The sequence below is a fragment of the Mustela nivalis genome (genome assembly GCF_964662115.1).
Source record: "Mustela nivalis genome assembly, chromosome: 6".
Lineage (NCBI taxonomy): Eukaryota > Metazoa > Chordata > Mammalia > Carnivora > Mustelidae > Mustela > Mustela nivalis.
In genome coordinates, this window is record NC_139025.1 from 30,141,626 (window position 1) to 30,420,162 (window position 278,537).

At 39.5% G+C, this 278,537-nt stretch overlaps 2 protein-coding genes and 1 long non-coding RNA gene across 7 annotated transcripts; 1 reads left to right on the forward strand and 2 right to left on the reverse strand.

Moving 5' to 3' along the window:
• Window positions 1-45,286: 45,286 nt before the first annotated feature.
• Window positions 45,287-169,265, reverse strand: CATSPERB (cation channel sperm associated auxiliary subunit beta). Of its 4 annotated transcripts, XM_082733948.1 has the most exons (27): window positions 169,103-169,265; window positions 166,030-166,108; window positions 164,154-164,242; window positions 162,287-162,427; window positions 158,161-158,221; window positions 147,247-147,342; window positions 143,116-143,265; window positions 136,805-136,900; window positions 136,549-136,667; window positions 135,464-135,496; window positions 128,856-128,922; window positions 128,551-128,597; window positions 127,599-127,751; window positions 125,936-126,088; window positions 116,477-116,621; window positions 105,504-105,658; window positions 102,598-102,752; window positions 83,972-84,162; window positions 68,075-68,410; window positions 62,381-62,520; window positions 60,287-60,484; window positions 59,418-59,528; window positions 55,175-55,285; window positions 53,650-53,785; window positions 51,469-51,569; window positions 50,702-50,776; window positions 45,287-45,747 (listed from the first exon to the last, which is right to left on the reverse strand). In XM_082733948.1, exons 2-27 carry the CDS (start codon window positions 166,106-166,108, stop codon window positions 45,544-45,546), a joined length of 3,342 nt encoding a protein of 1,113 aa, XP_082590074.1. In that variant the 5' UTR covers window positions 169,103-169,265; the 3' UTR covers window positions 45,287-45,543. The 4 variants fall into 4 exon arrangements, 3 of the variants coding, with proteins under 3 accessions (XP_082590074.1, XP_082590075.1, XP_082590076.1); XR_014312572.1 differs by lacking the exon at window positions 51,469-51,569; XM_082733949.1 differs by lacking the exon at window positions 135,464-135,496.
• LOC309866325 lies at window positions 130,013-137,257 on the forward strand. Its single transcript, XR_014312580.1, has 3 exons — window positions 130,013-130,101; window positions 136,523-136,606; window positions 137,158-137,257. It is a non-coding gene; the product is annotated as an uncharacterized lncRNA (long non-coding RNA).
• A 37,487-nt stretch (window positions 169,266-206,752) lies between the features above and the next one.
• On the reverse strand, window positions 206,753-248,287 carry TC2N (tandem C2 domains, nuclear). 2 transcript variants are annotated; one of them, XM_082733966.1, is made up of 12 exons: window positions 248,183-248,287; window positions 234,768-234,888; window positions 233,209-233,442; window positions 227,039-227,206; window positions 225,562-225,653; window positions 224,268-224,343; window positions 223,629-223,729; window positions 223,116-223,232; window positions 219,389-219,580; window positions 215,184-215,298; window positions 212,015-212,214; window positions 206,753-209,639 (listed from the first exon to the last, which is right to left on the reverse strand). In XM_082733966.1, the coding sequence occupies exons 2-12, from the start codon at window positions 234,832-234,834 to the stop codon at window positions 209,529-209,531; spliced, it is 1,473 nt and encodes a 490-aa protein (XP_082590092.1). In that variant the 5' UTR covers window positions 234,835-234,888; window positions 248,183-248,287; the 3' UTR covers window positions 206,753-209,528. The 2 variants fall into 2 exon arrangements, with proteins under 2 accessions (XP_082590092.1, XP_082590091.1); XM_082733965.1 differs by lacking the exon at window positions 248,183-248,287 and adding an exon at window positions 239,245-239,396.
• Window positions 248,288-278,537: the final 30,250 nt, after the last annotated feature.

Consider the following 278,537-nt stretch of genomic DNA (forward strand, 5'->3'; position numbering starts at 1 on the left):
GACTAGTTCAGGATATGATATTGTATAATCAGGATGAGTAATTCTCAACGTGAGATGTTAAGCGCTGCTAATCTTCACAAAGGAACCCGTCTCATTCCAGATTCTCATCCTCACGCAAGTAAGAGCCGCCGTTAAAGGGGGTTTTTACTGTTGGCCAGGCCGTCGAGGTCATTGCTGTCCACTAGAAATAAATTGAGCCACATGTAATCTAAAATTTTGCAGGAGCCAATATTTGAAAAAGTACAAAGAAACTGCTGAAGTTTGTGTTTTAATGTCGTATTTTCTTGAATGCAGTATCTTAGAAACAATCATCAATATAAAATCAATATTTCTTACATTCCCTTTTTTGGTTCTAAATTCAAGATGCAATGGGTGTTTTACTCCTGGTGTAAATTTCTACTTGGAAGCTAAGTGTTCATTGGAAATGCCTAATCTGTATTTAGAGTTTATTAAATTTACAATTGCAAAAGTAAATTTACATATTCAAGTTATTTCAAAGTTTTTTTAATATTAATTTTTAAATATAAATTTTAAAGTTTAATATTCAGTTTCTTATTTGCACTAGGCACATTGCAAGTGTTCGGTAGCTCCATGTGTCTAGTGGCCACCATTATGGCAAGTTTAGGTGCTTATCATCACCAGGACTCTCATCTCAAACCTGGAAATGCAGTTTGAGTTACACCCATCTATTAGGAAAAGCACCTGAGCAGTACTGAGGGGTTTCCCAGGATGTGGGATTTTTCTTTCTTAAAATCAGAAGTTGGGAACTTCCTTCCTCACTGCCAAATACAAAGAGGTGCTTACAAAGAATAGGCGGAAAATTTTATCTTTTGCAAACAAAAGGAACATTATAAAAATAAAACCATTTTCTCTGAAAAGCAAAACGCAATAATTTCAAGTCTCCAGGCATGACAGCAATTTTGTCCACTTTTGAGGTGGTAAGACATCATTAAATTTATTTACAGTATTACTTACTTGATCTGCAAACCAAACATGAAATAATTTATGGAAAAAAAATCAACTGGATTCATTGCCATCACTCTTACCTCCCTTCTAAAACTCTCTACGTAATAGCTGGTGGTGCTGTTGTCAAAGTAAGGAACTCTCCGAAATGTTTTTATTTCTACTTTTTCATTTTTTCCCTTCTCTAAGTAAGAAAAAGAGCTTGAGCCACTGAGAGAAAACCCCTCTCCTGAAAATCAGCCCTTGCAATGAAGGCAGGTGTTGGTAGGAGGGGACTGTGGAGTCGAACACTATAAAACTGGTGTCGAGGGGCACCTGGGTGGCCCAGTCAGTTCAGCATCTGCCTTGGGCTCAGGTCATGATCCCAAGGTCCTAGGATGGGGCTCCACGTTGGGCTTCCTGCTTAGCAGGGAGTTTGCTTCTCCCTCTCCCTCTTCCCCTCCCTCTCCACACGTTCACTCATGTTCTCTCTCTTGCTCTGCTCTATCAAATAAATAATCATAAAATAAAACTGGTGTCTATTCAGGAGGCAGTTGCTGCTATGATGTTCAATAGGCTCCTTGAGTGGGTTCTTTCATAGCCAAGCCAACTTCCCAGGTAAGAACAAACCAAGCACTTAAAAAAAAAGAGGCCTAGAATGTACTAAATCATGGCCTAAAAAGGAGTATTAATGTCCTAACACTCACCATGCAAATCTGTCTTGAAAAAGAAGACCACAGCTCCTGAGACTGCTTTCAATCTGAGGGAGGGAAATCAGGTTGTGGAGAGAGGAGAGGTGACCGATACCAATACAGCCTTTCCTTGTTCTCTACCACAGCTGCCAAGTCTCCTCTCTCACACTTTTTCGAGATTGGTGTCAAAGAATGCTTCTTTTGGTTGAGATGCACAATTGGTTAATGAAGATTTGAAATGAGGTATCTGCAAAACAAGTCAGTCCAGAGCCATTTTGTAATACTTGAGATGAAAAGTTGGGTCATTTTGACTTTTCTCCCTCTACCTTTGTACTTAGTCCCTCGAGAGGCCTGCTAACTCTTCTCTTTCATATCCCCTGGATTTGACTCTACTGTTTAATTTCTTTGGTTATCACCATAGGATTTGTCATACCTGAAATTCTCTAACTCAGTTAACAAAAGGTGACTCCAGAAACTGTTGAGACTCCGAAATGGAATGGCTCAGAGCCCTGTGAAGAACGCTTCCAGGCACTAGCAGAATATGGCAGCATTAGCATCAGCATTCCTATTAGTTTGCAGGACAATGAAGAACCCAGAGACTTTTTTTTAAAGATTTTATTTGACATACAAAGATCACAAGTAGGCAGAGAGAGAGAGAGAGAGGAGGAAGCAAGCCTGATATGGGGCTCGATCCCAGGGCCCTGAGATCATGACCTGAGCTAAAGGCAGAGGCTTTACCCACTGAGCCACCCAGGCACCCCCCAGAGACTTCTTTCAGTGAGCCTGCTACCAAGAGAGTCTCCCGCCTATCTCATGCAGGACATTCCATGCACCCAGAAGTAAAAGCAAGTATACCCGAAGACAGGTCAACGGAAGTATTTATAGCAATAAAGAGAAAGAGGAAATTGGGTATTGGAATTACCCATGGGAAGTTTCAATGTACACATGCTTTCTCGGTTTTGTACATTTCCCTCAGCTAGGCGTTCCTCTTCCATTTCCTCTTGCTAGGTGTTCGGATAGCTCTACGTCTGCACATTATTCAGTTGTGAGAATATGCCTCACACACCTCTTTTTTTTTTTTTTTTTTAAGATTTTATTTATGTGACACAGCATGAGCAGAGGGAGTGGCAGAGGGACAAGCAAACTGATGTGGGGTTAAATCCCAAGACCCTGTGATCATGACCTGAGCCGAAGTCAGACGCTTAACTGAGCCACCTGGGTGCACCCCTTACAGACCTCTTTTTATAAGGAACATAATTCACCCAGGGCCCCAGCTGCTGCACTCTGAAATGTATCACTGTACACATGAACGCATACCTCTCATAGGCTGCTCCCCACCAATGAGTAGATACAGCAGGATACTAAGGCAGATATTCCTAGGAAACACCTCTTTTTTTTTTTTTTTTTTTTGACAGATCACAAATAGGCAGAGAGGCAGGCAGAGAGAGAGGTGAAAGCAGGCTCCCTGCGGAGCAGAGAGCCCGATGTGGGGCTCCATCCCACAACCCTGGGATTATGACCTGAGCCGAAGGAGGAGGCTTCACCCCACTGAGCCCCCCAGGCGCCCCGGAAACAGGTCTTCTGCAGGATGACTTGGGCTCAAGACTCCTTCAGCAGCTTTGTCAAACCTTCCTTAGGGTGCACTACATTCTAGAATGCCTCCATCCAACATTCTCTCCCCCTTACTTCACTCAGAATTGGACTCAAGCTTCTCCCAGCCATGCTGGCTTTCTATTTCCTGTTACATAAGTGTTTCCTCTAATAAAATCCTTACATGCTTAATCCCATCTTAGTGTGTGGTTTTTGGAAGCCCCAGACTAGTGCTAAATTCAGCTCTTAGGCACAGTAAATCTTAAAGCGTAAAAAGAGATAAATCTTGATTTATCCACAATTAAGATTTTAACTGGAAATGAGAAAACTAAAATTAATACACATAACTACACTGTTGAGGCCTGCTGGATTATATACTGAGAGTTAACATGTAGGTTCTTAATGTATTTGATTTTTATAATGTCTGGTAAAGTTCCACACAATGAGGAGAATGTTCTGATACAACTATCACTTTGTTCTTTCTCAGATTTTTCCTAAGAATTCTGATTTTTCTCTAATACAGAAGGTTTGCAATACAAAAAGAGATTCTCTTTTTTCAAATTTACATCTGTTTGAGTTTTGAGAAGGACTTCAGGATGAAAAGATGATGTATATCCTCCCTATTCTCATCTGAGTAGACCAGATTCTTCTTAGATCATGTCAAATCTGGATTTTTTTTTTTTTAATGTCTGACACTTTAGTCATCCCCAAAGGGACGGAGTTGTGTTAGTTTCATATTTTTGGTGACCAGATCACAAGGGCTTCTTATTTGTAGGATGTGTTTCATGACAGATAATTTTTTTCAGGACTATTTGGCAGAGGAAAAATGATATATTTTGAGTGTAAAAATGCTTCCATACATTCCTTATTCCCAATTTGTTTTCCCACCTTTTGATAACCAGAAAGGTAGTGTAGGTGGCCAAGGATGATGGTATCAACAAGAAAGCATGAAGGTTACTTATTTAGCTATATTTAAATCAGAAATCAAATGTTTGTGTCTTAGTTTTTGTCACTCCAAATATTTTAACTTTGTATTTGAGAATTATATGGTTATACTTAGTGATGCAAAAATTCTGTACCGTATCTCTTGGCCATAGTGGTTAAGTTAGTTCTTGACAAAAGCCAGGACAATCAAAATGTCACCTGGATTTTTCAGACTATCACTGGGTGAGAAATGTTCTTATCTCCTGAACATGACAGCTAGAAGGGTGCAGTATAGGGCTGCCTATCCCCAGGGGTTCCCTGCCTCCCTACCCCACCCCCAATTGTGGGCCAATATGTCCGCATCAGAAAGAATAAAGCAGAGCATTCTTTTCGGGAGTACAGTTATCTCCCAAGCCGGACCTGGTCTCCTGACGTTCTGATGTCTGTTAAGAAGTGAGATGAACACAGCTTGCCTGACTGGCTCTAACTCAGTTAGAGCCTGAGTTATGCCTCTAACTCTTGATTTCAGCACAGGTTGTGATCTCAGGCTTGTGAGTCAGGCTCCATGCTTGAGTCTGCTGCAGATTCTCTCTCTCTCTCTCTCTCTCCCTCTCTCGCTCTCGCTCTCTCCCTCTGACCCACTCCTCTGCTCTCTTGCTCTCTCTCTTAAAATAATGTATTTTATATATATTTATATGTGTGTGTAAATATGTATGTGTATATATATGTGTGTATGTATATATATATGTGTGTATGTATATATATATACATACACACATATATATTTTTTTTTGTAAAAGTGAGATGAACTTGTCCTTTCATCTATACCCTGCCTTGGTCTTTGAAACTTATCTTTTATTATTGGTCATAAATGCAATCTCTTTCCTTAGCGCTCCATGAGTAAACATCATCTAACGTCCTTAAAAAACTTGCTCTCAAGTTCTTTGACATTTTCCCCCCACTGAAAATGGAGTCTGTGTCTCTTCCTTTTAAATCTGGGCTGGGCTTCATGACATGTCTGTTATAAAGAAAATGAAGCAGAAGTGATACTGCGACGTTGGAAGCTAGACAACATCTGCCTGTTTTGTGTATGTGTGTGTGTGTGTTTAAGATTTATTTATTTGAGGGAGAGAGAGACTGAGCATGAGCAGGAAGGCAGTGGGAGAGGGAGAGAGGGTCTCAGCAGACTCTTTGCTCATGGGGCTCGATCTCACAACCCTGAGATCCTGACCTGAAGAAACAAGAGTCAGACGTTTAACTGACCATTCTGCCCAGGCACCCCTCACTGGTTTTCTTGGAATGCTTTCTGTGCTGCCAGGTAAGAAGTTCAACTCCCCAGTGAGGCCACACATAGCTGCTCTGGTAGACAGTCTTGGCTGAGCTCCCAGGTGACCGGCAGTATCAACTGACTATCAGCTGCTCATGGCTTGGTGAATGCTTCATTTCAGACAACCACGGGCCCACCGAACTCTTGGAGGACAGCGACACAACTCTCTGACTTGCAACAGCATGACAATGGTCAAGAAAACTGCCCAGCCAAACCCTTCCCCAATTCCTGACCTATAAAAGCGAGAGCAGGAAAAAATGGCTACTTTAAAACCACGAACTGTTGAGGTCATTGGGTAATTTGTTCTGACCTCAAAGAGATGCCATAGTACAGTTTTCAAGGGTGGGATCTAAATAGTTTTGTATTTTTAAAAAAATATTTTATTTATTTATCTGTCAGAGAGAGAGTACATACAAGTAGGCAGAGAGGCAGGCAGAGGCAGCCAGAGAAGCAGGCTCCCTGCCGAGCAAGGAGCCCAATGCAGTACTTGATCCCAGGACCCTGGGATCATGACCTGCGCCCAACGTGGCGGTTTAACCAACTGAGCCATCCAGGCATCCCAATAATTTTGTATTTAAAAAAAAAACTTTCTTCTGATATGTTCCTGACCTCTCAGAGAAACTGAATTAGATACAATGACTGGGTGAATGGATTTTTGAGCACAGTCTGGATCTCTAACTGTTGACTCTGGTTCCAAAATATAATTTGGGACATAGATCAGATCTTGTTAAGTTAACCTTATGGGAACTGTATGGGTATTTTGTAATACTGAAATTCCGTAGTTTCACTTTTTGTTGTTGTTGTTGTTGATTTTAACATAGATGCCCTTTACGTATTTGTTTCATTAAACTGAACTTTTACTTATATTGTGATTTCCAGCTGAAGTTGGATCAGAGGAGAAAACAGATGAAGGGGGGAGATGATGATAAAAAGTGGGGGGGCAGGACCTTCTTTCCATCAGTGATGATGGGAACACTGTGTCTTCTCTGAGAGGCAGTTAAAGGTCCGTATTCCTTTCTCAGGACTGATTAAAACTGAGAACGTGGGCTTGTAAGATTAGCATGGGAAAGGAGAGAATTGAAGGGTAGCCAAAGCTGAGGCGTATCCCAGAAAGCAGAGCCTGAGACAAAGACCTAAAAAAAAGTATTTTGCTGGGCAGTGTGAACCCTGGAAAAAAGCAAGGAAGCGAGGAAGAGGGATACGAGGCAGAGGAGGAGGAACAATACAGAGAGCCACCACCAGAGCTGAATGAGTCTTTGGTTCCACAGAACCATTAATCTGCAGGGAGAAGTGGGAAAAATTTATCCTTAGCTCCCATGTCCCTCAGTCAGAAGTTGGCGTCAGGAACACCTGGGTGGCTCAGTTGGTTAAATGTCTGCCTTGGGCTCAGGTCATGATCCCAGGATTCTGGGATGGAGTCCCACATTGGGGTCCTTGCTCAGTGGGGATCCTGCTTTTCCCTCTGCCTGCAGCTTCCTGCTTGTGCTCTCTTTCCCTCTCTTTGACAAATAAGTAAATCTTTAAATAAATAAAAAAATAAAAAAAAGTTTGCCCCAGGCAGACTTACTTCCCCGCATTTCTGGATTCTGTACAATTGGACATGGAACTGTTTCTCACGGCACCCCACACTCCAGCTCAGGAAAAGCCCTGGAGAGGGAAGGGAGAAGCATGTGGTGGTACATGGCTATGGGGAGGCCATTAGGTCACACCTGTATGAATCTAGTCTCTATCACAAAGATCTAACATTCATGTTATTAGAGACTCAAAATGAGGGTACAAAGGAGACAGGGCTAAAAAAGTACTCAAGGGAACAGTGACTGAAAACTACCCCCGTATGGCAAAATACCGGAAAACCTACAGATTCGGGAAGCTGAGTCTACTCCAAACAGGGTAAACCACACCATTTACATGAGAGTCAGGCTTCTGAAAACCACAAAGTCTTGAAAGCAGTGAGAGAGAAACACTGCCTTAAAGAGAGGAGGAAAACAATTTGAATGACAGCAAACACACAGAGAGCAGCCACTAAAAAGCTATACAAACAGACACACTTAAAACACCACAGATACATCAAAATAGAATTCTAAAAAATACTCAAGAAACCCCACAGAATAGCAGGAAAAACAAAGAAAACAGAGAACTGAAAACAAACAAACAAACAAACAAATAACAGACTTAAGCCCCAGCACATCAATAATTATAGAATATAAATGGTCTAAATATGCCAATTGAAAGACAGAGATTGGCAGAGTGGGTTAAAAATAGTCCCACCACAGCCCCACCAATGTATTTACAACAATCTCCCTTTATTATTTTTTTAAAGGATTTTATTTATTTATTTTTGCAAGAGCAAGAGAGAGAGCGTGCAAGCACAAGTGTGGGTAGGGGTGGGAAAAGGAAGAAGCCGACTCCCCATGGAGCAGGGAGTCCTGATCTGAGACTTGATCCCTGGACCCCAGGCTCATGGCCTGAGCTGAAGGCAGATGCTTAACTGACTGAGCCACCCAGGCACACAAGAATCTCCCTTTAATTATAACAACATAGGCACCTCAAGGGTAGGAGGGGAGAAGAACAACATTTATTGTGCAAACAATCAAAAGAAAGCTGCAGTGGTTACAGATCAGAGAGATGACTCAGAACAAAGAAAATTTCCAGAGACAGAGAGTGACTTGATATCATGATACAAGGGTCAGTCTATCAAGAAGACACAGGAATCTTAAATGTGTATGATCCAAACAACAGAGCTCTGAATGAATGGCTAGAACTGAAAGGAGAAATAAACAACCCCCTGAAAACCTCTGGAAACCCCAACACCCCTCTCAGAATTGACAAAACAACTGGACAGGAAATCAGCAAGGCTGTAGAAGGACTGAACAATACCATCAACCCACAGGATCCATTTGATGCTTAGAGAATTTCACCCAACAAAGCACAAGTTTGCGTCAGGAACACAAGATATACCTACGTAGACCAGTGCCCACAAGATATACCTACGTAGACCATATCCTAGGTCCTAAAATAAAACTCGATAAATTTAAAAGAATATAAATCACGGAATGTGTCCTGCAATCACAACGGACGCAAGCTAGAAATTGATAGCAAAAAAGAGAACAGGTATGTCTCCAGCAAATGGAAACTAGCATTTATAAATAACCATGTATTAAGGAGAAAGTCTCAAGGGAAATTTAAGAAATTGAATTGAAGGACAATAAAAATACATTATTTAATGTAACGATAAAAATGAGCTGAGTGAAAATTAAAACACAAATTTCCATAGTGTGTTATGGTTTGTAGGACACAGCTGAGGCAGAGTGGAGGGGAAATTTATAGTTATGCATAGGTTAGAAAAGTGGGAAAATTCTCAGATCGATCATCTAACGTCCCACCTCAAGACCTTAGTAAAAGAAGAACAAAATAAATCCACAGCATGCAGGAAAGAGGAAGGAATAGAGATTAAAGCAGAAGTCAGTGAAATTGAAAACAAAAATAATAGAGAAAAATCGATGAAAAAAAAAGCTGATTCTTTGAAAAGATTAAAAAAGTTGACAAACCTCTGAAAAGACTGACAAAGGTGGGAAAAGGACACAAAGGATCAATATCAGGAATGAAATGGGATATCATTACAGACCCAGTGGGCACCGGAAGGGTAATAAGGGAATTCTATGAACAACTCTATATACCTACACCTGACAACTTAGATGCAATGGACCAATTTTTTGAAAAGCACAAACTACCACAACTTACCCAGTATGAAATAGATCATTTGAATAGCTCTGGGATTGCTAACCTTATGCATATGTAATTAAAAATCAAGGGTGCCTGTGTGGCTCAGTGGGTTAAAGCCTCTGCCTTCGGCTCAGCTCATGGTCCCAGGGTCCTGGGATTGAGCCCCACATCGGGCTCTCTGCTCAGCAGGGAGCCTGCTTCCTCCTCTTTCTCTCTGCCTGCCTCTCTGCCTACCTGTGATCTCTATCTGTCAAGTAAATAAATAAAATCTTTAAAAAAAAAAAAAAAAGATCCCCGAAAGAAATCTTCAGGCCCAGATGGTTTCACTGGAAACTTTCTGTCAAGATCCTTAACTTAATCACAGTTTTTGTCCTTTAATGGTAATATTACTCTTTTGCCACCTAAGGGATATTTTTAGGTTCTAGGGATTAGGTTGTGATCATATCTTTTGGGGGACCACCATTCAACCTACTACATATAGCCACAGTAATCAAGATTGTGTGGTGAAGAGTTAGACAAAGAGGTGAATCAAAATATACATGTAGATAATGGACACACATAAACATGTTCAATTGATGGATTTTTTTTTTAATTGATGGATTTTTTTTAAGTGCAAAAATAATTCAGTGGAGGCAAGATAGCCTTTTCAACAAATCGTGCTGGAGCATTAGGACATCCATGAACAAAACACCAAAAAAACCCCACCAAACTTTAATTTCACACCTTACAAAAAATTAGCTAAAAATGGATCTTGTCTTTAAATGTAAAATGTAAAGCTGTTAAACTTTTAGCAAAAAACATATGAGAAATTCCTTGGGAACTAGGAGAAGGAAAAAAAATTCTTGGACTCAACACCAAAAACAGCAATCTGTAAGAAGAAAAAAAAAAATCAATAAATAGGATTTCATCAAAATTAGAAACTTCCTCTGTGGCAGATCCTAGATAAAGAGATAAGGTACAGACTGGAGAATTCATTTGCAAACCACAATATCAGATTTTTTCTAAAGATTTCTAAATTTTTTTTCTAAAATATATCAAGAACACTCAAAACAGTAAAAATCTGAAACAAAACAAAACAAAAACATCCCTAAACTGCACAATCCAACTAGAAAGTAACCAAAAACACAAGCAGGTATTTCAACAAAGAAGATGTACAGATGGGAAATACATAGGAGATGTTCACTATCATTAACCATTAAGGAAATGCACATTAAACCTACAATGAGATATTTCTATATATGCAATGGCTAAGATGAAAAAGCAGTGACAACACCAAATGTTGGTACATGCAGAGAAATCAGAGCACTCATATATTACTTTTGGAAAGCAGCTCATTATTTTCTTAAAAACAAAACTAATTATGAACCAGCAATTGCACACCTGGACATCCGTAGAGAACCGAAAACTTACAATTTTTAAAAAAGATTTTATTTATTTGTTTGACAGAGAGAGATTATGAGTAGGAAGAGAGGCAGGCAGAGAGAGAGAAGCAGGCTCCCTGCTGAGCAGAGGGCCCAATGTGGGGCTCGATGCAGGGTTCGATCCCAGGATCCCTAGGTTCGATCCCAGGATCCCTAGGATCATGACCTGAGCAGAAGACAGAGGCTTAACCCACTGAGCCACCCAGGCGCCCTGAAAACTTACATTTACATAAAAACCTGTACATAGTATTTATAGCAATTTCTTTGTAATAGGCCCAAACTGGAAACAACCCTGATATGTTTTTATGGGTGAATATTTAACCCAACTATGGTCTATCCATACCATGGAATAGCTTTCACCAATAAAAAGCAATGCAACAACCTGTATGAATAGCCAGAGAACTGATGCTGGGTGAAAAAAGCCAATCCCCAAAGGTTGCCTACTCTAGGATCTCATTTATAGAACATTCTAAAAATGGTAAAATGATTGAAATGGAGAACAGTTTAGTGGTTGCCAGGGGTTAAGAAGTTGGGTGGGTGGAGCTGGAAGAAAGTGGGTGTGGTTTTAAAAGACCAACAGCAGGGATCCCTGTGGGGATGGAAATGTTGTATATCTTGACTGTATTTATGTTAGTTTCCTGAAGGTGAATATTGTACTGTATATAGCTTGCAAGTTATTTCCTTGGAGGAAAGTGGGTTCAAAGTTACATGGATCTCTCTGTATTATTTCTTACAACTGCATATAAATCTATAATTACCCCAAAATAAAAATTTTAATAAAAATGTGAGTATAAAGCCTACAGCCTGTGTACTACCCTATATAGTTGGCTAATATGCTGTTTTCGATCATCTGTATGACATTCTCAGCCATCATTCTTCAAGCATTGCCCTCACCCTCTTAGCAAGTCCCCTTGGGGGACTCGATCTGAATGTCTCCTACTGTTTCTTCTAAATCTACCTTATCTTCTGTATTTTCCATCATTTTGTCTCTCTAATCGAATCTGACATTCTTTGCTTTTTCACTGGGTTGCTTAGTTATGACAACCTTTGACTTAGTGAATGAACTCTCTCCTTTCCTGGAGCCATCTCCAAACTTGTTTCTTAAACTTAGTTTGCACAACTGTTTCGTAGCCTGTGCCTGATAACGTCAAGGCCTGAAGGCTTTGTGGGTCTGTTTCTGTTTGTTTTTCTGCTTTCTCTTGCTCAGAGAGTCTGTTTTTTGTGGGGGAGGGGGTCCTGTATTCTTTGGCTATAGTTTAGGCACTGTATTTGAAATTTCTTTGTAGGGAAGCCTGTGTGGCTCAGTTGGTTGTGTGTCTGACTCTTGGTTTCAACTCAGGTCATGATGTCAAGGTCATAAGATCGAGCCCCACATCCGGCTTAGTGCTTAGCATGGAGTCTGCTTCAGGATTCTCCCTCCCTCTTCCTCCTACTCTCTCTCTCTCTCTCTTTCTCTCTTTCTCCTTCTCAATAAATAAATAAAATCTTTCAAAAAATTATTTGGAGATAGCACTTGAGGCCAAGAATGGAGGTACTTTACTTCAAAGAAGAGTGCATTTACCTCTGCCAGTTTCCTCAGTTAATATCAATTCAGAATCAGCTTAAAGCAAGTTGAAGGCTTGAGATACCCTTGTCAAGGCAGGTGACTTGAAAACTGGCTATAAATCTGTGAGGGATTGTTCTACTCCCGGGCCCTCCTGTCCAGTGAGACCTCTTCCTGATGTCCCGGGCTTTGATTCTGTACTTCTCTCTTGAGAATTGGTTTATCTTCATTTTTGGCCATATAATTTCTTACTGTATTATCATTAGTTACATTATTAAGATTTTAAAAATGTTTATTCACCAATTTTAGTTGTTTTTGCCATACAAATTAGCTTTCTGTGATAGGATAACAGAGGGTATATTTTTTTTAAATGAATAGATACAAAGTTCTTAGTAGCTACCAAGTTCTAAACAATGTGATCTGGAGAAACAATGCATCGTTGAAACCTCATTCGATAAGATCTGGAAATATTACAATTTGTTGTCACAGATTTAGTTGTCTTTGATCCAGAACATAATAGTCCTTTCTTAAGTATCTTTTAAGCTTCTGTTATTAAAACAAATAAATATAAGCAACTGTGAAAGAGCAGAAAATGTCAAAGCAGTTGATGTCCTAGAAACACATCTGGAAAGAGTGTAACAAGAGTAATGTATTAGTTTCCTAGAGCTGCCATAACAAATCAAGACAAACTGCCTTAGAACAGAAATTGATCTCTTACTGTTCTGGAGGTCAGCGTCCAAAAATCAATGTGCCAGCAGAGTGGAAGGTCTGGGAGAGGGAATCTGTTTCTTGCCTTTTCTGGCCTCTACTGGCTGCAGCGCCCCGATCTTTGAGGCCATGGGCATGTTGCTCCCTACTCCTCTGTGTGTATCAAATCTCTCTCTGCTTGCTCTTATAAAGACACTTGTGATGGCCTTTAACTCTCATTCAGAGAATCCAGGATCATCTCCCCACCTCGAAATCCTTAATTTAATTATAACTGCAAGGTAACATTCACAGCTTCCACGGATTAGGACATGGGTATATCTTTTTAAGGAACACCTTAGAGCCCTCTACAGGTGATATCATGCAAAATACAATTAGGTATAACTTCTTGGTATAACGTCTTGTTAAGGTGGAGAATAGACATTATAAAATTCATTTAAATATTGTTTGATCATTATTTCTGTCTGCTAAACTGAAAGTCTTCAAAAGTCTCTTTCTGGGTGCCTGGGTGGCTGAGTCAGTTAAATGACTGCCTTCAGCTCAGGTTGTGATCCCAGGGTCCTGGGATTGAGCCCCATGTCAGGCTCCCTGCTCAGTGGGCAGCCTGCTTCTTCCTCTCCCACTGCTTGTGCTCTCTTTCTCTGCCAAATGAACAAATAAAATCTTTTTTTTTTAAGTCTATTTCTCTCTCTCTCTCTCTCTATATATATATATATACACAAACACATACATAGTCTCTCCCTCTAATAATAATATATATAATATATAAAATAGTCTTAAAGCTTTTCAAGCATCTCAGAGAAAAGGAACTAGATTAGAATGGCCTGGTATTTACATCACTAATACACATGGTTTACTTGAATCTAATTTACTTAAATTCTTACCAGCAGTGTTTTCATCATACTGAAACCACGAGAGTCTTGGTGTACTCCACTACCCCAAACATTTAAAAGAGAGGACTATCTGAAAATGAAATGCAAAGTTTTCATGTAACTACAGGTACTTTTCAATTTCCACACAATCGTTGACACTAAGCGCTCAGGTGATATCATCACATAGCCAAGGCAAATGATTTCGAACCCTGGCAAAAAGTCGTAACTGAACTACACTCAATGCTTACTAAAGAGGAGAAAGTTCAGTATACAGATTTTTACTGTAAGGATATTGTTTGGGCAAAAAAAAAAGGTGATTTTTCTTTTTTAGGGAAAAGGACATGAAACACTAAATATTAGCAGACTGTAAGATCAAATAGAATACGATTAACAGGAATTTGAATACTAACTTTAATTGCTAAGATTACATAGAATCATGTCTCTCTAAACACCATTTACAAATATGATTTCTTAAAATATCGATATGTCTTTCAGCAGCCTAAATTCTATAGGCACATTATGCAAACACTAATTCGCTGACCAACCTAAATGAGGAACACAAAAGAAATGAACAAATGTGTTCAGAAGTTGTCATCCTTTTGTCAGTGTCTTTGAATGATAGAAATTTATGTTCAGCGACTGTCTGGGCATTTGAAACTTTTCATATTTAGTTTAATCTAAAATTTTAAAAATATTATTAAAATTTTTAGAAGATGTCATTTATTTTGGGTGAGAGAGAGAAGGAGAGAGCGAGAGTAGGGAGAGGGGCTGTAGGAGAGGGAGAGAATCTCAGACTCTCCACTGCCAAGGAGCCCAATGCAGGGGTTTGGTCTCACGACCCTGAGACCATGGCCTGAGTTGAAACCAAGAGCGGGGCACTTAACTGACTGTGCCACCCAGGCGCCTCTATTCCTTTTTTTTTTTTTAAAGAAAAAACCATGGTTTACTATCTCTTGTTAACAGGATGTACAGAGGGGATGTCAAATCTTTAAAGATTAAAAAAAGTTTATATAACCCTACCGTAAGGTTTGGCAACAGATTTACTTTTAAAATTTATTTTTATTTACGTATTTTTGTGTGTGTGTGTGTGGGGGGGGGAGTAGGGACAAAGAGAGAGCAAGAGAGAAAATCTTTTTTTTTTTTTTTTAAGATTTTCTTTATTTATTTGACAGAAACACACAGAGAGAGGGAACACAAGCAGGGGGAGTGGGAGAGAGAGAAGCAGGCTCCTTGCTGAGCAGGGAGCCTGACTCGGGGCTTGATCCCAGGACCTTGGGGTCATGACCCAAGCCGAAGGCAGACACTCAGAAGCTCAGTCGGTTGACTGAACCACCCACGTGTCCCCCTTCTATCTTTTTACCAGAGACTGGCAACTAACGAAACACATGCTTAAAATATTCCCAAGATAATTTGCACGACATGATTAGGGCTGCTCCAGGTGAAACTGCAAAGTGTCTTATTCTTTTTTTTTTTTTTTTTAAGATTTTATTTATTTTAACAGACAGAAATCACAGGCAGGCAGAGAGGCAGGCAGAGAGAGAGGAAAGGAAGCAGGCTCCCGATGAGCAGAGAGCCTGATGCGGGGCTCAATCCCAGGATCCCGGGATCACGACCCGAGCCGAAGGCAGAGGCTTTAACCCACTGAGCCACCCAGGCGCCCCAAAGTGTCTTATTCTTTATCCTTTTCTCATTATCCCACTTACCCTGAATGTCTCCTTCTAAAACCCTGACTGATACAGCCTCCTATCAGTCCAGCAATGATTGCTCCAGAAACTGATAACCCACTCACAACAGGTTGAGGACCCTTCTGTATAATATGGATTGTCAGAGCAACTCGAATGTCCGTGGCCATCCTCAGAACTTTCTATGTAAGCAGTTAGTCAAAATGTATATATTCTGAAACTCCAATTTTATACTCATTTCAAAAGGGTTTCCATCTGTAAGGGCTTTGGCACTACGGGGCTCTGTATACTGTTTCCTGTTGCATTCCGCCCTGAGCCAGGTGAAGATTTTCCCATTAGACTGGTCATCCCACCAGCTCTTGACCCACAAGTTCAACACTGTCTTTTTGCATTTGGGAGTGGGCTTTTGGATAATTTTAGTATATGTGCTGCTGAAGTGAGCGCGAGAGTGGGCTTTTTGAAAATCCATAACGGAATTGACTTCTCGAGTTTGAAAACATTAAATAATAGAACCAACATTAAAAGAGTGTTGACTCTTTTTGATAAACTATTTATCAGAATGCATGGTAAAGAGCTGCATTCTTAGAAGAAATGTGAAATTCAGAATATCTTTGCATTTCTAAATGAAGGAGAAGCGGATAAAGAAGAGAGAATGGTCCACTGCACCATTGGGCCACTAATGGCAGGTGAAATTCTAATAATCAACATGCTTCTGATTTCTGTATGCTTAACCTCTTAAATCCTTCACCAGGAGAACATTTTAATCCCTTGATTAGGGGTTGCAAATTACTAATCTTGAGGGTCAAATTCAGTTCACTGACCTATTACATTTGCCCTCATACTTTAAAATTTGGGAAATTTTACATAAAAAGTCTGGACTTCTGACTTGTCTTGGGGGATTGGGAAATCTGGCCACATTGCTCACATTACCATGGGACACAGGTAGGTGACACAGACTAAAAACTAGCTTAATTAGAAAGGGTGCACACACCTGTAAGGTTTCAAGTGTCCTGCTTCCTTACCGATGCCTGTCCCCATAAGCCCTTAAGTTTCGGACTATTCTTAGAAGAATCAGTAAGTACTTCAAAAGGATGAAAATGCCTTTAGGTGTGTGTCTTCTTCCTTTTAAAAAAAAAACCACTTTTGAAGTCCCTTAATTCTTTTGTTTATCTATATAATTTGTTTTTCTTTTGCTGAGAACATTAGAAAATTTAACTGAAATTGAATCAAAGTAATCCAAATCTTTACAAAGGCCTTGTTTTTTCTTTCTAAAATGCTTAACATTTTTTCCTTTTGAGTACTGAGTTGTGAACCTGGTAGACATGTTTCTAATGGTAGAGTTCACCAGAAACTATTATTTCCACTGTGTAGCTGGCAGTATCATCCATATAATTTCTCATTTTTATTTTAAGCACATTTAAATTTCCAACGAACACTTGAATGAGTGGTGAATACAATACACGGGCAGTTGCTGTGCAAATCAGAACAACTATTAACGCTCACCTGGTAAGATGATGAAAAAAAAAACTAAGTTAAAAAAAAGTCAACGTTTTACTCAGTGGCAAGATTCTAAAGTAGAGGTCATAAACTGGCAGCGCTTCCACTATATCTGGCTCACTCTGTGTTCAATAATTCCTAAATAATTCCTTAATATTGCCAACACGGAAAATAGCAATGCTTGTCATGAACTTCCACAAGGGGGCGCTTCCAGGACGCTTGATCGGCCAAAATGATGTGCCCGGCTCCAAAGGCGTTTGAGTTTGTGACCGGGGCTCTGAAGTTATTCTTCAACTCAGAAAAATTACAAGGAAGCTCATTTTCACCACTTTTTCCTGTTGTTTTAAAAGTGTTGATAATATATAAAGGCATAAAAAATACAAGAAGTAGCTGTTGGAAATGATGAGACTAAAATGTGACATCATTATATTGAGCATACAATCCAAAGAATTCGGCCAATTTCCAGATCTAACCAGAAGATTTAATAAGATGACTGTGAACAAGATAAATACAGCTGTAAAGAACACTCAAGTAAGGGGGGCCTGGGTGGCTCAGTGGGTTAAAGCCTCTACCTTTGGCTCAGGTCATGATCCCAGAGTCCTGGGATCAAGCCCCACATCGGACCCTCTGCTCTATTATAGGGAGCCTGCTTCCCTTCCTCTCTCTCTGCCTGCCTCTCTGCCTACTGGTGATCTGTGTCCGATAAATAAATAAAATAAAATAAGAATGCTCAAATATTTCAGCACAGAAAACACAAGCTCTTTTCTCCCTTATCTCATCTTTTAAAACACAGATAACAGACACAAGTCAGATCCCATTATGTGTGCTAGACACATTCTTAAAGAGAGGGAGCGGGGGTGGGGCAGAGAAACAGGAAAGAGTCCTAAGCGGCTTCATGCCCTGCACAGAGCCTGATGCGGGGCTGGATCCCTGAGATCAAGACCTGAGCTGAAATCAAGAGTCACGAGCTTAACTAAGCCACCCAAGCGTCCCATGAATCATTGTTTCCTGTGAGCCTCTGGTCACATTTTCATCAATTGATCATAACCTTGCTTTAATGTATGTTTCTATTGATTGATTTGGAGTTATGAGTAAATTTTAGTGAGTAGGCAAACTGGGAAACACAGAATCTGCAAATAAGAGTAGACTCCATGTAAAATTGCAAAACACCCACTTATAATTTTACAAAAATATATACCTTTTTTAAAATGCGGCCTTTTTTCTTTAGCTTTTCGGTTGTTTCTCTTCTCATTATTCTTCTTCTCCCATACTACATCCTTCCTCTCTTTCACACCATGGCCCAGGGTAACTGATGTGGACAACCTAATTGTTGTCATCCTGTCTTTTCCTTATGTTTCATCACATACAAAATAAACATATCGCTTACAAAACTTGAAGTAAACACTCTTGTCTTTGCTTAATATCTCGTAGAAATTCATCCAGGTCAACTGGTGTATCTCTAAATCAGCCTTTATAAAGGCTATATGACAGTCCATGGTTTGGGGATGTACCTATTTTCCTACCGATAAACGTTCACTTTGTATTTGTTTTATTTTTGCTAATATAAATAATACTACAGTAAAGTTCATAGAACATACAGGCTTTCATTTCTATGGGCTAGGTCCCCAGGAAAAGGACTATTGGCTATTGCCAGATTGTTTTCCAGAAAGGTTATTGTCAGATTATTTTCCAGAAATTTCTACTAGCAGTATCTTGAGAGTTCTCTGATCTCGTATCCCTAAAAGGAATAAATGCAATACATCTTCTTTATTTTTTGCCAGACTACTGGTAAAAGGATCATTTCATTGTTATCTTAATATGCATTTCCCCGAGTATCATCAAATTTGAGCAGTTTTTTGTTTGTTGTCATTCGGACTTACCTGTCTGGGGACAATCTGCTTTTTCATGGGGCTGACTAATCCCTTTTTGTTGAGGTGTTAGTGTTCTTTGTATATTCCAGATCATAAATAATGTGTTCTGTGTTTTTAAAAATATTTTCTGAATTTCTTATTTTTTAAAGTTTTTATTTAAATTCCAGTTAGTAGGCATACAGTGTAATATTAGTTGCAGGTGTACAATACAGTGATTCAACAGTTCCATACAACACCCAGTGCTCGTCGCAGTGAGTGTCCTCCTTAATCCACATCATCTGTTCCACCCATCCCCCCACTCGGCTCCCCCCTGCTGACCATGATGTTTATTGATTTGCCTCTCTCTCTTTCTTTCTTTTATTTCCTCTTTGCTCATTTTTTCCCCCTTAAAATCCACATGCGAGTGAAATGATATGGTATTTGTCTTTCTTTTTTTTTTTTTTTTTTAAGATTTTATTTATTTATTTGACAGAGAGAAATCACAAGTAGATGGAGAGGCAGGCAGAGAGAGAGAGAGGGAAGCAGGCTCTCTGCTGAGCAGAGAGCCCGACGCGGGACTCGATCCCAGGACTCTGAGATCATGACCTGAGCTGAAGGCAGCGGCTTAACCCACTGAGCCACCCAGGCGCCCGGTATTTGTCTTTCTCTGTCTTATTTCACTTGGCATAATACTTTCTAGCTCCATCCAAAGAATGAAAGGCAAGGTTCCATTCTTTTTGATGACTCAGCAATATTCCGTTGTATCACTTCTTTATCCATTCATCAGTGGGTGAACACTGGGCTTGTTTTCATTACATAGATAATGCTGCTATAAACATAGAGGTGTGTAGATCCCTTTGAATTAGTATTTTTGTATTTTGGGGGTAAATACCTAGTACTGCAAATTGCTGGATTGCAGGGTAGTTCTACTTTTAATCTTTTTTTTTTTTTTAAAGATTTTATTTATTTATTTGACAGAGAGCGATCACAAGTAGGCAAAGACGCAGGCAGAGAGAGAGAGAGGAGGAAGCAGGCTCCCTGCTGAGCAGACAGCCTGATGTGGGACTTGATCTCAGGACCTGGGCCGAAGGCAGCAGCTTAACCCACTGAGCCACCCAGGCGCCCCATACTTTTAATCTTTTTGAGGAAATTCAACACTGTTTTCCAGAGTAGCTGCACCAGTTGGCATTCCTGCCAACAGTGCACAAGAGTTGCTTTTTCTCCACATCCATGACAACACCCATTGTTTCTTGTGTGTGTGTGTTTTTTTTTTTTTTTGTTTTTTTTTTTTTTTAAAAAAAAGCTCCATGGCAGAAGTGGAGCCCAATGCAGGGCTTGTATTCATGACCCTGAGATCAAGACCTGAGCTGAGATCAAGAGTCTGTTGCTTGACCAACTGAGTCACCCAGGTGCCCCATCTTGTGTTGTTATTTTAGTCATTCTGACAGGTGTGAGGTGATACCTCATTGTGGTTTTGATTTATATTTCCCTGATGATTCTAAAGATTTACTTATCTATTTAATTGAGAGAGAGAGAGTATTGAGGGAGAGAGGGAAAAGCAGACTCCCCACTGAGCAAGGAGCCCTGATATGGGGCTTTTAAAATTTTACCAAATACCTTTTAAGGATTAAATTATATGATTATTTGATTTTTTCTTTTAACTTGAAGAAGTTAATTTCAAGTTTCTCTTTTAACTGAAGAACTTGTAATGAAATATGTTGATTAGCTTCCTGATACTGAATTCTCCTTGCATTCCCGGACTATAGGAGTTGATCACATTGTGTTGTTCACTTGTTGCATGGCTGGATTCGATTTACTAATAATACTTCATCTGGAATTTTTGCTGATTTTTATTACTAAAGGCACATAAACTTTATAAAAAGAATTGGGGTGAGTTTCCACTCTTTTCTGTAGTGAGTAAACATTCAAATAATATTGGAATCATCTGTTCCTTATAGGTGACATAAATCTCAGCTCTTAATCTCTGATTCTGTTTTTATTTCAGTGGCAGTTGCTTGATACCCTTTCCAATCTCTTTCATGATACTTGGTTTATGCAAACTTTCCGTCTCTTCTTAGGTCTATCTTGGTAATTCAGAATTTGTTAGGGAGGCATGCATTCCTCCAGCTTTTTTTTTTTTTTTTAAAAGATTTTATTTATTTATTTGACAGACAAGAGATCACAGGTAGGTAGAGAGGCAGGCAGAGAGAGGAAGGGAAGCAGGCTCCCAGGCTGAGCAGAGAGCCCAATTCGGTGCTCAATCCTAGGATCCTGAGATCATGACCTGAGCCGAAGGCAGAGGCTTTAATCCACTGAGCCACCCAGGTGCCCCCCTGCAGCTTTTTATTTTTATTTTTATTTATTTATTTTTTTTAAGATTATTTATTTATTTATTTGACAGAGAGAGATTACAAGTAGGCAGAGAGGCAGGCAGAGAGAGAGAGGAGGAAGCAGGCTCCCTGCTGAGCAGAGAGCCCAATGCGGGACTCGATCCCAGGACGGTGAGATCATGACCTGAGCCGAAGGCAGCGGCTCAACCCACTGAGCCACCCAGGCGCCCCCCCCCTGCAGCTTTTTAAATTTGTTTTTTCCATCTAGTTGCCCTGGGAAGTCTCCTAAGTCTTTTCATCTTGCCAGTATTTGTGGTTATATTGTCTTACATATTTCTGTTATTTTTTTATTAGCTTTATTGAGATGTAATTAGAATAAAAGACACATATATGAAGCATGTAATTTGGTAATTTTTGACAATGAGAATGCCAGTAAAAAAACCTGACCACAATCAGGAACTATCCATCACCTCTTAAAGTGTCCCCAGGGGTCTTCCTACTTCTCCACCTCACCCCCAGGCCACCGCCGATCTACCTTCTGTTGCAAAAATTGGTTTGTGTTCAGTGTGTACTCTCTTCAGTTTCTTTTGCTCAGCCTCATGATTTGGGGTTCATCCTGGTTGTTGATTATACCCATAGTTAGTTCCTTCTTTTTGCTGTGCATTGTTCCATTATGTGGGTACAGCCCGATTTGCTTATCCATTGACTTGTTGGTGATATTTGTGTTGTTTCCAGCTTGGGGTTATTATAAGCAAAGTTGCTATGAACATTTGTGTACAAGTCTTTGTATGAACATGTGTTTTCATTTCTCTTGGGAAAATATTAAGGAGTATGGTGCGCAGATGTTTCACTTTTTAAAAAATTATAAAACTGCTTTCCAAAGTGGCTGTACCATTTTACATCCAACATTTGTTATGGTCAGTCTTTAAGTTGAGCTATTCTATAGTTGGGTAGTGGATCAACACAAATGTTGACAAGGGTGTGGAGAAGAGGAACCCCTGAGTACTATGGGTGGGGGAATGCAAAATGGTGCAGCCACTGTGGAAGAGAGGATGAAGTTCCTCAAACATTTGAAAATAGAACTGCCCTATGATCCAGTAATCTCACTACTGGGTACTTACCCCCGAAATACAAAAACACTAATTTGAAAAGATATATGTACCCCTATGCTTACCACAGCACTATTTACAATAGCCAAATTATGGAAACAGCTCGTGTCCATCAATAGATGAATGAATAAAGAAAATATGGTGTCTATATTCAATGGGATATTATTTATCTGTAAAAAATGAAATCTTGGGGGGTGTGGGTGGCTCAGTGGGTGCCACCTCTGCCTTCAGCTCAGGTCATGATCTCAGGGTCCTGGGATCGAGCCCAGGATGGAGATCGGGCTCTCTGCTCAGCGGGGAGCCTGCTTCCCTTCCTCTCTCTCTGACTGCCTCTCTGCCTACTTGTGATCTCTCTCTGTCAAATAAATAAATAAAAATATTAAAAAAAGAAAAAAAATGAAATCTTGCTGTTTGCAACAACATGGATGGAACTAGACAGTATTATGCTAAGCGAAATAAGTCAAAGAAAGACAAATGCCACGTTTTCACTCATGTGTGGAACTTAAGAAACTGAACAAACAAAGGGGAAAAAAGATACAAGCCAAGAAATAGACTTTAAAAAAAAAAAGATTTTATTTATTTATTTGAGAGTGAATGAGCAGGGAGAGGGGAGGGGCAGAGGAAGAGGTAGAAGCAGACTCCCTGGTGAGCAAGGAACCTGATGCAGGGCTCAATCCCGGGACTCTGGGATCATGATCTGAGCTGAAGGTAGACTCAACTGACTGAACCACCCAGGCGTCCCAAGAAATAGACTCTTAAGTCTAGAGAACAAATTCATGGTTACCAGAGGGGAAGGGAGTGGGGGGATGGGTGAAATAGATAATAAAGATTAAAGCGTGCACTTGTGATAAGCACTGAGTTATGTACAGAATTTTTGTTGAGTCACTATATTATACATCTGAAACCAGTGTAGCACTGTCTGTTAACTATACTGGAATTAAAATAAAAATCTTACTTTAAAAAGTTGTGTAGTAGTGTATTACTGTAGTTTTAATTTTGATATGGGCTTGATTTTGACTAGGGTTTGATTTTGAGTCCTGGTTCGAATTCTCTTTCAGTTTGTTTTTGTTGCTTCACAACTCAACCATTAGAAACAAACCAAGACAATCTACTCCTTCCACAACAACCATAGACAGAGATATTTGTAAATCTTGTAAAAATAAAAGGGGGGGATATCAGACGATTAAGAAAATCGTAAGAGAAAACACACTTGCAATACTGTACTGTATGTATTGAATAAAATCCATGTACAAGAGAATTTGCACAGTTCAAACTCATGTTGTTCAAGATCAACTGTACTGTTTTCCTAACCAATAACTTCTATAAACTATAAGGTGTAGAACTTTGGGTTCATTTTTCACAATTTAAAAAACATTAGTCTTGGGACACCTGGTGGGTCAGTCACTTAAGCATTTGCCTTCAGCTCAGGTCATGATCACAGGATCCTGGGATCAAGCCCCGGGTCGGGCTCCCTGCTCAGCAGGGAGCCTGCTTCCCCCCCTTCCCTCTGCCCTTCTCCCTTTTCACGCTCTCTCGCTCACTATCTCAAATAAGCTAAACATCTTAAGGAAAAAAAAAAAGCATAACATGAGTCTTATTTTGAAGTTGGGGGAAATTCACCCCTACAAGAGACCTTAAACTGAGGCTCTCTCTTTTTTTTTTAAGGTTTTATTTATTTATTTGACAGAGAGAGAGAGAGAGAGAGACAGAGATCACAAGCAGACAGAGAGGCAGGCAGAGGCAGAGAGAGAAGCAGGCTCCCCGCTGAGCAAGGAGCCCGATTCGGGGCTCGATCCCAGGACCCTGATCATGACCTGAGCCGAAGGCAGCGGCTTAACCCACTGAGCCACCCAGGCGCCCCAAACTGAGGCTCTTTTGATAAGGACGTGAGACAGACTGCTTTCTCATTGAGTTTGGAAAAAATAGGTGACATCACAGTGGGGTCAGCTTCCAACCAAAGCTAAAACACAAGTCCCTCGGATTCTCCCATCTAGTCGTCTTCATAGTCCGCCTTCACACCCTTCTCATCATTCTTTCATTGTCTATCACCCATTAGTTCCAGGACTTCCTTGAATCATGCCTTCCCTTTCCTTTTCATTTCTGCCCTCCTTATCATTTCTCTATTCTTCATCTACCTACAAACATTCAAGGCTTCTGGTTGTTGCACATTTGTTCCCCTATACCTCCCTGACCTCCACACTGTAAACAAGAACATTTGAGATATTAACCAATACAGTCATTGCAAGGCAACCATGGACCTGACCCATTGTCAAAAGACCTCTCCATCCCAATTTCTTGAATCCACTAGATGGTCTCCAACTGGCCTCAAGTCTTGATTTTGCTTCTTAATACAGCCCCTAACTATCACTTTTCTCCTCTGTCTTGTAATTATCTTCCCAACTAAATGCCTTGCTCCAGAGCCCTTTCTCAGCTCCAGACCACCATCAGAGCTCAACAAATGGTTTATCCAGTGCTCCAAGAAGAATGCCAACAAGGGATTGTTGACTCCACACAGTTTCACTGAGTCTTGACCAAGACCCCACAGAGATTACTCTAACGCCTAAGAATGTTCTAAGACAAATGATGTCTTTCTTGCATAAGAGGGGGCACTGACAAGGACAAACACAGACCTTTTCCCTTTTGCCTGAACCCACTGACAAGGCCAGCCACTGCTCCTCCAACTCCCCATTCTTTGTCTCATGATTGATTTGCTAAGATTAAAATTGTCCCCTGAAACTTACTAACCACAGAGGAAAACATTTCCTGTTCACATAACTGAGACTTCTCCTGCTTGAAAACAACCCCAACTATAAATCACCCCCATCTGCAACTTGTTTACTCTTTCCTATAAAAGTCTAAGGCAAAAACATCCTGCTGAGATGCCCTAATCTTTGGATTTTGGATGCTCCACCCATCGACTGAAAAACACCAATCTTCCTACCTGTCTGACTTTTGTTTTTGGTATAAATCTCATGAAAAAAGTGATCAAACCATAGAGCACTAGCACAAAACCCAACAAATGGACCAAGAAACAAAAATAAATTCATGTTATGGGGAAATCTGATCTATGATAAAGAAGGCATCACTCTAGGGGAAAAAAAGGAAGGAAATAAAGTTAAATCATCACCTTGTATTAAAATAAAAGGGGAGGGAATCTCAGACTGAAGTCCTAGATTCAAAAGTTAAACTTACAAGTCAAATTGAAGAAAATGTAGGAAAATATCTGTGAACTAGAAGTGGAGGGAAACTTCCTAACCCAGACTCAAATAATGTGTGAACTTGAGTACATCAAAATGAAAGGTTTCTGATAATGCAAGCATTGGCAAAATTAACAGAGACGTGACAGACTGACTAGGGATTACATCAAGGAGAATTGATTTTAGACTCTCATTTGTAGCCATTATTGGGTGATAAATTCAGTGTAGTGATTGCAATGATCATTAAAAAAAATGAAGTAGAAGGGCGCCTGGGTGGCTCAGTGGGTTAAAGCCTCTGCCTTCGGCTCAGGTCATGATCCCAGAGTCCTAGGATCGAGCCCCACGTCGAGCCTGCTTCCTCCCCTCTCTCTCTCTCTGCCTGCCTCTCACCTATTGTGATTTCTCTCTCTCTGTCAAATAAATAAAATCTTAAAAAAAAAAAACAAATTAAAAAAAATAAAGTAGAATAGAATGGAAAGGATCAGAAATAATAGTAAGTGTTAGAGGAATATACTCATTAACTTTTTAAGTTATGTAAATAAAATGCAAATTAAAATATACATTATACACAATGTGTATTGGTGGGGAATATAATATTTACATATATGTAATATATCAATACATAGTAGCATATAATTAATCACATTTAATTACATCGACTTAATAATATACAATCATATATTAATATAGTCAATGTATACTATAATTAATATATTTACATATGATCTTTATATGTACTAAAATGATATATATTATAGAGTATGTATATATGTCGATTATGTTAAATATATTTTTACTGTCAATTATAATTAAAACAGTGAAAACCATTTGATAGTTACTTGAGCAAATCATAGAGAAAATAATGATATTCCACAGAAATAGTACCCCAACAAGCAATGAGCAGAGAGAGAAGCCTCTATTACTTCTTAACAAGTATATGAAGAGCTGCTCAAATTTATTAGTAATCTGGCAGATAGAGATACATTTTAAAAATATGTTACTTCAGAATGACAAAAATAAAAAAGACATATGCTACTAAGTGTTAGGGTACATGGGAACTCTCATAGTTTTGATGAAACTATAAACTGGTTAGGACATCCTAGAAATAATCATTTGGAGGTGCTTAGTGGAATTAAGAACGTGCATTCTCTTTGACTCAGCAAAGAGAAATCCATGTCTAGGTGTGTCTCTCTGGGAGTGGGCTATATACACCACCTCTGCCCTTAAGGTGGCATACCGTGGGAGACTTGCCATTGTGGTGTTGAAGGATTGCAAGGTTGCAGGCAAATCTAGGTTTTATCATTAGGGGAATGGATACCTAGAATGTGGTAAATGCACATTTATGATATGCATTCCTATGCGCTAGTTAGAAGCAACAGACTGTGTACACCAAACAAAATCTTGAGTGATAAAGGAAAACAGAGTAAGATCTGCAGCATAATACCATATATGCACATACCAATCTGCATATTTTAACAGTTGAAACGAGTTATATTTAAGTAGTAGCAATACAGATTTTTTTCTTTTCTTGGCCCTTTTCAGTGTTTTTAAAGTTTTCTACAAGTTTTATATATTGTTTTTATTTTATTTATTTATTTTTAGATTTTGTTTATTTATTTGAGAGAGAGTAAGTGAGAGAGAGAACACGAGCAGGAAGAGGGGCAGAGGGCGAAGGAGAAGCAAACTTCCCACTGAGCAGGGAGCCTGATGCGGGGCCCAATCCCAGGACTCCAGGATCATGACCTGAGCCAAAGGCAGAGGCTTAACCAACCAAGCTGCCCAGACACCCCTTATATATATTATTTTTCATAATGAGAATATAAATAATAAATTTTGCTATTAAAAAGTCACCTATGTGAAAGAATGTATTTTCAACAAGTAGATATTTTTTCAAAGAAGATATATAAATGGCCAACAAGCATCGCCATCAGGCAAATGCAAATCAAAGCCACACTGAGGTACTGCTCCCCACACGTTCGGATGTCAGTGAAAAAGAGACGATATAAAGGATTGGCAAGGATGTGGAGAAATTGCAACCCTCTGCACGGATTAATGGTTGCCTACGGCTGGGAGTACAGAAGGAGAAATGACTGCTAATGGGTAGGAGGTTTCTTTCCGAGGTGATGATACAGTCTAAAATCAGACCATGGTGATGCTTGCCTAATTCTTGATGCTTTTTAGGCATTGTGATGAGTGCCAGAGTATTCTGCATACCTCTGTTTTCAGTAATAAGGAAACACTGCAACTAGGAATCACCATAATTTTCCCATCATCAATGTCTCCAAATAAAGTCTGATTACTTAGAGGAAAAAAACTATGAAAAATATTTAATATAATATTGTTAAATATACTTGTCTTTTATAAAATTAATAAAAGCTCCTTGTAAAATTTACAAAACAAAAAAAAATTAGAAATAGCTCTTATCCTCATGCTCACCATATAATCCCTGTTAATTTTGTGGTCTATTTTTTCAGTTTTTATGTTTTAAATGAAAGTTGTATTGTATATTTGGATTCCATAGAATGTAGTATTTTATAATTATTTTATCCTTTTAACTCTGATCTAAAACCTAGATCTGGGCACTAGATGCATTTGTCCATACTGGATTATCAGTGCTTGTCTGACCTCTCCGAGGGCTGAGATGGGGGACACACACTAACCCACCCATTTCTATGTCTATCTATTAAATAAATCCAAATTTACATTTCAGATATAGGAGACACCTACATAATGAAAGTGAGGGGATAGAGAAATATTTGTCATGCAAATGGATGTCAATGAGAAAGCCAGAGTAGCAATACTTATGTCAGGCAGGAAAAAAAAAAAAAAAAAAAACTTGTATCAGACAAAATAGACTTTACAACCAAGTCCATACATATCTCCAAAGAAGACATCCAGATGGCCAACCAACACATGAATAGTTCCTCAACATCCTTTATCACCAGGGAAATGCAAATCAAAACCATAATGAGATATCTCCTTACTCCTGTCAGTATGGTTAAAATCAAAACCCCAAGAAACAAGAAGTATTAGCAAGGATGTGAAGAAAAAGGAACCTTTGTGCACTGTTGGTGGGAATGTAAACTCGTGCAGTTTGGAGGATCCTCAAAAAGTTAAAAATGAAACTACTCTATGGTCCAGTAATCACATTAGTGGGTATTGACTTCCAAAATACAAAAACACTAATTCAAAGGCACACTTGCACCCCCATGTTTATTGCAGCACTATTTACAATAGCCAGATTATGGAAACAGCCCAAGTGTCCATCAGTAGATGAATGGATAGAGAAGATATGGCGTATATCTAATGGAATACCACTCAGACATAAAAAGAAGGAAATCTTGTCATTTGCAATGACATGGATGGAGCCAGAGACTATAATGCTAAGTGAAATAAGTCAGAGGAAGACACCCTATGATTTCAGTCATATGTGGAATTTAAGAAACAAATGAGCAAAAAGAGAGAGAGAGATAGACAAACCAAGAATCAAACTCTTAGGTTAAGAACAGATGGTTACCAGAAGGGAAATGGGGGGAGGGGGCAGAATGGGTGAAATAGGTAATGGGGATAAGAGCAAGCTTACCCTGATGAGCACCGAGTAATGTATAGAATTATTGCATCACTATGTTGTACACCTGAAACTAATATTATTTATTTATTTATTTTGTGGGAGAGAGTGTGAGTACTGGGGGGAGGGGGCAGAGGGAGAGGGAGAGTATCTTAAGCGAGCTCATGCTGAGCATAGAGCCTGATTCGGGGCTCAATCTCATGATCCTAAAATCATGATCAGAGTCGAAATCCAGGGTTTAGCACTTGAGGGTGCCTGGGTGGTTCAGGAGATTAAGTATCTGCCTTTGGCTCAGGTCATGATCGAGCGCCACATCAGGCTCTCAGCTCAGCAGGGAGTCTCCTTCTCCTTCTCCTTCTGCCCTTACCCACCCCCCCACCCCCGGGCTCTCTCTCTATCTTTCTCTCTTTCTCTTGAATAATTAAATAAAACCTTAAAAAAAAAAGTCTGACACTTAATCGAGTGAGCCACCCAGGTATCACACACCTGAAACTGACATGACACTGTATATTGTCGATACTGAAATTAAAATCAAATTAAAATTTAAAAGCCCCCGAGTTTGTACTAATATCTCCCACTTTAATCTAGCATCACAGAGTTCATTCTGCCTTCTCTTCCTCTGCTTCTTTCTAACTTGATTCTCTTACAGTGAGAAGCCTGGCTCCTATAATCTATACTTTATTTACTTATGTGCTCAACCCTAGAATACACATTAAGTAGTTTCAGAATTTCTAAACTGTATCCCTTTAAGAAACAAACTTAACATTTAGAGTACAGTATTTATGTCCAGTTCATTTTGTCTTCAGCCTTCCAGTATCCAGTCAAGACATTTCTTTTCCCAAAATTACTCGGTCACCTCCTTTTCCTTCATGCTTTTCACTGAAGTCATATCAGACATTTGCAATACATTTGTTACAATGTGCAGTCCATCCTGAGATCCCGCAACATCCTGGATGATGTTTTTAAAATGATAAACAGTTAACTTCACTCTTCATGGTGTATGTTTCTAATGATCTTGATAAATGCAGGGTCATGTATCCATCACAACAGGACCATAGGCAGTTTCATTACCGTAAACACATCTAAGCATGACCCCTTTGTGGTCGGCCTCTCCAATTTCCCCCAATATCAGGCAACCACCAATCTGTTTTCTGCCTCTCTAGTTTTGCCTTTTCCAGAATGTTGTGTAAGTGGAATCGTATGGAAGTATGAATATGGGTTTTTGGGTTTAGATTCTTTTCCTTAGCCAAATACATGTAAGATTCTTCTATGTTGTTGCATCAATTGACAGTCCATTCCTTTTTATCACCAAATAGTATTCTCTGGTATAAAAAGGTTGTTTATTTGTACACAAGTTGAAGACCAGCTTGGTTGTGTCTAGTTTGTGGGGATTATGAATAAGGCTGCTATAAACATTTACGTTCAGGTTTTGTGTGAATATAAACTTTCAGTTTACTTGGATTAATATCTAGGAGTGGGATTACTAAGTCAAAGGGAATGTGTATGTTTATCTTTCATAAAACTAACAAACTGTTTTCCAAAGTGGCTGTACTGTTCTACATTCCCACCAGCACTGAGAAAGAGTTATGATGACTTTGGGACCATACTGGTATTTGAAATAACCACGTTGCTTCCGCCCCTGCCTTCCAACCCCCACCCTGTATTATTTGTTTGCCATATGTATATCTTCTTCTGTCAAGTGTCTGCTCAGATCTCTTGCTGATTTTAGAGGTTGTTCATTTTCTTCTTGTATAAGTAGTTCTTTATATATTCTTTATCAAAGTTTTTACTGGTTATGTGACTTGCAAATATTTTCTCCCAGTCTGGATGGTTTATCATTTTCTTAATAAAGTCTTTTGCAGTGCAAAGTTATTAATTTTAATAAGGCAGAAGTCATTATTTATTCTTTTATGGATTGTGCTTTCATGTCGTATCTAAAAACTCATTAGTAGGGGCACCTGAGTGGCTCAGAATCTGACTCTTGATTTCAGCTCAGATCTTGATTTCAGGGTCATGAGATGGAGCCCCATATAGGGGTCTACGTTCAACATGAGTCTGCTTGAGATTCTCTTTCTCCTTTTGCTCCTGCCCCTGGTTCCTATGCTCTAAGTAAATAAAAAAATAAATAAATAAAATCTTAACAATAATCAACACGCTCAAGGTCATGCAAATTTTCTTCTATTTTTTTTTGCCCTGGAAGTTTTTTTCCATGATACTTTGGAGTTAATTTTTGTATAAGATTGGTGGGTATGTGTTGAGGCTGATTTTTTTTGCATACGCACATCTAGTTGTTTGAGTACCATTTACTGCAAACTCTTTCCATTCTGTTCCATTAACTGATGTAGCTGTCTTTTCCTCAATACCACACTCCTTTGATGACCACTGAATTATACGAAGTCTTGAAATTGGACAGCATGAACAACCAAATTTGTACTTCTTTTTGAATTGTTTTGGCTAATCTAGTTCCTTCGGCTTTCCATATAAACTTTAGAGTCAGCTTGTATGTATCTATTAAAAATTTGTGCGATTGTGATTGGAACTGTATTTAACCTGTTGGAGAGAGTTGAAACCTTAAAAATATTGTTTTTTTTTTTAAAGATTTTATTCACTTGACAGAGAGAGAGAGAGAGAGAGAGAGAGATCTCAAGTAGGCAGAGAGAGAGGAGGGAGCAGGCTCCCCGCTGAGCAGAGAGCCCGATGTGGGGCTTGATCCCAGGATTCTGGGATCATGACCTGAGCCGAAGGCAGAGGCTTTAACCAACTGAGCCACCCAGGCACCCCCTAAAAATATTGTTTTTCATCAACACAGTATATCTCTTTTATTTACTTAGATCATCTTTGACTTACTTCATCAGTATTTGTGGTTGTCAGCAGGTAGATCATACATGTACATTGTTAGATTTCTTTTTTTCGTTGAGGGTAGAAATTGAAATTAAAACAACAGTACTTTTTACAACGGCCCCCAAACCATAGTATACTTAACAATAAATCTTTTAAGTTGTGGGCAAGTCCTATATGCTGAAAAGTAAAAAAGGCAGACTAGAGAAATTAAGGAAGATCTAAGAAAAGGGAGAGAGGAGGCATGCTCAGGAGTTCAAAGACTTGGTACAATTAAGCCTTTAACTCTCCCCTAATCTAGCTATTGATTCAACACAATCCTAGCCAAAATACCAGATTTTTTTTTGTTGAAATCACAACAAAACATGTACAGAAATGGTCATTGCACATTTATTCCTACTGGCCAAGAACTAGGAACAACCAAAATATAGTGAATATATAACAAACTGTGGCTCATCCGTAGAATAGAATACTACTCAGCAAAAAAAACCTCAAACAAAACAAAACAAAACAAAACAAAAAACCACTGAGACATGCAATATAGATGAATTCTAAGTGCATTCTGTGTGGAGAAATATGCCCAACCTATAAAATTATATATCATATAATTCTACTTATATGACATTCTGGAAAAAAAAAAGGCTGTAGAGTCAAAAACTTATCCACGGTTCCCAAGGAGTGAAAGTGGGGGAGATATAACTACAAAGGGTCAGGAAAAAGCTTTATGGAGTGATGGGATCTTGATTGTGATTGTGGTTATGTGAAAGCTAACATAGGTTTGTCAAAAAACTTAGAACTGCAAACAAAAAGGGTGAATTTTACTTACATGTAAATTATGTCTCTCTAAACTTCAAAAAAACAACAGAAATGTACCTAAAGCAATCTACGCATTTAATGCAATTCCTATCAAAGTACCATCCATCTTTTTCAAAGAAATGGAACAAATAATTCTAAAATTTATATGGAACCAGAAAAGACCTCGAATAGTCAAAGGGATATTGAAAAAGAAAGCCAACATTGGTGGCATCACAATTCCGGACTTCAAGCTCTATTACAAAGCTGTCATCATCAAGACAGCATGGTACTGGCACAAAAACAGACACATAGATCAATGGAATAGAATAGAGAGCCCAGAAATAGACCCTCAACTCTACAGTCAACTAATCTTCGACAAAGCAGGAAAGAATGTCCAATGGAAAAAAGACAACCTCTTCAATAGATGGTGCTGGGAAAATTGGACAGCCACATGCAGAAAAATGAAATTGGACCATTTCCTTACACCACACACAAAAATAGACTCAAAATGGATGAAGGACCTCAATGTGCGAAAGGAATCCATCAAAATCCTTGAGGAGAACACAGGCAGCAACCTCTTCGACCTCAGCTGCAGCAACATCTTCCTAGGAACAACGCCAAAGGCAAGGGAAGCAAGGGCAAAAATGAACTATTGGGATTTCATCAAGATCAAAAGCTTTTGCACAGCAAAGGAAACAGTTAACAAAATAAAAAGACAACTGACAGAATGGGAGAAGATATTTGCAAACGACATATCAGATAAAGGTCTAGTGTCCAGAATCTATAAAGAACTTAGCAAACTCAACACCCAAAGAACAAATAATCCAATCAAGAAATGGGCAGAGGACATGAACAGACATTTCTGCAAAGAAGACATCCAGATGGCCAACAGACACATGAAAAAGTCCTCCATATCACTCGGCATCAGGGAAATACAAATCAAAACCACAATGAGATATCACCTCACACCAGTCAGAATGGCTAAAATCAACAAGTCAGGAAATGACAGTTGCTGGTGAGGATGCGGAGAAAGGGGAACCCTCCTACACTGTTGGTGGGAATGCAAGCTGGTGCAGCCACTCTGGAAAACAGCATGGAGGTTCCTCAAAACGTTGAAAATAGAACTGCCCTATGACCCAGCAATTGCACTATTGGGTATTTACCCTAAAGATACAAACATAGTGATCCAAAGGGGCACGTGCACCCAAATGTTTATAGCAGCAATGTCCACAATAGCCAAACTATGGAAAGAACCTAGATGTCCATCAACAGATGAATGGATCAAGAAGATGTGGTATATATACACAATGGAATACTATGCAGCCATCAAAAGAAATGAAATCTTGCCATTTGCGACAACATGGATGGAACTAGAGCGTATCATGCTTAGCGAAATAAGTCAAGCGGAGAAAGACAACTATCATATGATCTCCCTGATATGAGGAAGTGGTGATGCAACATGGGGTCTTAAGTGGGTAGGAAAAGAATCAATGAAACAAGATGGGATTGGGAGGGAGACAAACCATAAGTGACTCTTAATCTCACAAAACAAACTGAGGGTTGCTGGGGGGAGGGGGTTTGGGAGAAGGGGGTGGGGTTATGGATATTGGGGAGGGTATGTGCTTTGGTGAGTGCTGTGAAGTGTGCAAACCTGGTGATTCACAGACCTGTACCCCTGGGGATAAAAATATATGTTTATAAAAAATAAAAAATTAAAAAAAACCAGCAGAAATGAAATTAACAAAATTAGACAAGTTTGAGTTCCAGACGAAATATATCAAATGAGACAAAGTGATATAATAATAGCAGAGTTATAACAGAGTTATAATACAAAATAAAGCACCAGGTATTATGAAACATTTACAAACCAAATAAAAATTTATGAAGCAAAAACTGTAGGAAATACAAAGGAAATTAAAAAGACAGTGTTATCAGGCGATTAACTTACCAGTCTCCACACAAAGTGGGGAAAGTAAAATTAGGAATTGGGAAGACCTGAAAAACATGTTTTTCTTTCTTTTTTTTTTTTTAAGATTTATAAAAAATTGTAAGTAATGTTTTTCTGTGGGGCTCCAGCTCACAACCCTGAGATCAATGGCCCCATGTTCCACCTACCGACCCAGCCAGGTGCCCCTGGAAAACATAGTTTTTTCTAAATAAAAGAGAATACAAGACATACATATCAAATGCTATTATTCTCTGGAGATGGAGACAATGTCTTCCTTTCAAATGTTATTTGCAATCAATCTCTTTATTGGTCCACACAGAGATGCTGAATTAAAGACATTTGAGCAGAGCAAATTGAAATAGTATTAGGAAGTTAGGTCAGGTGACACTTTCTCCATAAAAGTACTTACTCTGAATTTTTTTTTTTGTCTGAAATTTTTTTAAGTTTAATATTACAAAGTGATTAAAGCCAATTATTAATGTTTTTTCTATTATTAATGTTTTTATGAACTTCAAAATTTGATTCAAAATGGTTCAATTCAAAAATAAGTCTCCATACTGGTATTATTAACATTTAAACTGTAACCTACTTATAAGAGAAATAATACAAATCATTTTAACCCTGTATTATCACTGATGCTTTCTCATGGAATATCCATCAACCAGGCACCCCTCATCAGTTTTCTTTTCTTTTCTTCTTCTTTTTTAATTCTGCACTCAACATGGGGCTCAAACTCATGGCCCTGAGATCAAGAGTCACATGCTCTTCTGACTGAGCCAGCCAGGAGCCCCTTATCAGTTTTCTTTAATAAAGAACACATCATAAAAAACATTTATAATCTTAATCATACTTGTTTAAAGAAAATCTTAAAAAATAAGTAGGTCAGATATCAAGTACCACTCCTGTGTTCCATGCAGAGTGAGCGGACAAGTGACATCTTTTGATAAAGAATGGACAAGAGGGCCATGATGATGGTCAGCATACTGTAAATAGGAAGGCTTATACACCAGAGTCCCTTTATTTCCAGGACAGTTACTCATCACTCAAAATGTAACCATAGTCTGGAAAAGTGACCATAGGAAAGAAACAAAAACAACAGTCATTATAACTTACTCTTTCCATGTGTCAATACCCTCCCTTCTTCATGGTCAAGACCCATCCCCTATGTACACCATTCCCCCTACCCAAAATCTTCACTAATTTTATTGATTTTAAATCCATTTTTCTTTTAAATTTATTCATGCTGGTAATCACTTCTCTGTGGTGGTACCATACATGAATATTTTTAGTTAAACTCATATATTTTTTTCTTCCAGTAGATCACAGATTCTATAAGGCAAGAGGATATGTTCTCTGCATCATTATAGCCCCAACACCCAGTCCAGGGCCTGGTACACAGAACATGTAAATGAATGAATGAGTGAGTGAATGAATGAATAAACAACTTATTGAATGAATGAATGAATATTTGTGAATTAATAGATATTAATGCTTTCCAATTAGGAAAGAAAACAGGAAGGAAATTATTTCTATTAAATTAAAACAAACTAAGAATCCAAAACCATGCTATATACAAACTCTAAAATGAAAGAAGATGAGCACCTCAAAGTTGAAATATTAATGTATTAGGGGAAAAAAGAGGTATCATTAGTATCAAATAAAAATAAAATTAAAGGCAGAAGAGCTACAGATAAACATATCTGTTCTATTATAAATAGGTACTTGACTAAGGAACAAAACGTCCCTTTCATCACTAAAAAAGACCTAATGGTGGAAGGGAAAAGATCAGCTCCTTATCCTTTATAATGTCTATACAGATTAGTGTGTATATACTGAGATCAGTGGGTGTCCAGAACAGTGTCTGACATTAAATAATTTGTAAAATAAGTGAATCATATCAAACCAAGAAACTCAATATATGGGAATAATTGGTCAAACTGATAGCTGAGGAAGCAGGTAATAATTTGGAAGATCAAGAAAAGAAACACCCCTGGAAGGCATTAGTATAGAAAATAGGCATGAAAAAAAAATAATACTCAGTAAAATTAAAAATAAATAAATCCAGGAGGTTGTATAACATAGAAAGAGGAGCAAAGTCTAGCTAAGCCTATGATTGATACAGCTTTACTAGTGAGTTTATAAAATCTTTATGGAACAGATAATCCATACTTTAAAGGAACACTTCCATAAAAGAGGGAAAGCTGCTCAGTTAATTTTATAACGGAACTAGAATAAAATATTAGCTAGTCAGACTCAACAGGGTATTAGAAAAAGAAAACATCATGGTCAAGTACAGTTTACTCTAGGAATGCAAGAATGGTTCAAGTAAGGTCAAATTACAAGTCTAGAAGGCAGAATGACTTGTGGTTTTAACTTTTCCTCTTCCAGAGAAGAACTTTTCTGCCAGACAAAGAAATCTTTCCTTCCACATGCCCAAGGGCCTACAGTCAGCATAATTAACCAGTGACCCCTCCAAGGTAAAAGAAGAGGCCTCCCTTATGGATACCGGAGCATGATGCAGCACAGAGAGTCCCCTGAGGACCACTAGCTGCTATTCTGATTCTCCTGAAAACACTAGAGCATTCACTAGGTCTTGAACTGAGAAGGGAAGAATGTTTTGCATTCCAGAAAGAGAGTGCTGGTTGCCAAAAACAGAATAAGTTTAGCCATCATCAAAATGAATTTTGTCATTATTGATTATTACCCTGAAGTGCTACCAGTACAGTAAAAACTTAAATGTATCTAAATACTAGATATCTGTCTACTTTCCCCATGGTTTTAAGGGTGTTCCTATGATGTGGGTATCTTTTATCTAGAGTGTCAATAATCAACAAATCATACATGAGAATAGTTTTGTATAGGGAATGAACCAGAATTTATTCATAAAGTATAACTAAAAAAGCCCTTGCAGGTGATGACTCTGTCTGTTCAACAGTTTCCCCTGCAGATACAATACAGTGCTGGATGCCCAAGGGCCTGATAAGTACTTGTTAAAACTGATTTGAGTTTGAGGGTAAAAATTGAATTGGTCGCTATGAATAGGACAGCCAGGTGCCTTTACTAGGAGGTTTAAATGTACGCATCCTCCTAAAAATGTTAAAGTTGAAGTCCTTGACCCAAGCAAACATTTGAAGATACAGAGGTGGTCTAACAGATGTTGTAGTATATTTTTCCATTCTCATGGGGAAAGGACCAGATCACTGAGAACAGAGGCTGTAGCCATTCACTCCCTTGTCTCAACAATTACCTTTTTTTTTTTTTTTTTTTTTTTTTGAGAGAGAGAGGGAGAGAGAGAGTGTGTGCGCCTAGGGCAGGGGCAGAGGGAGAGGGACAGAGACACTTAAGCTCAGCGTGGAATTGACACCAGGCTCAATTTCACGACCCTGAGATCATGTCCTGAGCTGAAATCAATAGTTGGTCGCTTAACCCACTGAGCCACCCAGGTGTCCCTGACAATTATTCTTTTCATGACCATTCAGCTAATTTATTTGGAGGAGGGGAAACTATATACGAACAGAAAGACAAGTAGAGAAGGACCTTCACAAGACTGTTAACATTTATACTAGAAGTAGGGAACAGCAGGCAGAAAAAAAACCTGAGTCTTCGAAAATAAATCACATTATTTTCACTGTTGGAAAACCTTAGATCCTTTTATCACTTTCTTCTTTCAGACATGCAAACTGAAAGTAAATAATGTCTTTAACAGATCCAAATCCGCACACGGCCTGAAATATTTCACACACATCCTACCATACTTTCCTATACTAAACAAGGCTACTCAGTGTTCCTTTATTTCTCTGATTTTTTTTCCTACTACTTCTTTGTTACTGATGTTTCTTCTGCCTGGATTCTGTATTCTTTTTATCTTCTCAAAGCCTTTATCATCATTCAAGATTCAATTAGGCCATTCCTGTTTCACAGGAGACTTCTCAAATGGCAACCCTTTTTCCTGGGCTCACCGCCGACCACCACAAAAGCAAGCTAACAACCAACCAACCAACCAACCAACCAACCAAAAATAGCCACTGTGCTTACTGACAGAACAGGAAACATTAAGTTGTAGGACCCCTGTGCAAAGATTATTCCAGCCAAGTAAAAACAGCAACATAATGGCCATTATTGCCAATGAACACATTTCATAATTTTAAGCATCTTTAACAAAAGTCACATTGAGTGAATCTAGACATGGAAGGTGTTGGTTTTTTTTTTTTTTTTTTTTTTTTTTTTAACTAGGAGAAGCCTATATATGGTAAACTATAAATGTCAATTGGCAGTAAATTCTTCATGTTACCTTCCAATGTTCCATGTTAATTATGCATAATACACACACACACACACACACACACACACATCCCAAACCTAAAAGACTAAAAAAAAAAAAAAAGCCAAATTTTAAGTGGTATGATTTAAATTTTTCTTTCCTATACTTTTATTTTCTAAATTTTCCAGCTATTACTCTTAAAATCAGAGACCAAAAAACCCTACTCTTTACTTTTGTTAAACTTATATCCCATCATAAATCAAAACACATCAAAATCATAAGGATTCCCAAAGCTTCTTTTTTTTTTTAAGATTTTATTTATCTATTTGACAGACAGAGATTACAAGTAGACAGAGAGGCAGACAGAGAGAGAAAGGGAAGCAGGCTCCCTGCTGAGCAGAGAGCCCGATGTGGGGCTCGATCCCAGGACCCTGGAACCACGACCCAAGCCAAAGGCAGAGGCTTTAACCCACTGAGCCACCCAGGCGGCCCCCAAAGCTTCTTCTTTTGGGCCCTTTCTTTGTATTCATTTTCAAGGAAGCTCAACTCTCTTTTTCAACAAACATTTATTATCTACTTCATGCCTGTGGGATGCTGGGTATTTTGCTACTTTCTCTGAACTTCTGTTATAATAAGATGTTCTTGTGTTGTATTTATGGTCTCCTTTGCTCCCCTGAATTTGAAATAGTCCTCAACCATTTATTGAATACCAGACATGCCTTAGTCACCATACTAGACAGGCATTTCAAGGACATGTGACAGCAAATTAGCACCACACCCACTGCCGGGGCAGACAAGTGTGTAAATCACGGAACCGGGCTAATAAGCATGATAATATAGAAATGTACACATGTGATGCTACTCAAAGAAAAACTAATTATCAAAGAAAGCTAGGAGGAAACTGCAATAGAGAAGACATTTCAACTGGGCCTTGAATAATGGGTCAAATAATCTTGGATGAGGAAGGAGGAGGCTGGGAGTGGAGGAGGAGGCTCACAAAAAAGGAGGAGGCTGGCAGGGAGAAGGCTGACAGAAAAGGACAAGGTTGACAGAGAAGGAAGAAGATGCCAGAAAAAGAGGAGGCTGTCAAGGAAGAGGAAGCTGCTAGAGATGGAGAAGTCTGGCAGGGAGAAGCAGGCTGACGGGGAGGAGGCTGACTAAGAGAAGGAGGCTGACTGAGGGGAGGAGGCTGGCAGAGAGGAGGAGGCTGGCAGAGAGGAGGAGGCTGATGGGCCAGGAGGAGGCTAGCAGGGGAGGAAGAAGCTGACAGGAAGCACAAGGCTGACAGGGGGAGGAGTTGGTAAGGACAGGCTACTGGACGAGCCCTGCAGGCAGCAGGACAGGATCCCAAGTCCAAGGCAGGGCAGCCAGTTTAGTGACACAGGCTGGCACAACCAGCCAGTCCAGCTCAGCACTCACAACATCATGGGTCATTCAGTATTTACACTTCACACCAGCAGGGGTGGATGCAATGGGTAAACTGAGGGACTGAGCTGAGAACACCCTCCAGGGCCACGGCAGACCTACCTGGGGGCTTCAGATGAAAAGGCCTGATGTCTGGGTAGAGCACACCACTGTGTTTGGAGGTGGAAGGGCTCTGCCCATCCTTTCAGTCTAGTCCTGTCATTCACTGATCCCAGCTCTGGCTCCCTCCCTTCCACGAGCACAGCACCATGGTCCCTGTGCCCACCATGTTCAGTCACCTTCTCTGCTCTCCACACACCTGTGAAAAATGATTTTTGTCTTCTCAGGTTAATCCCAATGAACCGAAGGGCTAGGCTGAGTTTTCTGACCCTGTTGCTTGACCACAGCTGGTTGATCTCAGGATAACCTTCTCAGGGAGACTCTTTCAGCCTGATTCCTGCTGAGGAATTTTTCCTTGGATCAGAGATCTGAGATGGAAGTTGTAGTTGTGCTGTGTGTATGTGTGGGAGCTTGGTCACACAACGGCAGTGTGTGTAAAGGTCTGGCCAGGAACCCCTCCTGGCCAGGAACAGCCTGGAGCTGCCTGGGTCAGAGCAGAGTCCTGGGTCCACTTAGTGTGACATGAGATGGGGGTGGTATTAATTGACTTCTGAAAGAGTAATGTGACTACTTCAGGCTTGGGTGGTTGCTTCTGATAGTGCAGAGAGACTATTCCAAAAGTAGTGGTCTGGACAAAGTAGTCTTGGCTGGAAGACAACGCTGTGACCCTTCTGAATGAAGTACTTGTTACCTGTGGCTGAAAGCCGAGATGATGAAATCCTGGTCAGAAATGATTTTAGGGACTTCTGGTTGTGTGTGCAGCCCAGGAATATTTGTGATGAGCATCAGAATGGCTGATTAGATTCCCAAAGCAGACTATAACAATTCCTGCAGATACAAAGGCTCCTGCCCGTGTCACCTTGCCACACAGAAGAGGTAGAGTCTCTTCCTCCTCCCCTTGAATATGGGCTGGCTATGGAATCACCTTGGCCATTGGAATGACAGAAATGACCTTCTGAGTCTTTGAAGTCCAGGTATTGAAGAAATCTGGCAGCTCCCACTTTTGTGCTTGGAGGAAGCCAGCTGCCATGCAAGAAGTTTAATCCAAGTATCATGATTCCACAAGTATGGAAATAAGTCTAATCTTGCTCCATGGAGAGGCCATGTGTAGAAAGTGATGCCTAGTCAGCCCCTAGCTGTTCCTGCCTGGCCAACTGAGGAATGGAAATGTGAGTTAGGAAGCCATCTTGGACATTTCAGCCCTAGCATATGAGAGAGTCTAGACTCACTAAGGATGGTTTCTGGTGGACTGTTTCATTGGTGGCTTTCAAGGAAGCTCAACTCTCAATATTCATGATAGGACATTGTCTTCTTCCCTTGAACCTGGGCTAGGCTAGCCATTTGCTCTAGCAAACAGAATGTGGATGATGTCATGCCAGTACTTGGCTTAAATGTGGCAGCATCAATCAGCTTTTGCATTTTTAGGGGCCCTGTGCTGCCACAAAAGAGGTCCAGCTACCCCGGTAGAGAAGCCACACGGAGAGGCCATACGGACAGGTCTCTTGAAAAGGAGAGGCCTCAAGACTCCATGAAGAGAGAAAGAAGTTCAGACATCAGGAGCCCAGCTGGTGGCTTTGCATGAAGGAAGACCAGCAGAGTGACCCAACTAGATCCACCCCAGATCACACCATCCTGAGCAAATTAAGTAGTTACTGTTTTAGTCCCTAAACTGTGGAGTTGGTTACGCAGTAACAGAAAACAGAAGCAATCAAGTAAGAGAAGGATCTTAAAACTTGTTATTTAGAACAAAATTCTTGTTGGGCTCGGCCATGTGATTTGACCTGGCTAATGGAATGTGAGCAGACTTGCTGTAGGTAGTGCAGATGATTTGGCTGGGTCTCTTGTGTCTGGTCTTGTGCTGTGAGAAGAGCTGGCTGGGTGACCCTTGCTCTTTGGCCCGTGTTCCAGAACCATAGACATCCAGGGAAGACCTCCTTAGAGGCGAACCACCACAGCCAGTCCACTGATCGGTGAGCAAGAAATACAGGTTTGCTGTGATAAGCCTGAGAGCTGAGATGTGAGAGTTGCTTGTACTCTAAAATCTGACTACTAGGTTCGGCCAACTAAATACTATCTAAAGTCTTCCTTCAGGGAAAAAGTTACAGCTTCCTGTTGGGCCTCCCTTGCAGGCTGGATCTCAAAATCCCTGCTGTACCCCCACTCTTGGATTCTGACTCAAAATAAACAGAAAGTTCTTAAACAGAAAAGGGTGACACCACAGAATTGTAGCACTCATGTTATTGTCAAAATTCTGGGGAAATTTTTAACAGGCCAGGAGTTTTGAGATGTTTGATCAAAGACTGAAGAACAGAATGCTGATTATTCTCCATTTGTCATCACAGTGATGCTGTATTCAGCAGTATTCAGTATGCTAGCTGCGGTTGCTGGCTGGGGTTCTAAGGGGTTGGAGTAGCCAAAGAAAATCTGGCCCACCATGTATACCACATCAGGTGACATGAAAGGCCATGTAGCACCTGACCAATGGAGAGGAATTCAGACTGATGACACCTGAAAGTCTCTTTCTTTTTTTCTTTTTTTGTCATTTGGAGTGGATTGATGAAGGAAGAATTTGAATCTTTCAAGGCATGCTCCCTGACCTTGCCTGTTCATAGACAATGCTTCTACAGCCCTTTCTAGGTGCTAAGTTCTGTTCTAAGCACTTTGTGTATTAAGTCCCTTAATTCCCAAGCAATCCAATGAAATAAGTCACATTATTACGGACAGAGAAACAGACACAGAGAATCATTTTCCCAAGACGACACAGCTAGAAAGTGGCATTCCAACTCAGGTGTTCCTACCTTGGAGCCCAAGCCCTTACATGCCACGCTGAATAGTAGGATTAGATGGGGTGGATAGTGCTGTAGTTAGAGCTGGACCCCCAGAATGGATGGAAATGGAAAGTGCTAAGGACAACCGTGCCCAGCGTGGTCCTTACAATGACAGCAGAGTAGGCATGGTAATCACAGTAAGGGGCAATCGATGAAAGCCCTGGAACATGGCATATTGTTCTAGTTCAAGGTCAGTCCTTCCCCTGGCAGGACAGCAAGATACCTTTACTATTCTGCCACCTCTGGCTCTATGCCCCAGTCTGGTGGGAAGCAAGTTCACCACCTCACTATGCTACAGAATAGTATATCTCATGGACCTGAAAAGCATATAGAAGCAACTTCTTAAGATACATTGACATGATACATGTGTGGTGGAATAGAAAATCAAACTCAACAAGAATATACCTTAGCAAAGTCTGGGCTAATTCAGGATTCTGGAGCCTGTGAGGGTCTCCTAATCCAGAGTAAAGGACCGGTGAGAGCACCCTGCTTTCTCTACCACATAGAAGAACAAACAGAACCCGGGAGGTCATTTGGGAAATGTGAGGTAGCACCTACCACATACCATTTAAAATATTCCATTCTGTTGCATTTTGGTTCTAAAAGTGGGCAGCTTTGAGTGGCATCCAGTCCAATATAGGCTATAGTACAAATCTGGTTACTCCCTTCTCATGAACCAGCAGAGCCATGAACACATTTAAGTCGTTTGTATCAATCTCTGTGAAGAGTGTGAGATTTTATCCTACTTGTAAACTTACAAGGTAGTTCTGGGTGCTGGGTGAAGACACCCAGCCTGCCCATTTGCTCCAAATGTCTTGTAGGCTTCTGTGGTATTCTTCCATCTCTGCCCCTTTATGCACCAACACAAGGAGTGGGGCAATACTTGCTCCCCCCCACAAATGAGAATAGTAAAGCCCTGGTGAATTTATTTAGAATTTTCCAATCAGAAAATCTAGAAAGAATTCATTCGCATTTCCACAAATGTTGAGGTTTTGTGTTATATCAACATTTTATTTTAATTACGCATGGGGAAACACATGATCTTTTCAGTGCATATGGACTCTAAATGTTTTAATCCCTCAGAAGTAAATTTGCCCCTGACTCTATCCTCAACTTCACAAAAAGAAGTGAAACAATGGGTTGATGTTCTGAGCTTCACTGCATTATTGTTACTCTGTGACCCAGAAATAGGTGGTGCTGTGTTAAGGAGAATGTCTACTGAATGTTCATGCACAATGGCCCCTTGGACACTGGCAATTTCCCTGGCTGTCTGGGATATATGTCTTGTGCCATAATCCCCAGTACACAGGGTTGTATCCTATAGCTACAGCAGAGTCACTTGGGAAGCAAGGGGTGGACAATGAATGGTTCTGTTTAAGATTTCCCTTAATAAAATCCTGCTGAGATTTTTGCTTACTGTGCCCTGACCTGAGGGCTCTGACAATCAGGTGGTCTCTCTAGCCAGAGTCATAGTGCTTCTACCAGTGACCATGATAATGACTCCCCTGAAGTGGAAACCAAGTCCTCTCTGTAGTTTGTTTTTTTTTTTTTTTTTTTTTTTTTTTTGGTTCCTGGTGTAGGAGGAAACAGGCTCTTCTGGACTAGATGCTTACCTTCTCCTGACGTTGTCACAGCACTGTGCCTCCGCCCCTCCTGAGCTTTCCCAAGAGAGAGTCGCTCTGGTCTTGGAAAGTATTGCCATCTTCTGACTATTTGGGAATGGTGGAGAGAATGACTATTTGGGAATGGCTTGGAGAGAACACACAGAAGTACATCTTTGGGAATTCCACACACTTGTGCATAGGTTTGTAAACAAATACCTTGCCCAGTGTTCTTCCAACACCCCCATAATGGGGGGGGTGTCACATTTCCCTCTTTTTAGGTACTACTATCTGGTTTTGAAGTTGAGCTTCAAGAAACCCAGATGGCTTTCTCTTTCATTCCCATGAAGCTTTGCTAGTGCACCTGCAGCTGGGCCTTCTCCCCATGTGCCTTTCCCTGGTGTGACTGCATTTTGCTCATGCTCCTTCTCCAACAGAGCAAGGCTCGGGTGTCCTGATCCCACAGAATGGACTCCAGTCAATAAAAGCTAAAAACTACAGAAACAAATTCTACACAGAGATGTTTATCATTTTATAGTTTTGTAAAAACCTCAAGAAAAATCTTCCATGTAAGCGTTAACAGAAGAAATTTTCCACATATTAAAAATAGGAAAATAGGATGGAAAATGTATTGACAAATAGCAATTTGAGTTATAAATGGTGATCCTGTTTGCCTTGTTTTTATATTCACTTTTAAATATTGTTCCAGGAATTGTCCTGTCAAACCAGCACATTAAGAGAAGATTGTGATTATCATTGGTTCACTATTCAGATTTTCACCTATGAGCCATCTGATTGATGCTCAAATTTGACAAGTTCACTTTGTTCCTTGCCATAAATTTTTGGCATATATCACTTGGGTGGATGTTATGTATCTGGAACATAAATGCTGTAAAAATTAGTCCCCCCAGCACCACAGCCGCTGCAACAGCTATCAGTGTGTGTCCTGGAAATGGCAATGGAACTTCGTCAACATAAATCTGCAACAGAAAAAGCACAGTCTTTCAGCTTCCTGGATCTAGTCATTTGAGACACTGATTTTTTTTTTTTTTTTGAGACACTGAATTTTATAGGATCTCTGTAACAGTGGAGATATTGTTAATCAAATTAGCAAACTTCTGCTCAGATACACACAGACATTCAGCATCCACAAAACCTAGAACCCATCTCTGGACAATCTGGCAAGTACACATTTGCACACAATACAGAATATAAATTCTATTGCCCTAGGTCTTTAACCCCAGGGGTCTGCAGGATACTTACACTGCAGGAGAATGCTCTGTATTCAATTATGAGGAAGGGACAGAGTTCTGTGGGAAAACAGGAAATGCCTGCCAACTGCCCAGGGTGACCGGGGAATGCACTTCCCGAGCTGGGTCTTGAAGAGTAAGTGGGTTCCCAGAAGACAAGGAGAAGAACAGGCATTCCAGGGAGAGGGAATAAGCAAGTCCTCTTTTAAGCTGTCATCTTTTTAGAAAATCCCCTATGTACTAGCATAGGGAAACTTCCGTAGATTCAAAATTCTTCCTATACCTGAATGGATAACTAATAAAAACAAGTGCCTAGAAGAGAGACAGGATTGTGGACAGAGGGGCATGGAGGTATCTTTTTCTCAGAGACTAGAGGCAAGGGAGGGTGCCATTTCCATTAACTCTACAAGTGGTGGGTATATAGGAAGTAAGATGGTTCGAGACCAGTGACTTAGGTTTTCTCTGTGAAGTAGGAAGCTACATTACATTTTTGAAGTAGAAGAAAGTAGAGATGAGTGGAAATAGGGCAGTGGCAAATGTGGAGAAATGCTAAGGATCGTTAAACTGCTTTAAGATATAGCTCAAGTTAATAATTAATTAATTGATTAATTAAATTAAATTAAAAAAAAAAAGATAGAGCTCAAGTTAAAGGTACCACCATCCTCCCAGCAACCAGAGGAGGTATGCTTTTTCTGAGGACCAGCCCTTGTATGCCATCGATTCTTTCATAATTTCTCTGAGATACATTCTTTCCATTCCATTTTTAATACTGCTACCATGAGCTTTATTACCTCGCTTTGCATAAACAAGCCACTCAGCCCCCTCTCTGTGCTGTCAATCGATGTTGACATAATAACAGTGCAAGATTCATCTTTGTAAGACACCTGTCTGTCTATAAAACACTTTTTTTAAAAAAAGTGAGGCTGCTTTATTTGCAATGAAAAGAATTTTGACCATATGGAACTGGTGCCAGAAGTGGGATGTTATAAGTAGCAGAGCTGAAAGGGTGATTCGGGCCAAATGGTGTGGAAAGTGGAGAAAAACTGTTTTTTCCCAGCTGGGCAGATGAGTACCCACACAGTAATGGATCAGCTTGCTTAGCCATCTCCTGGTGTACGGCACGGCCAATGGTGTGTGCCGAGCGGTACTGGAATTATTGGGAATTTGATAGAAAACATTAGATATTGAATGTGATATTCAGGATGGTACTTGTGGTCTTCAGGGTGGTACTACATATAAACAAAAATCTTCCTTTTAAGCCAGACTATCAGAAGAGCTTGGATAATTAGCTTTGTTAAGAAACATCTAATCCATTTGCAACCACTGAGAGACAAATGTATGCTACCTGTAATCGCAAAAGTGAAATTTCTTTTCTGTGCTGAAGTTGGAACGAGCCAGAGGAAACAGCTCATTGTAATCATGTCTATTTGGGTTTTGTTTCCATCTTTCTGTTTAGCTTCCTTAGCATTAGATATCTCTCCTCTTAGTCCCCACAGTCCTCATGGCTGACAGCAGTTCCTGGGTCTATAAGCTGTTTTTTTCATTATCATCAAGAAATCCATGTCCTGGCATTTGGAGCAAAACTCCTGTAATTCACTCTGACTGGGCTGTTGTAGATCATGTCTCCATCCCTGAACACCTTTTTTCAAAAATGTTTAATAGCTTCTTCTTGCTGACAGGAACATTCTAAAGTTAATGACCTCTAAGTTCTCCTACAGTTTGACCCTAACCAGCCTACTTTATTGTACAGAACCTTCCATCCCAGCCAAATGCATACTTTGAAGCCACTTAAGAGATAAGCTTTATGCTTTCTCTTAACTGTGTCGTTTCTGCTGCTGTTCTCCCAACCCAGAATGCCTTCCTTACCCATTTTTTTTTTACATAAAATAAAATTTTAGTCACCATACCAGACATTAGAAACATCTCATTTGTTCAGTTAAGCCGTCCATTACTTTTTAAGAGTAGAAACCTGTATCACCTCTGAATTCCGTATTCACCAGCTAAACTACCACCTCTAAAATTTTTGAAAACAGTTTTTCCTCACATGTTTCCCTTCCAATCTTCTTTGACTATCCAAATATTCCACACCATGTCTAAAAAAGTTAAACCCCAGAATCAAAGAAGAGTGTCTTCTAGACACAATGTCACTTTACTGCCAAAATACTTCATTTCGTGTATCTTAAACACAGAGAATTCACTTAAATAGCCACAGTATAATTACCAATATCAAGGCATTAACACTGAGACAATGCTGTTCTCTAATCTACAGACATTATTCAAATTTTGTCAATTACCCAATAATGTCCTTTAAGGTGCACAAAAGTCCCCATTGTTTCAGGCTACTTTCAAAAGCAGGTGCAGCAGTCCCAAGAAACTTACACCCTTTTTCTACTCTTTCCTAATGATTCTCTTCCTTTGTTCACTGTACAATCACTTCCCATCTTTCTTTTATTCATTTTAGTGGTTCCTCCTTCATTCCTGAAGATTTGTGTCCTTCTGTTAACACTTCTTTTCAGCCTTGAAGAACTTCTTTATGTATTTTTTTAAAAAAGAGAAATTCTGCCAACAGTGAATTATCTTAGGTTTCCTTCATCTAAGAATGCTTTCATTTTTCCTTCATTCCTGAAGGATAATTTCACTGGATACAGAATTCTGGATCGGCAGTCCTTCCTCCCCACTAACCCCTGTTCGTGGTATATTAAAGATGTCAGGCCACTTTCTTCTAGCTTCCATGGTTTCTGAGGAAAAATCAGCAGTCATCCAAATTCTTGTTTACTTACATGGCTTTGTTGTTGTTGTTTTGGCTGCTTTCAAGATTTTTTTCTTTATCTTTTATTGTTAATAGTTTGATTATGGTATGTTTAGGCAGAATCTCTATATCTTCCTCTGGATTCACTAAGCTTCTTAAATATGTAAATTTGTGTCTTCACCAAATTTGGGACATTTTCAGCCTTTACTTCCTCTTCTTCTCCTCCTTCTCCTTCCTTTCTCTTCCCCCTCCCCTCCCCTTTTACACTCCTCCTCTCCCCTTACCTCGGACTCCTCCCGCACCTCCCTCCTATGGTACCTCCCCCTTCTCCCTCTTCTCCTCCTCTTCTTCCAACTCCTTCCTTTTTCTGCATCACTCCCTTTTTCTTGTCCTTCATGGACTCTGGGGACATAAATGGCAGACTTTTGATACTGTCACATTGATCCCTGAGGCCATTCTTTTTTAAAAGTCTTTTTTTCTTCAGAGTGTTTTGCTTTCAAATTCACTAATTTTTTTTCCTCTGCATATTTCTTCCACTAGCAAGTCTATCCAGTGATTTTTAAATTTTAAATATTGTATTTTCCAGTTCTAAATTCTCCATTTGGTTCTTTTTTATAGCTTCCATTTCTCTGTTGAGAATTCTTCCCTTTCCCTCTTCAGTCATTTCAAAAGTGTTTACTTTGACCTCACAGAACCTGGTTATCATGGCTGGTTTAAAACATCCGTCTGTCTGATCAGTTCATTTGCCATCAGTTGCTTATGGTCTTTTCTTTTGAGGATTGATTATAGTTTCTTAGTTATTGGCATATTGAGTAATTTTGGATTTTATCCTGGACATTTAAGATGTTTCTGTTGTGAGACTCTGAGTCCTATTAAGAATTCTCTGGAAAACTTTGGGGTTTTTGTTTGTTTTAGCAGCTGGCCACACTGGTTGAGTTCGGATCAAATTACGCTTTACTCTCTGTGGTGGCTCCAGTGTCAGTTCAGTTTCAAAACTTTGGCTGTGCTCTTGTGTCTTTTTGGTTCCTGTGTTACTCAGGGTGTTATTCCAGAACTGAAGTGGTATTTATATTACAGGTTTATTTTGAAGTCTTTGCTATGCTTTTTTTTTCCTTTTGTTTATTTTTTGAAAGACTATTTTCACCAGTTTTGTTTTATTTTGTTTTTTAAGTTTTTATTTAAATTCCAGTTAGTTAACTGGAACACATTTACAGCAGCATGGATCCATTACTGGGGCTGGCCTTAGGGCAGGGTCAGGATAGAGAAAGGAGAGGGGTGGGGAAATAGGGAGGAGGGGGAGAGGGAAAGAGGAAGGAAAGGAGGAAGGGGAGAGAGAGAGATTTTATTTTTGATAATGTGGTACCAGTATTTGATAATGAGTGAGTGAGTCATTAATCAATTTAATCAAATCCACATTCCTTCTCACCCCATCTCCCCCACAGGTAGCAAATGTCATTATATGAAGAAGCATAATTGAATTATTGCACATCATGTGGTAATTCGGGGAGATTGATTTTGGTTTCCAAATCTCGGATCTTGATAGCTTTTAGCAATGAATTCAATGAACAATGAAGATAGTCAGGAAGACTGTAATGGAAACTAAAATGCTATAGACATATGTTTCTTTGGGGACATGGCATGAGAGGAGAGGTGGTAAAAGTCTGAAAACGGAGTTAAAAATGGAAGATGGAGAGAGAACATAAACAAATACAGGCACTTTCTAAATTTTTCCCACTGTTGATGGGTCCTGCTACGGGTCACACACACTACCTTCATCATTACTGACAATGTCACCCCTGTTCTCCAGCATCCCCTGTCTCCAGGCCTTGTCCATCACCCAAATTACACCATTTTCCTCTTTCGTGTCTCTTGCAGACACTTGTCATGTGACTTCCCCAGCCATCACCCCACCAGTACCTTATGCATTTACTGTACCTGAAATTCTTCAACTAAGTTACAAAAAGTGACTCCTGGAACTACGGACACTCTGAAGTGAAAAAGCTCAGAGCCCTGTGGAAAAAACACACCTGCTCAGTAGCAACACAGACACGAATGTTTCTTTACGCTAAAATACACAGTAGAGCCACTCTCCCTATAGGTGTTGCATAGAAAAATCCAATTTCCTTCCTAAGGCCCTTGGGCATCTACTTCGTGTATCAAAATAAAAATGGAGGAAGAAGGACAATAGCTGAAATTTCTTTTTAGAATGAAGAAACATAAACATAAAACCTAACATGGCCTGGACAAATAATTTGGGCTAATCTTCGTATTCATGGTTTTGATACGTCCACTTGTTTTTACTGACTTTTGCAACAACTACCTGGATTATATCAGCTTCATGTGTTCTTACAGACAGCTGGAACTGGAAGACATACCTGTGTATGTCCAGATGAAGGATACCAAACCCGTTTTAGTCCCTAAATTTTGAAAATACCCTTTCTGCTCCACCTTAAAAATAATCATTAGTTTTGCCTACCAACTCCAAAAATAGTTAAGTTAATGTTAAATTCAACTTTCAGATACCTTTAGAAATAATAATATCAAGAGAAAGAGAGGAAAAATAAATACCCTCCATATATTTTAAAGATACAGTTTCTACCATTGATGGACACTTAGACTTTAAAACTTAAGCCAATCTTAGTGTAGACATGTATGTTTTATTTCAACTCAAAACAGGAAAAACAAAAGTGCTGTCAACTCACCTTTATACTTAAGTTGAGGCCTAAAGGATTATAAACTGGAGCATTAAGACGGTGTTCTAAGTAATTTTTCAACTTCTTTACATTTGCTGGTACACTGTGTTCTACAAGTACATGAAGTGTATTTTAAGCACATTTATGTTATTTTCACATTTTGCCTAAAATGTGCGATGTAATCAAGGTATAATAAAGGATTTCACTCTGCAACATGGCTAAGTTGTCCCAGACGTTTGGTTTGCTTTGACTATATAGAAAATATATTTAGGAAATATTAGGCCTTACAGCTAACATTTCATCTCCTCAGGGACGTTTGTCAAGAAGGACAAGACCTGTGGGGCACATGGGTGCCTCAGTCAGTGAAGTGTGTGACTCTTGATTTCAGCTCAGGTCATGACCTCAGGGTTGTGAGATCTAACCCCACACTGGGCTCCGAGCTGGGCCTGGAACCTGCTGAAGATTCTCTCTCTCCCTCTACCCCTTACCCGCTGCTGCTTGTGGACTCATTCAGGCTGACCTTTCCTTCCAGCTGCATGCTCTTGACCATTCCTAACCTGCACATACTTTGTATCTTTGGCAAAGAGATAATTCAACCTTAGACGTTGCTAAATAATTTTCAATAAGGTAACAGAAAACTTTCATAATAGGATCACTTAAATCTTTTCTAAAAGAGCAATCGGGTATTCTTGCCTTTCTTACAATTCTTTCTAAGACCAGATATATAATGTGGGGATTAACAATTGCAGTGATATAATGGTACAGGAGATCTACAGGGATTAACAATTGCAGTGGTAAAACGGTACAGGAGATCTACAGGAGAAAAAGCTCTGATAGTAGCATTTGCCAATTTTTGTGGATTTAATAGTCTTGCCATGGCTAATTGCAAGCTACTAATGGCTTAACAATCGGTACATGAAATGTTTGAATATTTGACAGTCAGTGCTCAAAAGCTTGTAACATTAGGCTCCAGCACACCACAGAAAATTGGGATGTTAGTTAAAACAAAATATTTAGTAGTTTTCTTTGCTAGATTTTCATTTCAACAATGCATATAGTGAACAGAGTAAAACTCACTGAATACCCAGTGTCTGGATACTTGGTAACATATTAATGGCTGATCAAAATTTCATTTAATTGTATCTATGTATTTATCTATGTACTGATTGAACAATTTCATCAAAGTGTTTACATACATAAAATGTACAGGAAAGAGTTGAATATTCAAGGTAAAATTGAATTGTGGTAAATTGCATTTTTCTTTTTAAAAAATTTTTATTGATTGATTGATTGATTAATCATTCTTATTTTTATTTTTTTTTTAGTAGGCTACATGTCCAGCATGGAGCCAGACTAGGGCTTGAGTTCACGACCCAAGATCAAAACCTAAGCTGAGATCAAGAGTCAGATGTTTAACCAACTGAGCCAACCAGGGGCCCCAAAGATTTTACTTTTAAGTAAGCTCTACTCCCACTGTGGGGTTCAAACTTATAACCTCAAAATCAAGTTACATGCTCTACTCACTGAGCCAGCCAGGTGCCCCTCATTTTTCTTATTTAAAAAAAAATTCTGCATCTTTTAAATTATTTTACCATAGAATTTTGAAGAAACTTGGCTTGTAAAATTAGGAGGTAGATTCTCTCTCTCTCTCTCTCTCTCTCTCTTTTTCAAGTTTTATTTATTTAAGTAATCTCTATACCCAAGGTAAAACTTGAATTCATGACCCTGAGATCATATGCTCTTTGGACTGAGCCAGCCTGGTGCCCCTAGAAGACAGGTTCTATAGGCTATCTGGCCATACATTTTAGAACTTCCTCTGTAGCATTGCAAAAGCAGTCTAAAGAGACAACTAGACCAACATGTAGCACAAATTCTATCATTTTTGCTACTCATCTACAAAATGGCTTTCAAATGTTTTATGGTTCAAATTGTTCAAAAATGCTTTCATGCTGTGAAATTGAGGGCACGGAAAGTAATAATGAAATACATGGGAGACAAGAGGAGGAGAGTGAACAGCAATGTGCCGGTCGATTCAAATTCTTCTCCAAAGAAGGGTGCCTGGGTGGTTCAGTCATTTAGGTGTCCAACTCTTGGCTGCTTCTTGCATAAACAGGTTTTATAAGCCACTTACCTGGGTAATAACAACATTAATTTTAAGACAAAATAACCATACAAGAAAGCAAACCCTACTTAGTTTCCAGTTTTCTCTGCTATTCACTTCAGTCACAGTAACCAGATATGGAGTTTCCACCGGGATATGTCCATCCTCACTGTACATTTCCAAAGAAATTGGATATTGTGTAACTGGAAACTTAAAACGAGGAACCTAAAATTCAAATACCAAGAAAGAATGTCAAAACTCAAGACTAATTTCATTTCCTCATAAAGAGTGAATAGGCACATTTCTCTAAGAGTTTGGCCATTCTAAATGACATGTGCCTCTTAGGGTTCCCGCCTCCTCAGCACATGAAAAACAATCTGTCTTACAGGAGAGTGAGCATGAGCTCCCAAAGTAATACACAAACATTGTGTTAACAAAATTTGTAACTTCCTTTTGGCCCTTTCAGGAATTTGCTGAGACGGTATTCAAACTTTGTTGGATAACTGGTATCTCACAGGGCAGCGCATGAATTGGATCTTGCCCGCCTCCCTCCCACCTCTCTCCTGGCCAGCCATGATCTCTCAGCCACACTCCTGAAGCTTGGGCTCTGGGGTCAGAGATCAAATGCAGCTTTCCCACATATTAATGATGCGATCTTCGACAAACTACCTGGCCTGTCTGTGCCTCAAAATTAATGAGACAAATCATGGAAAATGCTTAGCGCAGTGTTTAGTAGATAGTAAATGCCCAAGAAATATTATTGTAATTCAGTGAGGGGAGAATTATAGGGGTATATGTAACAAACTTCATAATTCACTGCTAATGTTGTGTTCAATATGGTATTAAATGGTTTTATCTTTACATAAAGGATAAATATATAGATAGATCTACATATGGAAAGATATACCTATAGATATATACATATCTCTTTCTATAGATATATAGACTGAGAGAGAGAGAGAGTCTATATAGAGAGACTCTATAGTCTATATATATAGACTATATATATATAGAGAGAGAGAGTCTATGATGCTATGATATAGTCTTACAAGGCCTTGAAAAAGACCTACTTGAAAGCTATATTAAGTGCATTTAACTTAGCTAATGCAAACACCAATATCCATCTGATACACCTTTAAATGCTTTGAAACTAGCAGAATAAAATATATGACACAGAAACCATTCTCTTAACCAACAGACTATACTGTCTTCTATTTTGTCACTACTCCCAAACCGAGCTCCTTGGTTAAAGGACTTCGACTTCTATATTCCCAGTACTGATACACATTAGATACTCAATAATTTTTGAAGGAATCTGTATCCATTGTAATCTACTGTAGTGTATGACAGGCTACAAATTGTTTAGGGTGTCTTTATAAGAATGCTGCGAAATGGGCAGCGTGGTGCGCATATTACTCTGTTTTGCAAAGGTGGTTCATTACCTTGTTTAGGGACATTTAAATCCAGATCTTCCTAGTCTGTCTTGTTTAGTTCTATGTCATAATAAGACATTACTTCCACATCTTAACTTTCATATTGAATCAAAATGCACACTTCAGAATCTTGTATTAATATGAAAATACTTTGTCTTCAGGCAATTAAAAATGACCTTACCTTTTCTCTGCAATCTGAGAAAGCAACAGCATGTGAAAACTTCTGATCATTTGTGCAATTACACTCCTCCCGAGTAGACATGTTAGCGCACTGTTTGAATTTACCAGATCTCTGCAAAGAGAATACAGGTTGACTTGCTTTTTGTGCGGCAGGATTTCTGCAGATTAAGTAAATGTTCGCTAGATATTTGTCTCCCGAATGAAAAAAATCCCTGAGAAGGTAAGAGGGGGAAAATTCCTTTGGAAATGGACTAAAAGTATGGTATTTCTGAATTTTGTTTCCTTGATTGGTAATTTGAACTCAAGTATCAGCTGCTTGCCAGGTTGATGTTTAACATGTATTAAACCTTCAAAGTCTGTGTTATTCTGAAGGCAGCACATCAGGACCATAAGACTTCCTGTTCTGGATCCCTCCCATCACAGGCATGAAGACAGAGACCTAGAAGCAGCAGATGTGTTGTGATGGGGCTGTGAACTTGACGAAACCCTCTCCAAGTCTACCGTTTCATTCTTGCCCTTCTTTGTGGCATTCACTAGTTCACTAATAATTTAAAATCTCCATTTTAACTGTCCATTTGTCATTCATTTTTTTATTTGATCACTCTTGCTAGAGATTGGCTTTTTTTTTTTTTAAATATTTTATTTATTTATTTGTCAGAGAGAGAGCGAGCACAGGCAGAGTGGCAGGCAGAGTCAGAGGGAGAGGCAGGGTCCCTGCGGGGCAAGGAGCCCGATGTGGGACTCGATCCCAGGACGCTGGGATCATGGCCTGAGCCGAAGGCAGCTGCTTAACCAACTGAGCCACCCAGGTGTCCCTAGAGATTGGATTTTGATTTTGATAATCAGCTCTATTTGTTTTAAATGTTATTCTTCCTTTTACTTTTTTTTTTAAAGGATTACCATCCTGCCCCCCAGCTTCTTTTTCTCTTCCTTTTATTGAGAAAAAATGTACCATTTAAACCATTTTTGAATGTACAATTTGGTGAGTTTTTGTACATTTGCAATGTTGTTCAATCATCACAGCTGTCTAATTCCAGAACACTGTTATTGCCCCAAACAGAAACCCTGTACATATTAATAGTTACTCCCGCTTGGCTCAGTTGGTGGAATATGCGACTCTTGACCTCAGGGTTGTGAGTTCAAGCCCCATGTTAGATGTAGAGATTACTTAAGAATAAAATCTTAAAAGAATAGTTACTCTTCATTTCCCCTCCCCCCAGCCCATCTAATCATTCTATTTTCTATCTCTATGAATTTTCCTATTCCAGACATCTTATGTAAGTGGAAATATACAATATGGCCTTTTGTGTCTGTTTTCTTTTGTTCAAATATTGTTTTTGAGGTTCACCCATGCTGTGGAATATGGCAATACTTCATTCCTCTTTATGACTGAATAATATTCCATTGTGGGGATATTGCCTATTTTGTTTATGCATTCATCAGTTAATAGATATTTGGTTGTTTCCCCTCTTTGGCTATTACCAATAATGCTGGTATAAATTTTCTGTTTGAACATACATTTTCAATTTGCGGGGGGGGGGGAGATGTATAGCCAGGAGTAAAATTGCTGGGCCACAGAATAATTCTGTATGTTTAACTTCTGAAGACCTGCCGAAATGTTTGCCACAACAGCTGCCCATATCATATCCTCCTCAGCAATGGATGAGAGTTCCAATTTTTCCACATTTTCACCAACATTTGTCATTTTCCATTAAAAAGATTATTACAGGCATCCAAATGGGCGAGGTGTGATATCTCATTGTGATTTTGATTTACATTTACATAAGGACTAACTAATCAAACATTGTTCATGGGTTTCTTGGCCATCTGTGTATCTTTTTTGGAGGACTCCCTACTCAGAGACTTCATCTATGTCTGACTGGGTGGTTTGTCTCCTGGTTGTGGAATTGTAAGAGATCTTGAGAGAATCTGGATACCAGATCCTTAACAGATAAATGAACTGCAAATATTGTTTCCCATTCAGTGAGTATCTTTTAACTTTCTCGATAGTGTCCTTTTACCCACACACGAAAGTTTTTAATTTTGATGGAGTTAAAATTTATTTATTTCTCTGTTGTTGCTTGCAATTTAGGGCCATAGTTAACAAATCATCACCTTACCAAAGAGACAAAGGTATACACTTATACGACCATAAAAGAGTTTTGTGTTTTAGCCCTTACATTTAGGTTTTCAATCCATCTTAGGTTAATTTTTGCATCTGGTGTAAGATAGGTGATCAAATTCATCCTATTCAATGTAGGTATTCATTCAGTTGTCGTAGCACCATTTGTTGAAAAACCTACTCTCTCTCCTTCGAGTGGTCTTGGCTCAAGTGTCAAAACTCAGTTGACCACAGATGTATGGGTTTATTTCTGGATTCTCAATTCTATTCCATGGATATGTATGTCTATCCTTTATCACACTGTGCCATTATCACACTGGTTTGATTACCATGGCTTTATAGTAAATTTTGAAAATGGGAAGTGGGGGTTCTCCCACACTTTGTTTTCGTTTTTCAAGATGGTTTTGGCTGTTCAGAGTCTCTTGAAATTCCTTATGAATTTTAAAATCAGCTTTTGCATTCATGCAAAAAAGACATTTGGAATTTCAATAGGGAATGCATTTCATCTGTAAGTCAGTTTGGGGAGTATGGCCCCTGTAAGAATATTAAGTCTTCCAGTCATGAACATGGGATCTTTCTCACACTTAGTTCCCCTTTAACTTCTTCAGCTATGTTTTGCAGCTTTCACTGTCCAATTTCTGTATTTGCCATACTCTTGTGGCTGGCACTGTGCTAGGTATGAAAGATACAGTAGAGAGTAAAATAGATTTCAAAACAACAACCACCACCTTGACTTAATATAATTTACCTTTTTCATGAAACACAATAAATAAAGCAAATGAGTAAAATCTGGAAAATTGTAATAAGTGCACTGAAGAAAAATAAAGGAGAGAAGGGGGACAGGGAGTGGGTACCACTGGGTGTGCAGCTTCCAATTTTAATTAGCGTGGTCAAGGCAGGCCTCACAATGATTGTGACATTTAAGCTAAGACCTGAAGACAGTGACAGAATGCGCCATGAGCTATCTGGCAGAGGAGCATGCCAGATGAATACCTTTGGCTGCAGAGGCCCTGAGCTTGAAATACGTCTGGCATATTTGAAGAACTGCATGGAGGCCAGTGTGGCTAGAGCAATTAACCTCGGGAGAAATCAGGTCAGATGGAATGCCAAGGCCAAGTCATGAAGGACCTGATAGACCACCATGAGAATTTGGCTTTTGTTCTGAATTACATGGAATGACAAGAGTTTAGAGCAAAAGAAACAAGCATTTTATGTCTTTGCATATGTATGTGTGCAGATACACAATGCATATGCACATGGAAGGGGTGTGAATGTCTGTTTGTGTATGTCTACAGGCAGGCAGCTGTGTTCTTCTGGAGAGAGATTCCACAGGTATCTGTGAGGTTTCCTCAAGAAACTACCCCATCACGTACTCTTCCTCTCAACCTCATGGTTTCTATTCTTTCTATCTTGTTCACTCCACATTCCAGAGAGACAGAGGGCTGCTGGGTTTGGTTGTTTTCTAGGCAGAACCTTGGTAGGAGCTTAAATGTGCCCTGTTGGATCAAATAGTCTTCTTTCCTTTAGGACACCATTTGTTTCACTGGGCTAGACATGTGCGATGGGTCTGGGGGCTCCCTTCATCTGAGAAAAGATACTCTTACCCCACTAATCCCCTTTGAAATCCAAAGAGAAACCAGGGAGAGGTCAGGAGAAGCATTCTGTTTATTGAGTTCTTAGCTCCAAAACCACATCCAGAAATAGCAGACAGCTAATGGGGCACCTAGCTGGTTTAGTTGGTTAGGCCTCTGACTTTGGGTCAGGTCATGATCTCAGGGTCCTGAGATTGAGCTCCACATCAGGGTCCCTGCTCTGTGAGAGTCTGCTTCTCCCTTTCCCTCTCCTCCTGCCCCTTCCCCAATCATGCTCTCTTTGTGTCTCTCTTAAATAAATAAATAAATAAATAAATAAAATCTTTAAAAAAAAAAGAGCAGGGGGGCTAAAAGAGGAGAAGGAGGAACAGGGTAGTACAAGTAGTAATCAATGCTGACATATCGGTAGATGTAACATTGTTTTGAATGAACCTTCTCATTGAATCCCTGCAGCTAGGTCCATCTGTCATTTCACAGAATGATTTCTTGAATTCAAATAAGTACAGTCTGTACATTCAAAAATTATTTACCTTTGACATAGGAAATAGATTTCTTGGTATCGGTTTGCTGGGATCTGCATGGTAAAAATTGTCTGTGAGTGGTATGGCAATTCCCATGTTCGATGGGGGCCTGTAGTTTATCTGTAAGTGAGTAAGCAAAGAAAACAAGTAATTCTTAATTATTTACTAAGTCTTTAACTTAAAAATCTTGATTTTCAGAAAAAGCATTCAAAGCAAATATTTCATTTTTAGTTCCAGGCAGTGGGGTAAATTTCTATTCTTCCTGTACTCCCTATACCTTATTTTTCGGGGCTTTCAACAACCTTAGCCCATGGCAATATAATTGTTTGGAACTTTTAAATAAGTGAAAATTTTTTTAGTATGTAAAATAGCGACCAAAAGGAAGTGCAAGAGAGTTTCAACACCTCATAAAAAGTCTTAGTGATATATTTAGTAAATAAATCTTCAAGTTTGGTCAGTTGGGTTCATCAGCAAAGAATAATAATACATGTTTTTTATAAAGTGTCACAGACTCTGACAAGGCAGAGATTAAAATGGCAACTACACCAAAATGGAACCAGTAAGATGGAACCAGGACAAGTCAACATAATGGCAGATAACTGTGTATATAGCACAAAAGCCCCAAGATTACGTCCCCATAATACAGCATAAAATAATTTTTAAAATGGTGAGACTGAGTTACCAGAAAAAGTCATTATTTCAGGACGTGTTGGCCTTTTAGAAATAATTGTCACATCCTCAAGATGACAGGAAGATTGACCAATAGCTGGAATGTTTTGTGCATGTCAGGAAAGAAATGCTAAGACGGGATGGCCAGCCAATCACACAAAAGTAACATATCACAGGTACCCTTAAAACAATCCACTTAGGTTTCTTACCGGCAAAGTTTTGATCATGTTGAAACCTTGACTGTCTTTATGAACACCACTAATCCAGTCTTCCAGTGGGATAAGTTTACTAGGGATGTGATGCATAGATTTGAGATAACTACAGCTGTTTTTCATCACTGGCACGACTGTGGTGACTAAACACTCAGTGGATGCCCCCCAGACAACTAACGCCAATGACGTTGAACCCTGAGGACATCCAAAGAAATGAAGGTTATTCAAAGGAGCTGTTAAATCACTGCTTCAATTTCCTTGCTGGTTATGGGTGTAGTGATCTGAAGGGGCACCTGCCCTCCAGTGTTTATAGCGGCCATGTCCACAATAGTCAAATGATGGAAAGAACTTAGATGTCCATCAACAGGTGAATGGATAAAGAAGACATGGCATATACATACAATGGAATAGTACTCAGCCATCAGAAAGGAACTGGAGGGTATTATACTGAGTGAAAGAAGTCAGTCTGAGAAAGGCAATTATCATGTAGTTTCACTCATATGTGGAATATAAGAAACAGCACAGAGAAAGGGGATTAACCCCCACATCAGGATCTGCACTCAGTGGGGAGTCTGCTTGTCCCTCTCTGTCTCCCTCTGCCCCTCCCCTCACTCATGCTCTCTTGGTGTCTCTCTCAAAACAAATAAATAAAAAAATTTTAAATGTAGAAATACTAATAACTGTGATGATGTTGTAGACTCTGGTACCTCTATCCCCATACTCTGTAGTCATTAAAAATGATATATATGTTTTTCTAATGTTTTACCAAAACACATTGAACCATCATCTATGCAGGATTCTACTATTAAAGGAAATGTGGTTGGAGGTAGGAGAGGCACAAATTAAGTAAGAGACAAGGAAGCAAACATCAGAATCTCAAATGTTGGACATTCTATAACACAGCTGATCTTATTTCTACAATTCAATGGCAAGTGAAGAAAACGGTACCTAAGACACTTGAGAAAAAATAATCACATACCATGTGAGTCTTGTTTGGCTCCTAATTCAAAGCAAACAACTATAAAAATATTTTTGAGAAAATTGGGTAAATTTGATTATGGACTAGGTTTTGTTGGATACCAAAAACAAACAAACAAACAAACAAAACAAAAAAAAACCAACAACGTTTTAGGAACAACAGTGGCATGATAATGGTTATATGAGAGATAATGTACATGTTTTTTAGAGATATAAACTGAATCCCATTAAGAGTGAAATGACATGATGTTTGCTTTCACTCTAAAATAACTCAAAACAAATGCCAAAAGGTGGGAGGAGGAGGGGGATAAAACAAGAGTAGCAAAGTCTTGACTCATTTGAGTATTAAGTATGGAAATTCCACTTTGGTCTATAGCTGAAAGTCTTCATGAGAAAGACAATTTGGGGATATGTATAAAAAATACTCAGTGAATCAAAAGGATTAAATCATATAGTTAAGTGAAAGGGGTAAATGTTTTATTGGCATTTACAATGCTTTCCCAGTTTTAGGGAAAAAAGGAAAATACTGTTAGTTCATAGTGATTGAGATTTTCCATGTGCCAGACATTTAGATGTCTTACTTGAATGATCACGGTGAATTCTCATACACCACCCTGTAAAGAAGGTATTATCATTTTCATCTTCATTTTGTAGATAAGGAAACTTAGCCATAGTAAAGCAGCCTTCCCAAGTTCACAGACAGCTCCAGAATTAAGATCTATACCAGGCAGTCTTGTCCAAACCTCGGTCATTGAGCCTCTGTTCCATAATGCTAAGATTTTATTTATTTTCAGAGAGAGACAGAGAGTGAGAGCATGAGAGTACAAGCAGGGGGTGTGGCAGGCAGAGGGAGAATCAGGCTCCCCGCTGAGCAGGGAGCCACCAGGCTGGATCCCAGGATCCCGGGATCATGACAGGAGCTGAAGGCAGAAGCTTAACTTAACAGGTGTTCCCTGTAATGCTATACAGCCTTTTTTGTAATTCCCCAAATGTTAGAAGTGCTTAATCATTCTTGAGAGGTAGGATTATGTGCAATTTCCTCTTCTTTCTCTTAGCTTATATGCTAAGTTTTCCATAATTAATAGACATTTTTGTAATGAAAGAAAATCTTACTTGACGCAAAGCTTTGCTAGCTGCAGAAATTTTCATTATGTAATTCTCACTATCATCAAAAGAGCCTTCACTTTTAACTTCCAGCAGATTTGCATTTCCAACAATGACGTTCAGTGGTGGTACGTTGAGTGTTCGAACACCTATGGACACAAAGCTAAAGGTTAAAATTAAATCATTGTATGTCAGTTATACTAAAAAAAAAAAGTCTGGGAACTAAAAAAGAAAAAAAATCATGGAAATTTTAAACAATTTCATAATGACCAGCTAATCAGGATTCTAGAACATGTACAGAATCTATTATAAAGGTTTCATAATGGCTACAGCTATAATTAGGAATTCATAGAAAGTTAAGCTTGATGGTTCTTAGAAAAATTTAACTTTACAAATATTTTCTCCCAGAAATATTGCTCACCTCCATTTCTCATTCTTCAGCCAAGGTCTCAAATGCATGGAAAGGTCACTTGGACAGTACCGATCACACTGAGCTGCATGGCTCAGTGAAGAAACTGTATGGTGACTAACACAATAAAAATAACTAAAAAAGAAACAAACTGAAAGATGCCTGCTCAGTTTCAAGAGCTATCAGCCCACTGTGGTCAAGACAAAAGGAGACCTATCAGCAGGCCAGTTTCTACCTGCAGGCCATCTGCCTGCTATCGCTCCATACTGAGAAATTTACTAGACTAAGATATTTGACAGACTGTGTAGTCTATCTGCCATCTTTACTAATCAGCAAACCAGGACTGAGAGGTAGGAAATGATTTGCCTGGAGACTCATGGACAGCAGTTTCCTTTAAACCAGAGTGAGTTGGCTAGTGCTTCCAAAACTGTTGCTGGGTATTTCTATTAAAATGCAGATTCTGATCTACCAGGACCTGCGGAGGGGGCCGAGGTTACCCACCCTCCACCTCAGCTGTACTGAGGTATGACTGATGAAGAAAACTATATATATACACATATAGATATAGTTTATATATATACATATATATGTATATATATACACATATATGAATGAAGAGAGAGTATAACGTGATGATTTCATATATATATGTCTATATATACACACACTGTGAAATGGTCATAATTTAATTAACATTCACAAACTCACAGTTACTTTGTGTGTGCAGTGAGAACATATAAGATCTACTCTATGAGCAAATTTCAAGTATACAATACAGTATTATTATATTATTATTACTATTACTATTTTGAGAGAACATGGGGAGAGAGGGAAAAAGAGAGGGAGAGAATCTTAAGCAACCTCCACACCCAGCACAGAGCCCAAAGAGGGTCTCAATCTCACGACCCTCCTTCTCAGGACCCTGAGATCATGACCTGAGTCAAAATCGAGAGTCAGAAGCTTAACCAACTGAGCCACTCAGGTGTCTCTGATTCAGTATTATTAACGATGGGCCCCATGGCCTATGTTACATTCCCAGAACTTACTCATTTTACAACAAGAAGCTTGTATTCCACTGATCAACATCTGTCCATTTTTTCTACTGCCTAACCCCTGGCAACTAGCATTTATCCTATCCTCTAGTTCTGTGAGTTAGACTTTTTAAAAATTCGATTCCACACCTGAGTGAGATGATACCGTACTTTGTGGCTCATTTGACTTTCCATATCCTCCAGGTTCATCCATGTTGCTGCAAATGGCAGAATTTTCTTCTTTTTTATGGCTTAATAATAATCCGTGTCCTCTCTCTCTCTCTCTCTCTCTCTCTCACACACACACACACACACACACACACACACACACATTTTCTTTATCCATTCATCCATCAACCAACACTTAGGTTGTTTCTGTACCTTGGCTATTATAACCTGCAATGAACATCAGAGTGCAGATATCTCTTTGAGGTCCTGACTTTGTCTCCTTCAGATATATACCCAGACGTGGGATTGCTGGAACATTGGGTACTTCTACTTCAAATTTTTTGAGGAACTGCCATTCTTTCCATGGTGGCTGCTCCAGTTTCCATTTCCACCAACGGTGCATGAGGGTTCCCTTTTTGTCCATATCCTCACCAATGCTTCTCATCTCTTGTCTTTCTGACACTTGCCATTCTAACTGGTTTAAGGTGATATCTCACTGTGGTTTTGATTTGCGTTTTCCTAATAATTTGTGATGTTGAACACTTTTCCCTGTATCTGTTGGCCATTCACAGGTCTTTTTTTTTTTTTAATATTTTATTTATTTATTTGACAGACAGAGTTCACAAGTAGGCAGAGATGCAGGCAGAGAAAGCAAGGAGGAAGCAGGCTCCCTGCTGAGCAAAGAGCCCGATGTGGGGCTTGATCCCAGGATCTTGGGATCATGACCTGAACCGAAGGCAGAGTCTTTAACCCACTGAGCCACCCAGGCACCCCTCATATGTCTTCTCTGAAAGACATCTACTCAGGTTCTTTGCCCATTTTTTAATTGCATTATTTGTGGGGTTTGTTTTTTTGCTATTGAGTTGTATGCGTTTCTTATACATTTCAGATATTAACTGCTTACCAGAATAAGGTTTACAAATATTTTCTCCCACTCCATAGGCTGTCTTTTCATTTTGCTGATGGTTTCCTTTGTTGTGCAGAGCTTTTTAGTTTGATGTAGTCCCACTTATTTACTTCTGTTTTTGTTGCCTTTGATTTTTGTGTCATATCCAGAAAAGTCAGTGTCAAGATCAAAGTCAATGATCTTCTCCCGTATGTTTTCTTCTAGGAGTTTTAAGGTTTTAGATCTTAAATTTAAGTCTTTAATCCATTTAAGTAATTAATTTGTTTCATTAATTAATTTCATTAATTAGTAAGATAAGGGTTCAGTTTTATTCTCTTGGGTGTGATTAACCAGTTTTCCCAATACCATTAATTGAAGTGACTATTTTTTTCCACTGCATGTTCTTGGCTCCCTTGTTAAAGATTAATTAACTTACTTCTGGGCTGCCTATTTTATTTTGGTCCATTGGGCTATGTGTCTGCCTTTTATGCCAGCATCATATGTTTTGATTAAGATAATGTAATATACAGACACCTGGATGGCTCATTGGGTTAAAGCTTCTGCTTTCAGCTCGGGTCATGATCCCAGGGTCCTGGGATCGAGAACCGCATCAGGCTCTCTGCTCAGCAGGGAGTCTGCTTCCCTCTCTCTCTACCTGCCTCTCTACCTACTTGTGAACTCTATCTGTGTCAAATTTAAAAAAAAGAAAGAAAGGAAGAAAGGAAGAAAGAAAGAAAGAAAGAAAGAAAGAAAGAAAGAAGTAAAATTGCCTCTGTTTGTAGGTAACAGGACCTTACATAGAGATAAGTAATGCCCCAGAATCCAGAACACAAATCAGTTGTGTTTCTAAATACTAACAACAGCCTATCCAAAAGAGAAATTAAGAAAACAATCTCATTTACAATAGCACTAAAAAGAATAAAATACATAGGAATAAATTTAACCAATGAGGTAAAAGACCTGTACACTGAAAACTATGAGATAACAGTGAAAGAAACTGAAGAAGACACAAATAAATGGAAAGACAGCCCATGTTCATAAATTACAAGAATATTCTTAAAATGTCCATACCTACAGACTCAATGCAATCCATATCAAAATTCCAATAGGGTTTTTCACAAAAATAGAAAAACACCCCTAAGATTTGCATGGAATTACAAAAGATTCTGCATTTCTAACAAGCAGCTAGGTGCTGCTGATGTGATTGGTCTAGCCACCCACATTTTGAGTAGCATGCACTAGGCTTTTCTTCACTTCTGATTACTATTTGCTTCCATCAAACTGAATGAGTAAAACTGTACCATTCAACAATGGATTTGATATGTTTTAAAGCTGAAATATTTAGAACACTGTGGGCCTTGCACTGGAATATGAAGAGATAAAATAGGAACAGAGTTTTAAAAATCCAGAATGGTCAAGATGATAGGTAAATTGTTTACTGTATTCTGAAGCCAGTTAAGAAAGGTCACACTATTCAAGAACTGTGGTTGGAACAACTCACTAATCACCTATAATATATCCTATAATATATCAAAGTGAAATCAATGTAAATTAAAGACTTAGATGGAAAGTTAAATTAAATTAAAACTATAGAATTACTTGAAGGAAATATGGACAATTAGTCATATAATCAATGAGAAAAGATTTTAAGAGTTTCAAGAGGAAGGTTTTTTTTTTTTTTAACAATATTTAAGTGCCACAGTATTGATTGAAACACAAAAAGATGTCCTCCAATTTTTTTGGGGGGGGTAATTTTCATTTGTATAAATGCGTTTGGTTTTGTTTTTCAAATGAGCCTTTTAAAAAATTGTGTTTTGTTCTTTCATTATGATTCATATATCGTCTTTTATCTCTCCGAGAGTTTTACATATAGTGTCTTTCGGATTTTTCTATTATCTTAAGTCCTTGGAGATTAAAGATCAAGTTCTTGGGGTGCCTGGATGGCTCAGTCAGGTAAGCAGCCATCTCTTGATCTCAGATCTTGATTTCAGGGTCATGAGTTCAAGTCCTACTTTGGGTTCCATGCTGGGTGTGGAGTCTACTTTATAAGTAAGTAAGTAAGTAAATAAATAAATAAATAAAATAAAAATAAAAATCAAGTTCTCTTTTCTTCCGTTAGGTCATTTGGTTACATGGTTTTAAAATGTTTTCCTCAATTCATGTTTGATGGAGATCTATTTTTCCATGGAAGTCTATGTTCCCTGGACTATGGAAATATTCCTATAAAAAGTTTTATGCTTGCTTAAGCTGGAGCCCATGCATTAAAATTACTTCTCAGCTTGGGATTTCTACAATTAGTGTGTTGCCTCTAGGCGTTACACAGTCCTGGAGTTTGCAGTTTTTACAGGAGATCCTTTTTTCCCACTTTGGGTCTCATGGAGATGGTAGTTCCCTGAGCACCCTCTTTGGGTTGGAAGATCAAGTTTTCATAATCCCCTTTTCATAATTTAAGCTCCCAGCTTTACTTACTGGTTTTAGTTCCAGCCTCCTACCACAAATTATATTCTGCCAACAGTTGGGTATTAAAATCCATCCCTCTGCCAACATGGCCCATATCTAAGTCTCACATCTTTCAGGGAGCCACAAAGTAGCTAATTTCTTTGGCTTTGAGTTCCCTCTTCACTTTGGTGAAAGAATTTTCTTCTCTTTCCCACCCCCTTCCCTTCATCTTCCTTTCCTCTTTCTAGCTCAGTTATTTGCCAAAATTATTGTTTTATTTTCCTTTATGCCATTTCTCCTTCATCTTTAGGAAGTTTAATTTCATTTTTGTAATAAATAAATGCCATGGAAAATGGGAAAAATAGAATACTATTTAAAATCCATTTTGGGGGCTCAAAATAAATACTTGAAATAACTGCAACAATACCAAAGTAACTAAACAGGTTTCTTTTCAGCGGACAGCAAAAATCTAAACTAAAATCCTGTGTAAACTTGGGCTGCTAACATAACATCATTTTCCTCGTTTATAAATGAGAATTAAAATCTAGGCTTTTTGAGTTGTTGTAAGTATTAAGTGAAAAAATACATAAAAATAATTTAGTACAGAGCCTAAGAACATAGTAAGTGTTCAATAACTAGAAGCTAATACCATTATTAACAGAATGTCAGCTACCATGTAAGCCAAAGATAATGACAATATCAAAGAGTATATTTTACACTCAAGAAAAACAACATCTCCTTTTGATGTTTCCCAGTAAAAATAAACTTACCTTCTGTATTAGGTATAACCTTAACTTTGAAAGTGTAAGATTTCCCCAGATCAATGTATTTCAGGACATTGAGGAATAGGGAATGATCCTGTTGAAACCAATAATTACACGGTTTTGCATATATAGACCACATTCGTCCATTTCTGTGCCCCAAGTTGTGTAAGAACCAGGAGTCTTTTGGGATGATCATATTGTTGAGTATTCTGTCAGGCATGGTAGCAATAGCTAAAGCATTCTTATCATCTAAAATGCTTGTGATCAGGAAGCTGCTATGACCAGGAATCACCACAGTCTTCTCTACGTCCAGGTCTTGAAATGAGGCATTAGTACCTGGAGCTAAAAAAGGAATAATTTATTGTAAAATAAAATAGCCAATGTTATTCAAGCATCCTGGTGGACAAAACTGATGAAAACATTTTTGAGTTTTTAAACTGTGGTCTTAACCAGGGAACACACTGGCCAGATTTGAGGTTAGAATTCAAATTATTTTGTAGAAAGTATATCACAAATATGTCAAACACAAACATATTCTTAAACCTTTATTATTAAACTAGTTCCCTAAAATCCCCTGCAGGGGGAAAAAAAAAGATACCTTCGTAGGGCTAAGTAAGTATAAGAAAGCTGATTTCTTTACTTTAGAACTACCAAGAACCTTAATAACTTAGAATCTTTATTGTGATTCTAAGAGAAGGATAACATAAGAGAAGGATAATGTAGCCAGTGTTTCCCCAGGACCTAAAGGTCTGCCTATTATATAGAAGGTGCTCAACAAATATTTGTTGAGTAGATGAATAATTGATTGTTTAGGAAGGGCATGAATATTTAAAAGAACTAGACTTTAGGGCAGGACTGTGAGGAACATCCCCACATAAGATGATGTGAGAGGATCCCTAAGAAGGCTGTTTCAAGGAAGGGGAGGTCGCCACATTCAAATGTCTTTGATACCTCAGGAAAGATACCAGCACACCAATGTTCTCCTCATTCTGAAAAAATCAACAGAAGTAGTCAGAAGAGACCCTCATTGTTCCCTTTGTTGTGTATGCATGCTCTAATTTCTCCCACTTTATTATTTTTTTATTAACATACAATGTATTAATTTTTGTAGTGGTACCGGTCTGTGATTTATCAGTCTTACACAATTCACAGTGTTTACCAAAGCACATACCCTCCCCAGTGTCCATCACCTAGTTACCTCATACCTCACCCCCCTCCCCTGCAGCAACCCTCAGTTTGTTTTCTGAGATTAAAAATCTCTTATGGTTTTTCTTCCTCTCTGGTTTCACCTTTTTTCATTTTTCCCCTCACTTCCCCTATGATCCTCTCTCTTATTTCTCAAATTTCTCATGTCAGTGAGATCATATGATAATTGTCTTTCTCTGATTGGCTTATTATGCTTAGCATAATATCCTCTAGTTTCATCCATGTCATTGCAAATGGCAAGGTTTGGGGGGTTTTTTGATGGTTGTGTAATATTCCTATATACATACACACACAGAGATATATAGATAGATATAGATACAGATAAATAGATAGATATAAATATACCACATTTTCTTTATCCATTCATCTCTGGGCTCTTTCCATAGTTTGACTATTGTGGACATTGCTGCTATAAGCATTGGGGTGCACCTGCCCCTTCAGATCACTACATTTGTATCTTTGGGGTGAATACCCAATAGTGCAATTGCTGGATTGTAGGGTAGCTCTATTTTTAACTTTTTGAGGACCCTCCATACTGTTTTCCAGAGTGACTGCACCAGCTTGTTTTCCCCCCAACAGTGCAGGAGGGTTCCCCTGTCTCTGCATCCTTACCAACACCCATTGCTTCCCAACTTGTTAATTTAGCCATTCTGACTAGTGTGGGGTGGTATCTCACTGTGGTTATGAATTGTATTTCCTTGGTGCCGAGTGATGTGGCTCACTTTCTCATGTGTCTGTTGGCCATTTGGATGTCTTCTTTGCAGAAATGTCTGTCCATGTCTTCTGTTCATTTCTTGACTGAATTATTTATTCTTTGGTTGTTGTGTTGGATATGTTCTTTATAGATTTTGGATACTAGCCCTTTATCTGATATGTAATTTGCAAATATCTTTTCCCATTCTGTTGGTTGCCTTTTGGTTTTGTTGACTGTTTCCTTTGCTGTGCAAAACTTTTTATTTTGATGAAGTCCCAAAAGTTCATTTTTGTCCTTGCTTCCCTTGCCTTTGGCGATATGTCTAGAAAGAAGTTGCTACAGCTGAGGTCGAAGAAGTTGCTGCCTGTGTTGTCCTCAAGGATTTTTTTTTTAATTTTTTTACTTTTTATAAACATATATTTTTTTCCCCAGGGGTACAGGTCTGTGAATCACCAGGTTTACACACTTCACAGCACTCACCAAAGCACATACCCTCCCCAATGTCCATAACCCCACCCACCTTCTCGCAACCCCCTCCCCCCAGCAACCCTCAGTTTGTTTTGTGAGATTAAGAGTCACTTATGGTTTGTCTCCCTCCCAATCCCATCTTGTTTCATTGATTCTTTTCCTACTCACTTAAGACCCCATGTTGCATCACCACTTCCTCATATCAGGGAGATCATATGATAGTTGTCTTTCTCTGCTTGACTTATTTCGCTATGCATGATACGCTCTAGTTCCATCCATGTTGTTGCAAATGGCAAGATTTCATTTCTTTTGATGGCTGCATAGTATTCCATTGTGTATATATACCACATCTTCTTGATCCATTCATCTGTTGATGGACATCTAGGTTCTTTCCATAGTTTGGCTATTGTGGACATTGCTGCTATAAACATTCGGGTGCACGTGCCCCTTTGGATCACAACTTTTGTATCTTTAGGGTAAATACCCAGTAGTGCAATTGCTGGGTCATAGGGCAGTTCTATTTTCAACGTTTTGAGGAACCTCCATGCTGTTTTCCAGAGTGGCTGCACCAGCTTGCATTCCCACCAACAGCGTAGGAGGGTTCCCCTTTCTCCGTATCCTCGCCAGCATCTGTCATTTCCTGACTTGTTGATTTTAGCCATTCTGACTGGTGTGAGGTGATATCTCATTGTGGTTTTGATTTGTATTTCCCTGATGCCGAGTGATGTGGAGCACTTTTTCATGTGTCTGTTGGCCATCTGGATGTCTTCTTTGCAGAAATGTCTGTTCATGTCCTCTGCCCATTTCTTGATTGGATTATTTGTTCTTTGGGTGTTGAGTTTGCTAAGTTCTTTATAGATTCTGGACACTAGTCCTTTATCTGATATGTCGTTTGCAAATATCTTCTCCCATTCTGTCAGTTGTCTTTTGATTTTGTTAACTGTTTCCTTTGCTGTGCAAAAGCTTTTGATCTTGATGAAATCCCAATAGTTCATTTTTGCCCTTGCTTCCCTTGCCTTTGGTGATGTTCCTAGGAAGATGTTGCTGCAGCTGAGGTTGAAGAGGTTGCTGCCTGTGTTCTCCTCAAGGATTTTGATGGATTCCTTTCACACATTGAGGTCCTGCATCCATTTTGAGTCTATTTTTGTGTGTAGTGTAAGGAAATGGTCCAATTTCATTTTTCTGCATGTAGCTGTCCAATTTTCCCAACACCGTTTATTGAAGAGGCTGTCTTTTTTCCATTGGACATTCTTTCCTGCTTTGTCGAAGATTAGTTGACTGTAGAGTTGAGGGTCTATTTCTGGGCTCTCTATTCTGTTCCATTGATCGATGTGTCTGTTTTTGTGCCAGTACCATGCTGTCTTGATGATGACAGCTTTGTAATAGAGCTTGAAGTCCGGAATTGTGATGCCACCAACATTGGCTTTCTTTTTCAATATTCCTTTGGCTATTCGAGGTCTTTTCTGGTTCCATATAAATTTTAGAATTATTTGTTCCATTTCTTTGAAAAAGATGGATGGTACTTTGATAGGAATTGCATTAAATGTGTAGATTGCTTTAGGTAGCATAGACATTTTCACAATATTTATTCTTCCAATCCAGGAGCATGGAACATTTTTCCATTTCTTTGTGTCTTCCTCAGTTTCTTTCATGAGTACTTTATAGTTTTCTGAGTATAGATTCTGTGCCTCTTTGGTTAGGTTTATTCCTAGGTATCTTATGGTTTGGGGTGCAATTGTAAATGGGATGGACTCCTTAATTTCTCTTTCTTCTGTCTTGTTGTTGGTGTAGAGTAATGCAACTGATTTCTGTGCATTGATTTTATATCCTGACACTTTCCTGAATTCCTGTACAAGTTCTAGCAGTTTTGGAGTAGAGTCTTTTGGGTTTTCCACATATAGTGTCATATCTGCAAAGAGTGATAATTTGACTTCTTCTTTGCCGATTTGGATGCCTTTAATTTCCTTTTGTTGTCTGATTGCTGAGGCTAGGACTTCTAGTACTATGTTGAATAACAGTGATGATAATGGACATCCCTGTCATGTTCCTGACCTTAGCGAAAAAGCTTTCAGTTTTTCTCCATTGAGAATGATATTTGCGGTGGGTTTTTCATGGATGTCTTTGATGATATTGAGGTATGTGCCTTCTATCCCTACACTTTGAAAAGTTTGATCAGGAAGGGATGCTGTACTTTGTCAAATGCTTTTTCAGCATCTATTGAGAGTATCATATGGTTCTTGTTCTTTCTTTTATTAATGTACTGTATCACATTGATTGATTTGCAAATGTTGAACCAACCTTGCAGCCCTGGAATAAATCCCACTTGGTCGTGGTGAATAATCCTTTTAATGTACTGTTGGATCATATTGGCTAGTATTTTGGTGAGAATTTTTGCATCTGTGTTCATCAAGGATATTGGTCTATAGCTCTCTTTTTTGATGGGATCCTTGTCTGGTTTGAGTCTATTTTTGTGTGATGCTGGGGATCAAGGTGATGCTGGCCTCATAAAATGAGTTTGGAAGTTTTCCTTCCATTTGTATTTTTTGGAACAGTTTCAGGAGAATGGGAATTAGTTCTTCTTTAAATGTTTGGTAGAATTCCCCCGGGAAGCCATCTGGCCCTGGGCTTTTGTTTGTTTGGAGATTTTTAATGACTGTTTCAATCTCCTTACTGGTTATGGGTCTGTTCAGGCTTTCTATTTCTTCCTGGTTCAGTTATGGTAGTTTATATGTTTCTAGGAATGCATCCATTTCTTCCAGATTGTCAAATTTGTTGGCGTAGAGTTGCTCATAGTATGTTCTTATAATAGTTTGTATTTCTTTGGTGTTAGTTGTGATCTCTCCTCTTTCATTCATGATTTTATTTATTTGGGTCCTTTCTCTTTTCTTTTTGATAAGTCTAGCCAGGGGTTTATCAATTTTATTAATTCTTTCAAAGAACCAGCTCCTAGTTTCGTTGATTTGCTCTATTGTTTTTTTTGGTTTCTATTTCATTGATTTCTGCTCTGATCTTTATGATTTCTCTTCTCCTGCTGGGCTTAGGGTTTCTTTCTTGTTCTTTCTCCAGCTCCTTTAGGTGTAAGGTTAGGTTGTGTACCTGAGATCTTTCTTGTTTCTTGAGAAAGGCTTGTACCGCTATATATTTTCCTCTCAGGACTGCCTTTGTTGTGTCCCACAGATTTTGAACCGTTGTATTTTCATTATCATTTGTTTCCATGATTTTTTTCAATTCTTCTTTAATTTCCCGGTTGACCCATTCATTCTTTAGAAGGATGCTGTTTAGTCTCCATGTATTTGGGATCTTTCCAAACTTCCTCTTGTGGTTGAGTTCTAACTTCAGAGCATTGTGGTCTGAAAATATGCAGGGAATGATCCCAATCTTTTGATACCAGTTGAGTCCTGATTTAGGACCGAGGATGTGATCTATTCTGGAGAATGTTCCATGTGCACTAGAGAAGAATGTGTATTCTGTTGCTTTGGGATGGAATGTTCTGAATATATTTGTGATGTCCCTCTGGTCCAGTGTGTCATTTAAGGCCTTTATTTCCTTGCTGATCTTTTGCTTGGATGATCTGTCCATTTCAGTCAGGGGAGTGTTAAAGTCCCCTACTATTATTGTATTATTGTTGATGTGTTTCTTTGATTTTGTTGTTAATTGGTTTATATAGTTGGCTGCTCCCACGTTGGGGGGCATAGATATTTAAAATTGTTAGAGCTTCTTGTTGGACAGACCCTTTGAGTATGATATAGTGTCCTTCCTCATCTCTTATTATAGTCTTTCACTTAAAATCTAATTGATCTGATATAAGGATTGCCACTCCTGCTTTCTTCTGATGTCCATTAGCATGGTAAATTCTTTTCCACCCCCTCACTTTAAATCTGGAGGTGTCTTCGGGCTTAAAATGGGTTTTGTTTTTTTATCCATTCTGATATCCTGTGTCTTTTGATTGGGGCATTTAGCCCATTAACATTCAGGGTAGCTATTGAGAGATATGAATTTAGTGCTATTGTATTGCCTGTAAGGTGACTGTTACTGTATATTGCCTCTGTTCCTTACTGATCTACCACTTGTAGGCTCTCTCTTTGCTTAGAGGACCCCTTTCAATATTTCCTGTAGAGCTGGTTTGGTGTTTGCAAATTCTTTCAGTTTTTGTTTGTCCTGGAAGCTTTTAATCTCTCCTTCTATTTTCAATGATAGCCTAGCTGGATATAGTATTCTTGGCTGCATGTTTTTCTCGTTTAGTGCTCTGAAAATATCATGCCAGCTCTTTCTGGCCTGCCAGGTCTCTGTGGCTAAGTCAGCTGCCAATCTAATATTTTTACCATTGTATGTTACAGACTTCTTTTCCTGGGCTGCTTTCAGGATTTTCTCTTTGTCACTAAGACTTGCAAATTTTACTATTAGGTGATGGGGTGTGGGCCTATTCTTATTGATCTTGAGGGGCATTCTCTGAACCTCCTGAATTTTGATGCTCGTTCCCTTTGCCATATTGGGGAAATTCTCCCCAATAATTCTCTTCAGTATACCTTCTGCTCCCCTCTCTCTTTCTTCTTCTTCTGGAATCCCAATTATTCTAATGTTGTTTCGTCTTATTGTGTCACTTATCTCTCGAATTCTCCCTTCATGGTCCAGTAGCTGTTTGTCCCTCTTTTGCTCAGCTTCTTTACTCTCTGTCATTTGGTCTTCTATATCACTAATTCTTTCTTCTGCCTCTTTTTTCCTAGCAGTGAGAGCCTCCATTTTTGATTGCACCTCATTTATAGCTTTTTTGATTTCAACTTGGTTAGATTTTAGTTCTTTTATTTCTCCAGAAAGGGTTTTATATCTCCTGAGAGGGTTTCTCTAATATCTTCCATGCCTTTTTCGAGCCCGGCTAGAACCTTGAGAATTGTCATTCTGAACTCTAGATCTGACATATTACCAATGTCTGTATTGATTAGGTCCCTAGCCTTCGGTACTGCCTCTTGTTCTTTTTTTTGTGTGGTGAATTTTTCCGCCTTGTCATTTTGTCCAGCTAAGAGTATAAGAAAGAGCAAGTAAAATACTAAAAGGGTGGCAACAACCCCAGGAAAATATGCTTTAACCAAATCAGAAGAGATCCCAAATCGTGAGGGCAGAGAAAGAGGATAAAAAGAGGTTCAAAAAGAAAGAAAGAAAAAAAAAGAAAAGAAAAGAATTAAAAAAAGAAAATGAATAAATAAAAATATAAAAAAGAAAAAAATATATATATTAGATAAACTAGCTAAAAAACGTTAAAAAAGAAAAGGGAAAAATTAAAAAAAATTTTAGCAGAAGAAGAGGAAAAAAATGAAAAAGAAAAAAATTAAATTAACTGCAAGACTGAAAAAATCACAGGGAGAAAGCCATGAGTTCCGTGCTTTGCTTTCTCCTCCTCTGGAATTCTGCTGCTCTCCTTGGTATTGAAACCGCACTCCTTGGTAGGTAGGTAGAACTTGGTCTTGGCTGGATTTCTTGTTGATCTTCTGGGAGAGGGGCCTGGTGTAGTGATTCTCAAGTATCTTTGCCCCAGGTGGAATTGCACTGCCCTTACCAGGGGCAGGGCTGAGTAATCTGCTCGGGTTTGTTTTCAGGAGCTTTTGTTCCCTGAGCACTTTCTGTAGAGTTCCGGAGGACGGGAATACAAATGGCGGCCTCCTGGTCTCCGGCTGGGAGGAGCCAAGAGCCCGGGGCCCCACTACTCAGTGTGCCCTCAGAGAACAGCGGCCAGTTACTCCCGTCTGCCTGACCTCTGGCAGCGCTCCGAGCTCACCGAGCCTGGGACCGGTTCAAGGTAACCCCGAGCTGTGAGCTTACTGTTGGCTCTGTCTCTGTAGCCAGCTTTCCCGTTCCAATACCCACAAGCTTGCGACACTCAGACACCCCCAATCCTTCTGTGACCCTGCGTGGGCTTCGCCCCGGTTTAGCCTCTGGAGCGATGTCCCTCAGCGGAACAGACTTTTAAAGATTTTTTTTTTTTTTTTTTTGACAGAGAGAGATCACAAGTAGGCAGAGAGGCAGGCAGAGAGAGAGAGAGGAGGAAGCAGGCTCCCTGCCGAGCAGAGAGCCCGATGCGGGACTCGTTCCCGGGACGCGAGATCATGACCTGAGCCGAAGGCAGTGGCTTAACCCACTGAGCCACCCAGGTGCCCCCGGAACAGACTTTTAAAAGTCCTGATTTTGTGCTCCGTTGCTCTGCCGTTTGCTGGGAGCTGGCCCCTCCCCATGGGGTCTATCTTCCCGTCGCTTTGGATTCACTTCTCCGCCGGTCCTACCTTTCAGAAAGTGGTTGTTTTTCTGTTTCCCGAATTGCTGTTCTTCTTCTCTTCAATCTGCAGATGGATTTTCAGGTGTTTGCAATCTTTAGATAAGCTATCTAGCTGATCTCCTGCTAGCTGAAGTAGTGTCAGCCTGCTACTTTTCCGGCATCTTGACTCCTCCCTCCTCAAGGATTTTGATGGATTCCTATGTCACACTGAGGTCTTTCACCCATTTTGAGAATATTTTTGTATGTGGTATAAGGAAATGGTCTAGTTTCAGTCTTCTGGGTGTTGCTGTCCAATTTTCCCAACATCATTTGTTGAAGTAACTGTCTTTTTCCATTGGACATTCTTTCTTGCTTTGTTGATTAGTTGACCATAGAATTGAGGGTCTACTTCTGGGTTCTCTATTCCATTCCATTGATCTATGCATCTGTTTATGTTCCAGTACCCCGCTGTCTTGATGATTATAGCTTTCCAATAAAGTTTGATTATGGAATTGTGATGCCACTAGCTTTGGTTTTCTTTTTCAACATTCTTCTGGCTATTTGGCTCTTTTCTGGTTTCATACAAATTTTAGGATTGTTCCATTTCTTTGAAAAAAGTTGATGGTATTTTGATAGGGATTGCATTAAATGTGTGGATTGCTCTAGGTAGCATAGAAAGTTTCATAATATTTCTTCTGATCCATGAGCATGGAAGGTTTTTCCATTTCTTTGTGCTTCTTCAATTTCTTTCATGAGTATTCTATAGTTTTCTGAGTACAGATTCTTTGCCTCTTTGGTTAGATTTATTCCTAGGTATCTTATGGTTTTGGGTCCAATTGTAAATGTGATCAACTTCTTAATTTCTCTTTCTTCTGTCTTGTTGTTGGTGTATAGAAATGCAACTGATTTTTGTGCATTGATTTTATATCCCGACACTTCACTGAATTCATGTATGAGTTCTAGAAGTTTTGGGGTGAAGACTTTTGGATTGATATGATAAAGAATCATTTCATCTGCAAAGACTGAGAGTTTGACTTCTTTGCTGATTTGGATGCCTTTTATTTCTTTTTGTTGTCTGATTGCTGAAGCTAAGACTTCTAGTACTATGTTGAATAGCAGTGGTGATAGTGGACATTCTTGCTGTGTTCCTGACTTTAGGGGAAAAGCTCTCAGTTTTTCCCCATTGAAAATGATATTCACTGTGGAGTTTTCATAGATGGCTTTGATGATATTGAGGTATGTACCCTCTTCTCCCTAAAATGTGAAGAGTTTTGATTAAGAAAGGGTGCTGTTCTTTGTCAAATGCTTTTTCTGCATCTATTGAAAATATCATATGGTTCTTGTTATTTTTTTTAATGTATTGTATCACATTGATTGATTTGCAGATGTTGAACCAACCTTGCATCCCAGGAATAAATCCCACTTGGTCCTGCTGAATAATCCTTTTAATGTACTATCGGATCCTATTGACTAGTATTTTGGTCAGAATATATTTTGGTGAGACTCCATGTTCATCAGGGATACTGGTTTGTAATTCTTTTTTGATGGGGTCTTTGTCTGGTTTTGGGATCAAGGTAATGCTGGCCTCACAAAATGAGTTTGGAAGTTTTCCTTCCATTTCTATTTTTTGGAACAGTTTCAGGAGAATAGGAATTAATTCTTCTTTAAATGTTTGGTAGAATTCCCCTGGGAAGCCATCTGGCCCCAGGCTCTTGTTTGTTGGGAAATTTTATTACTGTTTAAATTTGCTTGCTGGTTACTGGTCTGTTCAGGTTTTCTATTTCTTCCTGGTTCAGTTTTGGTAGTTCATATATCTCTAGGAATGCATCCATTTCTTCCAGATTGTCTAATTTGCTGACACATAGTTGCTCATATGTTCTTATAATTATATTTCTTTGCTGTTGGTTGTGATCTCACCTCTTCATCCATGATTTTATTATTTTGGGTCCTGGGTGCCTGGATGGCTCAGTCACTAATTATATTAATTTGGGTCCTTTCTCTTTTCTTTTTGATAAGTCTGGCCAGGGGTTTATTAATCTTATTAATTCTTTCAAAGGACCAGCTCCTACTTTCATTAATCTGTTCTACTGTTCTTTTGGTTTCTATTTCATCAATTTCTGCTCTGATCTTTGTATTTCTCTTCTCCTGCTGATTTAGGCTTTCTTTGCCTGTTCTTTCTCCAACTGCTTTAAGTGTTGGGTTAGGTTGTGTATTTGAGACCTTTCTTTTTTCTTGAGAAAGGCTTGTATTGCTATATACTTTCTTCTTAGGATGGCCTTTGTTGTGTCCCAGAGATTTTGAACAGATATATATAGATATATCTATATATATTTTAAAGATTTTATTTATTTGAAGACAGAGACCACAAGTAGGCAGAGAGGCAGGCAGAGAGAGAGAGGAAGGGAAGCAGGCTCCCTGCTGAGCAGAGAGCCCAGTGCAGGGCTTGATTCCAGGACCCTGAGCTGAGGGCAGAGGCTTAACCCACTGAGCCACCCAGGAGCCTCTTGAACAGTTATATTTTCATTTTAATTTGTTTACATGACTTTTTAGAAATTCTTCTTTAATTTCCTGGTTGACCCATTCATTCTTTGGTAAGGTGCTCTTTAGCCTCCATGTATTTGAATTCTTTACAACTTTCCTCTTGTGGTTGAGATCTAATTTCAAAGTGTTGTGGTCCAAAAATATGCAGGGAATTATCCCAATCTTTTGGTACCTGTTGAGACCTGATTTGTGACCCACAGTGTGATCTATTCTGGAGAATGTTCCATGTGCACTAGAGGAGAATATGTATACTGTTGCTTTGGGATGGAATGTTCTGAATATATCTGTGAAGTCCATCTGGTCCATTGTGTCATTTAAAGCCTCTATTTTCTTGTTGATCTTTTGCTTAGATGTCTGTCCTTTTCAGTGCAGAAGGTGTTCAAGTCCCCTACTATTATTGTATTATTGTTAATGTGTTTCTTTGGCTTTATTATTAATTGGCTGCTCCCATGTTAGGGATAGATATTTAAAATTGTTAGATCTTCCTGTTGGGTAGATCCTTTAAGTATAATAAAGTGTCCTTCCTCATCTCTTATTATAGTCTTTGGTTTAAAATCTAATTTGAGTGATATAAGGATTGCCACCCCAGCTTTCTTTTGATGGCCATTAGCATAAGTGGTTTTCCAGCCCTTCACTTTGAATCTGTTGGTGTCTCTGGGTCTAAAATAGGTCTCCTGTAGACAGCATATTGATGGGTCTTTTTTTTTTTTTTATCCATTCTGGCACCCTGTGTCTTTTGATTGGGGCATTTAGCCCATTTACACTCAGGGTAAATATTGAAAGATGTGAATTTAGTGCCATTGTATTGCCTGTAAGGTGACTTACTATAAATTGTCTCTGCTCCTTTCTCATCTGTTACTTTTAGGCTCACTCTTTGCTTAGAGGACCTGTTTCAATATTTCCTGTAGAGCTGGTTTGGTCTTTGAAAATTTTTTTAGTTTTGTTTGTCCTGGGAGCTTTTTATTTTTTCACCTATTTTCAATGACAGCCTAGCTGGATATAATATTCTTGACTGCATATTTTTCTCATTTAGTGCTCTGAATATATAAGGCCAGTGCCTTCTGGCCTGCCAGGTCACTGTGAATAAGTCTGTTGCCAATCTAATATTTCTACCTTTGTAGGTTACAGACCTCTTGTCCTGAGCTGCTTTTGGGATTTTCTCTTTGTCTCTGAGACTTGTAAGTTTTACTATTAGATGATGGGGTGTTGACCTATCATTATTGATTTTGAGGATTCCTGGATTTTGATGCCTGATTCCCTCTCCAAATTAGGGAAGTTCTTAGCTATAATTTGCTCCAGTATACCTTCTGCCCCTCTCTTCTTCTTCTGGGATCCCAATTATTCTAATATTGTTTCATCTTATGATATCACTTATCTCTTGAATTCTCCCCTCATGATCCAGTAGTTGCTTATCTCTATTTTTCTCAGACTCTTTATTCTCCATCATCTGATCTTCTTTATTACTGATTCTTTCTTCTGCCTCATTTATCCTAGCAGTTAGAGCCTCCATTTTTTATTGTACCCCATTAATATCCCTTTTGATTTTGACTTGGTTAGATTTTAGTTCTTTTATTTCTCCAGAAAGGGATTATCTAGCATCTTCTATGCTTTTTTCAAACCCAGCTAGTAACTTTATAACTGTCATTCTCAACTCTAGTTCTGACATCTTACTAATGTCTGTATTGATTAGGTCCCTGGCAGTCAGTAGTGCCTCTTGTTTTTTTTTTTTTTTTTGTTTGTTTTTTTGAGATGAGTTCTTCTGTTTTGTCATTTTGTCCAGAGACAAATAAATGAATGAGAGAACAAAATGCTAAAAGGTTAACAATGACACCAGAAAAATATACACTAAACAAATCAGAAGAGACCTGAAATTGGGGGGAAAAGAGAGAGAAAAAAAGAAAAGAAAGAAGGAAAAGAAGAATATGATCAGGCTGGTGAATAGAACAGAGCCATGCCCTAGATTTTGGGTGTATTTTGGTGTTAGAAGAAACTGTATCCCAAAATTTTAAAGAAAGAAAAACATATATGTATATATTTATATAATTGTATATATATGCATATGCACACACTCACACACACAAAACAAGGTTAAATGCAATGAAAAGATTGAAGATGATGGCAAAAGTGAAAATTTAAAAAGACTTTAAAGAACAAATTGATAAGATGTTGGTTGAAAAAGGAAAGAAGAAAAATTCAAAAAAGGAGAGAGAAAAAGAAAAAATAAAGAAAATTAAAAAAAATTAACTCTGAAAGATTAAAGAATCATGGGGAAAAGGCCATGAATTCTAGGTGCTTATTCCCCTCGCTCTGAAGTTTTGTAGTTCTCATTGATTGGTAAACTTGGTCTTGGTTGGATGTTCTTGCAGATCTTCTGGGGGAGGGGCCCTCTGCAGTGATTCTCAAATGTCTTTGCCCGCGGTGGAATTGCACCACCCTTGCCAGGGGACTAGGCTAAGCAATCTGGTTAGATTTGCTCTCAGTAGCTTTTGTTCCCTGAATGCTTTTCATATAGCCCTGGAGGACAAGAATGAAAATGGAGCCCTCCCAATATCCAGCCCTATAGGAGCCAAGAGCTTGGGCCCCACTCCTCAGTGCGCCCTCAGAGAAAAGCAGTCAATCACTCCTGTCTCTCTGGTCTCTGGCTGCACTCTACTCACCCAGCCCATGACGAGCATTTCTATCTCTGGCGTGTGGCCCCATTTGGAGTCAACAAACCCAGCAGATTCCTGTGCTGCTCCTCCTGAGGGCGGGGGATGGTCTCTCCAGATCTGCCATTTATGGAATCCCTGCTTGAAGAGTAGTGGCCTAACTATGCTCAGATCCTGGTTTATGGCAACCCTGAGCTGAGAGCCCCCTCCTCAGCTCTGTCTTTGCAGCTGGCTTCCCTGCTCTGATACCTGGGAGCTCTGCCACACTCAAACACCTGTGGTCTATGACCTCAAGGGTCCTGAGACTACACTGTCCCAGCAAGGGGTCCACCAGCCCTACTTAGTCACTGGAGCGACTTCTTGAAGTTCTGATTTTGTGCTCTGCTCCGCTCTCACTTGCCAGGAGCCGGCTGACAGAGGATCCCTGCCCCTGTGGTCCATCTTCCTATATATCCCCTCAGATTCACTTCTCCACACTCCTATGTTCCAGAAAGTGGTTGCTTTTCTGTTCATAGAATACCTGCTATTCTTTTCTTTGCTCTCCAATTGAGTTGGTAGGTATTCAGAATGGTTTGATAACTACCTAGCTGAATTTCTGGGACCAGACAAAATTTAGATCTCCTACTCCTCTGCCATCTTGCTCCTCCCCTCCTCTTCCACTTGATTATTATTTATTTGCTGGAGAAAGAGACAAAGAGAGAGAGGGAGAAAGATTGAGGGGAGAGACCAAGTGGGAGGAAGAGAGAATCCCAAGAAGACTCCCTGCTAAGTATGGAGGTGGACGCAGGGCTCTGTCCCAGGACCCTGAGTTCATGACCTAGGTATAAACCAAGAGTTGGATGCTTAACCAACGGATCCATTCAGTCATCCCATAATCTCTCCCACTTTATACAAAACAACAAAAATCCCTTCCCATCTTCCCTCCAATTCACATAATCTCTTTCCTCCCCTTTAACAAAATTCCTGCCAAGATAGTTGTTTTCATTCACTGTCTTCAATTCCTCTCTGTTTATAGGAATTCAGTTCCTATTGTTTAGAAACTAATCCAATCACACTTTTTGTCTACACTGTTCCACCCAAAAAAAAGCTTCTGTCAAGGCTACCAGTGACTTGCCCACAGATCTACTGGCTGGCTTTCCGTCTTCATCTGACCTGACCTACTGGTTCCATCCTTCTTGAAAGGTCTTCTTCACACTTTCTCTTAATTCTTCTCTGAATAGACCACCCACTCTCCTGTCCTGACTCTTCCACCATCTTCCTAACCACTAATTGTTGCAATGCCAAGGATTGCAACTCAGAGCTTTTCCTTTCCATATTTATACTCCATATTTCCAGGTGGTGTCATCTGGTCTCATAGAATCAATACTGACTGCTCAAATTTCTCTCTCCAGTCCAGATACCTTCCCTGAACCCCAGGTTTGTCTTCCTAAATACGAACCTCATTTCTCCACTTGGAAGAATGTCAGGCACCTTAAATTTAATATAATCTCTCACCTAATTACTGCAATCACAAAACTGATTTCTCTGCTTTTCTTCTTGAATTCTAACACCTGCCCAGCCCATTCTCAACACAGGAACCAAAGTGATCTTGTTAAAACCAAAGTCCAATCATGCTACTTTCTACTTGAATGCTTTCAGTGGCTTCCCATTTACTCACAATAAAAGCCAAATCCTTACAATAAAGGGTACTAACTTTGGATTTATATCTGTTGTATATAATCCTTAAAATAGAAATATCCTACATAATTATTTTAATATGTAGGGGAAAATCGACATGGACTTCTAATATTTCTTTCTTTCTTTCTTTCTTTTTTCCTTTGGACTTCCTATTTTCTTCTCTTCTCTTGAATACTGTTTAAGACAAAATAACATTATAAAAATAAATGAAAGGCACTACTATATATGAAATATTAATGACGTTTAAGCTAGGTTTTGTTATATTAGAATTAAACATTCCTCCAGGAACACAAGTGTATGTAGATTTCAGTATCTTGCAAAATGGACTAAATCTTGAAATCTACTGTTCATCTATAGAATCTTCCCAAAAGATAATTCTTCATTTTTTTCTAGCCATCAAATATGTACTACATTATTACACTTACTTTGTGGTTGAAGAGTAAGTTTATAGGTGTCAATTCCAACATGACTAATGGTAAGGGAACTAGACAAACATGTGCTTTCATTCACTTCTTCTATTCCAAAAGGGTCTATCACTTCCGCAATAACAGAGGACAAAAATCCTTCAGAATTGTTATGATGTAGTATTTTTCTTATGTAAGCTGTTCCAGTTTTCCTAAAAACCAAACCAACAAACATCAAGCCATCTGGATAAAACAGTGATTCAAATGAACAAGTTTGTGAACACATGATTTATAAATGTACTACAAACAGCTAACAAATGAATACTTGGTTAACATTTGTTCAACCTCACTAACCAACTATAGCAACTGGATACAATTTCTCACCCATCAAATTAGCAGATATTTTTAAATGACAGGGTTCAGGAGCAGCAAGGATTGAGTGGACATAGGCACTCATCCACCACAAATGGACTATAAACTGATACAAGCTTCCCAAAAAGCAAATTGACTGCATGCATTAAGAGCTCTAGCATTATATTTTTTCCCCGCTCTGAATCCATAAGTCTACTGACAGGGTTCTATCTTAAGACAATAACTTGAAGTGCAGAAAAAAATAAGCTTTCCATACAGAGATGTTCATCAAGGAATTATGATAAAAATTAGAAATAAGAAATCACAATGATAGGAAAATTAAGTAAATAATAATACATGATTCATTTAGAATAAATGGAACAATTAAAATTGCATTTAGAAAGTGTTTTTAATTACATAAGTAAAGCAGTCATGCTATAATGTCTAAATGAAAGAAGCAAGGTGAAAAATATTAATTAGAAAATAAAAAATGCATATTTAAGAGATTAATTGGTAATTCATCAAATGTTACCAGTTGTTGCTTCTTAATGTTTATCCTGTTTATCTTTTTTAAAAAAAGGTTATTTATGTATTTATTTATTTGACAGAGAGAACAGGTAGGCAGAGCAGTAGGCAAAGGGCAAGGGACAAGCAGACTCTGTGCTGAGTATGGAGCCCAGTATGGGCCTGGATCCCAGGACCTGAGATCATGACCTGAGCCAAATCAAGAGTCAGTCACTTAACCCACTGAGCCACCCAGGTACACCCATGTTTATCGGACTTCTAAGAAATTGTACAGTGAGTAAGTATAAGGAAAAAAAATCCACTTTTAAAAAATGTAAAAAAAGAGTAATAAATATAGACACAGACCTTACACCCTTCACAAAAATTAGCTCAAAGTGGATCACAGACTTAAATATAAAATGCAAAACGATAAAGCTCATACAAGATTAACATAGGAGAAAACCTAGATGACCTTGGTCATGCGGATGACTTTTTAGATATGACACCGAAGGCATGATCCATGAAGAAAAAGCTTGGTAAGCCATACTTCATTGAAGTTAAAAACTTCTGCTCTGTGAAAAACACTGCCAATAAAATTAGAAGACAAACCACATATTGGGGCACGGGGCATGGATATTTGCAAAAAACACATTTGATAAAGGACGGTTATCCAAAATAAACTGTAAAGCAAGAAAAAAGCCTTTTGTTCTCCTCTACTTCCCTAGATTCTGCACCTGGGGCCCTGGAAATTAAACTGACAAGAGACAGATTACAAGAGGAAAACAAATAGAGTTTATTAACCTGTGTGTCATGCTTCCACAGGAGAGAAATGTCAGTGAGGAGGAACTCAAGGGGATGGTTAGAACCTGGAGTTTACAAGGCATTTTTAACAAAGAACAGTAAGTTTGTAGAGAAGTGACAAGACAAAGGAAAAGAGGTTTAGAGTGCCAGACTGTAGAAAAGTTAATGCACAAGGAAACTAATGAAAGAGAAGTCTTGCTTAATAAGATTTGTTATGTAGATGCTGCTCAGGTTTCTGAACTGATACTCTCTGGAGATTAGGGATCATCTTGCCTTTCTTGGGAGGGAGAGGGCAGAGATTTTTTTTTCTTTCTCTTATTTTTCTTTCTTTCTATTTTTTTTAAAGATTTGTTTCTTTAGAGAGAGAAAGAGAGAGAGAGAGAGAAAGAGAGAGCTTGCGCATGAACAGGGGGAGGGGCAGAGGGAAAGAGTGGGAAAGAATCTCAAGCAGACTCCCCAGTGAGGGCAGAACCAGAGGCGCGGCTCCATCTCAGGACCCTGAGATTGTGACCTGAGCTGAAACCAAGAGTCCTGGGACACTTAATTGACTGAGCCAACCAAGCAGGCCTCTTTTTCTTTCTTTCTTTTAATTAATTAATTAATTTATTTATTTATTTATTTATTTGAGAGAGAGAATGTGTGTGTGTGCATGCGTGCACACACATGCTTAATTGCTTCACTGTTGTTTTTCCTTCAAGTTTTTTCTCAGATGAGAATTCAGGCAAATGATAAATATCTATGTTCTTGGTTAGAAGATCAGAGGAGAAGTAACAGTTCTGTCATTTATCAGTTGTGTGATGTCTAGAAATCCTATCCCTGTGAATCACAGTGTCTTTACACGTGTTTTATAAAGGGGTTACTTCAGTTTCAAGTCAGAGGCTTTTTTCCCTTTTTTCTGCTTCTTCTCAACTGCCTTCAGCTGAAAATAATCTGTAGGCCAAGCTGGAATATTTTGGGGTGGCATATTCTGATCCCCTACAATACAAAACAATCTTAAAACTCAGTAGTAAGAAAATAAACAACTCAATTAAAAATTGGCAAAAGATCTGAACAGACACTTCACTACAGAAGGTATGCAGATGGCAGATAAGCACATGAAAAGATGCTCGGTGTCATAGGTCATCAGGAAATGCAAATTAAAACAACCACAAGATGCCACTACACACCCCCCAGAATAGCAAAACTTGGGGCACCTAGCTGGCTCAATCAGTAGAGCACTGACTCTTAATCACAGGGTTGTGACTTCCAGCCCCACCTTAGGTGTGGAGCCTACTTAAAATTTAGAAAAGTAAATAAAAATAGAATGGCAGGGGAGCTCAGTCGGTTAAGCCTCTGCCTTTGGCTCAGGTCATGATCGCAGGGTCCTGGGATCGAGTACCACATCGGGCTCCTTGCTCAGCGGGGAGCCTGCCTCCCACTCTGCCCGCTTGTGCTTTCTCTCTCTCTCTCTGACAAAATAAAAATAGAATGGCAAAACGACGAAATGCTGATAACGAAATGTATGCAAGGATGTGGAGCAACAGGAACGCTCATTCATTGCGGGTGGGAATGCCAAACGGTACGGCCACTTTGGAAGACAGTTTGGCAGTTTCTTATAAAGCTAAAAATGTTCTGGGACCCAGCAATCACATTTCTTGGTATTGATCCAAATGAGTTGAAAACAAGCTCACACAAAAATCTAAAGAAGGGGGCACCCAGGTGGCTCAGTGGGTTAAGCCTCTGCCTTAGGTTCAGGTCGTGATCTCAGGATCTGGGGATCAAGCCCCACATCAGGCTCTCTGCTCAGCAGGGAGTCTGCTTCCCCCTCTGCCTGCCTCTCTGCCTCCTTGTGATCTCTATCTCTGTCAAATAAATAAATAAATAATCTTTAAAAACTCTAAAGGATGTTTATAAGAGCCTTTATTCATAATCGCCCAAAACTTGGAAGCAACCAAGCTGTCCTTAAGTAAGTGAATAGATTAATAATTGTATCCATTCAGACAATGGTATGTCAGTGTAGTTTCATGGATAGTAACAAGTGTACCACCATAATGCAGGGCACTGATAGTGGCAAAGCGGGGGTGTGTGGGTATGCAGGGTGAGTCTATGAGAACTGTACTTTCTGCTCAGTGTTGCTCTGGACCTAAAACTTCTCCAAAGAGTAAAGTGTACTAAACACACACACACACACACACACACACACACACACACACACACACACACTCAAAAACCTTAACCTCTTTGCCTCTGAAGTCAATGACCAATGGCCAGGTAGCTACCTTAACTACCAAAGCTGTCTCCCCCCTTTGCTATTGGAGTCTCTTGTATTTGAGTATTTAGGATTGCTCTTGGTAATAGCACTCTGCCATTCCAGGAGAGGTAAGAAATCCAGTTTTTAAAGGAGGAAGGAAGGAGATTTGGAAGGAGAGGCTTAAAATTAGACAAGTCAGTGAATTCTTGAGGCAGAGAGGAATATCTGGGGAAAACACTGCAAAAGGACAGATAGACAACTATCATCAAACTTAACTACCAACACGTGCTACGCTCCCATTCCAAGACTGATGCCATACTGCGCCCTGCCCCTTTCCCACCCAGTGGCCTACTGTCAGTGGCCTTTCCACCACACCATCTCACTATGCACCATCCTGTTTATTAAACACGATGGAGGGGCATCTGGGTGGCTCAGTTGGTTAAGCAGCTGCCTTTGGCTCAGGTCATGATCCCAGTGTCCTGGGATCGAGTCCCACATTGGGCTCCTTGCTTGGCAGGGAGCCTGCTTCTCCCTCTGCCTCTGCCTGCCACTCTGCCTGCCTGTGTTCGCTCCAAATCTTAAATAAACAAACAAACAAACACAATGGATTTTTTTCTTGCTCTATGCATTTACACTTGCAATTCCTTTCACCTGGAAAGCTTTTCCCTTCGTTCTTTGCTCTCTGTTCTCAACTCTTTGCTGATCCTTCTTAATCCCTTTGGTCACCACATTTACTTTCTTCTTAGCATGTATGAGATCTAAAAATATTTTGTTTTTTGTTACCTATTTGTCATCTGCCTCTGGTCATTAGAATGTCTTCTCCATTTGAGCAAGGATCTTGTCTATTTTAATTACTACAATCTTCCCAGTGCCAGCATAAGACTCAACACATACTAGGCACTTGGTAAATATTAACTGAATCATTAAATAGCCTCACTAAAAATGTGTAAATGTTGATGCTTTCCTTTTAAGCAATTTAGTACGAATAGCGACATAGTTATCACTTTTAAGAGTTTGCTGACTTTGTTATAAAATAAGTTCCTTCTTAATACTTGACCACTTATGAAGTGACTATAATTCTCCGGTTACCAAGCAGATACAGTTTTTGTTTTTTGTTTTTTGTTTTTTACTTGGGTGGGTATTTAGCCAATTACTACTGTGGGAAGGAGTTTGATTCAGTATCTGTATTGGATAGGTTTGATTCAATATCTCATTGTAAGTGGTACTGTTGTTGAGATTATATAAGGCTTTTGATCCCATGATCTGGATTCCTTGCTAATGCTATGAGTCCCTTCTTTTCCAGCATCTAACCTTAGTTCCTGAATCTTATTCCTCAAACTCTCTTTTGAATTCCAAGCCTATCATTTGCCACACTGCTTGATCCCTTACCCATAGCCTGTCTACCTCAGGTACTTGTCTCCTTAAGCACAGTGTGAGAACCTCAGATTCCATCACCATGATAGGACAACCTGCAGATGGATAGAGCAAGCAGAAGACAAGTATCGATGGTTTTTTTTAGGTCAAGATCCAGGCAATGAAACAAAGTAATGGCAATTTTTCTGTCCTGTTAGTCTCCCTCCCAAGTATCTCTCAAATCCCTCAATTCCTCTCCAATTCTACTATCAACACCTTAGACTAGATCATCAAAATGTATCCTAGACCACTGAAAATGCCTTTTAAATGATGTAAATGAATCCACAACACAACTATAGTGGTATTCTTAAAAAAAAAAAAGTAGCTAAGATAAAGAGTTTATAAGTTTAAAGAAAGCAGTAATAATGGTTTGGTGATGCTGGCAGGCTGTGCCTTCCACCTCTCATCTCCATGCCATTCTACATGGAGAAGAAGAAAGTTCTTCTCCCCATGATAAGCAAAGAGGACCTTCAATGGGACCACTTTATAAGCTGACATGTCTTCTAAGGTTTGAGGGGCAAAGGGATCATAATTAAACTCATCCTAAGAAAATATAAAGAGTGGAGATAGATCAGACATCTAGGGTTTGGGATTATATAAATATATATATAAATATATAAATATAAATATGTTTATATTTATATATTTATATTTATATATTTATATTTATATATGCAGGGACAAAAATATCAATTAATTTTAGGGGCACCTGGTGGCTCAGTTGGTTAAGCTTTTCTGACTCTTGATTTCAACCTGGGTCATGATCTCAAGTTCATGAGGTCAAGCCCCATGTCATGTTCCTTGATCAGCAGGGAGTTTACTTGAGGTTCTCTGTCTCCCTCTCCCCTCCCCCCTCCACACACGTGCTCTCTGTCACTCTACACTTGATCTTAGCCAAAAGGCCGAGAAGCGATCTCTCTGTCACTCTAAAATAAGTAAATAAATCTGTTTTTTAAAGAAAATCAATTAATTCTAGACTTTAACTTAACATACATGTAAAAATCTTGTATTACATAAAAAAAATTCTCAAAACCAAACCAAAACAAAACATAAAAATCCAACCAGAATACAAAAGTCTCAACCTAGTAAAAGAAAAAAAAAATGGAATGAGAGAGAAAAAGAATCTCAAAATATGGCAAACAAGACTGGTGGTTACCAGAGGGGAGGTGGGTGGGGGCAAGAGTGAAATAAGTGGTGGGGATTAGGAAGGGCACTTATCGTGAGAAGTGAGTAACGTATGGAATTGTTGAGTCACTCTATTGTACACCTGAAATTAATACAACACTGCATGTTAACTGTACTGGAATTAAAAATAAAAAAAATAAGGCAAGCAAGAAGAGAGAGCAAAAAAGAAACATGAAAAAGTAGGACAAATACAAAGCAGAGTAGAAGATGGCAGAAATGAATTCAAATATATTAGTAAAAAATAATAAGCGTAATTGGACTAAACTCTCCAATTAAAAGACAAAGATTGTTAGACTGGCTAAAAAAATGTAAAATCCATATATGTCTTTCATGAGAGATACATAGGCAGGTGAGGTAAAAAGAAAAAGAAAAGAAATCATATACAGGCAAGTGTAGCTTGTAAGAAGACTCATACGATTATACAAATTGCAGACTCCTGCAAAAAAAAAAAAAAGCACTAAAACCCACTGTTACTCAACAACAACAACAAAACAAACAATCCAATTAAAAAATGGGCAAAAGATATCTTGGATAGATATTCTTCCTGTGAAGATACAGAAATGGTCAATAAACAGATGAAAAGATGCCCCTCATCACTAGTAATTAGGAAAATGGAAATCAAAACCATGGCTATTATCAAAAAAATTAAACAGAAAGTAACAAGTGTTGGCCAGGATGTGGAGAAATGGGAATGCTTGTGCCTTGTTATTTGGAATGTAAAATGGTGTAGCGGCTGTGGAAAATGGTATGAAGTTTTCTCAAAATATTAAACACTGGGGGCGCCTGGGTAGCTCAGTCATTAAGCAACTATCTTCAGCTCAGGTCATGATTCCAGGGTTCTGGGATTGAGCCCCATTTCGGGCTCTCTGTTCAATGGGGAGTCTGCTTTTCCCTCTCCCACTCCTGCTGCCTGTGTTCCCTCTCTTGCTGTCTCCCCCTCTGTCAAATAAACAAAATCTTAAAAATATATATTAAGCATTAAATTATCATCTGATCCAGCAATTCCAATTCTGGGCATATACATTACAGAATTGAAGGCAGGGTCTCAAAGAGATATTTGTACATCCCTGTTTGTAATAGTGTTATTCACAAAAGCCAAAAGATGGAAGTAACCCAAGTGTCCATTGATAGTTAAATAGATCAGTAACATGGGGTACATTTTTCTTTATGGATATGTGTATATATGGCAAAGAATAGAATATGATTCAGCCTTAAAAAGGAAGGAAATCCTCACAAGGTACGACAAGGAACGGATCATGAATGAAACTTAAGAACGTTATGCTAATAAGCCAGTCACAAAAGAACAGATACTATATAATTCCATTTATATGAGGGTCCCTAGTCTAGTCAAATTCATAGAAACGGAAAGTAGAATGGTGGTTTTCAGGCACTGTGAGGTCTGGAATATGGGGAGTTCTTGTTTAATGGTTACTGTGCTTCCGTCTGGAAGATGAAAGAGTTCTGGAGATGGATCATCATTATGGTTACACAATAATGTGAATACGCTTAATGCTACAGATCTATACACTTAAAAATGGCTAAAATAGTACATTTTATGTTGTGTATGTTTTACTACAATGGAAGCACTGAATACAAAATAAAAGCATTATTTTTTTAAATTTTCTTTAAAATATTTTATTTATTTATTTATCTGAGAGAGAGAGAGAGCATCAGAGGGGAATGTCAGAAGGAGAAGCAGACTCCCCATTGAGCTGGAAGCCCAATGTGGGGCTCGATCCCAGGACTCTGGGATCATGACCTGAGCCAAAGGCAGTCACTTAACCAACTGAGTCACCCAGACACCCTATTTTTTCAAATTTTTATTTTAAAGAGGGAAAGAGAGAGTGTCTGTAGGAGGCAGGGGCTGAGGGAGAGGGAGAAACTCAAGCAGACTCCCCACTGAGGGCAGAGCCCAACTCAGGGTTCAATCTCAACCCTGAGATCATGACCTGAACCAAAATCAAGAGTCAGATGTTCAAACAAGTGAGCCACCCAGGTACCCCAATATAGAAGCATTATTTTAAAAAACAAACAAACAAACAAACAAACAAACAAGTAAGTGTTCTTCTGAATCTTTTTTTTTTTTTAAAGACTATGTTTAAATTTTTATTTTTTTTATAAACATATATTTTTATCCCCAGGGGTACAGGTCTGTGAATCACCAGGTTTACACACTTCACAGCACTCACCAAAGCACATACCCTCCCCAATGTCCATAATCCCACCCTCTTCTCCCAAACCCCCTCCCCCCAGCAACCCTCAGTTTGTTTTGTGAGATTAAGAGTCACTTATGGTTTGTCTCCCTCCCAATCCCATCTTGTTTCATTTATTCTTCTCCTACCCACTTAAGCCTCCATGTTGCATCACCACTTCCTCATATCAGGGAGATCATATGATAGTTGTCTTTCTCTGCTTGACTTATTTCGCTAAGCATGATTCGCTCTAGTTCCATCCATGTTGTCGCAAATGGCAAGATTTCATTTCTTTTGATGGCTGCATAGTATTCCATTGTGTATATATACCACATCTTCTTGATCCATTCATCTGTTGATGGACATCTAGGTTCTTTCCATAGTTTGGCTATTGTGGACATTGCTGCTATAAACATTCAGGTGCATGTGCCCCTTTGGATCACTACATTTGTATCTTTAGGGTAAATACCCAATAGTGCAATTGCTGGGTCATAGGGCAGTTCTATTTGCAACATTTTGAGGAACCTCCATGCTGTTTTCCAGAGTGGCTGCACCAGCTTGCATTCCCACCAACAATGTAGGAGGGTTCCCCTTTCTCCACATCCTCGCCAGCATCTGTCATTTCCTGACTTGTTGATTTTAGCCATTCTGACTGGTGTGAGGTGATATCTCATTGTGGTTTTGATTTGTATTTCCCTGATGCCGAGTGATATGGAGCACTTTTTCATGTGTCTGTTGGCCATCTGGATGTCTTCTTTGTAGAAATGTCTGTTCATGTCCTCTGCCCATTTCTTGATTGGATTATTTGTTCTTTGGGTGTTGAGTTTGCTAAGTTCTTTATAGATTCTGGACACTAGTCCTTTATCTGATATGTCGTTTGCAAATATCTTCTCCCATTCTGTCAGTTGTCTTTTGATTTTGTTAACTGTTTCCTTTGCTGTGCAAAAGCTTTTGATCTTGATGAAATCCCAATAGTTCATTTTTTCCCTTGCTTCCCTTGCCTTTTGCGTTGTTCCTAGGAAGATGTTGCTGCGGCAGAGGTCGAAGAGGTTGCTGCCTGTGTTCTCCTCAAGGATTTTGATGGATTCCTTTCGCACATTGAGGTCCTTCATCCATTTTGAGTCTATTTTTGTGTGTGGTGTAAGGAAATGGTCCAATTTCATTTTTCTACATGTGGCTGTCCAATTTTCCCAGCACCATCTATTGAAGAGGCTGTCTTTTTTCCATTGGACATTCTTTCCTGCTTTGTCGAAGATGAGTTGACTGTAGAGTTGAGGGTCTATTTCTGGGCTCTCTATTCTGTTCCATTGATCTATGTGTCTGTTTTTGTGCCAGTACCATGCTGTCTTGATGATGACAGCTTTGTAATAGAGCTTGAAGTCTGGAATTGTGATGCCACCAACGTTGGCTTTCTTTTTCAATATCCCTTTGGCTATTCGAGGTCTTTTCTGGTTCCATATAAATTTTAGCATTATTTGTTCCATTTCTTTGAAAAAGATGGATGGTACTTTGATAGGAATTGCATTAAATGTGTAGATTGCTTTAGGTAGCATAGACATTTTCACAATATTTATTCTTCCAATCCAGGAGCATGGAACATTTTTCCATTTCTTTGTGTCTTCCTCAATTTCTTTCATGAGTACTTTATAGTTTTCTGAGTATAGATTCTGTGTCTCTTTGGTTAGGTTTATTCCTAGGTATCTTATGGTTTTGGATGCAATTGTAAATGGGATTGACTCCTTAATATCTCTTTCTTCTGTCTTGCTGTTGGTGTAGAGAAATGCAACTGATTTCTGTGCATTGATTTTATATCCTGACACTTTACTGAATTTCTGTATAAGTTCTAGAAGTTTTGGAGTGGAGTCTTTTGGGTTTTCCACATATAGTATCATATCATCTGCGAAGAGTGATAATTTGACTTCTTCTTTGCCGATTTGGATGCCTTTAATTTCCTTTTGTTGTCTGATTGCTGAGGCTAGGACCTCTAGTACTATGTTCTTACTCTTAAGTGCTACCTATTTAACTCTTCAGTATTTATATGCAGTTGTTCTAATAATACCCTTTCTCCATATACTTACTGTTTATATTCCTCTGTGTCTAATTTTTAAAAAGAATGAGTCAATTGCTTTCCTTTCATTACCTCTATAGCAACATGGGTCTTCAATCCCTGTGCAAAAATGCCCAGTCATCGCTACCCATCTGGCTAATGGCAGACCAAAGTCATGAAGATAGATATAGTCAGTCTATGCTACAGGCATTCAGGATAATTGCCAATTGCAGTTGCCAGTACACATGTCCTAAATAAAACTGGGAAATGACTGAATTTGCCTCTTGATAACCTTCTGTCTCCTTTTCCTTCAATCTTCTCCATTATGACTCATGGCTCAGCAGCCCCCTGATCAGCGCCTCTGTGTCCTAAGTCACCAATTCTAACTGTGGAAACACCTTCATAAAGCCCTCTTTTTGTCCAACTAAGAATGCCCCAGTTTCAAGAACAATCTTTCTCTTCAACAGTCTCCCAAACCTTGTCAAAATCCCTTATCCAAAGTGACTGACAACAGCATGATCTAAGAAGATTACTGAATGAATGGTTATCCTTACAAGAATACCTAATGGAGTACCAAAAGCTCTGGTTTTAGATTTCCTGTCTGGTTTTTCTTGGACTTTGAAAGATATACAGAAGTCAGATAAAAAACAAACAAATAAATACAAATCATTATAGAGATGAAAATAGACACCAAATATGAACAAAATGGTCAACTCATCAGGAAAACTTAAAAATTCTAGGGGCGCCTGGGTGGCTCAGTGGGTTAGGCCTCTGCCTTTGGCTCAGGTCATGATCTCGGGGTCCTGGGATCTGGCCCCGCATCGGGCTTTCTGCTCAGTAGGGAGCCTGCTTCCTCCTCTCTCTCTGCCTGCCTCTCTGCCTACATGTGATGTCTGTCTGTCAAATAAATAAACAAAATCTTTAAAAAAAAAATTCTAAACTTATGGGGCTCCTGGGTTGCTTAGCTGTTTAAGTGTCTGACTCTTGATTTTGGCTCAGGTTGTGATCCCAAGGTCATGAGATCAAGCCTCAGGTCCAGCTCAGAGCTGAGCATGGAACATGCTTAAGATTCTCTCTCTCCTTCCTCTTCTGCCCTCCCCCCTAATTTTTTTTTAAGAGATTTATTTACTTATTTGAGAGAATCGAGAGAGCATGAGTTGGGGAAGGTCAGAGGGAGAAGCAGCCTCCCTGGATACAGGACTCGATCCTGGGACTCCAGGATCATGACCTGAGCTGAAGCAGTCACTTAACCCACTCAGCCTCCCAGGCACCCCACCCCCCAAAATTCTAAACTTACATGTATCTAACAACAGCCTCAAAACATACAAGTAAAAATTGATAAAGCCACAGAAAGACATTGATAAATCTATTAACACATACGGAAATTCTAACACAACTCTCTCATAATTAATAAATTGAGCAGAAAAAATAATCAGTAAAGAATCAGAAAATTGGAACATTACAATTAACAAAATTAATCTGACAAATACTTACATTGCACTGAACAATAGACTATAGTCTCCATAAACACATGTGGAATATTTACAAAAATTGAGCATAATAGCCTAGTCTTTCACCATAAAGAAAATTTCAACCAATTAAAAAAAAATCACACTTTTGGGGTGCCTGGGTGGCTCAGTGGGTTAAAGCCTCTGCCTTTGGGATCCCAGGGTCCTGGGATCAAGGCCTGCATCGGGCTCTTTGCTCTGCAGGGAGCCTGCTTCCTCCTCTCTCTCCGCCTGCCTCTCTGCCTACTTGTGATCTCTGTCTGTCAAATAAATAAATAAAATCTTTTGAAAAAAGTCACACACTTTTGAGAAACAGGAAATTATGATCTTAAACAAAGTGTTCCAGAAAATAAAATTGAAATATTTATTTATGACCCTGGTATGATCTTTTACAAAAAATCAAGTGAGGACATATGAGAAAGAAACTATAGGCAAAAATCGTTTGTAAACACAGATGCAAAAATCCTAAATGTTAGCAAACTGAATCAAGAAATGTATGAACATAGATAATACACAGTGACTAATATAGGTGTATTCCAAGACATCCAGGTTAGTAAATCTTGGAATCAGACGTGTGAAATCCATAATATAATTCACATCATCAAATTAAGAGTTAAAGGAGAAAATTCTATATATAAGCCCAGTAGATGCAGAACCATTTAACACCAAAAATAAAACACCTCTTAAACTGAAAAAAAATATATATATACATATATTTTTTAAAGATTTTATTTATTTGTCAGAGAGAGAGAGAGCACAGGCAGGCCAAGTAGCAGCAGAGGCAGAGGGAGAAGCAGGCTCCCGGCTGAGCAAGGAGCCCAATGTGGGACTCGATCCCAGGACGCTGGGATCATGACCTGAGCCGAAGGCAGCTGCTTAACCAAATGAGCCACCCAGGCGTTCCAATATTTTTTTTCTATAAGCAAAAAGGGTAAAAGAAAAAAGATGAAAGGCATAATACATAATGGTGAAATGCTTTAAATATTCTTTTAAAAGTCAGGAACAACAGGGGCACCTGGGTGACTCAGTGGTAAACATCTGCCTTTGGCTCAGGTCATGATCTCAGTGTCCTGTGGGATGGAGCCCCACATGGGGCTCCCAGCTCAGTGGGGAGTCTGCTTCTCCCTCTCCCTTTGCTCTTCTCCCTGCTTATTCTCTCTCAAAAAAAAAAAAAAAAATCAGGAACAACAAAAAAGCCTGCTGCTATAGTCTGAACCTTAGTGCCTGTCCTCTCCCTATTCATATGTCAAAAACTTGATGCCCAAAGTGATGGTATTAGGAAGCGGGGGCTTTTGGGAGGTGACTTAGGTCATGAGGGTAGAGCCCTCACAAATGGGATTAGTGCCCTTTACCAAAGAGCCTCCAGAGAGACCCAGAACCCTCTACCATGTGAGGACACAGTAAGAAGACAGCCGTCTGCAGCCTGGAACAACCCAGAAGAGGTCTTCACCAGAATCTGAACCTGCTGGCCCCTGAGCGTGGACATGGTCTCCAGAACCAGAAGACATATACTTCTGTTGTTTGTAAGCCACTCCACCTGTGGCCTTCTGCGACAGCAGCCCCAACGGACGAAGTCACCCACTGTGTCCCCTTCTAGTTAACAAGACCCTAGACACTGTAATAGGGAAAAGGTATACCATGCTAAGAAATGTTAAGAAACAAAACAAACATTTGCAAGTGATACAGGGATTGTCTTAGAAAAATAAGTACCACTACTCAGAAAATTCAAAATAACACAGAAAACAAGTGCTGCAATAGTTAAAGAAAGTTAGCAGATTCGAACAATTTATGGTTGCTATAGAGAAGTCAGTTATCCAGACTTCGGAGGCAGAAAGGTGAAGCCAACAAGAAAAAGAAACAAAATAAGGCAGATAAAGATAACCGACTCACAGGAGATCCCCAGGAATGAGCCCTTCCAAGGGAAATTAACACAGGAACCGTGTGGAGGAGCTTGGGAGGGAGAAACACAGTGCTGGCCCTCACACAAACAAGAAATAGCTAAAAACTGTTAAAAAAAAAAAAAAGTGAAGCCTAAGGGTATGCTGCTGTGTGAGTTTGGAAAAGCTGGAGCACCTTTCGAAGGGGAGTCTACACGCACAAGTTCTTTCCATGGGCTTCCCTGGAGGCTTCTGGAAAGACCAGAGCAGAGCCAATAGCCCAGAGGTCCAGGCAGCCTGGAGGATGAGAGAAAACAGCAGGAAGCACCACCCACTTTCCTGAACCTTCTTTCATAGGAAGCAAAACTTTAAGCCCTTGGAGGCTGGACATTAACCATTTTTGCACACAGACCTCAAAAGTGGTGATCCATGCTGGGAGGGGTCCCTGCGGGGGGTGTGCTGGCTCTGACATCCTGGTTTCCTGCCTGCTTCCCTCCCTGGCCTTTTCCCTACGTAGGAAAAGCTTTAAGCTACTGGGTGATGGGAAGCAAAGCCACTCATCCATGGGGTACAGGCAAAGACATGTTAAGACGACAGAAGGAAAGAATAGTAACTCTCTGCCCGTTAACAGAGGGTCAGGAGGCTGTTTTGAGCCTAAAATTCTGAAAGAACAAAGTAGAACTATTCCACTTTCAGGAGAACCGCCAGAAATTTCCACCCAAGATTGAACTACAGATATCAGGCAGAAGTTGGCTACAAGAGGTCATTTCTATTAACAGATTAGTGTGTTTTGTGGGTTTTTTTTTTTTTTTTCCTTAATGGAACCCGACAAGCTGAATCTAACGTTTAGAGGCAAGGACAAAGGCCAAGGGAGGCGGCGCTGCTCACAGAGGGTTAGTCAGTCGTCAAAGGGAAGACTAATATGCCAACGCAACAGAAGAGAGGAGAAACAGACCCACGTACACACGCAAACCTGAGAGACGGATGCAGGGGGGCAGGGAGGACACATCAAGGGGAAAAGGAGAGACTTGTAAGGACAGTTGGTTATTTACGTTAAAAAAAAAAAAAAAGAAAGACAGAAATCAGTTCTCACTCCACAAGACACGCATACGCTCTAGACAGACTGAACACTTCAACATGAAAAGCAAAAGTTTAACACGATTATAAGGAAACACAGGAGAGTTGCTAAAGACAGGGCGGTGTGTTCGTGCGAGTGACTAGCACACGCGTCAGCACCAAGTGATTTCGGAAAACATTGTCGCTGCACAGAAAAGGCGAGTCGCAGGAGAATAACACCTTGACAGAACCCAAAAGTGCACTCTGATGCGTAGGGACATGTTAAAGCCCTAAAGAAGAAAAAACGTCTCAGTGTTCACAGAAAATTCGAGATGATGCTGATCTCTGGAGGGACTGGCGTCACGGGGGCGGGGGGGGGGTGGCGGAGAAACAGGATAGAAAAGGAAAGGATCCCTGGAGAACTGCCCAAAGGGTGAAGGGACCCTGTCACCGGGGGTGACAGGGGCAGCTGTCACCAAGGGGACACTTGCCACCTCCAAAGGACTCCGGGGTCTCTGTCCACTTTACTTCACCTGCCTTCTCTCCCCCAAATCCTGGAAGGGAAGACGATAGAAGCTGGAAAATAGTAAGCATGAGCCAATACACCTCCGCCCCAGGCGGCCCAGTCTGGGTCAGGCCCAAATACGGGCTGGGAAACACATTTAAATTGGGTAAGAATTTGACCTCTTTTGAAACACTGGACAAGAAGAGAGCCATGTGATTATTAGACTGACTTAGACTTTCTAAGCCAAGGACATGTTCATGTGCCCTCAAAGAGAAAAGCTGTGGGATTTGCCTGACTCTTTATCCAGAGGTTAAGTCCACTGAGGAGTCGGAAGGACAGGAGGAGGAAGATTCAAGGTGGTCTTTCCAGCTTGTTCAGGGAGCAGATTTCACATCGATCCGTCCAGTTATTCACTTAATTAGAAGCCTTGGAATGATACCCAGCCCTTGCTCCCTGCCCCGGCTGGGACACAGAAGGCCCTCCCTGACCTGGCTCCACGGTCTTCAATAACTTCTCTCCTTTTTTCATGACCCTGAAGTCACTCTGGTTTTCCCTCAGTTTCTCAAACACCCATCATGCTCCCTTTGCCTGGGGGCCTTCCACATACTGTTCTCTCTGTCTGGAACCTTCCCCCCCTGCCGTCCCCTTCATCCTCATTCTTCCGATCCCATCCTAAGCAGTGCTGGCTCTGAGCAACTTTCCAACGTCCTCCAAACAAGGGCTCAACCCCCAGGAAAATACTCTCTAGATGCGCCACGCCCCTCTGCTGTCAACTGTCATCACGTAAGTTCAAGGTGTCGTGGGTTCGAATGCCTTCTTCATGGCTCTCTCAGGACACTGCGAGCCCCTTGAGTGTAGTAAGTTTTAGGCAACTATTTGTGGAAGAAATAAATGAAGGGCTCCCCCTGCTCCACTCTCTGACTCCCTAGAATCCGCCGTGGCCTATTGCTGACTTTGGGATTTTGGGTTCCCCATCCTTGACCTGCCCAAGTTGAAGTCTGCCTTCCTTCCAGTTCTCTGATCCTGGCTCTTCCCTCCCCTTTCCTGCCTTGGAGATGCTCATTCCCTAGCTTCTGCACAAGTAGGACCAAATTCCTGAGTCTGATCACAGAATGTACTGTTCCAATTTTCAAATACAGGTTCCTCACATTTCAAAAGTTCGCCTTACGCCATTTCACTTGGACCAAAGACCTGTGTTAGCACTTGTGTTTGTTAACTCAAAGAAGTCTGAAGAGAATTTTCACTTTTACGAGAAAACACGAAAAGTGAGAAGAGCATCCCGCTTTTGTTTGGCAGGGAGCAGATCTGTTATAGGGGCCCCGCCCAGCCCCTTCCCTGTAAACTCCACAGGGCATCTCAGCATCAAGCCGCCGGAGCTCTGACCTGGGTGAGCACCTGGGCTTTATCTCCACTTATTTTGTGCATCTGTTAGCAAGATGTGTCCTAAGGTATCAGAAAAAGCCTAATAGAGGGTATTTGGGGGGGGGGGGTCTGGGAATGCTCAGAAATTTTCCCATGTAAGTTCAAGGTAATTGCTTCTTTGCTTTACTCCTGTCCAGCTCATGAAAAGTTTCATAGGACTGCTGTACTTTGACATAGTAAGGGAAACTTGTATTTGGATGCTTAAGAGAATGATCATATGCTTTTTAAAATAAGCAGGATGTAAAAAAATTAATATTAACATTGAGATTATCATGCTAATCTTTTAAAAAGTGATTCTATGTTTTCTTTTTAAAAAGATTTTATTTATTTATTTGACAGAGAAAGAGAGCACAAACAGGCAGAGCAGCAGGTAGAGGGAGAAGCAGACTCCCTGCTCGACACAGGGCTCAATCCCAGGGTTCTGGGATCACAACCCGAGCCAAAGGCAGCTGCTTAACTGACAGAGCCACCCAGGCGCCCTGATTCTATGTTTTCTACAAGCACATACCTACAGAAACTAAGTGGCTTGGGATGTCACCCATACAAAAACCATTGAAAACAAAATATAGTTTTAGAGATCACAGGTGCTTTTCCTCAACATAGAAAGTTCTATAATCCTTGTTAGAAACAAAAGAAACGACGATGATAACAACAAAAAATGTACGCCCAGCACTTCTTCTATTGTATGTGAATTTAGTCTTCACCTCCACTTCTGTGTGAGCCGCCCCGTGATACGTGGAGTTGCTGGCTGTGGGACAAGGTGCATACTGACGGCCCAATACAAATATAATAGAGACAGATTTCGCCCTGGTGGAACAGGACCCACTCACCATAGGGTGAGTTCAGGGGCGCCTGGTGACTCAGTCAGTTGAGCGTCCAACTCTTGATTTTAGCTCAGGTTCACGACATCAGGGTGTGAGATCAAGCCCTGTGTCTGACTTCACACTTAGCTGGCAGTCTGCTTAAGATGCCCCCTCTGCCCCTCTCCCCACTTAAAAAAAAAAAAAAAAGGAACAGGGTTGAGTTTCTGGTCATCTGAAATTGTTCCTTTTCTGCCTGTTAGATATTTTGGGAGTCATAAAATTCATCACATTCTTTGAAGAGAGTTTTCAGACTTAACGGTAGCTTTCAGGGCTGGTGGCTCTTGCTGATACCTTAGAAGTAAGCACTGCTAGGAATATCTCATACTCAGCCATGCAGTAATTTATGCAAGGTGGCCTTCACACTGTTAGATGTGTCTGTCTCCAAGACATGTGAGAATGGCCATGTGTGTGACCCCTGTGGGTAAACAGTGTCCAGTGAAGCCGAGAACATGTTTGATACTCAAGATGACAGAGCACTTTTCCCGATAGTGCCGACATAACCAGCCCTGTGTTTCTAAGCCTGGGGCCTCACTCAAGGCACCTTGGCGTCTATAAGTGTAGTTGGCCTTCTGAAGTATCAGAACAAGATGTACACTATTTCATCAAGGAAACCACTCAAAGAAGTTGCCTCAAAATTTGGAGTTGAGTAACCAGTGTGCAGTCTAAATAAACGGGAGGCAAATCAGTACCTACCTGGAGTGTATCACTTTTCCCAAGTGCATGTTGTTGAATTTCTTGGTGTATACAGTTTCCTCAGGTTCATTTGCAGGCACGTACGCATAAAAGATAATTTCTTTTAAGGCGATGTACTGAGGTGCTAGGGCAGTTTCGAAGCCCATATCAGGAGCCTGGAGAAGGAAAAGAACAAAAGACATTGCATTTTATACTATTTTATATTTTAATTAGGGAAAAATGCAAATATCAGATTGGTTTCCAGTGGGTGTCACAACAGTACTGTTTGGCTTACCAGTAGGAGTCATATTTCAACATGTTCTGTTTGTAGATCCGTGTGTGCACAAGGGATAATGCATTTTTCCATTAGGGAGGCAAAGAAATTCTGGGGAGTAAGGTTCAGTTTAGGGTTCCTGTGCCTTTGGTAGAAGGCCGGAGTGCAAGGGTGGGTGGAGGTGTGTTTTCCATTGTGTAGAAGGGGCCTGGAGGTACAGATTTTAGAGCTCAGTTCCTTTTTTAAAAAAAAAAGATTTTATTTATTTGATGGACAGAGATCACAAGTAGGCAGAGGCAGAGAGAGGGGAAGCAGGTTCCCCACTGAGCAGAGAGCCTGACGCGGGGCTCGATCCCAGGATCCCGAGATCATGACCTGAGCCAAAGGCAGAGGCTCAACCCACTGAGCCATCCAGGTACCCCTGGAGCTCAGTTCTTAATGGAGTACTTTTGGTTTTTAAAGGATTTTATTTATTTATTTGACAGAGAGGGAACACAAGTAGGGAGAGTGGGAGAGGGAGAAGCAGGCTTCCTGCCAAGCAGGGAGCCTGATGTGGGGCTCGATCCCAGGACCCTGGGATCATGACCCAAGCTGAAGGCAGATGCTTAATGACTGAGCCACCCAGACGCCCCACTGGAGTATTTTTTTAAGGAAGGGGCCATGGCATATGTCTCCTCACTTGAAAGTGGCTGCCAATTTTCCTTGCCTTGGGCTGGTCCCTAAAGTTCGCAAAGCTGGACAGGATCAGGATCAGAGAAGGGTGTGTTGAAAAGACCACCCGAAGGGGATGCTGGGGTTGACCTTGTGGACATGACATGAGGAGTAGGTGGTAGATAGTGCAGACTGGCTGGGGGCACAGGCATTCAATGGTGCCTCTAAGACCCATTTTCTGTCATGCCCTGTCCCCTGGATCTTGGGAAGAAGAGAGTAGGAAACAGGCAAGAAACTGGCGTGAGACTGAATGGATGTCTTAAGGCTCTTTAAAGAGCCTCTCGAAAAGGCCGAAAGTGCTTTAGAATTCCCAATGCCATTCTAGCATGTGAGTGATAAGAACATCCCACAGAAAGTGTGTACAAGGCCAGTGAAAGGCCACACACGACAAAAGCACAAGCCCTGGACCTTGCTGTCCAGGCTGATGCCTGATCTAGGAACTACCCAGTGGTGTGTGCAATTTGGGCTGAATTACTTAGCCTTGCTGTGCCTCGTTTTCTTCATCAGTAAAATGAAGATAAAGAGTTGTTATAAAAATGTAAGAATGTACAACACTGCCTGGCACATAGAACCAAATAAAGGCTTGTGATTATTTTTATCCAGAGAGGATGTCTGTTGCTTGCTTTGGGGGTTGGGAGGTGAACTCCTCTTGCCGCTGAAAACCCCAACTGGTTTTTGATTTTAATAATTTAAACTTTCACATAAGAGAACTAAGACATTTCTAGAAGTTGTAAAGTTAGTGACAAATGGAGATACCTGCTTTTTCCGGAAGTCCTACTCTCCTGTTCATGTCCTTTGATTTGTGTCTGTGCAGAACCCACATAACAGCAAATATATGGCAAGTCCCGTGACAGCACTTTACAGTCATGGGGAGGTCACGAGGAGGTCACGTGGCATCCCTGAATGGTCACGTGGCAGCCCTGAATGGTCACGTGGCAGCCCTGTACCATCTCGGGGAAGTTCCCCCGTCACTCTCCTCCCATCTCAGACAAGGAGAGTGAAAACATGATCTTTTCAACTCTGGTAATTTGGTCTGGTAATTGGAATATCTATGAAAATAATTGACCTAGTCATTTGGAATATCTATGAAAACTCAAGTCAGCCATTATTTTCTATTTCCTTTAGGACAAAGGGATGGTTTCATTAAGGCCAAGTTTTAAAAAAAAATCGGATTCTTTGCTGATATAGTGAAGAAAGTCCATTTTCACAACTGGATGCCCAAGTGACGCGTTCTCAGGCAGAACCTTCACAAGTGGCACATTATGCATTAAAATTATTCGAAAAACTTCTGTGTAGCATCACTTACGAAGAAGATAGTATCTCCTTTCTATAAGAGCATTAGAAAAGGAAAAAATGAAGGTGCAGGGTGAATACAAAAGAGGAGAGGTAAGCCAGTGGGGAAAAGATAACTCCTGTTTCTTGGTCAGCCTTGGGAGGTAGAAAAGCCAAACGTACTGCGAACCTGGGTTGGAAGACATAGGTCTAAGTAATAGCTTAGACTATCTGGTGGTGTTGCTGTGAAGATATTTGTAGGGAGACATTCTGGGTGGAGTTAAAGTTCTAGAACCCAGTATGGGACTGGGAAGAAGGTTTTGGAGGTTTCCCCTATAGTCAGATGGAGCAAAATGCATTAATAAGAGTTTGTCTCAACAAACCATAAGTGACTCCTAATCTCACAAAACAAACTGGGAAGAAGGTTTTGGAGGTTTCCCCTATAGTCAGATGGAGCAAAATGCATTAATAAGAGTTTGTCTCAACAAACCATAAGTGACTCAATCTCACAAAACAAACTGAGGGTTGCTGGGGGTGGGGGGGGTGGGAAAAAAAAAGAGAGAGTTTGTCTCAAGCAAAATACCTTCTCGTTTTCCCATAATTCTGTGTGCACAGTGGGACATCAATTCTTAAAACAAGGCAAACAGTCTCAATGCATTTTATCACTAACCTGTCCAAAAATACTTTTAGGATTCCCAGAGGTTCTAAGTGACATATCAGCTTCAAAGTGGTCTGGAGTTAGTTTATGTATAAAGCCCATGTGGTCGTAGTATAATGTGAAAATCTTATCAGAAATAGATCCAATTTTACCATATCTTCTTAATCCTGTTAGGAAAGAAACAGAAATTTCTTGATATAGTACAACTAGAGAACTTTCAATACCGTATCTTGGGGGGGGGGCAGAAAACCCTTCACTTAAACTAAAGGGCAGGAGTAGGGCTTCGAGACTCCAGAATTAGTAAAACTCATGTCAGTCTTTGTTAAGTCCCCCAGAAGTTCTTTCCAGGCTCCAGCTCATTCCCCAACCCTGATTGCTAAAGTAGGTGAAGGATGGAGGGGGACGAGGTAGAGGTCTAGAGGAGGAGAGGTGAGCGCCTCCCTGGTGGTGGTTCCTCCTCTTGGTCCGGGAACCCGGACACTTCCATAGCTAGGAGACCATGACAACCCTCAGAGAAGCAGGGTGAATGATCCGCAGAGACCGCTGTGTCATCCGCTATCCTAGGATAAATATGTTGAACAAGATTTGGGGTCCTATGTTTCTTTCATGCTTTAGGGTAACATGTTAAGCAGCACTAGCAGTAATCTGGTAGTAAGTACATACAAGTACGCATCCAACCAGACATGGGTCCAGAGAGCCAGCTGCCTCGCCTGGCTGGAGCCCAAGAGAACGCTCAGGTCTTGAGATGCAAAGGCTAATTTCCACACCCACACCCCAATCTGGCCAGACTCTCCTGGTCTATTCTTCTGTCCCTGACCCCTGAACGCTGGAGCACCTTAGGATTCAATTTTTAGATCTCCTTTCTCACCATCTCTAGAGATCTCACCCAGTTTTAGAATTTCAAACCCATTTTAATGTGAATAATTCTCTTAAACCTCCTGTCTTGTTCTCTGCCCAGAACTCCAGATTTGCATATCTAGCCTTCCACTGACAGTTCCTTCCGGGGCCGCCAGGCATCTCACGCTGAACTCCTTCCAGACTGAGTTTCCAATCCCCAAGCAAACTCCTCCACCCAAGTCCTCTTCATCTCCATCACAGCAACTGCCATTTTCCCTGGTGCTCAGTCCAAAACCTTGGTGTCATTCTTAACTCCTCTCCTTTTCTTATGCCCTACATCTGAGCCATCCACAAATCCTACTGATTCCCCCTCAAGATAAAGAGAGAATCCAACCTCTTCTTGTCACTCCCACCTGTCACCCTGCACAAGCTGGTGTGACACGGGAGGAGGTTTATTATGAGGAATTAGCTCATGCAAGCATGGAGACTGAGAAGTCCTGTGATCTGTTGTCTGTCAGCCCGAGGACTAGGGGACTGGCTGGCGGAACTCCAGAGGACAAAGACGTGAGAACCGAGAACTGGAAAGAGGACTGGTTTAAGTCCCAGTCCAAGGACAGAAGACTGATGTCCCAGCTCACAAGCAGGCAGGAAGCAAATGGGGTGAGTTCCACTTTCCGTCACCCTTTCATTCTGCTCAGGCCCTCAAAGGATTGGATGGTGTCCACCCATGCTGGGAGGGCAGTCTGCTTTACTGAGCCCACTCATTCAAATGCTGATCTCCTTCGGACGCAGACTCATTCAGAAATAATGCTTCCCCTGGGCACCCGTTGGCCTCGTCAACTCATAAATGAACCATTACGGTTGCTGTGGTTCAATATGCCCTAGCTCACCTACAAACCTACAATACACTTCAACGTCTTGAGATCACTTTTATAATTGCTGTGTCTTACAATCATGGTCCACCAGGTGGCACCCACGATACAGTGGTCAATTTGCCTCAGGGGAGTGGAGTTTGTGCCTGCTCTGTCCATCACTTGGGAGTTTCCTGAAACACTAGTATAATAAATGTTAAATTTTACTAATGTTTAACATGCCTTCAAAAATATTACATTATAATTTGGCATTGAAACAAAGTTACTGTGGGTGCAGTAAGAGAGGAAAACAAAACAGAGCTTGTATTTATCAGTAAAGCAAACGACACTGGAAGAATTACTGCTATTTCACATTTCCTTGTACAACCACAACCAAGTGCTTTCTAGGACCTAAGAAAGGAAGAAACTCACAAACAGATGAAACTGCATTATCTTTTGCTAGTGAAATACACTCAAAAGATCTCCTTATCATACACCAAGCAATGCAACTGTAGGCAAGGGAAATAATGTCAGAGTAATCCATGCATCACTCAGCATCACAGTTAAAACACTGTTAAAATGTAATTCAAGGGGTGCCTGGGTGGCTCAGTGGTTTAAAGCCTCTGCCTTCGGCTCTGGTCATGGTCCTGGGGTCCTGGGATCAAGCCCCGCATCGGGTTCTCTGCTCGGTGGGGAGCCTGCTTCCTCCTCTCTCTCTCTGCCTGCTTCTCTGCCTACTTGTGATCTCTAATCTGTCAAATAAATAGATTTTAAAAATCTTTAAAAAAATGTAATTCAAAGTTTTTACTTGTGTTAATAGAACAAAGTCATCTTACAACCAATGGATCTCAGATTTGGTTAAATACAAGTTTTACAACATTCTTCTGTTGGCTCTGCTCATGAATAAATGGTTGGGTTGGCTCCAAATTCTTAGGTAATATTATTTTTCTCTGAAGGTTCTGAGAAGAATATGTGCTATTATTCATTGTTGTAGCAGCAAAATCCAAGACTAGCTTGTTTTTTTTTTACACCTTTAAAATTGATTTATACTTTATAGTCCAAATAATTCAGACACACCTTTGCTTTCAGTTTAAAAAATAACATTATTGTCAATTTTATTTTCCTTTATTTTTTTCCTATTTTCAGTATGCATTCACCCATCCAGCCATTCATATCAGAGGGAATGTGCTGGGAACCATAGCTAAACAGCCACCACCACTGCATCACTGGAAATGTCTCCAACTTGCAGTCTCTCAATCTTTAGCACCTATATTTATCATTTTAGATTCTTCCCACTTACTTATTTTTCTATATGTGGACGTGTTTTTTGGTTGTATCTATATGTAATAGTTTATCTCTTATATGGACAATTTAGTTCCATTTTCTTTGGTGTTATTTTCACTGTTTCCAAAGTAATCTTGCTTAGTCTAGTTTGATTTTTGTTCCACGATATGTGCTATTTATTCTCTATTTGCCTGCTCCTCCAGATCCATCCCCAGACTTTCTTCTCTCTGTCTGGGACACTGGAAGGCTGACCCCTATGAATTGCATTATTTGTGCTGTGTTTCCAGATGCGTTCTGATTGGATTTGGCCAATGAAAGGCACTAGCAGGAGGTAAGGACAAGGGAAGGAGAGAAAAGTCTACGTAGTTCCTCCTACCCTTCGCCCTACTTTAGTGATGCAGTTCTGACCCCAGCTTTGAGCCTCCTACACTGAATCTCTTGCAGGATGGTGCCTGCTGTCTAGCTTTGATTGGGCCTAGGTGAAACTATTACCTATCTACTACCTTCTATCTATCTATCACTTATTTATTTGCTTTATCCCTTAAATCAAAGGGACGCTGATGGTTTTCTCCCATTGCTAATCTCTGGTTATTTCAAGACCATTCTTGGTTCCTTTAACTTTTTCCACTGCTCTAGTTTCCTTATAAAGGATCTCCAGGTGAGACACTTGTGTGAAATTACGTTTCCTGCCAGGACTTTAAGTGACACAGATCTCTACTCAAAGTATCCCTGGAAGATAGAATATCAAGGCTGGATTCTGGGACTGAGTTGCTCACATATTGAAGGAATGCACAGATGACCTCTGTGCCTGGCAGCTACTGGGACACTGGTAACCCATAGCAAGCAAGGACATCACAATCAGTCAGATTATTACTGGCGTAGCATGGGATGGTATGTCGGTAGAGGGCAGCACTTTAGATAATCTGATGGGGTGGCTGTACATGACAATGACAGTTATGGTTTTTACAAAAACTGTAAGGTAGTATGACTTTTATGGATATATTAAAGAGTTAAAAAAAAAAACCCCTACTCATGACCGTGAATACTCAACTTAAGATCACAGTAAAATATTTGACAGCTATTAGGGAAGAAAAGAACCCTCACTTCATACCACACACAGAAATAGAAATTTCACACTGATCTATATAACAAACATAAAGACAAGCTTCTAGAAGAAAACAGGAAAATACCTTCATAACTTTGGGATAGCCAAAAGATAGCCTTCTCATGTAGGATATGAAAGAAGCACTATCCATACCAGCAAAGACTGACAGAATGAACTTTTAAAAAATTAACAATTTTGGCCCTCACAACACCATGAAAAGACCGGCTGTTGGTTGGGAAGAGATGTTTGCAAGTTTTGTTCCTAAAAGAGGATGTGCGTCCATAATACCTTAGAAACTCATAGAAATCAATTTTAAAAAATCATTCCATTAAAAACTTGATTAAAAAGAGACTTGAGATAATTTACCAAAAAAAAAAAAAAAAAAAAAGATACAGATCGACCAATGAATGTATGAAAATATGCTCAACACCATTGCTCATGCAAACGAAATCTTCAAAGGGTACAATTATGTGCCCATTAGAATGACTTACTATTCAAAGGCCTAACAATAAGGAGTGCTGGTGGGAAGGGGCAGCAACTGGGATTCCTTCATATTGCTGGTAGGACAGATGCTTGATACAGCCACTTTGGGGAAGTGTTGACAGTACTTAATGTTTTTTTTCCACAAAAACTAAAAAAACATATACTTTATGATGCAGCAGTTCTACTCCCAGATATATACCAAACAGAAGTGGAAGCTCTGTCCAGCCAAAGACTGATAAAAAAATGTCCATGGCTTCTCTAGCATAAACCCCAAATAGAAACAATTTAAATACCTACTAGGAGTGGAATAGATAAATATAATATAGATATAATATAGATAAATATAATATTCAGACAATGCAAGCTACACCACAGTGAAAAAGAACAAATTGATAACATATGCGTCAGTATGGAGGAATCTCACAGTTATAATAATGTTGACCATACAATATATACATATATGTATACATACACAAAATAATATGTGTGTATATGTGTGTGTACATATATATATACACACACATATTGCATAATTATATTCCTGTGAAGTTCAAAGCCAGGTAAAACTAATCTATGGTATTAGAAGTCAGAAGAATGGCTACCCTTAGAAGAATACTGATGGGAAAATAGCACGAGGGAGCTTTCTAGAATACTGCAAATGTTTCATACCTCATTCTACTCTCCAACCCCTCCTAATATTACTCATAGTCATTTTTGTTTATCTTGTAATCATATGATGGCTGATCATTAGATTCTGAAATGCTACTGCACAACTACCATCTCAACAAGTATCCCAGAAAATACATCACAAAGATTAACCTGATATTAACAGAAATTGAATAAAGGTTTTGTTGACAGAATAGAGAATACATAAACACAGTGGGGAAGATCTGGGGAAATGGAGTAAGAGTTTGGTGTTCCTTCTTATCCTTGAGCAAGGAAGGACCAAGGAAGGACCAAGGAGGACCAAGGAAGGACCAAGATGATAACACTGAATTCTGCTGGTGGGTGTCAAGGACACAATACTGAGGTCAAGGAAAACTTGCTTTTTGAAGCCATATCAGAAAACTTCAGAAGGCTTGTTTAAAGTCATATTAGAGACCAGAAGAAACTACTTTGAAGCTAAGTAGTCAAGAATGCTGATGTACTAAAAATAGTAGTAGCAGCAGCAAAAACCCAACCTCACTCTTGTCTTGAAAACAATCAATGTTTTCCAGATTCTGGTTAGAACTAATGAGAGATGTCCAAATTTGGCCCAAATTCCAAACTTACCCAATAATCTACAAAAGTGTTACTTAAGCACTGTTTGGAGAGACCATATTTCTGAAGGTATATCTCCTTGCCTATTAAGTTCCTGAATTTCAGCTTTATTTCCTTATATTCCTTGGATTAGGCAATGAATGGTTCCTTAGATAGAATACAAAAGTATGAACAACAAAAGGAAAAATAAATTGGACTTCATCAAAATTAAAAATGTTTGTGCATCAAAAAGCCCCATGCAGCAGGTCAAAAAATTCTTTCAGCCCACGATGAAAGAATATACACCTAAATCTTATATCTGATAAGGGACTAATAGTAAAAATATATAAAATACTCTTATAACTCAATAATAAAAAGACAACCCAATTTTAAAATGGACATAAGATTTGAGCAGACATTTCTCCAAAGAATATGTGCCAATGGCCACTAAACATATTGGAAAGCTGCTTAACATCATTAGTCCTTAGTAAAATTTAGCAAGTAAAAACCACAGTGAGATACAATTTCTTACCCACTCAGGTAACGAAAACAAAAAGACAGACAATAACAAGTGTTGGCGAGGCTGTGGAGCAATAGTGTTCATGTGTTGCTGGTGGAAATGTAAAATGGTATGCCACTGTTTGGCAGTTCCTCAAAATGTTAAACATAGGGTCACCATATGACCCAGCAGTTAGACTCCTATGTATGTATCCAAGGGAACCAAAAGCATATTTTTACACAAAAATTTGAACATAAATTGTTCATAAAACCATTATTCATAAGAGCTAAGAATTTTAAACATCACCCACCAACCCAAATGTCCTAATAAACAAAATGTGCCAGATCCATAAGATGGAATGTTATTCAACCACAAAAAGGAATGAAGCGTTGATACCTGTGACAACATGAATATGTCTTGAAGACACGCTGAGTGAAATAAGCCAGTCACAAAAGGACAAAAAAAGTGGGTGATTCCATTTACATGAGGTACCTAGAATAGTCAAATTCATAGGGACAAAAGTAGTTCTGAGAGGCTGGGGTGACAGGAGGAAGAATGGGAAGTTATTGTGTAGTGGGTACAGAATTTTAGTTTGGGAAGATGGGAAAGTTCTGGAAGGGAGAGGAATGCTGGTGGTTGCACAGCAATGTGAAAGCCCTTGAGGCCACTGAACTATACGCTTAAACATAGTTAAAATGTTTAAGTTTGTGCCGGGTATATTTTAGCACAAAAATAAGTAGCAAACAAAACAAAACAAAACGAAAACAAAACAAAAAAAAAAAGAACAAAAATCACTAGCAACAATCAAAAGAGGAAAAAAGAACAATATGTCAAAACATAGAAAAGAAACCACTAAGGAAAGAAAGAGAAAATTTTGATGTAACAAGTCACACTACTCTACACTCAGACCTCTGACGTCATAATAAAAGAAGGAAGATAGATTAAGAAATTCCCGAGGACTCTCAGTAGTATGCTTCTAACAAGAGAGAAGTTGGCAGTGGTTAAGCTGGTCCTCAGAGAAAAACAAATCAAGCCCTCTTGAGTGTAGCTGGGTCTACCACCTTCCAAGGCGCTGTACTGAGAGAACAAATTCAAGGGCTACCTGGATGAGGGGAAGCAAACAGATCTCAGGAATAATCCACCTACATTACTTGAGAGCAAACAGAAGGTCTGACCAGTGCTGCACTCACTGTAATGACGAACTAGACAGAAAGAAGTGAGGAGCAAGGAGAGAAAAAAGAAAAGGCAACAAGGGCCAAGGGTTAAAGAGGAAGATGGGGGAATAGCAGAGGCAAAGGGGAAAGAAAAGGCAGAGAAGGTACTAATAGCATAAAAAAGAATCTAATATCTAATAGCATAATAAAGAATCTAGTGGAGAGAAAGCCTATCCCAAAAGGAGGTAAATTTTCTCCCATATTTTGCATCAAAGAACCTTAACAAATTAATAGATTCAACAAAACAAGACCTCAAAGACCTCATAATTGAATAACAACATAAAATGAGAATGCAGATCATAGAGATACAGACATAAATGGAGAATCATGTTTCTTTATCATTCTAGGCTCCAAGACTGATTAACAAAATTCAACCAAGCTGGAAAAGATTGGGCGCTTGTCAGTAAGGTCAATCAATCTGAGCTGTTGATTTTACTGCACAAATAAACTGAGAGGAGCTATAGGTAGCCTTGATCAATGAAATCACAAAATTAAAGTAAGATGGAGAGCAATATAACATTTACACAATGCCACTTCTTACAAGTCATGTGATTTTAGTTGCATCACTTTAATTTGTAAAAGTAGGCTAGTATTGCCTACTTCAGCCAGTGCTATGACTGTTAAGCAAGATGATATTTGTAACATGTTAAGCCCAACTGCAGCTCAGTAAATAGGAGCTATTATTGCTTTTGGGAAAGTAAAACATCACAGATATTGCAAATGGGAACATAGCGTGATGTTCCAGGGTTCCCTTCTTTAAGGCTGTTCAGAGGATCCTACTTTTATAGATCCTAAAGGTCCATCACCCTCTAGAGGATTCTGGGAAGACAATAGAGCAGGAGGTACCAGGAATCTGTCTCCTCACCTGAACATTTGCAAAGGCTTGCAACTTGCAGAGGAAGGATTGGATGGTAAATTGTGGTTAATTTCAGCCCTTAGTAGTAGCTACCCATCTCCCACTAGGGGTATCTGGCAGAGCTGTGCACATACTCCTGGGGCAGTTTACAGGAGCCAAGGTGGGCAAAAAGGACCCTGTCCTCCAAATATTGGGGATCTGTGTTCTGATCTATTCATGATAAAAACACATAACAGACTAGGAATAAAAGGAGATTATGTCAACATAATAAAAGCCATATATGAGAAATCCACAGTGAACATTATACTCAATGCTGAAAGACTGAAAGCTTTTCCTCTAAGATCAGGAATGAGGCAAGGATGTCTGCTTTTACCACTTCTACTCAACATAGTATTTGAAGTTCTAGCCAGAGCAATTAGGCAATAAAAAAATAAAAGGCATCCAAATCACAAAGGAAGAAGTAAAATTATCTCTCTTCACAGTGATATGATCCTATATGTAGAAACTCTAATGATTACACAAAAAAAATTAGAATAAATGAATTCAGCAAAGTAGCACAATATAAAACCAATATGCAAAAATCAGTTGTATTACATTGACAATGAATAATCGGGAAAGGAAATTAGAAAAACAATTCTATTTATAATGTCATCCAAAAAAATACATAGGAATTAACTTAACCAAGTAGATTTAAGGCAACCCAAAGAAGGGGGGAAATATATGCAAATGTTTGATAAGGGATTAATATCCAGAATATACAGAGAACTTCTATAACTCAGCAATAGGAAAAGAGCAATCATTAATAAATTGACAAAGGACTTGAATAGAAATTTCTACCAAAAAGATATACAAATGGCCAATAAACATAAGAAAAGATGCTCAATCATTAGGAAAATGCAAGTCAAAACTAAGAGACACTTTACATCCCCTAGGATGAACACTATCAAAACAAAAACAAAAAACTGAAAATAGCAAGCATTGGCAAGGATGCAGAGAAATTAGAACTCTTCTATACTGGCAGTGGGAATGTAAAATGGTATATCTACTGTGGAAAAGAGAATTCTAAGGTCTAAAAAATTAAAAACAGAATTACCATATGAAGTAGCAATTTCACTTCTGTGTATATACCCAAAGGAATTGAAAGCAGTATTTCAAAGGGATATTTGTACACCTATGTTCATAGCAGTGCTATTCAAAATAACTACAATAATAGCACTGTCCACAATAGCCAAACTACGAAAGAGCCTAGATGTCCATTAACAAACTAATGGATAAAGAAGATGTGATACATATGTCACATCATATATCTATATCTATATCTATACACACACAGACACATATACATATACAGACACACACACAATGGAATATTATGCAGCCATCAAAAGAAATGCACTTTTGCCATTCACAGTGATGTGGATGGGTATTACACTAAGTGAAATAAGTCAGTCAGAGAAGGACAGTCATCATATGATCTCACTGATAGGAGGAATTTGAGAAAAAAGACAGAGGATCATAGGGGAAGGGAGGGAAAAATGAAACAAGATGAAACCAGAGAGGGAGACAAACCATAAGAGATTCTTAATCTCAGGAAACAAACTGAGGGTTGCTGGAGGGGAGGGTGGTAGGAGGGATAGGGTGGCTGGATGATGAACATTGGGGAGGTTATGTGCTATGGTGAGTGCTGTGAATCATGTAAGACTGAAGAATCACAGACCTGGACCCCTGAAACAAATTATACATTATATGTTAATAAAAATAAATAAATAAAATGTCAAGATAACTAAAACATGAAAGTGACACAAATGTCACTTATAGGATGAAAAGATAAGCAAAATGTCATATATACACAATGGAATATTATTTAGCCTTCCAAATGAAGGAAATTCTGATACATGCTACAACATGGAGGAACCTTAAGGACATTCTGCTAAATGAAATAATCCAGTCACAAAAAGACAAATACTGTATGATTCCACTTATACGAGGTACCTCGAGTAGTCAAAATCATAGAGACAGAAAGTAGAATGGGGGTTACTGGGGCTGTGGAAAGGGGGAAAGTGAGGATTAATTTTTTTGTTTTTATTTTTTGAAGATTTATTTATTTGAGAGAGAGCAAGTGAGCATGCACATGGAAGTGAGAACATGCGGGGGGTGTGGGTAAAGAGGGAAGAGAATCTTAAGCAGACACTGTGCTAACTGTGGAGCCTGACAGGGGCCTCAGTCTCACAACCCTGAGATCATGACCTGAGCCTAAACCAAGAGTCCGTCACCCAACTGGCTGTGCCACCCAGGAGCCCCATGAGGATTTATTTTTTAAGGGACATAGAGTTTCAGTTTTACAAGATAGAAAGAGTTCTGGAGATGGATGGTGCTGAGGGCTGCAGAAATTTTGAATGTATTTCATACCCCCAGACTTGTATACCTACAAATGTATAAGACGGTCAACTTCATGTTATGTGTATTTGACCCCAAAGAAAGTCATTTTTAAAAATCTGTCACCTCTAGTTGGTTTGAGACTTTAAGATTAATTGATTAATATGGCAGATTTCTTTCAAATATGTTCTAATCCCTGGCTCATATGTAGTTCCTACACCAGTAAAACTGAATTTCTCACCTGCCTTGGTCAAGTAGACATTTCCACTTTGGGAGACAAAAGTAATATCTGAAGTATAAAAACTATGGTAAGTATTCTTTATGATATCGTCATGAAAATCAGCTAATAATTCGAAAGTGTTGCCGCCGTCGATTGAAAGCCACACCTAAGGGAATAAAAAGATGATACCTCATGGAAGCAGATGCCATCTCACAGTCAGCATTAACCTCTCAGCCTGCGCTTGTGACGGTAAGAAAATTCCTACAATGTGGTTTTTCCCACACTCCCACACCCATCACTTGCAGACACACATACAGACTCCCCACCCAGTTCTTTCCTAGGGTTTCATTGACGATGGATGTGCCAGGGTCTCAGGTCAACACAGTGTGCACCGTGACTGTATAAAAGAATGAAATTATCCCATCATCTCCCAAGTGGGGAGGATCATAAAAGGATGAAGTGTTGGGTATACTTGGATAGGAAGGAGAGAGCTTACCTCATATTGACATGACATTAGGTTCCAGGCATCTGGCAAAGATGTATATGAATGAGTGTTGTGTGTGAGAGCCCACTGACATTTACAAGAGTGTGTCCTGGGACCTTAGTAAATCTTCAAATATACTCCACTGTGTAAGTTTCTCTGTTCCCTCATCTTTCAATTAAGAGTTGCTTGAAGAGAAATCGGATCTCGTATTGGATGAATTCTGCTTGCTTGGTACCTCTTTTAACGGCCTACGTCTTATTCAGATGAAGATTTCAGTTTTTTAAAGTTGTTTTTAAAAATTAATTTTAGTGAGAAGTTATACCTGAAAACAGGCTTTTCTTAAATTTAAACATTATAGATGCAGTCTGTTTGACCACCATCCAAAAAATTGTCCTTTTTAAAAAACCTTATGTTACAGAACTGTGGTCTCCTCTGTCCCTCCCCAGAGGTAACCACTCTTTTATATTTCAAAATTCTACACACATACACATACATATATATATATATATTACACACACATATATTTTTTTTCTATAACTGCGTCATTCTCTCTCTGGTTGCCATACTAGCACTCTAGACTAGCTTTAACCTTGCACTGGACTGCATGTTTAGGGCATGCATATTACAGAGAAAATGTACTGAGCAACACATGAAGTCTTCTATCACTCAGAAATTAGTGCTCATCCTGTCCGAGCACAATCTGTATTCATAGACACAAGATACAGAGGAGCCCCCCAATTTTACTCTGGCTCTGGCTCCTGTAAATGTTACTAGTGGCCGTATGGTGGTTGGGTGGTTGAGAGAAAGGTACTTTGAACAATACATTCAAAATGTCATCGTACTCTACCTATTGTTCTATAAGTTACATTTGCACTTGGCAAAAATGTCTCAGATCATCTTATATTAGCCCCTTGTGGATCTTCACATTCTTCTACACTGCTGCATAGTTTCCAATATTATGAATATACCCTACTGGAGATACTGTTTTCCTACTAACAGACACTTTTACATTGTATCAAAATGTTAGCTGTTACAGACCATACTGCAAGGAGCATCCATTCTCCTGTCTCTCTGTACTAGTGTTAAAGTGTATCTCTAGAGCACATACTGAAAAATTGAGTTGCTGAGTCAGAGCCTATGCATATTTGTATAATTTTTTAAAAAAGTTTTTAAAATTTATTTTCAGTGTAACAGTATTCATTGTTTTTATACCACACCCAGTGCTCCATGCAATATATTTGTATAAATTTAACAGAAGTTCTAAAATTTCAATTTCAGGGAAATTGAAAATGAATTATGAGCCCATTAGCAGTGTATTCCCAAACCTCACAAATACTATAAAAATTTACTTTTAATTTTTACTGATTATCTGAATGTAAACAGTGGCGTCTCGTTGTGGTTTTTTTTTTCAATTTTAAATTATTGATCCATGTACAGCTTACTTTTATTTTTTTAGTTCATAATACTACAAACAACTGGGAACTGGACATTCTAACCCAAGAATTAGCATGCTGCTAGTACTTTGCACTTTCTTCTTTCTCTCCAGTCCTATTATCCTGACTCTTCCTCAGAGGTGTCCCGTATTCTGAGATGAAATTTGTGTTTTCATTCCCTTGGTTCTGTTTTGTTTTAGTTTTAGCAATATATATGTATGCATGTTTAAGAAATACATTGCTTGAATTTATACCTTTTGCTCTTTAGAAGAAGACACCATCTATTTATTGTCTTCTAAAACTTGCTTTCCCTCCTCTCAACATTATGTATATTCGTACATGTTGCACATAGCTCAGTTCATTTGCTTTTATAATCAATTGCAATTTATTTATTCATTCTCCTACTCCTGGTCATCTGGATTATTTTCAGTTATTTAATGCTATTACTCACAGTGCCATAATGAACACTTTAACATGTTTCCTCAAATATATGTTTCCCTTGACGGAAAAAAAGTGAAACTGGTGAGTCATAGCATAGGCAATCATTGTAATTTACAGGATCATAATGCCAAATTGCTTTCCGAAATTCACTCTCCCATCAGCAGATCTGATTGGTCCATTTCCTCTTTAGCATCTCATGTTGGGATGACTGCTTGGATTTTCATCATCCTCCTGTTAATGTAGTATATTACATTTACCAATTTTACTAATTTTCATATGTTCAATCATCCTTTGCATTCCAGAATTCAATCTTACTTGGTCATATGTATATAATCCTTTTTTAATGCACTCTTTAATTCAGTTTGCTAGTATTTTGTTGAAGATTTTTGCATGCATGTTCTTCAGGGATATTGATTTCTAGCTTTCTTTTCTTGTAGTATTCTTAACTTAGGTATTAGGGTAATACTGGCCTCAGGGAATGACCTTGGAAATATTCCTTCTTCATCAATTTTTTGGTAAGAGTTTGAGGAGGACCGATGTTACTTCTTTAAATATTTGGAACAATTCAATCGACAAAGCCACCCGATCCTGCTTTCCTTTCTTGGGAGGTATTTGATTACTGATTTAATCTTGTAACTAGTTTTTGATCTGTTCAGATTTTCTACTTCCTCATGACTTACTATTGGTAGGTTATGGGTTTCTAGGAAATTATCCATTTCTTCTAGGTTATCCAATATGCTAGCATATTATTTTTCATAATCTCATAATCCTTATTTCTGTGGTATCAGTTATAATGTTTTCTCTTTATTTTTTTGTTTTAGTTCACTCTTCTCTTTTTTTCTTAGTGACTATAGCTAAAGGTTTATCAATTTTGTTGAACTTTCAAAGAATCAGCTCTTAAATTTGTTGATTTTTTTCTATTATTTTTGTATTCTCCATTGCATTTATCTCCACTGTAGTCTTTATTATTTCCTTCCTTCTGCTAACTTTGGGTTTGATTTATTCTTCTTTTTATGGCTCCCTAAATTGTAAATTTAGGTTGTTGATTTGAGATTTTTTTCTTCCTTATTAACATTTGTGTTTATAGCTATAAACTTCTCTATTGGTATTGCTATTACTGCATCCCATAAATTTAGTGTGTTTTGTTTTTGTTTTATTTTTCTTGAGATATTTTCTAGTTTCCCTTTTGACTCATTGGTTGTTTAAGAATACATTGATTTATTTCCTTATACTCATGGATTTTCCAATTTTCTTTCTGCTGTTGATTTCTAGTTTTGTTCCATTGCGATTATGAAAGACATTTTGTATAATTTTAGTCACTTTAAATGTGTTGAGACTTGTTTTGTGGCCTTGCTTATGTTCTGTCCTAAAGAATCCTCTGTGTATTTGAGAAGCAATTATACTACACTGTTGTTAAGTGGAGTCATGGGATTATGTCTGTTAGGTCTAATTGGCCAACAGTGTGGTTCATATCTTCTGTGTCCTTATTTATCTTCTGTCTGGTTTCTCTATCCATTATTGAAAGTAGGGTATTGAAGGGTCTAACAGTTATTTTGCTGTTTCTCCCTTCAATTCTTTTAAATTTTGCTTCATATATTAGGAGCTCTGAAGCTTGCATGAATATTTTTAATTATTATATATTCTTGGTGAATTGGCTTTCTATTATTATATAATGACCTTCTTGGTCTAAATCTTGGTGACTTACAGTTTATTCTGTATATTTACACAGCTAGCCCTGTTCTCTTTTGGTTGCCATTTGCATGGAATTTTTTTTTCAATACTTTCACTTTCAGCCTATTTGTGTGCTTATGTGTGTATTAGCTAAAGTGAATTTCTTATAGACAGCACATGTTTGCATTCTGAATTTTGTTGTTGTTGTTTTTTGTTTTTATGCACTCAACTTATTTTTGTCTTTTGATTGGGTACTTTGACCCATATACATCTAAAGTAATTATGATATGGAAGGACTTGCTGTTGCCGCTTTGTTTATTGGCTTTTTGGGTCTTGTAGGCTTCTGTCCCTCCTCTTTTCCTCTCTTACTGCTTTCCTTAGCATATCATTGCTATCATTTGTAGTGATATTCTTTGACTCCCTTCTTATTTTCTTGTGCATATATCCTATATATATTTTTTCTTCATAGTAACCAATGCAATTATATAAATATCTTAAAGTCGTAACATTCTTTTACATCTGATAACAACTTAGCTTTATTGCATGTAAAATATCCGTACACAACTCTACCTCCCCATTTTGTGTTCCTAATGTTACAAATTATATCTTTTTATATTATATACTCAACAGCATAGATTTATAATTTTTGTTATTTTCTTTTTAATTTATTTTTTAAAATTTCTTATTTTTTTAAAGATTTTATTTATTTACTTGACAGAGAGAGAGATCACAAGTAGCCAGAGAGGCAGGCAGAGAAAAAGGGGGAAGCAGGCTCCTTCGGGAGCAGAGAGCCCGATGCGGGGCTCAATCTCAGGACACAGGGATCATGACCTAAGCCAAAGGCAGAGACCTAACCCATTGAGCCACGCAGGTGCCCCTTGTCTAATTTCTATACAAGAATTAAAAGTGAATTTATGCACCAAAGTTACATTAATACAAGTTACTAAATTTGCTCATGTATTTATGTTATAGGAAAAGTTTTTATTTTCATGTGACTTCATGTTGCTGTCTGGTATCCTTTATTTTTCACTTGAAGGACTCTCTTCAGCTTTTTTTTTTTTTTTTTTTTTTTTTTGGACTCCCAGAACAAGTCTAGTTGCAGTGAACTCCCTTAGTTTTAGTTTATCTGGGAAAAATCTTAATTTCTCCTTCAATGTTGAACAATAGTCAGCCGAATCTATTCTTGATGGACAGTTTTTTTTCGTTCAACATTTTGAATACATTATTTAATCCCACTCTCTTTTGGCTTACAACGGTTCGGCTGAGCAATCCAGTGATAATCTTATGGAAGCTCCCTTGTATGTAGTGAGTCACTTTTCTCTCATTGTTTTTAAGATTTTTTGTCTTTGTCTTTGACTTTTTTTTTTTTGTCTTTGACTTTTGACATTTTGATTATGTGTCTCAAATCTTTGGATTTATTGTGATTGGAATTCTTCTTTTTTTTTTTTTTTTAAAGATTTTATTTGACAGAGAAAGATCACAAGTAGGCAGAGAGGCAGGCAGAGAGAGAGGAGGAAGCAGGCTCCCCGCAGAGCAGAGAGCCCGATGTGGGGCTCGATCCCAGGACCCTGGGATCACAACCTGAGCCGAAGGCAGAGGCTTTAACCCACTGAGCCTCCCAGGCGCCCCTGTGATTGGAATTCTTTAAGCTTCTTTAGTGTGTATGCCTATTTCTTTCCTCAGATTTGGGAAATTTCAGCCATCATTTCTTTCAATAAGCTTGCTCTGCTCCCCTTGTCTCTCTTCTCCTTCTGTAACTCCCATATTGCCTGGATATGTCTGATAGTCCCTACACATCCCCGAGGCTCTCTTCACTTTTCTTCACTCTTTTTGCTTTTAGTTCTCTGATTTGATTTCAAACAGCCTCTCTGCAAAGTTTGCCGATTCTTCTGCTTGATCAAGTCTGCTGTTCATTCAACTCCTCTAGTGAGTGTATCGGTTCAGTCATTCAAATTTCAGCTCCAGAACTTCTGCTTGGCCTTTTTATAGTTTCTATTTTTGATACTCTTCATTAGTTCATTGTTTCCTTGATTTCTTCTAGTTGTCTATCTGTTCTCTTCTAGCTCACCAAGCATCTTCATGACAGTTGTTTAAAATTCTTTGTCGGGCAGCTCATAGCTCTGCATTTCTTTAGGGTCATTCTCTAGGGATTTATTCTGTTCCTTTGATTGGGCCATGTGTCCCTATTTCTTCGGCATGCCTTGTCATGCTATTATTTTGATATGTGGACATTTCATCACAAAACCACTTCTCCCAGTGTTTACAGACTGGCTTCACGCAGACTCTTACTGATCAGACCAGCTAGAGGCTCTAGGACTTCTGAAATCTATTCTAAGCATGTGTTTTCTCTGGCTTGTGCTGTGTTTTTCATTGTCTCAAATTGCTTGAGCTGTTGATCCCTCCTCTTCCAGATGCCCATAAGCTCTTGCTGCCTCTGTTATGTGGCTGTAGAACTGCAGCTATAAAGTGGTACAGTGATCATAACTGTTTTCAACAGTTTCTAACAAGGCTGCCAGTTCCATCAGTGCTTTGAGTCAGATGACACAGATTTCCCCAGTCCAGCCAGAATGTTGGACACACAGTTAATTATTTTGTTTCTATCCTTTTGGGAGGATCCTTTGTGGGAGAGTATTTCCTCCAACTTGTGCGGCATTAAGTCAGATAGGAGGAGATGTGTGAATGGACATGGAAAATGTTGCAAGTTTTCCTACCCCTTTTGTTGGAATCTCTTTGGCTTGAGCTGTAGCTTCTCAAGTGGATTTTAGAGTTCTTATAAAGGTATTCTGGTCTGCATTTTGTGAAATTGGTGTCTCTGGAGGAAAGGGAGGGTCTAAAGGTTCCTGCTCTACCATCTTGCCAACATTACTCTCCTCGTTTTGGCTGTTTCCAAACAAACCCTGTCAGTGCTCCGGGTTAAGCAAAACAGAAACCAGTCCCTGGAGGAGCCCTCAGACAAGCCAGAATGTTGCATGCAAGGTTCACTCTTTTGTTTCTATCCCAAGGGAGGATCTTTTGAACAGGAGGATTCCTCCTGGTTGTGCCACACGAGGCTGGCTGGAAGTGGGATGCAGATGGGTTAATTTTCCTGACCCTTTTGTTAGAATCCCTTTTTGGTTTTTGTGTTGGTCTGGGTGCTGTAGCTAATTAACTGGTCTCTAGAGTTCTTGCAAAGGTAATCCGACCTGTATACTGTTGCTGATTCAATGTCTGTGGGAGAACAGGGCTGAAACCTTCTTAATCTGCCATCTTGCAGACCCAGAATTCTTTTTAATGAAAGTGATGCTATTTTTTTTTTTTTTTGGTCTTGTTTTAAAAGGCTTTCCCTACCCTGATTTCAGAAAGATATTCACTTATATTTTCCTTTTAAAGTTTTTACATTTAAATTATTAAGGCATTTAAATTATTAAATTATTAGGAGTTGGACTTGTACTGTGGATATGTATTTCAACGTTTTCCATATGTAACCAGTATTTCCCATCCTATTTTGAGCAATCTCTTATTTTTCCATTGGAAGGGTCAAACAATTTTTGGCCTCCATCAACCTTCTAGATACAATGGGGCTATTCATGGGCTTTCTATTTCCTTCCATTGGTCAATTTGTCTGCTCCTGGGTCCAAACCACATTATCATAATTACTATAACTTTTTAAAAATTGTGAATATCTGGTAGTGCAAATACCTCATCCTCATTCTTCTTTGTAAGTGTCTTGGTTATTCTTGGTCTTTTGCTTTTCCAGATATACTCTTTTTTTGCTTTATTTGAAGTTTTTAAAAGCGGAGGTAGAATTGACATATACCATATATACTTTAGAATTAACTTAAGCTCTCCAACAAGCCTGGAGGTTTTGATTGAAGTTGTATTAGATCTACAGATTAATTTGAGGAAGAAATCTTAAGACAAGTTTTCCTATCCACAAGTAGGTTTATATCCATGTCTTTAAAAAGTTTTAAATGTCCTTCAATAAAGTTTATAATTTTCTACACAGAGATCTTAAGAATCTTGGATTTATTTATTTTTTTAAAGATTTTATTTATTTATTTGACAGAGAGAGATCACAGGTAGGCAGAGAGGCAGGCAAAGAGAGAGGAAGGGAAGCAGGCTCCTCACTGAGCAGAGAGCCTGATGCGGGGCTCGATCCCAGGAGCCTGGGATCATGACCTGAGCCAAAGGCAGAGGCTTTAACCCACTGAGCCACCCAGGTACCCCAAGAATCTTGGATTTATTCTTATGTATAGTTTTTTAAAGATACTATTTTTAAGTAATCTGTACCCCCAACGTGGGGCTTGAACTCACAACCCTGAGATTGAGTTGTGTACTCAACTGACTGAGCCAGCCAGGTGCTCCACTTTATAATTTTTTGTATGTCATTTTGCTTTGTTTTGTTTTTGCTCTTGTACACAGTGTCATAAAAATTATGCTTCCAAATTTGTTGATCATGTGTAGAAATGAAATTGACTTGCCCTTCCATCTTGTTTAACTTTTCCGCTTCTTTTAATAATTGGTATATGTCATTTTTTTCTATACGGACAATCATATTTTCTGCAAGTAAATTGTTCACAACTTTTTAATATTCATCCCTTTGATTTCTTATTTTTTTGCTTTGTCTTATTACATTGCCTTCTGCACACTCTTTTACTTCTTAATAATTCCTTGGTGAAACTCCAACTGTGGTTAAACACAACTCTGTCTTTTCCAACATGTATGGACCCCCACAACTGAACACAGAGAACAACATTCAATAGCGCTGAATTGGTTGCATGTGGACTTCATAAGCATAAAGCATACGCAATCACACCTGCTTCCCTCAGTCAACACACTCTCCCATCCCCCGGGCAACTATTTCACTCTGTTCTCTTTTTCTAAACCCCTGACACTCCTCCATCCTCATTTTCAGATAATAATTTTGATTTTTGCTGAGAAAATAAAAGATAAACTCCCACACCCTTCCACTACCACATATACCCACTTATCAACTTTGGAACCCCAAAACTCTCCCTTCTTCCTGTTATTATAGAAACTCTGAAGACCAACCTGTCTTCTAGTTCATAGATGGCATCTCTTCTCACCTACTTAGAATGTCACTCCAGGAATTCTTCCTCTCTCACTCGCTCTCTCTCTCTCTCTCTCTCTCACCTGCACCGTCAGTTTTTCTCTCTCCTGAATAATTCCCATCAGCACAGCCTAATTCCTTCTGTCTCTCAATCTTCTCTTAACCTCCCTTTCTCCTGCTACCATTACTGCATTTCACTGCTCTACTGCTCACCAAAACTTTGCAGAAGATTTTGTTTCTATCCACGTCACTAATTCCTCGTCCTTCATTCTCTCTTCATTGAGCTTTCTAAACCTCCCCGATCATCAGAGGGACTCTGTTCTGTGATGTACAACAACTCAGCATAGAATAAGGGAATGATTTACACCTACACTAGAGCATGAAATCTAGTGTGTACGCACCTGATTACCATAAGCATACAGAAAATGGCTTCGTGGATGGAATACCATTCCAACAGGAGAAGAGAATGATGAAGGAAAGATGAATTGTGGAAATTTTATTCTTAATCCTGGTTTGTTATTCCTCAGGATGCTAGCACAAGCAATAGTGCTTTTCTAGAAGTAGAAAAGCAAACCATGAGCAAATCGGAAGAATATTCCCATTAATATTACTAGACTATGTTACAATTCTTTTGTGTTTTCTGATACTTGGATTTTGATTAAGATAGGGACACATCCATTAACACAGCATAGAACTGAAAGGATTAGCAACCATCCATATGTCTTTGTTCGGCCTCCCCCTGCCTTATGCGTCCATTTTATAGATGTTGAACATAAAGTTCAGGACACTAAATAATTTATCTAAGCTTCTATAATATATGACATGAGAAGGTTTTATTATAGAACCGTTGCTGAACTCCAAAGAGAGATTCCAATGCCCATGCTTATAACTGTGATGGCAAACTACCCTTTAAAAATGTGGATGTCTGGACTACATTCCAATTCTATTGGATCGTGATATTGTAGGGGGTCAGAATATGTACCCAAGACATGACACTATGGTAAAGAGATTATTATAAATTGAAGACACTTAAGATTTAACAGATGTGAAAAAAAAAAAAAAAAGCTTTCCCTTCTCTGACTAAAAGCAGGAAATAAGCTACCATTAATTCTTCAGAATAGATACACTCTCAGAGGGAGAATGCAAATAAAACTTACCCCAGGGGTGCCTGGGTGGCTCAGCGGGTTAAGCAGCTGCTTTCAGCTCAGGTCATGATCTCAGAGTCCTGGGATCGAGCCCCACATCGGGCTCTCTCCTCAGGGGGGAGACTGCTTCCCTTCCTCTCTCTCTGCCTGCCTTTCTGCCTACTTGTGATCTCTGTCAAATAAATAAATAAATAATCTAAAAAAAAAAAAAAACTTACCCCAAATTACTCTTCCTGGGGAGTTTTATGGCCCTGAGGGAGATGGGAAAACTACTCATAACTGTATGAACAAACCTCACAAATTTTCTTATCTCCTATTTGTTCCCCTGTTAACCCATTATTTTTTCACTTGTTTTCCCTTAAGTGCCTTTCTCACCTGTCCCCTTAAACTATTAAGATGATATATAGCCCCCAAATTTTAACCACCTTTTCAAGCTTCTCCTCAATGATTTTCATCTACGTGTACATACACTGCATAAATCATTTTCTCTTCTTCCGTTAATCTGTCTTTTATCAGTTTAATTTGCAGGGTCCCCATCACTGAACATAAGAAGGTAGAGGAAAATTATATTTTTTCTCCCCTAAAATTATAAGTCTAAGTCTTGTTCCGTTTTTTTGTTCGTTGAAACTATCTTATGGAACCTCAACTTTTTGTAAACCAAGCTCAGCTTATATGCTCCTGGAGAATAAGCAAAGAGGAGTCACTATGCAAAGAGCACCCTATTTTCCATCAAACTGAATGACCAGCAGAGGCAAGAAATCCCTAGAGTGCCTTCAACTATATTATTAATGATAAATAATTTTGCTGTAGCTAATTTTATCAACTTGTACTGCCACAAATAAAAAGACCTTCGAAATCAATGTTTGCTATGATAAATTTTCATTGTTGTGTCATCAAGAGTGATCACCTAATGACCCACCTGGCTGGATAAGAGGTAGATCCCAGCACTATGCTCTTGGTCAACAAGAAATGTTAACACAGTTGAAGGTAAAGATTTCATTCCTTTCAAAATATGAGGCAAGCAAGGTAACCACTCATTAAATGGTTCTTTGGCATAAAAACAAGAGCTGGACTACAAAAAGAGAAAGGAAAGGTTAACGCCATTTTTAAAATGTAAGTTCTAATCTGTGTAATCTTAAGCAAACAAACCAGCAAACTACTGTGTTGTCCTGACTGACCACAAATACTAGTGATAATTCTTCGATGTCTCTGCTTCTCTTCTGGGGATGGGAGTCCAGAAAACACTGCAAAGCATCTCTTCTCGGCATGGGTTGTTTTTCTAGAACTACAGCGTAGGTCCAGATTTAACATCACTAGGTAATTGCCATTAAACCCAAGTAGAGGCATAACTGGGTGCAAAGAGGGATGAAGTTTTTCAGCCTGAAGAAATACCATCTTTTAGATGAATAATAATCTATGAAACAATTCAAGAAATAAAATTTCTTAACTTTAAAAATATTTAATACCAGGGGTGCCTGGGTGGCTCAACTGGTTTAGTGTCTGCCTTTGGCTCAGGTCATGATCCAGCAGTCCTGGGATCGAGCCGTGTGTCCGGCTCCCCACTCATCAGGAAGTCTGCTTCGCCCTCTCCCTCTACCCCTACCCCCAATTGTGCACGCTTTCTTATGCTCTCTCTCTCAGGTAAAAATCTTTTTTAAAAAAAGTAAAACTGAGGGTTGCTGGGGGGAGGTGGTTTGGGAGAAGGGGGTGGGATTATGGACATTGGGGAGGGTATGTGCTTTGGTGAGTGCTGTGAAGTGTGTAAACCTGGTGATTCACAGACCTGTACCCCTGGCGATAAAAATATATGTTTATAAAAAATAAAAAATTAAAAAAAAAAAGTAAAACTAATAAAATATTTAATACCATACCTCACTTAGAGTCCTGTTTCTTTCAAAGGTGATAGTAACATAATCAACTATAAAATAGAAAGGTGCAGAAGTTATAAGCAGTATCTATATTTCTAAATGTGTCATTAATTAAGTATATGCAAATACGGTTTTCTTGCACTTATAACCGAGCATGTCTATTGTCTCAGATTTAATTTTTCCCCTCAGTTTTAGGCCATTGACTTATATAAAGCAAGCCTACCTTTCTACTTTATCCTATTTTTATTTATATTATTTTATTTAGTCTTTATATGCCATCATGTTGAAAAAAAAAAGTCTCATTTTACCTTCAAAGTGTTCTCTGTTAGCAAAACATCTTTCATTATACCACAATTTTCCTTTGATATAGTCAACCTACATGAATAAATGAAGAAATAAAAATGTCATTTACGGAATAGGTAGACTTAAGATATAAAATAGAAAAACTTAATAAAAAATTCTAAACTGTCTGGGGCGCCTGGGTGGCTCAGTGGATTAAGCCACTGCCTTCGGCTCAGGTCATGATCTCAGGGTCCTGGGATCGAGTCCCGCATCGGGCTCTCTGCTCAGCAGGGAGTCTGCTTCTCTCTCTCTCTCTCTGCCTGCCTCTCTGTCTACTTGCGATCTCTCTCTGTCAAATAAATAAATAAAATCTTTAAAAAAAAATTCGAAACGGTCACAGTTTAGGAATGGAAGGCAAATAAAAGGAGAAAAATTGTATGCCAACAAAAGAAAAGGGGGGAGAGTGAGGACAAAGGACAAGAACATGCATTTTGAACAACACATGTAAAAGGCATAAAAAGAAAAGAAAACTTCACGTGACTTGGCCTCTGTTAGTGAGAGACGCTGGGGTCAGTCAGTATAAGACTATTATTCTGGAGCTATCAGAAACTGTCAGACAGTTATCATGGTCATGATGGGCCACAAGTTTATAGATTGTATATTGGATATGAATTACGTGTGAGGGTTTAAAGATGGCTTTGTTATAGGAAGATTCTCATGTTCCAAGTATTGTTGAGACAAAAGGAAGACCTTGCATTTTTACAGACCAGCAAGAAAGTCTTTATAATCTGTGCATTAAAAGTCTTTTAAATAGATGTCCTAAAATAGATTGTGCATAACTCTGTGATTATACCAGAGGCCTGAATCTCACACTTTAAATGGGTGAATTTTATGTTATATGTGTATAATTATATGTTATATGTTATAATTCATAAAACTGCCAAACAAAAAAAAACCACTTCAAAATGAAATGAACAATTTATTTCAATAGTGTAGTATCTTCAAGCTAAGCTGTTACATCAAATGTAATCTACATCTTCAGGTTTGCAGGATATCAGTTATAATATCTAGGCAATTGATCTAGAATTTTTATTGGGACTTGATTTATTCCTTTTCTTTAGAGTCCTTGCTTTTTTTTCATACTTGGAAGCAAACTGGTAAAATTCCAGTGAACATCCTTGGGGATAATTTCAGCCGACCAAGTTGGGCTCATTCCAAGGAAGAACTCAGGATGCAGAGATTGGTCAGGAATGAACACGTGATCCAAGTCAGGTGGGCCCAGACCTACCGGGGCTCTCTGTAAAGACATAACTCATTCTTATTGGGGCCACTAACCCGACTACATCAAAACCTGGTGCCTATTCCTACTAATAACTGGAGAAAACTGAGTGAGGATAAAGCTTTTCTAGGAAAACAGACCCAAACGTGGAGAAGACAGAATCCTACAGTCCTACAGACATCCGTTAGGCACTCAGTCCAGTCATGTCTGGAAGCTGGATCCATCCCCACCTTGAATTTCCTACTTACGTGAGCTAATAGCTTCCCCTTTGCTAAAATCAATTTTAGTTTGGTTTCCGTCATTTGCCTTCAGAAGGTCCTGACTAGCCGTGTAGGGGTGAGGATCCAACTGTTTTTCTAAGTTTGTATCACAAATCATATGAAGGTTGTTCTTACATGATGTGACTTAATTGCTTCACCTGACAGGTGGGTATTATTATGCCCATTTTAAAATGAAGCAATTGAGGTCCAGAGGGTGCTAGAGCTGGTTCAAAGTTCACGGTGACGTGGCTAATAAGCCAGTGCAAGGTGTAGCTCCCATCTGTCTCCATTTACTCTTGCACTGATTCCACAAATATTTACTGAGACCCCCTATCTGCAAGCCGGCATGGGACCTTATGTGCATACGTGGCAGATGAGACAGGCCTTGATATGATACCTCATGTGTCGTGAGGCTGGTCAATGGGCCACTCAGAGGAGGGTGGTGAATGAAAGGAATTAGTGTTGAGAGATTTGAAGACTGCACAGATGGGACACCCTGGGGGTCAGGGAGGGATTCTGAAGCATGAGGAGAAATTCTCCAAGTGAAATTGAAAGGAGGGGGGAGGGCCTGCTGAGAAGATAAGACATCTTCTGTGATTGAGTCGAGGTGCTGGAAGGGTTGGCTCATCTCACGGAAGGCAAGTGTTTACGATGGCTGGCAAGGAGAGCTTATGGTAAGAGCAGACAGGATAAGGCTGAAGAAGGTAAGGAAGGCTCTGACTGGGAAGGCTTTTGTACGTCTCACAGAGTTTAAGTTTTATCCTTAAAGAACTGACCTGAAGTCCCTGCTGGGTCCACGGAACCGACTGGGGAGGCTAACAGATTTCACCTTGTGACAAGTTCCCAGTTTAGGGCCTTTGTACTTGTTATTACTTCTTTCTGGATGTGTTTTGTTAAAACCATTCCTAGAGGTCATTTGAGCTTCTGTTTAAAGCTCACCTCCTTGGAAGGCCTGCTAGAATCACCCTGTTTAAAATACTGTATTATCTCTGCTTCAGGCCCTATTGCTCTTCCCTGCTTTCATGTGGACAAGCTCGAATTACAATCTGCAGTCACATTATGCATTTACTTATGACCCTGTCTGAAGTCCACCTCCTTCAATAGAGCAGTAGGCTTCAGGAGACTAGGGGACTTCACCTGTCTCATTCCACAGATAAAATTCCCCTTGTCTACACAAATGTGGCATATAGCAAGTCCTCAGCTACTATTTGTTGAATGAAGGAGTAAGTGAATGAACAAATCATCAAGTATGAGCTCCTTCAACTACCTGCCCAAATAGCCACATATATCCCATTCCTTCCATCTTTCCTTCGATTATTATAAAAAAGGTCTTACCTAAAGGTAAATCCCTATACTTTTCAGAAGAAGTTACTTGTTCCCTTTCCTCCCCTGCCACACTACTTTGCTACTTTCAGAATGAGTGTTTTCCTCCCTCTCATCACTAACAAAATCCCCTGAGTTTTGCTGAAATATTTTAGCTCGAGAAGATTTATTATAATATCCTTGCAAATAGTAAAAACCTCTCTGCAGGACAATTTGCATAAGTACTTACTCCTTGTGTAAGTATTTACTCACTGATCTGACGGTCTAAGTTCCAGAAATGTATTGTACCCATGTACTTGGACTACAAACCTACCACTTAGAAAATTGTTAATGGCAACATTGTTTGTCATAGCAAAAGATGAGGAAACTACCCAAGCATCCATCAGTATGGTACAGGTTAAGTCAACTCTGGGAAGTCCACAAAATGGAATACTCAGAGCTATAAAGAAGGAAGGGGGGAAAGGGCCATTCTTCATTTACTAATATGGAATATTCCCCCTGATATGTTGCTAAGTGAAAACAACAGGTAAGTATATATGTAGAATATGGTATAAAAAAAAGAGGACAATTTATATTAATAATTATTTGAAATTACATTTAAAAATCACTGAAAAGATAAAAGATGGTGGGGATGGGGAGAAGCAGGGTGAATACAGACAAAGGAGCAAGTGAGACTTCTCAATGTGGAACTTTATATACCCTTTTTGGTTTTTAACTATGGGGAATGTAATGCTATTTGAAAATAATAATTTTTAGATGTTGAAAATTTTAATTTCCCTTGCAACATGTTCTCTCTGTTTCAAGATCTTTGTCTAGCACTTCACTTTAATCCACATAGACCGGAAACGTATATTAGATACAATGAGAAAAACCATTGCCTACCAATGTTTTCTTGTTTCTTTTTTGCCCCAATGTCTGTGCTCATTGTTTTATTTTGCTAAAGTTCTTTCCTTAGCTGGATAACTGGGTGATGTATTCTCCAAATTCTTTCTTAATCTGAAAGATGAATGAATAATCTCTTGACTGGTAATAGGATTTTTGGACTTTGGTCCTTTTGTCTTGATAGTCTGTAGATGTGGGTTTTACTATTTTCCAGCTTCTACTGTTGTATTAATCTAATACCAGTGACATAGATTTGCTTTTGTTCTTTCTGTTTGGAAACTTGTAATATTTTCCCCTTCAACTTCAAATTCAGATGCATACATGTTTTTCAATTCTTCCAGGATTTAGTGGGCATTTTCAATAGATAGCCTTGGATCTTTTTAAATTTCAGTGTAATCTTCTATTATTTGTGTTAATATTGCCTGTCTTCTATCTATTCCTTTTTTATTCCTTCCAAAAATTCTCTCATCTCTTAGACCTGGATTATCCTCAAAGACTTATCTTTGCCCCAGTGATTTTTACTCATCATCCCTAGATGGTCTGAGAAGTTTTTTCCTTTTCAGCTTCCATGCCACGTTTTTAACATCTAAACAGTGGCTCTTCTATCATTCAATTTATTCCATTTTTAGTTGCAATTTGTGGTATTTAGTCCCAGAAAGTATTTTTATGTGGCACTTGAAACCCTAAGCTAATAAATGTCAGAGGTCTTTTTTTTCTTGCTACGATCTCAGTGCTACTATCTCAGTACAATCTCAGGAACCAGTAAGAGGTGTTCATTGGCTCATTGCTAAAGGAATGGATTAAGTTCTGTCTTTCTTGTTCAGTTGTCGTCTGTTGTCTTCTCCATCAGCAACACTGTATGTTCTGATTCTAAAGATCTTGTGTTCTCAGAATGCTAGGCTGGCTTAGATGTATTTTCAAGGGAATGCTCAGGTCTGGTTTGGGGAACACCTCAGAATATGGTGATATTGGAGTAACAGAAGGCCAAGAGGTCTCTCTACCTCTGGGCTGCCATTCCTCCCTCACCTCAGATCCAGAAAGAGGCTTCCTCCTGTTGGTCTCCTCCAACTTGCTTACCTCCGATTCAAGGAGATTATACCCTTCCCACTGGGCTTCTCTCCAGAAGACCTGCCACTCTCTCAAGGTTGACAGAAACCTTTTCTGGGGGGGAGGGGGTTCCCAGAGCTCTGCAAGTCAAGCTCTCTCCAGGAGCCACACCTTGTAGTCCTCCACCTGTAGGTCTTTGTGGCCAAAAGTCTTGTTCTCACATGACCCATTAGAGGAAAGACACGCCAGGTTTCCTCACTGGGGTTCCTCAACTTAACAGGCAGGAGGACAGGAGATGGAAGTTAGTGGGAGCTGAAGGGTAAGGAACAAAGCTGAGGTGATAGTCTCCTTTGTTTCCTTATCATTTTTTGTGTGTGATTTAGTTTTAGCCAATATGTTTGGATTGTTTTCTAACATCTTAATTTATAGTTGGTTTTCCATTCTTTTATCTTTGCATCTGTTTTCCTCCTTTCTTGTTTTTTTATGGGAATCAATGGATTATTCTTTAATCCTTTTTTCCTTCCTCTGGTGGGTTGGATGCTTTAAGTTATATGTCTTTTTCTTTTATGGTAACTATCCTTTAAACTCATTTGTGTGGAACTATACATTTTTCTATCAAATTCCAAAATTATTCTCCATATTGATTCTCCTATGAAACAAGGATCTTAAAATGGGTTGGTGACCCACTGAAAATTATCTCCAGTCCTTGTATTATCTGGAGTTTTGGTTCTGCCCAAGTACAAAACACAAAATTTGTAACTGTTACTTTGTATACCAATTCCATTCTTTGAACAAATATTTACTAAATGCCTACCTTGTGCCAGGCACCACGTTAGACACAGATCCCAGAGAGGCGATCATGGCCCCGGTGCCTGCCTCTGTTCGGGTTGTGAGCTCACATTCTAGCTCTGTCACTATCTCTGGCACCCCATTTCTTCATGAGGGTCTCTTGGTGGTAAACTTTCCTAATGTCTTATCTGTACAAATTTCCTTTCTTCACCCTCATTCTTGAATGACAGAGTTGAGCTAGGTTTGGGGTCGTATTTTGACAGGTGCTTCCCCCTGTTCTTTCTAAGGTACATCAGTTTTGACTGCTCTCCCTGGTTCTCTGCTTCACATTTCCTCCAATTAGTATGGCAAGAAGTTAATCCCATTTGCGTCCTAAGACAGAAGGGCTCCTTCCTTCTAGATGATTTGAGTAAGCGTGTGTGTGCCCACCTGGGTGTTTGCCCACAGGCCCATATGAGGATGGAAGGCGGAAGGGACACAGCCAAAGTCTATGAATAATCATGATTTTGTAGTGGTTTCCAAACTGAAGCATGCTTATGTGCTGATGGGAATGACTTTGTTGAAATACAAAAGTTGACTTTGGAATAGAGAGGAAAGAAGAAATAGAAAAAAAAAAAAAAACTGATGGAACCCTAACCTCACACCCCAAGGCCAGAAGCAGAGCTGTGGCTAGCCTTGCTCTAGGTAGGCAGAGGCCCACATAGGGGTAGCTGGATTGGGGGGAGAAAAGTGTTAGCCAAAGCTCAGCCTTGACTTTCTTTCCAGCTGGGCACTATTGTGCAGAATACACCTCAACCACTTCCCGAGTCCTGGACAGAACATACAAAGAAAAGGTGGGGGAGACCTCTGAAGAGGGAGAGGCACTTCTTCCTTCAAAACAGAAGGAGAGATCATTGCTTAACATTTGCTGGAAACGTGTTCAAGTTCAAACTGTAAATAAGATCATAGTAACAGGAACGATCTACGTTGTAGGTTCTTGTCTTGCCCCTCATCTCTCAGGTCATGGAGGAAATACCTAGCTTCTCACCAACCCTTGGGAATTAAAGCTTCTTACCCTTTCGAAGCCACAAAAGTCTGCTCTGGAAAACTACAAGAAAAAAAAAAAGCACTTCAGTTTTTGCTTGCATATCAGAAGACAAAACAAAGCACAGCAATTTGAGTTATACTAAAGGGAAATGATGCTTTCTGTATCTTAGCAGTTACAAGCGTCACACACTAAAACCAGCTTCTAACCCAGTTTAAATAATATGCTGGAGATGTCATCTTTGGTCTCTGCTTTGTTTCACCATTGTATTAATTTATTTGTGCTTGAACTTAATTTCAGAAAGGATCCCAGACTCTTTTAAAAATCATGTAATGAGAGGCACTTGGGTGGCTGTCTGTTGAGCCTCCAGCTCTTGGTTTCAACTCAGGTCATGACCTCAGGGTTGTGGGATCGAGCCCTTTGTCAGGCTGCCTGCTCCATGGGGAGTCTGCTTTAGGTTCTCTCTCTCCCTTCACCCCTCCCACTTCTCTTTCTAAAATAAATAAATCTTATTAAAAAAAAGAATTTCATGGTATGTGTAGTATATATCCTCACCAAAATGCATAGTCCCCTTTTTTCAAACCCCAAATTAACTTTTTTTAAAAAAAGATTTTATTTATTTATTTGACAGAGATCACAAGTAGGCAGAGAGGCAGGCAGAGAGAGAGAGTGGAGGAAGCAGGCTCCCCGCTGAGCAGAGAGCCTGATACAGGGATCGATCCCAGGACCCCGAGATCATGTAGAGATGAAGGCAGAGGCTTTAACCCACTGAGCCACTCAGGTGCTCCCAAAAGTAACTTTATAATTCATGTTAATTTGTAATATTATATTTAGCTTTGTAAGTTACCATAAAGTATTTGGGGAACATATATAACTATAAAATAGATACAATATCTTCTACATGTACATATTTAAAACTTACTATAAATTTGTATAGCAATAAAGCTAGCACCATTTTCAAAGGATATATTCAATATACTAGAAAGCAAAAGAAAAAGTCACTTCCATTTTTTACATAGTAAAAGCATTTAAATTCTAAGATACACCACATAGAGCTCAAGTATCAAGAATCTCCACTTTTTGTTACAGAAAATAAGTAAACACAATTCACATACCGGTAAGACAGAGGATGATGGATAACGGAGATCTCCACTTACAAAACAACCCAGAGAGGTGAGGATAACTAAAAAGTGATTTGTTAAAACCATATCCACCACTGAAAGTTCTCTGTGTTCTAAGGGAAGAAATCATAGCAGGGGTTAAAAAGGAAGGAAAAGGTGAGCTCCCCAGCAAAGCAAAGACATTTCATCAATATTGATCAAGTGCTGACATACATGGGATAGGTGAAGAAGGCACAGTTAGAGGAATTACCTTCTCCAATTTGGGAATAGATCGTATCTGTCAGGTTAAACCACAAGATATTGTCGTAATCCCAAAATCCGGAAGAACTGAGGCCTATGTAAATGCCTAACATGAGAAGAAAGGAAGGTTAAGTCTAGACAACTTTACAAAGCAAATAACCCACTCCCCTGGTGCTCCGTCATCTGGGGCCAGGGTCCTCATCTGTCCCACCTTCCAAACAATTCTCTGCCCCACTTCAACTCCCCTCCCCTCAGTTGCGATCTCATTTCCCAAGCAATGGAAAGATGAAGTGACTTCAGGTTGACATAGAAGTTTAGCCAATCATCTGAATTAAATGTTAAGGCTTGTGTTTTATATTGAAGGGGATCCGAATATGCCACCCCCAAATATGCCACTCTGGCTTAAGGATTACTTGGAGCTGAAGGCAAATGAGAATCAACAGACTCAAGAAACATTCTCCACCATCTCCTTACCTGCCTAAAAGCAGAGCAAAATTTTCCCTTTGGGAAACGTGCCTCCCCACCCCTGTACCAGGAAGAGAAGAGCACTCTTATCATCAGAGATGGGAGGGGTGTCAGCACTGAGACAAGTCTGCATAAACAGACTTTACTAGAATAGCTCTTCTCTTTCATTATTCTGCCCATATATTTCCTAGTCACTTCCCCGTAATTTATCATCCCATGAAGCCCGAACTTCTTTCTTTTCTTAAAATGGTATCTATGCCCACAAGTTTAACCACTCAATTTTCACTTCTATTCAGTTAACTCCCATGAACGTAAATAATAATAAAAATTGTGTGCTTTTTTTCCCCTGCTAATCTGCCTTTGTTAATTTAATTCACAGACCTCATTCACATAACATAAGAGAGTTTTTTTTTTTTCTTTTCTGATGGTATTTTTGTAAGCATAAACACATTCCTATTTTGGAAATACAATCTTACTTAATACTTTAAAAACTCCAAGAAGAAATTTAAAATTCCAAGAGGAAGAAACTGTCTTTGACTTACTTTAATATTTATGATTTAAAAAACAGAAAAAATATTTGCTAAAGCCTCATGAGAACCTTGTAAAAGAAGATGGAACCCACCGCATATACCTTGATCTCGCCTTTCTTTGGCCATGGGTAAGAGTGTTGAGAGTCTTTCATTTTAAATATAGAATATTAACCTGAAGTCTAGTCAATTGGCATTAACTATTGAGGGCAGTGGGGGAGCCTACAAACAGTTGATAATCTAATACATATCTTCTGTTTCCCAAAGATGAATGTAGGACCACTCATATCTTGAAGTGTGTATTTTCACTCTCAGCTGTTTTCCGTGTAGACAAAGACATAGCTGGAAGTGTTATCATTTACTTTTTCTAGGAAGAGGAAAACTAATGACAAAAGCGTTGTCTTTCTAAGCATTAAGTCTCATTCCACAGAACACTGTCCTATAGTCTAAGTAGGAATGACTACTGGTGTCCTCTATGATATCACATGACCAGACCCCTGCAAAGTTTAGAAATATTTAATAGAGAAGTAAGCAGTGCAATAAATGCCTTATCTTGATTAATACTTTTAGACTCAAGTTACAAGCCACTCTGTATAACGAATGACCACCAGGATTGTAGAAGCTGATGTAGACCATTGTGAAGAGTTTGGATTTTATTCTAATGGCCAAAGGGAAGCCACTGGGTGTTAGATGCAGGGAAGTGACATGATTTGGTTTACCCTTAAGGAGATCACCCTAGTGGTTGTATGGAAGGTGGGTTATACAGTGGCAAGAATAGAAATAGGGAGACCATTTGAGAAGTTATGAATTAGGCTCGTGGAAAACCCATATTGATTTAAGATTTCAACAGAGGGGAGAAGTGGTCATGCTGGGGATACACACTGGGTACAGCACCATCCTGGAATGTCGTGAAAGGGAGAGTGGGAATGGGTTCTAGATTTCAGTTGTGAATAAGTGGATATAACTGGGATAAGGAATACTGGAGAGGAACAGATTTCTGAGGAAGATGAATCAAGAGTTTTGTATTGGACTTTCTGTATTTGAGATGCTCATTATACATCAAGAGGAAATGTAAAATAGATAACTGAATAGAGGAGTTCTGTCTCCGAGGAGCAGTTAGCACCAGAAAGAGAGATTTGGGAGTCATGGACTTGGAGACGGCATGTCTACCGAAGGACTAAGTTAAGTTTCTCAGAGAGAGGCATAATTCCATAAGGAAGGAGGGTCCAGGAAAAGTCCTGAGTTCAACAACACTTTGGGGGGGCCACACCAACCAGAAGCCCATCTAGAAAACTAAGGAGTAACTCGTGCGGTGGAATAAAATCAAAGGTGGGATCGAGAAAACCAAGAGAACAACGTATTTTGAGGAGACAGTGGTCCACTGTAAGAACTGCTGCTGGGAAAGAAAGTAGAATGAAGAATGAGAACTGACTGCTGGCAGTGCCTGGGCGGGGGGCAGAGTCTGTTAAGTGTCAGGACTCTTGATTTGGCTCAGGTCATGGTTTCAGGGGGATGAGATAGACCCCTGTGGGCAGGTTCTGCCCAGTGAGGAGTTGGCTTCCTCCTCCTCCCTCTTTCTCTGCCCCTCCCCCAGCTCGCAGGTGCACTCTGTCTCTCTCTCAAATAAATAAATAAATCTTAAAAAAAAAAAAAAAAGAATTCACTGCTGGTACTGACCGTATGGAGATCATGGGTGATCCTGGGAAGGAACGTTTCAGAAGAACAGCGAGAAACAAGCACTGATCTGTACTGGGATGAAGACAAAGTGGGGAGGTGGGAAATGTGGCGCCATCTACAAAAAGTTCTTTGCACAAATTTTGCTTTGAAGGAGAACAGAGAGATGCTTAGGATGGGAGATGTTAGGGTTTATTTGCATGCTAATGGACCCAGTCCAGGAAGGAGGGAGAGCAGGTGATGCAGAGGAAAAGGTGACATTTGCCGCATAGATGTGAGTGCTTCAGATGGCTGCAGGGATTGGGGTCCAGGAGAACAGGGTGGGGGGTGACTCTGACAGCAGCAGACACTTCTCGTGAGGCAATGGGTGAGAAGGCAAAGTGTGCAAGTATGAATGCAAGTAGAGTGGCAGGTTTGCAGGGGCAGCAGTGGAGTTCCTCGGGATTCGTCGTGGCTCTCTACATGAACTATGAGATCTATGAGATAAAGTCACAGCTGAGAGCAAAATGGAGAAGAGAATGCAGAGGATTGGAGGAGTGGGAAGAGGTGTGAGAGAAGGTCATTTTGCAGAGTTGGAAAATAAATATACCACAGTAAAGAGACAGGATTTCTGGGTGGTGCTGAGTGCCCTCTTGGAATGTGATCGTGAACCTGACAGAGAGACCAGTCAGTAAAACATCAGAGTTGGGTCTGCATGGAGACGGAAGACAGAGTAGGGCAGGGGAGTTACAGAAGTGTGGATAAGTGTGGGCTATACAACCTATGGAAGGTAGAGAGAAAGGGTGTTGAGAAGTGGGGAAAGTCTCCATGAGATCAAAGCAATGCTGGAGTAGGACTAGGAGAGACGGAATGGGCAGGCCGTGGACAGGGTGAGATGATCATGGCAGAGGTTCTGCAGATAACAACATTATTGGAGACAATGAGGTCTAGAACATGGGCATAGAAGACTGGGGAAGCTCACTGGAGAAGAGGAGGCCTTGAAGCTGAGTACTGCACGGAATGGCGAGGTCACTGAAAATAGTGACAAAAATAGCATGGCGAAGGGTGCCTGGGTGGCTCAGTGGGTTAAAGCCTCTGCCTTCAGCTCCAGTCATGATCCCAGGGTCCTGGGATCGAGCCCCACATCAGGCTCTCTGCTCAGCAGGGAGCCTGCTTCCTCCTCTCTCTCTGCCTGCCTCTCTGCCTGCTTGTGATCTCTGTCTGTCAAATAAGTAAGTAAAATCTTAAAAAAAAAAAAAAAATAGCATGGCGAGGAGGGCAGGGGTCCAGAGACTGAGGTCATCCATGAGGGAGTGTGAGTGACAGGAAGGCCACACAGGCTGTAGCCAGGAGGAATTGCAGGGAGGAAAAGTCCGAGTTCCAAGGAACTGGAAGTTTTGAAAGGAAGACAGAGCAGATACAGAGAAATGATCCCAAGGAGCAAGGATGATGACATACAGCGGCATGTGAGAGGGCATGTTACTAGGACTGGCCAGGTGACCCTCTAGGGCAGCAAACTGAAGGGGCCATTCAGAGAAAAGATGAGCCCTATGGGGGAGATTGCTGCTGACAGCCCACAAATGCCAAGAATGGCTCTGGGTAGATGGGAAGGGGCAGAAGTTTGGGTCAAATTAAGCCCAGAACTGTGTGTGGTATAGGAACCATAAGTGACCTAGGAAGCTTAGGTTTCTGGGGGTGACAGACAAAACAGGGATGAGAGACAGGGCAGAAGCACTGGGAGTGTCACAGAGGAGGAAGGTGGATAGCAAGTCCAGAAGGGAGCCCCCGGGGCTCCCAGAGATCTGTTCCCACAATTAACGTCATGTGGTATGAAGGCTGGGGGCAGGGAGCTGTGGCTGAGTGTGTGGGATGGGGGAGGTGAGTGGGTGGGTGGGGTGGGGCAGGGACAGACCAGGGCCTCACAAAGGAACTGCAGATTTAGGAAGTAGCAGCTCAGATCCCGGGGGAACTTCTTTTTTGCTGCAGTAGAGAGGAAGGCAGCTGGGGCAGGAGGGGGTGGGGGGGTGCGGGGGAATTGCTAAAGCTATTTCTTTTCTCGAGAGGTTGAGTGAGACCCCAAGGAGTGAAGGCTGCTCTTTCTCTCCTGTGACTCTCCGTTACGTGACAGAATGGAACAGGAGAGCTGAGAATCGCTCCTCTCCTGTGGCTCAGAGAAGTAAGGCAGGTTTGGAGAGAGAGAAGGAGGGGGTCCGGCATGGCAGCCACAAAAGTCAGAAAGTCAGAATAGGAGCTGAGTTTCCATCTGGTTGACACAGAGGAGGAAGAGGCGCACTTTCCAACTAAACCAATTCAGCACAAGCAGGCTCGAAAAACTAGAGAACACAAAACCACTAATCCATTAGGAATTCAGAGACATTTCGGGCAAGGAGGTGTGTCTACCCCTGTATCAAAGCACACTGTTTGAATCTGTTTCTTTATAATAAGTCCTGGTAGGGCAAGTTTTTGTTCTTTAAATTATGTTATTCACATTATTTCAATCTCCCATATGTATTTTGGGATTGGCTTGTCAATTTCCACACACGCCAAAAAAACTGCTGTAATTTTTCTTGGAATTGTATTGAAACAACGGATAAATCTGGAGAGAATTAACAACTTCACAATAGTAGAAGTTCCTGTTCACGCACATAAAATATCTTATTTATTTTAGTCTTTTTAAATGACCTTTGTTAAATTTTTATAATTTCTGTCCAACAGGCCTTAAAACTCTTCTGTTTCTTTGTTTACTCCTAGGTATATTTGGGGGTTTGTTACTTTCTGAATGGGATTTTTAAAAATTATAATCTTTAGTCTTTGGTGGAAAGGTTTTTATATGTTGTTATTTCATTCCTCAATTTTGTAGAGTCCTGTATTCTGATTGCTTGGCTACTGATTCTTTTGGACTTTTGGATTTTTGCACATATTACATATGAGTAATGAAATTTTGTTTCTTATCTTTTAGTTCTTTTATTTCCCTTCTCATTTACTGAGCTGGGGACTGAAAGCTCACCAATGACCTAGGAAAAGCAACTACCAATGACCTAGGAAAAACAACTACTAATACATTAGCAGTTGAAATGCATAAAGATGCTATTAAAGGGTGCCTGGTGGCTCAGTCATTAAGCATCTGCCTTCGGCTCAGATCATGATCCCAGGATCATGGGATGGGGTCCTGCACTGGGATCCCTGCTCAGTGAGGAGCCTGCTTCTCCCTCTGCCTGCTGCTCCCCTTGCTTGAGCTCTCTCTGTCTGTCTCACTCAAATGCATAAATAAAATCTTTTTTCAAAAGATGCTATTAAATACTACAGTGTTAACCCCAAAACACATACACAATAAATAAAATAATGTTATAATATGATGCCTTAGAACATGATACCTATTTACACATGGCAGGAATAGCAGATGGATTAGAAAGGCAATGAATAATCCCTGAGAGGAAGTAACGTATTCGGAGGTGGCAGGGGATACGTGAAATTCAGAGAGACACTACAGTCACTATGGACATAGTCAAAAGTCAACCTGCAAGTGGACAAGGGGAAGTGATGAAGAGTAAAGTCGAAGGTACGTTTAGGAAACACTTTTACTCCCTTATGCATCTAATTTGCTCTGCCAGTGAAACATCACTGTTACAACGTATGAGACTCCACACCCAACTTCCAGCAAAGCCCGTGAACTTACCATTATATGTTGTATTCAAAATGAAGCCAAGTAACGCTACATCATTGGCGCAAGGACACTTGGCCACTTTGAGATCTACCACGTGTGGATAGACTTCGGCGATATCTTTTTTTGTCAGTACAGCCCCAAGATCCCACTGAAGAATAGGTTCTGTAGAAGTCAAATTTAGGTGTTTAAAATGTGGCTGCAGTCTTGGGGTACGTTACTGCTATCCTTTCAGAGTTTTTTTAGTTTTGTTTTTCCAAGTTTTTATTTATATTCCTGTTAGTTAATACAGAGTGTAATATAGAGTGTAATATTCGTTTCAGGCATAGAATATAGTGATTTAACACTCCGTACACCACCCAGTGCTCTTATCACAAGTGCCCTCCTTTAAAGGTTTTAAAAATACTATAAAAGGGCCTGTCACTGTCCCCCCAAATGGGTATATTACCTCACCCTTCATCAGTTAAGAAATAGGTTGATTCTTATTTTCCAGAGTAGAAGGAATGAGGTCTACCTGCCCTTGATGGGGGCCCAGCATGGTCACTACTGCAGAAAAGCATGTGGGACAAGAGACACTGCTTTGACCATCCTTGGAAAGTACAACTGGGTTCAGGATCTATCCCTAGAAATGGAATTGTGGGATCACAGGACATTTATAATTTAGAGAGCAACGTCTGCTTCAAAAGCCCACACCACACATTCACTTGTCCTCCCATTCCAATGAAGGGGCAGCAGATAGAGAATAATCAGAATAAATCCAGAACCCCAGGAGAGGACGAGGAGAGGTATCATCAGTGACTGAGACACAGAGAAGGACTTCTGGAAGAGACCCAGAAGTTGGGCTGGGATTACAATGGAAAATCAGTCAGAGGGGGACGTGTTCTACCCTTCAACCCAGCAATCTATTCTTGGATGTGCATGCAAAGGGTTGGAGCTGGATGACGTTAAATTTTAATGACAAGAAAATGGGAGGATTTTTTTTTCTTCTGGAAAAAAAAAACGAGAAAGGAGAGTTAAAAAGGCAAGCCAGGGCAATTTGATAAAATACTGCTGTCTGAATTTCAAAAATAGTCAAAACACTTTTAAAAAGAGATATCTAATAATCAATTCTTTAGCTGTTTATATTTCTACAATGTAAATCTTCACCATCTCCCCCAGATCTGCTACAAAATCCCAGAACTTTAAGTGATGTATTTTTCACAGTTGACACAGTGTAACTTAGAATGGAAAGAAATACAATTTATAACCAAACTAATTTACTCTGAAATTCAGAAACATTTGGACTGACTCTCCAGGGCGTAGCATGTCTATGCAGGCAATTAATAACCAGATCTTAGAGGACAGGGAGATTGGACTTTGTATCTGGAGCATGATTTGCATTGAATTGAAAACACATTTGGGGGCACATGGGCGATTCAGTCAGTTAAGCGTCTGCCTTTGGCTCAGGTCATGGTCCCAGGGTCCTGGGATTGAGCCCCACATCGGGCTTCCTGCTCTGCAGGGAGCCTGCTTCCCCCCCCCCCCCCTGCTCCCACTGCCCCTGCTTGTGTTCCCTCTCTCACTGTCATATAATACATAAAATCTTAAAAACAAACAAACAAACACACACCTTTTTACTTATGTACATGCTCCTCAACGTCAGATACTGTATTTTAAATGCTTTAGAATGAGGGAATGATTAAAAGTCTTGACTGTCACTGAGAAGTCAAGAAGGGGACAGAAAAGCAACCCGTATGAGAGGGGATGAGTGGCTATAATTAGGAGCAGTTGTTGTGGAGTGGTCTAGGGCATGGATTGGAGATTGGGAAAGAGGGCAATATCTTTAAGCATCTCTTTTGAGTCAGTAGTGAAGAAAAGAGTTCCCACTATAACTCTAACTTTAACCCTTAATTGCCACTTCTCCATGCTTTCTCCCCCGTGTCAGTATTTCAGGAAATGAGACCATCATCCACTTAATTGCTCAGTAAGAAATCTAGGATTCGTCCTGATGCCTCTGTCTCCCTCACCCCCAGTCCACCAGGAAGCCCTACCAGCTCTTCTTCCAAAACGTATTCTGAAGACTCTTAACTCCTCAAAATCTCCACCGCTAACCCCAGCCCACATCCTCTGCATCACCTCCCAAAGGGTCCGGTACAACAACTGCTAACCAATCTTTTTTTTTTTTTTTCCCCATTCCTTCCCTCCTTCTTCAAGGGTCCATTCTCTGCACAGCAGCCAAAGTGATCCATTTAGAAAGCATAAATCCAAATTTGTCACTCTCTTGCTTAAAACACTTGAGCAGTTTTTCATTATAATTAAAATAAAGCCCACACTTCTTACCATGCTCCCTCCCAGCTTCTCCAAACTTACTCTAGGCCACTCTGTCTACCATTTACTATGTTTCTACATTACCAGCCTTCTTTCAGTTGCTCAAACAAATGAATCTCATTTCTGCATCTGGAACCTTTAACAACTTACGAAACTCTTTGCTACCGCCATACCTCCATTCATTCTAAATAAGTGTACACCAAAATCTAAATGCAGTATATAACATTCTGGGTACATTTCAATATATAAATGACTCACACTTCAAATTTTTTTTTTATAAAAAAACTGAATTATAAATTGTTACTTTAGTCCTTAAATGTAGCTAGCGCAGGACTTCAAAATAGCAGCCTCAAAAAGCTTGCAATTGCCATTGAATAAATGACTACTTTTTCAAAATTTGGACACTATGACAAAATAATAAAGTGCAACGTTTTGTCATTTTTGTTGCAGATATTTTAATTTTGGTTAAAGAAGTAAAACACTGTAGATAGGACTGAAGATATCTCTGTCCCCTTCATGGCCCCATTCCCAAATCTCCCCAAATGCAACCATCATGACATGGCTGCAGCTATTTCGAATCCACATTTTTATATTTTTACTACAATAGTTCTGTACCCATCAATAATATAAAGCACTGCTTTATGTGTTTTCTGAATTTTAAGTAAATGTTCTTCTATTCTGAATCTTGACTTTTCTGTCAATGCTTTGATTTCTGTTCTTGATGATATATGTGGTCTATTTCCTTTGTTTTAACAGAATACACTACAGGCATTTGTCTTTCCCCTACTGATGGACATTTCTGCTGCTTCTCCTTTCTCCTACTACAAATAATCCTGCAAAAATAGATGCACAGGTGTCTCTTGGCACACAGGCAGCCTTTTCTCTAAAGCAGTTCTTAATCCTCTGTACATCAGAATCACCTGTGGGGATATTTTTCCCTTTTTAATGACAGATTCCTAGCTCTGCTTGTAGAGGTCTGATTTTAATTGGCACATGGTTGGGTGGAGATATTATTACTTTTCTTAAAGCTACCCAGGAAATTCTTTCCATAAAATGTAATATTTCTTTATCTTTACTCTGCATGCTACACAGCATCAAATCAAAGTGGGAGTAAAAGAGTAAAAGTAAAAAGGACCTGAAACTTACATTACGCCATATGTTAACTAACTGGAATTTAAATAAAAACTTTTCTTAAAAATGAAGGTGAGGAGAGTAAAGAAAAATACAAAGTCCAGGAAAAGGGACTTTAAAAAAATTTTTTTTATATTCTAGTGCTACAGACGATCCCAAAGTTGGACTATAAACCAGACAATTGGAAAAGAGAGGTCTAGACAGTCATATCACTCAGTATTTATAACTTTAAAACAACCAATTTTTCATGGAAAAAATGTAAATGTTCTAACAAAGAATGAGCAAGAATTTTTGCTGATAGTCATTATAAAGGAAACTGTAATCCAATGAACAGTATCTTTTATAATATTTTCTAAATCAATATTATAAATATTTTGTATTTTATATTTCTAAAGATTTTCTATAATGTATCTTTTATAATATTTTCTATAATAGATGCAAAAACTACTTTTTTAAAGCCACTGTTTATTACAACCCCAACATGGTTATAGAAAAATATATATTTCCGTATTTCTCTAGCACCCTTTGCAGACCCCTATTAACAATTAACCACATGTATTTAATTCTTTGTCATTCCTTGAAGGTAATGTTCGTCTCTCTCCCTCTCTCTCTCTCTCTCTCTCGGACTTAGTCTAGTATACAGTAGGGTACAAGGTTTGTTGGAAGGATATTATGAATTCCATTTTACTTTTATCTGTTGGCATTTACCTCGGACATTATCCAATAGTGTTCCTTCAGTCGTATAAATATTTAATCCATGTTGTAAAGTGATCCTTACTAACCATTCTTCCACAGCTGCAATATCTGAAAACAAAAGACAAATAATCAGCCATTTTTAATATACCAAGTTGGTGAAATTTAAGGGTACGTAAACATGACCAGCATCATTACTCTTTATTTTGCAGTCACTTTGACTGCATTTATATATAAGGTTTCTCATGTTTTTCCTACAGACAATTTGATGGTAAAATAAACAAAAGAATTATGAATTGGTTTTATTACCACAACATAAGTCCAGATACTATTTAATTTAATTATTTATGTTTTTATTTTTTTACATGGGGCTTGAATTCATGACCCTGAGATTAAGACCAGAGCCGAGACTGAGAGGTGCACACTTAACTGCCTGAGCCACCCATGTGCCCATATATAATATTTTAGGTCATAATTTTTCTCCAAGAGCTGTTATGGCTTAAAAAGCAAGTAATGACACTTCATGTGAAGTGGTATACTACTCTTTTAAAGTAGGCTGTGATTAACTAAAATATATAGTGTAACTGCTAAGGCCAACACTAAAAAAAATTTAAGGTATAATTATAAGCCAATAGTGGAGATAAAAAGGGATAAAGCATAATTAATATGAATGACAACAGAGAAAGAAAAGTAGAGAAGAGATGGAACAAACAGGAAATAGTCTGATGACAGGTTTCAATGCAACCATATCAATAATCACATTAAATATAAGTGGTCTAAAAACACCAGTTAAAAGACAGATTTCCAGACTAGATGTAAAAATCAGGACTGAACTCTATGCTATCTTTAAGAAACCCATTTTAAATATTTATAAAGGCATTGGTGGGTTAAAGGTAAAAGACTAGGTGGGGTCTGGGGAAGTCATGGGTGGTGATCTCAGCCTGGGAGCTCTTATGACATGGGCAAAGCCTGAGGCTGAAATCAGGGCACACTCATGAAAAAATAAGCCTGACCCAAATGCCTTGGCTGCACAGGCCTTCAGGCATGCCCAGGCATCTGGTTGGGTCTGCGCACCACTCCAGGGAGGATTTGCCTCTCCCAGTGGTTCTGAAGCAGCTTGTACCTGAGTAAATCGAGTGATAATTTGTGCTTCTTGCCATCACTATTTTCCATCAAGCAATTCCTGGACTTTGGGAAAGAAAATGGTGTGAGAAAGCACCATATAGGTTTCTATAAATGGAGCTTCCCATGTAATTGGCTAACCCAAAAAGAGAAGTCAATCTTCTGGTGTATGACTTAACTGGCCTTCAGTGGGAGGGGTTCAAAGTTGGTATGTGCATAACTATCTTTGGCTTTTAAAAACAAGAGGAGCCCTGAGGATCCCCAAGGCTTGGATAACCCTCTGCAAGTTCTGGTTGAAGTTACAAATGGGTGTGGTTCCTGTGATGGTACACAGAGTGATACAAGGAAAAGCATGGATTTAATTCTTTATTAACAGTAACATCTAGTTATTGTCTGGGTTCATTTTATACCAGCTGCACCTCTTTCCACAGGTGTATTAACTAGCACACATCTCTGTTTGGTAGTATACTAACCCGGCTCATCCTAAATACATGGGAAATAGTATTCCCACTGGCAATGTGGTTCATACAGTGAAGGATGTATAGGAAGCAGCCAAGAGGTTGTGCAAAGCGAGGCTAGTGGGCCATGGGAAGAGTTCAAGAGCTAGAAGTGGAAGAGTTCAATGGCAAAGTTCCAAACAAACCTCATCAGGTAGTGGACGTGCCCTCACATCTGCTTCAGATGCCATGCAAGAACTCAGGGAGAACAACAGAACTGCATGAAGAGTTCTAGAAAACAGGGATGTCTGGCTGTGAAGACTCTCACTACTTTGGGTGAAGAAGGCTTCCCCATTAGCTAAGTGACCAAGGTGATGGTATCCCACTCTGAAAAACAGCACCATAGCTACTCCAGTATGGGAAGGTTTATTTTGGCTTAGACCCGCCCGGTTGTTTTCCATGGAGTCCTTCCTACAGCTACAGCTCCTCCGTGGAACTAGTAACCTCAGTAATTTTTCATCGTATCTTGCTGCCATATGATATGGAAGAGCAGAGAGCCTCCCCACAGCTCTTGTGGCCTCATACCTCCCACCTCGTTGTTACAGAGTTGAGTGTCTACAATCTTTACAACACTGTAGACTTCCCCATTCCTGACACGGCAGAGACCTCCCATTGCTCTTTGTGGACCCCCCCTCCCCACAACCCACCATGCTTGTCTCAAACCACCAGTTAGCGCAGGAGGCATCTGGAAGTTAAAGACATCTGCTGAGTTGGCCTTGATAATTCAGTCCCAGGGTTCTTCCCTCCCTCACAGGCATCCCTCCACCACTCTCAGATTTAAAGTTCTGCCTTCCTCCCTTTGATTATATTCTCAGTGGGAGGCATCAGTACCCTTGGGTCAGATCTTATTTGCTGTGCCTCGGTTTTATTTCAAAATTCATTTGTGTGCTTCCACTTTCTTGACTAATGTGCTCTAAAGGTTGTCTTGGGAAAACTATGCAAGAGGGTGGAAAAAGTTACATTAGGCAAACACTAATTCACAGACAGCTGTAGCGGCTCTATCAATCTCTGACAAAGAAGAATTTCAGATGGAGGGAGTATCAGGAATAAAGAGGGGCAAGGTGTATGAGAAAGGAATCGATTCCCTGAAAAGGAGGGACAACTAAGTGTGCACGTGCATAACAAGAGGTTCAAAATACATGAATCAAAGGCTGATAAAAATGAAGAGAGAAAAGTAAAAATCCACAATTATGTGGGATATTTCGACACTCCTCTTCAGCAATTGACAAAAATCAGTAAGAATAAAGAAAAGCTGAACACTACTAAGCAACTGAGCTCACCAACATTTATAGAACACTCCAGCTGAGAAGAGCAGAATAAGTACTTTCTTCAGGTGCACTCGTAAGATTCGCCAATTAGACCACGGGAAACATCTTAACAAAGTATCACATGAAATATGTTCTCAGAACACAGAATTAATCTAGAAAAAAATCAATAACAAAGATATCTGGAAAATCCCCAAATACTTAGACATCTTACAACATTTTTTTTAAGATTTCATTTATTTGATATAGATCAAGATTGAGACAGGGAGAGCACAAGCAGAGGGAGAAGTAGGCTCTCCACTGAGCAGGGAGCCTGGCACAGGGCTCGATCCCAGGACTCCATGATCATGACCTGCACTGAAGGCAGATGACGCTTATCCGAGTGAGTCACCCAGCAACACTTCCACCCCACTTATAACGTACTTCTAAAAAAACCACAGGTCAAGGAGAAAGTAGTATGGCGAATTAGAATATATTTTGAATTGAAAGAAAATGAAAGCACGAACAAGCCAAAATTTATGAGATGCAGATAAAGCAGTGCTAGAGAGAAATATATAGCAGAAAAATATTTATAGCAGATAAAAGAAACAAATCACCTATCCGAAGCCGGGGTCGAAAGATAGCAATGGCCTTACACAGGGTCAAGTAGTAAATACTTTGGGCTTTACGGGCCGCAGGGTCTCTGTCCCAACACTTCAGCTCCGCCATCGGAGTGCTTTTGAAAGCAGCCACAGCAAACACAGAAATTAACGCACATGGCTGTGTTCCAGTCAAACTTTGTTCACAAAAATGGGCTGCAGGCCAGAAGTGTAGTTTGTTCACCCCTAATCTAAAGGCTCCAAATTTAAGAAACTGGGGGAGAAAAAGCCATAGATTAAACCAAAAGTAAGTAGAATAATAAATGTCAATGAAATAAAGGTCAGGAAAACAAGGTTCACAATCAATGAAATCGAAAGGTACTCCTTTGAAAGGGTCTATAAAATTGATGAACTCGTCAGACTAATCTAAGAAGAAAAAATGCAATACATAAGTCATATTAAAGGTGAAATGGGGGACCCTCACTGCAGGCTCCCTCTTCTAAAGAAAAATAAGAGTATATCACAAACAGTTCTTGTGTCATAAATTCAAGACTGTAGATGAAATGGAAAAGTTCCTTAAAGATACAAACTGGCAAAACATACTTAAGAAAAAATAGAAAACCTGAGTAGGCCCCGTATCTATAAAGGAAATAGAATTTGTGGTGAAAAGCTTTCGCACCAAAAAAACTTCAGGCCTACATGTTTTCACTGGCCTGGAGAATCCCACCACACATTTAATGTAAAGAGGACCCTGTAAAACCTTTTCCATAACATAGGAGGGACTCTCCCTCATATTTATCTATTTATGTACTTGTCCATTTCTCTTTTGAGAAATCAGCTTTATTGTTCAGGGTCACTTAGTTCTGTAAAAGCCTATGTACTTATATTCCTTCCCACCAGGTTTCCTTGCAAGTCAGGATTTCAAAAAACCACAACCACCACACAGCTCTGTGGGGTTCCAGGCAATGATCACCTGTATTTCTATTTTGGCAATTAGACCAGAACTCCCTTTCAAAAAACCTCTGTGCAAAGTGCTGTATTTCCTGGAATGAGGCTCATTGTTTTTCAACCTTGAAATCGCCCTCTTGAAAAGCACTCAGAAACCCTAGCTTTCAGAAGTTAGTCACAATATCACCATCGGTCTAGTAATTATACAATTAATAGGTCCTGAAGTTACTTTATTGAACAGAGGGCCTCAAGGGGAAATTTCTCATAACATTCTTGTCTGCCTCTTCTGACTGTTCTGGGTCTGTCTTCCACGGGAATCTTCACCCTGAAAGTCCTGGGGCTGACCCCAGCTGTAGCGAGTTGCCAAGCAGAGCCCATCTGGAGGGTTGGAGGGGGTGGGGGATTTAAACCACGGTCCCTTGTTGGTCCCAGCAGTGCTGTTGGACCCAGCAACAATGAACTTGTTCATTATTCATAAACCCTGTCCAAGAAAGAGCATGAATCAAAATTAAAAAGCCAACCTTTTACCCAGATCCCTGGATGAAAATGATTTTTAAAAATCAGTATAATTTGGGGCTCCTGGTGGCAGAGTTTGTTGAGTGAGGAACTCTTGGTTTTGGCTTGGGTTGTGACCTCAGGGCTATGGGATTTCCAGAGGATGGGCTCTGCTCTCAGGGTAGAGTCTGCTTGGGACTCTTTCTTCCTCTGTCCTTCTTCCTCCGTGTCCCCGTCCCCGCCACCCCATACTTGCACACATGGGGCTCTCACTCTTTCTCTCCCTCCCTCTAAAACAAGTAAAATCTTTTTTAAAAATCCTGTAATTTATATCCAAAAGATGGCTAATACAAATAAACCAAGAAATATCCAGAAACTGGTTTCTAGTGAAATCTTGACTTGCAATACAATAAAATGATCTAGACATGTTCTTTTATCTATGGGGAATGCACTGCTATCACAGCCCCTTATTTAAGCCTTCCTGGAATGCCTTAAGCAGACAGCATTTCAATTCAGAGACCAAAGTGAAAATACTTTTGAAAAGAAAAGCAATGTGGCTGGGAAGCCTTGTGCATCTTGCCAAACACCCTCCGCCCTTCCCACCACCGTGAGCTTCGGCTTTCTGGAAAGATCAGTGGTTTCCTAATCAAAAACATTCTTGAAGTCATCAGAAATGGAGGGACAGAGACTCAGCACCTGCGCAGGTGTGTTCCGAGTTTCATATCTGGTCTAGAACCAAACAGCTTGATCCTGTAGGACATCTTGAAGATGTTCCCCAGGGTGATGAAAATTCTAAAGCATCTGAGGCTCTGTAAAAAACAGGATGTTATACCCTGTTATGGGCTACCTCGACTCCTCCCCAAAGCCCTGCATGTCCTTTTTCAGCTTAAAGTTGAGCACCACCCTGGTGTTCATCAGCAGCAAGCAAACAGCTGAGCAAATATGGTGAGTGCTGTGAGATATATAAGCCTGACGATTCACAGACCTGTACCCCTGGGCCAAATAATACATCATATGCTAACAAAAATAATTTTAAAAATTTAAAAAATAAAAAAAGATAGCATTATCGGATACCAAAAGGAGATAAAGACCTTAGGAGTAAAACTCCAGACTGATAACCACGAGAACAAACTAGCCAAATGAGTCCAAAAATATATAAAAAGGATGACACACCATAACCAAGAGTTGTTTATCCTAGGAGTGTAAGGCTAGCTCAAAATTCAAAAATGAATTAATCAAATCCACCCTCGGGGTGCCTGGGTGGCTCAGTCATTGAGAGTCTGCCTTTGGCTTAGGTCATGATCCCAGGGTCCTGGGATGAGCCCCACATCAGGCTCCCTGCTCTGTAAGCCTGCTTCTTCCTCTCCCTCTGCCTGCAGCTCCCCCTGCTGCACTGGCTCTCTCTCTGCTCTCTCTCTCTCTCTCTTTCTCTCTCGCTATCAAATAAATAAATAAGATCTTTTAAAAAAAAAGAAAGAAAGAAAGAAAGAAATCCGACCTTATCAACACACTGAAGAGGAAAATACTTATTTTCTCAACAGATGCAGAAAGAGCATTTAACAGATTCAACAGATTTAACACCAATTCATGATAAAAATTCTGCAAACTAGGAACAGAAGGGACCTTCCTTAACATGATAAAGGGCATCTACAAAATGCCAAAGTAACATTATACATAATGATGAAAGATTAAATGTTTTCCCCCTAAAATTGGAAACAAGGCTAAGATGTCCTCTTATCGTTTCTGTTAAACATGGTACTAGAGGTCCTACCACTATAAATGAGAACCAAAAAAAAAAAAAAAAAGAAAGAAAAGAAAAGAAAAGAAAGAGAGAAAGAAATGAATACATACTAGAAAGGAAGAAATGAAATTCTCTCTCTTTCTGGATGAATGATTTTTCTATGTCGAAAAACCAAAGAATATACAAAAGCTACTAGAACCAATAAGTGAATTTAACAAGGTTGTAAGATACACAATCAATCTACAGAAATCAATCATATTTCTACATACTAGAAGTGAACAGTTGGAAATTCAAATATTAAAAAGAGCCACTTATACCAAAAAACGTGAAATACTTAGTCATAAAAATCTTATTTTAAAATGTGTAATATCTCTGTGCTGAAACCCACAAATCCCAGATGAAATAGTTCAAAGAAGATATACATAAATGGAGAGGTATACAGTGTCCATGGATTGGAAGATTCAGTGGTAAGATGTCAATTCTCTCTAACCTACAAATTTAATGCAATACAAATCTAAAAACCATGGGATTTTTAAATAGAACTAACAAGATTATTCTAAAATTTATAAAGGCAAAAGAAGTATACTAACCAAAACAGTTTTGAAAAAAATCAAAGTTGAAGGATTAACATTACTTATTACAAGCTTATTATTTATTTTTTATTTTTTTTTAAGATTTTATTTATTTATTTGACAGAGATCACAAGTAGGCAGAGAGGCAGAGAGAGAGAAGGGGAAGCAGGATCCCTGCTGAGCAGAGAGCCCGATGCGGGGCTCGATCCCAGGACCCTGAGATCATGACCTGAGTTAAACGCAGAGGCTTAACCCACTAAACCACCCATATGCCCCTACAAGCTTATTGTTGATAAAGCTTAAGTAATCAAAACAACATGGTACTGGTGAAAAGACGGAGAACCCAGAAATAGTAATACAATGGACACAAAATAGTTTTTATAACAATGCTGCTAGAATAATTGGGTATCTGTATTCCCCCCCAAATAAACCTAGTCCATATAACAAATTAGCTCAAATTGAGTCAGACCTAAATATAAAACTTGGAACCATAATCTTCTTGAAGTAAATATAGAATATCTTTGTGAACTTGAGTCAGTATGATGCCCAAAGTGTAATCCATAAAATAAAAACTGATAAATTAGACTTCACCAAAATTAAAAACTCTGATCTTCAAGAGATATTCTTAAGAGATGAAAAATACAAGATATAGCATAGGAAAAAACTATTTGTAGATCATATATCTGATAAGGGACTTGGATCCAAAATAATTAACAAGCTTGCAAAAAATTTGCATAGGTAATTCAAACAGCAAATAAGCACAAAAAATGTTCAATGTCATTAGTTATTAGGGAATTGCAAATTAAAATTATTAAATGTCTCTATGCAGCTATTAGAATAGCTAAAATTACACACACACACGCGCGTGCACACACATACACCCTTATACATATTAAGTGCTGGCATGGGTTCAGATAACCTGTTGGTGAAAATGCAGAATGATACAGCTACTTTGGAAAATAGTTTGACAATTTCTTATAAAGTTAAACTTACACTTATCATATAACACAGCAACCCTACTACTCGGTATTAGCCAAACACAAAAAAAATTATGTTTACAAAAGAACCTGTATGCTTGTAGCAGCTTTAATCAAAATAGCTAAAAATTGTAAAAATCCAAATGCCCGTCAATAAAATTAACTCTGGTATACCCATACAACGGAGTACTATCCAGGAAGAAAATGGAAGAAATTACAACATAGAGAAATCTCAGATGCATTACGCTAAGTGAAAGAAGCCAGATTCAAAAGGCCGCATTTTCCATGATTCCACGTATATGAATATGTTCACCAGAATAGGCAAACACGACAGGAAAAGAAAATAGATCCACAGCGATGGGGGGCTTGGACAATGGGGAGATGTTGACCATGGGTGGGATAATGTTGGGTACTAGAGCAGTTCTGTATCTTGACTTGTAGTGATTACACAACTGTACACATTTGTGCAAACTTACAGAACTAGATGCTTTTTCAAAAAGGGTACATGCTACTGAATGCAAATTATACCTTAATTAAAATGTTAAAAAAGGACAAATTATGAGATGTAAATCAAAGAGGAACTCTTTTTACTTTCAACAGTTTTAAGCTGTCAAACTTCAGGCTGCTTTCGGCACTTCCTAGCTATCACTGCACTTCCCTATGGCTCCATGGGTCTCAGTTGAATCATTTGAAATGGACACGATAGGGGCATCTGGGTGGTACAGTTGGTTAAGTGATCAACTTGATTTTGGCTCAGGTTATGATCTCAGGGTCGTGGGATCAAGCCCTGTGTCGGGCTCCGAGCTCAACACAGTCTGCTTGGGACTCTCTCCCTCTTCTCTGCCTTTCCCTACCATCTCTCAAATAAATAAATAAATCTTAAAAAAAAAAAAAAAAAAAGAAGAAGAAAGAAAAGAAAATGGGCATAATAATTGTACCTAGCACATAGTGAGGGATAGATTAGTTAGTATAGGTAAAGTGTTTAGAATAGTGATGAACCTGCTAGTTCTACTACTATGATGATTATTTTGTTACCTCTGTGGGTGATGTGTCCTCAACTACCCTTCCCAAGATGTCATGCTTACATAATACTTTAATTCATGCCAGAGCAGTAGATAAGATATGATTAAGGAAGAAAAAAATATGAAATAGCAAGTATGGTCTCCTTCCCCCTGAACATATTTTTTCCTGATTTCTAGCTTATTACTAATTAGGCAGTCCTCTCCTATTATATTATGAGCTCAAATATATTTATTTATACTCACTCCAGGGAGTTGTGTCAAGAGAGGCAGAGCTCATGTGGTGTCTTTCCATATGAAATACTTAAGTTCTCAGATCACCATTATTCCTGTCTGGGTGACCCTAGAATCACTGCATTTATGAAATCATAGTTTATTACTAGAAGGAGCAAAAATAACAAGTGATCTTCATTTTTTCAGTTCTCAAACTCATGTCAATATTATGCCAAGGAGCTAGAACATTCCATCCTAATATTGATGAGAGTTAAGTTAGATTTAAAAAAAATAAAAGGAGTACAATTTTCAGGTGAGTTCTTTGAAAAAAATATCACCAAGTTTCCAATAGATTAATTTGGAAAAAATTAAGATGAATACAGACAAATGTGTTGGTCTGATTCATATTAGATATTACAGCAATGAGGCTGCTTTTGCAGATTTTTTCTTTGATACTTCCTCATATGGAAACTTTTCTATCTTCCCTTTCTTACTTTAACCACCCCCCACATTTACTCTGAAAGACACACAATCCCATATGCCCTTTAACTACTCCTGTACCTAGAGGGGTTGTTCGGTAGGATCCCCATTGTCCTGGTCCCTTCCCATTTGACTGGTACACAGGTGGGTGCTGGATCAACACTAGGCCCATTAAAGATACTCTCCTGGGAATCTGGAATTGGACTGGCTCCTAGGAAATATATACTTTCAAAAATTGACTAGCAGTGAGGCAGCATGGAGAGCTAGTCAGCAGAGAGAGAAAAATAAAAGTAGATTTATAGAAAACACAAAATGAGAAATAAGGTGAAAGTCTTGATGGTTGTCCATTTCTTAGTCTTAATTCCTTCCTATAACCTGGTTGCATTTTTATCTTTGGGCTCCATGACAAAAACAAATATCCTTTTTTTTTTTTTGCCGTGAAGAAACCAAGTTGGTTTCCACTTTTTGCACCCATCATATTAAAATAATATGCCCTCCATCATTTTTAAGCTATGAAAATGTATTTCATGCCTCAAGATCTACTAGCTCAGTCCACTAGCTCTGTACTTTTAACTCCTGGAATTTTATTTTCCTCCTTTTTCCATATGGGTATTTATAATAACATATAAAGCTATGCCACCGCATAACACATATAGTAGATTCCATAGTGAATAATATGTTTCCTATTACAGACTACTTTAAGGTAACCTATTAGTAAGTGAATTTCTCCATACTACAGCTTCTGGGTTATTTCTAGAAAATGAGTTTACTTAAATAAAGAACAGTATAAATGTTATGTGTGTTAAACCAATCTATCTATAATAGAATTGCCAGATAAAATATAGGAACCCCAGTTAATTTGAATTTTAGATGAGCTACAATGGTTTTTATTATGTATGTCCCAACTATGACATGAGTCACTTATGTGGAATAGTAAATAATTTTTAATATAAATGTTTTTTATTTGCTACTTTTGGCAACCCAGACCCATGAGTAAAAAAATTAGTTCAGATCACTCTTACCTGTATTTTTTGTAATGTTTTCTCTGGGAATACTGATCAACCAGTAAGCTCGATCACTGAACTTGAATAAAGAAGACATCAGAATATAGTGTTTGATAATGTCAATGGCAACACTTACTTTGTTATATCCCACCTTATCTTTAAAAGTAAAAATTAAATTAAAACATCTAATGCATATACCCTTTACCCAGAAATTTCACTGTTCAGAATTTATCCTACATTATACTCACATATTTGTGAAATAAAATGAATTCAAGAATATTTTTCATCATTGCCTGTAATAGTAGAAGACTGGAAATAACTAAAATGTTAATTGATAATGTAAAATTCTATAAAGTGGCATACTATGCAACCGTGCTCAGGTAGCATAAAACTGAGGCGTTACTGGCTTGATGTGTCAGAGAACAGAGCTTGGTGTAGACAAAGAATTGGGGAATTTAAGGGGAAAATCCCAGGGTCAAAGGAACTGCAAGAGAGGTGAGCTCAGAGTTAATTATAAATTTCCCCAAATCCTGTGGCAACACATGTACAGAGGAGACCAATAAAGGCCATGTTAAAAAAAAAACAACCAAACAAAAACAACAACCACCACCATGAAAGTTAAAAAATTGAGCAGAGATAACAGCTGCTGAAACCATAGACAAGACAGTTTACAGTTTGTGTCAAGGCAAGAAAGAGCCTTTTACTCCACAACCAACAATTCCTCCCCCCCAGCAAAATCTCATAAGAACATAACAGAATCCAGAATTGCTACAGCTTCTTATCTTAAATGTCCAATTTTAACCAAAACGATATGACATGAAAAGAAAGAGAAACATGTAACTGATAAAAAAAAAAAAGTTAGATGACAAACTGACCCAGAGTGAGTCCAAAGAGCAAACGGAAACTTCAAAGCAGCTTCTACAAATATGTACATAGGCTTAAAGAAAATGTCTTAGTGAAAGAATGGATAGGGAATCCCAGTACATAAATGAAAAATATAACAATAAAACAAGGTGAAAATAATGAGGCAAAAAGTTTAATAATGAAATAAAATATTTACTAGATGAGCAAATTGGAGATGGTAAAACAATCAATGAATTTAGAGATACAGCAGTTGAAATTATTCTATCTGAACAACGGGAGAAATGATTAAAGAAAAATGACCAGAGCCTTAGATATCTCCAGGACCATATTGTATGTTCTAAAATGTACATAATAGAGTTCCAATAAGAAAAGAGACAGAGAAAAGAGCAGAATTTTTTTTTAGAGAAATAGTGGCTAAAGACTTTACAAATTTGATAAACTTATAATCTAAGAAGTCCAGAGAAACCCAATCTGGGTAAATACAAAGAGGAACTCTTAGAAGCATGCAGAGGAAAATGGCATGTAGCATACGGGGGACAATAATACAATTAATAGGGGTGCCTGGGTGGCTCAGTGGGTTAAAGCCTCTGCCTTCAGCTCAGGTCATGGTTCCAGGGTCCTGGGATAGAGCCCTGCATTGGGCCCTCTGCTCAGCGGGGAACCTGCTTCCCCCCTCCCCCCCTCCGCTGTCCTCTCTAGTTACTTGTGATGTCTGTCTGTCGAATAAATAAATAAAATCTTAAAAAAAATACAATTAATAGTTGACTTCTCATTCAGAAGCAATGGTGTCAGTTCACATATTCAAAATGCAGAATAATGTACTCAAAATGTTGGAAGTAAATGGGAGCCAACCAGAAATTCTGTATCTGACAAAAATATCATTAAAAAAATCAAAGTGACCACTATTAGAATTCATAAATGAGTTCAGTAAGGTTGTTGGATACAAGATCAATATATAAAAATTAATTGTATTACTACACACTTGCAAAGAATAATCTGAAGGTGAGATTAAGGAAGCAATTCCCTCTACAGCAGAATAAAAAAGAGGGGCACATATGTGACTCAGTCAGTTAAGTGTCTACCTTCAGCTCAGGTCATGAACCCAGGGTCCTGGGATCAAGTCCTGCATTGTTCTCCCTGCTCAGGGGGGAGCCTGCTTCTCCCTCTCCTTCTCCCTGCCACTCCCCCTGCTTGTGCTCTCTCTGTCTGTCAAATAAATAAAATCTTTTGAAAAAATAATACAAAAGAATAAAACATTAGGAATAAAATTAACAAAAGAATTATAAAACTACAAAGTATCATTGAAAGAAAATTTAAAAAATCTAAATAAATAGAAAAACATCCTATATTCATGGATGGACAGATAATATTATTAAAATGGTAATACCACCCAAATTTATCTATAGATTCAACACAATCTCTATCCGAATTCCAGCAGGCTTCTTTGTAAATATTGACAAGCTTATCCTAAAATTCATATGGAAGCTAGCAAATTCATGTAAAGACTAGCAAAAACAACCTTGAAAAGGAATAACAAAGTTGGAGGACTTGTGCTTCCTATTTAAAAACTTACTACAAAACAACAGTATCAAGACAACATTGAACTGGCTAGGATAGATATGGATCAATTCAATAGAATTGAGAATCCAGAAATAAACCCTCACCTTTAGTGTCAACTGATTTTCAACAAAGGTGCCAAAACAATTTAGTAGGGAAAGAACAAGAGTATTTTCAACAAATGGTGCTAAGACAGATGTCCACATACAAAAGTATGCATATGGATCCCAACCTCACACCACACACAAAAATGAACTCAAAATGGATCAAAGACCTGCATGTAAAAAGTAAAACTATGAACCTCTTAAGAGGAAACAGAGAGGGTAAATCTCTGTGACATTGGACTAGGCAATGGCTTCCTACATGACACCAAAGAACAAGGTCAGCAACAATGAAATGTGTAATTAGGCTTCATCAAAATAACTTTTGTGCAAGGAAAAAGACAACTCAGAAAATGGGAAAAACATTTGCCAATCATGTGTCTGCTAGGGGATTCGTACTGAGAATATAAAGACAAGAATAAAAAGACCACCCAGTTAAAAATGGACAAAGAATTTAAATAGATAGCTCCACACAGAAGATATTCAAATAGACAATAAACATGTGGGGAAAAAATGCCGAAAATCATTAATCATCAGGGAAATGCAAATCCAAACCAAACAAGATAGCTCTTCACATCCACTGGGATGACTATTATCACCAAACGCTGACAATAACACCTGTGGGTGAGGATGTGAAGAAATTTGAACCCTAATACAATGTTGGTGGGAAGGTAAAAGAGTGCAACCACTCTGGAAAACAGCCTGGCAGTTACCAGACTGTTACCCTAGAACCTGCCAACTCGATTTCCCAGGTAGGCACCCAAGAGAGATTAAAAAAAAACAAAACAAAACAAAACATATTTCCACACAAAGATTTGTGCACAGATATTCATAGCACCATGATTCATCGTAGCCCCAAAGTGGAAACAACCTAAATGTTTAGCCACTGACAAATGGAGAAACAAATCATGGTGTTGATACCATGGAATGTGATCTGACAATAAAAAGAAATGAAGTCCTGACACGTGCCTCCACGTGGACGAAACGTGCAGAGGTCACGCTCACTGAAGAGAAGCCCACAGAGAGCGACGTGTTGTAGGATTTCATTTCTCTGAGACGTTCTTAATAAGCAACTCCAGAGAGACCCACGCAGTGTAGTGTTGTCTACATCTGAGAGCAGAATCTGGACGGGGGAGTGACTGTTAATGGGGATGGGCTGTCTTTTCACGGTCATGAAATGTTCTAAAATTAGATAGTAGTGATGCTGGCGCACTCTGTGACTATATTAAATTGCATTTGATTGTGCATTTTAAATAGGTGAACTGTATGGTATGCAAATTATATCTTAATAAAAATACATTTTTTGTTATCCCCCCAAATGAGAGTGAAGTAAAGATATTTTCGAGGGGATAAAACTCCCAGAGAATTCATCGCCCACAGACCTGCTAAAAAACCGTATGTATTTTTTTCCTTAACTTCTTAAGAACTAGCGCTTGCTTCAGCAGCACACAAGCTAATTTCTTAAAAACTATTTAAAGCAAAAAGTGTAACATTGTATTGTTAGGTTTAAAACATATAGAGATGTGCTATTATGGAGGAGTTGTTTTTGAAAAAACCACATCCTATAAGAGAGAGTATGCTTCTTCTTAATAATATCAAAGAATAAAATAAAATATCATTACCAAAGTTAAATTGAAGTGGAAGATGCCTGTATATGTACTATTTATAATTCCCAAACTTGGAGCAAGTCCTCCTGATGTGAACACACCTAGAAATTCCTTCGACGTAAGCTCACTTTCAGATTGGAAAGAGCACTCGATTTTCTTTGGGAAAGAGGGGAGAAAAAAAAAGTAATGACAATTTGATGGAGAGAAGCATATTCTACATTAATTTAAAAGTGAGGGATAGCTATGAAAATAGATGCTGCCAAAGACTGCTATCTACAGTAATTCTCGTCTCTGGGCAGTGGGGGGGGGGGGGAGGAATCTCTTTTGAAAAAGCACACTTCTAGAACTCAGTCATCTTTCATGCCAGTGTCATAACAGATTTCCAATTCATTAATCTAATAATCTTTGCTGTCCAAAAATGGACATATAGTTATTACATTTAATAAATATAGAATCAAAGCCATCTGCCATCACATGTAGAAATCCCTCTTTGATTTTATTTTATTTTATTTTGTCTTATTTTATTTTTCTCCTGTTATTCTGTCTTTCATCCATTTATTTTACAAGTGCCAGGTACTGAATCTAAGAGGGGAGGCTCAGTCCTCCTCCACGAATCTTAAGTACTTATCTTATAGAAGATCAAATGTCATCATGAACATAAAACACTCTGAAAATGCCTGACACACATAAACATTTTATAAATGTTAGGCATCATTTCTACTAATATCACTTCTAGAACTACTATATCACAACCATCCAAAATGTAGGTAAGTTACAGTTAATTCTCTATTTAAGAGGACAAAACTAGGGATGATCAGGGTTAGGTATCCTGCCCGAAGGCACACAGACCGTGTGTGTCTGTGCATAGCTCCAAGATCTGACCCCAGCTTGGAAGGTCTCTCTTCCTCTAAAGCCCATCTTTCTCCATGATATGTAATCACAAAGAGGAAAGGTATTTTTGACTCAAACGGCATGCACTTCACAACAGTTGTGAGTATAAAAGTAAATATATGTTTGGCATATCAAGAAGGAACGGGAAACTAAGTCAAAAAGACTTTGGGGGGGCACCTGGGTGGCTCAGTGGGTTAAAGCCTCTGCCTTCAGCTCAGGTCATGATCCCAAGGTCCTGGGATCGAGCCCCACATAGGTCTCTCTGCTCAGCAGGGAGCCTGCTTCCTCCTTTCTCTCAGCCTGCCTCTCTGCCTACTTGTGATCTCTGTCTGTCAAATAAATAAATAAAATCTTAAAAAAAAAAAAAGACTTTGGGGGAAAATATATTTGTCCCTGTTTTTATTATATTCATCAGAGATTTTCAAGCAATCTGTATATTTTTTCTGAGATTACTCTTTTGTTAGCATTTGCAGGATGTCTATCTTAATAGTACATTTATTAATAGTACATTTTATTTTATTTGGGGAGTTATGTGTGTTTAAATGCCTTTATATGAACTGAAGAAATAAAATTATCCCTATCCCAATGACAACTGCAATGTGGTACTCATTATAAAAGGGAAAGATTCTTTCTTTGGGTCATATGAAGTAAATTTCTCTAACAGGCTACATCTGTCAAACTTCCAAAGGACAAATCAGATCCATAAAAAATAAAGATCATTACAACAAACCAAACCTTTTAAAAAGGGCAAGGGATGTATCTAAAAAAATAAAAAATAAAGCAAAACCACCCAGGCTGTTTAATGGCTAAATGCAGTATTTTACCTGATCCAAGCGGAATGGAATAAAAAAAGATTATTATTTACATAGGATTTTACCTCTCCAAGTCTGAACATAGTAGAAGGTATTTGAAAAGAGTATGGTGCTACTGGTTTTCAACGTGGAGTTAAAAAGACTGTAAGGGGTTGTTGCATACTATTAGGGGACCTTACCAAGTCATCTGAGGAAAGATACAACTTGATTATTTCTTTCTTTTGGGGGAACCCTTGGTTATCACACATAAAGTGTTTCTCCATATCACCTAAATGATACAAAAAATACACATATTTTAGGTCACTGATAGAAGAACTTCCATTAAAAGAATCATATTTTTTAAAGTGACAAAATAATTTTAAAAGAGTAAGAATTATAATTCTATATTTTAAATTCAGTAGTGAACAAAAACCAGTTCTTGACTCATTTCTAATATTTTTTAAAGTTTCCAACAAATTTCATTATCCAGATGCAAAGTCAACAAGAACTTTTTTTTACTTTACATGGTTCTGAAAGATATATATTAAACATTCCATCCAAGAAAAATAGAATACACATTTTCCTCAAATGCACACAGAAGTATCCCCCGGCTAAATCACCCAAAAAGAGACATAACAAATATAAAATCTAAGAAGACTGAAATCATAACAAGTACATTTTCTGGCTACAATGGTACAAAACTACTGATCAATGATAAAAACAAAGCTGGAAATTCTGCAATGTATATATTAAATAGTTCTTGATTCTTAAAGTCCTTGGTGAGCACAGAAAAGGAACAAGGGTTAGAGACTGAAGAGAGAATTTGTATTTTAATAGAGAGCTATTGATAGGAAAGTGACTACTCTCCCAAAAGGTTGGAGAAGGGGTTGGGAGGAAGATCCCTTCTCCTTATCTTGATCAGAAGTGAATCTCTGTAGAAAGCAGAGTCGGATCCTGTGGGGTTTTATCCATTCTGTCAATCTCCATCTCCATGACTTTAGGCTAAAGCCCAAATTCCAGCCAGGTATGCAAGTAATTCTATGACATGAACCAGTTTCCTATCTTTCTAACATAGTTTACTTCTTCTATACCTTCATTCTGGCCAAACTGAAATACTTACTGCTCCCCTCACATTATATGATTACCTATTTCCATGACTTTACCATCACTTACCCTGATGTTGTCTTTGTAAATTCCTCTCCCCCACAAATGCATAGACACAGATTACTCGTTTTGGGGACCTAGACTGATTGCCCTCTTTTGTGCAAAGCTTTCCCTGACCACCTCCTCAGGTGGAAGTAAATGCTCCCTTCTCTGAAATCTCATAAATTGACCTGTGACTCTCCAATCTGAGATTATACCCATCTCTGTATTATATATTCTCCAGTAGAACCTAGGACTCAAGGTTATCCTTGAGTTATCCCAGGACTCAAGCATTTCTGCAACACATCTGTGAATAGAAGATAGCCCGAATCCTTCTCTTCCTTAGTCAGTCAACAATTTTTTTAATTAAGTATCTAATATGTTCTAGCAGATCTAGTCCAAAATGCTAGAAAATCTAGACAATCTGCACACATGGAGGTGAACTGCCTTGTCTTATTCCTTTTACAAAGCATTTCTACCGTAAAAGTTCTACTGGGTAATTTAATCAATGTATTACTTTCAGAAAACTGTCTTCAGCCTCAATCTCTCTTATAATTCAGTTTACAGCTCATACCAGATGTAACCATGTAGGAAAAAGCAAAACAAAAACAAAAACAAAAAACCCAAAAAACAAAACACTATTTAAATTATTAGATAATTCAAGTTTTTCAAATATGAAATGTTCCTTCAGCTTGAAATATTCTAATACTTATAAGTGATGAAACTCCATATCTAAGGTGTCTATGTACACAACTTATTAACAATAGGTTCATGGCAATATTAGAAACCTCTGGACAAAAACACAATAAATAATACCTGGGAAAAATTGAAAGACAACGTAAAGAAGTACCAAAAATATATTTTAATTGTTAGTGAGGAAGGGAATAAAGAACTCCTACAAGAAAAAAGAGAGTCTAAGAGTCTGAAACTTACCTTTATTATATATTATTCCTGATGAAAAATCAAGTATGTTCAGAAGTAAAATTATAATACATAAAAGTAGCAATCCCATCTATTGAAAGAAATAAGAATTATTTCTGTTCAATCACTTTGAACATATTTTTAGTTTCTTTTTTTTTGACAAACAACTACATAGTAAAGAAGTCATCTATTCCTTTAAGTTAAAATTATTTCCTTTTTTGGTGACAATGTAACAGTTGACAAAGCTCTACATTTACTTCCCACTTGGTATTAAGGACATTTATAAATATCACTATTGCAAACTAAAGAGCTCTGGCTCTGGTTTTTTCTTCTGTGTGGACAATTGTTGGGAGGTGTGATCAATTCTACAGCTGTGTAAAACAGAGCCTGACTTGAAAAAGACTGAGGACAGTAGAGCTGTACCTCGATCAGACATTTTGCCTGCATTCATTTTGAGAGAGATAATGCACATGGGTCCTGAGCCTCCCTGCGTGTTCTCCCCATGTGCCAAGCATGCAAAGTCCTGGATACTTTTTTTACCCAGGCCTTTTCTCAGAGTTGTGTTTGTGGCAAGAAACCTTGAGGGATGAAGGGGACCTGGGTGGCTCAGTCAGTTAAGTGTCTAACTTTGGCCCAGGTCATGATCTTGGAGTTCTGGGATTGAGCCCCATGTCCAGCTGTCCGCTCAGCAGGGAGTCTGCATCTCCCTCTCCTTCTGTCCCTCCCACTGCTTATATTCTCTCTCCAATAAATAAAATAAAATCTTTTAAAAAATCCTTGAGAGATGAGGTAACATCTCCCTTGGATAAGAGGAGCGTAAATCTGGTAAATCTCCCAAGCTCAGTGTTCTTCCCCTATAATTCACCCCACTGTGTGTGTAAGCAAGCCTCTTTGACAGGCTGGAATGTGTTCCCCTAAAAATTGATCTGTTGAAGTCCTAACCCCCAGTACTCAGAATGTGGTCATATTTGGAGATAGGGTCTTTACAAAAGTGGTAAGTTAAAATGAAAATTAGGGTGGGCCCTGATCCAATGTGACTGGGGTCCTTATAAGAAAAGGAGATTTGGGCACAGACAAGTGCAAAGGGGAGACGATGTGAAGACACAGGGAGAAGATGACTAAGGAAAGAGGCCTGGAATGCATCCTTCTTTCTCTGTCCTCAGAAGGAACCAACCCTGCTAGCTCTTTGAACTCAGACTTTAAGCGTCCAGGAGTGTGAATCAATAAACTTCTGTTGTTTAAGCCACCCCAGCCTGTGGTATTTTGCTCTTGTAACCCTACTAAGCTAATGCAGCTTTCCTGATGGATAGCTGCTCCATGGCATTGGGGAGACATGGGGAACTGGGGTGAGCAGCATGCTGAAACTCTGGCTACTGCTTTTGCTGTGAGTGATTAAGTCCTTTGTCTCTGACCTAGGAGTTCTTGTCTCTTTTGCCAGCATCCAAGAAACAGTAACAGACTGACTTGCCAGATGTAGGTGAAGCATAATCCAGATGCTGCGGGGCTCCGACAACTACTGAGTAAATTCAACTTAACTGATGTTGTTCCTCTCTCAAAATGGCTTTGCTTGATTCAATACATTTAGCCAACAACATAAAGCTCATTCATTGGATTTTTAAATTGTCATCTTCAGCACATGGTCAGGGAAGAACTATGGTGTTTTTTTTTTTTTTTGGTCTCCTAAGAAAACAGTTTTCACAAGGTAAGACTAAACAAAAGTAGGGTAAACTGTATGAGCATGGTGCTATGCTCAATTACATTTTTGGTGCGAGAACGAATTTAACCTTAATTGGAGAAGTCATCACAGTCAAGCTGAAAATAGTGCCTTTGCCAGGAAAATCTTGTATTAGTTCACTAAACATTCACATTAAATGACATAACACCATTAAAAGAACCCATCACTTTTTCTCATCCCTAAAAGAATGGATCTAAATGCATTTGTGCTCTAGGGCTCCAGGATGGACAACTTATTTTTACATTATCCTTAGAGCTGTTTGAGTTCAGTTCTCATGAATACATACAAAAAGATCTCTAATTTCACTTGAGCGGATTTGGTTGTATCTCTCTTCAACCCAAGAACTTAAAAACCTACTTTAAAAGGCTTTTAAGTGCTTTTATTAAGGGCAGGAAACCGGAGAGAGCATAACTGAAGGGAGAGACAGCTAAGGAAGGATGTTTGGGCTCTCTGTGGATCTGCTAGTAGCTACACATTCCCTGGTTCTAGTAATTCAGCCCATATTCATTCTTTTTTCATTTAGACATGGAAAACACTTTAGAGTTAATATATGAGACCCGAAGTTACATGTCGAAAGTCCATCACTAGCTAGTAACAGAGCCAGGCTTACACCAAGATCTCCCAATTCAAAAGATTTAGGCAGCTGACTAGGATGCCACAAAATGAACATTTAAAAACACAAAGATATGAAGGATTTGAGTAGACTTGACCTCTCACCAAAACTGCTTACTGTGTCCCCCACAATTCTCTTGCATACTTTCATTAGTCTCATGTTCCACTTCTTCAGTATCACAAGTTTGCTCAATTTTGTACCACCTGCTTTCAACAACCAACCATCTCCTGGTTAGAGAGGAGGCACTGACTGTGGCCCAAGATTGGCTCTGTCCATTAGGATGTTTGATCTTTGGACAATTACTTAACTTCTTCATTCAGTAAAATAGGGATAACAGCTACTTCACGGTGTTGTTGTGAGAACTGAACGAGTAACATACTTTAGACATTTAACAGCTGCTTTACATAGACTCAGCAATTGATAAATACTAGCTCTGAATCCATGTCTTGATGAACTGAAGCAGTGGCTTTATCCTCACCCCATTCCTTACTCACTCTATTAGCAATAAAATTACCTCCAGTTACCCATCCCATTTAATAATGATGAATTCTATATAATGGCCAGATGTAAGTCACATATCTGGGTATTTCTATTCTCTAGCACCAAAAAAAAAAAAAAAATACTGAGAATTGCCCCCAAAGAAGGAACCTACGTTTTTGACCATCTGATTCATTTTTAGTCACTCTGTTATAGACTAGTGATTACATTATCAATAGGTACTATAGCAGGGCCCTTACTTTAATATTTCTTACTGTGATTGCCTCCAATAGAATGACCGACTAGTTGCACTTTTCTTTTTCGTATTTTCCCAAGCTTTCTTCCATCCAGGCTGCGAAAGAAGACCAAGGTCTGAAGACCAGTTTACTGGCTTAGTAGTCCACTAACTTTGGTAACAGCCAATCAGCTGCTACCAAGTACAGAAGCAGGCTTAGAAAATCTAAAGGGTAGGCAGTTGGAATTTCCAATTAACTGCCTCCTCCAGAGTACCAAAGGTCATTTTCTCTAAAAATCTAAGAGGTGGCGTTTCTCCAAACCTACCATCTCTAATACATCTGCCAGGAAGGCTCAGAAACCTACATATGACTATTTTCAAAATCCAAAAATCCTCAGTGGGACTACTGAGTGTCTGAGAAAAAACATAAATGCTAAAAAGAAATGCCAACTACATACCATGTGGTCTAAGGGAAGAAAATCTGTTAAAGAGAGCTTCCTAAGTGTGTCTTCAAGGAAGATTGGGACTTTAGAAAATTAAAGAAGACCTTGTTGACAGGGTAAGCAGGATAAGTAAACCCACAAAGTCCAAGGATGAGAATGAGCCGTGTATGTGTGGGAATCAGCAAGACCAAGTGATCTGCCAATCTGTTCTCTGTGAATGTCCCTTGTCTGGTTGATTAAATCTACTTAGTCTGCCCTGTGTGACTTACTAAGCACCCTGACAAGGCATGAATGGTCACAGGAGCTAGCAATTTCTTTAATAATGATGATAAAACCTGTCTTACACTTATGCTCTCCTGCAGACATCCTTTCAAAAGGCCATGTAGAATCTGCTAGTTTGTGGGTTTCATCTATTCCTGGAAGAGCCTATAGAAGAAACACTTTCCTTAGGGTGCTTGGATGGCTCGGTCGGTTGAGTGTTCAACTCTTGGTTTTGGCTCAGATCATGATCCCAGTGTCCTGGAATTGACCTCCAGTTCAGGCTCTGTGCTCAACGCAGAGTCGGCTTGAGACTCTCTCTATCTCTCTCTCTCTTCCTCTGTCCCTCTACAACCCTGTGCGCACACACACACACACACACACACACGCATTCTAATAAGTGAATGAATCTTAAAAAAAACAAAACAAAACACTTTTCTCTTACCTTTTCTTGTGACCTTGACCTAAAGAAGAAAGTTATTCCTCAATCTAGAATAATGTGCATAACTCAACAAAATGCTTTTTCTGTAATAGAAAGTCATTAGAAAACTGGGCTCCTTTTTGTTGCTGGTTTCTGACGACAGAAGGTGATGAAGCTTTCTTCTGGAAGCAAGCTGTAATTTCTGGTCTCTGTAGCAACTCTGTGGTAAGCTGCTTCCCTGGACTGCATCAAAATAGGAACGTCTGAGCAGGGTTGTAGCAGGGTTGTATACGCTGATGGCCCTCAAGAAATTTATGAAGCAGGTGACATCGCCCTCTTTTCCCCCAGCAACACCTTTGTTTCCTTTCCCTTTTTGTCCCCAAGTAAAGCTTCCTCCCCGCTCCCCCATTGAGTAATGCTTTCCTTCCCTAGAACATAAGCATCTGCTTCAGTCAGACTTACTGATGAATTAACTTTGAGGTGAATGAGTGCCAAGAGAACTCCCAGGCAGGTGATTTACCCATAGCAGCACAATGATAGATGTTCTTCCCCCAAAACACAAGTCAGGGGGTGCCTGGGTGGCTCAGTGGTTAAAGCCTCTGCCTTTGGCTCAGGTCATGGTCCCAGGGTCCTGGGATCAAGCCTCACATCAGACTCTCTGCTCAGCAGGGAGCCTGCCTCCTCCTCCTCTCTCTCTGCCTGCCTCTCTGCCTACTTGTGATCTGTCTGTCAAATAAATAAAAATCTTAAAAAAAAAAAAAAAAAAAACCATAAGTCAGGCACCGGGTATCTAGTTAGGAGGTTTGGGAACCAGGGAAGGTGTTAGTTAGAAGAAGGATCACTATTTTTTTTTCTTCGCAAATTTTTTTTCTGACTATAAAAGTGCTCATAATGCAAAATTGGAAAAATACAAACAGATACAGGGAAATTAATTACCTATAAACCAGCAGTCAGGGCACCTGGGTGGCTGAGTGGGTTAAAGCCCCTGCCTTCGGCTCGGGTCATGATCCCAGGGTCCTGGGATCGAGTCCCACATCGGGCTCTCTACTCAGTGGGGAGTCTGCTTCTCATCTCTCTCTGCCTGCCTCTCTGCCTACTTGTGATCTCTGTCAAATAAATTAATTAATTAACAAGTAAAAATAAATAAACCAACAGTCAGAAGCACTGCTAACATTTTGACATATTTATTCAGTCTGTTCCCTACACATTTATAACTTCATGTAGGATCCTCCTGTATGCAGCTTTTTAGTCATTGTTATGCTGACTGTTCTCTCAGAAGTAATTCAAGTATCCTCTCAGAAGTTTTCACAATTATGTATCCAAAATAACTACACAAAATTTATTTAAACATAAGACATTCAGCTGTTTTATATATTTTTCTGTTATATATAATATGGTAATAAATGGTCTCAAACAAAAATCTGGCCCTACATTCAAAATGTTTTCTTAAGATATGAATATACTGAAAATTCCTGATACAGGTTGGCAAACTGCTTTCCCAGAAAATGCAGCTTAGAATGAAATATAATCTATAATAGTTGGGTAGGCAAAAAAGTATCTCAATGTTACAAGATGGTGATATTTTATCATTTATTCTTCATTTATTTTCTGGAATACGTCTACAAAAATAAATTTTCCTTCAACAACCATCTGGTTACTCAGAAGTACAATTCCTAAGTAAAGGTGAATTAAATGCCTCATTCCTTCACTTACCAGTTTGAAAATAATGACTTGATTTTCCAGCATCTTCACAGAAGCAATCATTAAGGTTTGTTCTTAGTGTCAATATGAACGCAAAGGATTTGATATAAATATTTGAGGATTTTTTCCAACTGAATTTCCCCATATATTGTCCCCCACAAATCACAGAAATATGGAGAATTAATAAAACAACCTTAGAGCAAATAAGAAATAGAGATTACTAACAATTTCAATTTGCATATAAGTAGGAAAAGCAACATCTAAAACCAGAAGAACTGGGGCACCTGGGTGGCTCAATCAGTTAAATGTCAAACTCTTGATTTTGACGCAGGTCATGATCTCGGGTCATGAGATCAAGCCCAGCAGCAGGTTCTGCTCTTGGCACAGTCTGCTTGACATTCTCTCTCTCTCTCCTCCTCTACACTTTCACCTGCTATGTGCACTCTGTCTCTCTCTAAAATAAATAAATCTTTAAAACCAGAAGAACTGGACTGAGTCCACACCAGAAATATTCAGGTAGAGACTTCATGGAAAAGAACAAAGAGCAGCAGGAGTTTGCACAGTTAGAATACAGAAAATGTCACTAACAGAGTCCTACCAAAGAGAGGGGGTAAACTAAGCACAGGTTTGAGAACTGGCAGGTTAGAGCACTGGCTTGAAAGTCTTCATGCAGTTTTAGGAGAACAGCATTGTGAAGAATAGGTTAGATGCCTTGGGAGGTGGAGGAATCTCTTGGATGTGTGATGGTGAAGAGAAAAAACAAAGCAAGGGAAATTAATGGCCTTACAGAAATAAAAGAGAACCACAAAATTGGGAAACACACTGACCCTACCCCCAAAATTTCCATCTACTTCAAAACTGAACATCACTAAAACAACAAAAGAGGATGCTTTTGATTACGAAGCCTACTTAGACACTCAACTCACACCCCCTCCTTGAGGCTGGTCCAGATAAAATACGATGTTTGACAATGAACACAAAGTGGCAGGCAACATCATACAAAGCTCTTAGAAGACAGAACATGGGAATTCAAACATTTCAGCAGATGAAAATATTCTCCCTGCCAAAAGCAACAAACAAACAAGAAGTAGAAAGGAGAGAAAACTGTAACAGAACACTCTAACCAGAATTAAAATGTTAAAACAAGAATATGCACGTAAAAACAAAAATCACCTTGAGTAATAGGTTTGAAATAACCCAAAATAGAAACAGAGGGAAAAAAAAACTGGATGGTGTGAAAGGAGAGTTGACCAAACTCAGGAAATGGAAAAAAAAAAAAAAAAGACAAAAATAATCTCAGAAATGTAATAAGGGTCACAGAGAAGAGGAAGGAAAATTATCAAGAGAACAAAACCAAAAATTTTAAAAGGTAAAATCATTGGGGAAAAAAGTAATAAATATGGATAATGGGCAAAGAAAATTCATCTTTCAAAGCAAAAGAAAGGCACAAATATACAGACTGAAATATCAACATGAAAAATCAAAACAGGCTCATATCTGGCACACTTGATGAAATTTCAGAACAAGGATAAAGATGCTTAAAAACTTCTGGAGAGCAGCTCCTTCTCCCTCCTCCCTGCCCTAGCCCTCCCTGCCAGTGGCTCCCTTCCAGGCTCACTGCCAGCTGCCTCTTGCTGCGGATCCGGGTGTCCTTGGCCACCTGCCATCCAGATGGGGCAGTCCATGATGAGCACATCATGGAGACTGAAAGTGGAGGAAGAAGCTGTGGAGTACTTGAATTTATCTTTATCAGAAAAGAATCTGGAACCGGAGTGCATGCTGATCTCCCATTGACTTCTGTACTATTATTGTACCCCATCAAAGGGAAGTAGGGTTTGGTTAAAATTCAAATCAGGAACTTGTCCAATGATCACAGCATCCTCTAACACCAACAACTGTCTAGGCTTCCTTAGAAGAAGTCACCTAACAATTGGATGATTCAACAAGATGGTCCCAAGAAAGTATCTGTGGAGGCAGCTGGATTTTTATCAGCCACTGGAGTGTTTATTAAAAAACAAAAACTGGAAGACATTGGGAGATGGAGAGGAGAATTTGTAAGGGCCTATTCAGCCAGAGTGGCCCCACCCCGGTTGAGCTGCCATTTTGTTGTAAAACTTAAATTGACTCTGCACTCTCCCCCACCCTACCCCCAGCAGGGGAACTTACTTAAAAACAAGTCCCGGAAACCAGTCCCAGGTAACAAAGTCCAAATACAAGGGTGGGTCTGGCCAGGTGGAGGTATTCAATCAGTGGGGGTGCATACTGTCTCCTAGCTACCAAGGAGTATGGGCCCTGCCCTTTGGACACCTTTTGGGCGCCAATTCTAACTAAGGTGATAGGCTGGTTCAAATGTCTACTAGGGTAAATTGTAATTCAATTGGTCACCTACCATGATTGTACAGCTTTCTCTGTGTGTTACAATTTCGTTGGCCACCTGTGTGTGGCCAGGCCCAACCACATGGCCTTTGTTCTATAAAGGTTAGTCTGTGAAACAGAGAGGGGCTGTCCTTTCTTGTAAGAGGTGGGCCCTGAACGTTCGGTTTAATTCTTGATGCTTGGCATGAAATAAAGCTTTGCTTGACCTTCGCTTTGCATCAGCCTCGCTCCTTTAATCATGGACCCATTATTGGGGGACCCAACAAAATGATTTGGGGGAAATCAGAGGGGGAGATGAACCATGAGAGACTGTGGACTCTGAGAAACAAACTGAGGGTTTGGGAGGGGAGGGGGTTAGGGGGTTAGATAAGCCTGGTGGTGGCTATTATGGAGGGCATGTATTGCATGGAGCACTGGTGTGGTGCATAAACAATGAATTTTGGAACACTGGAAAAAATTAAATTAAAAAAGACAACAACCAAAAACAAAAACCTTTGAGAGACATTCCCACTACAAGGGCTGGCATAAGTCCTATAACCAGTACTGGATGATGGAAGAGACAGAGAAATGCCTTCAAGGTCCTACAGGAAAAAGAAATGATTTTTCAACCTAAAATTCTATAATCCATCACACAAAGAAGTATCAGAACAGAATGAAGACATTTTTACTCAAGCGGAGTATAATGAACATGTCACATTTTACTCAACGGCAATCCCACCAGTCTTTGCTAATAATAATTTGATACTTTGGGGCACTCATGGACTCTGTATAGTCTAATGGGACCACTAATCCAGATTCCCTGCCTTTCCATAGCCAGGAGGCAAGTATGTGACCCACACCAGAAAATAAAACAAAAGAAGCAGGTGCTCCTTTCTTGGACTGGAAATCAGTGCAGCACAAGAAGACTGACAATAGTGAAAGTCTATTCCCAAGCAAACAAGCAAGCTAGAGGAGCACTTTTTGCGTTACCTTCCCTTGACCTACCTGATACTCTTCTTTTTCTTAAGCCCGAGGCTCCTTGAGTCTATGAGCACCCTTTTATCCTTCCAATAAATTCCATTTTGGGTAAGGGGTGAGTCTATCTACTTCAGTATATAACTGACACAGCCAGGACTCAGAGATTTATACCCCTGCCTCATTCTTAGAAGTTGTTTGAGGACATACTTGAGGAAAACAAAAGACATGGATCCAGAAAGCATGGAATCAGTCCAGAAGAATGGTGAAAGGTGAGTCCTGGGATGACAAGTGGGCAGAAAGCCAGGAGGGTGAGTAGTCCAGACTGGAAAAGGATCACAGAGGTCTCCAGATTGGGGGGAAAAAAATAAGAAAGAAAGGAACCCCATGAAGTATAAAGTATGACTAAGAAGGTAGAAAGCTTGCAGGTATTAAAGGCACACTATTCTGGGCGCCTGGGTGGCTCAGTGGGTTAAGCCGCTGCCTTCGGCTCAGGTCGTGATCTCAGGGTCCTGGGATCGAGTCCCGCATCAGGCTCTCTGCTCAGCAGGGAGCCTGCTTCCGTCTCTCTCTCTCTCTCTCTGCCTGCCTCTCCGACTACTTGTGATTTCTCTCTGTCAAATAAATAAATAAAATCTTTAAAAAAAAAAATAAATAAAGGCACACTATTCTTATCTTTCATAATAAACGGCAATCGAACGAATGTGTGTGCACGGACATATAGATATATATGCCTATTTACACAGACATATGCAGACAGAGCAGTAGATATCTAACAGCCTGACAGTCGGATAGATACAATTTCCTGCTCATTTGGTTTCTCTGGTTGAACTCTGATAGCAGTCATAATAATGTAAATGCCATTTCTTGGTTTCCACCATTTAAACTCAACTTACTGACAAAGCATAGTGTGGCAAATAAAGAAACAGAGAAATTAGCCTATTTTGGAAGATTATGGAGCTGGAGGGGATAATCATTGGAAGAACACAGACACTGTTAAAAGATGATACCCCTGGAGAAGGGGGCTATGATGAGACAGCCTGCAACTGTGGCCTTTCATCATCAGTGTTTCAGTACTACCTTGCCACCGCATGCTCGTGGCTCTCCAAATAAAAGAAAGTGAACATTTGGGCAGCTTTCAAAAAATATACATTCTCCTCCCCACTGGAGACAACATGTATTGGTAAAGATCAGGACCCCTGTGGTTACATTTCCTCTCATTCTTATGCTTGTGGTCACTGTTAATCTGTGTAACGGTTTTTCTCATTTGTTTTATAACTGTGTTACTTTTAAAAGTTACTTAGCCTCTGGAAACCCCCAGTTTCCTTATCTGAAAAATGGGGATAATCATGCTATTTATCTGACACAGTATATGAGTGTGTGTGTATAGACCCATTCCCTTTCCCTTACTTAAAGTGGTTTCCTAGACACCCTGTTATGCCTTCTCTTTTTAAGCCTGACGATCCATCTTGGAGCTCTCTCCTTGGAGCTGTCCTATTCTTTTGTAGTGGCTGCTTTTTGTTCCGTCACTTGGGTCCACATACTTTATAAAACCAGCCACTGTTGATAGTTCGGTCATTTCCAATCTTTTTCTATTACAAAGAATCTTCCTGTCCATGTGTCATTTCATATCATTTCACATATGTAAGGATAGCGGAAAATACATTTCTGAGAGTGCAACTGTTCAGTTAAAGGAAACGTACTCTTAGAATTTTACTACTATCCAGCAGGCCGTCACAGCCGTTGTGGAAATGCACACTGGAGCCCAGCCTGAGTACTAGTCGCCAACTAAGTGCTATCATGTTGCGGAAAAGATCACATTGTCATTGCATTTGCACGTCTCATATTGCATTCTTCCCTTTTTTCTAAACTGTCATAGGTTTTGCCCATTTTTTTCCTGGACAATTGAGTCTGTTTTTCTTACTGAGTTAAAATCATTTTTATATGTTAAGGGAATCAGCCCTTTGTGAGGTTAAATTATTAAAAATTCCGCCATCTATCCATTGTCTTTTGATTTCTTTTTATGGAGACATGATTTTTTTTTCTTGTTGTTAAGTAAGTGGATTTTCTTGTTGATCTTCTGGTAATTCATGGCTTCATTTTTTTCTTAATGTGACTTTTTGATTCATCTGGAAATCATCTTGGTATGATCTCTGCAGTAGGGATCCAACTTTCTTTTGCAGATGGCTACTCAGTTGTCCCAACACTATTTACTGAATAATCCCTTTTTTCTCCACTGTCTTGAAAAAAAAGACTTTTTTTTAATTGTTGTGCATATTTGGGTCTGTGTCTGAGTTCTCTAGTCTGCTCCTCTGAATTGTTGATTCACTCATGTTCCAGTAGTTCATTATTATTACTGCAGAACACATTCTTATTTTTAGTACAGTTAGTACTCTTTCATTAAACTTCTCTTTTCAGAATTCTTCTGGTAATTATTCCTTCTTTGTCCACATGATTTCTAGAATCAGTTCATCCCAAACAAAAAACAAAAACAAAAACACCATGTTGGGGCACCTGGGTGGCTCAGTGGGTTGATCCTCTGCCTTCAGCTCGGGGCATGATCGGGTCCTGGGATCGAGTCCCGAGTCAGGCTCTCTGCTTGGCGGGGAGCCTGCTTCCCTTCCTCTCTCTCTGCCTGCCTCTCTGCCTGCTTGTGATCTCTGTCAAATAAGTAAATAAAATCCTAAAAAACAACAACAACAAAACCCTGTTGCAGTCAGATCAACCAAAGGAGAGTTGACATTATGCAGATGTTAAAATTTCTGATCTAAATGTGGCAATGCCTTTACATTTAAGTCTCTTTTTTGTTCTCTCCATGGCATTTTATGATTTTCTTCACGTGGATTCTTCATATTTCGTGCTAAGTCAACTTCTTTCTATATTTTCCAACTCTCTGCAATGGTATCATTTCTTCCATTGCTGCTTCTGTTTCTTGTTTGAATATATAAAGTTCTATTTCTGTGCTTTTTGTCTTAGTAATGAATCTTTTCTGAATTATCCCACCACTTGGCCTTTTAGTTGATTCCTGGGGTCTACAAATATTGGTTAATCTCCTTCATTTGCTTTTTCTTATATTTATTACTTAAATTCAATTGATTAACATATAATGTAGTATTCATTTCAGAGGTAGAGTTGAGGGATTCATCCGTCCTTTATAACACACAATACTCATTCCATCACGTGCCCTCCTTAATGCCCATCACCCAGTTACCCCATGTCCCCACCCCCTTCTCCTCCAGCAACCCTGTTTGTTTCCTATGATTAATCTCCTTTGAAATGTTTATTGTTTACCATTTATTTCTACTTCAGTCTAATTGCCATGGCACATACCTCCAGAACAAAGATAACGATAATGGATTGGTCCTTATCTCACTCCTGGTTACAATAGGAATGCTTCTAGGGCTTCTTTACCAGGCATGATATACCCATTAGCTTTCTGCAGGTTGTGGTTTTTGGATTCTACAGTTGCTGACTTGTTACCATCATTCAGTTTGGATGGGCTCTGTTTCTCTCAGTTCATTACATCCTCACTTACTGATTTTATTTTATTATTTATTTATTATTATTATATTTTATTTAAATTAAGCTAGTAAAGATACAGTGTATTAGTTTCAGGTTACAAATAGTGATTCCACACTGCTGTACAACATCTGGTGCTCATCACAGCCAGTGCACGCCTTAATCCCTATCTCCTATTTCACCCATTCCCCCACCCACTTCCCATCCGATAACCATTAGTCTGTTCTCTAGACTTAAGAGTCCACTTCTTGGGGCACCTGGGTGACTCAATTGGTTAAGGATCTGACTCTTTCAGCTCAGGTCATGAACTCAGGGTCATGGAATTGAGCCCCATGGTGGGCTCCTTGCTCTGCCCACTGAATCTCTGCTGAAGAGTCTGTCCCTCTCCCTCTGCCCCTCCCACTGATCTCTCTCTAAAATAAATTTAAAAATCTTTTTTAAAAAAAGAGTCCAATTCTTCCTTTGCTTCTCTTTTTTTCCACTTTGCTAGCTGTATTTCTTAAATGCCACATATGGGTGAAAGCATATGGTATTTCTTTCTCTAACTTATTTTGCTTAGCACAATACTCTCGAGCTCCATCCATGTCATTGCAAATGGCAAGATTTCATTCTTTTTTATGACTGAGTAATATCTCATTGTGGGGTGTGTGTGTGTGTGTGTGTGTGTGTGTGTATACTATATGTATATGCCCCACATCTTTATTCATTCATCAGTCAATAGGCACTGAGGCTGTTTCCATAATTTTTTCCTACTGATTTCAAATCCAGACTCTCAGAGAGAGAAGAGGCTTGATGGAGAGTCAGCAGCTATAAGGGATGGTGGTGGTATATAAGAAGACTCTGAGACAGACCACTGACATCAGGACCTAGGCTGAAACCAGGAGTTGGACGCTTAACCAACTAAGACTCCCAAGCACTCTAAACTGAGTGAATTTTATAGATGGGGGAGGACCCCTGGGCTCCTGGAGTCAATATTCAGACTACAACAGGACTATTAGGAAATTTACTGGGGAAATATGTCTCTAGTAATTTCTAGACCTTCTAAATCAATTTATCTCCAGTTCTTAAAAAGAACTTAAAAATAGGTTAAAAAAAAAAAAGAGAGAGAGAGAGAGAGATAGCTCACCTACAAAGAAATAATTAGAGATTCATTCTGAACACCTACAAATCCAACAGGAGATTGAAGAGAAGAAGAGCAACAATTCTAGAAACAGAAAATCGACCACATTCTGAAAGGTAGGACCGGCATAGAAGTGTATCAAAGCGATGAGAAGATAGACCATGGGGGGAGGGGCCGGCTCCCAGCAAGCAGCAGAGCAAAGGAGCACAAAATCAGGACTTTTAAAAGTCTGCTCCACTGAGGGACATCTCTCCAGAGGCTAAACCGGGGTGAAGCCCACACGGGGACAGCATGGCCTCAGGTCCCATGGGGTCACAGAAGGATCAGGGGTGTCTGAGTGTCGCAGAGCTCACAGGTATTAGAGCAGGGAAGCCGGCTACAGAGACAGAGCCAAGGAGTGAGCTCTCAACTCGGGGTTACCTTGAACCGTAATCCATGGCACAGGCCACTGCTCCATGAGTGGGGTCCCCACAAGATCCGGGGAGAACCCCCTGGAAGAGCTCAGGGATCTGCGGGGTTCAGAGACTCCAGGCGGAGCTGTGTGCCAGAGACAGAGATGCTTGTTCACAGGCTGCTCGGAGCACAGCCGAAGGCCAGGAAGACGGGAGTGATTGAGCGCTCTGCTTTTCTCTGAGGGCGCACTGAGGAGTGGGGACCCCAGCTCTTGGCTCCTCCGGGTCGGAGATAGGGAGGCTGCCATTTTCATTCCCATCTTCCGGAACTCTACGGAAAGCATTCAGGGAGCAAAAGCTCTGGAAAGCGAACCCAAGTGGATTAGTCAGCCCGGCCCCTGGTAAGGGCAGTGCAATTCCGCCTCCAGCAAAGACACTTGAGAATCACTACAACAGGCCCCTCCCCCAGAAGATCAACAAGAAATCCAGCCAAGACCAAGTTCACTTACCAAAGAGAACAGCAGAATTCCAGAGGAGGAGAAGCAAAGCATGGAATTCGTGGCTTTTCTCCCCATGATTCTTTAGTTTTGCAAAGTTAATTAATTTTTTTAATTTTGTTTTTTTTTCTGCTAATTTTTTTTAACTTTTACCCTTTCCTCTTTTAACGTTTTTTAACTAGTTTATCTTAACAATACCTTTTATTAAAAATTCTTTTTTGAACATTCATTATTGTAGTCGTATTTTATCCTTCATTGTATCCAACTTTTTTTTTGTATACACATAGGGTTTTTTCTTCTAAAAAATTTGGGGTACAAGTTCTTCTAATAGATCAAAATACACCATAAATCTAGCACCAGGCTTGTTCTAGTCTCCAGCCTGAGCTAATTGTCTCCACTTTATTTTTCTTTATTCTCCCAACCAACTTATCAACTCTTTTTTCAGAAATTTAAAAAAAAAAAATCTTTTTTTTTTATCTTTATAGTCATATTCCATCCCTTCATTGGGTTTACCCTTATATATGTTTTTCATTCTTTAAAATTTTGGGAGGTAGTTTCTTTTAAGAGACCAAGACACTCCCAAAATTAAGTGGGTGACCCTGTTCTAGTCACCTGTCTAATATGTATATATATTTTCTTTTTTATATTTTTTCTTTATTTCTTTTCTTTTTAAATTTTTTTTTCCTGAACTTCTTTTTACCCCCTTTCTTCCCCCCATGATTTGGGGTCTCTTCTGATTTGGTTAAAGCACATTTTCCTAGGGTCTTTTCCACCCTTTTGGTATTTTATTTGCTCCTTTATATATTCTTATCTAGACAAAATGACAAGGTGGAAAAACTCACCACAAAAAAAAAAAAAATAAAAGAACAAGAGGCAGTACTGAAGGCTAGGGATCTAATCAATATGGACATTGGTAATATGTCAGATCTAGAGTTCAGAATGATGATTCTCAAGGTTCTAGCCAAGCTAGGAGGCTAGAAAAGGCATGAAAGATATTAAATATCTTCCAGAGAAATAAAAGCCCTTTCTGGAGAAATAAAAGAACTAAAATCTAACCAAGTTGAAATAAAAAAAGCTATTAATGAGGTGTAATAAAAAATGGAGGCTCTTACTTCTAGGATAAATGAGGCAGAAGAGAGAATTAGTGATAAAGAAGACCAAATGATAGAGAATAAAGAAGCTAAGCAAAAGAGAGACAAACAACTACTGGACCAGAAGGGGAGAATTCGAGAGATAAGTGACCCCATGAGATGAAACAACATTAGAATAATTGGGATTCCAGAAGAAGAAGAGAGAGGGGAGCAGAAGGTATACTGGAGAGAATTGTAGAGAATTTCCCTAATATGGCAAAGGGAACAAACAACAAAATCCAGGAAGTATAGAGAACCCTCCTTAAAATCAATAAGAATAGGTCCACACCTCATCACCTAATAGTAAAATTTACAAGTCTTAGCGACAAAGAGAAAATCCTGAAAGCATCCTGGGACAAGAAGTCTGTAACATACAATGGCAAAAATATTAGATTGGCAGCAGACTTATTCACAGAGATCTGGCAGGCCAGAAAGAACTGGCATGGTATATTCAGAGCACTAAATGAGAAAAACATGAAGCAGAGAATACTATATCCAGCTAGGCTATCATTGAAAATAGAAGGAAAGATAAAAAGCTTCCAGGACAAATAGAAACTGAAGGAATTTGCAAACACCAAACCAGCTCTATAGGAAATATTTAAAGGGGTCTTCTAATCAAAGAGAGACCCTAAAAGTAGTAGATCAGAAAGGAACAGAGACAATATACAGTAACAGTCACCTTACAGGCAATACAATGGCACTAAATTCATATCTTTCTATAGTTACCCTGAATGTAAATGGGCTAAATGCCCCAATCAAAAGACATGGGGTATCAGAAGGGATAAAAAAAACCAAAAACATCAATATGCTGCCTACAAGAAACTCATTTTAGACCCAAAGACACCTCCAGATTTAAAGTGAGGGGGTGTAAAACAATTTACCATGCTAATGGACATCAAAAGAAAGCTGGGGTGGCAATCCTTATATCAGATCAATTAGATTTTAAGCTGAAGACTATAATAAGAGATAAGCGAGGACACTATATCATACTCAAAGGGTCTATCCAACAAGAAAATCTAACAACTTTAAATATCTATGCCCCGAACATGGGAGCAGCCAACTCTATAAACCAATTAATAACAAAATCAAAGAAACACATCGACAGTAATACAATAATAGTAGGGGACTTTAACACTCCCCTCACTGAAATGGACAGATCATCCAAGCAAAAGATCAACAAGGATATAAAGGCCTTAAATGACACACTGGACAAGATGGACATCACAGATATATTCAACATTCCCTCCCAAAGCAACAGAATACACATTCTTCTCCAGTGCATATGGAACATTCTCCAAAATAGATCACACCATGGGTCACAAATCAGGTCTCAACAGGTACCAAAAGATTGGGATCATTCCCTGCATATTTTCAGACCACAATGCTCTGAAGCTAGAACTCCATCACAAGGGAATGCAAGCTGGTGCAACGACTCTGGAAAATATGGAGGTTCCACAAAAAGTTGAAAATAGAGCTACCCTATAACCCAGCAATTGCACTACTGGGTATTTACCCTAAAGATACAAATGCAGTGATCCGAAGGGGCACGTGCACCTGAATGTTTATAGCAGCAATGTCCACAATAGCCAAACTATGGAAAGAACCTAGATGTCCATCAACAGATGAATGGATAAAGAAGATGTGAGATATATATATATATATATATATATATATATATATATATATATATACTTATATTTATAATGGAATACTATGCAGCCATCAAAAGAAATGAAAACTTGCTTTTTGCAATGACGTAGATGGAACTAGAGGGTATTATACTTAGCGAAATAAGTCAATTGGGGAAAGACAACTATCATATGATCTCCCTGATATGAGGAAGTGGAGATGCAATGTGGGGGGTTTGGGGGGTAGGAAAAGAATAAATGAAACAAGATGGGATCGGGAGGGAGACAAACCACAAGAGACTCTTAATGTCACAAAACAAACTGAGGGTTTCTGGGAGGAGGGAGCAAGAGGGTGGTGAGGTTATGGACATTAGGGAGGGTATGTGCTATGGTAAGTGCTGTGAAGTGTGTAAACACGATTCACAGACCTGTACCCCTGGGGCTAATAAATTATATGTTTATAAAAATTTATTTTAATTATTAAAAAAAAAAGAAATAGAAAGACAATTGACTTTCTCCATGATAATTAAGACCAAGAAGCAATGGAAAAAATACCTTCAAAGTGTTAAGAAGGATACCCAGAAAAAAACTATCTTTCAGAGATGAGAGTCAAATAGTCATTTACAGATAAAAACAGAGTGCTTAAAGTTGACCCTTGAACAACATGGGTTTGAACTGTACAGGTCAACTTATATGAGGATTTTTTTTAATACAGGACAGTATTATAAATGTATTTTTTCCTTCCTTATAATTTTAATATTTTCTTTTCTCTAGCTCACTCTCGCTTACCAAGAATACAGTATGTAATACATAAAACATACAAAATACATGTTATTCAACTATTTATGTTTTCTGTAAAGCATCCACTCCAACAGTAGGCTATGAGTAGTTAATCTGTGGGAGAGGCAAAAGTTATACCCAAACTTCCAACTGTGCAGGAAATCAGTGCCCCTAATCCCTGCATTGTTCAAGGTCCACCAATACTATCAAGAGTTTCACACTAAGGGAACATCTAAAAGTTTGCACTTCAAGAAAGAAAAGGACCCCAGAAAAATCATCAGAAGTACAAAAAGGAATGATATAAAGAGAAGTCAGTCAAGAAAATAGATAGCGTTCTTAGGTGCAACTAAGATTTCTAAATAGGCTGATTTCTAAGTAGGGGTCAACTGAAAGGCTACCGTTGGCCCAGCACAATTGCCGGAAAGGCTCACGGGAGCAAAGATCAGATCCAAATACGAAGCCATAGAAGAGTCCATGAGCACACAGCTGCAGCTGCAACCCAAACCGCTGGCGCCCGACTGTGTATCACACAACCTCCCCCAGAACTGGGTACTGGGTACCGCCTCTCAAACTGGATCTTACTGAGATTCTCCACTGCCTCCACTTCTTATGCACATGCTCCTGATGCAAAGTCCATGTGGATGTGCCTGACTGATCAAGCCTAGGTGATATGCATGGGGTTGAGCTGAAGGCTGAGATGGCAACTATGTGGGTTGCGGGGTTGCATTTCATACCAACACTCCTATGTACAGACATGCCAAACACAGGAATAGGGGGTCTGGGCAAAGCAACATATTTGATAATGTCTACTACAGGCAGATACTTTAAAAATAGTATCAGATCCTTATGGTAAAAAGTAAAAACCAAAAGGATAAGACTGTAACTAATGCAGATTGTTTTATTTAAGATTTTTTAAATAACTAGGATTGTAGTGAGTAGGCAGAGACATAACCCAAGCAAAAGAGCTTATTGGAAAAATGACAGCTGAAGGTCCTCTGAAAGTGAAAATCCGTAGGCAGACATCCACAGAGTGGGGAAGTTCCAGGGCAAATCCTTGTGTTTGTGCAAAAGTCTTAGGCCTCCAAGAAAAGCAAGGGTCGATTATCTGTGGAAGAGCACAGGCATATCAGCCAAGGAACAGCTGATTATCCCATCACTAGTCACTGCTTGGCCCAGCTCTCAATCTCTCCCTCTCTAAGTCTTCAAATCAACACAGCGCCTGGGGGCTCCCCACAAGAGCAGGGGCCCAGGAATGTGCATGGAAATTGGACGTTGATATGAAGCCAGTGATATGGAATAGGTGGGCAGATTGGAGGTAGGCACCAGAAATACAACAAAACAGCAAGCTGAAGTGAGGCAAGAAGGAGGCTGGAAGAATATGGTTATTAAAGGCCAAGGTTGTTTTAAAAGGTGAGGAACAAGAGCAGAACTACAGGTAGTGAGCAGCAGGTATGGCAGTACACAGAATAGTAGGCAGGTGTAATATAAAGCTTAAGAAATTAACAGAAACTGGGGTGCCTGGGTGGTTCTGGTGGTTAAGAGTCTGCCTTTGGCTCTAGTCATGATCCCAGCATCCTGTTCAGTGGGGAGCCTGCTTCTCCCTCTCCTTCTGTCTGCTGCTCCCCTTGCTTGTGCGCACTCTCTCTCCCTCCCTGTCAAATAAACAAATAAAATCTTAAAAAAGAAAAATTAACAGAAATTGAGAAAAGTTGGAGGTGGGGTAAGCATTGTCATATACCTAGACACCAATAAGTAATAATGGAAAACAATTACATTTGGTAAGACATTGATATTTGTATAGCGAGAAAAAGAAAAAAAGAACTCTTTACGTCTCTGTTTATGGTTAATTTTCCAATTTTTTTCATTATCATTTTACTCATTTATTTAAAAAGTGCTTATTAAATATGTGAAGACTGGAATGACATCCTGCCATGTCTTTGCACTCATGGAATTTACAATCCAGTGGATAATAAGGACAAAAATTAGTAAATGATTGAATAAATTAAAAAGAGATCATGAGGCCTAGTGGGCTGTGATAGAGAATATGCGTCTAAGGGGGTATGTTCTATTGAGGAACTGCCTCTTGAGATGACATCTAAAATAAAGACGAGAGGAGGCCTTCGTGTGAAGAGTCGTGCCTTATGGGGGTGGGGGTGGAGGGCAGAGGGAACAGCATGATGGTTCTTCCCATCATATGATCCTACATATCAATGTGGTAATGATGATATGTGTAATGAGGACACAGGAGAAGCACAAAACCAGTCTTGTTGGCATAGGGAAGTTTTCCCAGGATTCTCAAATGTTGTTTTCACTTCCATGAAAATGCTGAAACACGAATAGGGTCATTTTCTGTATCATTTGGATGACTCTATAAAACTGAATACTGCATACAATTCTATTACCAAAGTATGTGTTCATGATCTATAACTTTCCTTATAGTTCGAAGACTGAATAGAAAGAACAAGTCGTGGTAATCCTTCCTCTTTTCAACCTCCAGGTTTAATTTTTGTTACATTAACCAAAAGCACTGGCCACAGCCCATCATCTGAGTACCTTTTCCTGGTTCCTCCATACCTCTCTGTCCTCTTCTTATTAGAGAACCTCAGGGATCAGTTCCTGGTACTCCTCTCTGTCTGCATTCATTCCCTTGGCGAACCTATTCAGGTTCTTAGCTTTAAATATTACATGGATGTCAGTGACTCCTGTCAGTGACTCCAAAATTTACCTTTCCATCCTAGACCTTGTCTCCAAACTTCTAACGGGTATATACTCAGCCACCCACTTCAATCTCAGACAGCTCACATTTCAAATATTAATACGACAAAAATGGCAGTGTTCATCCTGTCCTGCAAATCTTCTCCTCCCAGCATCTCCTCCACACACCCTGATCTCAGCACCTACCAGCAGCATAAGTCAAATGACTGGCAGTCATCCTCAACTCTCCTCTCTCCTTGTGGCCAACTTCTCCAGCAAATTGTGCCTCCAACATTGATCTCACCTCTCTACCCTCGTTTCTACTTACAGCGGTGCCATCACCCTACCCAAAGTTATCACCATCTCTCAGCTGGACTGCTACATCAGTCTCTTGATCTTGTTGCTCCCATTCTAAACCATTCTCCCTACAGGAACAATGGTTATGTTTCAAAAACCTAAATCACCTGTTTCCCATTATAGTTTGGATAAAATAAGAATTCCTAGCCACAGCCACTGAGGCCATTTATTATGATCTGATCCCACCTGTATTCTGAACTTCTCTACCTATGTTTCATGCCACTTTCATCCTTCCCTCCCCCAATCATTATGCTCCTGGCACCTAAGTTAGCCTTTTCTAATTCCTCAAACACATTGAGCTCTTTACCACTTCAGGAATTTCCCATATACTGCCTCTGCCTAGAAGGCTCTTCCCCTAGGTCTTCATAGGATTAACTTCCTCAGTGTTTAGAAGAAAGAATAGGAGCATGTTGCCCTCTTCTTATAGGGACCACCATACTACTGGGATTTGCTTCTAGGACAAAGACAATGGCCCTGTTCATAGAGACTTCACTTTAGGGGAATGCACAAACCACTTGGGCAGCCAGGCAGGATGTTTACCAGAGTTGTCTAAGAATGCCATCTTCCCTGTAAAGTTGCAATCACCTCCGCTGGGAACACAAAGTCACCAGTCCTACAAGAATTGTGCACAGCCCCTCTTACTAGGAGAAGAGGAGGCCCTGGTTCTCACTGTCCAGAAAACCCAGAGCGAGGACTCACGGCCATTTCCAGACAACCCTGCTCTTGGAACGACAACTTATTTCTTGTCTTTCTCCTCTACTAGACTGAAAGCAGGGGTCATATCTTTTTCGTCTCCTCCTGTATTCCCAGCATCTAGCAAAGTGCTGCGTGTCGACGAAGCACTCAACAAACACTTATTGAATAAATGAACAGATGGGCAGGAGGAAGGGAAACAAGAAAATATGCCCAAGATTGCAGCCAAAAGACAGTGATTTCCTGTGAGGCGTGAGATAAAAATCAGAAGCTCTAGTCTTGCAGGAATGGTTCCAAATTATTGACGTCTTTCTCAAATCCTCTTTCTGATAAAAGCAGCTCCACAGAGATAGACGTGAGCCCCAGTGGAGCTCCATGTGGTGCAGGGGGGGGCCCCAGCAAGGGGATTTTAGTACCGGTGCGGTGCTCACGGTGAGATGGGTCACGCTCGGTTGAGTTAGTTCAGTACAAGCCCTTAAAAAGGAAAATGGGGCTTGATCCTTCCTACTGTTCATGCCGTTGAGTAGAAACGTACTGAGTTCATCATCTACATGTAGGAGATGATGCCAGTGCTGTGTGCGTGTCTGCTGGGACTCATTAACCTTTCCTGCACACTGGCAACGGGTGTGCCTGCCCCCCCCCCATCTCAGCCAACACCTCTGTCTTTGTCTGAGGGCTGTTTTCAGGCTGCCAAAGATGACTTTGCCTGACAGCCTCAAGTTCCTGGGAATTCATACCTCCCTCAGAGCCACCCTTAAACCAGTGGTTCTCAGCTGGGGGTAATTTTGACCTCTGGGGGTGAAACTGTGTGGAGGCATTTTGGGTTGTCATCCCTGGCTAGGGGAGGGTGTTGGGAGTTTACTGGCATCCGTCTGGCAGAAGCCACGGAGGCTGCTGCAAACCCTACCATGCAGGGGACAGACTCCTGCAACAAAGGGCAAAGAACTAGCCCCGAACTGTCAGTAGGGTCCAGATGAGAAACTCCACCATAAAAACAATGACTGATGGGCAGGAAAGTGTAGACACTCCAGGTCTTTTGTGCCAGACCTGGAACATTCTGAGATAGGACCTACACACTCTCCAGAGCTCTCCTGTCACACTGAGCCAAAATGACCTCCCTGGAAGTCTGCCTGCTATTGTGTCCTTATGTGGTTTCCTTCTCCTCCCTGTCCACTTCCCCACTGCCCTACCAATTTCTCCTGAGAACACTTCTTAAGAAACCACTTCTATCGAAATCCACGTCTCATGGTTGCTTCAAAGAGGAAAAACCCAAATGAATATGTACACGTGGATACTTACAGATAACTACAGATTTTATAAAACAGTATGGGTTAGGTTACTAAATGGTGGTTATGCCCTAACAGAACCCATGGGGTTGGACAAGCCTCTGAGAAGGGTGTCAGAGTATCCTAAACCCAAACCAAGAAAGCATGGTATGATAGGAAAAGAAACTAAAAAGTTAGGAAACCTGAGTCACCTCTGAGACTAAGGAGTCATGAGATCTTAAGTAAATCACAGCCATATGGAAAATGAGAAAACAGAAACTGGATAATTACTAAGATCCTTTTCTCTAACATTCTATTTGGCCTCACAACAGTGGTTCTTAACCAGGGGCAATTTCTGGCCCCCTAGGGAACATTGGGTAATGTTTGGAGACATTTTTGGTTGTCATAACTGGGGCAGAAGTGCATCTAGTGAACAGAGGCCAAAGAGGCTGCTGAACATTCTACACTGTACAGGGAAGTCCCCCCCACCCTGCCCCCAAGTCCCACCCACCCCAACAAAGAATTCTCTTACCCAAAATGTCAATAGTGCCGAGGCTAAGAAACCCTGTCTTACACAGACAAATTAGATATTAACTTAAGGAATTCCTGATGGTTATAACTACTAAATGAGGCAGTGTGTTGCTGAAGGGAACTTTATAGCATGGTGTCTGATACACCTCTAAAAACAGCACAGATGATAGAGAAAGTCAGTTGAGCAACTGCCTTCAGCTCAGGTCATGATCCCAGGGTCCTGAGATCGAGCCTCACATTGGGCTCCCTGCTCAACAAAGAGCCTTCTTCTCCCTCTGATATTCCCCCTGCTTATTCTCTCTCTCAAATAAATAAATAAAACCTTTAAACAAAAACAGCATAGACTATAGACACTTTTCTATGTAAGATTCTTATTCTAAACAGAACCTGAAATGTTATATGGCAGAACTAAACACCTGTGTGTGTATCTAGAGACAGAGGACAGCAGGGATACGAATCTTAGCAAGCTGGACATGATTCTGAAGAATTAACTCTCAGCCACACAGATTTTAGGTATTTAGAATATTTAAATATTCCATGAGTGCACATTCCTTTTCCCTGCAATCACTAAAGAAACCTCCCTCACATGTCCATTCACCTGTGGATACAACTCCAGGGGCCAAGTTTTCTCCTCTACCCATGTTCCCTGAATGGAAAAGAAAAAGTTTCCCCAAATCATATGCAGGTAAGTGCTAGAGAGAGCTATTTTATAGCAGACTTATCAGAGTAATAAAAGATTTTAATTACAATGTATTTACTTATGAGTCTGGTTTATTAATGTGACAGGCAGTAAGATGACATCATAGTTAACTTTGACTTCACATTCCTGTTGGTCCAAACCTCTCCCGCCCTTTTTAAACAAAGTGGCGGCAATAAAATCCAATGTATTGTGTAACTAGCCAATGCCACATATTACTTATAAAACTCCACACTCCCAACAGGAAATTCTAGAAATGAAAAGGTTGCTCCGTTTCATTATCAGATAAGTGCCCTGCTCCAGGAACCACAACAGGTAGGCTAAAATGAAAACATCCATTCCTGGATTGTTGATTTCTTACAAAGTGATTTCAGGGGCGCCTGGGTGGCTCAGTGGGTTAAGCCTCTGCCTTCATCTCAGGTCATGATCTCAGGATCCTGGGATCGAGCCCCTCATCGGGCTCTCTGCTCAGCAGGGAGCCTGCTTCCCTCTCTCTCTCTGCCTGCCTCTCTGCCTACTTGTGATCTCTGTCTGCCAAATAAATAAATAAAATCTTAAAAAAAAAAAAAACAAAGTGATTTCAGAATAAACTTAGTTTTTGAAATGGGTCTGACATATAAATTCTCTTTCATCTTTGATAACAATACATGGAAATGTGCAGCAGAAAATCTTCTAAGGTGCTTAAAATTTTTCTTCTATTAAAGATTAGTGGCTGTCCACTGAAAGGTAGGGTGGCAGGTGAGCTGGAGCCCAAAGTTTTCATCTGCCTCTAGAGATGGATGGCCTACACCCTGCACTTCCCCCAAGCCTGGCTCATCAGGAACCGGGCAAGGAGAGGCATCTTCTCCTCTGTCAGGTGTCTCTAGTAGAGCCTCTCAGCAGCAGAAGGACCTGGATCCCAACTCCTATAACTCACACCACAAGCACCTCAACCACCTGCTGTCTGCTCCAAAACCAATACATGTTTAACAGAGACGGAGTTTTCCGACATTTCAGATCCAAGGTCTCGAAGCTGAATATTTGCTCTCAGTAATACAACTGCCTATGCTTTAGTCAGAAGAAAAGCAAGTAGTTTAAGCTATGATTCGTACTGCTTATGGTTACTAAATGCAAAATTTAAAAAACTAAATGGCATTTTTTAAACCCATGTTATGCCTTTCATCTCACAAGGGATCTGTATATAATCCAAAAAAATGGAATTGACACTTAATGAAATTCAACTCCATACTTTCCAATATGCTTCAGTAAAATACAATTCTTTCTTGAAGGTACCAGGTGACTGAGGGGACTGATTCAAATGAAGGCTAGTTTGCTGCCAATTGTAGTATTTAAGAAATAGTGATAAACTTAAAAATAAGACTTCCTTTATTTCTTCACAGGTCGACATATCAATCCTTATTTGATGAGGAAACAACAAAAAAAATTAAGGCAAAGCACACCCTCATAGTAAGATATGTTTCCTGTCCAGTCATATCCAAAAGTGACAGGGAAGGGAAGTAATGTAATTCAACTAGGTGGATCTTTATTTGGTTAAATAATAAATGATATTTAAAGCATACTTACTTTTTTTAAAGATTTTATTTATTTGACAGAGAGATCACAAGTAGGCAGAGAAGCAGGGAGAGAGAGGGGGAAGTAGGCTCCCTGACAAGCATAGACCCCAATGTGGGGCTGGATCCCTGGACCCTGAGATCATGACCTGAGCCAAAGGCCAGAGGCTTAACCACTGAGCCACCCAGGCGCCCCTAAAGCATACTTATTAAAGGAACAGCTCCCAGTAGCAAACAGTGGAGCAAGTAGAATTTTATCACTAACTAAGGCAAAGACAAAACAAAATGATTGAACTTTGAATTATACAAGAACATCAACCCGAATAACATTTGGTATCTCAGTATTTCCTCTTCTATGACTGAAATGACTAAAATGGACAGTGACTAATGTAATAAAGTTGTTACACATTCTAAAACAATTTTAACCAAGATACAGCATTTAATATATTACCTGGAGATATAACAGGTCCTTGATACCTGTTGAATGACTACACTAGACATCAGTAAACATGAGTCCCTGGTTCAGCTCCAGCACTAATTAGCTAATAAATCAATGCCACACTGACTTGGCTCCCCACTTTTCTTTTTTTTTTTTTTTTTAAGATTTTATTTATTTTAGAGAGAGAGAGAGAGAGAGCACAAGTGGAGGGAAGGGGAAGAGGGAGAGGGAGAAAGAGACTCCCCACTGAGTGAGGAGCTCAATGCTGGGCTTGAGGACCCAGACGGGATCATGACCTGAGATGAAGTCAAATGTTTAACCGACTAACCCACCCATATGCCCCCAGACCCCAGTTTTTTGTTGTGAAATGTTCATTTTGCATCTTGGTTTCCATGGCTCTAAAATCAATAAGATAGGCTAAATAACTAGTAATATTGTAAAATAGGAATTATCCCATTGATTCTGTTTCTCCAGAGAACACTGCCTAATACAGAAGTTTTCCTAGAGAAAGTGATTCCAGGCTGAGACTTCCATAATATGTAGAAATTACGTAGGTAAAGGGAGAAGAAAGGGGAAGGCAGGGGGAAGTGGCATGAACATAGCCCCAAAGGGCAAGACTGTATATGAGGCCTTCATATCCGAACCCCAGGGCCTGAGCTAATGATCGCAGGTGCTGGGATGTCACCAGAGTCTGTCTCTGAGTCTGTGTCCTGAGAAAATGAGAGATAAGCATTCCCAGAGGATATGGACTTACATATTATCAAATTACTTCTCTTTTTCTCTGGAAAGACTATTTGAAGAGACTTCTGGTCTGTGATTAACCTCTCTCGGTTAATATTAACTATTGCTATTTAACTTGCGTCAGACTCAATTTGGAAGATACCCAACCATTAGTGATCATTCTGTTCTGGGAAAATCGGTAGAGCTTTCCTACCCCGTTGTTATACACACAAATGTGAGGCAGGATGTAAATACATGCTGAATAAATTAACGCTTAAAAATTTTAAATGACTGGCACATAGATTTAGTTACACAACTGAAGAAAAGGCAGAGATACAGTCCTCTCTGGATTCCACCTGTAACTGATATTCAGGGGACACTGGTAGATTGGAAAGCCACTTCGAAACAGGGTTAACTTTAAGTCTATTATCTTTGTAAGATAAGCTACTTTACATGGACTTATCATTTATAATTTTCTTTGGTTATGGACATTATGGTTATGGACATTATTCTTTGGTTATGGACATTAACCTCTTCAAACGATCACACTTAAACCAGTTAGCAGCGGTGATAAGTGATGTTTTACTCTTGTTTTTTCTCCATGCTTGGAAGCTAGAATTTGGTACCTATTTGTCTTCTCATTGGTTCTCCATCTCCATGAAAAAAATTGTTTGGAAACAGCAGATATTCTCTTCTCCATAAATGTAGATGTCCAGCTGTTTTACATAAGAACTCTAGAGTAACCCTCAAAAAAATTATTGATGGTTCCTATAATGGTAGCTATATCCTGAAGACAGCAAGCATAAAGATTGATTTTAGAAAGTGCATTCCTTGGTGTACCTTCAGCTCTGAGAACTTGTGGCCTCCCTAGCAAACACTGCCGTCATATGCCAAACAGATAATGACCTCCCTGCCACGCTAGTTAATAATGCAGATGATTAATTGTTCTCAGGTTAACTTTCAGTACCATCACCGCACAGAAGGGGGAAAGACAGCACCGCGTGAAGGAATCTCTCACCTTCAAATGTAGGGACATAGAAACTAATTTATATTTGTAAGTATAAGATTTATAATTTTATATTATGAACCAAAGTTCTCGTAATAAGGGAACGTCTGAAACTTACAGAAAATATTGTGACAGTACAGGGAATCTCAGTCCATTTTTAACACATAATACCAATATAAGACTACATTTCCTTCAAAACAGCTGTATATCATACTTGGAATGAAAAGGCTGTTTCTCATTATTTTCTTCCTAAGGCAAAAAAAAAACCCCAAAACAAAACAAAACAAAAAAACACACAAAAAAAAAAACCCAGAGCACTGTCACTTTCAGATAAGTAGACTAAGATGAGAAAAATTATCAAAAGTACATTTTGAAACACTCTCAAATGACCCTGTAATAAAAATGGAAATCTTGCTGGAATGTGAGCAGCACACAAAGATGAAACATGTGTTTTATAACAGCGATTTCCCTATTATCTTCAGAAAACCAGTCCTTACTGGATCTGAGCTCCAGTCATCCAAATGTCTGAATGTCATATTCTTGGGGCGCAGAAACAATGGGGGGGAGGGGGAGGGAGAAGGATGCTGGAGGTGTTCTCTGACAAGCCAGAGACGAATTCTGCCCTGAAAAATTTCTCTTACCCTCCTTGTGCTATGAAGCCTCTCCACCGAGCACAACACAAATCCCATCTAGTTTCCTTACCCTGTGGATGGCAGTGCCGTACTTCCTTCATAGCTCATACAGTGCTTAGAGTTACCCCTGTAAGGCAGTGATAAATGGCGCTAAAAAAAAAAAAAAAAAAAAAGTTCCTCAAAAATGAAGACAAGTGTTTTTAAAAGGAGGGAATAATGAACTGTGCTAAATCATTCAAATGCCACCAATGAAACAGAAATGTCAAAGGTGGATACTTCCAACATAATTTTGTATGTTACCAAATGTGAGGGGAATTCTTAAAACTACACACTTCAGAGGACCTGAGTGTCTGAGGGACATTCTGAAACGGGATTGCAATTTAGCAGCTAGCTGAAACTTCAGGGAAGTGCAAACCTGCCTTGCCCAAGACTCTGCATAGGTGAGGATAGTTAGAATGGGACAGAGCAAAAGGGAAAGTGGAAGAGGCAGAAAGAACCGGGTGCGTCCAGCAGAAAGACAGTAAATAGAGACCCAGATAGTAAGGATTGTCAGCAATGCCCTGTTCCGGGCACAGTGCTAAACGGGCCACACCAGAGCTGGGGGTAACAGCTCTGTCTACCACCCACTTCCCTTTGCTTTGATCTCATGCTCTCCGCACAATCGTCTGGCTTCCCAAATAAAATTCTGTAGGTGCCTTGACACAAAAGAGATAATTATGAAGGTAGACATAAGTACTTCTGTCCATGGAAGGGACTATGTTAAATCAGTAAACTGGAAGTGTAGTTTGCACATCAGCCTTTGGAATGTGGTTAGCTGAGCCAACTGTGCAAATTCGTGAGTGCTCTGACAGAATGAACATGCAAGCCTTGTAAACTGGGTGCCCAAACGCTGCTCCCAGAGGCTTCACTCCGTGGAGCTGTCCTGAGCAGGGCTCCCCGTAATTCCCGCCTCCCTTCTCCAGCAACAACCAAGTTTTATCTACTCTCTTACGGCAAGCAGCAGCAACGACACAAGGTCTTGGGAAAAGTTTTTCTACTTTACAAAGGAATAATTTGAGTAGTTAAATCAATTTTTCCCAAATGGGGATTAACCTCCCAACACCTCGATTTTAAAAATAAAGTATATGTATTCTGTTTATTTCCCTCATTCCTAGGACTTAAAAATAATATTGATCATGTTATTGTTGTTGGGGCGCCTGGGTGGCTCAGTGGGTTGAGCCCTCTGCCTTCGGCTCAGGTCATGATCTCAGGGTCCTGAGATCAAGTCCTGCATTGGGCTCTCTGCTCAGCAGAGCCTGCTTCCCCCTCTCCCTCTGCCTGCTTCCCCCTCTCCCTCTGCTTGCCTCTCTGCCTACTTGTGATCTCTTTCTGTGTGTCAAATAAAAAAATAAAACCTTTTAAAAATAATGTTATTGTTAATATCATTATTAATATTAATATCAAATAATAATACAGAACAAGGACTTTGACAAATGTCCACCAACTGATGAATGAATAAGAATGAATAATATTCCTTTTTATCTATAATTATAGATAAAAGGGAATATTGGTCATCAAAAAGACTGAAATCTTGCCATTTGCAAGTCAGTTAGAGAAAAGACAAATACCATGATTTCATTTACAGGTGGAACTTAAGAAACAAAACAGATGAACAGAGGGGAAAGGGAAGAAAAAGAGAGAGAGAAAGGCAAACCATAAGAGACTAGATAGAGAACAAACTGAGGGTTGATGGAGGGAGGTGCGTGGGGGATGGGCTAGATGGCAGGATGGGCATTAAGGAGGGCACTTGTAGGGATGAGCACTTATATGTAAGTGATGAATCATTAAATTCTGTTCCTGAAACCAATATCATACTATATGATAGCTAACTATAATTTAAATAAAGTTTTGGAAGAAAAAAAGGAACAAGGGCTTTGAAAAATTCAAAAGGTTAAATTATATTTTAATGTCTGAACTGCCTAATGATAAAACTACATAACCTGGGATTTGGCAATGTTTTGTGGATATGACACCAAAGGCCCAGACAACAAAAGTAACAACAGACAAACTGGACTACATAAAAAATTTAAAATTTTGTGCATCAAAAGGCAGTATCACCAGAATAAAAGGCAGGCCACAACACGGAAGACTATATCTGCAAACCATGTATCTGATAGGGGATTAATAACCAGAACATATAGAAAACTCCTGAAGCCAAATAACAACCAACCAAACAAAAACGCCAAATTAAAAGTGAATAGGCATTTCTCCAAGAAATACAAATGGCCAATAAGCACATGAAAAGATACTCACTGGTCACTCATCATCAGGAAAATGCCAATCAAAGCTACAATGAGATACCATCTCATACCCACTAGGACTATGATCAAAAACAAAACAAAACAAAACAAACAAAAAACAGAAAATAACACGTTGGTAAGGATGTGGAGAAATTGGAAGCGTTGCTGTTCCCACCCTGTTGATGCGAATGTAAAATGATACTGTAGCTATGGAAAATAGTATGGTGTTTCCTCAAAAAAATTAAAGATGAAATGATCAGTTGGTTGAGTGTCTCAATCTTGATTTTTGCCTTGGGTCACGATCTCAGAATCCTGAGGCTCTGCCCTCAGCACAGAGTCTGCTTGTCCCTCTCCCTCTGCTCCACCCGCAGCTCATACTCTCTATCTCCAAAATACATAACATCTTTAAGAAAAAAATGGAATTATAGGATCCAGCAATTTCACTTGTGAGTATTCACATGAAAGAACTGAAAGTAGAATCTTGAAGAAATATTTGCTTGTATCAGCATTATAATAATATAATATAAATATAATATATAATAATAATAATATAATATAATATAAATATATTAATATAATATTATATTACATCTATGTTACCATAATAATAAAAAAAAAAAACCTAAAAAAAAATCAGTAAACTTCAGAGCCTAGGTTTGGGTATGAATTGCAATGTGGTCCACCTACTTCAATAACTTGACAAATCACCCAAAGGGCTTCTTCAAGATTCACAAGCTGGTACAAATTATTGCCACTGTGACTCACTGCAAGTGATGGAAATGTGTCACACCCTTGGGCATGTAGGAGAAGAAAAAGAAGCCAAGTCAAAAACTTATCTCGTTCCACATACCCAGGTAAAGTCATTTGGGGGAAAAATTGTTTTAACGCTTTCAGCTTTCAAGAAGGAATCAGGAATAGGAACTCCTAGAACATGAATTATTTATTATCCACATGGCAGAATTAGAATGAACAACTCCTGCCCGTCAGAACCATACTCTCTAAGCCAAATAAACAGAGGCATCGTTCCAAACATTTTCCCATTTTGTTGTTTCTGCAACTTACTTTCTTCTGGACTAGGAAAGGGGAAAACTTTTCCTTTTGTTATTTTCAAGCTTAGTTTGTTCTGGACTGGGAAAAGAAACAAACTTGACTGTAGATCAAATCTGTCATAATGTTTCCCTCCTTCTTCCAATCCTGTTGGAATCATCTTTCCCTTCATTTCAAGAAAACAGCAAGTTGGTGCAGCCACTTTGGAGAACAGTGTGGAGATTCTTCAAAAAATTAAAAATAGAGCTTCCCTATGACCCTGCAATTGCACTACTGGGTATTTATCCCAAAGATACAGATGTCGTGAAAAGAAGGGCCATCTGTACCCCAATGTTTATAGCAGCAATGGCCACAGTCGCAAAACTGTGGAAAGAACTAAGATGCCCTTCAAGGAACGAATGGATAAGGAAGATGTGGTCCATGTACACTAGGGAATATTATGCCTCCTTCAGAAAGGATGAATACCCAACTTTCGTAGCAACATGGACGGGACTGGAAGATATTATCCTGAGTGATATAAGTCAAGCAGAGACAGCCAATTATCATATGGTTTCACTTACTTGTGGAGCATAACAAATATCATGGAGGACATGGGGAGATGGAGAGGAGAAGGGAGTTGAGGGAAATTGGAAGGGGTGGTGAACCATGAGAGACTATGGACTCTGAAAAACGACCTGAGGGTTTTGAAGGGGCGGGGGATGGGAGGTTTGGGGGAACCAGGTGGTGGGTATTGGGAGGGCACAGATTGCATGGAGCACTGGGTGTGGTGCAAAAACAATGAATACTGTTACGCTGAAAATTAAAAAAAGAAAACAGATGTCATTTTTCTAATTCTACAAGATAAAGGACGTATGTGCAGGGTGCATGGACAGACAGACAGACACCCCCCCCCCCCCATAAGCCAAATCCTACTACCTGATGTGGTTTTCTAGGCCCCTGATGTCACCATTTCCCTACAAAAACCTATTATCTTTAGCCCACCCTCCTTCTGCCTTGCCCATAGGCTTCAAAATAATAAAAATATCTTCAAGAAAAAAAGAAATGAAATGCCTTTAGAAAAGACTCGAGTACTTTTTCAGTGTCCCAGAGAAGAAACTGTACTTAGTTAATAAACAATCTAGTTTTACCACTTTAAGAAAATGTTTTGATACCTTTTGCCTTTCCTTCCTTTTGCTTCCAGCCTTAAAAGCCAGAAAAGAATTGGGTGTTCTGGGGGCTCAGCTGGTTGAGTGTCTGACTCTTGATTTCGGTTCCGGTCACGATCTCAGGGTCTTGAGATCAAGCCCCTCTCAGCAGGGAGTCTGCTTCTCTCCTTTTGGCCCTCTCCTGGCTCACTCACGCTTGCTTTCTCTCTTTCTGTCTCTAAAATAAATAAATAAATATTTTTTAAAGCCAGCAAAGCATTGACATGTGACTGTACTGAGGTGTATAAATATGAACACACACAGAGAAAATAAATGGGGAAAATCAAACATATTTCCTTTTTGCCTCTTCCAGATACTCTGAAAATAATTTCCTACAATACAAAGATGTCCATTGTCTTTTTTGGGTCTAAACTCAGTAAAAACAAAACCACATTTAGAAAATCAACTTGACCTCTCCTGTCTTTTGAAGCCAGGAAAACCCAAACACATAAGCAGCACAGATAAAAGTGAGTTGCTCTCAAAATCATCACAGTCCCTGCCTGGGTTAAGAACTCTGAGGCGGTTCTTTTCAAGTGGTCACCTGACATCTATATCCTGTTTTAGCTTAGAGTAACTTAAGGAAATCGTGTCTTTATAATTGTTTTTTAAAGATTTTATTTATTTATCTGACAGACAGAGATCACAAGTAGGCAGAGAGGTAGGCAGAGAGAGCAGGGGAAGCTGAGCAGAGAGCCCCATGAGGGGCTTGATCCCAGGACCCTGAGACCATGATCTGAGCCGAAGGCAGAGGCTTTAACCCACTGAGCCACCCAGGTGCCCCGGAAATAGGGTCTTTAAATGTATCTTTTAAAAATAAACTTTAGAGGGGCGCCTGGGTGGTTCAGTGGGTTAAAGCCTCTGCCTTCGACTCATGTCATGATGCCAGGGTCCTGGGATCGAGCCCCTCATGGGGCTCTCTGCTCAGCGGGGAGCCTGGTTCCCCCACTCTCTCTGCCTGCTTCTCTGCCTACCTGTGATATCTATCAAATAAATAAATAAAATCTTTTAAAAAGGGGGGGACCCTAGATAATAGATAATAAGTCATCAATATATGAACATTGAGTATTTGAAGTGAACTAACACAGAAGGAAACTGAATGATGACCATCAGTACATGAAGCAGTTATACAGTAGGAAAGACCAGGCACAGATCTTCTGATCTTCTGTTTGCTCACTCACTGCATAAAATCCACCAAAGTATATTAGGAAATATTCTGCATGTTCTGATATATTCACTAGAACATAAACTCCAGGGCGTGAGGGTTTGTTTATTACCTGTCTTCCCAGCCCCTACAACGAGAGGCACAGTGTTGCTGGTTACCCAACGTTTCTTTGTGGAATAAATATCCCTATGTTGTAGGCAGAGGGGCATTCACACGAGAGGACTCTTCAGGGGACTCTTCAGGTCTTTTCCAGACGTAAGAGTCAATGATTTTACTATCTTAGGCCAAACTAATTTTAGATTTTTCTATCAAGAAAGTGAAAATTGAGCATGAGTTTTGATAAACAGTGGGGGGTGGGGTGGAGAGGAGGGAACAGGGCGGAGGAATGAAGGAGGGGGAGGGACAGTTCTGTATACATTGCTCTGAAGGATAGCTGAATTACAAGGTGTTTCACGTAAAAACAAAGAGTATACAGTATCGTGAAGCATACAGACACCTCACAGACGACATCCTTACCTTCCCACTTCAGTCCTTAACTGCTCTCCGCAAGCTTTCCCTCCTCCTTGAGGCCTCTCTTCCTTCTGACGGCCAATCTGTTCTCCTTCCCAGGGCTCCTTGGCCATTACGAATAAGAAAACAGAACTCAGCAATCCTCCCCACCTTCCTCATCTCCAGACTCGTTATCCATTGAGGACCTGTCCTTAGCACTGAGACACATGTGGGCTTAGGCTTGCTTCTCTTAGGGTCTCTTCCTTAAATCCCATCCTGAAATCCGACTGCAGAAGGCCTCCAAATCTCTCATTCTATCCTCCCAAGACTAGACCTGTCAAGGATCCAATCTTCGGCTCCTCTTCTTTTCTACCGAAGTCAGAGGAATCCTGCTTGGGCTGGTAAATAACTTAAATAGGTTATTTACATTGTACAGAAGATTTTCAATCTAAGGGCCCTTCTTATTGTATACAGGAATCAAACTTAACTGCAGAAATAAATGTTTTAAATAAATTTAATACAATTTTTGTACTTGGTGATGATATATAGTAAGCCGTTATCATGCAATAATAAGGTAAAATCTGATTACTATCTCAGCCATCTACAAAATTTCAAATTAAATGCTACTGAATAAATCGTATGTTATAAACACCCCTGAGAATTTCAGAAAATTTTTTTCTAGGCCAGAACTTCTAATGTGAGGCTATCGTATTTCTGTTTTCTATAATTAAGAAATGCGTCAATGAGTTTTAAAAGTAAATTTGCTAATAAGGTAAATAATCCAGCATTATCTCTCACAACAGGATGATATTAGCCTTAAAGTCCCACCATATTGTGCAATAAGACATGACTCAATGCTTTCATTCATATTTTTTCTGCTTATTCACTGCTGTATCCTAAACACTCAAAACACTGCCTTATCAGTTAAGTGAATGAATAAACAGATATGTACTTCCTAGGTGCCAGGTACTATGCTAGCCTCAGAAGGGCAGCAACAAACATGACCCTGCTCTCATGGAAACCACACTGGAGAAGACACACTGAATTCAACAAAAATTATGTAATTATTCAATCCCAATTATGATAAAAGCAATAAAGGAAAGTTACATGTGAAAATACAATCTAACACTGCCTAAGACATAAAACAACAACAACAACAACAAAACGACTTTTAAGGCACAGACATTTAAGCTAGCCCCTAAACAGGGGGCAGAGGGGTGGGGGACATGTAGGGGGTTAGGAAGGGAGGCAAGAAGAGGAAAACTATCGCACATGGATGAAATGATGTGTGTGAAATCCGGAGGAAGGGAGAGGCATACTGCCTCCCAAGACCTGAAAACAGATCAGTGGGAAAAGATGAGGTGGGAATGAAAGGCAGAGCTCAGACAATGCAGGCAGGGCCTTGTAGACTGAAAAATTTGGGATTTTGCACCACGAGCAATGGTAACTAGGAGTGACTATTACATTTGTATTTAAAATGTATCACATTGGCTGCTGGGTGGAGAATGGTTTAGAGAGAAACCAGAAGAAGGCAGGAAGACCAAATTGGGGCGGAGGGAGGTAGAGAGTACAGAGCTTCGGGTGGGAGGTGATGGTGTCTTTGACTTTGGAAGTTACAGCAGGGATGGAGAAGTAGGCGGTTTCAAGATCTGCACAGCACATACACTCCTGAATAAGGTGACTTATTATGGGAGATGAGAGACAGAAGTTCCGAGGTGACTCCTAGTTTCCTGGGATGACTAACCAGGTGGATGATGGTTCCTTTTATTAAGATGGGGGAACAATGCAGACCAAACTGTGATAGAATGGGAAATCCAAAGTTTGGTTTGGGATGTGTTCAAGAGAAGATGTCCACATTAGCCAAATGATAGTGGAGCTCATTAGCAAACTAGGGCAGGGATAAAAATTTGGCAAACTTTGGCCAGTAGATGGGAAGCCACGGGAATAGATGAGATCCCTGAGTAATAACGTAGAGTGAGAAGAGAAGATGGCCTAGGACTGAGTCCTCAAGAATATTTGAAGAAGTGCCCAAAGATGAGCCAACAGAGAAGAAAGAAAAGGGAAGTCTAGAAAGGTAAAAAGACAGCAAAGAGCGCATAATGACATGAAAGTCAAGGATATGATTTCAAGGAGGAAGTATTCTACCGTTTAGAAAGTTGATGAGTGGGGTACCAGGGTGGCTCAGTCGGTAAGATTCTGACTCTTGATTTCGGCTCAGGTTGTGATCTCAAAGTTGTGAGATCGAGCCCCGCATCCAGCTCCTTGCTGGACATGGAGCGCATTTAAGATTCTCTCCCTTTCCCTCTGTCCTGCTGTCTCCCCCACCACCTGCATGTGCACTCTCTCTCCCTCTCTCAAAAGAAAAAAAAAAAAAAAAAAAAGGAAGATAAAAAGAAAGGGAAGAAGTTGATGATAATAAAGAAATAATAGCTGAAAAACATTGAAAACTTCAAAATCAGGTTCAGTGCAGTGTGGGGATGAAAGACAGGAGAGATTAGGCTAACCGAATAGCTGGAAATTATCTCTAAAGGGCAGATCACATAAGGCAGAATCTAGAACAGGGTGAGAGGTCTAGGAATTTTTTTAAAGAAGAAAATAGACTGGAGGGAGGCCTAAAGTACAGGTGACCCAAGAGAGGCTGTGCTGAGAAACTAAACCTCCTGCTCACTGAGTTCTTTTACACTGAATTACACTTGGGAACAGACTGGTGTGAGAGGGAAAGTGAGAAAAGATCAAAAACCCCAGTGAGAATGAAACAGAGCTTCTGGAAATCTCCACTGACTGCAGACAGGCTCAGGCATGGGAGTGTGGGGGGTGGGGAGCTGCACGAGGAACATGCCACTCTCACCTCTGTTACGGTGTCTTCCTCATCAGTATAGAGACAACCCTCAAGATTATGTCCGTTGGGTTCTTCCCATGGGACTTCTCACCCGCCCGTCCCGAGACAGTCCTGCACACACCAGGGAGGTGGGAATGACGCTAGAGGAACCCAGCAGAGGAGGAGAGATTCATGGAATAAAAGAAAAAACCGGCATGACAGATGGACTGAGATCCCTGGAAAAACCAAGGACAGGATTCAGAATTCACAAGGACTGCGGACTTTCTAACATCATAGAGGATGGACGTGGGTAAAAAGTAAGTTTGTGGATATGATGATGGAAAGTGGAAGGAATGCCTGACACCATTTTCTTCGTGAGGCACGAAATAAGATGTTCCACTGAGAGCAAAGAAAGGAGCAGGTGGGCCGAAGGTCAGAAGAGGGTACAGGGAAGTAGGAACTTTTTCACAGTGACTTAACTGACAAAAGAAACAAAGCCAGACTCCCAGTGAGGCAGTCAGAGTGACCGTGAGTGAACAGTGCTACCAATCTGCCTGGTTTTGTGTGCTCCAAATCAGGGATTTACCCAAGTTTTCCTAATTCCTTCAGCGGCAGGGGCACCTGGCTGGCTCAGTCAGTAGGGCATGTGACTCTTGATCTCAGGGATGTTAGTGCAGGCCCCAGCCTGCATGTGGAGCCTACTGAAAAAAAGACCAAAAAATCAGAGATGCTCATTCTTCCAGCCGGTAGATTTTGTTTGAGCCTCTAAAGCATGCTGTCCATCCCTCAAATCCTGCTTTTTCCTACAATTCTACTTTATACTGCTTTATTTCCCTACTAAAATATAGTAAAGAGTATACACTAAAGTATAGTAAAGAGGATATTCAGAGTAAGGAGATGGCTCATCTCTGTCCCTGCAAGCACCTACAACAGTTCTTTGCAAAAAGCACTACATAGACATTTTTACATTTAATTATTAAGTACACAAAATGGCTCTTTTAAAAATGTAGTTGTTTCCGTATCAAGTCTCTATACCTTGCATAATAAGAAATATTAAAGACCCAGAAATTAAACTAAAATCAGTAAGAGCCGCAGTCAACAAAATCTGTTAAAATATATCTAGTCCTATTATGAAGGACAGATGCTTTTTATCATCCTTTTGTCTCAGAAACTAAAGATTGGTGGCTCAGAAAATAAACTGTACAGCATATGAATATGAAAATCAATACTGAATAAATACAGGCATCATCTAAAGACATATCTTACGCAGTGATTTAGCTTAGCACGGAATCAGATACCACATGAGAAGACATATAGAAATTTCTTTCTGGACATCTGCTGTTATGAGAGTCCTATGGTTTAATATAGCTTAACAGTTAATAGAGTTATTGTTCTGTAATTTAATTTAGTTACCAGTTTTAACTAATAAAATAGTTATTTTAGAGACCAGATTCTCCATACATGAAAAAGTTAAAAATCAGTAATTGCCAAGTTAAAAAAATTCCACCAAGAAATGACTTAAATGGTAGGCAGCATTCACCTTCAGACAAAATATCCCATTTTGGAGGGCAACATTAACTTTTTTAGCATCTTTTAAACACTAAACCTCTGTTTCAACATGGACATGGTACTTTAATACACACTCAATTTTCATAATTCTTTCCTCAACTCAAATGTTTCAACCAAAACTTCAGGCATGTGAGATTGATCACTGAACACTAAATCCAGCTGCCCCATCAAGAGAACATGAGTCGATGTCTGGTAAATTGTATGTGTCCGTTTGACTAGCCAGGGGCGCCGAGATGACGTTATTTTTAGGTGTGTCTGGGAGGATGTTTCTGGACATGATTAGCCTTTGCCTCAGTGGGCTCAGTAAGTTGTGCTCCTCAGTGTGGGTGAGCATCTCTTGATCTGCTGGAAACCTAAATGGAATAAAAGGGAGATAAGAAGGAATTGATCCTTTTCTCCTGCCTCATACTGGGATTTATACCATTGATTTCTCTGGTTCTCTGGCCTTCAGATTCAGACTGAACTTTGACCACTGGCCTTCCTGGGTCTCCAGCATTCACGGCAGTATATATTATACATTGGGATTTCTTAGCCTCCATGAAGACATGAGCCAATTTCTCATAATTAAAAAGTATGTATGTTTTTACATATACATACATCTCTTGGTTCTATTTCTCTGAAAAACCCTGACAAATACAGTGTAAATACAGGTATTTTATCTGGTACTTTCTTCAACATACCTCACCAAATACCAAAAGGAAAAACATATCCTTTGAAATATTCATTTAAAAATTAAAAAAAAAAGAAATATCCATTACTGCCATGTATAAAATGGTGACATTTACTGAAAATTTCTAAAATCCTTCAAGAATAAGCAATTATTTGATCAGACAACAAAAATTTTCCTGGGAAATATAGTTTCAGTATATTAGTATCAGAACAACTTATGTAACTGCTTTCAAGCAGAAGTTCACCTTAGGTTATTTTCAGACCACAATTACAGATGTTCAAAGTCCCACTGCTTCCTTCTTAACAGTCTCCTAAGTGCTGGAACTGATATGCTTCAATGATAATTTCTCTAGGGGGTCTGCTAAAAACAAACAAACAAACAAAAAAAAAAACAAAAACAAAAAAACAGGCAAAACCACATGAAAGCCAAATAATGATGATGTATTTGGACATTGGCCACAGCTACCCAACTGTATCAACTGGAAAGTTTATAAATAAGCACAGTGTGAGGGATTGAGCACTGCACAAACTATGAGCTATCAATGTGAACCTTTCCACGGTTTTCTCTGGTCAGCCAACATCACTTTCATCCACTTCACCTTGTTATAAGTGAGCAAAGGTCAAGAAATGCTTAAGCAAAAAGAAAGACAAGTGATTTTTGCTTACCATCTCATTTTTTTATTACCAGCTTCTAATGTTTTTCTCATAATATGAACAGCTATTAATTAACAGAAGGGTTTCTTTCTTTTTATATTTCATGTAAAGCTTCAGAGAGACGACCAGGATATCATCTTTATTCAGTACCTCTTATACCTGAAAAAGGCTTAAGTAAAACTAATTAAAATATTTAGGAACTTAGTTGTATCAATACTAGTCTAACTGAAAGGTCATTTAAATGAAAAGTTGTTGTTTTTTTTAATTTATCTAGGATTCTAAGACATACAAGAAACCAAGAAATCACACTTTCTCTGAAATTATACATTATATACATATTGCAAAAATATTAAAAATTAAATAATTTAAAATGGAATTAAATACATGACTACATATAATAAATTTAGGAACTGAGAGTTTCAAAAGAACACAAAAAACTGCCCAAATAAAGTTCTAGATTTCTTAAAACAATAATGTCTGTTATTTGTTATCTAAAAGCCAATATACTTATTTGGTAGCTACTAAAATAGGTGCATTTACAGAGGGTTTTTAAGGCAGTGAAACTATTCTCTATGATGCTAGAGTGGTGGATATATGACATTATGCACTGGTCGAAACTCACAGAATAGACAATACCATGAGTGAACCTTAATGTAAGCTACAGACTTTGGGTGATAATGCTGTGTCAGTATAGATGCATTGATTTTAACAAATGTTATCACACTGGTGGGAGATGTTGATATGGGGGAGGCTGTGTGTATGAGGGGGGAAAGGGTATCTGGGAACTCTCTGTACTTCCTTCCTCTCAATTTTGCTGTGAACCTAAAATTTCTCTAAAAAATAGTCATTTGCCTCAAAGATTAAAAACACTACCATACAAGGTGATCTCTCTTGAAAGTTCATGTGAAAACTGACCAATACAGCATTTTTCACAAATCTAAGAAAAAAAATTATTTCCAAATGCAGTGTTAGAGAGTCCCTGTCAGCAGTATAACATAAACCCTAGGGAATGGAAACAAAGGACAAGTAAACTATGCATATTTTGTGCCTTGTGAACACGGTACCTAGGAAAAGAGGAATTGTTCATTTGAGAAAATCTTAATGAGATACACAGAACATAACAACTAGAATGAAGAGTGTATGCAGAAGCTATACCAAAGTATCTTCTAGCCTAACATCACCATCTATCTCGTGGCATCTGTAGAACATGGTAAGACAGAAAGAAAAATGGAAAATCATGATTACAGAGCACTTGGTCCACTCATGAGCAAAACTAAAGTTGGACTTTCTAAGGCTAACAATGGCATTATCTGTTTCTCCAAAGAGCTGTTCTTTTTTGGCCATAGCTTGTATAGCCAACTAACCTGACATTATGCCCATATTATAACTTATTTTTTTTATAAGATTTTATTTATTTATTTGACAGAGAGGGATCACAAGTAGGCAGAGAGAGAGGGGGGAAAGCAGGCTTCCTGCCGAGCGGAGAACATGTAGCGGACCTTGATCCCAGGACCCTGAGATCATGACCTGAGCTGAAGGCAGAGGCTTAACCCACTGAGCCACCCAGGTGCCCCCACATGCTGACTTTTAGTGAGTACCTGAGAGAAACTGCTATAGAAAATATTAGCAGGGCACCTGGGTAGCTCAGTGGGTCAAGCTATCTGACTCTTGATTTCAGCTCAGGTCATGATCTCAGGATTATGAGATTGAGCCCCACACTGGTTTTCCTGTTGGGAGTGGTGCCTGCTTCAGACTCTCTCCCTCTCCCTCTGCCCCTCCCCTCAAAACAAAACAAAACAACAAAACAAAACATAAAAACAAAGAGAGAATATTTACTATAATATGACTTCTTTAAAAACATGGGGGAAATAATGTTGTGGATTATAGAACAAGTAGCTTATGTTTAAAAAAACTAAAAAGAAGGAAATGATTATCATAAAATATTGAACTTGCTAATTAAGCTCATTTAATTCTGCAATTAGCAGTATTAGGATGGATAATACAGATGATAATCTTACTCCAAACCCAATGAAAACAAAGGGTAAAATATTTGAGAGAGAAAGACACATGGCAAAATGTATATACACTAGGTTTCCAATCAAACTTCAACCTTCTGGTGTTTTCATTTATTCTTTCCAAACTGCAGTGTTTTATATATTTGAAGTTTCTTGGAGATAAATAATTTACAAAGTGGCAATATGATGCCTTATGGTAAGAAATTAGAAAAACAGGGCACAAATTTTTCCCAAATACAGAAGAGTTGGAAGTGATTTAATTCATTTTTGCTTTCTGAGAGAAAATACATAGCAAGAGGTAAACAGTGGAGTCAAGGTCTAATCAATAATGATCAGCACTGAAATAGTCAACAGCAAAGTCTTCTACATTCTAATAGTGTTAACAGAGATTTGATATACCAGATTTTTAATATCTAGGTAAAGCTTTAAAAAAAAAACCCATCAACATAGTATAGCAATAACTACCTATGGTTGAAATTCTCATTGATTGTGTAATTTATCTACTTGCCCTAGCATACTACTCTTTTACTGTATATTTTGGCAAGTTTTAAAACACTCCCTTTATTCTGGATATTTGATATAATTCATCCCATTTTTTATATCAAATTTAATTTTCCATAAGATCCATCAATTATTATAATTATGACCTCCATAAATACATTAACAAGGGTATTGATATGTCTCTTCTCATTGGTACCAAATTGAAATCACAAGTCTTCTAAAACAATGTCAAGTTCTTCACCAAATTAACGTGTCATGTCTTCAAGATGGGTTTAATTTGTGCCACTTGATAACAACCTTTTCTGGATTTGTAACTGTTTCTTTCCACTGATTTGCTGCTTCCGTGTGATTACTGTCTTCACTTATCCAAATCTGTAAAGGAACAGCACTATCATTTAACTTAACATAAGAATGGCAACTGAATTCAAACAGTTAATTCCTTTTACTGACGAAAGGCAAGTGGAAGTTTGGTTCACATATTTTCTTTTTTTTTAAAGATTTTATTTATTTGAGAGATCACAAGTAGGCAGAGAGGCAGGCAGAGCGAGCGAGGAAGGCAAGCAGACTCCCCACTGAGCAGAGAGCCCGACATGGGGCTTGATCCCAGGACACTGGGATCATGACGCGAGCCGAAGGCAGAGGCTTTAACCCACTGAGCCACCCAGGTGCCATGGTTCACATATTTTCAATCAAACGATCATTCCATTTTTCCAAATATATGTCAAAACACCTAACCTGTTTAGTCACTCTGAAGACTAATGTTATATGATCCAATCCAACTTCAAAATTTGATGTGAGATATTCTAAAATAATTTCTCCCAAAACAGTAATTAGTATCCTTGGTTATTCAGTATATCTAGAAGCTCAACTTAGAATTCATCCCAACCATTCAAAATCATTTTTGTGAAAATAAACAGAGACTAATGATTTAAGTTAAACTGGTAAGAAATACACATTTTTAAGCACATTTTAAGCTGTGATTTTAACTGAAATCTAAACTGTAACTTTAGGTAACAGATATGAATGAATCTGAGCAAAGTTCAGAGCAGAATGCAGATGTAAGACTTCACACCGGCCTAGAGGAAATGGGGACAAGGAATTCGAAGCCTGAATGCTAACCTCAGCTTTAGCAGTAACAGGAATTAACTTCTCTGAGGCTCAGTTTCTAATTCTTTTAAATAAAGAAATTGGAGCAGGTCACTGATTTTCAAACCTCTTCCCCTTAATTTCCTGGTCAGAAGTATTTTTCCTTCAAATAAAATCCTACATAGAACCTAATATATGAAACAGGTAACACCAGCATTCTTTGGCTGACATCAGGAGACTCTGAGACTGCATTTGTTTCCCCTACCACGGTGGCTCCTGAGAACCTAAGAGAAGCCACAGGAACAGATGGCCAGCAAGATCTCTTCCAGAATTGTAATTCTTTAACTAGACTCTCAACCAAGAGAGTGGAATCACCAAAAAAGTTATCATGAAAAATCACCTGTCAAGGAAATCTCCCATTCCATCCATACATGATAGCTGGGGCTTGAGGATATAGGAAAACTTTAACTGAATGCACTTCACAGGCCTCAAGGCCTTGAAAAGTATGCTACATATATGAATTCTTGAGTCCAAACTCCTTCCAAAATAGGAATAAATGAGGAACAACAAATCCATAATTTTTTTAACAAAGATTGTAGGTAAAATGCATGATGAAGTGAGTCAAAGAATTAATATCCATCTTTGAATATTCACATACCATTTTAGGATTTCACATAGACTGCTAATGACATCTTGTTATCAAACAGAAGCTTTTAAACCAATGATATAGATTTTGGAATTTAAATGGGAGTCAAACAATCATTATTAAGATAAAAGATAATGGACAGCTACCATTAATCTACTCAGAGTAAAATAAACTACAAAGGAAGTAAGTCCCCATTGGACTGGCAAGTAAGCGTTGTCGTCTTCCACAGATTACAAGAATTTTTAAACACAGCAATCCAAACACCAAAATCAACTATCTAAATACCATCACGACCACTGCCAAAACTAATGTTTTCTAGGAATCTGAATCTAACATAATTCAGTTAATAGCATACAGAGTTAAACACTAAACTGAACATGAAACAGAATGAAGTAAGTTGGACATCTGCAGCCTTAAAAATTTTGATTTAATTACTTAGTGAATGTATAAATCAGAGAGAGAGAGACAAGCCATAAGAGACTCTTAATCATAGGAAACAAGAAGGAAGGGGGTTGGGAGAACGGGGTAACTGGGTGGTGGGCATTAAGGAGGGCATTTGATGGAATGAGCCCTGAGTGTTATGTAAGATTGACTTCCCTGACCTCTACCTCTGAAACCGATTATACATTATATATTAATTAACTGAATTTAAATTTATAATTGTATTTAAAAAAATACTGCATAGAAGAAAAATAAATAAATACTTAGCATTAATACCATTAACTAGTCAATGGTACTGAAAAACTGATCTTTCTTACAGTATTTATAGTTTAGAAGCTCAGAAACAGATTTATTTTAGATAAGAAACCTAACTGCACTGAAATTCCAACTATTTGTATTAAAGCAAAGTCTGACAGGATTTCACCTTTGTAGCAACATCAAATTTTAATTTATGGTGCTGTAGAATTTTACTCTATTCAACTTCAATTTTACTCTATATTCCTTTTGTTAACCAAATGTTTCAATGCATAGAGAAGTTCAAAGAAAGGATTCAAGATAAAAACTCACAACTAACCTGCCCCACAAAATGTCTTCTTCTTACAGAGCTCCGACTGTAAAGCTTAATAAGAAAAAGAATTTCTTTTTCATTCTGTATAAGTGGAAAAATCATAGTTTCTCCCCACTTTACTCTTCCATTGGAGGCCTTCAGTAAGCGTGTCTTCTTCTTATAAATCAACTCTCCTGAACTAAACATTCCCACCTTCACAAAGAAACCTAAAAAAATAAGAAATTTTGATATGTAAAATTTTATTTTAAATCCCATATAGTGATATATACTCACATATTATATTTGGTGTGAAAACATATAAGCCACTTATAAAGAGCCAATGAGCTATTGGCATAACAGAAAAAATGCTGATAGTAAACTTTGTAATTTTAATCACACTTTACAAAGAACCACAGTGACCTCCAATGAACAGACTCTTCCTCTAACCTGAATGCCATTAAAGACTGGAAATTGTAGGCATAAGTAATGGTCAGCAGTAGGGGAGTAATACTCCCCTACAGTATTTTGTGTAATACTGAAAAGTATTACACAAAAGATAGGGGCCAACTCTTCAGAGAGCTGGAGGAATTTCCTTCCCAATTTTATGCAGGTAAAATTCTTTGATTGCGACTCCAGAAGTTAAACATATGCCTGCTAGAGAAAATCTATTCTTTAAATAAATTGAGCTGAAGAGCTTCCAGTAATGATAGAATAGTTGTACAAACTAAGCTTCCCATGGATAACAATGATCAACTCTGGGGAAAACAAAACAAAACACTGTTCAAGACCAAAAGTGGGGGCGCCTGGGTGGCTCAGTGGGGTAAGCCGCTGCCTTCAGCTCAGGTCATGATCTCAGGGTCCTGGGATCGAGTCCCGCATTGGGCTCTCTGCTCAACAGGAAGCCTGCTTCCCTTCCTCTCTCTCTCTGCCTGTCTCTCTGCCTACTTGTGATCTCTCTCTCTCTCTCTGTCAAATAAATAAATAAATAAATAAATCTTTAAAAAAAAAAAAAAAAAGACCAAAAGTGGGAAGGAACTGGAGGAGGGTCACGTCTTGCAAGATGGAAACTACACCGCTAACATTCAGGTTCAGACAGCTTTCCGCCTAAGCATCCTCCCCTGTCTGATGGATGCATGGCACCTACAGTTCAGGCACAAAGTTGTCATGGATGGAGCTGGAGCTGCAGAGCAGCAAGAAATGGAGGAGGGAACTTCCAGAAAGGAGGGAGCTGTAAAGTGGTGACCGAGGACAGACCATTAGATTTACACGATGCAGATCATGGATAATCCCAATCAGCAGTTTTGATTAAAGAAAGACACCTCTTAATGTAATGAACTGCATCTGCAGACTTCTACTGACATCCTCGTTCTTAGAACTAACCTACTATGTAGTCCTGGTAATTTATTCTTTTCATGCCAAATTGGATTTCATTTGCTTATTTTTATTTTATGATTTTTCTATCTATCTATATAAGTGGTAATAGTCTATAGCTATTTTTTTCTATGCACTATCTTTTCTGTTTTGATATTGAGAATATGCTCACCTCGGAAAGTTACTTTTTCCATTGTTTCTCCTGCTTTGGAACAGCTTATATAAAATAGGAATTAGGGGGGCGCCTGGGTGGCTCAGTGGGTTAAGCCGCTGCCTTCGGCTCAGGTCATGATCTCAGGGTCCTGGGATCGAGTCCCACATCAGGCTCTCTGCTCAGCAGGGGGCCTGCTTCCCTTCCTCTCTCTGTGATCTCTTCCCTTCCTCTCTCCTACTGTGATCTCTCTCTGTCAAATAAATAAATAAAATCTTAAAAAAAAAAAAGAATTAATAAAAAAAATAAAATAAAATAAAAAATAAAAAAAATAAAAAAAAAATAGGAATTAGGGGTGCCTGGGTGGCTCAGTGGCTTAAACCTCTGCCTTCAGCTCAGGTCATGATCTCAGAGTCCTGGGATTAAGCCCTACATCAGGCTTTCTGTTCGGCAGGGAGCCTGCTTCCCCTTCTCTCTCTGCCTGCCTCTCTGCCTACTTGTGATCCCTCTCTCTGTGTCAAATAAATAAATAAAATCTTAAAAAAAAATAGGAATTAAATGTTCCTTGAAAGTTTGGTAGCCTCTATCAGTAAAATCATCTTGGCCTGGTGCTTTTATTAGAGGCAATTCTTTAACTATCTACACATGGTTAATCATTTTATTCAGATGTTCTCCCTCTTTTGGAGCAAATTTCAACAACTTTTTTTCTCTGAAAATCAGTTATTATATATAGATGTTCAAATGAACAGGTATAGTTTTAAAAGGTATTATCTAATTCATTATTGAATCTCTTCTGAATGTGAAATGTTATCCACCCCCTTTTCATGTTTTATTTTTGCTCAATCCAACTTACTCTGGGCTTGTTTATTCTACTGATCTCTTCAAAGAAAAAGCTTTTGGTTTTATTGATTATGTCTTTTGCTGTTGTCTTCATAATTATCAACTTCAACTTTACCTGAACTCCTCACCTCTACTTTCCTTTTTGTCTGTTGTTGTTTTCCTAGCTTCCTGAACTGAATGATCAGTTGCATTTATTTTCAGTCTTTGTAGTCAGAGTGGACATCCATTGCTTCTGCTGCCTCCCAATATCCTCTCTTCTTGTAGCGGAATGAGGGAGCACTCTTACCCTACTCTAGCCCTGGTAGAATGGATCTCAAATCCCAAGCTGTAGGAGAAGCCATGTGAACCAGGCCTACAATACAAATTATCAGAACCCCTTCTTGTGCCCCAAGGCCCAGGGAAGGAAAAGTGTATCAAGGGTTGAGTTTGGTATTTTAAATTTTAGTGTATCAAGGGTTGAGTTTGGTATTTAAAAAAAATTTTTTTAATTAAGTTTCTAGTTAGCAATACATTCAAATGAAGGGCAAACTAGGAAAATAATAAATTTTCTAGGCTGGTGAAATATATCTAAGAGTCCTCTGAAAACACAACTTATCTTAACTGATGAGCTCAATAAGGAATGGCATCAAGTGAATAAAAACCAAGTGAACATGGATTAAAGTAGGCACAATGGCTGAAATTTGAAATCCAATAAAATAATTTTAAGTTAAAAGGTAAGTAAGTTAAATAACAAAAGTAACTAAGATTTTAATGTCCGTTACTAAGAAATGCAGGAAAAACTACTTTTTACTAATATTTTCTAAAGATTCCACTTTGAGCCACGGATATACTTACTCAAAGCAAGAGGTGTTGAAGAGTTTGGAAGGTATTGTGCCTCAAGAATCTGTAACTGAATTCTGCTATTTACGGCTTGAAAACAAGTCCCCAGTTCAAGTTCTGCATGGCAAACCTGGATATCAAAAGAGTGCCATTTGTTAATTAAGAATAAGATTTGGGGTTATTTCAAAAATTTAGAAATAAAGAACTACAGTTAGAAGAAAACACTGCTTTTTTTTTGACACACAAAAGCTATGGTCCATAAGATGGTTAGGAGAAATGTCATGGATTCTGTAAATATGAGGTACTCACTTTCATGGATTCTGAAAATCCAAGTCACACCAACATATCTGATTGTTCCCAATCAGAGCAGTCAGAAGATAATTCAAATTGAAAACAAATTAAATTCCCAAGCAGCTATACTAAAGAAAGTGTCAGCACGATAAACACCAAAGCAGCACACTTCCAAAAACACCTAAATGTATTCATTTGAATTATTTTTAAGAATACATGAAGCTCAATAAAAAGTTTCAAATATGAGAATCATCATTATATTTTTCTAATTGTAGACATGATAGTAGGTGCTACCCAGCTCAGAAGAAAAAGGATTACTACAAGGAACAAATGTGTGGGTTAAGAGCTGACTTACTATGCTGAATGAGAGCCAGCCAAAGAAGAAAGCTGGCAAGAAGGGAGCTAGTGAAAGTGGAGGCAGGAAATAATAAGGAAAAGGTCAAAGAAAACCGGAGGCAAACAATAAAATGAAGGAGAAACAGAGAAGGGAAAAGTTAAATTAAAGTCTTTGTTGATTAAAAAGGAATGCTACTGTTCTTGGCATTTTATTTTTTTTATTTTTTATTTTTTAAAGATTTTATTTATTTGGCAGAGAGAGAGAGAGAGAGTGAGGGGGGAATACAAACAAAGGGGGGGGCAGGCCCCCTGTTGAGCAGAGAATCCAATGTGGGGCTCGATCCCAGGATCCTGGGATCATGACCTGAGCTGAAGACAGACGCTTAAGGACTGAGCCACCCAGGTGCCCCATGTTCTTGGCATTTTAAAAAAGTAGATTAAAAAGGACATTACTTACTATTTACAAAACAACAAGAAAACTATGGATAAAATTTTTTATTATGATTTTTTTTAAGATTCTATTTATTTATTTGACAGAGCGAGAGACAGCAAGAGAGGGAACACAAGCAGGGGAAGTGGGAGAGGCAGAAGCAGGCTTCCCACTGAGCAGGGAGCCCAATGCAGGGCTTGATCCCAGGACCCTGGAATCATAACCTGAGCTGAAGGCAGACGCTTATCAACTGAGACACCTAGGGGCCCCTTATTATGGTTTTGTACCCACAATGTGATCATACTTATGAAAATACCTAATGGTTGCAAAACTTCCCTTAGTGTTACACACCTGTAGTACTCACTCATACAAAACCGAGCAGTGTTTAGCAAAAAGTTTGCCATTTCCAACTTGCCAGTGTCATTTCGGAATTCAAATTACTTACTATGTTCCAGGATATTAATTTAGATCATGAGAAACTATTCAAAGTGGTTTTCAATCTCCCAGTCACCAAAAAATTAAAATTCTAATCAAGCAGCAGGTATATATTAAGTGTATTTTTAACGGGCACAAAACTGTGGAAGATATAAGATATGATCTCTGGTCCTGAATAATGTATCATTTTTTTTGAAGAAGACTTTCTAAGCCTTCCTTGAATTGTTGTTGAAAGTGAAAACTTATGCATAATTGGAGGAAACCATGACCTGTGATGTTGGACCATATCTCCTTGGTGGGAGCACTATATAGTCGAGCTAAGAGGGTCGGTCCTGGAATCGGTGCTTCTGTTCAAATCCCGCCTCACCAACTACCAGCTGGAGGAAACCAGGCAAGGGCTTCAGTGTGTTGGTCTCCACGGTAGGGATACCAAGAGCAGAGAGCTCCGAAGTTTGGTGTGAGCATTAAGTCACCTAACACCACCTCTCCTGTGTGGTTGAAGTGTCTTCTGCACGAGAACCTCTTGTGCATTGTTCCACACAGAAATCTGGGTTCTCAAATAAATACTTCCATTACTATTTGTCAAGGTCAACAATTCTGTACCGAGGAAAGCATGAGCTTACATGATAGTTCTACTGTTCACGGCAATCAGTATCAGTGTGAGTCTGTATCAGTGTGAGTCTGGCTCTGTCACTTTCACAAAGACTACCAATCTTCCTTCTCGACACAGGAAATAAAGCCTACTACTTTTGCCTTAGCCAATAATATGAAATATTCACCCTCAGTAACGTAAGTTCACTGGTCCAGTAGAGCTCCTAAGCTCTTCCTTCAGGCCACCAATCTTTTTGTATGCCTAGCACCTAGCACAAAGCAGATATACAAATGTGTGTAAGACCTCTAATACATGACATTATTTGGTGGAAACTCAGCCATAATCATTCATTCAGATTCTCCAAGGCAGATAAGATTAGAACATCTCAATTCCCCAGAAAATACCTTTGCTGAGTTATCTTTTGATACACTCTCCTAGACTTTAAAGTGTTACTATATGAATCAACCACCTGAATAGTATATTTGTGCCCTCTGTAAAATATGGTTGCAGATTACTCTCTACACCAAGTTAATTAAAAAAAAAAAATGCAAGGTGACAAACTCCTGTCACAGTTAGAAATCAAATCTGCTATATTTCAACAGAATATAAAAATAATCTAATATGGCATGCTTTCATTCATCATTTATTCTTTCCTACCTACCTATGTACCAGTATTCAATGCCAAGAATAAAACAGACCCTTACTAAGCACAGTCAAATATAAAGAAAACAGATGGAAGCTAGAGGCTACTTTTGTTTAGAACAAGTAACTGAATTCTAAGTTGTAATAAATGCTATACAGGGAACACACTGGAGATGGAGACAGAAAATAATACATAAGAAATAACTACTAAAAATATCATTTTTTGATTATAGAAATATTTTGGTTTTTGTTTTTTAATCCCTAACTTAATTCCCCTCTAATTCAGTGGTTCTCAACCAGGCTTGCACCGCCACATCACCTGGAAAGCTGAGAAGTACAGATGCTTGTGGCCTACCCCTGCCTCCCCTCACTCCCCCCACAAAATTCTGATTTATCTGGTCAAGATGCGGGCATGTTTGTCAAGCTCCCCAGGTGATTCTAATGTGTAGCCAGGGTTAAGAATCACTTAAAGTCATGTTAAATATTTTGGAAGGCAGAAAAAATATAAATCCCATATGAACTTAAAATCACATATAGGCTTGACCTTACAGAAGCTTATGACTGATTTCTGTAACTGTTATCCTGACACAGAAGCTGCAGAATTAAATTATTAGGGATATCTAAACAATTTCAACAGCTAGTTGAAATTAGCTAGTTAGTTGAAAGAAATTAACTGGCTAGTTGAGAGAATTAAAATCAGGTCTCAAAAATCAAGAAGCGGTACAGATAATCAAGTTCTTTTCCAAAACAAACTAACTAACAAACAAGCAATACCCCAGCCGTAAGAGCCTCCATTTTACCCAATTTATGGACAGATATTTAGCTTACTCAGATATTTAGCTTAACCCACTGAGCCACCCAGGCGCCCCCACCTTCCTAATCTTTTAAGGCAACCTCTGAGTTTGGAGTTTACGATTCTTTCTTGCTCATTCTAAGTTATCAGCTACTAACTTCAGGATTATTTTCCCTGACATATGAAACGTTTATATAAAATGTACTAGGAGGGCGCCTGGGTGACTCAGTGGGTTAAGCCGCTGCCTTCGGCTCAGGTCATGATCTCAGGGTCCTGGGATGGAGTCCCGCATTGGCTCTCTGCTCAGCAGGGAGCCTGCTTCCCTTCCTCTCTCCCTGCCTGCCTCTCTGCCTACTTGTGATCTCTCTCTGTCAAATAAATAAATAAAATTAAAAAAATAAATAAATAAAAATAAAATGTACTAGGAGAAGGTAACCCTAAGGTTATTTTTCAACAGAGAAGGCAAAGGGTATCTGTTATCTTTTATCAATTACTTGATAAAACAACCTTTTATCAATTACTTAAAAAGTATTATTTAACAATGACATCAGCATTATTATTATTACTATTTCTTCTTGAGAGCCTTCCTGATCCTCTAGTATATTCTAGAGCGTTCAGTTTATACTCCAACCAAAACTCACCCCCAAAAATAGTTCTAAAAGTATAAAACACTTTCAACATTACATACCACTATCACTTACAGAAATTTTTGAAGGTGGCATTATATCCAAAGAGTATTCCATCTCCTGTGTGCTGAGAGTTCTGAGTGAGAGTGAGCATTCTCCGATGGTTTTCTTCCTGGGAGTCCGGGTTTGAATCTTAAATACAAGCCTTACAGTTTGTAGACTTTGGAGTTTAATAGCAAAAACAAAAGTTTCCATAAATTCGATAATCTAAAAAAAAAACCACACACACAAGAAAATAATTTAAAAAAAGTAGATAAAAGGACTGGAAAAAAAAGATATGCTGATACAAAAGAAATGAAAATAACATTTTATAATGTAGGAAAGGAAGATATAAATTTTTTTACAACAAAAAGATATTTTTCAATGTAACTTAAGATGACAATGACCATGAATTATTTTTCCAGAATTTATCTTGAATACTGCCTTCTTTAATTTCACAAATCATCCTTTTAATTACTAAGAAACTCAGGTCAATATCAACAACAAGTTTAGCAGAATATAGCTTCTCTACTTTTTGAAAATTGGGTTGTTTTCCATCTTTGGTTCTGGGGAATCTTTCCTGCTACTCACCACAATTTTTCAACAGTTAAGAAGCGGTTCAAGAATCTCATGTGTGCTCTCTCATAAGTCCCCCAAATCTAACCATTCACATTAAGAGACTTGAATTATTTCTATTCTTTGTCTAACATTCTTCCCACCTACCTTGGGCTTCAATTTCTCCTTCGGTGACGTTTGCTTCACCCTTTCTAACCTGGAAATCAGTCTCCTTGGAAAGTGCTATCTTTTCTCATAAGCATCCACCCCAGGCAGCAAGTCAGTGTTTTCCATGTTCAGAGTATTTTCCAATATTCTTTTCATTATTCCTAAAGTTTTAAAAGCCTAAGCTTACCATGGGCTCACATCTTCTTAACACCAGACTGATTTTGCTCTACACTTCCTTATTCTCTTTACTACATTTTTTTTTTCCTTTAAAGATTCTATTTATTTGACAGAGAGAGATCACAAGTAGGCAGAGAGGCAGGCAGAGAGAGAGAGGAGGAAGCAGGCTCCCTGCTGAGCAGAGAGCCTGATGTGGGACTCGATCCCCAGGACCCCAAGATCATGACCTGAGCCAAAGGCAGCAGTTTAACCCACTGAGCCACCCAGGCGCCCCTTTACTACATTCTTTTGAAAAAGATTTTTTTTTTTTTTTGCCTTTTGAAAAAATAAGATATCTGGGCAACTAACATCAATATTTTAGATACTGCAACCACATTTTGACTTTTATTGTAACTGTTTATATCTGTATAGTCAGAATTGTGTTTGAGAACTCCCAAACACCAGCACTCTCTTTTTCTCTCAGTCTCACGATCACATCAACAATGCAGTGTACACCAAGTGTTCTTTTTAAAAAAAAAAAAAAAAAGATTTTATTTATCCACTTGACAGACAGCGATCACAAGTAGGCAGAGAGGCAGACAGAGAGAGAGGAGAAAGCAGGCTCCCTGCTGAGCAGAGAGCCCAATTCGGGGCTCAATCCCAGGACCCTAGGATCATGACCTGAGCAAAAGGCAGAGGCTTTAACCCACTGAGCCACCCAGGCGCCCCAAGTGTTCTTAAACGGAGATGCAATGAGCTTACACATAAGCCACATGTGCTGGTCTACTTCACATTTTGCTACAGTAAGGGTCAACAAGTTGATCAATAATAATAAATTTAAAAGATTCTGTGCAAGTTTTAATATGAGAACAATTTTCCCCAACTTTTCCTAAGTTAATTTGGTTTTATTTGGCAATCAAAAAGTGAAACCTGAGGCACCTGGGTGGCTCAGTGGGTTAAAACATCTGCCTTCGGCTCAGGTCATGATCCCAGGGTCCTGGGATTGAGCCCTGCCATCAGGCTCTCTGCTTAGCAGGGAGCCTGCTTCTTCTTCTCTCTCTGCCTGCTTCTCTGCCTACTTGTAATCTCTGTCTGTCAAATAAATAAGTAAAATCTTTTTTTAAAAATAAAAAGTGAAAGCTTTCCTGTTTAATTCAGGAAGGATTCATCTTGAATGTCAGCATTATAACTGGAGTTAAGATTTATTTCCATCTTGACCTTCTATAATGCATATTTTCATACAGTGAGATACTAACACATGTACATCAATTTTGATTACTGCCTTTTTATTTACTAAGAACATTTTTCCATGTCCCTAAAAACTCTCCCTAAGGGGCACCTGGGTGGCTCAGTGGGTTAAAGCCTCAGCCTTCAGCTCAGGTCATGATCTCAGGGTCCTGGAATGGAGCCCTGCATTGGGCTCTCTGCTCAGCGGGGAGCCTGCTTCCCCCTAAGATCTCTCTGCCTGCCTCTCTATCTACTTGTGATCTCTCTCTCTGTCAAATAAATAAATAAAATCTAAAAAAACATACTTAAAAAAAAAAAACCTCTTCCTAAACATTATCTTTTATAGCTGCCTAGTATTCTATCGCATGGTGTTATGGTCTAAATTTGGCCCCCAAAAAGATACGCTGAAGCCCTGATGTCCAGTAACTCAGAACGTGACCTTATTTGGAAACAGGGTCCTTGAAGATGTAAATGGTGACATTAAGGTGAGGTCGCAGTGGAGACACAGTGACAGATGGAAAATGGCATGTGAAGATGGAAGCAGAGTGAAGCCAAGGAATGCCAAAGACTGCTGACTATTACCAAAAGCTAGGAGAGCAGCATGGAACAGATTCTCCCTCACTGCTGACACCTTGATTTCCAACTTTCTCCAAAACTGTGAGAGAGAAAACTCTGTTGTCCTAAGCCACCCAATTTGTGGTACTTTGTTAGAGCAACCCACAGAAACTCTAATGCCCATGGTATAGATTCCGTGAACTTTCTCAACCGTTCCCCTATATAAGACATTTAGTTGGTTTCCAATTATTCCCCTATGAACAAAACTGCTAAGAATACTTTATATATATTTTTATTTGCATTTTAAACTATTTCCATGTAACACATTCCAAGTAGAATTACTATGTAAGATGTATAAATATTTCAAGACTTTGATGTGTTTTGTCAAAATAATTTCCAGAAAGTTCTCTGTTCCAGAGTAATTATAAATTTTTTCCTAATTTTAATAAGCAAAGAAAGAAAGAGCAATATGGAATTTAAATTTGAATTTCTATAACTACTAGTGAGAATAAATTTTTTTCACGATTATTATTATTTGAATTATCTTATTTTTAAATCATATGTCCTTACAGAAAACACCTTTCATTTGCATGGAAAAACACTAAACTTTCATATATGAAAAGACAAAAATGAAGATATATTTAAAGTAATGGGAAGTCTAAAATCTATAAAACCAAATTCAGGATCATAAGTCTTCCGATTATAATAGCTGGAAATACTTAGAAAGAAATTTATTACAGTCATGCAATTATTCTTCAAAGCCAAAGTGGGCTAGGAGGAAAGAAAACAAAAATATAGACATTCTCCTTTCATACAAGAAAAGTAGTCTCCTATGCTTGGATTAAATTAAATAAATTAAAATAAAAATAAAAGAAAAAGATTTTCTTTTTAAATGCAACATTGGACAATGAAATATCAAGTATTTTTGAAGCACAAAATTGTCTTTAAAAAGCAATGAATATGTAGTTTGCAATTTCTCCAAAACAAAACACTTTCTCATTCCAATTCTTTACACAGTTTAAAGTGACAAATATGAAAAAATAAATAAACAAACAAATAAATAAATTAAAAAAAAGAAATTCAAACACAAGCAACCACTTACATGAGAGCCATCCTTTGCTGAAGATTTGAAATGCACAGGTTTGGGCAATGTCAGTGTTCCTTTTATTGAAATAGTAGGAGTGTCTCCACAATTAGAAGGCCAACTTAAATCTCTGCACTAAAAAAATTAAAAATATAGTTTGAATTTTACAAAGAACCCTAACAATACAAATATTTGATGTATTTCTTGAGTTAAATGACTTAAATACAAGCCATAAAAGTAAACGTTAGTGTACTGAGATCTTTTGTTTCATCTACATTAAAATAATTGGACATTTAATGTTCCAGACAGCGTATCAATTTCCTTCTTGAGGTTAAAAACCACAATTCCATCAGACCTACAGACTTAGTTTCTTTAGAGTCTTTTTAAAATACTGTTTTCTGCAGAATACTAAATTCTAAAAATCCTAAATTCCAAAGAAGGTATTGTCCGTTACCCAGAGAGAGCAACAGATGTTTATAATGAAAATATTCAATTTTGTCAGAAAAGTTGGTATTTGCTAAATCAACTTACCTGCAAAACTGTGATCCAGATCTGCTCTACTGAAGAATTATAGAACACTTTCACATTCAATCTCCCAAAATCTCTTTCATCTCCTGACAGAGTAATTGTATCTGAATTGTAAAAGGACAATGACATTTGAAATGCTATGCAATCCTTCTAATCCAATTATGCTTTGACACAATCTAATTTTAAGAGCACAACTGAAAATTGCCATTTTTTTTTTTTAAGTTGCCACTTTAATAAGACAAAAATCTCACTTCAGTGTTACTATTGGAATGCTAGGGTAAGACCTATAAGAAGTACATTGGCTTGAAAACTTAAATACAGCCTGAGTGACTTACGTTAAAACTAAGATACACTTTCCCAAATAACACTGACATGGCTTTTAATCCTGGATGCTTCTAGAAGTTTCTGCAATAGAATACTCAAAACAAACAAAAGTCATGTCACTGCTTTGTGTTTTTTAAAGATGCTTTCGTGCCTGAACCCTAAAATGGGCTACCTGATCCAAGTATTCATATACAGATAACAGATATAACCATCTTGAAGTTTTCTCTTTTACCCTACCATATATATATTCAAATTACGATTAGGTAGAAATAATTTCCTTAAAAAAAGAATATAAGAAGAAGGCACTTTATTCCTTACCCAGGCTTCTGTTACTGCCCTGGGAGTTTTTCCTTGAAGAAGAAGTGCTAGGCATGCTGGACCAGGAATCATGTCTCTAGAGATAAAAATTGTTCTTGAGTCTGATACCGTGCATCGAACTTTAAAGATTCTGAAACTTAACCCCCAACACGCACTCGGGTATCAAACTGCATGCTAACCATGTTGACAATGCTACTGGTCAGAATGTCCCTCTTTTAGATGGTAAAGAGAAAAAAAGCTTTCTGTCTATGTTACCAGGAAAATCTTCAATAGCTTACTTAGTCACATATGGGGAAAGCCTTTGCTGTTTGGAGTTTGGTTTTATAAGGAAAAATAAATTACTGCTTATTGTTTCCTAGTTGAAAGTACCAGTAAAAATAAGAATACATTGAAAGTGCCCTGTTACTTAAAAACCTGCTACGTAGCAGTCATTAAAGCATGGTCCCTCTGAACCAGCAAGATCAACATCACCGGGGAACTTGCTGGAAAGACAAACTGAAGCCCCCAGTGCAGAGCTACGGAATCAAATGCTCTGGGGGTATGATGGGCTGCCAGAATTTTAACAAGCTCACCAACCTATTCTGATATATATTCAAGGACTGGTGCTCTGCAGAATTAATTCTGCGAGAAATTAACCCTACTGACAATTCCGAAGGATTATTTAGAATACACTTCCATTTTAATAAAATACATGTATATACACTCACATGGAAAAAAACACTCAAGTATCTAGAACAGTATTTTTATGTGCTTTTATTCTCAGTTATAGGAATATAGGTGATTTGTCTTTTTAATTTGCTTAACTCTATTTTGTAATTTTTAATTCATCACAATTTACTTATGCTTTTATAAGAAACTTTAAACATCAAAAAATTGTTTTATTTCAAAAATAGGAGGATGCTGTGTTAATATTAATGAGTAATTAAAATCCTATATCTCAATAGAAATACTAATTTTTACTAAGTAGGTAGCTGATTCAATAAGGATGTTTCAATCAATACACACTTCTAATCATATCTTTTCTAAATTCCAAATGCCTTCAAGATTACCTGAGTGCATACTAACTGAGAAAGGTAAGATTCATTTAAAAAAAGAAAAAGAAAAAGAAAATGCCTTTTAATAGCTGAAAAATGTGAAAAATGCACATGGGAAATGTTAAGTATTTATTCCTCAGATATTACCACAGATTTATCTACAAAAGGTCTATACATGTTGTTTCTAATGTAATTCACACATTCCTCAATTTTTTAGCTTGCAAATAAGTTATCCTATACAATTTATATCAATAATTCACCTGCATGAACCGCTGAGATGAACTTGTAAGATCAAACATAGACTTGCTTAGCCCAGGGGAACTGGGAAGTTTGCTGGTCCTTAAGTCACAAACTACAAAGAAACATGGAAAAATTTCTCTTTATCAAAGAAGAAAAAACATTGGACTATGAACTAAATCTCTATAGGAGTGCATCGTGAATATTAACGCAATCTATTGAAGAGACAAAGTCTTCTACTAAAGTTCAAATTTTTTTTCGATTATTTTACTTTGGTTCAAATAGAAACCAACATAAATCAAACAACACATTTTCACAACCACATCAAATATCGAGGAGGAAAAACTCATTCTTTCTGTTTACAATTCTTTATTCCATAGGAATACTCTAAGAGAATGTAGGTCTTCTGTGCTAAATGCAATTCAATAACATAATGAGCATTTAGTACATTAAAAAAATATTCTGAATTCCATGTGTTCCTATATTTCTAGTTTCCTTCCTAAACTAGAAGATTCCTTTTTTTTTTATAAATTTTATTTATTTGACAGAGAAAAAGAACAAGCACAAGCAGTGGGGAGTGGCAGGCAGAGGGAGAGGGAGAAGCAGGGAGCCCAACACCAGGCTCAATCCCAGGACCCTGGGATCACGACCTGAGCCAAAAGCAGACGCTTAACAACTGAGCCACCCTGGCACCCAAAATTAGAAGATTCTTAAGGAATGGAACTCAGTACATTAACCATGTATTCTAAAACAGTGCTGAAATAAACATTTAAATAAATACTTCTGCCTTGTTTTTAGACCTCACCCTGAATTCAGTTGTTGGGATAGCCATATACATTAAAAACTTGAAAAACAGGGGGGTGGGGTTATGGACATTGGGGAGGGTATGTGCTATGGTGAGTGCTGTGAAGTGTGTAAACCTGGTGATTCACATACCTGCACCCCGGGGGGAAAAATATATTATATGTTTATAAAAAATAAAAAATTATTTAAAAAAAACTTGAAAAACAGAATTTTGTGAATCACATATATACATGAAAGTCTAAAATTTATATAGCACTCAAATATTAAACTAAGAAAGTCCTATGATCATGCAGGCATTTTCTGTTTTCTTTGGTCATGTTTGTAATCTCATCATGAGTTTGTAAATTTATAATTTTTACTGAATAGAGCAGGAAAGAAAGAAGCTAATAAATATCTATTGTAGGGTTTCTGAATGGATAGATGATACAGAAAAAAATAAAGCTTTTCAAAAAAGGACAAATAAAATGGAACTGGAACTACCAATACACATCATTCATTAATCTTTCAATTTTCACATTAGATAGAATACCACAGAGATGCCATAACGTTTATCATATCACTTCTGAAGCCTGCTTTTCTCTTATTTTTTTATTTTTGATAATTAGAATCCTCTCTTCTAGGGTCTTAGATTTCATTTGATTTCTACAGTTGTTAGAGAGAAACACAAAGAGAAAACACACAAAAAAGTTTTCATACCTGATCCATACAGTCTCACTGCTTCTGAACGAGGAGGAAGGCGCCGGTTCAGATCAGGTGAAATGTGCGGATACCTGTAGCACGGGTTGTAAATGTCATAGCCAGGTCCATGCTGGGATGAACTGGAAAGTTCTACCTTTCGATCTCCAAAAGATGCTCTGGCAGATCCTGAAAGTAAGTGTTTCTAAAGTTTTATAATACACTTTTCTTGGAGTTATTAGCTAACAGCTAATGCAGCCAAGGCAGAGGGAAAAAAATTTTTGTCTCAAGTAATACCAAATCACATGTGCTTGAAATATAAAAAATAAGCACACATTTATTGAGCTCTGCATGGAGTCTTCTGCCAGGGATCAGCTATGAGCCCTGCTTTCAAGACAGTCTGGTAAATTTTTGGCATTTTTCTTTGCCCCATAAACAATTCTGTATTTTGTAATCTGAGTTTCCTTTTATTTTTCTACTTACACAAAGAACACCTTTTAAGTAAAAAGATAATCATTGTTTTGATGAAGATGCAGAACATTTATACAAACTGACAGCAAGCTGAGGGACACAGAACAATTCTTAATAACTCTGAAAGGACTGAAATCACAGAGTAATGTTCTCTAATCACAATGCAATAAAGTTAGCAATCAACAAAAAGGTGATTAGAAAATATTTATATGGAAACACAACAGTCCTAGGATAACCAAAACAAATCTTTAAGGAGAAAAACAAGATTAAAAGATCTGTGCTACTGGGTATTAAGAACAGAACACTGGCACAATAAAGTAAGACTGAGCAGAACAGAAAGAGACACACATTATTTTGTGGACATTAGATTTACAATCAATGTGGCACTGGAAAATGGTGCAGAAAGAACAGTCTTATCAATAAAAGGTGCTAAGACAATTAGATAACAATTAGATATATATACTAAAAAAAAAAAAAAAAAAAAAAAAAAAAAAAAACCTTCATCCCAACTTAAAACATACACAAAACAGTAATTTCAATTGGATGTGGGTCTGAACTAAATGTTAAAAGATAAACCAATAAAACTTATACACTTAAGTAAATGTATAAGGCAGTTTTCACAGCCTTAAATCAGGGAAGAACTTCTTAAATGGAACATAGCATTTATCATAAAAAATTTTTAATACACTGAACTACATTAAAATTGACATTTTCCATTTTTCTAGACTATTGAAGAGGGTGCAAAGGTAACCGACTGTGGGAGAAGACATGTACAAGAAGCAGAACCAACAGTACATGGTTCTAGCCATACAATGGCCAGAATACATAAGGAATTCCCACAAATCAGTAAGGAAAAGATAGGCAGGGCCACGTATAAATTGGCTGAAGGACTCGAGCAGACACTTGAGAAGAGAGGCTATCCAAATAGCCAAAAAATATGAGCGGGTGCTCAATTTCATTAGTCACGAGGCAAATGCAAATGAAAACTCCAAGGAGATTCCACTCCAGACTCACCGGCATGGTTAAAATCAAAAAGCCTGACAAAAGCAAGTGTGGACAAGAGGAGCACAACGTGAGCTACCAAGCTTGGCTGGTGGGACTCATAAACTGAGACAATCCCCGCAGAAAACAGCGGGGCAAACTCGACGAAGGCTGCGCTATGCATACCCTGTGACATGAAGGTGCCGTTCTGGGACCCGTACATGACTGAAATGCCCGCACGTGTGCTCCCCGAGACTCGTATAAGCATGTGCATAAGCATCATTATCCATCACGACCAGAAAATCAGAAAAAACTCAATGACCATCAACAGTAAAATGGACTGTAGTTTATACCTACAATAACCATCAACAGTAAAATGACTGTAGTTTATACCTACTACTAAAAGCAACTTTTGTATGCTGTACTGACACATGGCTGTATACCATGCCATTTGGGGTAAAAATGAATCTATTTTTTAGTAAATACAATAAATATATTGTACAGATATTAAAGCCAACTGAAGCTACTGACAACAATGTGAATGACTCTCACAAAAATAATGTTGAATGAAAGAACCCATAAACAGGAGACTATGGTAAATATGGCATTTCATTTACCTAAAGGTCAGAACACAGAAAAAAATAAACCATGACATTTAGGGATATGTGTGCTAAGGTGGTTTAAAAAAAAAAAAAGGGCAGAACAGCAAGGAAGCAATAATCATTGCAGTTGGGACCTGATTACTCTGGATTGACAGAAAAGAGGGAAGTGGGAGACGTCTGTGTACTGGGGTGATACATATCTGTTTACTTGAGTGGTGGCCATACATGTATTTTGCTTAATAAATTATGGAACTATGTATTTCTGCTTTGTTCCTTTTGTTCCCTTTTTCTACATGTGCATATTTCCAATTTAAAAAGGGTAAAACCAGTAGATCAAATTCCTTCCAAAGTTCAGAATCGTATTGGAAATAATATAGAGACATAAAATAAAGTTTTCAAGTATTTAAATTATTGCCATCTTTTCATCCTTTTCATCCTATTTAAAATAGAACCCACAGTATAAACCAATACTTTCTGAATTAAGCTAACCCATAAAACAGGTGGCTTCATACTGAGTTCAGAAAAGAAAAATAAAATATGGGGTTATGAGGTGAGATCTTACACTTACCCAGTTCAAATAACTATGTGTGTAATCCAACACAATACACAGGCAGAGGGGTGCCAAGAGGGAGTTATGATGCCAGAGAGCTTTGCAAGGAGCCTGTACACTTTAGGAACTAGCCCTTAAGTCATTCAGTGCATAAGCACTACCACAAGTCTGTTTATGGTAACAAGGATACACTGTCACGAGTCGTAGCACCAAAGATGACTCACTACCTTTATAGGCTACACCTAAAAAAAAAATTCTGATTTCATTTTTCCTTAACAGAATTCCAATTTTCCCCTCAAACGGTATACAGTGATATCATTTTTAAAGTTCAAGAGGAACTTCTCTCAATTTACAGAACCACAGTACTATAAAACTAACATAGAGTAACATTTACTTTACACCTCTCAAAAGATCTATTTAAAATTTTAGTATTTATTCGAAATGCATTCTCTTGATGGAAAGGTAGACAGATATGTGACAAAGCAAATATGGCAAGATGTTAGTGATAGAATCTTTGTGTTACAAAGCAGTAAGCAACAGCAATGAAACAAAACACATTTCAAATACTTGACATATAATGTCAGTCATTACTGACAGTGGTTGGCCCTATCTCCCTCTCAAAATTTCCTTGTCAGCCCATCACTCATAGGCACATACACATACAGCAGGCACATGTCTGACTTCTAGAGTTAGACACCAAGAACACTTTCTTGACTCTAATAGAGTCATCTTTCTCTCCAATATGATCAAAATCAGATGACTTTACCACATACTCACTGAGCCTATAATTTAAGTGTAAACCCATTTCTTCATTCATTCAAATCAAAAAGCAATCTGTTTTCCAGTGACCTAATAAAACAGACAAAAGAAGAACCACCACATATAGCCAGATAGGTATTTCTTATTTTCTGATTATGAAAATAATACATAAGGTACCCTAAATGTTTAAGAATACAGAATTTATTAAATAAATTATGGTACATCTAAGGATTTAATTACTACGGGTCCATTAAAAAGCAATGAACATGAAAACATGTTCACAATGTGTGACAAGAATAAAACAGATTACCAAACTGTTTATATAGTTTAATCCCAATCCTGTTAACAAGTACTGAGAAAGAGGAAGACCAATGATCAGGGTGTGCTGTGGCCAAGAGCTTGTAAACACTGCTTTTGAGAGACACTGCTGCCATGCAAAACTAGGTGGTGGGCCAAGCATGGGGTTCTTCTTTCCTTGAAGAAAGAAGGAAGAAAGGAAGGGAGGGGGGAAGGAGGAAGGACAGAAGGAAGGAAGTAAAGATGGAAGGAAGATGGATCACTCCTACCAAACCCAAGTCTCCTGCAGATAACAACAGTACCCTGTAGACCAAAAAGAGCATGAACAAAAAGCCTGAAGGCACTGGAGAGTGAGCAGAAGCAGGGCATATTCAGGACAGCACTGACTCTTGGAAGAAAGGGAATGGCCATCTGTTTTTAATGACTGTCTGCTTTAGCACAAGCCAAAGTTGGTGCTGCACAGGGCAGATAAAATGCCAAAAGAAAATCCACACTCTTTCTGGCCTAAAGAACCAGAGGGTAGAGTTCAGAGCAACCGCAGCTGCTAGAAAGTAAGGTGGGTATCTTGGAAAGGAAAAAGCCCCAAATTCTGTGAATAAAGTCTGCTCAAACACCTGGCTGATCCCTGAGCCACACATATGTGGGATAGACTCCAACGAAGGATACAAAAACCAAGGTGAGATAAGAGCTGCCATCAAAGACACAGAATTTGCAGCATAGTCCAACAAAGTTCATTGCCTGGTTAAAAGAAAGAAAAAAAGGAGGGGGGAATCCCGCTTACCTCAGAGTAATATAATGGATTCTAAAGTGTCCATGACACAACATCCCAAACCCAGAATACAATTCAAAATTACTCCATACAATGAAACATGAAAAGGTGAGCCATTCCCCACCCCCCAAAAAAGACAAACCATAGAATCCAAACCTAAATGACTCTGATGTAGAATTAACAGAGAAACATATTAAAGCCCAAAGACATAGAAGAAAATAGGTTTATGGTAATGAAAAAAAAAGAAAACAAAATCACAGCAAAGAAACAAAATATATGAGAAAGAACCAAATGTAAATTCAACAACTGAGAAACACAATGTCTAAAATAAAAATTCACTTGATGGGCTTAACAGCTGTATGACAGAGGAAAGAGTGAACTTGAAAATCAATAATATCCAATCTTAAGGGTGGGGGAAATGGTAAACAACAAGCAAAAGAAGTCTCAGAGGCTCATAAAACAATATAAAAAGGTCCAACATATGTCTAATTGGAGTCCCAGAATGAGAAGAAAGGATGAGGCAGAAAATCATATTTGGAAAAATAGTCTAGATTTTGATAGGAGTTTGGATTACAATGTTAATGCATTTTTCCAAACTCAACAAAAAAACCCTCAAAACTGAGGCAGTTCATTTTGTATAAGGTTTATGTCAAAAGAAGAAAATTGTAAACAGATACTGAACTCTGATAAAGTATATATATGCTTAAGTATTCGGAAGAAAACGTATCAGTGTCATTTCACATTGTGAAATGTGTTCTCCACGCCCCTCCAACTCATAAAGGACTAATAATAGATACAGGAACCAATAGATAGATATGTGATAAAGTATGGTAAAATATTAATGATCAATTCTATGTGGTGAATATATGGGTATTCACTGTTATAGTCTTTCAACTTCTTTGTATGTTTGAAATTTTTCACAAAAAAATTTTGAGGGGGGAAAACATTGTGACAGTGTTTCAATGACTAAAGCAAATTATTTTTAAAATACAAGAATTTCATGTTGCTTCTTCTTATCATCATAATTCCACAGGCCTCTAACATCAGCCAAAATCTACCCAATGAATCTATCTCACTCAAGTGGCTATTTAGACTGAGAAGTTGCATATACAATGGAATATTAGTCAGTCATTCAAAAAAAAGAAATCTTACCATTTGCAAGGACGTGGATGGAACTAGAGAGTATTATGCTAAGCAAAATAAGTCAGTCAGAGAAAGACAAAAATCCTATGATTTCACTCATCTGTGGAATTTAAGAAACAGAACAGATGAACATAGAGGAAGGGAAGGAAAAAAAAAAAAGATGAAACCAGAGAGAGAAAGAGACAAACCATAAGAGACACTTAATCATAGGAAACAAACTGAGGGTTGCTGGAGGGGAAGTACGTGAGGGGATGGGGTAATTGGATGATGGGCATTAAGGAGGGCATGTGATGGAATGAACACTGGATGTTAAATGCAACTGACTAAACTCTTTAACTAACAATACACTGTATGTTAATTGATCTTAAATTTTTTTTTAAAAGGCCACATCTACACACAAATGTGCGCTGATTGTGATCAGATTTCATAACGGGACCTGTCAAAAATATTATACATTAAGTTCCTCTGCAGAAAAAGCAAAACAAAAATAAATAAATAAATGAAAAGTTATACATAAAACAATTTTAAAACTCTCAAGTTATAAAAGAGCAAAATCACAGAAACAATAGCATTTAAATGCTATGTGTTGATCTTTAAATCCTGCGTGTCATTTTTTTACCTTCAAGTTCCTCCAGATGTGACAGAGTTCCTGGTACCCTGGGCTGAACATATGAGAGCTTAAACCTGGGCACCACGAATGGTACGTCTTTGCCATCAGATGGTAATTTGGAAAGCAAGTAATCCTCAGTACAGCCAACCTGGGGCTTTACCGAAACAGCAGTCAAGGGAGGGACAGAGACGGGGGTATCCTGAGTCTCTGAGACTGCTGCTTGAAAGTCTCTCTCCCTGGAAACTGCATGTAAAAGAAGAAAAAAGAAAAGAAAAAAGAAAAATCACAAGTATGAATGTAGAGTTATCTCTAATAATCTAAAGTTAGCATACTTTGGTACTTACTTCATCATTTTAGAACAAACCTCTAATACAGAAACCTCTACGTAGTTTTCCTATCAAGCACTTCTGGAATCTATATTAATTCTGTCCAGGCAATATTTGAGAAATTAATATACTAGTTCTAAAGTATATCAACTTATCATAATGGTAAAAGCAGTTTTGAAAGCATCTCATTCCCACAAAAGAGTTCACAGATGGAAAACAAGTTTATTTTGTAGTTAATTCCACGATACTTTTAAGTAAAATACTGTCAACAAAGCAATTCTTGTTGTCAGTACTGGTGGTTAACATCAGTCTTAAATACATAAAAGAATTCTGGAAAAAAAAGCTAAAGGTCTCCAAGTCTACAAAAACCTTCACCCAATCACAAAATAAAATGTATTTTTACCCTAATATAATGGCAACTTTCCCTGTTCTAGCTTCTGTGACCCATTTTGGCCCTGTCTCAAAGGCTGATGACTTCAGATGGGGAGGTAAAGGACACCCAGAGTTTATGTACAATTAGTACTGTCTGTTGACTTCAGAAATGAAAGTACAACTACTACTGGGTAGGAATTATGAAATGTTTTAATGCAAAAAGAAGCCTTCGTACTCAAATATACTAGGAAGCTATACTCTAGATGAAGGAATACAAGAGAAATCCAGAGAAAAATAAAGTTCCTGTCACAACTCTGAAGAGAGGAGGAGACCATGAACTCTCCAGGAGTCCTTGATAAATATGGGGTCTTGATGAAATAATGGGTCTCCTCTCCAGCAGCCTTTCATTTGTGAAAGGCAGTTTTTTAATGCACTGTTCATAAACTAGAAATCGTCTTTATTCAAATGAAAGCATTTGCCAGAGTACACTGTCCCCAAACACACCCAACACTTTTCTTTCCCTGCCTTTGCCTGTACAATTTCAACCACCTCTCACACCCAGTTCCAATTTTTACCTACTCTTACTGCCTTCTGCCGACCCAGCTGCCGAAATCCTCTCTAGACTCCCATACCAAATGCCATCCTCTCCATGGTGATGTCCTAGGGTGTCTCCGGAGTTCATGTTGAATTTATCTCTCTCCTTCCATACTCCAGGGTACTTTAATACTTACCTAGTATGCCTCTTATTTATGTTTCTGTCTCCCCCACGAAGTTAGGAAATACATCTCACTTATCTTTATATTACAAAATGCCACAAATAAAAAAGACACTAAATACATGTTTGTTGAAGTCAAAAGAAGCCAAACTCACAATTATGCTTTTCTGTGCCACCATAGAAACATCCTCTACAGCAACTCTTTATAAATTCTGCTGCCATTACATCCAATTTCCAATATTCAGCAATTGATAAACTTCCAATTTTAGTATTAATCTGTTGGTAGAATAGAAAACAAGTTAACATGATCATGCTTAATGCCATTAGGTATCACTAAATAAATCATATTATCTGTCTTTCTAAGATGAATGAGGAATACAAAGCAAAAATGTTTAGAGAAGATAGATTTTTCACCTTATATATAATTGTGTATGAGCCAGCCTCCTTATAAGTTATTAAAATGACATACTCAAAAATCACTAACTGAACGATCTCAATGTCAAATCTGGAAAAAAAAAAAGTAAAAATTGGGGTGTCTCAGTGGTTCAGTGGGTTAAAGCCTCTGCCTTCGGCTCAGGTCATGATCTCAGGGTCCTGGGATTTAGCCCCATGTCGGGCTCTCTACTCAGTGGGGGGAGCCTGCTTCCCCTTCTCTCTCTCTGCCTGCCTCTCTGCCTACTTGTGATCTCTGTCTGTCAAATAAATAATAAAATCTTTAAAAAGGAGAGAGAGAAAGAAAAATTCCACCCTCTATTACGCTGAGCAGAATAAGTCAATCAGAGAAAGACAATTATCATATGATTCCCTTATACCAGGAATTTGAGAGGCAGAGTCAGGGGCTTGGGGGGTAGGGAAGGAAAAAATGAAACAAGATGGGATCGGGAGGGAGACAAACCATAAGAGACTCTTACTCTCACAAAACAAACTGTGGGTTGCAGGGGTAGGGGAGTGGGTAGAGAGAGGGTGGTTGGGTTATGGACATTGGGGAGGGTATGTGCTATGGTGAGTGCTGTGAAGTGTGCAAACCTGGCAATTCACAGACCTGTACCCTGGGGCTAATAATATATGTTAATTAAAAATAATTTTTAAAAATTCCACCTTCAATTTTCCTTTATGCCAGATATATCCAAATCAATGCCCAAGCAAAATTTCCAAGAAAATATGGCACACATAAAAAGTGTGAGAAAAATTTTACTTCCTCCACATCAATTCTTTTGGAAATCCAAAGGTCCCATAATGGGGCCAATAAACAACTTCATACTTTATAAGTTGGTTTAACATTTAGAATTACACACAAGAGAAAAATATATCTTAAACACTGTATTTCATACATCCACACACACTCAGATACCAGTTACCTAAACCACAAATAACAAAAACTGGAAATAAAGGGAGTCAGTTTTATTTTACCTTTTTTTTTTTTTTTTTTTACTTTTTTTTTTACTTTTTATTTTGAAATAATCTCTACACCCAACATGGGGCTTGAATTTACAACCCCAAGATCAAGAGTCACATGCTATACCAACTAAGCCAGTCAGGTGCCCCAGGAGTCTGTTATAAATTAATCAGGAACATAAAATTGAAGAACTTCACATCCAATTGCCCACCCTGGCCTCACTGACTTAATTCCAAATGCACTCTCTTCATTTATGCATATTTACACTCCGTACGTTTTTCATGGAAAATTTCAAGTGTTTACAAAAGATGATAAAATGGTATAAGAAAACCCCTATCACCCAGACTAAAGAGTTATCAATTCATAGTGAATCTTAATTCATCTCTGTGTCCCCAGTTGTTTCTGGGATCTCTAAGTAACAAATTTTCTGACTTTACTTCTTTTGTGTGGGTGTACTGAAATGGCGCCTTTAATCAAATCAACCCCGGGGGGTTTTCCACTTCCCCAAAGCGGGAACTCAGATGATGAGGGAGCTACCCACCAGCCCCCAGAGGTGACTTACACCTCCCCCTTTAGCAGGTCATAAGCTGTATCTTCTCAGTGTAATACCCGAGCTCTGCTTCCAAACACGGTCACCAACAAATTATTTGTCAAAATGCTGGACTTTTGCCCATCTGATGGGAAATAAATGGTATCTCGTGTTGTGTGTGGGTTTTTTTTTTTAAGATTTTATTTATTTATTTGACAGACAGAGATCACAAGTAGGCAGAGAGGCAGGCAGAGAGAGAGAGGAGGAGGAAGCAGGCTCCCTGCTAAGCAGAGAGCTCAATCCCAGGACCCTGGGATCATGACCTGAATGGAAGGCAGAAGTTTAACCCACTGAACAACCCAGCCACCCCATCTCGTGTTGTTTTAATTTGCATCTCTTTCAGTGTGAAGGTGGGCACCTTTTCATAAAAGGCTAATCTGTATTTGTTTCTATGAATTCCCTGTTCATTATCTCTTGCTCATCTTTCTATAAAGCTATTTTGGTCATTTCTGCCTCAGTTTTGGAGGATTTTTATATATTTGAGAGATTAACACATTATCCAGGATATTAAGTGGCAAACATTCTTCTAGCTATCATTGCCTTGTTATGGGATTCTCTGCTGAGAAAGGAAGAGAATGTGTGTGTATAAATAAATGTATATATATTTATATCTGATATAAATATATATATATTATATAATATAAATATATATACACACAGATAAATAGAAACATACAAGTGTTTGGATATACACACATGTAGTTTTACTTATCTGTGTTTTCCCTTTTTGCTTCTGGATTTGGAGTCACGAGAAAGTTTTCTGCATACATAGGTCATAAAAGACTTCACTCATGGTTTCTTCTAATACTTAGCATGGTGTTACTTTCTATTATGAACAGCCTGGTGTTCATATGAGAATTAGAGTCAATCCTTCCTTTCCCAATTGGCTATTCTGGTATCAAAATATCACCATTTACTTAAAATTCCATATTTTCGTCAATGATTTTTAGAATGCTGTCTTTATTACAGACAAAATTTCTGCATAAAATTGGGCTTATTTCTGTATTTTCTATTCTCTGCACTTGGTCTGTCTTTTCCTGTACCACATTTTAAAATTATAATGGCTTATAATAAAAGGCTTACATATGTAGGAGGGCTAGTTCCCATCCCTACTGCTTTTCAATTTCAAGGTTTTCCTATCTATCCTGCTTATCAGTTCTTGCAAATAAACTTCATAATCTGTCTAGCCCCAGAAGAAAAAACCTAATGGTATTTTCATTAGGATTCTGTTACATTTATAAATGATTTTAGAAAAACCTAACCTTTTTAAGATGTTGTGTATGCCTACCCAGAACATTTGTTCAAATCTGCATTTGTATCTTTGGGAGTTTTTACAGTTTTTTTCATGTAAGTGCAAAACTTTCCTTGTTAAGTATATGCCTTTTATAAACAGCATCTTTTTGTGCTAGCTTCAGCAGCATATATATAAACAACACCTTTTCTTCCATTATCATCTTATAACAAATTTGTTTTAAAAATTTATACATTTTCAGGGCACTTGGGTGGCTCAGTTGGTGGAGCATCCAACTCTTGATTTTGGTTCAAGTCATGATCTCAGGGTCATGAGACCGGAGTGGGGTCAGCTCGTCCCTCTCTCTTTGCTCCTGCCCCAGCTCATTCTCTCTCTCCCTTTCTAAAATAAATATTTTTTAGAAATTTATATATTTTCAAAATACCTTTTCAACCCTAGTTTAAAGAATGCATTCCTTGACCACTTGGACTATATTAATTTCTCTCATTTGAAAACATCCAGTGAACTTTTAAAAAAATTATATTTTTCTTGACATTTGTAACACTTGTTCTCTCTCCCCATCTAAAACATAAACTTTTCAGAAACGGTATTATACTTCACACTCAGCACCCTATATGGTGCTGGGAATATAATAGGAAAGCAGCTATGTAGTTGATAGAAAAGGGAACAAAGCAGAACAACAAGTTCGTATAAAAACTCTTAATAAATTCATCAAACCACATTTCTAACCCCAGTCAGCCTGCAAATACTTGAGAGGGCTGTGGGAGGACTGCTTAAAAACAATTAGTGCTTCTGGGGAAAAGGTCGATGACCTTTAAGATAATGAACTGGGGACTATGGGGGAGGAATGCAGCAAAGGAAACAAGTTTATGCGGATAATAAAGCAGACAGAGTTTGCTTGGACAACTCCTAGAGGGCAGAGAGGTGTATGGAGAACCACAACGTCAGTAGAAGGTCCCACTCCAGTACCCAGCAGAGTACTGATCAGAGCAAGAGTGCAAGCAAATTACAAGTCTGGGCAAAGACTACCAGAAAAGATTACAAAAACCATACCAACACCCATGAATGTTGGTATTAATGCCTGTCCCCACCAACCAAACTGGGCAAACACGTAATTCACAGGATACTGGGTAGAATACTCAGAAGGGTCTGGCTTCCTCAGTGAGAAATAAAGAGCCCTAAACGCTAGTCTGCTTTCCACCTAACAAATTTAAAAAGCAAGACTCAAATGGATTAAACCATTTTCAAAAAAACTATGTTCCAAAGAAAAAAAAAAAATTAATAAGAATCTAAATAATATCCAGCATACAAAGTACAATTCTGACATCTAATAAAAAATACCCAAACATGCAAAAAAAAAAAAAAAAGAAGAAAGAAAGAAAGAAAGAGGGGCACCTGGGTGGCTCAGTGGGTTAAGCCTCTGCCTTCGGCTCAGGTCATGATCCCAGGGTCCTGGAATCGAGCTCCACATCAGGCTCTCTGCTCAGCAGGAAGCCTGCTTCCTCCCTCTCTCTCTGCCTGCTTCTCTGCCTACTTGTGATCTCTGTCTGTTAAAAATAAATAAATAAAATCTTAAAAAAAGAAAGAAAGAAAGACAAGAAAAATCAAATCTGGTTCCCACCTAGAAATGACATGAACATTTAAGGATATTAAAACCATCTGACTGGCTCTATATGTTCAAAAAGGAGTGACATGAAAGATAGAAAAAAAGACTCAACTTCTAAAGATGAAAATTACAATATCTGAGATGGAAAATACACTGGATGGTATTAAAAGCAGATGAACTTGAAGATATAGTTAAGGAAATTACCCAAAATGAAACAAAGAACAAAGAAGAATAAAGACAAAAGAGCATCTGTGGCCCATGGTACAATTTCCAACAGCCTAATATACATGTAACCGAAGTCCATGAAGGAGATGGGGGAGGCAGAAAAAAATATTTGAAGAAATAATACCAACATTCTTCAAATTTGAAACTACCAACCACAGATCTAAGAACCTCAACAAACACCAAGCATAGGAAGTATGAAGAAAACCATGCCAAGACACATTATAATAACATGGGTCAAAACCAGTGATAAAGAGGAAATCTCAAAAGCAGCTAGGGAAAAAAAAAAAAAAAAGAACTTGGCTTTTATTTTCTTAAATATAGCCCATCATAATTATTTAAATTTTTAAGCTTTATTTAATTATTTGAGTTGGGGGAGGAAGGGCAGAGGGAGAGAGAAAGAGAATCTCAAGCAGACTCCCTGCTGAGCGGGGAGCTCACAACACTGAGATGATGAGCTGAGCTGAAAGCAAGAGTTAGATGCTCAACCGACTGAGCCACCCAGGTATCCCCCCATCATGGTTATTTTAATAATCTATGACTGGCAATTCCAATATGTAAGATTTTGTAAGTTTATGTCTATCTGTTGTTTCTGCTAATTCTTATTCAGGTTGTCTTATTTCCTGTGCATTTGATTATCTTTGACAAATTATTCAGGGACCTTGAAATTTTACTCATAGAACTTTTTAAGCCAAAGATGAAAATATACTCTCAAGAGAATATCTGCATTTGTTTACCATATTATTTTATTTTAGCAGGCTCCATGCCTAGCACGGAGCCCAACATCAGGCTTGAACTTACAACCCTGAGATCAAGAACTGAGCCGAAATCAAGACTGACTGAGCCACACAGGTGCCCCTTACCAAATCACTTTAAGTTCATACCTCGACATAGACCCTAGCTGAAAAATGGGCAAAGGATGTGAATAGATATTTCTCCAGAGACAGATAAATACCCAATAAACACATGAAAAGGTGCTTAACATCATCAGTTATTAGGGAAATGCAAATGAAAACCACCATGAAATACCAATCCACATACACTTAGGATGGCTATAATCAAAAAGATAGACAAAAACAAGTGTTAGCAAAGATATGGAGAAACTGGAACCCTCACTGGTTGTTGGTGAGAATGAAAAATAGTGCAGCTGATCTGGAAAATGGTTCACCAGTTCCTCAAAAACTTAAAAACAGAATTACCATATGACCCAAGAATTCACTCCCTAGGTCTTTTATACTACAAGAATGAAAAATATATATCCACACAAAAACTTATACACAAATGTTCATGGCAGCATTATTCATAATAGCCAAAAAGTAGATATGACCCAAATGTCCATCACCTAACATACGGAAAAATAAAATGTGTTACACCCACAGAAGGGAATCTTATTCTGCCATTAAAAGGAATGAAATACTGATTTGTGTTACAACATGGATAGACCTTAAAACCATTATGCTAAGTGAAAAAGGCAAGACACAAAAGACCACATATTGTATCATTTCATTAATATGAAATGCCCAGAATAAGCAAAGCCATAGAAACTGAAAGTACAGCAGTGACTACAGGGGTTGGGGGGAGAGGAGGAAATGAGGGGTGACTGTTAATGTGTACAAGGTTTCTTTCTGGGCTAAAGAAAAATATTCTAGAATTAATGATGATCGTTGCACAGCTTTGTGAACACATAAAAAACCACTGAACTGTACACCTCAAAAGCGTAAATTTTATGGTATGTGAATTATATATAAAGAAAAATAAGATATTAAAAAAATTACACCATGAAATGTTTTAGGACCACCAATGCGATGTGAACCAGGCCCTACCACTACCAATACACTGGTTATAACAATTTCCCGAGGACAGGTTTTCTTCCCTCATTTTACTTGGCATCAAGGCAACTTTCCTTACAGATCTTTGAAAGAGGTAGGGTGAGTTTTAGTCCTTGACAGCACACACCTTTGGGAATCTCAGAATTAACGGCAGAGAGTCTTTTGTTAGCTTGCCTTGAATAAGCCCAGGGCTGACTTCTAACTATGCCTCCTGCAAATTCACCAAGTTCTTAATCAAATCTAATTAAGTACCCCCAGTTCAGCAAATGCTCTCAGAGCAAATAAGACTTAAGGGCTCCTTTACTCTCAGATTTTCAGCTTTCTTTTATATTTTGGCATAATTAATTCCTAAGTACCTTTTTTAAAAATTTAAATAACGTATTCTTGGCTATTTGCAGTGTGAAGGTTTTCCTAAATATCTTAACTATATCCTCAAATGAAAATTCTATATTTACTTCTCAAGTTAAAACGAACTCCAGTGAGTTAGGACAGGATTTGCAAAAACCAAAGACAGTCTACACTAAAGTAGCTTCAGTTTTATAGGGCATCTGGGTGGCTCAGTCAGTTAAGCATACAACTCTCAATTTCAGCTTACACCATGATCTCAGGGTTGTGAGATCAAGCCCCAAGTGGGGCTCCGTGCTGGGAGTGGAGCCTGCTTAAGATTTTCTTTCGCTCTCTCTCGCTTGCACTCTCTTTCTCTCTCTCTCTCTCTCCTCCATCCCTACCCCATTTCCCTCTCTAAAAAAATTAAATAAATGATAAAAAAAATAAAGTATTTTCAGTATTACTTGTGACCTCAGTGGATTACAATAGATATTTAAGATTAAAAATATATTCCAAAGAAAAGTCTACTTTAGAAAAAAATTAATTTGAAGGGGAGTCTAGTTTTAAAAGAACTATGAGTAGATGACTCATTCTTTTAGGTATCCTATCTCTTTATACAAGTATAGTAAATAAGATTGCAGGCAGGATACACAAAGAGACCAAACAAAGAAACATATGCACACATATATAGAAACTTGAAATATGATGTTTATAGATCACTGGGAGGAAAACCAGAATATTCAGTAAATGATTCTGGGAAACACTGATTACCCATAATGGAAAAAAAAAAGAAACTGGATCCCCACCTCACACCACACAAAAATCAATGCCACATGGATTAAAGACATAAATATGAAAGGCAGTATTTTAAAGCTTTCAGAAGAAAACATCAGACTATATCTTTACAACCTCAAGGAAGAGATAGATGTGTCAAACAAGATGCCAAAATCACAAACTGTAAAGGAAAAGGCTGACATATTCAACTACACTATAGAATGCATCCACCAAAAACCACATAAAGTAAACGAACAGAAAAAACACCACATAAAGTAAAAGACAAGCCACTTACTGGGGAAAAGATATTTGCCACATGCATAACTGATAAGAATTAGTACCACAAATAAATAAATATAACTTCTAGAAATCAAATTATAAAAGTTTAAAAAAAAATAGGCAAAAGACAGACATCTCATGGAAGAGGAATTATGGAAGGTTTGGGAAATGTAAATTAAACCTCTAATGGAGTACCAATTCTCACCCACCAGACTGTTGAAAAGAAACAATTCAGATAACTACCAATATTGTACAAATGCCTCAAATGTTGAGGAAGGGAACAAAATGAACACTTCAGGGGCGCCTGGGTGGCTCAGTGGGTTAAAGCCTCTGCCTTCGGCTCAGATCATGATCCTGGGGTCCTGGGATGGAGCCCCATATCGGGCTTTCTGTTAAGTAGGGAGCCTGCTTCCTCTTCTCTCTCTCTCTCTGCCTGCCTCTCTGCCTACTTGTGATCTCTGTCAAATTTAAAAAAATTTTTTTTAAATGAACACTTAACACACTGCCTGTGAAAGTATAAACTGGTACAACCACTTTATAAAACAATTCAGCATTATCTAGCAGAACAGAAGACCCACAACTCTACTCCTAGGCAGAGACATGGAGTAGAATGGCCCTAACAGGTGCGTGTGGGTGGCTCAGTCAGCTGGGCATTTGCCTTCAGCTTGGGTCTTAATCTCAGGGTCCCGGGATCAAGCCCCCGTGCTGGGTTCTGTGCTCACTGGGAAGTCTGCTTCTCCTTCTCCCTCTGCCCCTCCCCCTACTCACACATGCTCTCTCAAGTAAAGGATAAAATCTTAAAAAAGAAAAAAAAAGGCCATGACAGAAGTTTTTAATGGCAAAAAGTAAGAATTAAATTTAAAAAAAAAAACTGAAAACACCTCTAGATATCCATTAACAGGGAGATAGATAAACGATGGAAAAGTCATACAGTGGAATGATAGAGAACAATAAGAAGTAAGTGAACTATAACATCAATACCAATGAGTCTCATAATGTGCAAAAAAAGTCACAGAATAGACAAAACTAAACTTTATATTATTTATGAATACACACCTATGTAGCAAAACTATATAGTAAATCAAAGAGTGTGGGGGAAAAAAAGATGCAGAGAAGAAGATACAATCAGGGCTTTGAAAATACTGACAATGTATTAGCTCTAAAGCATGATAAAAGTACAGTGTTTTGTTTTTTTTTAAGATATTTATTTATTTATTTGACATACAGAGATCACAAGTAGGCAGAGAGGCAGGCAGAGAGAGAGGAAGGGAAGCAGGCTCCCCGTTAAGCAGAGAACCCCATGCGGACCTCGATCCCAGGACCCCGGGATCATGACCCGAGCCGAAGGCAGAGGCCCTAACCCACTGAGCCACCCAGGCGCCCCAGTACAGTGGCTTTTATTTGTACTCTAAATCTATAGATTGTCAAAAGTACTATTTTGTACATATAAAATAATTTCTCACTTAAAAATTAAAGAAATGCATAGCCATGGCAGCAAATATAAAAAATACTTAAAACTATATGAAAAAAATAAAAATTATCAATAATCCAATCATCTTAAGATAATGATAATATTTAAAAGAAAAAAATAGGGGCACGTGGGTGGCTCAGTCAGCTAAACATCTGCCTTAAGTTCAGGTCATGATTTCAGGGTCCTGGGATCGAACCCCCATGTCAGAGTTACTACTCAGTGGGGAGTCTGCTTCTGCTTCTCCCTATCCCTCTCCCTGCCCATCCTCCCGCCCCCTGCTCTCTCTCTCTCAAATAAATAAATAAAATCTTTTAAAAAAGAAAGAGGGCTCCTGGGTGGCTCAGCCATTAAGCATCTGGCTTCAGCTCAGGCCATGATCCCAGAGTCCTGGGATGGAGCCCCCTTATCATATCTTGCTCCCTGCTCAGCAGGGAGCCTGCTTCTCCCTCTCCCACTCCCCCTGCTTGTGTTCCGTCTCTCGCTGTGTCTCTCTCTGTCCAATAAATTAATAAATATCTTTAAAAGAAAGGAAAAGAAAAAACAATAGTGTGTTTTTTTCCACTATTTTATTTACTTTTTTTACAGCCTTAGTTAAGTACTAACTTGCAGTAAATTGCAAACATTTAAAATGTACAATTTTGGGGTGCCTGCCTCTCTGCCTACTTGTGATCTCTGTCAAATAAATAAAATCTTTTTTAAAATAAATAAATAAATAAATAAAATGTAGAATTTCATGAGTCAAACATAGGTATACATTTGTAAAAAGCATCTTCACAATCAAGAAAATGAATAACCTACCAACACCAGAAGTTTTCTCACACGTCTTTCCAACACATCCCTCCTTACTTTCCCTTGCCTCATCCTCAAGTAACCACTAAACGGTTTTCTGTTGCTTTCAACTAGCATGCATTTTCTAGAATTTTGTCAGGTATGGCTTGAACATAGCTTCTGCACATGATCTGCCGTAGCTGATACACTTTTCCAAAATGATTTACCAATTTACACTTCTACCAGCCGAGTACAGGAGTTCCAGGTGCTCTACACCCTTGGCAACACTGGATTTTTGGCCTCTTCCATTTTAGCTATTGTTTTCATATTCAAACATAAATACACATAAAACACTGTGTCTGAACAGCAATAAAAAAATTAAACTTTCAATGATGACTGAAGTAGAGCTCATTATAAAGAAATTTTCACCTAAGAGCATTATCCCTTGAATGCATAATAATAATTGAAGCAAAGCCCCTGACATATGCCTCATGAATTCTGATTTAACCAAAATATCTGATTTCTACATTAAATATTGGGAAGAATCATGAAGATCTTATACAAGTAGAATCACATGTCTTAAGTGTACAGTGGGAGTATCACAGTACGGGAACTCAGATGAAATGCCATTGAACACAGTTTGTGGAAGTGTTCTTTTACCACTGATAACACCTGAACCCACCAGACCAAAACACCATTATGACAGTGGTCATAATTTGAATGGGGGAAGATGAAAATCTTTCTTATAATAGTTCTAATCAATACACTCAGCTACTTGCGCTAAACTTTTCCTACTTAAACCTGAGACATGAACAATGCCGTGAGATGCACTTTAACATAACAGTATTAGTCTGGGGCACCTGGGTGGCTCAGTGGGTTGAGCCTCTGCCTTCGGCTCAGGTCATGGTCTCAGGGTCCTGGGATCGAGCCCCACATCGGGCCCTCTGCTCGGAGAAGAGCCTGCTTCCCCCCCCCCCCCCCTCTCTCTGCCTGCCTCTCTGCCTACTTGTGATCTCTGTCAAATAAATAAATAAAATCCTTAAAAAAAAAAAAAAGAAAGTATTAGTCTGTTGTCCTTCTATTCTTTCCAAACAGACTATAAACTCCCTTCTACCACCCTGTCACTTCTCCTTCTAATCTTTGTTTCTCAAAATAAGGACTCTACTCTCCTTATCTTTACTTCTCCTTTCTCTATTTACTCTTCAAATTCATTCATATTTGACTTCCATCCTTATCATTTTGCTCAAATTGTGTTTGCTGAGATCAATGACCTCCTATCCTAACTACCAAAGCCAAGACACACTTAATCAGCTCCTATTTTCCAGATCCTTCTGACTCAATTGACTGAGATAGATCTCTCTCCTGATTAAATCTCTTTCCTCTCCAGGAGAGTGGTTCCTATAAACTACATCTGGTAGACATTCCTCCTCCTTTCCTGACTTGTCCTCCCTTTCCACGACTGTCTCTATACATCTCTTAAATATTGGTGTTTCCCATCCTTGGTCTTCCCTTCTCACTCTACTTACTTGAATGATTTCTTCCACTCCCACAGCACTAACAACCCCAAATCCACCATGCTTCTAACATTTACAAATTTTCACATCAGAAAATCCCAATACTAACACATCTGCCAACCAAACAGGTCTGCTGGATGTTCTACAAGAACCTCACTCCTTTTCTCTCAACCTGAATTAATCTCTCACTTTGTTACCTTTATTCATGAATATAATGATAATTCCTGTGGAGCCAATAAAACACAAGAGCTACTTTCGAAATATTTTTCTTGAAGCGTTTAAAAAAACACAAATTCTTATGAAGACTTTTTCCTCCAGTTGACAAAAGTCATTGACAAAAACTACAAAACACAAGATACAAAAGGTAAATCTCCAATCCCAGCTCTCATGGGCAAGCAATATTAACATTTCCTTCCAGAAAAAGCAGCTTTTAGCCACAATAAAGTCACATATCAAAATATTAAATGGGTAAATAGGGGGGTGTTGTTAACTCTCAATATCTTCCAGGCTACTTTTTACAGTATTAATCAGAGAAAAAAAAAAAAATCTACTATATGTCTACCTGGAGTGAGAATCAGAACAGTATCCTAAAAACCAAAGCAATCCTTTCAGATGCTATATTTTTAAATATTCTAAAGGAATCAATATTTTTGGCTTGGCATCTATCTGGGTGCAATATACCCCACAAATCAGCCTACCGTTTCCCTTTTATTTAAAGGAAAAGATAGCAAAGAAGAAGGAAAACAAAAAAACTGGAAGAGACAGAAGCCAAATCTAAAATCAAGACGAGTGTGTAATTCGTGTTTTGCCAAAACCCTAGGGAAGTGACATTTGAACACCCTTTCTCTGCTTCTAAAAGTTTCGGAAACATCACAGATAAAAGATAACTCAGCGAACTCGGTTCTTATCCAACTCTCCAGGCAAAGAAGTTCGCTTCCCTCGTTCCCTCTTTGCCCAGAGCCGGGCCGGGCAGAGAGAGGGGCGCGCGGCCGGCCCCGCCGGAGCTGGCTAGGGTCTCCCTTCCCTGCGGTCCGGGGGCTCCCGCAGAGCAGACCCCGGTAAGGCGGGGAGGCCCCCTCCCCGAGTCACTGCCCCCCTCGCCCCGCCCACGGTGAACGCCGGCGTGGAGGGGCCCCAAACCTCCCCCACGGCTCCTGAAAGCAGGCGTCGCTGAGGAGACCCAGGAACAGTCCCCGGGGAACCCCCGACCCCAGGAGACAAGTCTAAAGAGTTAACGGAGAGGAAAACCCAAACAGAACAGTACGCCCCCTAAGGCAGGGCGGGGGACAAGGGGCTCCCCCGCTGGGGCTGGGGCCGCTCTCGCACCGCCTCCGCGCACTCCCGGAGCCCGACCCGGCAGCCCCGGACAGCAGCGGCGGCGCCAGGCCGGTGCCACGCTGCGCGCCCGGGAGCGGCCCCACGACGCACCTGAGCCCGCGGTCCCCTCCCCGCCGGAAACCTGCCGCCCGGCCGCCCGACGCGGGTTCTCCCCGCGCGGCTCCCCGGGCGCCCCCGCCCCACGGCGCGCGGCGAGGCCAATTACCTCCTGCAAGCAGCGGGCACTCCGGCGTGGCCTCCCGCAGGAGCCGGGGGCCCCCTGCCACCTCGCGCGGCCGCGCCCTGAGACCCCGCCTCCGGCCCCTCCAAGTCCGCCCCGCCCCCTCCCCAGGTCCGCCCCGCCCCCCCCCCCCGGAGGTGTGCGCCGAGGGGCGGAGCGGGGAAGGGTAGGGCGGGGCCGCCCGGCCTAATACCTGAGCGCGCCGGGCCTGCGCCCTCGGCCGCTCCCGCTTCGCCATTCCCAGCCCCTGCTCTCCCTTTGGAAAGTTTGGAGGGCGCTGAGGGATCGGAAGGAAGAATAAAAACTAAAAGAGGTATAGCATGAAAGTTATTGGCCTGATGAACCTCTTTGCATAGGGAAGAAGGAGCGGTCTTTCTTGCCAGAGGTGTGGCAGCACATTTTCTTTGAAACCCAATAAACTTTTATTCGCTACCTTGTATTGTTCCTTTAAGAATCAGCCCCCTTCCCGTCCCTTTTGTGACTTTCCACCTATTACCACCTTGCCAGCAATAGGTATGTTGGAAGGAATCCTAAAAGTATCTGCTACAGCGCTCTGCCCCCCCTTAGGATGCCGGAATCCGCTCTAGCACCCTGGCAAGGAGTGGGCTGGCCCTTTGATGCTTGTGATGGGAATCTCCACACTGTTCTTAGAAAGTTGCTGAGTGACTTCCTAGATGATGTGTTGCTGAATGGCTCAGCGTTTGAAAAGCTGATGAGGTGTAAATTGAAATTACTCTCTTCGAGAGCCTCCACACACTTACAGGCCTAAAACTGTTTTACTTGGTATCATCCTGTAGTTCCCAAATGTATTTGACCTGAAAGGTGGCAGGCCAAAATATGCCCCTTTGACATAAGTGTTGTTGTTGCCCTTTCTTCCTTTCTTTCCTTTTCTTTCTTTCTTTCTTTCTTTCTTTCTTTCTTTCTTTCGTTAAAAGCTCTTGAGAAACAGCAGATACAAGATCTCTCTGACCTTCCTTTTTCTTCCTGAAAGCAGAAGATGAAACTCGCAAATGAAAGATGTCCCCGTACCAGGAGGCAGGGAACATTCTTATCACCAGAGACAGGGAGTGGAGGACAAAGGAAATCAATACACACAAACCTCACTTCACCATTAACTGCCTCACCTCAAGCCCCTTTCTCACTATTTACCACCCTTTGTCCAACTTAGTATGTAAGCACTCAGCTCTAAGTGCTTTTGATCCATGTTTTCCTACAAGGACTGTGCTGTGTACCTATAAAACGCCATACGCTTCGCTCTTCTTAATCTATGTCAATTTAACTCTCAGCCCCAGCCAGAAACCCTAAAAGGTTTCATCCTAAAAGGGCAGCGGTAAAGTTTTGCCTCCCCTACACACCACACAACTGTCTTCTTGAGAAATGCCTGTCGCCATCCTGGGCCATTAATGATTCGATGCACACAGTTTGATAAACACTGCTTGAAAGCCCTCGTACATTCACCTTTGATAATTTCTCTGTGACAAATGTTTGCAAAGTCCTGTACTGTTTACACAAAGCTCGTACATGAGTCATCTCATTTAACCCTCACAATTGTGATGTCACTGTTATGATCCTTGTTTTACAGTTGAAAATACTGAGAGTCAAACAAATAGTGGTCGCCCAAGTATAGAGTCAAGATTGACTCTGAACTTCAGACTCCAAGGCTCTCAAATATATATTATATAAAATATGTGTGTACATGTATGTACATAGGTATATGATATGCTGTACTTAAAGGTCAAACAACAAAGAGAATATATACATATTTTTTCTCTGATGCTTTGTATTAGAAAAACTCAGTTTTCCACCTGTTGTAGGGGAAAACCCAGCTCTTTCCTCCTGTGTTTCTCTTGCAACTGTATCTTCTTGACTCCTCATACAAAACACTTTCATTCTGACATTTCTGGTCACCAAATGTGTGGAGGGTTTTTCCCCCTCACTACACAATTCTCTGCAACACCAGCTAGATGTCCTACAATTCAGCTTGGTTCTGACATTGCTTACCTGGAGAGAGCGCATCAGATCTCACAGGCTCAGTCACATAAGACTGCCTCCCTGCACCGCACCCCACCCCCACAACAACCCAAGCCAGCCAAAAGCCCAGATTATCTCCTGGGCTTCTGACCAACTAGCTATAGATCAGAGGTTTCAATGACCCCCATACACACACACACCTTCCTTGGGTTCAATTAATTTGTGAGAGCATCTCACAGAACTCAGGGAAATGCTTACTTAGTTTTACCAGTTTATTAAAGGATACGATAAAGGATACAGATGAATAGCCAGATGAAGAGATATCTAGGGCAAAGTCTAGAAGGGTCTTAAACACAGGAGCTTCTGTCCCTATGGAGTTGGGGTGTATCACCCTTCCAGCGTGGATATGTTTGCCAACCTAGAAGCTCTCCAACCCCTGCACTATTGGGATTTTATGGGGGCTTCCTCTCATAGGTATAATCACTTACTATTTTAAGCCACTTTCCCTTCTTTGGAGGACAAGGGTAGGCTGGAAGTTCCAAGTTTCTAATCATGGCTTGGTCTTTCTGGTGACTGGCCCTCATCTAGGTGCCCACACAGAGTCACCTCATTACAACAAAAGATGCTCCTAGTGCTCTTGTCACTTGGAAATTTACATGAGTCTTAGGAGCTCTCAGCTAGGAACCAGGGGCAGTGGCCAACATTTATCTTTTATCATCTCACACCCTTCAATAGAGCCCATTCTTGGCTAGTAACTTCCAGATGCATGCGTTAGTTCTCAAGATCAAGGACCTTTACCTATCTTTTACTCTCCTGTGGCACCTGCCATCATAGTGCAGTGCCCAAAAATGTCACTCGAATGTGCTAAGTGAACGAAGAATGAGTGAATGTGTGAATGCTCAGTAATATTAAACTAGGCAAGAACTTGGTTCCCTCACTGAACAATCTTAACACCTCCTTACTTACGGAGGAGTCCCAAGAGAAAGCACTCCCTGATTTGTTCTTAGTTTCCATCCACCTTCCATCTAAAAGGCTTTCTTAGAAGAATCTGCAGACAGATACGTTTCTTTGAAAACAATGAAACCATTTCCCTTATTTTCCTTGAAATAGGCTTTCTTCCGGTTCCACTTTCAGAGGCAAGGCTACATTGCCAGGGATGGAGGACACTGTACACCTCTCTCTGTGTCCTTGTGTTTAAACTCTTCCCGTAAAGTGATGGCTGTTGCAATACTCTGAGTGGCTTTTGTGTGTTGATTGTTAATGTTAAATATTAATGTTTTTAATGTTTAATGTCTTCTATTCACTGGAGCCGATCTGAGGAGAAAAATATAATGGGTTGGTGCAAATATCACTGCTACTTAGATATCCCTATTCTTTCATTTGATAGAGACAGATCCCTTAATCCCTGAAATCACGTGAATCCTTAACGCCTCACCTCCCACTACCCCCACCACCCGTTGTTGACCTTCGGGATTAATTGTTATTCCCTAAATTGCTGTATTTGCACTACTTACCTCTATTTTATGGGTCATCAGTTGACAAATGCACATTCATTCAGCTGAAGTATCCCTCTTCTGGAAGGTGAACCTTCATAACACCCATTGCAGAGTAAATTAGGTACCCTACCTCAGCTCTCCTGCCACCCCCCATCCATATCTCTGTCATGACTCCTACACACTCATTTCAATCGTCAGCTTCTTTTCCCTCTTCCTACTAACCTCATCCTATGTGAGTTACCAATGACAGGAATTAGGACAACCTGAGCACCTAGCATAGCACATGCCGCATAGAAGGCCCTCAAATATCTGTGTAATGAATGAGTAAAAAAATTTTTTTAAAGAATATGAACTCTTAGACCACTCATAAAAAAATTTCACAATATAAATAGTCATATGATTGAAAGGGGTAGCAGACAGGTTTCTGCTTCCCCCCAAATCTCTTCTGTCTCATTTTCTGCCTTAAAACACAGAAGACTATGGGGCACATGGGTGGCTCACTTGGTTAAGCGACTGCCTTTGGCTGAGGTCATGATCCTGGAGTCCTAGGATCAAGTCCCGCATCAGACTCCCTGCTGTGCAACTCAAATTCTTGAGTTCTCATGGTGTACCAGGAACAGCCCTGAGCACTTGCCTCAGGGAAGAAATGACATTTCAGCAGAGCCATGAAGGATCACCATTCATTCCTCTTCCGGAACATAAAGCTAAATTAATTTGTCCATCCCCCTTATACATGTGGCCAGTTCTCACTGATGGAATTTGAGCAGAGGTAAAATTCCACCTCTTGGTCTAGGCAATTAAGAACGGATGAGGTTCTTCTCCACTCTCTCCTTCTTCCCATTCCTTGGCTACCTGAGACCATTGCTAAAGCTGAAAAAGCAACCAGATGGAAGACCAGGTCCCTGACTGACTTCAAAGAGCAAGGTTCACCCCACCACCCACTACTCTTGACTGGATTGTAATGTGTAATGTAAATGAAAAATAAAATTTATGGTATGAACTACTAACATTTGGGGAATTCCCCCACCCCCAGCAGGTAGCTTTACATACCCTGATTAACACTGTCATAAATGGTGGCATATAGATTAAGACACTAGAAAATTGTTGTCTCTTGGTCTAGGCATTGCATGGGAGACTTGGAACATGAAAATTTATCGTAGTGTTAAGGTCATAGAGACATTAAGTTTGTCCCATGTGAACAAATAAATATCTTTATGGCTACACAGCTCTATGTGCTCTCTCTCAGGTGGCCACCAGATCAAAATGTTGACATTTGGGGGAACCTGGGTGGTTCAGTTGGTTAAGCATCTGCCTTCAGCTCAGGTCATGATCTCAGGGTCCTAGGATTGAAACCTGCATTAGGCTCCTTGCTCAGCAGGGAGTCTGCTTCTCCCTCTCCCTCTGACCCTCTCTCTGTTCATGTGCACACTCTTTCAAATAAATAAATAAAATCTTAAAAAAAAAGAAAGAATGCTGACATATTGATCTGAAGCCAGTATAGAATCAGATTCATGATATCATCTTCATCATCTTTATCAGCCCTTGTGAATCTCTTACATGCACTTTGAAGAATTTCCCTAAGTGAACTGCAGAAAGTCCAGCGTCCCTCAAAGTGGAGTACAGAGTTGACTCTAGGACAACATGGGTTTGAATTGCACGGATCCACTTATACATGCATTTTTTATAGTGTGGTGTTGTAAATGTATTCTCTCTCCCTTGTGATTTTTAGTGACACTTTTTTTCTCCAGCTTACTTTATTATAAGAATAGAGCATATAATACATGTAATATACAAAATATGTGTTAATTGACTATTTACGTTATCAGTAAGGCTTCCAGTCAACAGTAGGCTATTAGTAGTTAAGTTTTAGGGGCATCAAAAATTATACCCAGATGTTTGCTCAAGGGGTCAGCATCCCTAACCTTGCCTTGTTCAAGGCTCAACTGTTTGTTGAGAAATATAAAATAGGAGTGAGATGATAACTCTGAAGGCTCTTGAATATATCATTAAGAAGGCTGTATACTAATCTTCTGGACACATACTCGATAAACGGGACTCTGTGGTGGGGTGAATTTCTTCCTTTTTCTTTTCCTCCTCCTGTCATCTTTTCTCCTAGGTAACCGGGACCCACTAAAGATAATGTATAAGTGGGAAAATGGCTGATCATAGATGCTCCACCAAGATACCCAACATGATGGAGGCCTCTTTTCTCAGTGTCCTTGCCCCAGAGCCCTTCCCCAACACATTGCCATCCTCCTCCTCCAGACTCCATTAATCAATGAAACTTCTTAGCACTAAAAGGCTGACAAGTTTCATGGAGGCCTAAATGAAAAATATTCAGCCCCTAGGATAAGAGGAATAGCACCAGTGGGATCAAAGGAAGGTTATAAAAGAGGAAAGGAAGAAAGAGAGGATTTAGAAAAAAAGAGGATCTTCTATCAACTACAGCATCAACTCACCTCAATGGGAAGCTGGGCCAAAAAGGATGAAAGACAGGTTGGGCACATCATGTGGACTTGCCTCAGGATTTCAGAGCAAATGTCCCCAGACTCACTGAATAAAGCAGAGAGACATTTAAATCCCTTCCTGTGAACTCTGCATGGGTTGGAAGCAATGATTCACACCTGAAATAAATGGCTGTGCATTCTTCTGGACTCCACGTACAACGGCTTAAACTGTGTCAGTTTGCTTAAGCTGGAACTACATTTTCCAAAATCTCTTTCTCTCTGTGATTCTATGTTAGACTGACCAAAAGAGAAATTTGGACAAGATGAAAGAGAGACTTTATTCACTGTTGGTGGGAATGCAAGTTGGTGCACCCACTTTGGAAAAGAGTGTGGAGATCCCTTAAGAAATTAAAAATAGAGCTACCCTATGACCCTGCAATTGCACTATTGGGGATTTACCCCAAAGATACAGATGTAGTGAAAGGAAGGGCTGTATGTACCCCAATGTTCATGGCAGTAATGGCCACCGTCGCCAAAATGTGGAAAGAGCCAAGATGTCCTTCAATAGACCAATGAATAAAGAAGATATGGTCCATACATACAATGGAGTAATATGCCTCCATCAGAAAGGATGAATAACCAACTTTTGTATCAACATGGAAGGGACTGGAGGAAATTATGCTGAGTGAAATGAAGCAGAATCAGTTATCATGTGGCTTCACCTACTTGTGGAACATAAGGAATAACATGGAGGACATTAGAAGAAGGAAAGGAAAAGTGAGTTGGGGGAAATCAGAGGGGGAGATGAACCATGAGAGACTGTGGACTCTGAGAAACAAACTGAGGGCTTTGGAGGGGAGGTGGGCAGGGGGATGGGTGAGCCTGGTGGTGGGTATTAAGGAGGGCACGTATTGCATGGAGCACTGGGTGTGGTGCATAATAAATAAATCTTGGAACAGTTAAAAAATAAAATTAAATTTAAAAGATAAAAAATTAAAAATAGGGACGCCTGGATGGCTCAGTTGGTTAAGTAGCTGCCTTCGGCTCAGGTCATGATCCCAGCATCCTGGGATCGAGTCCCACATCGGGCTCCTTGCTCGGCAGGGAGCCTGCTTCTCCCTCTGCCTCTGCCTGCCATTCTGTCTGCCTGTGCTCGCTCTCTCTGACAAATAAATAAAAAATCTTTAAAAAAAAAAAAAATTAAAAATAAAAATCCATAATATTTATCAAAATTTACATCTACTATATGGGTACCATTCAGGAAATCTGGTATTTAAAGAAAGTTAGAGGCAGTTATGCTTATTAAAAAGAATAACAGGGGCGCCTGGGTGGCTCAGTGGGTTAAACCTCTGCCTTCGGCTCAGGTCATGATCTCAGGGTCCTGGGATCGAGCCCTACATCGGGCTCTCTGCTCAGCAGTGAGCCTGCTTCCCTCTCTCTCTCTATCTCTCGCTTTCTCTGCCTCTCTGACTACTTGTGATCTTTGTCAAGTAAATAAATAAAATCTTAAAAAAAAAAAAAAGAATAACAATTGGCACTTCAAAAAAAAAAAAAAAAAAAAGGAAATATTTGCAGGATTAAATGGCAAAAAAATAGAGATCCTGTCAGGTTCTAGATTGTCCTTGCTGCCCATGTCTCTCTCTTCTTCCTAACCACAGGCCCTGCTCACTACCTGAGTCTCAGGCCCATGTCCAAAGCTTGGCTGTGGACCTACAGAGCTGATAGCTGTCTGAAGGCTTTTCTACAGCTCTTCTGTGGATTCTACTTGAGTGGCCAGGTGTGCCCAGCTTTCTAGATGCATTGTGAGTTCTTACCCTCTTAGTTCGCCTACACCAGGGCTTCTTGGGGGCAGGTTAGACTTTGATCCTTCAATCTCACTTCCAGACCTTTATGTCCCCCATTTCTCCCACAGTTCTCTAAGATCTTACTCTTATATTCATTATACTCTAATGATTCTGCTTCCCTGATTGAAGTCTTTTGGTTCGCCATGCACGTGCTGCCCAACAGGAAGATTACATGGATTGTACCTTTCTTCCCTTCCCCTATGAAAGACAAAGTGCTGGTGTTATATATATATGACTATAAATATTTGAGTAAAACTACACACCAGTAGATGTCTCCCCAAGAAAGGGTAGTTATTTAGTTGCCCCCTGGCTTCATAGGATGACCCTACCATAGTATGGAAACTGCCTCTTCACTTCTCAAGCTTAGAAACTTGCTCTTTTCCCCTTTAGCGTTCTAAGTTAAACTCTGTTGAAGAAGAAGTCTCAGTAAAGCTCACTAGGGATTGAGCTAGACAATAGGGTCTATTAATATTTATAGGGCCTGTCTCTAAATATAGCATGGGGAATAAAATTGTTGTAGGTCGTGACATTTCTATCTTATAGTCCAAACACTACACCCTGCAGAAATAACCACATGGGACACTGAGTGATCATCAGAAGATTGTCTAGGGTGGAAAGTGGAACCAAAATTAAAGGAGTTAGGAGAAATAGTGAGTGAGTCATAGCATCAGGTTATGATAGCCATCATCAATACTACAGAACAGACTGGCTTGTCACAGTGGTAGACAAGCTGTATGGTTTCACTCACCAAGGGTACAGTCCTACTCCTAGATCTCTCTGTGGTAGAGTCGAGTCTTGGGCCCCAGTTCTTCATCCCTTACTGTACCCATCCTCTTTGCCATGACTTTGAATTTCCTTCCACTCAAGGAGTGAAGTGTATTTCTGTACCCTTTGATTATGGGTTCAGCCATTTGACTTGCTTCAGCCAATAAGGTGATACAAAACTAAGAGTGTGAAAGTTCTGAGCTTAGCTGAAGAGGCCTCACATGATTCTGCCTGTCCTTTTGTGCTCCTGCCAATGCCATGAGAAGAGTTTTGTCTGAGCCAACCAGCTGGTTCAAAAAGGATGAGAGACACGGAGCAGTCATTCCAGATAAGCCAGACTGGATGAGGTAATCCCCAGCTGACCAGAGACGCATGAGAAATAATAGATTATCATCATTTTATGTCATGGCATATGGGACTGTTACCCAGTAATAGTTTCCTGACACATCCTCCAACCATGATTTTCTGTGGTGAGGTGGACAAAGAGCTCCTACCCCATTGGGGCCCCTGAGTTCCAGACCAGCATGCCCAGGACCCCCTCTCAAGTCACTTGGGGGCACTAATTGGGCGAATGGTAAGTAAAAGGATTTAGCCTCACACCCTCAGTAAAGTTCTGTTTGACATTTTCTATCCTTTTGGTCAGACATAAAATCTGAATACTTTTCACAGCAGAAAAAAAAGAAAGATTTAAAAACCCTTCGGAAGAGTATGTCTGAATATGAGTGGTTGTTTACAAATGCAACTCAAGCTCACTATCTGAAATAAAACTTGAAGGCTATCATTTGTGATTTTTGTTTTCGTCAGAGTTTTAGGAAAAGTCATCCGCCCAGCAAAATCCCCAGGCAGTTTAGGATGCCAAGACTTTCTTTCCTTCTCTTTAAAATTGCTCCAAGTCCATAAGGAAAATTCATGAATAAATGTGGTTGGCAGATGAACCACATAGCCAAAGATGTATTGTTAATGACAATTGCATCTTAATTTGTTAGTTTGACGTATGCATTGATCTTTATATAAATTAGAGGCATTGGTTGGAAGGGGAGATGTCTTCAAAATATTTTGGATTAGTTTTTTTTTAAGACATTCTTTCTTTCCCCATGACTCCCTGCTTTTCGCTAGCTTCCCCCCGCCCCTTTAGTTTATGAGGGGATGGATGAAGTTGGGATATTTTTTGAGGAAATATGGGAGGTCTGCAATCCATTTCCTACTCGATGTGAGCTTCATTTACCAGAAGGAAAAAGAAAAACAACAAGGCAAACACACTTCCAGCAAAACTGGACAGCAGCTCCATGGACTGGCTTTTAAAGAGCTATTGTATCACTCTGTGAGGTGACAACACTCCAGGGACAGGACGGGGTCTGTGAGGGCCAGTGAAGCATACTCTTCCATTCCTAAAAAACATCCCCTCAGGAAACAATTTGGCGTTTCCTGCAAAACATGAACTTGCTTGGCAGTCTGACCAACTCATCACCCCTGTTCATCTCATACTGCATGCCTGATTAATAACAGTAAATAGTCTGAGAACACAGTGAATACAACTTCAATAGGAAAAGGGGGAAAGGGGATAAAATAACACCCCTGCCAAACAGATACACATTCACGCATGCCTACATGCTTATGCATAAACTTAACATACACATATACTTAACATATAAAGCCACTTAAAAATGTTGAGAAATATAAAATGTCTTTATCAAAACCACATGGCATTGGGGCGCCTGGGTGGCTCAGTGAGTTAAGCCTCTGCCTTCAGCTCAGGTCATGATCTCAGGATCCTGGGATTGAGCCCCCCATCGGGCTCTCTGCTTGGCGGGGAGCCTGCTTCCCCCTCTCCCTCTGCCTGCCTCTCTGCCTACTTGTGATCTCTCTTTCTTTGTCAAATAAATAAATAAAATTCAAAAAATAAAAAAAAATCACTTGGCATTACTGAGAACAGGGTTAAAAATTACTTCCCTCCTCCCATCCAAATACATTTGGAATGATAACAGCAGCCATTCTCCACGGACCTATCATACACCAAGCACTGCGTAATGGTATATATACATATTTATTTTTAATTCTTGCAACAACACTGCAGAGTGGGGATTATTGTCTAAACCTTATAAATAAGTGACTTTTCCAAGATCACAAGGAAATGATGAAGAAGTCAGGATTTGACCCCAAGGCTATGTGTGACTCTAAAGGTCCTTTTATTAAATCACTGTCTTGGTCAGCAAACTGGGAAGTCCAGATATAGGAGCTGCATTTACATAAATTCAATTCATTACTTAAGGACAATTGAAATCGCCATGTCCTCTATGAATTCTTGACTTATTCTAGATGGAACTCCAATGATTACAAGAAATAGAAACGCAATCAGATAAATTGAAGTAAAAGACAGAGCATGGTATTTTGGTCAAGGAGACAAAAGGAACACAGTTTGTCAGGAATCTCAACCAACAAGCCCCAGGAAGAACGGAACCCAGTGTAGACCAGACACCCCTCGGTCCCTCATCTTCTGGAAACTGCTTCTTTCTGCACACCTGTACATCCCAAACCGCCTCTTGGAGTCTCTAATCTCTCAGAGCAAGAGTCTGCACCCAGTTCCACAATGGCTGTCCTGAAGCCAACTCTGCTAGACCTTTGAGCTCAGGGCCCACAACCCAAAGGAAGTAACTACATGTCCCTTCCCAGATTCCAGCCATCTGTAGCCTCAGCTCAGATTTTCCACCCACAAGGCCCAGGTTGCTGGCCCGTCTTCCTCAGCTTGCAGTTGGGAACCTCTGGGTCAGATGTTGACCTTGGCCCAGTCAGACGCAGGGGGGAAGGGAGGATCACATGATTTGCTGCTGCATCGTCTAGGGCGGGAAGCACCCTGAAATCCAGGAAGTGCACTCCCCGTTTCTTTACGGCTGGTTTATGTACCTGCTTTAGCACTCAACTTTAACTTGCCTCCTCTTGCTCCCCAAATGCCTTTATCTTTTAGGATCCTAGAGAACCACATCTTATCTTTATGTTGCAATACCTAGGGGAGTGCTAAGAACACAGAGGACACTTACACATTGTTTGCTGTGTTAGAGTTCATCGTGGGGCAGGACAGATGACCAAGAAGAACGTCTTTATTCTTTTCCTTGCCCACAGAAAGACCAACAGAACTAGAAAGAGAATATACAATGTGATCACAAGTCTTTAACCTCACTGTCTTGGCTTCAGGCTAGCAGAGAAGAAGAAGAATTTGACCCTGAGCACACAGACTATCTAGAGGTCCTTCTAACACTCACTTAAAGCAGCATCCAGGCCAATAGCTCTCAACCTAGAATAATGCTTCCATGTACTATATCCTTCCTCTGTTTCCATCCCTTTATCACCCATTCAGAGAAATCTACTACAATTAAAATAAATGACTCTTCTGCTATTAGAGTGGTAAGTTTGATTCTGCGCCGATTTGCAAAAAGAGAAAGAAAAAAAAGTAAATGCTTTCAAAACCTTGGTATTCAATTACTAGTAACGAATTATTGGAAGCCATGCTGAAATTGGCATTGTAATTGAAAGCTGTTAATGTGGGACATTCTGCTGCCAGCCACTGAGATGACACTAACTGTATCAATGAGGATACTGTCAGCCACAAGTAACCAAAAAACCCAACTGAAAGGGTCATAAAAATAAAGAAATGTATTAACTTGTATGGTAGCTTAAATCACGTTCATAATTCTTTGACATTCCTCTAATCAAAGGTTGGGCTCTACGTCCTCTCTCCTTTTTGTAGACCAACCATAGAGACTGGTTGACCAAGAGAGCACTATGGAAATTACAGAATGTGGAAATAAGGAAATAGGACTTAACAAGCTATACAATTTCTACGAGGCTGAATTTGGGCGCTTGCTCTTGGAACCAGCCACCATGCTCTGAGAAAGCTGCCGTAGTTTGTGGGGAGACCCTCAGGGAGAGGCCCACACAAAAAGAACCAAGGTTCAAGACCCTCAGATCCGATGAAGCCATCTTGGAATTGGGTCCTTCAGCCCCTAGCTGAGCAGTCCTAGCTAACGCATTGTGGAGCAAAGACAAGCCTTCCCCACTGGCCGCTGCCCCGATAGCATTCAGAAACTAAATAATGATCAAATGCTATTGATTTAAGCCTCTACATCTTGGAAGGGCTAAACTGAAAGGAAGTGCAAAGGAAGGTGGGTCTCCAGAGTCATCACTTTAGCAACCCCATTGTGTATTGTTGAACGTTTCTCTTCCTTTTGTTCTGTTCTAGATTGCGTAAGCTTTATTCTAAATCCAGTTCTCCAGTTTGTAGAAGGGCTTCCAGGGACAAAAGACCTTCTTTCTTCAATTGAGGTGAGGTGAGGGGGATGGAATGAATTCCCCCAAACTTCTCTTGAGAGATCAATTTTTCCAGATGCTGGCAAATGCCTCTTCCTGTCTCTTTGTCCAGAACTGGGTCACATTCTCATTCTTGAACCAGTGACTGGCATAGAGGATGAGATAACATTTTGACTAAACAGGCTGACCCCTTAAGTTGAGATCAACTCCCCAAACCATACTGCTGCTACTTATGGGATAGAATGGATGTTGAGAAAACCACTTTGCTGATCTAAGACTTTTGAAAAGAGGGTGTGGTGCATGGGAAAACCCTTAGTTAAGGCCAACCCCAGATATGATAACTAAGAAAAGATTCACAGGATTGGGACTATCCCAAGTAAGCGACACTAGACCTAGTTTTGTATAGATCATGAAGGACTTGAAGTCTACTTTCTAAATCCATTGACTCAAAACCTTTCCTTTTTCCCCTTAATGCACTATTCAATTTCTGGTAACTTTATTCCAATTTTCCTCAGAAGAATAGCACCCCCCCCCAATAGGCAGGGGTTGGTTTCACCATTTTTCCTGATAAAATAATTAGGGCTTTGTGGCTGAGGCAGATTATTTCTCCCTGAATCTATCTATTCAAGTGAAAAGTGAAAAGAGTAGTCAGAAGATTGATAACCTTTCTAGTTCCAAGAGTTTCTGCATTCTCAAAAGAATGAAACTGGACCATTTCCTTACACCATACACAAAATTAGACTCAAAATGGGTGAAAGACCTCAATGTGAGACAGGAATCCATCAAAAACCCTTAAGGAGAACACAGGCAGTAACCTCTTTGACCTTGGTCACAGCAACTTCTTCCTAGAAACATCTCCAAAGGCAAGGGAAGCAAGGGCAAAAATGAACTATTGGGACTTCATCAAGATCAAAGGCTTTTGCACAGCAAAGGAAACTATCAACAAAACCAAAAGACAACCAACAGAATGGGAGAAGATATTTGCAAATGACATATCAGATAAAGAACTAGTATCCAAAATACAAAGAACATATCCAACTCAATACCCAAAGCACAAATAATCCAATCAAGAAGTGTATAGAAGACATGAACAGACAGTTCTGCAAATATGACATACAGATGGCCAACAGACATATGACAAAGTGCTCCACGTCACTTGGCTTCAGGGAAATACAAATCAAAACCACAGTGAGATATCATCTCACACCAGTCAGATGGCTAAAATTAAGATAAAGAAATGACAGATGCTGGCAAGGATGTGGAGAAAGGGGAACCCTCCTACACTGTTGGTGGGAATGCAAACTGGTGCAGCCACTCTGGAAAACAGCATGGAGATTCCTCTAAAAGTTGAAAATAGAGCTACCCTATGACCCAGCAATCACACTACTGGGTATTTACCCTAAAGATATAAATGTAGTGATCTGAAGAGGCATGTGCACCCGAATGTTTATAGCAGCAATGTCCACAATAGCCAAACTATAGAAAGAACCCAGATTTCCATCAACAGATCAATGAATAAAGAATATGTGGTATATATATATATGATGGTACCTCCCAAAAAAAGAAATCCTGCCATTTGCAACAACGTGGATGGAACTAGAGATATTACACTAAGCAAAATAAGTCAATCAGAAAAAGAAAATTATCATATGATCTCTCTGATATGAGGAATTTGAGAGGAAGGGTGGGGAGTCATGGGGGTAGGGAGGGAAAAAATGAAACAAGATGGGATTGGGGAGGAAGACAAACCGTAAGAGACTCTTAATCTCAGGAAACAAACTGAGGGTTGCTAGAGGGTATTGGGAGAGGGATGGGGTGGCTGGGCGATGGACATTGGGGAGGATATATGCTATGGTGAATTCTATGAAGTGTGTAAGACTGATGATTCACAGACCTGTACCCCTGAAACAAACAATACATTATATATTAAAAATAATAATAATCAAAAACTAAAAAAAAAAAAAAAAAAAAGCTTCTGCATTCTGCCTCCTATCTTCTCCAAGATGGCCATCGTCATGCCCGAAAATCAAATGTTATTTTGTGGCAGTCATGCTCTATGTTCTTCTTTAGAGTCACCATCACACTGTCCTTAGTTTGTTCTCACCGCTCTGGGCCATCTCCAAATTCTGCCTTCCTTCTTCACGTCCAGGACTGATTAAATGTAATGAAGATTCCTTAACTATGCTACATGGAGTATTTCCTGCTCATTCCTGTTGATGTTGTGCTGACTCCTTTAAACACAGTACAATGTTGGGATGGTGTCCAGAAAATATTTAATTTCCCAAAATTGAACAGGATATTTCTTAGGGAAAAAAATACATGTGTGGGTTAAATTTCAGGTGCTCAAAATAGACATCTATTTATAGTCTGATCATAAGAACCACACTGTCCTCTACTTAAAATGTGTACTTCTAGAAGTGGCTGCTAGGTTTTCCCAGGATGTCACCCTCCAGTCAGAGTTCACTGGCTCATAAGAAGGCACCTGACCCAAGGAATGTCCATCAAAATCTTTCTTTAGAACTGTTTTTTTTCTAAACTATAACCAGGAAAGAACAGTCAGCTTTCTTTTTAGTGATGGAAGAACTTTGGGTGGACATATCTCCAAGGGAGAAATCAACATACAGTAAAAGACAATAAGGTAGATATTCCAAGAGAAGTAAAGATGGTGTAAGAGGTTCCAAAGGCACTAGATTTTTTTTTTGCTCCATTCAGTCCTGAGGGAAGATGGATCCTGTTTTTTCCACTGTTCTGGTACATAAGCCACACTGGTTATAAATCCACAAATTATATATTTTTTCTAAGTTAACACATGTTTAGTTTCTGTCACTCAAACACAAGACAATGTGAATTCTCAAAAAAACTGTCTTTACAAGATTCTTTAGAGCTGGGTCATTGGCTTTTTCATTTGATTATGATTTGCATACATTTTCATTTGCTTTGTATGCTCCCCCTCAGCATTGGTTTAAGGCATAGGGTACTAGAAAAAAGCATGGGATTTAGAGACAGAAGACCTGACTCTAAATTATGGCTTTCATACTTTTTTGTGGTAGTGCAAGGACCTCCCTGAGCCTCAATCTCTTTCCTGCAAAATGGAAATAAAATAGTCTTTGCCAAGGGCGCCTGGGTGGCTCAGTGGGTTAAAGCGTCTGCCTTTGGCTCAGGTCATGATCCCAGGGTCCTGGGATGGAGCCCCTCAGCAGGGATCCTGCTTCCTTCTCTCTCTCTGCCTGCGTCTCTGCCTACTTGTGATCTCTATCTGTCAAATAAATAAATGAAATCTTTCAAACACACACACACTTTAAAAAAAATAGTCTTTGCCTTAGCAATTTCTCAGGGTCATTATTATGATCAAAATAAGAAAATGGGAAGGGACCGGCCATATTCATCTTTGCATTCCTAATGTCTTCCATAAAGCATGGAACAGGGGCATAGATACTGAACAAATCTTCAATGAGTGAAAGAAAAAACATTAAAGCATTCTATACACTAAAGCACTATTTAGGTGTGAATTAAAAATGATTAAGACCGTTTCACAATAGTGAAGTGTATGTATGAAGATTTATGTTGGCAGGTTAAGTTGATCTTTAGGCTGAATGACAAATTTGTAACTTCCTATAAGCTTTCTATAAACCAGATGTAAAGTAAACGGAATTTGTGTCCAGTATCCCTCTATTCTCTTTGGTTGTTCTCCCTCTGTTTGGTCCAGACAGTGTGTGTCAAAGAGTCTATGGCCCCAAGTTCTAAAAGCAGCCAGTGCTTGGGAGCTGCTAGATGCTATTGCAGAAGCATCAAGATGCCGATGATGGTGAAGAAAGGTCTTCTGTCTCTAAATCCCATTAAAATGATCCAAGGCCCTTTCACTTATGATTAGCACATGAACTGAACTCTTCCTTTGAAGCATCAACACAGCTAAGGCTCCTACAAAACTCTCAGGGTGGAAATTGCCCATTTGTGTCTCTTTTTTCCCTTCCTAAATGCCCACTGTAAAATTCCATAAGGAAGACCTGAGGATATAAGAAGTACCATTGCTGGGGTGCCTGGGTGGCTCAGTGGGTTAAGCCTCTGCCTTCGGCTTGAGTCATGATCTGAGGGTCCAGGGATCGAGCCCCGCATTGGGCTCTCTTCTCAGCAGGGAGCCTGCTTCTCCCTCTTTCTCTGCCTGCCTCTCTGCCTACTTGTGCTCTCTCTCTCTCTCTCTCTGTGAAATAAATAATTACAATCTTTAAAAAAATATATTTTGTCCCACTAACTTTGACTTCTTCCATTTGTAAGGGAAAATTTATCTTTGGCCAAATTTCCTCCAGCAAAGATTGCTGAAAAAAATACATTCTTGTGGGTTTTAGATATTTTTTTTTTAAATCCCCACCAATAGATTACTAACTTATTGTTAATCATTTGAAATAAGTTATCTCCCACTTTCTTACCTTAATAGACATAATATTCCAAGTGTCCTTTAACCTCTGTTGTACTAATGAGAAGTACAGAAGAAACCTGCTTGGCATATTTAAGAAGCAGTGAGAGGTCCAGAGCAACTGGGGTAAGAGAAAGAGAGGGAGAAGGGGGAACCAGGGACAGAGAAGCATAAGGTAGGGTTCAGGGTAAAAGAGATAGCATGGGCCACCATAAAGACTCTTGCCTTTTTTCTGAATAGGCTGAGAAGTCATTGGAAGGTTTGGAGTAGAGGAATGACATGAACAGTTGTAACTTTATTTAGGTCACTCCAGCTATTAGGTTGAAAGGGGATGGCAGGGAGCAAGGGCAAAGCTGGTGGCAGAGAGACTGGCTAGCGACCCGACTATAATGGAGGCAAGGGAGGAGGGTCGCTATGAAGGTGATGGTTGTGAGCGTTGCAGGATACAACATATGCAAAGATACAGTGTAGTGATTGGCATAGTCAGTCCCCAGTGGATGAGGGCTATTATCAGTATGATGGCATTCTGAACCCCAAGATTCATCAATAAATGGTTGGCTGATCAAATGGCAGACCTAGCTGTGTGATTATAAGTCAGAGTTGATGTCAGGATTAGAAAAGGAACTTTTTGAACATTCCTACATAGATCAGCCAAAATGAACTGAAATTGAGTCAAAACTAAAGAGTTTATGCTTCTCCTCCTTGAACTGTCTGCTTGGATCATTTGAAGAATGATACACACGCACGCACGTGCACACACACAGGTACATACATACATGCATACACGTGAAAACCCTGTGATCAAAAAGGTTGTTGAAATGTTACAGTTGCCCAGAATCCAGCCTGGCCTTGCAGCACTCATAGATATTAAAAATCACTTCTACACTCTTACATTTTTTGGTTTAACAAGCACAAGAGGCCATGAACTCCAATATCTGAAGCAAACGTGTTAAACATCTGGGATCTGGCGTAAGTTTCTCCTGTGGGATGCATTGTTTGTGCAAACTTTTATTGAATAAAAAAAAAGCAAGGACTGAGTTTCAAAATATTCGTGTAACCTAGTAAGAATATTTCTCTGCAACCAAAGTCAAAACACAGAGCTCTTCAAACCATTGAATAAACTTAATTTAAAATCAGGCTAGAAATCAGTTCTTAAAACAGAGAGTGTCTAACTGGAATCAAGCTTACAATCCTGAGCTCTCACGCTAACAAGAAAATGGCTTGTCTAAATTAAGTGGATTTTTCCAGGCTAATGGCTGAGGTTCACAACCACTCTCAGAAAGGCATGGCAAATTCTGTCACTTAAACACAGTCGATCTTGGGCAATTTACTTCACCCCTGGCCTCAGTTTTCCTTATTTCCTATTTAAAAAAATGGTAAAACCAATACTGCCCCACAGGCCTTGAAAATTTGTAAGCATGAAAAAAAAAAAAAAAAGAATACTAAGGGTGACACAACTTTTAAAACTCTAAAAATAGACACATAGAAGAGGACATATATAGAGGAAGGATGAAGAAGTAGAATTAAGAAATTATTAGGATATGGGAGAGATCAAACCAGCTGAACAAAACTCTGAAAGAAGAAAAGCTAAGGGCACTCTTCCGGAATGTTCCTCAAGGATGGGGCAACCTCTCATATTCTCTGTCTCTTCAAGGAGTCTAAGGCAGCATCTCCTGACTGATAGATAGATGGACAAGACCCTCTGATTTCTACAACCCATACCTTGAGCATTCTAAGGATGAATGCAGGTAAAGAAGCCTACCCCCACAGTGCCTGGGAGGCTGAAGAAGAAGAAGTAGGAAAGAAGTATGTCTCCAAACAGGGGAATAGGGTGACTCTTGCAATCTACATCTGAGATTGCAAGCCCCTTCTGAGAGGGGCTGCCAGGCCTTAAACAAAGTATTTTCATGCCGCTGGGCATCAGAGGACGTTTGGCCTGAGTGGTGGGGCTAAGGGCTGAGTTTAAGAGTTGAAGTTTTTCATCATAAGGTGAGATGGATTTGGAGTTTGGGGACTTCAGGGGTAGAAAGGATGCAAAGACAGGTTGAGCATGGAAGAGGGAGCCAGTGAAACATCAAGAACAGAGATCTAAAATGTGTATTCCTCTCTGTCTCATCTTCCCTCTCAAACCCTCAGTAAAGCTGACTACACACCCAAATGAAAATGGTGTTGTGTTAGCTTCCCATGGGTGCTATAGCAAAGGACCACAAACTTGGCTGAAAACAACAGAGATTTATTCTCTCACATTTCTGGAGGCTCAAAGTCCAAGATCAATGTGTCAGCAGAACCAAGCTCCCTCCAATGGCTCTAGAGAAGAACCCTTTCTTGCCCCTTCCAGTTTCTGGCTCCTAGAAATCCTCAGTGCTTTTTGGCCTGGTGGCCACATCATTCAAACTCCGCTTCACCTTCGCATACCCTTCCTTCTCTCTCTGTATCTTTATAACTTTTTTTCCTGTAAGAACATCAGTCATTGGCTCTAGGGCTCACCTTATTTCATTATGACCTCATCTTAACTTGATTAATTACATATCCAAAGACCTTATCTGAAAATTAAGTTTATATTTTGATGTTTAGTGGATGTTCAATCCACTAAAGTATTGTTTCATCTTGTTTTTGTGGAAATCAAGCAAGAGGCAGAGTTTTATGTCAGGGTCAACTTGGCAAGGGACTGGGTTGGTAGTGAAAGGGCCTGTGAACCAAGAGAATTCAAGAGAAGTTCAGTGTTTGGAGTCAGAATTGATCATGAAAATAAAAGCCCCTCAGCCTCCCATGGGAATTTCAGAAATCAGGAATGGATGTGGAATTCCATAGGACATGGAATGAGGAGTTCAAGGCAATATTATCTACACCTTGTAGACCAAGGAGACCACAGCTGTCTTTTGGGTTACCAATAAAACAAACACACCTGTGAAAGGAGAAAACAGAGAGGTAAAAAAGAAAGAAGAACAAAAGCAAAAAAAGTTAGGGAGACGAGTAAGAAAAACAGATGGGTCTTTGAAGGACAACCAAGGAGAAAGAAGCATAAGCTCCTTAGAGTCAGGGTTAAGGATCCAGAACAAGACCTGGTATATAAAAAATACTCAAGATAAGGTTGAGGAAGAAAGAAAAGGAGAGGGGGTGGAAGGAGAGAAGGAGAGAGAATGAGGGAGGACGGGGGGAGGGATGCAGAGAAAGAGGGAGGAGTAGGGGAGAGGACTCATGGCAGGCTTCATGCACCATCACCAAACATTGCCTCTGCCATCACCCAGAGCTGTCCATACAGTGGCTGCCCAGTCATGATCCTACATTAGCTCTGAAGGCCACATGGGAAGACTTTCTACCTCTTTCTTCCTCTTCTCTACTTCCATATTCCACCCAAGGCTTCTGAACTCTTTCCTATCCTGGTGATGCATATTATATCTCAGCTCTAGTCAGAGCTGCACACTTCTGGCCTCCATGTGGTGTCTGTAGTCCCTCCCAGTGTCAGAATTTACCTTATTGACTCTCATGAAAGGACATGAAAGTATCCTCAATTAGTGAATGTCCTTCAACACAAAAAGGCAAGGAGAGCCTTGTGGATTAAACAAACAGCTTTCAGATTACTTGAGATACTAGCAGTGAAGATGGTTTTAGGAAGGAGAAAAGAGCTAGAGCAGGAATCAAGGAACCAACACGCACATCTACCACCAGGTCAAGGGGCTAGGCCATCCCCCATCCCCCCCCCTCAGATCCTTCATTGTAAAGACAGTAATAGGACCTTGTGATATAATTTCTAAATTATTTCAGATCTATACAGTCTCCATGGGGCATTATCAATAAAATTCAATAAAACTACCTCCCTGGTACATCCAGAGGGTTTTGGAAGAGTGGAAATGTTGTTAGAAATCATATTCCTAGTTTGTAGAAAGTGAAGATGATTTTGGGGTTCCAGGGTGGCTCAGTGGATTAAGTGTCTGACTCTTGATTTTGGCTCAGGTCCTAGGATCCAGCCCTGTGTCAGGCTCCTCCCTCAATGAGGTGTCTGCTTGAGATTCTCTCTCTCCTTTCTCTCCTGCCAACCCCACCTTCCACCACCCTCTCGTGTGTGCATGCTCTCTCTCAAATAAATAAATAAATCTTTAAAAAAAAAAGTGAAGATGATTTCAAGTCTGAAATGAAATGGAAATTGCTAAGGGTATGCTGAAGTTAATGGGGCCAGTACAGTCCTCCAAATTCCAGGAACTGTTTATAAACTGAGTTGTGGCTCAGGCAAATGGCTTAGATACTTAGAATATTTGAGGTGAAGAAAGGCATGAGCAATTGCTGCTTGTTGGATGATAGAGAAGAGAAGCACCAAGCATTTCCACATGCGTCATCTTATTTCTCAAAACAAAGAGGAGGCAGCATTATTTCCATTTAACAGATGAGGAAAGTGAAGTTTCTAAACCTCAGCAACTTACTCCAGATCACAGGGTGGTAAGTCGCAGAATTGGAACCCAAATCCAGCTCTGTTCTGCTCCAGTCCCAGTGGGTCTCCTGCCTCACCAGATTGACACAATTACCCCCCAGAAGTCTGAATTTTAGAGAGCAAAATTCTTATAAAGGACCTGAGTCATGTCCAGCTCACTGTTCTGTCCTCTGTCATAAAGAATGCAGACATGCTTTGAATTGAGAGTGATGGTTACCTGGCCAGGGGCCAGAGCAAAGAGGTGTGAGAGCAGGGATTCTTTTTTTGTTGTTGTTAAGGTTTTATTTATTTGAGAGAGAGAGTGAGAAATCAGGAGAGGGGGAAAGTTAGGGGGAGAAACAGACTCCCTGCTGAGCAGAGAGCCTGATGCAGGACTCAATTCCAGGACTCTGGGATCATGACCTGAGCTGAAGGCATCAGCTCAACGAACTGAGCCACCCAGGCACCGGAGCAGGGATTCTTAACCAGGTCAAAGCCAGGAACAGAGTAGAAGCTGGATAAAAATTTGTTGAGAAGTTGAGTAGGAGCCCCTCAGTGGCTCAGTCAGTTAAGCATCTGCCTTTGGCTCAGGTCATGATCTCAGAGTCCTGGGATCAAGCCCTGCACTGGGCTCCCCTTTCAGCAGTGTGTCTACTTGTTCCTCTGCCCCTCACCCTGTTCATGTTTGCATTCTCTCTCTCTCAAATAATTAAAATCCTTTTTTAAAAAGGAGTTGAGTAAATACAGGATTCAGGGCTAAAATTTCCTATAGGTCACAAAAGAAGGATTTCAGTCTCCCAGAAGCCACGTAACTTGCCCTAGGTCAAGAGAACCTAGAAGATTTCTCTCTTTTTTCCAGAAAGAGCTTGGAAAAAAACAAGGATGTCTAGACTTCCAGACGAGAGCTCTTCCCACCACATTACCAGAACTCCTTAGGCCAAAGGGAATTTTTCCTATACATCTAATTTAATGCAGTATAATTTAGGGGAAAATGAAAGCTAACCTCCAGCCAAGAACATTTATTTGCCTAATGGGTTAACTAGAAAATGACTCTGCGGCCTCAGGAAGCTACTAGGTGGCATGGTTAGTGTAATTTTCAGTTTTCATATTGGGTTATGAGTCACTTGTTTATCTTCGCATTCTCTCCTCATATGTGCTATGTGCAGACCACAGTCACTGAGGATAGGCACCCCATCACTCACTCAAGGAAGTGACGGGCTTTCTGTGAGTGGATGACAGAACCTATTTGATCATTGAGGTCAAAGACTGGATCCTCGGGTTTCTTGTCCCCAAGGGGCCACCCACTCCATGACCCCAGGGATCCTTCTCAGAAGGACCCCAGAGCTCAACCCCCGGCACCAACTTCTCTCTTTCCACACACACACTTCTGACCATCTTCAGAATACCTGCAGCTAGAAGTCTTACCGTCATCTCAAGTTCTGTCCAAGGTATCCATGTCATTGAGACCTGTGCATTTACTCTACTGTATGTAAATTATACTTCAACAAGAAAGAAAGAAAGAAAGAAAGAAAGAAAGAAAGAAAGAAAGAAAGAAAGAAAGAAAATAAAGAAGCGGGCTTAAAATGGAATTCATCCTCCCCCCCCCCCCCACCAACACTACTCCTCCTAAATTATTCTTTAACCTGATTCCAGGGTTCCTTTAGCCTCCACACCCAGTACGTCACCAAGACCTATGGATTCCATCTACTCTAATTCTCTTGAATTTTCCCTCCTTTCCCCCTTTTCCCTCCATTTTCTCTTGCCAGTTTCCAGGCTCACGTTCACTCACATGACACTGACCACCCACTTTGTGCCAGGCACCGTGCCAGCCCTTCAGTCTATAATAATGAACAGTGTGTCATGTCCTGAAGGAGTTTGCAGTTTAGATCTCAGTGTGGTAATCACAACCTTGGAGAGGCAGGTCATGCAGAAGGGGTGATTCGGAGTCCACAGGAGGAGGGAGTGGGATGGTGGGGCAGCTGACATGCCAGGCATAGGTCTGGGAATCTCCTAGAGGAATTGACCACTGAGGGGAATGTTGATAGAAGAACAGGCATCTGCCCGGTAGGTAAGGAGAATAAATGTCAAAGCAGACAGCTCTAGCAAGGACATCTGGAGAGAATATATAAGCCTTTCAGGTTGGGGGTGGGGGGGAGTTTGTTTCTGAATTGGTTATAGAAGAGGGGCAAGCAGTGGGAGATGGAGCTGGAGAAGCAGGCAGGGACCAGACCATGCAAGGCTGTGTCAACCATAGTCTCATGTTCAATCTTAACCCATAGGCAGAGTGGAAGTCAGTAAAGAGTTTCAAACAAGAAATTAGTCAGCTTCACTCTTTAGGAAGATCAGGGTTGAGTTAATGATCTCCCATGTGAACAACTGCCACAATTTTCTTGGCTTCTGTCTCTCCCATCTCCACACACTATTTCCAAAATGATCTTCCGACAAACGAGACCAGGTCCCTTCCCTAATTAAAGAGCAAAACCAAGGGAAATGAAGCCCTACCACAGCTCCCCACTGCAAACCACAGCAATGCCCAAACTCTAAAGAAAATTGTTCCAGGAGATGGTGACAGTTGTTCTAGCAGGGGAAACATAGCCCTTGCAAATAAGTTTGATGAACTTTGATACATAATTAAACATGCTTCCTTTTTATTGCAGGACTTCTCAGGGTCTCTAATTTCCTAATGTCAATTATGAATCTTTAAAGAGGAGATTCAGATTCCCCAGTTTATGAAACAAGTGAACTCTTCCATCTGAGAGCACTGCCCAGCACCTTCCCAGACTAGTGCTCTCTGAGGTGCTGGCCTTTACACCAAAGTGCAGACTCAATTAGATGGCAAGGGACATAAATAATCTGGCCTCAACTTCCATCACCCCCTGCCATACACACGTCCCTTCATCCTCTGCTCTGACCACACAGGTCTGCTCAGAGTCCTTCCCTTCCTATGCTTGAGGAATTCTTGGTCATCCCTTAAGGCATAGCCAAATATCAACTCCACTGTGAAAAACTGGTGTATGGGTGACAGTTGCCGAGACATACAAAAGACTCAAAAGACTTAAGGACCTGGGGCAAATAATACATTATATGTTAATAAAATAATTAATTTTTAAAAAGACTAAAGGGCGCTGCCCATAAAACCACACTATGTTTCTTAAATGCCACATGTGAGTGAAGATACAAAATAGATGAGCATAGGGGAAAGGAAGGAAAAATAAGGGGTGCCTGGGTGGCTCAGTGGGTTAAGCCGCTGCCTTCGGCTCAGGTCATGATCTCAGGGTCCTGGGATTGAGTCCCGCATGGGGCTCTCTGCTCAGCAGGAAGCCTGCTTCCTCCTCCTCTCTCTCTCTGCCTGTCTCTCTGCCTACTTGTGATCTCTCTCTGTCAAATAAATAAATAAAATCTTTAAAAAAAAAAAAAAGGAAGGAAAAATAAGATGTAAACAGAGAAGGAAGCAAACTCTAAGAGACTCTTTTAAAAAAAATTTTTTTTAATTTATTTTATTTGAGAAAGAGAGAAGGGGAGAGCATGAGCCAAGGGGAGAGGCAGAGGGACAAAGAGAAGTAGACTCCCCATTGAGCAGGGAGCCTGACCCGGGGCTCCATCCCAGGATCCTGGGATCATTACCTGAACTGAAGGCAGACGCTTAACCGACTGAGCCACCCAGGCACCCCTAAGAGACTTTTAACTCTAGGGGACAAACAGGCTTGCTGGAGGGGAGGAGGTAGAGGGATGGGGTAACTGGGTGATGGACCTAAGGAGGACACGTGATGTCATGAACACTGGGTATTATGTGCAACTGAATCATTAAAGTCTACCTCTGAAAATTTTTTAAAAATAATAAAATAAAAATATAGAAACAAACAAAAAAGCCACGCTATGTACCATTTTGGGATAGATTACATTCTGTAATCTATGAATCTGTAAGGAGTGCTAAACTACATTTTCCAAAGAAAGGGGAGGGCTGTTGCCTGGAAACTGTGCTCTATCCTGTATTTAAAGAGAGTCTGGTTTTTCCCAGGCTCTCTGCTCCAGATTACATGAAGAATCTAGGCACCATGTCTAGCCACTAGATGCCAAAGAGACAAAGAGAGGGCTAGAAAGATTTTTTTTTTTTTTAATGTATTTGTGGGAGTGAGTGGGAGATAGCCTAGCTCCTGGACAGGGGATGTTGGAATGAAGGAAACTGATCCTAGAAGGGACAGCCTGAAGATGAGAAGGCACCCTGAGAAGGTATTGTCATGAAGAACAACCACAGGAAGCCCAGGTTGGATCACCAGATGAAGATACTTTCTTTTTTGTGCAGTGACAGCAGGAGAAGGAGGAGGAGGAGAAGGAAGGAAGAAGGAAGAAGAAGGAGGAAGAAGAAGAAAGAAGGAAGAAGAAAGGAGGAGAAGGAGATGGAGAGGAAGAGGGAGAGGGAGAAGAAGAAGAAGAAGAAAGCACCGAGTTCTGGCTCTGTTCAAAAAGGGGTGTTCTGGAGCCTGGGGAGAAGCTCTCGGGGCTGGGAAGAGAAGACAAGAGGAGCTGGAAGAGCTGTACTTTGCCCCTCAGACCCCGCTGGGCTATCACTGGATGGGACCTAGCCTTGACCCCCTCTTTCCGACTCTGAGATGGAGATCCGAGGATGGGGGTGGAGGGACGAGTCAGAGAAGGGAAAAGGAGAAAGAAGAGAGGACGGGGAACAAGTGGGAAGAGAGAGCTGAAGGGTAAAGAGCTCCTGCCCCCGACACCATGACCTCGCTCAGAACAGCAAGGAAGTAGGGTTGAACCTCCAGAGGAAGAAGGAAGACACCAGCTCCATATCCACACTCCACCCCTTCCTTCCTACCTCAGCCTTCAGCAGGTTGCTAAAGAGCTGAGTGAAACCCGGTGAACATTAAGGAGAGCAGCCTTGAAGCAGTTTCCCAAGATGCAGGGAATGTCTTGAAGAATACAGTATTTATTAGGTGAGTATCAGCAGAGCATTGGCTTAGAATTAGCTGGAAGGAACAACCATCTCTTCTCTGTGGCCTGCCTCAATAGAGATGGTCCTCCAAATGAGGCAACCCACTCCTTTTTGTGCGCCTTATTGCCCCCAAATCCTTACAATATCCCTGGGAGCTCTTCACCACCCACTTGTGAGAAGTCCTGGCTTGTATGAAGAAAAATGATGCTGTGGAATTTTTAAAAACCCGTATGGAGGGGCCCTAAGAAGATAATCCATTCCAAAGCCCCAACAGGGAAAAAAGCAGGAAGCAAGGCGTCTAGCACTCCCCAAATATGCATAAATTCTCAGCTGAAAAGAGCCTCAGGACGAACCATGCTTTTCCTGGAAGAAGCAGATAATGATTTTAAGAGTGTCTCTGCACACTGAAATTCAGCAGTGTTATTGGAGCAGGCGTGGGTCTGCTTTTCAGAAAGACTAGCAAGATGCGGTGTGGCAATGCCAGGCTTGGGGTGGAAATCTCCGTGGGGTATTTTTCCGTGTGGAACCAGACAAAAAATAAAACAAACCCAAAACGTAAGACTACAGGTTACAGTAAAGAGCTGAGTTATTTACCAATGCCCCAGCCTGGCATCACAACCATGATGGCTTTTTGGGTAACATTTTTAAGAGCAGAGGATGTTCTATTTCACAAGCATGATGGCAAGCCATGCTCCTCTTTACAGATAAGTTACAAATGGTTCATGATGTGGGAAACACAGGCAGAAGAAAAATTATTAAATTTCCTTACCACCTACAGCCCATTGATAAGCCCTTGAAACAGGCAAAGTGACCTTCCTCACAGAACTCAACCGCCTTGATGTTAGTTAATACTTTGCTAAGGGCAAAAGGCAATCCTAGCCTGACCCCGGCCCCCAATCCTGTAAGGCAACTTTCACCTATAAAAATTCCTTTGGAAATTTCCTTTCTCTCTAAACCCCCCAAGCATATGGCTCAACCATACACATCTGAAGGATCTCATGACCAAGGTTTTATTAGATGGTAATAAATGAAACCTTGCTTCCAAAATTCCTTAGAGACTGAAGTCCTCCCTAACCCACTCCCAGCTTGAAAGTATATAATGGGCCACTTCTCATGACCCCGGGGCAGCTCTTTCTGCCCAGAGGTTCTGTCTCAAGACTTAAATAAAATCACATTTTTGCATCAAAGACATCTCAAGGATTCTTTCTTGACCATCAGTGTGGAACCCTAACATCTTTCCTCCATCAGTTTGTACACTGAGACAGAGAAGAACTCAAGGCACTTGTTTTGGAGTTTTTAAAGCCGAGTTGCTATCTTGTGACATACGGCAGTTCTGCAGCATCAGGTGCATTCTGTAGAAGGGTGGACAGCAAGAATTAGAAAAAAAAGGCTAGGTTGAAACAAAAACAATCCTCTCCAAACAAAAACTACTTTTTAAAAAAGATTTTATTTATTTATTTGACATAGAGAGATCATAAGTAGGCAGAGTGGCAGGCAGAGAGAGGGGGAGGCAGGCTCCTCGCCAAGCAGAGAGACCAATTTGGGGCTCGATCCCAGGACCCTGAGATCATGACCTGAGCTGAAGACAGAGGCTTAACCCGCAGAGCCACCCAGGTGCCCCAACAAAAACTACTTTTACATGATATCAAGCTATCCGATGACTCTCTGGCCCTAAATCAGGCATAATTAATTAATTATTCTGAATAAATTGGCATCATGATGACCTTGATGTTTGCATCTATGTACAATTTACCCCAACCTTCATTTTACATTATTGCTCAAGAATATCCCAAATTCTGGGGCTCCTGGGTGGTTCAGTAGGTTGGGCGTCTGCCTTCAGCTCAGGTCATGATCCCAGGGTCCTGGGTTGGGATCCTCTCTCTTTCTCTGCCCCTCCCCACTGCTTGTTTTCTCCCTCTCTCTCTAATAAATACATAAAATCTTCCACACACACACACACAAAAGAATATCCCAAATTCCTGGAAAAAAAAAAAGTTCTGTTCGTCAATGCCTATGAACATGTAATTCCCCTCTATGAGAAGACACCAATAATGGCAACTTAGTAGATCATTTCCAGGTTGAAACCTGTTATCTCACCCCTATGGTTTATTACACTGATGGCTGCCAGCAAAGATTCATTAGCAAATCAAAGATTCTGTGATAAATCTTGCCTCTCTGTGCCTTTGCCCTGAGGCCTCTAGGGTTTTTGTTTTTCCTTCAATCTTTCCATTGCACACAGATTCTAATGAAGACATTGGTCATGTTAAATAAAGGCACTAAGAAATCTGAAAATAAAAATATAAATAAGAAGGAAAACTCTATTTGTTTGTGGTTGATGAGTTTCAGCCCGCTGCAAAATAATGATGAGCTTTAACAAATGTCTGCACTTTTTTCCTTGTCTAGAAAAGAAAACATTGCATTTTAAAGTATGAAGTGTACTGGGGCACCTGGATGGCTCAGTAGTGTAAGCATCTACCTTCCGCTAAGGTCCTGATCCAAGAGTCCTGGCCTGAGGTCCCAGGACTGAGCCCCTGCATTGGGCTCCCTGCTCAGCACAGAGTCTGCATCTCCCTCTGCCACTCACCTTGCTCGTGCTCACTCTCTCTCTCAAATAAGTAAATTAAATCTCAAAAAACAAAAACAAAGTACGAAGTGTCTCAAGGCACCTGGGTGGCTTAGTCTTTCGTCTGACACTTGATTTCAGCTCAGGTTGTGATCTCAGGGTCTTGAGGGCAAGACTTGGGTCAAGCTGCGGGCTCAGCCCCTGAGTCTGCCTGAGATTCTCTTTCTTCCTCTCCCCCCACCCCATGCTCTAAGTAAGCGAGTAAATAAATAAATAAAATCTTTTTTAAAAAAGTTCTCAAAGTATGAAGTGTTCTTTCAATGCATTTCATAGCTGTAAGCAGAGGCATCTTATACTAAATTTCAAAAAGGTATCTCTAGATGTGCGTAAGAACTTCTGTTGTATGAAATAGATAGGTCTTAATAATGATGACAATCTGACCAAAATCACTTTGTTCACGGGCGCCTGGGTGGCTCACTGGGTTGAGCCGCTGTCTTCGGCTCAGGTCACGATCTCAGGGTCCTGGGATGGAGCCCCGCATCGGGCTCTCTGCTCAGCAGGGAGCCTGCTTCCTTCTCTCTCTGCCTGCCTCTCTGCCTACTTGTGATCTCTATCTGTCAAATAAATAAATAAAATCTTTTTTAAAAAATCACTTTGTTCACAATGCTAAAAGGCACAGATCGCATGGTATTTCAGTTTGGTCTCACGGGCTACGTATACCCTTTGGGAAACGGTCTTATCCATAGACTGTATCTCTCTTGTTCATCTCTCTGAGGCCAGAAACTGGCTGTACCAAAGCTGGGTGGTGGTTGCTCAGCCAGAGCATGTTCCCCTCGAAAGACAAAACCCTTCTGCAAACAGGGCTTCCTGCACTGAGAGCGGGGTAGAGGATGGATACCTGCTCCTTTGTCATTCTGTCTCTCTCTGGGCTCATGGCTCGCCCTGCTGAAGAAAGTATGCACATTACAGTAAACAATCAGGCCACAAAACAACGTTTATACCATTGAAAATGAAGTAATCAGACCGACTTAAATGTTCTCACCATCTGGAAAAATAACACCCTAAGGGCCAAGACAGTTACCTAAAAAAATTTCTGAGTCCATTACCCGGGTCTGAGAGGCAACAGGTAGATGGATTCCATGCCAATTAGACAATGTTATGATTGGCACACCCCTATGAAACTCTAAAATT

Excerpts from the sequence above, each read along its gene's own strand:
- TC2N (XM_082733966.1), bottom strand. The coding sequence starts at position 234,834 with ATGGCAGCAGAATTTATAAAGAGTTGCTGTAGAGGATGTTTCTATGGT. Across the intron at positions 227,207-233,208 it reads ACATCTGGAGGAACTTGAAG|GATCTGCCAGAGCATCTTTT; the intron begins GTAAAAAAATGA and ends ACTTACTTTCAG. Across the intron at positions 219,581-223,115 it reads CAGCAAAGGATGGCTCTCAT|ATTATCGAATTTATGGAAAC; the intron begins GTAAGTGGTTGC and ends TTTTTTTTTTAG.
- CATSPERB (XM_082733948.1), bottom strand. The coding sequence starts at position 166,108 with ATGGGATTGCTACTTTTATGTATTATAATTTTACTTCTGAACATACTT. Across the intron at positions 102,753-105,503 it reads CTAAAAGTATTTTTGGACAG|GCTCCTGATATGGGCTTCGA; the intron begins GTTAGTGATAAA and ends TTCCTTCTCCAG. Across the intron at positions 59,529-60,286 it reads ACATGATCAAAACTTTGCCG|ATAAACTACAGGCCCCCATC; the intron begins GTAAGAAACCTA and ends ACTCACTTACAG.